The sequence below is a fragment of the Triturus cristatus genome, chromosome 10 (genome assembly GCF_964204655.1).
Source record: "Triturus cristatus chromosome 10, aTriCri1.1, whole genome shotgun sequence".
In the NCBI taxonomy this organism is placed as follows: domain Eukaryota; kingdom Metazoa; phylum Chordata; class Amphibia; order Caudata; family Salamandridae; genus Triturus; species Triturus cristatus.
Window position 1 is genome coordinate 388,999,897 of NC_140593.1, and position 288,358 is coordinate 389,288,254.

The window sequence follows — 288,358 nt, forward strand, 5'->3', positions numbered from 1 at the left end:
TTCCAAGCAGGCACAGCTCCCCACTGGTGGGCAGTCACTGGGGTTGGCTAGTGTAGTGCTTGGGGAGGAGATTGTCACAGATAATGGGGGGACAGAGTAGAGGTTACCCTAGTGTCCCCAGGTGACAGAGAGATGGTGTAGAGAACTCACATGCCTAGCAATACTAGGAAATACAGGCAGTGGGTCACCATAAATGTGCAGAGGTTGGAGACTCTGAGAGGCACTGGAATCATCATAGCAACCATCAGATGTCACCTGTGACCTCAGAGCAGGTAGTCCCAAATGTGTTCCACCAAGTTGGTGCAACTGACAAACGTGAGAGTCACTTCCCATTGTCTCTGGTTCCCTTTGAAAGATGGGGGATCTCAGGTTCCTCGAGGTTAGCTCTGAGTCTGTCCATGTCTGGAGATTGTCTGCTTGGCAATGACCTGGAGCATACTGCCTGGAACGAGGCAGACCTCAGATCCTACTTGGAGATGTTAGAGTTGCCTGAGTGCTTGTGCCTGACCACATGGTCCATGGCAGCCAGAGAGGGTAGTCAGAAGGACCTAGAGACTGAAAGAATGAGTCAGGTGCCTGTCAAGAAGAGGAAGGGCAAGGTGTGTGGGAAACCCACTCCTGAGACTCCCACTGTCTAGGAGGAGGCTGACTCTGAGGGCGAAATCCCCAGAGCCTACAGATGAGTATGTGGCAGAACCTGGGCCTGAGCTGGCCAACTGGCAACAGGAAGGTGCAGAGGAAATGCCCTACTCTTGTAGGTCTACGGCAGCAGGCCCGAGGCCCAGACAGCTGATAACACCTCTGGTAAACACCTGAAGTACTGGGAGAATGGTCTTCTGTATAGCGGATCCACAAAAGAGGGCTGCCCCTAAAGTGTGTTCCTACAGGTATCTACAGAGTTAGAGGGAGATACACTACCATTGGGGGCATCTCATAAAAAGTTACGGACTGGCCTCACACACCGCCCGGTGTCATGCTTCATCATCAGCTGTCCTCGCCCTCTAAAAACTTGGTTTGATAGAGGGCGGTCATACACCTGGAGACAGGGATGCACTTCAAAATCTAAGTGATGGCCATGGGGGAGTGAAAGGTGAATTAAAAACCATTACCCTTGTCCATATACTATGTTTATTCAGGGAACAAAAGTATGGTGATTAAAAAAAGTGATCGGTGGTATGGGACGTTATTCTCCCTTCACCGTATTATATAAGGTAAACATGTTTCTGCTTCTATGTCCCCGAAGGGTACGTAGCATTCTTCAGGACCAAAGGGGAGGTTAACATTCTGACACCTGGCGTCAGAATGTATGAACCTGCCTATAGTGTGCGAGGGGGCTGTGTTATACAATTATCCCTCTCGGTGTAGTACCCTAGTAAGTGAATCTGTAGAAAAGGAAACAAAAGAACAAAACAAACATACACACCAGCGTGTGAGTATATAGAGAACTAGTACATTATACCATCCATGCAGCGCCATACCTATTGCGCGCATGTTGTGGTCTTTATGAGACACGTGACATGTACATGTGTATCCTTGCAACCAAAAGAAAAACTGGTATGGTATCAATCCTCATCAGCACAGCCAGACAGCTAGAGGATGCTCTGCTAGTTGAAATACAACAAAGCGAGAGTAAACTCAAAACGTCAGGGCATGTGACCGTTTACAAGAAAAAACTTGAAGAGATACATAATGACCACTCGGCATACAGGGAATATCTCACACAATCAAAAATCACAAAACTACAAAAGGATGTGCAGAAATTCAAACGTGAGACAGTGTATCCCTACACAACTGATGAGTACTACGACAAACCTCAGCAACAACCTGCGCCTAGACGCCAACCACGCTTCAGACCCACTCCCCAGAATTGGACCTACAGCTCAGGGGAAGAAAGAAGTGATAGCAGCAGCGATGAGAGTGTGGGTGGACAACAAACAAGGCGATATCAAAATCCTAACCAACCGATGTTTGCACCACCAATGCATCCGTTTGGATTTTGGCCACAACAATTCTACCAACCAGCTTTTGGGCCCCAACAAGAACAGCAGCCTTTTTTATTCCGAGGCCAAGGCAGAGAAAGAGGTAGGCAGAAACCCAGAAGGACAACCAGGGTCAAATGGGACGACGAGCCAACAACCAGCGGGCGGTGACACGGAGCAGGGGCAGAGACACTTCACTACCAATGAACAAGGAGGGACAAATGTTGTGAACCTGAGTAATTACATACTCAGTTAAAAGGAGGGAGCAGTTCTAGCCAAAGGCCTGGGGTTTGTCCCCACCCCTAGCAACGACCCTTTCCTCCTTCACACAGAACTAGCCCAATTCTTCAGGAATATTAAGCTAAAGGATTTCTTTGGTGAGACTGATGATCCTGACCACAACCGGACAAACACTGGCCTACAGAAAAAATCCACATTCTCCCCGCCAACCCAGAACATCTCTTGCAACGTTCTGACCTTCGAACAGGCAGTCCTCACTGAAATGGAGAAAATTGACTTCAACAACACAAGGGGTTCCCAGAATATGACCAGAGAAGAGAGGACGGCCCTTGAATAACTGAAGGACAACCTTACGTTGGTCGTGAATCCGGCCGACAAGGGGGGTGCTATAGTCCTGATGGTCTACACCATGTACAAGGAGGAATGCCTACGCCTCTTGTCAGACGCCACTAGCTACAAGGTACACCAAGAAAACCCGACACCACGGATCATGAACAAGATTAAAGCTATGGCCACTGAAGCAGAGACCCATGACTGGATAACTAAACATGAGGCCGATATCCTGGTGAATACAGACCCGAGGACAACCAGATTCTACACACTTCCCAAAATTCATAAAAACAAAACACCACCACCAGGGAGACCGATAGTATCGGGAATAGGATCAGCACTGGAACCCCTCTCTCAGTTTTGCGACTGGTTCTTGAAACCGATTTGTTGGACCCGGCCTCGTAGAATGGCCCTCCGTGCCCCCGCACCACCGAAACCTGGTACCTGCAGCCCAAGCACACGGCCCAGCCGACCCTTCCCACCAGGACACCCGCACCAACCCCGGACATCCCCGTCCATGGCCTCTCTCCTTTCGGCCACCCCGGGCCCGCGTGCCCACTCCATGCAACAAGATGGCCTCCCGGCCCCAGCGCGACCCGGGCCTCGAGGCGCCACTCCGGCTGGAGGACATCACGCTTCCAGGGGATGAGAGAGGGAGGAGCAGTTTCTATCGCACCTCTGAACTCCCCTGGGACGATGGGTTTCGATCGGCCCTCCGGCCTCCCTGCGGGCTGGCTCCGTGCCTGCTGGGTGTCTGGGACTCCTCCCGACCCGGCCCTGAAAGGATCAAAAGACAATAGCAGGAAACCCCGACAAGCGGCCCCCAGGTGACAAGACCCCTGCCTGCACAGACTCCGGACATCAAAGAGGGGTCGACCTATAACAAGGGGTGCTCTGAGACTGTCCGGAAGATTCGACGCTGGAACAACGAGAGCCTGCCGACGCGGTCGCGGCTCCTGGAACTTGAACCCACCTGAGCCCTGCTGAGTGACTCGCGGCTCCCTGAAGATCGTAAGACCTCCGAACTTGTACCTGAGCCCTGCTGAGTGACTCGCGGCTCCCTGAAGATCGTAAGACCTCCGAACTTGTACCTGAGCCCTGCTGAGTGACTCGCGGCCCCCTGAAGATCGTAAGACCTCCGAACTTGTACCTGAGCCCTGCTGAGTGACTCGCGGCTCCTTGAAGATCGTAAGACCTCCGAACCTGCACCTGAGCCCGCTGAGTGACTCGCGGCTCCCCCAGACTCTCACGGTCCCGCCGGACCCCGACTCCGACCACGTATCCCCCAGCTCGAGGATTGTGAGCTGTGCGCCGGATACGTCCCTACTTTGAACCGTTACCAGAGACTGTCCCGCTACCCCCTACCTTTCCGAGACTCTTGAGCCCGTGCTCACCTTGTACATATTTGCAGTGATACCTATTTGATAAAGCTTGTTTTCTGAGAATACCCAGTGTGGTCACTCTGTGTCGTGTGGTGCCAGAAGTACGATCCTAGTTGCGAGATTCCCCCCCCTGGGGAATCTCCCGCCAGTGCCCGGCTACGATACTACACGGGTGGGACTCAGGGTAGTCAGGACCCCCTTCCGGGCTCCTCTGAGGTCACCGTCTAACATTGGTGGCAAGCGACGGGATTCGGGCCCATCACCTAGAGATCGTACAGTGAACAACGGACGCACGACCAACAAAGATGGCAGAAGGAAGCGCCATGAGCTCCGCAGAAACCAACGCCAACAGAGTGTTCCAGGTGGAGCATCTAGAAGAATACACACACAAAGAGCTAAAGCAATTTTGCAAAGAACTTAAAATCGCTACCACTGGCCTCAACACTAAGGAAGACTTGCAGAAAGCACTGAAAACTTGGGTGGAGACCGGGGCCTCCCGCCCGGAAGGCACGGGGGAGCGCCCCGACGAAGCCGAACCCCCTCCAAGTGAAAGCAGCGACAATCAGGTGCGAGGCATCGTACCAGACGGGGGCCTATCCCCGGAAGAACTCGCGGACAGAGAGAGAAGCCGCAGTCATGAACTCGAGTTAGCCAAACTCAAAATCGAGGGCGAATTGAAGTTAGCGGAGAAAAAGCTAGCGGTAGAGCAAATGCGCGTACAGGGCGAACTGGAAGAAAAGAAGCTCCAACGGGAGCACGAAGGAAGGAAGCTCCAACTGGAACACGAACGCAGCTTAAAGGAACTCGAGCTCAAGGCCCGAAATGAGGACGGGAGGCCCTCGGGAAACCGAGAGACGGCCCCCCCAGCGGAACAGAAGGTCCACATCCCCAAGGATGTGGTCAAGGAATATTATAAAAACGATGACATTCAGCAATGGTTTCGGGCCTACGAGGTCGCCATGACCTCCCATCGGATCCCACAGAAGGATTGGGGGGCGGGGTTGTGGGGGGGGTTTCTGAGCAAAGGAAGGGACACCCTGCTCGACCTACCCCTCTCCCTGCAGACCTCCTACAGCCACATGAAAGAGGCTCTCCTCACAAGATACGGCCTCACCCCAGAAATGTACCGCCAACGGTTCCGGGACTGCAGGAAGATCCCGGGCACCACCTGGGTGGAGTATGTAAACTTTTTTAGTAGGGCCTTCGATGGGTGGGTCAAGGGCAGCAAAGTCACCACCCTTGCCGAACTCACTGATCTCATGTTATGGGAACATCTGGCTGTGAACTGCTTCATAGAGCTACGTCAACATCTGCTGGATAGCAAGCTCACAGATCCCCGGAAGCTGGCTGTGGAGGCCGACCGCTGGACCAACACCCGGGTCTCCCGGGGCATGGTAGGAGAGTACCCCCGAACCAGTCAGGGACCACCCCGCCAGAGAGGGGGAGGGAACCAGGGAGGGCCGAGAGAGTCCCAGCCTAGCCCCTCGAAGACACCACCTCCACCTTTCCCGGCGCCCCCCCCACCAGTGACCGGGCCCCCGGGGAGACGGGGACACCGGGTGACCGTCACCTGCTTCCGTTGCCAGAAACCCGGGCACTACGCCAATGACCCAGAGTGTCCCATGGCCACCCAAGTCCCCCCTGCGAGACAGATAGCCAACGTAGCCCTGGGGGAGGAGGTTGAGGAAGCCGATGAGTGGGAACCCGCCGCGATGGCCCTAGTATCCCTGGGAGATAGGGAAATGATCCCTGGTAGCCTCCAACACACAGAAATATGGGCAGCTCGTCAAGATCAATGGCCACCAGGTAGAGGCCCTGCGGGACACCGGGGCCAGTATCACCGGTGTCCTCAGGCACCTAGTCCCCGAGGAGCAGATCCTTCCCAATGTCTTTTGCCCCGTAAAATCCGCAGACAATAGGGAAAGTATGTGTCAAGTAGCCCTGGTGCCATTTGAGTGGGGAGGGGTGATAGGTAAACTCAAGGTGGCCGTAAGAAGCTCCCAGCCGGTCGACTGCCTCCTAGGGAACGACCTGGAGAGTTCTCCCTGGAAGCACGTAGAGCGCAAGGCCCACCTAGGAATGATGGGACTCCCCGAGTGGGTGTGTGCCACCACCCGATCTATGACAGCCCGACTCACTCCCCGGAGAGAAGTCGAGAGCACCCCGGTCGAAGAAACCAGTACCGTCCCCGCCGAGGGTCCTCCCGTTCCCCCATCAGAAGGGTCCGTCGCCAGCGATGAACCCGCACCATCCGACCCCGCCCCGGTCCCCGAGTTGGGGGATCTACCCGAGTTGGCCCATTGGCGCCACGAGGGCGGGCCCACCCGGGAAGAATTTTGCCGGGAGCAAGCCACCTGTCCTTCCCTGGTCGGGCTGCGGCGCCAGGCCGAGGGCCAAGCCGCAGGTGACCAGACCGGGACGCACCGAATCTATTGGGAGAATAACATCCTGTATAGTGAGCAGAAGTCGGTGGAGCTGGGATCCGGACGGGTACTGGTGGTACCCCTCCGCTTCCGAGATTTCCTCCTGGGCTTAGCCCACGACGTCCCCCTCGCCGGCCACCTGGGTCAGGACAAGACCTACAGCCGTCTCGTGACCCATTTTTATTGGCCTAAGATGAAAGCAGCGGTAGAGGCACACTGCAAGTCCTGCCCCACGTGCCAGGCCAGTGGGAAGAGTGGGGGGAAGCACAAGGCTCCCCTCCAACCCTTCCCGGTCGTCAGTACCCCCTTCGAACGAGTCGGAATCGACATCGTGGGGCCACTGGACCCCCCCACCTCCCAAGGTCACCGTTTCATCTTGGTCCTAGTAGACCACGCCACCCGCTATCCAGAGGCTATTCCCCTACGCACCATTACGGCCCCCGTGGTGGGCCGGGCCCTGATGGGGATCTTTTCCAGGGTGGGTTTCCCCCGCGAGGTCGTGAGCGATCGCGGCACTAATTTTATATCAAGGTATATGACGTCCCTGTGGCAACAATGTGGGGTGTCCCATAAGTTCACCACCCCGTACCATCCCCAAGGGAACGGCCTAGTAGAGAGGTTTAATAGGACTTTGAAAGGGATGATCGCTGGCCTAGAAGAGCCCCTCCGGCGTAAGTGGGACGTCCTGCTCCCCTGCCTCTTGTTCGCTTACCGAGAGGTCCCCCAGAAGTCCTTAGGGTTCAGCCCGTTTGAATTACTCTATGGACACCCCGTCCGAGGTCCCCTCAGTTTGGTTAAGGAAGGGTGGGAGGCAGCACCCCAGACCACCCCCCGAGATGTGTTCCAATATGTCCTGGCCCTCCGGAACCAGACCAGGAGGTTCCGAGAACTGGCCGAGGCCAACCTGGAGGCGAGTCAAGAAGAAATGAAGCGCTGGTACGACCAGAATGCTACTCTGGTCGAGTTCCAGCCGGGCCAGCAGGTGTGGGTCATGGCCCCCGTGAAGCCTGGCGCCCTCCAGGACCGATGGACTGGGCCCTACAAAGTGGTTGAGAGGAAGAGTCAAGTCACCTACTTGGTGGACGTCCAGTCGCCTCGGGATCCCCTCCGGGTCCTGCACGTGAACCGCCTCAAGCCTCACTTCGTGCGGACAGAACTGAGCCTCCTGCTGGCCACCGATGACGGGGCCGAAGATGAGTCGGATCCCCTCCCGGACCTCCTGTGTGTCAAGGAGCAGGATGGCTCCGTGGAGGGAGTGAACCTCTCCCCAGCCCTCACTGCCCAGCAACAAGCGGACTGCCGCCAGCTCCTCAGACAATTTTCCGACCTCTTCTCCCTGACCCCCCGGGTCACCAACTGGTGTGTTCACGATGTGGACACCGGGGACAGCCCGCCGGTGAGACACCGAGCCTACCGGGTTCCTGACCGGGTCCGGTCCTGCATTCAAGCTGAAATCTCGAAGATGTTGACCCTGGGGGTGATCGAGCCCTCTGACAGTCCCTGGGCCAGCCCCGTGGTCCTGGTTCCGAAGGCAGCGGCCCCCGGTGTCGCCCCCGAGCTCCGGTTCTGCGTGGATTACCGGGGGCTCAATGACATTACCCGAGCCGATGCCCACCCCATTCCACGAGCCGACGAACTCATTGACCGACTAGGGGCCGCCCGGTTCCTCAGCACTTTCGACCTCACCTGCGGATACTGGCAGATTGCGCTCACCGAAGGGGCCAAGGAGCGGTCTGCTTTCTCCACCCCCGATGGGCACTACCGCTTCCACGTGATGCCCTTCGGGATGAAAAATGCCCCGGCCACTTTCCAGAGACTGGTGAATAGGGTCCTGGCCGGGCTAGAACAGTTCAGCGCGGCCTATCTGGACGACATCGCTGTCTTCAGTTCAGAGTGGAGTGAGCACCTCCAGCACCTCCGGAGAGTGCTAACCGCCCTGCGCCAGGCAGGCCTCACCGTAAAAGCCAGCAAGTGCCAGATCGGGCAAGGATCCGTAGTCTACCTGGGGCACCAAGTCGGGAGTGGCCAGGTCGCCCCTCTACAGCCAAAGATCAACGCCATCCTGGCATGGGAACCACCCATCACCCAAACGGAGGTCCGAGCCTTTCTGGGACTCACGGGCTACTACCGCCGATTCATTCGGGGGTATGGCAGCCTGGTCGGCCCTCTCACTGAACTCACGTCTAAAAAACAGCCAAAGAAGGTGCAGTGGACGGCTGCCTGCCAGGAAGCTTTCGATGCTCTAAAAAAGGCCATGTGCACTGCCCCCGTCCTCCAGGCTCCCGACTACACCAAGGAGTTCATAGTCCAGACCGATGCCTCCGAGCATGGCATTGGGGCCGTCCTGTCCCAAGTGAATGACCAAGGCCTAGACCAGCCCGTCGCCTTCCTCAGTCGGCGGCTGCTGCCCCGAGAACAGAGGTGGAGCACCATAGAGCGCGAAGCCTTTGCCGTGGTCTGGGCACTCAAAAAACTACAACCCTACCTGTTCGACACTCATTTCAGAGTCCAAACTGACCATCGGCCCTTGCGATGGCTCATGCAGATGCGAGGAGAAAACCCCAAGCTACTGCGGTGGTCAATCTCCCTCCAGGGAATGGACTTCACCGTAGAACACCGCCCTGGTACGGACCACGCCAACGCTGACGGCCTCTCCCGGTTCTTCCGCCTCAGCGAAGAGAAACTCCCAAGGTGATGGGCAGTTCTCTCCGGCTTTCAGCTGGGGGGGACGCGTGTTGGACCCGGCCTCGTAGAATGGCCCTCCGTGCCCCCGCACCACCGAAACCTGGTACCTGCAGCCCAAGCACACGGCCCAGCCGACCCTTCCCACCAGGACACCCGCACCAACCCCGGACATCCCCGTCCATGGCCTCTCTCCTTTCGGCCACCCCGGGCCCGCGTGCCCACTCCATGCAACAAGATGGCCGCCCGGCCCCAGCGCGACCCGGGCCTCGAGGCGCCACTCCGGCTGGAGGACATCACGCTTCCAGGGGATGAGAGAGGGAGGAGCAGTTTCTATCGCACCTCTGAACTCCCCTGGGACGATGGGTTTCGATCGGCCCTCCGGCCTCCCTGCGGGCTGGCTCCATGCCTGCTGGGTGTCTGGGACTCCTCCCGACCCGGCCCTGAAAGGATCAAAAGACAATAGCAGGAAACCCCGACAAGCGGCCCCCAGGTGACAAGACCCCTGCCTGCACAGACTCCGGACATCAAAGAGGGGTCGACCTATAACAAGGGGTGCTCTGAGACTGTCCGGAAGATTCGACGCTGGAACAACGAGAGCCTGCCGACGCGGTCGCGGCTCCTGGAACTTGAACCCACCTGAGCCCTGCTGAGTGACTCGCGGCTCCCTGAAGATCGTAAGACCTCCGAACTTGTACCTGAGCCCTGCTGAGTGACTCGCGGCCCCCTGAAGATCGTAAGACCTCCGAACTTGTACCTGAGCCCTGCTGAGTGACTCGCGGCTCCCTGAAGATCGTAAGACCTCCGAACTTGTACCTGAGCCCTGCTGAGTGACTCGCGGCTCCCTGAAGATCGTAAGACCTCCGAACTTGTACCTGAGCCCTGCTGAGTGACTCGCGGCTCCTTGAAGATCGTAAGACCTCCGAACCTGCACCTGAGCCCGCTGAGTGACTCGCGGCTCCCCCAGACTCTCACGGTCCCGCCGGACCCCGACTCCGACCACGTATCCCCCAGCTCGAGGATTGTGAGCTGTGCGCCGGATACGTCCCTACTTTGAACAGTTACCAGAGACTGTCCCGCTACCCCCTACCTTTCCGAGACTCTTGAGCCCGTGCTCACCTTGTACATATTTGCAGTGATACCTATTTGATAAAGCTTGTTTTCTGAGAATACCCAGTGTGGTCACTCTGTGTCGTGTGGTGCCAGAAGTACGATCCTAGTTGCGAGATTCCTCCCCCTGGGGAATCTCCCGCCAGTGCCCGGCTACGATACTACACGGGTGGGACTCAGGGTGGTCAGGACCCCCTTCCGGGCTCCTCTGAGGTCACCGTCTAACACGATTGTACAAAAATCACGGTCCTATCTGAGAGACACCAAGGACGTACTCTGTCACCTTAGAGACATGGAAACAAACACCGACACAGACATGTTCATAACCATGGACATCGAGGCGCTCTACACGAGCATCCCTTCAGAGACGCACTTTGGAGGTAGTTGAACGGATCCTACAAGAACAGGAATGGGTATATATGACACTCATACACTTCATTATGGAGTGCGCTGAACTAGCGCTCACTGAGAATTTTTTCGAGTTTGAGGACACCCTATACCACCAAGTAAAAGGCACGTCCATGGGCAGCACATTTGCGCCGAGCATGGCATGCCTGTATGTTCATCAATTTGAGGAGGATTACATCTTTAACCCCTGTAACCCTTTCATGCCTCAGATGAAGACCTGGAAACGGTACATAGACGACATTCTTGTGATCTGGGAGGGCACAACAGAGGAAGCAACACGATTTGTGGAGTGGGTCAACATTAAAGACCCCCACCCCAGGTTCACACACACCATTGACAGAAACCATGCAGTTTTTCTGGACCTGGATATTACTTTATCAGCAAAAGGGCTCTCCACCAAGGTCCATATAAAACACACAGACAGGAATAGTCTGCTCCTGTCTAAGGCTCTTCGGGAAAACCTACCTGTGGGACAATTCCTTAGAATCCGAAGGAATAGTTCTGAGCTCAATACTTTCCAAGTACAGGCAGAACAACTTGAGAGTAAACTCCTTGAAAAACACTATCCCAAGAAAATGGTCAGACGAGCGAAAAAGAAGGCAAGGAACAGTGACAGGGATGTGCTCCTGGAAACAACACCAAAGGAACCGGGTGACCGCTTAGTTTGTGTAACAACATACACGCCCGTGTCTAATAAAATTCAAAATATCATCCGAAAAAATAGTCAATCCTGAACAGCAGAGATGCCTAAAATCCTCGCCAAGGTGCTGGCCAACCGGCTGGTCGGCGTGGTGGGCGATCTGGTCCACCAAGACCAGTCCGGCTTCATTCCCCATCGCAACACGGCCCTTAACCTGCGGCGCTTGCACGGGGTGCTCGTGCGTGTTCCATTCGTGCGGGAGCCGGCCATCTTGGCGTCCTTGGACGCCACCATGGCGTTTGACACGCTCGAGTGGCCGTACATCTGGGCGATGTTGGCGAAATTTGGATTTGGCCCGGGATTCATCAGCTGGGTCAAATTGTTTTACTCTGACCCATTGGCGCAGGTGGTGGTGAATGGTCGAGTCTCGGCCCCATTCGGGCTGGGACGGGGCACGCGACAGGGTTGCCCCCTGTCGCCGCTCCTGTTTGCACTGGCCTTGGAACCCTTGGCGGAGTGGCTGCGGTGGCACCCTTCTATCCGTGGTCTCCGTTGGACCCCTGAGTATGAGGACCGCGTGTCCCTCTACGCCGACGACATCCTGTTGTATTTAGCCTCCCCGCGTAAATCACTGATTGTCCTGGTCGATGTTCTGCGCTCCTTCGGCCGTAACTCAGGTCTTGTCATCAACTGGGCTAAATCCTGTATCTATGTGCTTTCCGGGGAGGCTCCTGTTCTCCCGCGGGGCTGCTCGATCCAGATTGCCTCGCAGGGGTTCCGTTACCTGGGCGTCTATATTACGCTGGACCCGGTGGCCCGCTACGAGCGGAATTTGCTTCCCCCCCTCCAACACTTGAAGGAGGACGTCGCGCGCTGGCGGCGCTTGCCGCTTTCGCCGCTCGGCCGGGCGGCATTGTTCAAGATGATGTCATTGCCGCGCTTTTTGTACGCTCTCCAGAACTCGATGGACCTGGTCCCGGCGCGTTACTTCCGTGAGGTGGAGAGTTTGCAGCGCCGCCTGTTCTGGGACGGGAGGCCGCGTATAGCCCTGGCAAAGTTGACGCTCCCGTGGTATGACGGAGGGATTGCCCTCCCGGATATTAAGCGGTATTACTGGGCCTCCCAATTAGCTGCAATTAATCACGGCCTTTACGGGCCCGCCTTAAACCCGGCATTTGAAATGGACAAGATGCTCCTGCCCGGTGGCGATTATAATCGAGCGCTCTACACTAGCGTGCCCGATTCCCGCCTGACGGGACCCACGCGTGTCATGGTGCGAGTATGGCACGCGGCCAATGCAGCTATGGGATGGAAGGACCGTTTGACCCGGGCGTCACCGTTGTATGCATCTGAGAGGTTGGGCTCCCTATGGACCTCGAAGGGCTTCGATAGGTGGGATACGATAGGCATTAGTACAGTGGGGGACCTCTGGACGAGGGGAGGATTCAAAACATTTGAGACACTGCAGGCGGAGTTTCAGCTGCAGGGCAGTGAATACTTTCGATACCTGCAGGTCCGTCACGCTCTGGGTTCAGTCTTCCCAGACGTGGCCGCCATCCCGGAGTCCTCCCCATTGGAGGATAGAGTGCTAGATGGCCACGTTCCGGACAGCACGATCTCCCTCATCTACAAGAAGTTGATTAATGACCGCTCGGGCTTACTGACTGGGCTCCGCGAGGCTTGGGTTGCCGATGGGTTGGAGCTGGACGACGTGGACTGGATTTCCGCGGTGGCCTCCCCGAAGGAGGTGGCCATCCCGGCTCGCCTTCGCTTCGTCCAGCTTAAGATACTTCACCGGGTGTACATGACGGGGCCAGGGCTTCTGCGTATGGGCTATGCCGAGGATGGACTGTGTAAGCGTGGGTGCGGTGCATTGGCGACTTTTTTACATATTCTGTGGGAATGTCCGAGGGTGGAGCGATTCTGGCGTGGTGTGCATGAGGTCCTGCGAGCGGTTACGCATGTCGTGCTGGTGCCTGAAGCAAGGAGATGCCTGCTGAATGTGTGGGAACCAACCGACTACTCGGTTTCGCAGACGCGATGGGTGACGCTGGGTTATATGATCGCTAAACGTGACATCGCTCAACTGTGGGGGTCCCAGAGGCCCCCGGCAGTGTCGGCCTGGAAAGAACACATGGATTGGTGCATGTTCCGAGAGAAGGTGGTGTATGTGGCGCGGGGTAAGCCTGGGGCGTGGCTGAAGGTGTGGGGCCCCTGGAACGCCTACCGCGGGGGTATTTGCGAGCCGCCATTGTTGCCTCCCGCTTCACCAGCTCCGTCCCCCTAGATGACCCCCTCCCTCAATCTCGGGCACAGTGTTTTCCCAGTCCCGGACCTATTTCCCTTCCCCTCCTTCGATTTTAGTGTATGGTTGGGGTCCCCCCATTTGAGGAGCATATGTTGTCACTCTTGCTCTCGGGTTGCCTTGCGGGTGTGGTTTTATGTAGTTAGTGTTGTATAAAACGAAACCGTATTGTGGGCTCAGAGTCATGTGGCCCACGTTGTTGATACCTCCTGCTTTAGCGTCTCTGTAACGCCAAGTGCCTTATTGTATATATGTCACTTATTGCTGTCACTTTAGCGGCCGGCCGGAAGGTTGTAGGCCCATACCTGTATATATTTGAGATTGTAATAAACGGTTTCAAAAAAAAAAAAAAAAAAAAAAAAAAAAATCCTGAACAGCAGAAACCGAAAATGGGAGCCCCCCTCTTCGCATACAAATGCAGCAGAAACCTTAGGGATAACTTGGTTCACTCCAAAACAACTAAAGAAACTGTTGATACTCAAATGACCCTATGGAGCCAACCTAAACCAACGGGCCACTACCCATGTGGGAATTGTGTGTGCTGCCAACTTACTACCATCACGAAAGAAGTCGATATTGGCACAGAGAACCCATGGAAGCTTAAAAAATTCAGTAACTGTAACACGGAGTGCGTGGTCTATCTAATGTCCTGCCCATGCAACCTGAAATATGTCGGCATGACCACTAGGAAAGTGAAGGTGCGGGTCAGTGAACACCACAGTACAATCCGGTGTAGGAAGACAAACATGAGACTCACAAAACACTTCACTGACAAAGGTCACAGCGACTAGGACCTCAAGTGGGTTGTACTAGAGGTTATGAATAGACAGAGAGCCGACACCCCCAGACAGTTACATCTCCGGGAACAACGGTGGGTATACAGACTGCGAAGCTAGGAGAAAGGCCTCAATGAGGAAATTCCATGGCTGCAACTTGCAAAATTAACCGTTCAGCGTTATACCAAAGATAATTATAGAGTCCGCACGCCCCCCCTATCCTAACAGTCCTGGAGGGGATAAACATACCTTTAACTACTGACAGCAAATGTTGTCTCAGCTGATCGTTCCATGGGCGAAAACAGTATAGCCACGTAGGGTTAAAAAATTAGAAAATATGGCTCAAACGACAGGGTGTAATACACGTATACTTGAGATACTTTAGAGCTGTTTTATGCTTGCACTTGATCATGCCATCAAGCAGCACCACCTCTCTTATTGTGAATAGAGGTATGAGAGTGCCTTTTCTTTGGACATTGTTCCAATGTGACATTTAATTTATTTGCTCGGCAGCGTGCATCCCACTGTGCATGTGTAGCGGCATGATACGGGCACTAACTAGACCTTGACAGTAACCTCACCTTTGCTTTAACAAGTGCGCAGGCGCATCGTTGAGACACGACTGGCTCGCACACGGGCGGGCATCCCCACCTTCTTTCTGTAGCGGCGAGTGCGGTAGATTACAATGAACAGTGGTACTCGCACTAGCGAGTCATGGCCCCTTGAAATTCCGAATTTAATACTTTAAACAGGTTTTCGAGGGCACACCACCTCGCAAGCATTTCAACGCGCAGGCGCAGGATCGGGTCTCTTCCATTTTCTCTGCCTATAGGCCAATAAACGCAGACTCACTTTGACACGCCCACCCTCAGGCGGCCAGGCATATACGAGTGGGACACAGGAAACATACCTGATGCCTCCACTTAACACTCATTGCTGAACCAATTAACCACTTTACTAAGGTATTTATACCCCCGGGTTTCCCATCATTTGCCATCGACGGGGAGACCTCAGGCAAAGCGGCTGGAAGCACTGAAGCAAGACAGTAAGAGTGTGGATGGTGTTGAATGAGTGTGTGGGTGCTCCACTTTGCTGGGATCACCTAGTACTTGGATCTCTGCCTTTGTGGAAGTCCAAATCTTTTATTAACATTTTAAAGTTGGGATATAGAACCATTCACCACATGTGGTTTTTTGTTTTGTTTGTACCTCTCATCTCCAGAAAGTCTAAGTAGGTCGTTCTACCTCTGCCCTCCCATGGAGCAAGTAGGTTAGACTATAGGGTAAGGATTGATACCATACCAGTTTTTCTTTTGGGTGCAAGGATACACGTGTACATGTCACGTGTCTCATAAAGACCACACCACGCGCGCAATAGGTATGGCGCTGCATGGATGGTATCATGCGCTAGTTCTCTATATACTCACACGCTGGTGTGTATGTTTGTTTTATTCTTTTGTTTCCTTTTCTACAGTCACTTACTAGAGTACTACACCGAGAGGGATAATTGTATAACACAGCCCCCTCGCACACTATAGGCAGGTTCATACATTCAGACACCAGGTGTCAGAAGGTTAACCTCCCCTTTGGTCCTGAAGAATGCTACGTACCCTTCTGGGACATAGAAGCAGAAACATGTCGACCTTATATAATACTGTGAAGGGAGAATAACGTCCCATACCACCGATCACTTTTTTTAATCACCATACTTTTGTTCCCTGAATAAACATAGTATATGGACATGGGTAATGGTTTTTAATTCACCTTTCACTCCCCCACGGCCATCACTTAGATTTAGAAGTGCATCTCTGTCTCCAGGTGTATGCCTGCCCTCTATCAAACCAAGTTTTTAGAGGGCGAGGACAGCCGATGATGAAGCATGACACCGGGCGGTGTGTGAGGCCAGTCCGTAACTTTTTGTGAGATGCCCCCAATGGTAGTGCATCTCCCTCTAACTCTGTAGATACCTGTAGGAACACACTTTAGGGGCAGCCCTCTTTTGTGGATTCATAGTAGAGTGGAGGTTGGCTTGCCCCTAAGCCCTGTGTCTCTGGTTCCCACCCATGGCGAACGCTAAGGTTAGTGTGTGTGGACTTCTGTATAGCAAAACCTAAGGCTCCTGAGCCTGGTGTAACCAATGTGTTGGTGGTCCTCCAGAGTTGCAGGGCCTTTGTACTGGAGCTGGCTCGCAATGTACCCTTGGCAGGTCATTTGGGGCAGGACAAGACATTTGACAGGCTGTTACCTGCTTTTACTAGCCCCAGATAAATAATGCCTCAGATGCGTTCTGAAAGTCCTACCCAACCTGCCAGGCAGTTGGCAAATCAGGGTGTAAGTTCAAGGCCCCTCTGCAATCTTTTCCTGTCATTGGCACCCTCTTTGAAAGGGTGGGTTTAACGAGGAAGTAATCATGCTGACACTTGATTCAGGTAAGAAGTAGTGGAGTATTTATTTAGGGCACTTCACCCATCCGAAGCCAGGAGCAACTGTTCACCTGGCTCATGAACTGCATTCCCATTTCTACATTCTCTTTTCCACATTCTACATTCTACATTCTACATTCTACATTCTACATTCTACACTTTACACAACCGCAACAGAAGCTGCACAGGCATACCACACTTCTTCCTCCTTTGAACAAAAATATGAAGGGATATACTTCAAATTATAACAAGCACTTACCTAAAGAAACAATAGTGTGCATATGATACACAATGAATTTTGAAAGAAGAAAGAAACAATAGTTCACATATGATACACAATGTAACTTTGAAGGACATATCATGTCTGCAGATATACTCTTTATATACCACCAAAAAACATAAATTGTAATTTCATCAACACTTACTTTCATCAAACATACTCTCTGAGGTAAGTCGGATATTTACATTTGAAAGTACTTTTCCTCCTTGTTGTCACTTTCTCTTTTGACAGATTGTAACCACTCTAACTTAAACTCTCATCTTGTGTCTTTAGTGTGTCAGCCATCCCATTTTCTTCTTTAGCATACACTTTATTTTTTAACACCACCACACGACTTTTGTTCCATATCCTTCCTTCCTTTTGATAGCATTGTTGAAACACTTAAAATACCCTAGGTGGTCTAGTGAATTTTGACCAGAGCATGCAACCTACTGGAACCCTTATTCTTACCCAATTTCCTATTTTTACTGCAATATTTTTTACATATCTTCTTTTGTCAAAATATTCTTTTCTTCTGCAACCTCAATTTTTGATCCCTCCACTCACCCATTCGATCATATTTTACCCCTTTGTCCAAATCCATCTAACTTGGACACAAGATTTTGTTGAGAGCTCTACCTTTTAATAATTTGAAAGGGGACTTTTTTGTCGAAGTATATGGCGTCATGCGATGTGCCGTTATACACTTTGTAGCTCATCTTTCCAATTCCAAGTAGTGACCCTAGATAACTATAATTTTCTTTAATTACTTTATTGACTCTTTCCAGAGCTTCATTAGTTTATGGATGATAAGTGGAACATATTTTGTGCACAAGTCCACAGGAATTTAAAACTTCCTCTTTATTCTTTGACGAACATTGAGAACCATTGTCTGGGAGAAGCAACACAGGAAAACTTTCCCTCATTGAATATCTCTCTCAGAAATTTGATGACAGTATTTGACATTACCTCTTATATACGTGTTACCTCAATTCATCTGGAGTATAAATCCCTTAACACTACTAAATAAGACATGCTTTGTTCACCTCTCAAAGGACCTACAATGTCAACAGCATCTTCTTGCCACGGATGATCTGGTAGCTTACAACACACCCATTGGCATCTGGCGATGTCTCAAAACTTTATCACTACACTTACAATCTATACAATCCCTTACCTCATGTTCAATACTCAAATCTATTGCCATCCACCAAAAATGTGCCCTTAATCTTTCTTTGGTTTTTACAGTCCCCAAATGAACTTGATGTACCTCTGATATTAAATATTTACGTAAATTCAGGGGGAAAGTAATATTGTTCCTCTCAAAAGCAAAACATCTGTCAACTGTTAATTCATCTTTTATAGAAAACAAGGATCTTGTCAACCCCCTCAATTGAACTAACTAAACTGCTTGCATGATTTCAGTCAATTCATTATCTTTCCGCAAGTCCTCCTTCCAAACATCTTTCATCATAACCCCTAAGGTCATTTCACACACTTTAATATTCTCCTCCATATCGCCTTCTAGTTGTTCTTCATTCATTTCTTCAGACACCAACCTGTCTTGCAGTGCTACCACCCACATTTTGATTCTGGATAATATGAAGTTCAAACCTTAGTTCTGGAAATTTTCCTTCAATGTATTATGATCTGTGCATACCTTAAATCTCGTCCCCACATAAAATTTCGAAATTTGTTCAAAGACCAAAAAATAGTCAGGACATCCCTTTCCACTATGGAATAGTTTGTTTCTGCACCACATAAACACCTCGAGGCACACACAATCAAACATTCCTTTCCAAATCTTTTTTGTTTCAAAATCCCTTTGAACTCACATCAGTGACAATTCATGTTTCTTCCCTTGGATTAAATGCTTGCATTTGTGAGTCTCTCTTAACTCATTTTTTAAATTGACAAATTCATGTTGACACTCTGGACTCCGCATAAACTCTTTATTTCTTACCAAAAGATCCTTCAAATGTGTAGATTTATCAACTACATTTTCTGTGAATTTGCCATAGTACTGCACCATGCCACGAAAATAAATAACTTCTTCTTTTGAAGACAGATCTGCCAATCCTACAATAGTGTCCACCAACTCCTATTTAGGTGCCACACCCTCTCCAGAAATTAAGGGCCAGATGTATGACCCTAAATTGCATGAGCAAACGGGTTTGCGACCCGTTTGCGCATGCAAAATATTACAGGCCATGTACAATTCCTAATTAGCAAGTCGAAATTGATTTGCGACTCACTAATTAGGAATTGCGAGTCACTATTAGGAAGGGTCGTGCCAAGGGCATCCCTTCCTAATACTGAGTCTCTACCCTATGTAAGAATGTTTTGCAACCGCAATTGCGGTCGCAAAACACTTGCAAATTACCACCCTCTTCAAGAGGATGGTAATGGAGTTGTAAATGGGAAGGGGTCCCCAGGGGACCCCTTCCCCTTTGTGACTGACTCCAAAAATATTTTTAAGGGCAGGCAGTGGTCTCAGGGACCACTACCTGCCCTTAAAAAATTAAACAAAAATTTATCTTTTTTTTTTTTTTAAATGTATATCGTTTTCCTTTAAGGAAAACGGGCTGCATGTAAAAAAAAAGTGCTTTATTGAAAAGCAGTCTCAGACATGGAGGTCTGCTGAGCCCAGCAGGCCACCATCTCTGGGAGGGCCAGCAATTCCCAATGGGGTAGCAAATTGGGAGTGGCTCATTAATATTCATGAGCCTTGCATTTTGCGACCCCATTGGGAATAGCTAACAGTTTCTCTGACACTGTTGTACATGTGCTTTTGCGACACGCAATTTTTCACAATTTGTGAGTCGCAAAAGCAAATGGTCGTACATCTGGCCCTTAATTACTTAAATAATTTACTTCATTCACTGCAAACCTACATTTCTTTTGTTTTAAAGTTTGTTTGCCCCTTTTAGTACCAATGCCATTACTCTTTGAAAGACGGATGCTGCTTACACCATCCCAAATGGCAGCCGCCTAAATTTGAATGCACCCATGGGAATAAAGTAAGATGTGAGCTCTTGTAAAGCTTTAACCAGTTCCACTTGATGGTACGCCAAAGTGAAATCAAGCACTGTAAAGTACTTTGCAGCAGCCAATTTCGACACAATCTCATCAATATTTGGAAGAGGAAACTTATCAACAATGACCTCCTTATTTAATGCTCTTGAATCGACACAAATCCTGATATCTCCATTACTTTTTTAAATCAGAACTATGGGAGCTAAAAACACAGTTGCTTCTACCGGTGCTATTATTTCTTGGTCAATTAATCTTTTTAATTGTTGATCTACCTTATCTTGGACTACCACAGGAATATGTCTAACCTTGGCCACTACAAGCACAGCCCGTTTCTTCAATCTTATCTTAACCCTCATCAGCCAGGCTATCTTGAATCCAGTGGCAAAGTGAGCAAGGGACCCACGTCTGGGCATACCCTGCCAACTTAGGGCGAACAAAGCAAAACCAAAGGGGATGATGGACGGAGTGTTGAACATTGCAAGCACTCACCCCCAGTCAACTGATCTGAGTTTAATACATCATCATTCTTTAGCTCACTCCGCTACCCCAGTTCAGACATGGCCATATGCAAATCAGTCTGACCCTGTGCCTCATGGGAACAGCCCAGCCAGAACTGCCAAGCCATGTCTTCCCTGGACCGGAAATAAGCATCCTGGGACCGGTTTCGGGTTCATAACCCTCATCAGCCATGCTATCTTGAATCCAGTGGCAAAGTGAGCAAGGGACCCACGTCTGGGCATACCCTGCCAACTTAGGGCGAACAAAGCAAAACCAAAGGGGATGATGGACGGAGTGTTGAACATTGCAAGCACTCACCCCGGTCAACTGATCTGGGTTTAAACCATCATCATTCTTTAGCTCACTCCGCCACCCCAGTTCAGACATGGCCATATGCAAATCAGTCTCACCCTGTGCCTCATGGGAACAGTCCAGCCTGAACTGCCAACATGAGAACCAGCATTAAGGATGAGGTCTCCAAGATGCTGGTGTTAGGGGGTTATTGAGCCCTCAAACAGTCCTTGGTCCAGCCCAGTGCTGTTGGTTCCCAAAGCTGCCCCTCCAGGTGTCACACCTAAATGTAGGTGTTGTGTGGACTATTGTGGGCTCGCTATGGTCACCAAGACTGGCGCACACCCCATCCCCCAAGCTCATGAGCTCATAGATCGGTTAGTGGCTGGCAAGTTCCTCAGCATGTTTGACTTAACGTCTGGGTACTGGCAGATTGTCTTGACCAAGAGAGCCAAAGAGAGGTCTTTGTTCTGGTCACTAGAAGGGAACATCCAGTTGAAGTGGTACAGAGACCTGAGAAGACTTTGGGCAGCATTTCCAGCACCCCCAAAAAGAATGTGTTGCTCTCTACGCAGGAAGGAGGAAGGACAACTATCCTGAAACACGTGTCTAGAGATACACAGCACTGGCAGCACCAACAAGGGTGAAAAACTAAAGCCTGACATCAAATTAAGTGTTATCATGCACTGCATTTACTATGATGCATCAGGGCAAACTGAGTGCTGGGATGTGAGGCAGTCTGTGCCCACTCTCCTCATGTTTGATTTAACGTCTAGGTACTGGCAGATTGTCTTGACCAAGAGAGCCAAAGAGAGGTCAGTGTTCTGCACACTAGAAGGGAACATCCAGTTCCGGGTGATGCCCTTCAGGTTGAAGAACACCATTGCCACCTTCCAGAGGTTAGCCAACCAGGTCTTGGCTGAGTTGGAGAACTTTAGTGATTCCTACCTAGACAACATTGCGGTCTTCAGTTCAAGCTGGGAGGACTGCCTATGCCACATCAAGGAAGTGCTCCAGGCTCTGCAAAAGGCAGACCTGACTATGAAGGCCAGTTAGTGCCAGATAGGGCAGGGGTCAGAGGTCTACTTGGGTCACCAAGTGGGAGGTAGTAAACTGCATCCCTTCTAAGCCATAATTGAAACCATTCTGGCTTCGGAAACCCCCCAAAACCCAGACAGAGGTGAGACCTTTTTAGGCCATACTGGCAATAATAGGAGATTCGTCAAGGGATATGGCACCACTGTTGCCCACTTGACAGAGCGGACTTCCAAGAAGCAACCATGTCAGGTGATCTGGACAGAGGCATGCTAGAAAGCTTTCGACACCATAAAGGAGGCCATGTGCACAGCATCCATGCTCAAGGCCCCTGACTTCTCCCAAGAATTCATTGTGCAGACAGACGCCTCAGATCTTGTCATAGGGGCTGTACTCTCACAACTAATTGAAGAGGGCCTGCAGCAACCTCTGGCCTCAATAAGTAGGAGGCTACTTCCAAGAAAACAGAGGTGGAGTGCAATAGAGGGGAAAGCCTTTGCTGTGGTCTGGTCACTGAAGAAGTTGAGACCATACCTGTTTGGTGCTCACTTCCAGGTTCAGACAGAACACAGGTGCCTCAGATGGGTAATGCAGATGAGGGGTGAGAATCCCAAACTAATGAGGTGGTCAATCTCCCTACAGGTATTGGACTTTATGGTGGAATGCCATCCTGGAACAGAGCATGCCAATGCTGATGGTCTCTCCAGGTTCTTCCGCCTTAGTGAAGAGAACTCACAAGAGGTTGGGTAGCTCTCCCCACTTTCAGCTCGGGGGAAACATGTTACCCCTGGCATCCTTGGTGTGGTTTCCCCTAACGTTTGGTTTCAGACCTACTAGTATTGCTAACTTCGTTTTTGCTGGCCCCTTTAGAAATCTGTGCACTTTACCACTGCTAACCAGTGCTAAAGTGCTTGTGCTCTTTCCCTAAAACGTGGTAACATTGACGTATCCACAATTGGACTCTTTAATTTACTTATAGGCCCATAGTAATGTGTTATACCTGTGAAAAGGGTTGTAAATTAAATGCCACTAGTGGGCCTGCAGCACTGAATGTGCCACCCACTTAAGTAGCCCTTTGAATATGTCTCTCTTCAAAGACCCTGTGTGCGTAGTTTTCAACTGTGATGTTGACCAGGCAAGTTAAACCTCTTGCTAGGCCCAAATCTCATTTTACTACATACAGGTCAACCCGAGGGTAGTCCCTGAACAGCCCAGATGGCAGGGTGCATTGTATTTAAAAAGCAGGATATGTATTTTTAAGTTGTACATGTCTTGGTAGTGGAAAAATCTTAAATTCGTTTTTCACTACTGCAATGCCTGCCTCACAGCAAGGATAACATTGGTGTTACCATGTTCCATTTTAAAAGAGGAATTTGCAAATTGAAATAGAGGACCTCTTCAAGTTTGAGGTTTCTGTAATACGATTTGAAAATCCTATTTATGGTGAAGTCGGATTTTAAATTGGAATTCTGGAAATGCCACTTTTAGAAAGTGAGTATATTCTTGCCTTTGCTATTTGATACCCTCTGTCTGTCTCTGATCACATGTCTGGACTTTGAGTATTCCACCTAGATTGCCACACAAAATGGGAACTTAGGTGTGACCTGATGAGCCATCCCAACAGGATGAAAAGGATGTGTCCTGGCCACACACAAAGGGCAGAAAGAGAGGGCATCTGTACAATTCAAAATCATCTTCTTGAAGTCTCCCCACTTCAAAGGCACCACTCGGTATACGAACTGGACCTCAGACACCACCACTTCAATACACTTCCAGACCTGTGGATACTGTGCCCGGAAGGACTGCTGTGCTTCTGAAAGTACTGCCATTCTGCTGGACTGCTACTCTGCCAGACCCCTGCTTTGCTGTTCTGACTTGCTTACTGCTGTCCTCTTGCCTGGGTGAGAATGACTGGACCTGCATCCCTTGAACCCAGAACACCGAGTAATGCCAACGGCTAGTTGGCTAGCCTCCTGATCTGATGTCTTGGGGACATAAAAGACCTCCAACCACACTGCTTCTGCACCTTGACTCTCCCATCTGCGAGTCTTCCCTGCCAAGTGGTGCCACCCCAGTCCTTAACACTTGGAAGTGACCCTGAGATACTTGCTCCAGCAGAACTGACACATCCCCTGTCGAACCGATGCATCGCTGCTGCTGTGCTGACCAGAACCAGTACATTGCCTCTGCTGCATGGATCATCACCTACGCATCACCGCTGCTACTTGCATCAGACCCCACACATTGCCTTTGGAACCACAACTGCATGATGCTCTTACCGGCACAAGGCCTACCATCCCCATTGACTGCAGCCTTGACGATGACACTGGACCTCTACATCGCAGCTCCCCACTCACTGGAGCGATGCATCATCACTGCTGCACAGATCAGGACCAGTGCATTTCACTGTGTGGATAAGCATTGGTGTATCCCCTCGACTTATCCAGGATAATGGTACTTTTGTTCAGTGGGCCTCACTGAGAGCCAGTAGTGGCCTTTACTCCATCATGGTTGGCCTGAACATTTGACTTCGTCCTGCTCCGGCGTGACCAGAAATCTCAAACATGCTATTTTCACCTAAAACCTTGTAATTCAATATCTCAAGTTCTACTTATTGGATTTTTGTTGTTTTGGTCTTGTGTTATTTATTAAAATATAAATCCTAATTTTCTAAACTGGTGTGGGATCTTTTGTGTGGGGTTTTCAGTTTTTACTAGTTGAAGTGTTGCACATTGCCTTCAACAAGTTAAGCCTGACAGCTCTAAGCCAAGCTACCAGAGGGTGTTCACAGGTTAAATTGGGGATTTCTGATCGCTTACCCTGACTAGGATTGCTGTTAGTGCTTGACCAGGGCTCACAACCCAGTAAATCAGAAACCCAGTTTTGACCAGACCACATACATCACCTCCTGATTACTGAACTGAGCCTCCGGTATAGATGGTTCCCTGTCACTCCTGGTGGACTCCCTATACTGTGGTTCCCTGACACTCCTGGCGGGCTCCCTATACTTTTCAGGGATTTCTTAACAGTGCTTCCAGTGGGTTTGAATCCTGATGCAAGTGTCTGGACGCAATGTAATATTCCTTGGTTGCTTTACAGAGCTCTAGTGGGTTTGGTCCTCTGTGTGTACTACAAAAAATATTTCATTGTTGCATAACACTGCCTAAGTTTGGTTTGTTCTTTCTTGCTCGTGAGGGAACTACATATGATACATGGTTGCTCAACAGTACCTCGAGTGTAGTTGTTTCTTGTCACTACTGTTTGTACTCCATTTATAATGCCATTGGATGCTTATCAGTTCCTCTAGTGGGTTCAGCCTTTATTGCTCTTAGATGGAATCCATATAGTGTATTCCGTGGTGGACCTCACTATTGCATAACAATGAAACAATCCATGTCTAATAATATTAAGTACCTATATTCGTGACTGCATCTATTCTCACATTCTCTACAACACCCATGATTTATGTGTAGTTGTGTTTGCTGCACCACGCTTATACTACGTCCTCATACCTCAAACACGTTACCCAAGATGACCCTAATAAGTCAAAGTACAACCAACACTCTTTCAACTTACACACCAAAAGGCGTACAGGAACTCTATGCAACCTTCACTTCACAACCACATCAAAGGCCTGAAGCACTATATAAATTATGCAAGCAGAGTAGCCACTTACTCGTCCAACTAGAAATAACTTTTGCCTTTCCAAGAGGTTGGAATGTGCCAAATGCCACTACAATACAACATAAAGGACGAAGAGCGTAAAAGTAGATACTGGCATGATTACACATGATAAGATTCACCAAGGGTTTTACATCGGCAAGGGGCCACACCCTGGCATAAAAAACAAGACTTCTATATCTAAGCAGGTATTCCACGTTGTGGAATTTCTGATTCAGTAAATTAATTCAGAAATTCTAAGTGACATTTTATGCACTTTTGCAGATACGTGTGCTAGATAGTGCACCTTTTTACATTCATAAATGACACCCCTGCCACCTTTCAGAGGTTAGCCTACCAGGTCTTGGCTGAGTTGGAGAACTTTAGTGATTCCTACCTAGATGACATTACGGTCTTCAGTTCAAGCTGGGAGGACTGTCTATGCCACATCCGGGAAGTGCTTCAGGCTCTGCAAAAGGCAGGCCTGACTATGAAGGTCAGCAAGTGCCAGATAGGGCAGGGTGCAGTGGCCTACTTGGGTCACCAAGTGGGAGGTAGTAAGGTGCATCCCCTCCAAGCCATAATTGAAACCATTCTGGCTTAGGAACCCCCGAAGGCCCAGACAGAGGTGAGACCTTTTTAGGCATCACTGGCTATTACAGGAGATTCATCGAGGGATATGGCACCATTGTTGCCCACTTGACAGAGCGGACTTCCAAGAAGCAGCCATGTCAGGTGATCTGGACAGAGGCGTGCTAGAAAGCTTTCAACACCGTAAAGGAGGCCATGTGCACAGCATCCTTGCTCAAGGCCCCTGACTTCTCCCATGATTTCATTGTGCAGACAGACGCCTCAGAGCATGTCATTGGGGCTGTACTCTCACAGCTAAATGAAGAGGGCCTGCAACAACCTGTGGCCTCCACAAGTAGGAGGCTACTTCCAAGGAAACAGGTGGAGTGCAATAGAGAGGAAAGCCTTTGCTGTGGTCTGATCACTGAAGAAGATGAGACCATACCTGTTTTGTGCTCACTTCCAGGTTCAGACAGAACACAGATGCCTCAGATTGGTAATGCAGATGAAAGGGGAGAATCCCAAACTATTTAGGTGGTCCATCTCCCTACAGGTATTTGACTTTATGGTGGAACACCATCCTGGAACAGACCACGTCAATGCTGATAGTCTCTCCAGGTTCTTCCGCCTTAGTGAAGAGAACTTCCAAGAGGTTGGGTAGCTCTCTCCACTTTCAGCTTGGGGTAAACATGTTACCCCTGGCATCCTTGGCGTGGTTTACCCTAACTTTTGGTTTCAGACCAGATGGCAGGGTGCATTGTATTTAAAACGCAGAATGTGTACTTTTAAGTTTTACATTTCTTGGTAGTGGAAAACTCTTAAATTAGTTTTTCATGACAGCAAAGTCTGTCTCTCCGCTAGGATAACATTAGAGTTATCATGTTCCATTTTATAAGAGTCATTTGCAAATTGGAAGAGAGGACCCCTTCAAGTTTGAGGTTTCTGTAATCAGAATTTAAAATTCTAACTTATGGTAAAGTCGGATTTTAAATTGCAATTCTGGAAATGCCACTTTTAGAATGTGGGCATATTCTTGTCTTAGCTGTTTGATACCATTAGTCTGTCTCTGATCACATGTCTGGGGTGGGTAACAGCTCGACTTTGAGAATTCCACCTAGATTGCCACACACAATGAGAACTTAGGTGTGACTTGATGAGCCATCCCGACAGGATGAAAAGGATGTGCCCTGTCTACACACAAAGGGCAGAAAGGGAGGGCATCTGTACACTTCAAAGTCATCTCCTTGAAGTCTCCCCACTTCAAAGGCACCAATCGGTATAAGATCTGGACCTCAGACACCACCACTTCAATACATTTTCGGACCTGTGGATACTGTGCCAGGAAGCCATGGATGCTTAACAGTACCTCTTGTGGGTTCGGCCTCTATTGCTCCAAGATAGAATCCATATAGTGTATTTGTGATGGGCCTCACTGTTGCATATCAATGAAACAGTCCATGTCTAATAATGGTAAGTATCTAAATGTGTGAATGCATCTATTCTCACATTCTCTACATCACCCCTGATTTATGTGTAGTGGTGTTTGCTGCAGCACGCTTATACTATATCCTCAAACCTCAAACATGTTACCCAACATGACCCAAATAAGACAAAGTACAACCAACACTCTTTCAACTTACACACCAAAAGGCGTACAGGAACTCAATGCAACCCGGACCACTTCACAACCTCATCAAAGGCCTGAAGCACTAAATAAATTATGCAAGCAGAGTAGCCACTTATCATCCAACTAGAAATCACTTTTGCCTTTCCAAGAAGTTGCCAATACAAATAACACAAAGGATGAAGAGCGTAAAAGTAGACACTGGCATGATTACACAGGGTAAGATTCACAAAGGGTTTGACATCTGCAAGGGGCCACGCCCTGGTATAAAAAACAGGACTTCTATATCCAAGCAGGCATTCCACGTTGTGGAATTTCTGATTCAGGGAATTAATTCAGAAATTATAAGTGACATTCTAGGTACTTTTGCAGATAAGTCTGCCAGTTAGTGCACCTTTTCACATTCATAACTCAGAGCGAGGGTGGAAAAACTGGAGTATAGCAATGCTACGGGGGTTGTTGTAACAATGCTAAACCATGCAAACACCTATTAATTTAGGATTTTGTGGCTATTTACAATATCTTTGTAGTAACCACGCTGGTCAAGAGTAAGTTAAGTGGTTTATTAGGGCTACATGGTGAGAAGAGACGGACAGGACCGACTCTAACAACAGCTCCAACTCAACTGAATCATTCTAGCATTGTTGCTAGGAGCTACATAACATTCTAAGAACAGAGAGTAAAACATCATTCACAAAAGAGATATCACATAAGATATTACATATCTTCCTTTCCTCTAACAAAAAAAACAACAAAAACAAAACAAAAAAAACAACAAAAACAAAAAAAACAAATGCTAAAATAAGATCTAAAAAAAATGCTGAATGAAGATCTATACCTGGCAGGTTTAACAATTGACCTAAAACTCCGTCTAACATTGGTCTGGTCATGATGAGAACATTCAGAAAACTGACCAGAAGGGAAAGAGACTTTGGTACGAACCTTAACAACCCTTTTTGCCAACAATTTTAATCACTTTGATAGGCTCACTGAATTTACTGCCACCTTTCCTTGTATGAGATTTAATTTTGACCATGTCACCAACATCAAGAGAAGTAACCTTCACAGCCTTCTTTGTAGCATACCACATTTTTGTTTGGATTGAGATTCAAACATATTATCCACAACAGTAGACATTAATTGTGAAATATCAGAAACAGACTTCACCCATTTAGTCATCCAACCAGGCGTGAAACTGGTATTGGCCTTTCTCCCTCTTACCAATTGAAATAGACAAATCTTTGTGGAAGAGTGAGTCGTCATTCTATAGAACCATTTCATACACAAGAGCCTTTTGAACATCATAGTTTCCTGCCCTTACCCACCTGACGCACTCCCCAATCACCCGATTCATCCTTTCCACAAGACCATTTGACTGGGGATGATATAAAGAACTTTTCTTGTGCTTGACCCCAGATTCCAAAAGAAAATTTTGAAATTCATGACTGACAATTTTTTTTTTTTTATTTTTTTTTTTTAAACCTTTATTTACACAGCAAATATTCACAGTCATGGGCCTACAACCGCCCGGGCCGGCCGCTAACGTAGAAAAAGGGAGGACAACAATAATACAGCAATCATGAGAGCAGGAGCGAACCGCACGCGTAACGGCTGCAGCCGCCCACAACTGAACCCAGCACTACAGAAAGGTTTCTTATTAATTATTTTATAAAGAAAAACAACAAAAGGAAACTTAGACCAGGCAGAAGAACTCCATTAGTAAGGACTCGCTCTCTCATGAGCGGGGGACAACAGCGACAATGCAGCCCATTACACAGTAACTCGCGGTAAAAAGGGCAGGGGGGGGCAGGGAAAAGATCAGTAATCAATCCTGCAAAGCGAAAGAGAAAAAGACCAAGAACATCAAAGCCAAGGGGACATCGTTACGTCTGGTGTGACCACCAAGGGGGGGGGGGGTACATATAGCCCCATGGTAGGAATTCCAGGGACCCCACATCTTACTCCATTTCTTAGGTTTGCCTCTGGCCACGTAAACAGTCTTCTCTCGGAACATGCACCAATCCATATTCTCTTTCCACTTCGCAACTGTGGGAGGCCTACCGGAACCCCAGAGCTGTGCGATGTCTCTTTTAGCGATCATGTTGCCCAAAGTCACCCAGCGTTCTTGTGCCACATCGCAGTCAGTCGGTTCCCACACATTCAACACACATCGCCGAGCCTCAGGGAGCAGAGCCACACCCGTAACCTCCTCCATCACTGCATGCACACCCGTCCAGAAATGTAGCACCTTTGGACACTCCCACAGAATATGGAGAAAAGTACCAAGCAGGCCACAACCACGCCGACATAAACCATCACTTGTGTAACCCATGTGAAGCAAGCGGGGACCGGTGACATAGACCCTATGTAATATCTTTAACTGCACAAATCGAAGGCGAGCCGGTATGGCAACCTCCTTCGGTGAGGCTATGGCCGCGACCCAGTCCTCATCATCCAATTCTAGGCCATCGGCGACCCAGACCTCTCGCAAATGTGTGAGGAGGTCCGCTCGAGTATTGATCAGTTTTTTGTAGATCAGGGAAATAGTACTATCCGGCAGGTAACCATCAAGTAAACGATCTTCCAATGGGGAGGCTTCAGGGATAGCTGCAGGATTCGGGAAAGCGGAAAGTAGCGCATGGCGCATCTGCGCATAGCGAAAGAACTCCCTATCGCTCAGCTTATATTCCGTCTGAAGAGCTTCAAACGTTTTAAAAGCGCCCTTCGTCCAGAGATCCCCAACACGACTAATTCCAATCAAATCCCATTTCTCAAAGCCCTTAGTACGCCATAAACCACCCAACGCATCAGAAGCATACAGTGGAGTCGCACGAGACAGACGGCCCGTCCATCCCGTAGCAGCGGTGGCGCAGTGCCAGGCACGTACTGCATTTTTCGTAGGACCTGTCAATTTAGTGCCTCCCTTCGTAGAATAAAGCGCTCTATTGAAATCTCTGCCCGGCAACAGTAGCTTATCCATCTCGTACGCGGGGTTCACCGCCGGGCCATATGTCCCATGGTTCACCGCCACCAACTGGGACGCCCAATAATACCTTCTAATATCAGGAAGAGCTATGCCACCGTCATACCACGGAAGGGTCAATTTAGCGAGAGCAATTCGCGGTCTCCCATCCCAAACTAGTTGCCTCTGGAGGCTCTCTACCTCACTAAAATATCGGGCGGGCACCACGTCCAGCGTACTCTGCAATGCATACAAAAAGCGTGGAAGAGACATCATTTTGAATAAGGCTGCCCGGCCAAGCGGCGATAGCGGGAGCTTCCGCCAACGAGCAACGTCGGCCCGCAGCCGCTGGAGCGGGGGCAGCAGATTCAGAGCATAACGGACCGCCGGATCCAGGGACACGTGGATACCTAAGTATTTAAATCCAGAATGTGAAATCTGAATCGGACAGCCACGAGGGAGAAGAGGGGGGTCGCCAACCAGCACATAAACACAGGATTTCCCCCAATTAATGACAAGCCCTGAATTGCGACCAAAGGAGTTTAATACATCAAATAGCACTATCAACGATTTCCGCGGGGAGGTGAGATAGAGCAAAATATCATCTGCGTAGAGTGACACGCGATCCTCAAACGTCGGTGTCCACCGAATACCCGTCATGGAGGGTTCCCACCGGAGCCACGCCGCCAGGGGCTCCAACGCGAGAGCAAAAAGAAGCGGGGACAGGGGGCAACCCTGCCGCGTGCCCCTCCCAAGCACAAAGGGGGTTGAAACTCTACCATTCACTACCACCTGCGCCAGCGGTTCCACGTATAACAACTTCACCCATCCAATGAATCCAGGTCCAAAACCAAACTTAGCCAGCGCCGCCCAGAGATACGACCACTCCAACGTGTCGAACGCCATCGTGGCGTCTAAGAACGCCAAAATGGTGGGCTCCTGAATAGAATCAACTCTCGCGAGGACTCCGTGGAGGCGCCGTAAGTTCAGCGCGGTGTTGCGGTGCGGAATAAAACCAGACTGGTCCGGATGTACCAGGTCACCAATGACTTTAATCAGACGATTAGCGAGCACTTTAGCGAGAATCTTAGGTTCAGCATTTAGGAGTGAGATAGGCCTATAAGACGCACAGCAATCGCGCGGCTTGCCCTCTTTATGGATCACCACAATAGTCGCTAGACGTTGATCGCGCGGAAGGGAGCCGGCCTCTCGGGATGCAATAAACATCTCGCGGAGATAAGGTGCCAGCCTATCTGGACGAAGCTTGTAAAGCTCGATCGGAAGGCCGTTAGGGCCGAGAGCCTTTCCTGAACGGACCGAGCGGATCGCCGATGCTATCTCATCGTTCGTCAACGTCGCATCCAGCAATTCTTTATCATCGACAGAGAGGCACGGCAATGCAATATCTCGCAGCAGTTGACGAGAGTCGTCTTCTGGCCTCTCCGAGACCGGAGAGTAGACGTCACGCAAATGGTCCGCAAAACAGCTCACGATCTCCCCCGGATCCGTAACACTCACACCATCAGCACGCACAATCAACGGGACCACGCGACTCGCTCGCTCTCTCCTCTCCAGCCATGCAATCAACTTTCCAGCCTTGTCACCAACATCATACAAGCGCCCCTGTTGTTCCCGACTAGCGAGCTAGGCCACATCCGTAACCAACGCCCTATAATCCGACTGTTTAAGGCAAAGGGCATGTAGTTTATCCCGTGTGACCCCCCGCCCGAGATCCTCTTCCAAGTCAGTTATGTCAGACTCCAGGCGTACCACCTCCTCATTTTTACGTCTCTTAGCTAGGGAGATCAGGGATAGGGCCTGCCCACGGATGACCACCTTGAAAGCCTCCCACAATGTTACGGCCGATGAGACTGAACCCTGATTTTCTACAAAATAACGGTCCAGAGACTTAACCAAAAGGGCACGAGTTGTGGGTTCATGCAAATACCAGGGATTAATCGGTGCCACCCTGCCCCCAAGACCACCTCTAAGTGTAGCAGGACCGGGGAATGATCAGAGAAGCCACGAGCCAGATGTCTGACCTCCCCGATCATTTGAGCTTGGGCGGCCGGCATCAGCACGTAGTCCAACCTAGATAAGGAGCCGTGGGCGCCAAAGTGAAATGTAAATTGGGCGAGCCCCGGATGCATCGATCTCCAACAGTCCACAAGCCCCATAGTGTCGATAAAGCCACCCAGCCAAGAGTGCGCCCCGGGGAGGTCTCTGGGAGGGTGCCGATCCTCTCTACCCGATACCACAGAATTGAAGTCGCCACCTATCAGCAGGAGGCCCTCAGGGAGTCCAAGTAGCAACCCTCCCAACTCCGCAAAGGTGGTAGTTTGCAGCCCAGGGGGGACATAAACTGAAACCAAACACAAAGTCTGTCCTTCCCACCGGCCAACCAACACCACATAACGCCCCCGGTTGTCGTGCTTCACCTCATCAATTTCCAGCGGGAGAGAGGATCGAACCAAAATGCCCACCCCTCTGGAGCCGGTAGTAAAACCAGAGTGGGCCACCAAACGGTAGCCCCTTCTATTCATGGCATGGCATGAGTGTCCCACCAAATGCGTCTCCTGCAACAGAACTACATCAGGAGAGAGACGTTTCAGATATTGTAGCACCACCCCTCGCTTCAGTCGGTCCCCCAGTTTGGTTTTTTATTTATTTATTTATTTATTTATTTATTTTGTCCTCATTTGCCATTACCCTCTTAAAGGAAACACCATCCACCTTGTGTGTCAGGAACTGAGAAAACAGCACCAGATTTTATAGTTAACTCTCGTTCCAAGACACAATTTAGAGAATGGTGGAAGATAAGTCCACGAGGAGGGATGCTAGTTAGCAAGGTTACTCCATCAAGGTATTTTTCAGCCTGTTGGGCCGAATCGTTGAACAGGGAGACCGGTGTTCAAGGTCCATAGAGTAAAGTAGGCATAATCATAGGATCCGGGGAACCCCCCCCCCCAAAAAAAAAAACCCGGTATACCTATTTCCACTTTACCAATAAGTCCCAGAAAGCCAAACTTTTTTTGCTAGCAGATCTAGCCAGGTCCACCTTAGATGTATCATATAGGGATGTCAGCCAATCTTCGTGTGATGGAGCAGCGGCGTCAACCCAAAACCTGCATATTTGTCTTCTTGCCAGAAGAATAGCATAAAAAAGTAAGGATCTTGCCTGGCCATGAATGTTTTCATCTATACCAAAAATAACTAGTGACAGGGTGATGGACACGGAGGAGTTAAGTATGGAGTCCAACGTCACCTTTATTTTCTCCCAAAAAATACAGATAGAAGGGCAGTCCTTGAACATGTGTATATTTGATGCTTCAGGGAGATTGCATTTGTTACACTTCTTTACTGGCAGAAATTTTGATAGTCGTAGAGGAGAGATGTATGCACGGTGCACAGTAAACAGGTGGTTGCGCCTTAGCCATGCGGGTTTAACTATTTTATGTAGAAGAGTAAATGAAATTACCCATAATTGCTCACAGTGACGGCCCATCTCCCCCCCCCCATAATTGATCAGGGAGCTTAAAGTCTCCATCCTCCTCCTCCAAGATACTCCAATACCAAAAGGCCACCTCTTTCCCGCCCACCTGCCTTACCACAAGCTGATATTCCAGGTTGCTAAATTTTCCCAACGGGACACCTTTCCTAACAAGAGCCCGGGCCCAACTATCAAGCTGCATATATTTAAACCTCGATAGCCCGGGGCCTACCTTGTCCCGCAATTCGTCCCATGTCCCCATTGAGCCCTTTACCAACAGCTCTCCCCACCTTGCAATTCCAGCAGAGTTCAAGGGAATCGCCAACCCGTCCATCAAACACAATGGTAGGCCCAGGGAGTCCCACACAGGGGCATAGTTTGAAAAATAGGACAACCCTATTTTCTTTTTAATCTGTGCCCAGAGTCTGGCCATAGATTGGAGAGTGGTTAAGTTTATCCCTATAGCAGATAAGAAATTAAATTCGGAATTGATGAGGGAGAACATGGCGGCTGCAGGTTAGGCGGTGCGCGCGTCCTTGTTCTAGCCCTCGCCCTTACCACACACTTCTCTTACTCCTTCGTGTTAGAGGAATGAAGACTTCGGGTAACGGGATCATCTATCATACCGGCCCGTTTTGCCGCTGATGTGTCTTGGTACTGTGTTACAGTCCCTCCACCCCGCCTCTCTGCCGTGGTGGGAGCGTGCAGCCGTGGAGCTGAGGAGCGGCCGCAGGGCGGCGGCTTGTGGCCTCTTCCGGGGAATCACTGGCAGAGATAGAACAAGCTCTGCAGCCGGTCAGCGCCCGGCGGTTTCCACTTCCTTTTTTGGTATCACGAAGAGGTCCGAGATGCCGGAGGACGGGGTGCTGAGACGGAGACCTGCAATAATACCATCGTGGATGGCGTGAGTAGGGCTGGGGGTTCAGCTACAGAAACGGTGAGTCCCCCCTCGACTCTTTACAATTATCAAAATAGGAAACAGGCTGTAAGGAAGGCAGCAAGGGGTAAAACTCGGGGGAAGGGCATTAGAGGCTCTAATAACCAACAGGGATTGGGGGGGCCCACCGGCCTAGTAGCGTGCTCTAACTCAGCGGCAGACGAGGAGTTGGTGGACGAGGTGGACAGGCGGAGTGTTCACCGTTGGCAAGCACTCAGGAAGGAGGAAGCAGTTACAGGCTAAAATTTTTGTCGGGGATCCCAGAGAAAGGATGCCCAGAGAAGAGTGAAAAAAGACCACACTATAAGAAATGCAGTTCGCATCACCCCCTCACTGCGCTCCTTTTTCAATGTATTACCTCAGGTGTTAGACATACACCCTCAGTCCTCCACAGACCTAGTATGGCTGAACCCTCCCCGGTCTCTTCAGCCCCTCTGGCTCCATCGGTCCCACCTGTAGAGGTAATTGATACAGGGGGGGTGTCCACGCAGGGTGAAGGCCTCGCTTCTCCCCGGCCCAAAACAGGTGTCTCAGAAGGTCCTGAGGAGGATATATCGGGTGCTGGGAACCTTACGGTCCCTAGTTCTGCCTCCTCGGTTACTCAGGGGGTGTCCGCTGGGATTGAGGTGGTAGAGGTGGAGACAGAGAATGGGGGTGGAATTTCGCTTGAGGCTCTTCTTACTTCTATGAGGGAAGAGATAAGGAGCGTTTTTTTGGTTTCTAAGGGAAATCAGAATGAGATCAGGGCTGCATGCGAATTACTGGAGAGGAAAGTAGATGGTCTTTATGCAAGAACAGAATCTTTAGAGGGTTCGGTGGGCTCTCTCAAGACTAGTTTGGAGTCTGCTGAAGTAAAGATCCAAACTCTCCACAGGGAAGGGGATGCTCTGCGGGAAAGAGTCGAATCATTGGAAAACTACTCTCGACGTAATAATCTTCGTCTCTTGAAGGTCCCGGAGGGCAAAGAAGGGAGTGACTTGAAGTCTTTTGTGGTTTCGTTGTTAAAAGAATCTTTAAATCTAGATGAGACATCCGATGTCCTGTTGAAGGATATCCAGCGGATACACAGGGACCCTTTTCGACTAAATCCTGATAGAAGTAAACCTAGAAAAATTCTGGTTAACTTTCATACTTATACACTGAAAGAGATGATCCTAAATTTAGCATTGAAAGCTAAATCATTAAAGGGCCCAGATTTTTCTTTTGAAGTTCGGTCGGACCTTTCCAAATCCACTCTGGAGCGGCAATGGGAACTTGGCCAAAGGATGGACAAATTTAGATCATTGGGTGCAACGGTGCAAATGAGGCTCCCCGCATTTTTGCGGATTATGTTTAACAATAAAATGTATAATATTAGTTCCCCCTTGGAGGCAGATCAACTGTTGGAGTTTATCAAGGGCTCCTCGGGTGGAGCTAGTTAGTCTACAGTACAGGCTTGACATAAGAATGGTATAAGAACGGTATTATAGACGGGGAAATACTCAATAGCTTTTATCCCTTGTCCCGGTTTCCTCCTTGAAGGTGAAATAATGATAAAGATTCAAACCACCCCCCAAAAAAAAAAGAAAAGGAGAAAAGGGGAATTTAAAAAAAAAAAAAAAAGGTGAAATACAAGTGACAAACAAAAAAAAATAAAAGATAAAAAGAAATATTATACACTTTAAATGGGATTTTTAACACATAACATAGGTGTTACAATTAAACCGAAGTAGCTATGTTTTCTCTCTTACCACTCTTCCCAATACCTTACTCTTTTCTCTTCTCTTCTCTGACAAGCACTCTCAGTAGCGTTAGGTGTGTAAGGGGGGGGGGAGAACTGCTCGAGGGTGTCAAACTGGCCATACATCTAGCCAGTGTAATAGGGGAGGGGTTCTCTAGGGGAGAGGAGGGGTGGGGTAGAGGAATGGGGACACTGGGTGCACTGGGGAAAGGGGAAAAAACTAAAAATAATCCTCACATGCCAACCCCCTTTAGGTTTTTTTTAGGGTCGGGCAAGGGTGATTTTTCTCCCTTATACTTTCAGAACTTGTTACTTTTGGAAGCAGGGATGTGTGACTCTACAAATTGTGTGCCATTATCAGAAACCAGCATTTCTGGACAACATTCTCTCAACCACACTTCCCTCAAGAATTGGATAATGCACTTGGTGCTGGCTTCTCTGACTTCGGGCCATTTGGATGCATAGTCCATGAGGACTAAGATGAAGCGGAAACCACCTTGGAGACAATCATAGGGCCCCATGATATCTATCCCAAGTTTCAACCAGGGCCCCAGTGGGCACTCAATAGGTATCATTGGAGGGACAGACAGCTTATAAATAAATACATCTGTAGTAACCATGCTGGTCAAGAGTAAGTTAAGTGGTTTATTAAGGCTACATGGTGAGAAGAGTTGGACAGGATCGACTCCATACAACAGCTCCAACTCAACTGAATCATTCTAGCATAGTTGCTAGGAGCTACATAACATTCTAAGAACTAGAGAGTAAAACAAAATTCACATTCACAAAAGAAATATCACATAAGAATGACAGGGTGGAGTCTTAAGTGGCAACATCAGAAATCCCCAAATGACAAGAAAGTTATACCTTACATAAAAACATAAATAAAGACCTCATTCACAACAAACAGTGGCAAATCCAGTATATACAGGGGGTAGCGGTGGTAAATACAGTCGCACATCAATCCTTGGGAAACATAAATATGTATTAGACGTCATCAGTTGGAAACAAAAAACTTCTTGGTGCCTCTCAAGGTAACAACACCCCACTACCTTGGATGACACTGCACGTGAGTTTTGCCAGACCCCGTGCCAAACTTAGTACAAAAACTGTACCTCGGCACTCCCAATATTCAAATCTCTATTCATAAGCAGTATGCAAGACAAATATCCCATGTGTATTGAATATGACACCTCACAGGAAACACCAGTATAGAAAATTATTCTGAAATTTTCATTCTATTTATTGTTTTGTAACACTGATCCACTCTGAACATCGTAGTTCATTTGATTTACAGTACACATTTATCTATTGGTCACATTCAAACTGCATTTATACAATTAGTACATGACAATCCATTTCACAATACATCATGGTGGCAGAGGAGGATGGCAGCCGACAGGTGTTTCATTCCAACCGTAACTTCTTCAAGGCTTAACTCTGAAAGAGTGTAAACTCCCAAAAACGGTGTCGTCCACCCGAGACTCAAAGCTATTTAGGGTACTCAGAGACATTCAAAAATACCCTTGTAATCTGTCATATCGGCACCGAAAGACTATTCCAGAACTCCTCTCCAAACTGGCTATAATTAAAATGGAAGCCAGACCACAGGACTTTGCCAATACTTGTTCCAGTTATTTATTTACTTAGCGAGTTTATATCATGATATCATTTCCATGAATAGATCACATTGGAGAGCTGGTAGAAAAATAGTATAAGTCAGTACAGTAAGGGAAATTGTGCAGAGTTAGAAACTAACTGGATGCAAAAGGACCCTTTCCAGTATTCTTCAGTCGATACCTTTGAATGTCTTTAGATGAATGTGTGTGCCAGTAGCTCAGTTTTCAGAAGTTTTCTAAAGCGCAGATTTTATGGTTCAGCCACAAGGGTGATGTTTCTCTGGTTCAACTGTTTTGGTCCTTGTGCCCCCACACCCCAACATCTTACTCCAGTTTTATACATTTGAACCTTATTTGTAGATGATTAGAAGAGGATGAGCAAAGACTTTGAGTTGTTGTTTATTGAGGACTGGTTTCTGTACATCTCCTGGGCTGTTGCCCCAGCCGGTCATATGAGTTGTACATACAACTTTGAATTTTATGGTTTGTTCCACTGGGAGACAGTGGAGAGCTTTCCATTCTGGCTTCACATGGTCTTGGTTCTTGAGGTTCAAAAAGAATCAATGACTCTAATTCTGCACTCTTTGTAACATTGTGTTGGGACTGGATTTTAGTGTTAGAATCCATTACTGTTCTTGGAACGTTATGGTTGGAACTGACTGCAGTTGCAGCTGTTGCTCTGCCCGGCCGGTCGTGTGGCTTGTACTTGGTGGACCTGGAATAAAGGAGCGGAATTGTAGCTGGTGTTGTGTGGTATTTCACTTCCCTTTACCTGTCCATGAGTTTTTGGTCAGACTTTGTATCCCTCATTGCAGTAAAACTAAAGCTCCGGTTAGTTTCACTATGTGCTTAGTTTAAAGGAGTGGGAGGATCCTTCCTTAACATGGACAGATGGAAGTTGGCACCCTTAATTACTGCATTTATCTGCGACCCAAAGGAGAGGTCTTTGTCAAAGGTGACACCTACATTTTGTACTTCCCGAGAAGTGACTGATGTTGCTCCAGTGTTGATATAGCATTGAAAGAGACAGGAGCCACCTGACAAAAGGATTTCAAGTTTTGATATTTACACTGGTAGGAGGAGCACAAGGGTGGTCAGTGGTTTGGGAGGAAGCTGTATGCAGTGCTGACACATGCAGAGAGTGCACATGGGCACCTGGTGGTGTGGTGCTGTAGGTGGTAGTCACACACAAGCAAACAGTGGTGTGGGACATAGGAGCTGTATAATGGCAGTCAGCCCTGAAAAGGGGTGGAGCCACACACAGGCATCCAGCAGTGCCAGAGGATCATATAAAAGGGTGCAATGACAATAATGAGTGAAACAATGGGATGGAAGCAGGAGGGGAACAATGGCCACACTGTTGTAGGGTTGGGAGAGGTGCCCACTGGCCACTCTGATAGGGTGAGGATTGCCCATGCAGGACCAGAGAAGGACCACACAATATTAGCCTGAGGGGTCCTGGCAGGCACTGTGAATTGGTCAGTGGTTGCAGAAAGGGGCCACCTGCCAGTAAAGGTGTTGGTATCGAAGCCAGTACATGGCGAAATCCGATAGGCTGGAAACGTGAGAGATGCAATGGTAAACACTGCACAATGGTGAGGGGGAAAACGTGCAGCCTTTGATCCAGAGCAAGAGAGAAAATCACAAAGGGGGGAATGATATAAGACTGCTAAAATGGAAAAACAGTGACAATGAGAAAAAGCTACTGTGAAAAAGAACCTGCAAGAGAGAGATAAAAGGGCAAGGAGTGTCTGCTTTAAAGAGTCATGGGGTGGAATCAAGACAACGTAGTCTTGGTATTCAGCGCCCTGATCGCTGATTGCACTTACCGTCAGCTTATTCGCAAAAGTGTGGGCGCTGGCACTTATTGATTTACAAATTAAGCACTGGAAAAAAGGGCCCTGTGGGAGCAGAAGTGAGTATCAACACAGGAGCATGATGGAGCCACTTTGGTGTTGTGAATTGGTCACAAGTAGTTGATGGCATCTACAGAGGGGAAGCAGTCGATGAATTAGGGGGCTTGTTGGGTGTCATAAGTTTGTCAGATGCACAGAGAGCAGGAGCAGAAGAGGGCGACACAATGCCAGCATGAGGAGCTGTGCTTGCTGAGATCATTGTTGTGATTTCTGGAATGTTTAAGGTCAACAAAGAACTGCATAAAAACTCTTGTCTGACTGGTCCTCAGTTCCTCACTGGAAGCTGGAATGGCATGAGGTAAAAAGCTTTGAAATATTGAGGGCTGATCAAAGACTTGAGGCTCAGCTCATCCAACCAATGGCTAACATAGAAAAAAGTAGAGAAGCCAATGAATGGAGCTGGTTGATTCAAAGCACATTCTCTTTGTATTTCTTCTTGGTGTTCTTTTTCAGAGTATTCGTGATATAAGGTGGTCCGACACAAAAGCTCTCTAGAGCCAGACCTAGAAACTGAGTTACTTTACGAAACAGATGCTACTTCCTTCACACCTCGCACCGAGAGTTCTCTCGGTAGGGCTCCCAAATGGTCCCTTCTCCCTCCAATGCTCTCCCCTTCCTCACAGAGGGGCCCTAGTATTGGCAAGCAGACAGGCACTTGTGCTCCAGGCTCCAGGGCAGGTGGTCTTGGTTTCCCCATCACCAAGCAGGGAGATTGGCAGGCCTTGGCCCCCGTCCTGGTTTCAGGCAGAATTCACAGAAAACTTTTGGGGTCTCAACTCCTCTTCTTATAGTCCATTTCCAGACACAAAATGTGATTTAGGGCTGGGGTCTTTGAAGTTTTATGTTGGGATTCGGCTTCTTTTGAGGTGTACACTTTTCTTTTGAAAGGCTGTCTGTCACAGCGGGGAGACTCTCAAGCTGATAGTCCAATACACAGGCCATGGGAGTGACTAGAGTTCATATGTGGATGTCAGCCACAGTAATATGGGGGTCGAAAAGTTAATTCCAGGCTCCAGCCCTACTCTTTATGATTCCCTTATCAACCCCATCCCCTTCCAGAGATGTGTCTAGGCCCTTTCCTTTTGATCTATCACTGAATCAAAAACACCCTTTTGAAGTGCACAGGGGGATTCTCTCTCTCCCTTCCTCCAGTGTGTTCCATCCAGCTCACATGAATGCAGCAATCGACAAATCAGTCTGGGGGGATTTCTCGAGTCTTCATGTCTTCACCAGGCAGGTCTGGGCTTCCCAAAATGGAACCCAGGGCCCTTAATGTAATGCACCATGGCAGACACATTTGTACTCAGTGTATGTACACAACATGTATACTGCCCAGTACTGTCACCCCCATGTATTATGACACCCCTGGCGCACATACATCAAACACACACACTCGCTTTGTGTGCACTGCTCAGTACTGTATCCTTTCTGTGTTGTGCCATAGTGAGCTATTTGCAAACACATTCATTGCCAACACACACAATCACCATGAGTGCGCTTCACAACACTTCACCCTTCATGTATGGTATTTCTCGCAAACACACATGCATCCAGCAAAAGCTTTCATTGCACATGCACAGCACCACATCTCTCTGGTAATGTATTCCTCCTCTCTGACATACATACATACACTCAGCACATACACTAACCACTCTTGTACTGTATGGCACTGCTATATCCCTGTAATGTACCCTTCCCAGGCACACATATAGCCATGGCAGCATCACCACTCATGCGCTACACAGTACTCTATATCCAACTGATGTAGGTCAAGGATGAGTTACGCAAAATAGCAGAGGTATTTTTAAAAGGGTAGGGTGAGCGAGCCTGCAGGCCTCACTCCAGTGACACAGGATAAAAGGGACCTGCTCACTCCTACTCATCACTACACAGTGTGCTGCTAGTTGGGTCTGGTGGCTTAGTGGACGGATGCATCCACTGGAGGGGCCTGTGTTCCATCTCATGGTCACAGGTTCAAATCCCAGCAGGTTCAATCAGCCTTTCATCTTTCTGAGGTTGATGAAAAGAATATAATTGTGTTCGGTAACAATAAACATCTGTTATTCAGCGCCAAGATACCCTTGGTTGAACGTGCGATTTACAAATACACGTTATGTTATGCCACCACTTTGCTGCTTCACTCTTGGAGAAGGCGGTATCTTTCCACCACTATGAGGGTAGCGCTTAGTGCACCCCTCCCGGTCCAAAAAGATCGCAAACGATGAGAGAAGCCTTTGACATGGCACATACGCATGATCCATGTTTGCCTATGACAAAAATCAGCATTAGGGACCCACACACAGTACAGCTGGGCACTCAGGGCAGGGGTACATGCTTTTTACCATACAGAGGACTTTTCCGTCCCAACAGCGTGGGTCTACACCTCCATGCCAATAAGAAAACATCCCCATGGGATCCAGCCAGCACAACATGTGTGCTGGAGTAAAGCATGTTACAGCAGGGTCCAAGCAAGTTTCTGCATGCCCTTTTGTATATTAAAATCATCCTGAGGCGTAAAAAGTAGTATCAGAAAGGTATTGCACCCTCAGGGCACCTGCTGGACTATAATACCAGATGTTCAGCCCTTTTTGGGTGGAACATTTGGCTGTAGAGGCTCAAAAGCGCAGGGCAAATTTGGACACATTTAATATCTTCCACCACCAGCACTCTAAATGAGGTGATCATGTCTACAATGTAAGTGGCAAAGTCATGAAGTTCAGAATCCACTGGCCCTGTTTACAAACTTGGTGCTAATTCTGTTTCAGGTGCAAACTTCCAAGTTGGTCAATATTTGTTTAACTTCTGAGTGCACAGGTGCTACTTGGCCATCAACATATTGCCCACATGTTTTTAACAGGAAAAACCTTGACATGATCTAACTGTTCCAAAATACTGATAAGCACACACTGGAATACACATGGGCAATCTAAGGTGTGCAGATTGGAACACGTGTAGGGTGCACAAATTGGAATTTTGTGCTATTTTCCCAAAAGACTGATCCTCGACATCCCCTGCCGCAGCCACATCACCCAACACCTCCGCGATCTCCACTGGCTTCCAGTTGAAATAAGAATGCCCTTCAAACTCCTCACCCATGCATACAAGTCCCTGCACAACACCGGACCAAAACATACCTGAACAGCCGCCTCTCCTTCCACGCACCCAAAAGATACCTCCGATCAGCCGACCTCTCGCTGGCCACCGTTCCTCGCATTCACTGGACCAGAACAGGAGGAAAGTGGAACGACCTCCACCTCCGACAAGCACCCGCACTGTCGCAGTTCAGGAGGACCTCACGACCTGTCTCTTCGGATGACCCCTACACTCAACAGAGCCACCTCCCCCCCCCCCCCCCCAAATGCCTTGATACCCTCACGGGTGAGTAGCTGCGCTTCAACAACCCTGATTGATTGATTGATCTGTCGAAGTCCTGTGGGTTAAACGCACAGGTTAGAGAATTTGCACATGGGCAAAAAGGAGCATGTGCAATCAGACATGCGCAAATACTGCCGAATTGGACGTTTTCCCATGATGCTGATTTGGAACAAAAGGTGTAATCAGTACCACTGATTCGTGCTAAATGAACACAGCTTCATTTTTTTCTGTTTTTGCAGCATGGGCTCTACAGAGCTCCAGGTGCAAAGAAGAAATAAAGATGGCCAGAGGCATTCTCCAGAAGGGAGCGTCTTCAGATCCTAGTGCAAGGGCAAAACTCTAAAAAGGGACCGGGCATTGTCAGGTTAAAAATGAGTAAAGCAGATAAATACAGCAGCAGGCGAAATTATTTTGTTTTCTCCAACAAAAATGTATACTTTCCCATTGGTATGCGATAATATCCCTGCGTGTTTGTACAGCAGAGTGGATTAGAGCAAAATACCGGCCATTCGGTAAACTGAAACTGCGCCATCATGGCCAAGATGACTGGACGCCAGCTGCAAAAGCTTACTAGATGACATCATTTCCCTGCTTCGGTGATTGAAATTCACAAACCTCAGAATTGCTAAAACGTGTGGCTCTTTAGAATGTAATACACAAAGTTCATAAGGCGAGACCACCGCACGTCTTAATCGCAGAGTTTTATTCCGTATTCGAGAACCAGCCACGTTTTGCCCCCCCCCCCCCTGCAATCAAACCTCACCAGCAACCCCTGAACTCGCCTTCACCGAAGGAAATGCCAAGGGGAGAAAATAATCACTGAACCATTTAATTCCTTCAAAACACTTTTTTTTCAGGTGTAACTCAAAACGTGCAGCCTCGCATGCCAAGATTGTGTTCCCTGTCATGGGCTGATTTAAAACAATTTAGTCAGAAATCCATGTTTTGGAAAGAAGTATCAGATTTGTGATAAGATTACCCTAATTCAAAAGCTGTCAAGGAGTTGTTTGGAGCGCCGCCGGGCACGTCATATTAGATGTCCTCGGAGCAGAAAGCAGAACGCTTGTGTCAGTGGACAAAGGAGACTTTTCAGAAAGGTTACAGATAAAGGGTGCGATTCAGCAGCGCCGACACATTTCAGAGTCTGCCTTTCAAAGACGTCAGCAGTAAAGTATAAAAGATCAAGGCAGGCGGAAGGCGGGGCCAGGACCTCAGCATTTCAAACAAGAACGCCTGGTGGCATTGTTCTGCTTTTGGGTACCAAAAAAGAAACCCATAGACACGGTTATTGCTTTTAAAGTCGTTTTCTTTGTAATTGCATTTTCTACAGAACCTGAACAAAGAAATGTGACAGCTAACACAGTTATGTTTTTTCCTAGGTATATTTTACATTGATTTTAATGCAAGTGACTATTTACCAAGTATTAGTCTAAAGACAGGTGACTTAGGTGCTCATTTCATGAATGGAAGAAAAGGTCACAGACCATTGGCTGACGGATAATACATCTTTATATCGGTATCCAATAAAATCTTTTGCAGGCGGGCCTTGCTTTAGTTTACTGTCCTTAGGTGCTGTCAGTGAGAAAACTCAATTAGATGTAGCAAAATGGACACACGTGTTTACATTGACCTCCCTTCTTGGCGCTGGATACGTGGGGGCAGATTTACAATCCCCTTGCGCCACTCTTGCGTCGATTTTTCCCATGTTAAAAGTGACGCAAAAGTGTCACAAGGGGCTTGTAAATCTGCCCCGTAGATTTTAAATGGTAGCTAAAAATAAGTCTTACTGTTGCTCAAACACATTTCAAATTTGTCGGACTACCAATTTAACATTTTGAGGAAAAACACGTGCAACACCATTGCTAAGAATCTTTGGAATAGTTTTCCTAATAATAGCAAAACTATTAGTATTAATAGCATAGGCGGTGGAAGGAGGGCAGAAAGGACAATGCTGGAGTTTAAAAGGGAACAGCAATAAAGACACCTTTCATTTTGTGTTTATCTTGTCACATTTGCTGTCCGTTCAAAGATAAAGGTCGAATGTCAGGCCTGTCTTTTGACTCATTACTGCTTATTCGGTAACCGGAGAGTACTTTTATTTCTCTGACCGCAAAGTGTGAGGATTTTGTAAAAGTGATCCAGGTGACAGTCCTGCTGGGGTGCAGGAAACGGAAAAGGCTGTAGGATGTCAGTTTTTTTCTAACTCGCAATGGTTAAATATCAGTAAATAAACTATACACTTATTTAAAATTGTATCAGTTATTAGGAAGGGCAAATGATAAAATTCTCTGAAACCTGATTTCCGCACATTTCAGCCACATAGCTATATATATTTACCTATTCACATTTAGTGGCCATTTCAATGGAAAATGCACTGTCTGTAAATGACAGTGCGCTACCTCACCAGTGCTCCACAATGCAAACCAGCTATATACCGCGGTGCAGATTTACAAGCCCCTTGAGCCACCGGTACGTCACCTTTTGTGTCGTACCGGTTGCGCATTTTCCTGCTCCATATTTACAAGGACAGGAAAAGCCACCCTGCGTGACTTTTCCTGTCCTTGTAAATATGGCCCCTTTGCATGCAACACTTTGCGTGAAAGGGGTGTTCCATGGGTGTTGCTGTGGGTGTTCCCACGCAACACCCATGGAACCAGACACAGTCCCAGATTTACGAGGAATCGTAAATCTGGAAATGTGTGTGAATGCTACGCGTAGGGAGGCGCAACGAGGAGAAATGTATTCATTTCTCCTCGTTTTCTTTTCCTCTTTCTATGCGTGCTGCATACTGCAGCACGCATACAAAGAGTAAATCACCTCCAATTATTGTTTTTGTTCAGGAAGGGTTCTCTTCTTGCACATAAACAATCATTGAAACAATGACGTTTTTCAACCTCTATGTGTGCTAATGCAGCACACAAAGAAGTTGAAAAACGGCATTTCAGATTGTTTTTGTCCAGGAAGGAAACCATTCCTGAACAAAAACAATCTCCCCACGACGCAGGCATCCTTGCACCATGGTGCAAGGATGCCTGCGCCAGCGCATGGCAGCAGTTTGTGCGCCAGCACAAGGAGAAGCACAAAGGTGCGACATATTGTTGTAAATATGTCGCTTCCCTGTGCTTTGAAAGTGACTCAGTGGGGCGCAGTCAAATGGCTTGCGTTCGGCACTGAGTCACTTTCATTGTAAATCTGCCCCAATATCCTTAAAACTATCCTGCTGAATATGCCCGGCTCATTTGCTACACTTGTGCTTTTTCTATGAGACTTGGATTTTACGCAATCCTTATGACATCAGTGTAATAACATTAATGGCAGCAGCCCCACTCTGAAAATTGTTCCAGCTCCACTGATTATCAGTAACATTACTGCACATTAAAGAGATAACAACCATAACAACAACAATACTTATAATTATTCTAATTAATGATAAGATAACACTATCACTAACGACAATTGTAACAATATTAATATAATTAATGATAACATAACACTATCACTAACGACAATTGTAACAATATTAATATTAGTAATAACTAATAATATCAGTAAAATATCTATATTTGTACAATTTGTTCTACATTACAATTCGTATAAACACTATCTTTTATATATGATGATTATTGATATCCTCTACTCTATATAAGAGTAAGAAAATGACGTACAGACCTAACAATTACATATAGTCTTTTAATGGTAAATTGTTCAAGGGACATTGGTCTATCCAAATGCATCCTTAAAAATCACATGAGGTTAGCTGCTGTGCTAAGAGGAACCTCACACATATGATGACAGCACACAATCATACATGCTGAGAAGGAAAATAAACAAGAAAACAAGGCTACTGCAGTTTGTTTTGGTTTAAATTGAATAATTGTATTCAATCTAACAGCATCGCGAGCAATTGATTTTTATCAAGAAAATAATTTAAATTTGTACAAAGGAGAACAATTTGGTATGAAAATACCAGGGCGAGGAGAATTGAACCGAAAAGGAAAACGTCAAGGGGAACTGCTGGATGATAGAAAGAAAGCGATTGGAATGACAACAGCCTGTTGGTTTTCTTTTTCTGTATTATAAAGAATAAATGGCCTGAAGAATGCCCTCCCAGATTTCCATGACCTCGGCCACCCATCTTGGTGACTTGTGCCCCATGAGGTCATACATGCACTTTTGTCCTTAGTTATGAATTAGTGGAGCCATTATACTATCAACCTTATACTTATTTTACAAAAAAGTAATATAAAGATGCCAAACAAACATTTTCTCGTTTGACTCTATGCTATCTATGCATAAATATCTATTTCTCATTCTGCGACTCTCCTGCTCTCCCTGACAATCCTGACTGCGCTGCCTCTCCTCGGGCTTCTAGATCTCATGATACTTGGTGTTGATATCAGGTCCCCTCAGCCACCAGCGTTCCATCTGTTGCATCTCTTTTGACTGCCACTGCCACTCCATGCACCATAATCCTCAAGAAGGACTGGGAGGGGGTAATTCCTATCAATCTGATTCAAATATTGGCTCTCAAATGGTGGATGAGAGAAGACACATTTTTTGCCGTTTCTTAGGATCATATACAGAAAGTAATAAGAATATTTTTTAGAGTATAATGTCTTGATTACTCATTCAGTTTTTTGCATCAAAGCCTTGTAGCCTAATTCACAGTAGCGGCTGCAGGCAGGCAGGGGAAATCGGTGAGGCGTGGGAGGGGGGAATACAAAATAAAACTAACAAAACTTAACTTCATTCTGATGTCTGCCTCCTCGCTGCCTTTTTAGCTCCTATGCTTGCACAGGCTCCTAGAGTCCCCTGCTCCAATCCAGATGCTACTCTCATGCTGGTATTACCCAGCATAAGAGGAGCATCAGGATTGGGTGGAGCAGTCTGGTTCCACGCTCCACCAGGGACCGGGAGCCTGTGCTGCTGAGCCTGCTGATATCTCCATGCAATAGCCTGGAGATATCCAAATGCACATGCTGGTTTCAGTAGCGGCTGCTACCAGACTCAGATGGTGAGGCAGGGGCAGAGGCAGGGGGTGGGGGCAGAAAAAACATATTTAAAAAACACCTGTGACGGCCAGATGTCTGCCACCTTTCCTCCATCCTCTTCTTCCTTAGCCTTATTGCAGCAGGATACAGGAAGCAGCAGGAAGCACCTGGCTCCTGATAGCCAATCACAACGCTACAATGCAGCTTTGTGATTGGTCTGAGCTCTGTGGATCAACGCTCATCCAGGGAATGGGGGCCTGAGCATGTTTTTCATGTAGGATGTAATGCAGCCTACATGGAGAATATAGGAAGTAGGCATGACTCTTTTGGGCGGCCCAAGAGGGCCGACCAAACAGTCATTGTGCACATAGGAGTGGGCAAACCACTCCTCCCCTGCTCCTCTGTCCTCGAAGCAGCCCTGCCCCGCCCGCCCACAAAGCTGCAGCAGCAGAAAGAAACATAAAATGATGATAACATGAGTTATTATCATTTTATGTTTCCTGTTGCGGAGCAGTGGGGCGATGCTCCTTTGCCTTAGTGGAGAAGCTGCTACTGGTCGGTTTGTTTGGCCGTGAACGGCCAGCCAAACCAACATGCACACCGGCAATGTGCCCTGAGCCAACCACTCCTCCTGCTGACCCCACCCTCAAGACTCTGCTGCGGCTTGGCTATGGAGAAAAATAAAATGATAATAAAGCAGTTTTATTACTGCCGAATTATCATTTTATTTTACACACGTCTGCTTGTTCAAGCAGTGGGGCGAAGATCCTCCACCATAACGGAGGGGCCACCCCTACTAATTCACTGCTTAAGGTGGATCATCACTTCATTTTAGGAGCCAATGACAAGTTACTCACACAATAAGTGGCCCCCAGCTGGGATTCATGAACTAGGTAATTTGTATAATGAGGCAGATTTGCTTTTGTGAAAGCTGGCTTTTATTGTTCATTCTGACATCTCTCTGCTTGAATGAAATGATCTCCTGTGTCTTCCCGAATGCATGGTTCCAAGAGACCCTTGTGGTGTACCTCTGGTAGCAGTATTAAACTGAGACAAGTTCAGCCAATGAGAGAAGCCTTCAAGAACCACCAAGGCCTTTTTTCTGCCCCTTCTCTCCCCCCGATGTCATCACCATGGGCCGTAAGTGTTTCGTGAATGTTGCTTGCAAATGGATGGGTGTGACTGAGTGTGCATGTGGATGGGTGGGTGTGACTGGCCAGTGTGGACACGTGCAGCCCGACTTTGCCGATCTGGGCCAGGACATCACTGCTCCGATGCCAAGGTCCATACTGCCCGAGTGGGTAAGCTGAGAACTGGGCCTAGTAGGCCCTGGGGGGTATACAGCCTTTGATGTTTGCAACCCTACTTGACCTCTAATTGACTATACCTTATTGACTGAGTCCAAGAGGGGGAATCCCTGTGAACAGGGTCCAGTAGTCTGCACTCCCTGGATGTTGCCACATGTGAATGGGGAATAATAGCACACCGTTGCATTGGAATGGGGTAGCCCAAGGGGGTGCCATGGCAACTACTAGGGTGCCTACCTCTAGGGGGACTGTGTGATTGCCTAGAGAATCAAGGCAGCACACATGGAAAAGGCAGCACACATGGAAAAAGCAAAAACGAGGAGAAATAATGCATTTCTTCTTGTTTTGCCAACTTAAGACCAGGTTTTCCCTGGTCTTAATTTTGGCGCTGCCTCCTATTTATACTGCCCTTGTAAATAGGGGGCAGCATCAAAATCAATGGGTGTTGCGGTGGAACCCCCACCACAATACCCACTGCCCACCCCTTTCATGCTAAGCATAGTGTGAAAGGGAGCCTCATATACAAAGCAGCGTTAATCCACGTTAAGTGACTTAACACTGCCTTGTAAATAAGGCAATGGCCCTATCGCCCCCACAACGTCATAAAAAGTGACTTTGTGGTGGCGATAGGGGCTTGTACATGTGCGCCACAATGCTTCAATACATATTGAAATGCCTTGCTGAGTATTTCTTGTGAATCACTTTGGGAATGCATGAGAGTCCAAAGAAAATGGTTCTAGATCTGTTACCATGATTTCCTTGGGGATCAGGGTTGTCATGTTCTGAGATTGCACACACATTTGTTAGCCTGTCAGGTTAGGGATGCAGCTGGTGCACTGTGGGCTAGGAGGGATACAGGCCAACTTATTCTGAGGGTGTGCATGGAACCAGTCTGGCACAATCCTGACGTTTAGGTTGTAGACAAACTCACAATTTTAACGGTGAGGTACAAGCTGTACAACATGTCACCGCCAGCGTTATAGGTTGGGTTCTTATTTAATGGAACACCTGAGTAGTTTTCTTTTTATGTCCAAATACCCCTACTCACCTCGTCCTTGGTGTTAAGGAAAAAATCCTCCTCAGCTGAGTAGGTTAACCCTATGTATTGGCTGTAGGTTGTTGAAGCTTGAACCTTTCTTAGGATCTCCCCATTGGAGCACCCTCTCTGAATCTACAACACATTCTTATGGATGAACCAGCAGTAGTAAACATACCTGAGAGCTGCAGACATGTAGTTACTAAGTAGCTGCTACAACATGATCTCACACTTGTGGGTGGGGATGTGACCTTTGTGGTTGAGGCACATAAAACATTTAAGACAGAGGTATTCTTTTCATGGGTTACATTCACCGCAGCGAACAACTTCACAAGTTTGTTTCACACTTACAATGCAACTGATGTTCAACATAACTATACAGCTTACGAAGCTCTAGAAACTCCATTAACAGCACAATTGGTTTGAAGGCGCCCTACTACACTCTATTGAAGAGGTTAGACTAGGTCCTATTAGCAATGAGGGAGCAACATGGCCAGTCTTAGCCGATTACACATCACATCCTAACATAGCTAATATGTTAGCAACACAATTACGCAGGCAACAAATTAGTTTAAATAGAATATATAGGAGTTTAACGCAGTTTGTCATGCGAACAAGTACAGTAAAACCTGTGAGGACTGCTCAAGCAAGACAACCACAATTGGCTACACAGGCATTAGTCCACAGACTATCAATGCAGTTATGGGTAAAATTCCCACCAGATGGGAGAAGATTCCGTTCTGGATTGCACAAATAACACGTCAGCTCAAAGCAGTTTTCTCCCATACGAGACCCCAGGTAAAACAAAGAATCCTTACAATTTGCTTGCCGTTGGGGACGACTCCCCCTATGGAGGACTGCCCCACTTAGGGCACAGTCTTGGCTGTAGTATATACTAAGACTCATGGTACACCCTCATTAGCTGTTTTGCCAGAAGTGCTCAAACAGATTCAAAATGAGTACCTGGCAGTCCCTGCCCTGGATTTGGGCATGAAACTGATGGGCAATTTTCAGGGATGGTTTCTCCATTAGGGTTGTGGTGCTGCGCCCTTCTGAAAATTCCTACACATTTACAGTAAAAAATATAAAATAGATCTGTTTATTTAGAGATACGATCATATCTCTAAACAAATTAATGTATTTAAGTCTGGGTTGTCTGTTTCAGACTGCCTGCCCTACCTTGCTCTGAAGCAGGAGACGGAAGACAGGCAGTAAATCACTTTCTTATTGTGACGCACCACGCAGGGCTTTCTGTTTTAAAACCCTTCATTGCCATTGGGGTCTCTGGTTGCATGCGCACTGTAGGCCAGTGACGCAATAAGTGTCCCAGTTTCATCCATAGGAGATTTCATCCCTGCGTAATTTCAGACAGCAGTCATTCAAAGACGTAGATCCCACCCTTTCATCATACGTGAGAGTGGATGCAAGCACGTCTGATCCAGTGCCTTGTTCTCGGCAATGGTAAGTGTTTACAAGCTGATGCTGTGTTCTGTATATTGTGCTGAGACCCCTCATCATGCTCATCTTCCCCACTGTGACACCCCAGACCCTCGCTGCACATTGCTTGCTCCGTTAGAAGAGGAGCTGCGGCATTTGCTCCCTTGTGAAATGGATACAAATAAGGAGCAGGGTTCACTCTTGTTCCCTTGCGAAATGGATCCAAATATCTGAGTCAGGCCCAAAGTGAGAGATATGTGCTTACTGTGTAACATGTGCTTACAGTGGCCAGTTCACTGATGTATGACATTAAAACTGGCCCTGTGTACATGCCCCTAAGTTAACACTGATGCCAAAAACATGGATTGACTTGCAAACAATGAATGTTTAAAACGTCGAGGGAATGCACTTCAGCGATTTAGCTCCTCTCTTATTTTATATGCTTTACTTAATCTTGCATTCCTCACGAGTTAGCTATTTTATAGAATCACTGACAAAATATCGACTACCACAATATTGAGGTACAAAAATATTGTGGCAAAAATATCGAAGTCAAGAATATCGACATCCTATCTACATCATGGTAAGTACAAAAATATCTGAAAAAAAATATTGTTGTCAAAAATATCGTTGTTAAAAATATCGTTTTTTTAATGTTAAGAAAAATGTAAAATAAAGTAAATAATACATATAATTAAAAGAAACAGTTAAAAATATTTTAAAATGTTTTAAAATCATAACATACATATAATGTAAAAATAAATTAAACATATACATCTACAATATAATATATACTTACTTATTAATATTAATAAATAATTATTTTAATAACATACATTGTTAAAAAACATTTTATAAATACATATATACACATACAACAATAATATACATAAAATATATATAACAAATTAAAAACTTACAATATTTGTAATCTTTTTAAAATAAATTATACACTACATTAACTAAAACAGTAGAGAAAATATTGGATAGCGGAGGGAATAAAATTACTATTCCAACTCCAGAGAGTGCAACAGTAGGGAAAGTGTTGGATAGCATAGGGGTAAAAATTACTATTCCCACTCCAGAGAGTGCAACAGTAGGGAAAATGTTGGATAGCGTAGGGGTAAAAATTACTATTCCCACTCGAGAGTGTAGCAGTAGGGAAAGTGTAGGTTAGAGAGGGGGAAAAATTACTTTTCCCACTCCAGTAAGTGCAACAGTAGGAAAAGTGCTGGATAGCGTAAGGGTTAAAATTAATATTCCCACTCCAGTGAGTGCAACAGTAGGGAAAGTGTTGGATAGCGTAGGGGTAAAAATTACTATTCCCACTCCAGAGAGTGCAACAGTAGGGGAAAGTGTTGGATGCGAAAGGGTTAAATTACTATTCCCACTCCAGAGAGTGCAACAGTAGGGAACGTGTTGGATAGCGTAGGGGTTAAAATTACTATTCCAACTCCAGAGAGTGCAACAGTAGGGAAAGTGTTGGATACCATAGGGGTAAAAATTACTATTCCCACTCCAGAGAGTGCAATAGTAGGGAAAGTGTTGCATAGCGTAGGGGTAAAAATTACTATTCCAACTCCAGAGAGTGCAACAGTTGGGAAAGTGTTGGATACCATAGCGGTACAAATTACTATTCCCACTCCAGAGAGTATAACTGTAGAGAAAGTGTTGGATAGCAGAGGGTTAAAATTAACATGCTTATCAATTAAATAATGTTTTTAATTAAATGACAAATTAAAAAATAATTAACAATAAATTAATTATGAATACCAATAAATTAAAATTAATTACTTTAATAACATTAAGGTGCCGGTTCCGATCCGGTAAAACCCGGGTACGAATGGACGTACGGAGTGTTTTTTCCGTCCGACTCGTACCCGGGAAAAACACCTTACAAACACGCAAGTACGATTCGCACAGAAATACCATTTCCGTATGAGTCGTAAAAAACACCGACCGGCAAAAAAATGCATACAAATCTGAATCAGGACGGCGCATACGCGTCGTCCGGACGGAGTCAGGCAGCGTTCTACGGACCAGCAAGTACGATTTGTACCCACAGCACTTCGCACGGCAATATTTTTACGAGACCCAAAAATTGCCGGAAAAGCTAAGTACGCCACAATGCACGGCGAAAAGGGGGCCCGGTACGCACCGTACCCCCATCCCTACATGTCCGCACTGTACCCCAGCATCCCCCCATGTCCGCACCATACCCCCAGCCCCCCCATGTCCGCGCCATACCCCCAGCCCCCCCATGTCTGTGCCATACCACCCCCCGTATGTACGGTGCGTACCACTACCCCCGTATGTACGGTGCGTACCACCACCCCCGTATGTACGGTGCGTACCCCCCGTATGTACGGTGCGTACCACCACCCCCCCTATGTACGGTGCGAACCCCCCCGTATGTACGGTGCGTACCACCACCCCCCGTATGTACGGTGCGAACCCCCCGTATGTACGGTGCGTACCACCCCCCCTATGTACGGTGCGAACCCTCCGTATGTACGGTGCGTACCACCACCCCCGTATGTACGGTGCAAACCCCCCGTATGTACGGTGCGTACCACCACCCCCCTATGTACAGTGCGAACCCCCCTTATGTACGGTGCGTACCACCACCCCCCGTATGTACGGTGCGAAGCCTCCATATGTACGGTGTGTACCCCCAGTGCGTAGCGCTGGGGGTACGCACTGTACATACGGGGGTATGCACCGTACATATGGGGGGTATGCACCGTACATACGGGGGGGGTGGTGGTACGCACCGTACATAGGGGGGGTGGTGGTACGCACCGTACATACGGGGGGGGGTGGTGGTACGCACTGTACATACGGGGGTATGCACCATACATACGGGGGGTGGTGGTACGGCGCTGACATGGGGGGGTGCTGGCATACGGCGCGGACATGGGGGGGATGCTGGGGTACGGTGCGGATGTATGCAGGAGGGGTGGGAGGCTGGGGGGGCCGTACAACTCGTACACCTCGCCCAGGTGTGCCCGGGGTAGGGGTGGTACGCTGTTTGCTCCGAACGGGAAGTTTTACATGCGGTTGTATATTCGGACGGAGCGTATTACCTGCGTTTGTATATTCGGACGGAAGGTACGGATCGTACTTGTGCGCTCGGACTTCAGTTTTACGAATCGAACGTAAAACTGTCCGGGGACGTGTCGTGGACTTTTCCCGATGTCATTCGTGTGTATTTTCCACGTACGAATCGTACTTGCCTGTTTGTACGGAACTTGTACGATTCGTACGTAAAAAAATACAGATACGATTCGTACGGGAAATTTTTTTACCGGATCGGAATCGGCACCTAAATCACTTCCCACCCTATTCCCCTATAAATCCACAACCCAATCCTAAAATAAATTAACACAATTAATATAATAGCCAATTAATCAATTAATGAAAATTAATTACCAATTTTTAATGAATTAACAATAAATAATTATCAATACCAATAAATAAAAATTATTACTTTATTATAATTAATTTACTTCCCACCCTATTCCCCTATAAACCCACAACCCGCTCCACATAAAAATTAACACAATTAATATAATTATCAGCTAATCAATTAATACAAGTTAATAATTAATTAACAATACATTAATTATCAATACCAATTAATACAAATTAACAATGACTTAATTATAATAAATTACTTCACACCCTATTCCCCTATAAACCCACAACACGCTCCTAAACTAAATTAACACAATTAATAAACTTATCAATTAATACAAATTAATTACCAATTAACAATTAATTAACAATAAATTAATTATCAATACCAAAAAATAAAAATAAAAAATTAATTTCTTATAATTAAATTACTTCCCACCCCATTCCCCTACAAACCCACAATCTGCTACGGTACTAAAATGCAAAATTTACTTTTAACAAAAATGATATTTCTTACCTTCAGGTCGATATTCTGTTCACCGATATTCTTGATGTCGATATTCTGTCCCTCCGATATTTACAACTCAATATTTCTGTAGGTCAGAAAAAAAAACTTGATATTATGGGGCCGATTCTGATCCTGTATTTTTTTTTTCCGTACGACTCGTATCCGTATTTTTTTACGTACGAATCGTACAAGGCACGTCCGACCTGTGAAGTACGATTCGTACGGGAAAAAGTACATACGGATCGTCCCGATCCGTACGAATCGTATCGGGAAAAGTTGTACGAGACGGACCCGGACACTTTTCCGTACGAATCGTAAAAAATACAGTCCGAGCGTACAAGTACGATCCGGACCGGCTTTCCGATTTACGATTCGTACGGAAAACGTCCCGTACACGGGGAATGACTTTACCCGCTACGAAGCGAAGTTTGTACGACTCATTTCCCGGGAAAAGTTGTTCCCAGGGTGCGAGTCGTACAGGCCCCCCAGTGCGTATGTATGCACCGTACCCCCAGCGCGTATGTACGGTGCGTACCCCCAGCGCGTATGTACGGTGTGTACCCTTAGCGCGTATGTACGCACCGTACCCCCAGCGCGTACGCACTGGGGGTACGGTGCGTACATACGTGCTGGGGTACGCACCGTACATACGCGCTGGGGGTACGCACCGTACATACACAACGCACGGGAAGTGTATTCCTGTACGACTCGTACCCCTGGGGACTCAGCTTTTACAGCTGTTATTGGCTCCCGTAAAAAAAGAGCCGTACAGAGTGACGTAGGGACGAATCGTACTTGCTGGGCCGTAAAACGCTGCTTGCATACGTACGGACGTCGCGTACAGGCTGTTCCGGATCAGAATCGTAGTTTTTTTTTACCCGTACGGTCTTTTGTACGATTCGTACGGAAATAGGCTTTCTGTACGAATCGTACTTCCTAGGTTGTACGGACAGTTTACCGGGTACAAGTCGTACGGAGAAAACGCTCCGTATGACGATTCGTACGGCCTTTTTCCAGGATTGGAATCAGCCCCAATGTCTGTGCACCATTTTATAATGTTGTTGTTTATCTGTATTTTTTTCTGTGCATACTTTAAAGCTTGAGCCATGTCAGGTGTTTATGAGGGGCTTTGATTGAGCGCTCAGGCTACAGGCAAAGTGCCTGTCAGCGAGTTGACCTCTCTGCAGGGCACCCAGAACAATGTTTGTGTATTCCATTTGCAAGTGAAATTCTGTGGATATGTGTGTAAACGGGGTACACTGAGGTAAAAATATCTGCAAGGCAAAAGTATGATAAATTAAAGTGCTTAAATTTGAGGGAGTGCAGTGCATGTTGGGGGCGGTGAAGTGACAGAGATGCGAGGAAGGGTATTCGGGGAAGTGTGAAAAGAGGATGCTGAAATGGAAAGAGAGGGGTTTGAAGATGTGCAGATGGACAAGATATGCAAAGAAAAGGAGGATACATATCTAACAAAAAGCACACATAATTGAAGGCCAAAACTCCTTCTACAGGCCTCAATGCTATTTAATTCACAGACTCACTATTTCAAAATTTAAACATTTCCAATGTTAATTACTTATAACAAATCATAGTTGTTACTCATTTATCTTAAACAGCTAACACCCAGCGACAAAGCCAATCATACTGACAGACTTTAGGCGTATGTCAGTTCCTGTGCCATTTATCTGGATAAAATTACATCTCAGAGAGAAACCAAAATAGCGGTCTGATGGTACACTATGGGAATCACAGAAATGTATTTGGCATGTTCCTTTATAGAGAGCACCATCATTTAAATCTCACTTAAAGACTTGTCTGCACATATTTCTATATGATTGGTTACAGCTAGCATCTGTGGGTGCTTCTCAAAGTCTGGTTAGAGCATATTTTTCCAAAGTTGCTGCTCCATGCAGTGCTAGACACTGGGCAAGCATTCATTTTAAAGGGCTAAAGTTGTCATGCAGAACAATTTACACATTACAGTAACTGTTAAACAAATGAATGCAAGAAGATATGGGTCATTTTTTAATGTGTTTAATATTTCATGACTATATGTTCCCACTGCTTAATAAACCTTGCTTTATCACTGCATTCATTTGCTTTAAAATGACCCATTTGCCAATATTTTTTTCATTTCTTTCTCTGGAGAGGGACTCCCCCGCTTACTATATAAAACTCATGCCCAACGTTTACGCAAACCACTTTCAAATGCAATTTTGCTGTATGGTCCGCCATTATGTTGAGTGACATTGAAGGAGAAGCAGCGGTGTTGGTGGTACACCAACGACTCATTAACTCAACTCTGAGAGAACAAGAGAGAGAGTTGCCTAAAATAATCGAAGGAACCTATGCATCCATAGGCAGAGATAATTTGGGAGCCCGACCTTCAAAACTGCAAATTAAGAGTAATTCTGAAAAGGATAACTCAAAGCAAGCACCCGATTCTTTTAAGAAGTGGCATAATAAGACACATAAAGAAAAGGCTAAATTACGGGGTGGCTCTCCTCAACAAGAGTCCACATAAAAACAATATATTCTGCGTAAGTGTGATAATATTAAAATTCATGACAGGTATCAGGACACTGATACATGTTCATCTTGTTCCTTTCAGGATACATATGAAAAACGATCGGAGGAAGATGGATGGTCAGAGCGCAGATCAGACGAGTATGTGAAACTGAAGAAGGACTCACAACACTTGTTTGACTTGTTAGAAATCAGGTCTCTAGTTGGCAGAGGTATGCACTCTGTCCAAGTAGGGACCCACACTCTAGTCAGGGTAAGTGTAGTACACAATAAGGGGCCTATTAGGATGACGGGCAGACTTACGTCAGCCCGCCACCCTTGCGGTGCTGGGACCAGCTGCCAGTGGTGCGGCGGTCCTGCACCGGCAATTAGGATGCCACCGCCACGTTGGCGGTGACATCCCCCATCCACATCATTGTGGTGGGTGGTGCACACAGCACCGCCCGCCATAATGCTGTGGCTGCACACTGTGCATTTGGATGCACAACGTGGCAGGCACCGAGCGGTGCCTCCCATGTTGTGCATGCAAATGCAGGGGGGTACCATAGGTACCCCTCATGTGCCCCCCTACACCCCCAACATCCTGGGGGCCCGCAATAGGCCCCCACATGCGAAATCCGCACCGCCACGGAAAGGCTGATCCCGCATGCATAGTAATATGGATGGCTGTGTCAAACCTTTTCCGCCCAGTCGACTCATTGACCGGGCGGAAAAGTGGCGGACGGTCTTCCCGTCCGCCGCGGTACCCTGCCAACATAATCAGGTGGGGGTAAATTGCATGCAGGCGGTGGAAAATGGAGGGCGGATCGCCACCGCCATATGGGCGGTGGCGATCCGCCCGCCATTATATTAGACCCCTTAATGTTTACCTGTGATCACCCTCTGGTAGCATGGCACAGAGCAGTCAGGCTAAACTAAAGAGGCAATGTGTAAAGCATTTGTGCACACACACACACACACAGTGAAAACACAACAAAAGTGCTCCCAACCAGTTTAGAAAAATAGCCAATATTTATCTGAGTAGGAGAAGACAAAAGCAACAAAAATCCAATATACACAAGTCAAGAAATGAATTTCTAAAGATTAAATCAAAATGCAGTGCTTAGAAATCTATAGCTGCAACTGGGGCTATCTAGTCGCACATGCCCGGGACAAATCTAAAAGTTCAGTCTGACCATGATGGAGCTCAGGGCACATACAGGAATCATGCAGACCCTCTTACAGTACCTTGAATGCAATGGAAACCAAAGACGATCCGTTGCACAGAGGAGGTGAAGCGTCGCGGATGCAGGTGAGGCGTAGATTCCTTTAGGCAGTGCAAGGTCGTTGAACCTTTGCCGCGCCAGGATGATGAGTTCTGCAGAGGAGGTGACGTGTTGTTTGCGGGTGTGAGGCCCCGACTCCTGATGGCGATGCTGTGTCGAGGATGCGTCGATATCAAGAGCACAGAGCATCAATTCCTCATCATTATAGTCGAACCGGTAGGCTGGAGGTGATGCTTCGGGCGAAAACCACGCAGGGCTGAGAATGCGTTACAGTTGGGATGGTGCATCACGAGCATCGGTAGCGCAGCTGCAAAGACTCACTTAGCAGTGTATATTTGGAGGTGCGGCAACAAAGTTAGGGTTGCGTTGAAAGTTGAGGTTGTTGCGTTGTGCACACAGGGAGCTGTGTCCACAGCTTTGGTGCAGGCAGCGGCAATACGTCTATTTCACAAGGATGGCCGGTTCGGAACTGACACATTGGGTCGATGTTTCAATTTCTTGTTGGCAGCACCAAATCCACTTCCAAGTGCCCAGAACCTGATTAGCACTACTTGGCAGGTCACGACTCACAGCAGAGGAGCCCAGGTGCTGGATGCAAAATACAGTGAACTCTTTGATGTCCGTGAGACTTCAGCAACAGGAGGCAAGCTCAGTGAAGCCCTTGGAGAACCTTAGAAAGCAGGATGCAGAGAGTAAACTCCAGTCCTCTCACTTCCAGGCAAAAAGAAGCAGGCAGCAGGTTAGCACAGCAAAGCAAGCAACAAAGTGGTAGTCCCTCATGACAGCACAACAACTCTTCTTCCTGGCAGAATGTCCTCAGTCAAGAAGTGTTCTGATTATATGGTGTCAGAGGTACAGTACTTCTATCCATTTCATCCTTTGAAGTAGGGGGACATCAGAAAAGGTCTATCTAGTGACCATGACCCTACCCTTTTTGGCCCTGGCTCCAGACCCACACTTAGGGGAGTATGCAGCTCTTTGAGTGGGGACAGGCACAACCCTATTCAGGTGCAAGTTTTAACTCCTCCCACCAATCTAACTAAGGAAGACCTATCAGCCTGGTGATGGGCCATCAGGCTCTGCAGGGTACACCTCAGGTTTGAAGGGCTACTCTTGTGGGTGACACAATCAGTGCTGCTGGCTCACTAGTAGCATTTGATTTATTGGCAGTGGGCGCGTGTAGTTCACTGTACTAGGGACGTATTAGTAAATCAAATATGCCAATCATGGAAAACCAAATGCCATTACATTTTAGACATTGAGCACATGCACTTTAGCACTGGTCATACATGGTAAAGTGTCCAGAGACAGACCTAAAGCCAGCAAAAACAAAGTTCAACACATAGTAAAAAACAAGAGGTCAAAAGCAAAACGACAGGAGAAACCATGCCTGGTCTAACATGACTTCATAATAAGCAAGCATTTACATTTCAACAGGTCTCGCATTAGTTAGAGTTAGAGTTATTGGCATTGTTAATATAATACCGGTTTATTGTTTTGTTTTCAGTTTAGAGTATTTATGTAAAGATATATAGCTGCAGGTTTTGTAGTACACTAAGTATGTGTATTTTGAACTGTAAAGTAAATGGTAGTGGTGGTAGCAAGAGGAGTGGGTAGCAGTAGTGTGCAGTGTTTGCGTATTTGGGATGAATAGTTGTAATGATAAAAGCATTTGTAGCATTACTAAGATTGTAATAATGTGGATGATAGTTGTTGTAGAGAAGCAGCTGTAGTATTGTGTAGAGGTTTTAGAATTTGTAATTTGTTTGTAGTATAGTAGTGTAAAGACTATTCTATGCCTCTTGAGTGTGTTATAGTTATGTGTTGTGTGTATAGTAATGGACGCAGTACAAATGTTTTATTTTTAATGTTTATTTATCACACATGTGCAATATGCAGGTAACCAAAAATGTTTATTAAAAAGTTAGTGAATTATCTTTGGATATAGGTTTTATTGCATTTGTGACAGGTGTAATTATTGGCACTAATGTGCTTGGTATATACTGACTCTTCGCACTGATTCCCCCCCCTTACTTTATTTCCAGGCTGCACCCAAACGCCAAGTGTGAAGGAGTTGCCATGGCAACCCAAGGAATGGTTGTGCATGGGCATTGGCACATTAATAGGTATTGCTTCTTAATAAACGCCATTGCATTTTTGGAACATTACAACTGGTGGTATCTGTTTTGCAGTGAGCTGCCCCAAATTCCTGCCAGTAAATATTATATTTTAATGCATGCTTGTAATATGTTTCCACCATGCAATAGCGCATAGCCACAGGTGAGTAACTAATCAAGTCTCTTTCCAGTCTGCCGTTCCCTTGTTTGCAATTCTTAAAGTAAAGGTTTCACAGACATGAAAAAAATCGCAGCATGTGGTCTACAAACCAGACCACTTTGCTTTTAGCGGTTAATTTACGAGGAACAATAGATGGTGTTATAGATAAGATTCAGAGACTTGCTGGTCAGACAGTAAACAAAGTGCTGGAGGGCACGTGTCTGCTCCGTGGGAAGTATATAGTTAGGAAAACGTTTAACACATGGTGACTTTTATATTACAAACGCCCTAAGGATGCCTTAAAGGTGGATTACAACTTTTGTATACATTATAAATTGCGTACTAATTCGTAAACACACCCTATGTGACCGTAGCTGTGTTCTTTGTAAGTGCTACCGTGTTAGAATCCACCATGTATGCGCGCTGCTCCCCCACCCCCCCAAATGTATTTCCAGCATTTAGCAAAGTGCGACCGGCACTTTATTTAGCGGCTCTACCAGGATTGACACATACATGCAGTCTAGATATGAAACACCCAAAAAAACACACACTTCCCTATATTTCATCAATTAATGTATGCCGTACTTTATTGTAATTATGAACTATTCCCTACGTCCACAGGCTGATAAACAAACAAACCCCTGCTTGTAGGACATCGCAAGGTGTTTAAAAAATAACAGGCAGACCTGTAGCTAAAGTTGCATTGGTGCCATGCAAATGTAGCCAAGTATACATAGTTGTATATGTAAAACGGGTTTAAAATAGCTTGGTATGTGTTTAACCAGTTGGTGATTACGCATCGTGAGAGAGTAATTTTAAAATTGTATTTAATTAGAGAAGCTCATAAACAGAGCGGACGTGCACGTATTTTAGCTTGTCACTATTAGGTGTACCACATATCACTGCACGCGTTGTGCACTATCACAACCTTTGCATTAATTCCAATGTTTCCTTAAAACCCTTGTGGGGACCCTCGCTCTGTTCATAGTAGGCACTGCATGCTCAGTATTTCATGACTGTGCACGCTGTTCTTTGTCCCACTTGTACTTTACCTTGTACCAGGCTTTGGCAAGATGCCAAGTATGAGAATATTTCCCATAACGCCTCCTGGGTGACCCTCGCTGTGGTATTATTGGCATTGGTGTGCTTGGTATATACTGACTGTCCGTGCTGTTTTTCATCCCCCTCTTTACTCTATTTCCGGGCTGCACCTAGACACCAAGTGTGAAGAAATTGTCCTGGCAACCCAAGGAATAGGTGTGCATGGGCATTAGCACATTAATAGGTAGTGCTGTGGTAACATGGAAGCGCCATGAAAATAGATGAAGCCACACACAGGAGAACCCCAACCAGGACCATAACATGAGTCGACTTACTACAATGCCTGGTGTTGCTAAAACAAAAGCGCTTTAAAGATTTAAAACCTCAAAACCCAAACCGAAGCGCCAAGGCCAGGTAAGTGAAAGCGGGATAAGATATAAGAGCCACCTTCTAAAAAGCTATTGGGTGAGATGCGGTAAAAATGCAAATGCCCAAAAAAACGAAGAAGGCACACATCAAAGAATAACTTTCGAAGATTTGTGAAACTGAAAGCAACATGTGAATCCCAAAGCACATATCCAACAAGCGCTTTGTAAACAAGAAAGAACCGAGATGAGGCAGAGGTGCAGTTTTACTGTTGTACGGCGCGCTGAAAGTTAAAAAAACGAGTGGTGCGCGCGCCACAGCGAGACATGTGGTTTCAATTATCGTGCCTGCGTCTGGGCACGATAATTGAAACCACATGGCGGCGGTGCGGGTAACCGACACCAATAGGCCATGGGCGGAGCAATGCGCCCGCCTTTGGCCAATTGCGTGCTGTCTTTGTTAAAAAGACGCACACAAAGGCCAATAGCGTGGGCCAAAATTCCTAGGTCAGTTTTTAAACCCCCTACAAGAAGTATCTCGCTGCGCGAGCAGTGTTGCGTACTGCAACGCTAGGCGTGAGATCTAAAAAGGAAGACAAATCTAAACAGTCAAAGCCTCAATTCAAAAAGAAGGTTTCAGGACCGAAAGTCAAGCATGGTGCGGATATTGAAGACGCTGCTTCTGAGCAGGGAGTAGGCTCTGACCATGCTGGACAGTGCAGCAGAAGTCAATATGGTCCGCCAGAACCTAATGGGTTGTCTGACGGCAGTAACGTCGAGTGACTATATCCTGGTGGAAACACCCAAAACCAGAGTGAGTGCCCCGCATCGTTTATACAAGATGCAACTCCAGTTACAGGGGCACGGACTTAGATACATTAATGGTCTCTTTTGGGAGAACTGGCCATTTGGCTGCAATGTTCTCTTGGCCAAAAAGGATTGGCCTCCTGAATTCATGATGGAATGCCCTGATGGAGAAACTGTAATTTCACCTGCTTTTTCCAACCTCTCCCTAGAATCAGTTAAAAATTAATACGCTAAGGAGTGTGCGTCAGCGCTGGCTCCTAGTTTATACCGCAACCATATGGGGTGGGATGACGTTCCCCTTATCATATAATACCAGTAAGGTCGACCCCACAGCCTCAAAGACAATAACCCATTTAAGATTAGGCTAAAAAACAAGTTAGAGAGATTCTCACACAACTTGAATAACAAGGTGTAATAGAACGTTGCACCTCTCTTATGACCAATCCCTTGTTTTCAGCAATGAAACCAGATCATTCATATCATCTAGTATTAGATTACAGACATTTGAATACAGCTACATAAACATGCACAATACAAAATGCGCACAGTAAAGCACTAATGAACAAAAATGTGCATAAAAAATACTAAACAACATTAGATACCTTTAATGGACTTTTCTGCCAAAATATAGCACATCAAGGCTGATTTTTTAATCAGCACTCTGGGTTCCTAAAAAACAGTTCTGTAAAGCCCGGGTTACAGAAGTTCTACAGAAGTTCTACAACATTTTGACAATCAGACATTGTCCTACGTCAATGACATTTATTTGACATTTCTACACACATGACAAGAGAAGATCACATAGTTCTGGGATTTGCTCACAAGGGCTACAAATTCAACTTTAAAAAATCAAAAATTGCCCACCTCAATGCTGTGTTTCTATGATAAGAGCTGTCAAGTGAAGGCAAAAGACTTGTGACACACTTCTTAGAGAAGTGTATGCTTTCAAAACCACCAAACACATTGAAGAAACTTCAATCCATATTGGGATTCCTAAATGTTGACAGAACTTACATTCCATATTACACAGATTCGGTTAGGCCATTTTATGACTTAATTCATCCATACTTTTCAAGCACACACTGGACCACTAAACGCTCACAGATATTGCATTCAGCACAAGCTGACATGCTAGCTTCGAAACACTTACACACATGTGTCAACACCACACACCTGGTGATCTGTATCACTTTGTTCATCCATGGCAGTACCTGTGGGTTACAATTTAGTTAATTTTTCTTGTCCTTTGAATTGATTTTGTGACAGTCTTTTTCTTGCTTCTGAACTGCCACTAAATCCCAAAACGCTCTGCTGTGCAATTGGTGAACTTGGTTTTTAACATTGCATTCTTCATCACACATAGTGCGAAGAGGAGACCTTACCCTGATAAACATTTTTGCTGTTCCTGTTCCTGATGGAATTGTTTGGATAGGGCATCGTATGATATATTCGGTCCTACTGAACGTTTCCAAATACCCTATGTATTCTGCATCTCTTTAATGACTTTATCACCCCAGTACTGTCTCCGATGATTGGGACATTGAGATAGTGCATGAAATGCTAGAAGATGTAGAGTATTCCACGGTTTTATTCTTAGGAAATGTATGATGATATGACTAATTATGATGAAATGTTCTGTTTTCAACATTCTGGTGACCACTTCTTGCATAAAGCAAGTACTGCACGTTCAGCATTTAATGACATACAATGGGAACCATGCCCTACACCATGGGGTAGCTCATAAATGTATGCACAGAAGTTTGCTTATTTCTCTGGTTACAATACAACTGACCCAGTGTCCTATTATTACAGGCTCACATCACCACCAGCAAAGACAAATATACTCAGTAATACAAACCTAATATACTCTAAATCTTTTTTTGCCAGCTATTGACGCTTAACTTTTGGAGAGACACTGTTGATTTAAAATCAATGTGGAAAACTAAAGATTGGAAATTTCAGGGGAACAAGGCGTTATTTAGAGCATGACAGATACCACATCAAATGATTCTCCTGAACAATTTAAAAAAGATTTAAATACACCTAACACCCCTGCATTTCCATGTTTTGCAAATTGACAACGGTTCACAAACTGCACAGAGGAAACATTAGACACCATGCTGTGCAACGGGTCATACAATTCTTCAGTGACCAATCAGAGGAGAATAATTGGTGTGGCTGTTAAATACTACTAGATGTCATGCATGGTTCCTGTGTGACACCAGGCTTTAAGATCAGCAGGCCCAACCCACCTTAGCTCATACACAACACTTGGGGAGGTAACAACCTACAGTGTTGGGAAGTTGTGCCTTGATTGACTAAAAACCTCAACAATGTCCGAGGTGAAAAAACACTTGTCCCTTCTTTCTGATGACATGGAATTACAGAACTTTTTTTAGGTCCTCGAAAACCACATAAAAAGCGCTTCTTGTATACAATATACAATGACGTATAGAAGGTTCCCCAGCAGAAAGCTGCTGAGAGACTGAGCAAAATTGACAAGGCAAATTTAGAAAGGGCTCTATCTGTAGTTGATAATGTTTTGACTACATTGTCCTCTAGAACACACTCTCTGGGTAACATCGTGTCATCTGCGATATATATCAGGTAGAATGACATGCCCTCTCTACAACATGAGTGAAAGAAGGAGTGGAGAACCCAGTAGACCCTTGGAGGCTTGGGTAATTAGTGTATCAACAGTTAAAGGAAGGACAAAACAGACACTATTTTACACCTAGAGAAGTTAGAGACATTACTGTTCACTGTTGCAAAAATATCTTCAACGGATTGGATAATCCCCGGGTTTATCTCTCTGCCGATTTCAACATTCCACTTCCAATACTGCTTACAGTACCATCAAGTAGGCAGAAATGAAGCACTAGGAGAAGGATATGTGCATGAGTCATGGATATTACCTTTTAGATATTGCTGTAGAAATGGTGATACTGAAGTCTTTCTTAGTGGGATTGACTGCAAGAATACTTTAGTGCATTCACTGGGGATCAGGGAGGTTTCGCTTCATGGTGCGTGTAATGCATCCATGGCAAATTTGTCCTTCTATCTGAAGGGTTCCCCAACTGCTGTGAAATGTGCATCTTTCAGATTAGTCTCAAATGGGAGTTATTTGATGCTGAACAATCAGAGCTGCTGCTGCATGAAGCTGGGCATCTCCTTTCTGGTGACGGTTTCTGTATTTGTGACTTGTTGCACACAAGTACTGTTTCCCCCTATACAGTTAGGGAGGCAACGCTTTGGCCTTCGATAAAACTTTTGAGAGCACACGTTGATGCTTTGAGCAGACTACAAGGCAAAAGCCTTATTGTTCCAGAAGAATGTGGCCTTAACATCTGTAAAGGAGACATTTGATCTTCAAGTTTCAAGGTCCTCTTCTGAGATACAGTCGCTTATTCACGCTAATTTCCCACTACATTTTGGGGAACTTGTGCACCGCATTTTTACCATTGTCTAGTACCGCACGAGTGGCACACTTTTTAAAGAAAATAGGCTCTTGCTTGGTGAGTACCTTCCAGACAGTCATTGGAGTTATTCCATCATTCATACATTCCGTGCTGCATTTTTGAAGGTCTTCCGCTAGTCCTGTTCTAGATTGTAGGGACTTTGCTTTTACTTTTTCTGCTCTGCAATGGATGTCCCAGTAAGAAGCCAAATGGAACTAGCACTTCTACATGTGCTCCTGTGTTATGAACGCACGATACAGTGTATTGGCGCACCCTTTCTTCAGGAACTAAATGAACACTGGTTCTTGTCCTTTTGGCTCATGCGGCTATGCCTCATGCAGCCTGAATTCCACTGCCTTCTGTGCACTTTCGAGTGTGCCCTGAACATATGCCTGTGAACGCAACTAGTTCAGCCTTTGACATTAACCTACCGGTGAGCCCGTTGACAGCCCACTTGTACAGTTGTGCTCCTGAATGCATTTTACAAGCTGTCCTGGGGTGCCTCTGCTCCTAGTGATTTGAATCTTGTCTCAGCTTCTGCGGATCCTGGAACTGGCTGCTCCTTCTTCTGTGCTGCTCAAGTGGATGGATGGGAACATGTTTGCTCGATGGATCTGAGCTGATGTGTGCCTCTGGAAACATTGTCTGTGGTTGCTGTAAACAGCAATGTTTCGTCCACCTCTCGAAACACATAAACAAGTCGTGGGACATTTTTTAAATCAGATTTCTTTTAATGCTAAATTGCTTTTGAAGTTTGGTTTAAATACAGCTTTCAATATTTGTAATGATTTTAAAGAGGCTTTATCTATGCTATTAAAGAAACGTGTTAGCTGCTAGAGAGCCTACCTGAGAATTTTTCCACAAGGCACAAGAGAAGTGCTCTACGCTTGAGGGACTTCAGACGGAAGCCCAAGAGCAGGTCAGTTAAGGGGTGTTTGGGAAACACTATGTTGCCTGGGAGGATGGTCTACTTTAGAGTGAATCGATAAATCATGAGCCAGGTACTAGCAAGAGGCTAGTGGTTCCCTTAGTGTAGAGGAACTTCCTGTTGTCACTGGGACATGAAGTGACTTTGGCAGGATACTTAGGGATCAGAAAAACCCAGGATAGGTTAGACCCTCTATTCTACTGGCCAGGGACACACAGACACACAGAGCGGTTGTATAGAACCTGGCCAGCTTGCCAACTGAGTGGTAAGGCAGGAGGTAAGACAAAGGCATCGTTAGTACCTCTACCACGTGTAGGTGTTCCATTGAGAGTATGTGAGAATAGACATACTTGGTCCATCAGACCTCCCATCACAGTTGGGCAACAAGTATTTCTTGGTTGTGGTGGATCATGCCACCAGGTATCCTGAACCTGGATCTTTGAGGAGCATAACTTTAAAAGTGGTAGTGAGAGCTCTCCTAGGGACCTTTTTTTGCGACAGATTTATAAGGATGTTAATTTCCAACTGGGGAAACAACTTCATCTCTTCTTACATGAGAGAGATGAGGGAGCAAGCTGGTATGGCATACCACTTCTCCACACACAAACCAATGGTTTGGTGGGGCGGTTTAACAAAACACTGAAGAGCATAATGGGAACTCAACCAGAGAACCTCGGGATGAAGTTGGATCTTCTCCTGCCATGCCTCTTATTTGCCTACCAAGAGATTCCACAGAAGAGAGTAGAGTTCAGTCCCTTTTAACTTCTGTATGGACACCCAGTGTGGGGTCCACTTGCCTTAGTTAGAGAAGGATGGGAAGGAACCTCGGAAACCCCACAGAGGGATGTGGTAGACTATGTGAACGGCCTCAGGAAGTTGATGGCACAATAAGTGGGTAAGTGAAAAGGAAACCTTCAGGCTAGCCAAGCGCTGTTAAAGGAATTATATGCCCAGAAAGTTACGCTGGTTGGGTATTAAGAAGGACTGGAGGTGTTGGTGCTGAATCCTATTTGTCTTTGAAGGAACAAATGTTGTGGGCCATACAAGGTAGTTCAAAAAGTGTCTGAGGTAAACTACTTGGTGGTCACAGGTGCCACAAGGGAACCCAAGAGTGTATTCCTTGTAAACAGGCTGAAGCCTTAGGATGATATCTTAAATGTCATGGCTTTGGCAGAGGAAGTGGAGGAAAACAGTGAGCATCTTCCTGACTTGCTGCATAGTGGTATGAAAGATGGTACTGTGAAAGGGGTGCAGTTAGCCCCTGAGTTAACACCTGAGCAGGAGAGAGTGTAGCAAGGTGTTGGAAAGGTTTGCCAGCCTCTTCTCACTCACTTCAGAGTTGACATATGTCTGTATGCATGACACAGACACAGAGGACAGTCTACCCATGGAGGGCAAGAAGTACATAATGTCTGATCAGGTTCAGAGATGCACAAAGGTGGAAGTTGCCAAAATATTGGACCTGGGGTTCATCAAGATCTCTTGTATTCTTTGGTCTAGTCCTCTGGTTCTAGTGACAAAGCAAGGGTCAAATAGCTTTGCAGTTCTGTGTGGACTACTGAGCCCTCAATGAGGTAACAAAAACCGATGCCCATCCAATCCCCATAGTGGATGAGCTTTGCGGATCGGTTATGTGCTGTCAAATATTTGAGCACCTTTGATCTTACAAATGGTTATTGGCAGATTGCATTAGCTCTAAGTGTAAAGGAAAAAAGTGGACTTTCGCTGCCAGAGGGGCTGTATCAGTTCAAGGTGATGCCCTTTGGGTTGAAAAATGCTCCTTCCACTTTTCAGCGCCTGGTGAAGCATGTTTTTGCAGGGTTATAAAAGTTCTTTGTGGCCTATTTACATGACATTGAGGTGTTCAGCAATTCATAAGAAGACCACATGAGACACCTGGACCAGGTGTTGGCTAGGAGGCAAAACTGACCATCAAGGCGACTAAGTGTCAGGCCGGGCAATCCTCTGTAGTCTACCTTGGGCATGGGGTGGGGAACGTGGAGATTCACCCATTGGATGCCAAAATTCAGTTAGTAAGGAGTGGGAGGTGCCTTCTACCCAGACTGAAGTGAGGACCTTTTTAGGACTCACTGGGTGTTACAGGAACTTTGTGACAAACTATGGAAGTATAGTTGCCCCATTGACTATTTTGACCTCTAGGAAGTGGCCCAGGGAGGTAATATAGACGGCCAAATGTCAAAAGGCATTTGAGGAACTGAAGAAGGCACTATGCACTGGGCTGGTACTGAAAGCACCTGCCTACAGTCAGTCTATCATTGTACAGATGGATGCCTCTGATAAGGGAGTTGGAGCAGTGTTAGGCAAACTGAAATATAAGGGTAGAGAGCTTCTGCCAGCCTTTATTAGTAGGGGATTACTACGCAGAGAGGAGAACCAGGCGACTATTGAGAAGATGCGTTTTGCCATAATGTGGGACTTGCCTAAGTTTCTCCCTTATCTGTTTGGTACTAACTTTGTGGTGAAGACAGATCATAAGCCACTCAAATAGGAGCGAATCCCAAGTTGTTGAGATGGTCTATTTTATTCCAAGGGTTAGACTTTGGTATGGAGCATAAAGCAGGCTTGAGTCATGGGAATGCTGACGGACATCCCGCCAATTTTATCGATCTGACCACCCATTATCTCCAGGTTGGAAGTTGGTTCGGGGTGTTCTGATTGGAGAGGGGTGCCTGTTGGTATGGAAATGTCCTCTGCATGGTAAATACGTGCATCTCTGCCCTCAGTGGGTAACTGTATTGTTGTCTGGATGCCTAATGCAGATTTTTTGTCATAGGCTAACATGGATAATGCGTGTACTCCATGATATGGGCCTGTCTCCTGGATTGCAGTCTTGTTGGACCGGGAGGGGTGCCCAAAACGCTACTCTCATAGTGGTAGAAGGCTAATATCTTCAACAGGAGTTAAACAGCCCAAGCGTGGTGGTGGCAACATACTGTGTATTATGATCAGTAGTGGTGACCAGATCCTGTTTACCCTGTGTCATTGAAGTCAGGCTTACAGGCAGACTCATATTTTTTTAAAGTTCCACTGCTGTGTGTTTAACTCACCCTTGGCCCACATCAGGTTGATGTAGAAGTGCATACATTGTGAAAACATGTGCTAAGTGCATGTGAGAGTGCAAGACATACACTACACAGAGGGTGTAGTGTGTAGCAGGGTGCACATGGTAAATTTATGTGTGCTGGCAAGGGGTGTTTAAAGTGACACACTGGTGCAGTACAGAGAGACTGTAGCATTGAATGATGTGTGTGTGCTGCATGTGGAAATGCTGGTGGTAGCATGACACATAACAATACTAGACAGTGGAGTGCTCTGTGAATGTAGGCTGAGTGCACAAATACCTGCACGGGTACATTAAAATTGAGGACCTTAGGGTTCATTTTGGAAATCCCAGGGCTGCCTGCAGGAAACATGAGGAGTAGAGGATTCTCCCCTACACAGAAATGTATATTGCTGCATTCCTGTAGGCTGGGTGGGAGAAGCACTTGGTGAGGGGGAGCCAGGTTCTCCTTGTGCATTTCAAAGCCATCTTTGATTCATTGACAGCTCACAAGGAAAGGGCCTGGACACATCTAAGGAAGAGGGAGATGAGGCTGTTAAGGGAATCATAATGGGTAAGGCTGGTGGCCCTGGATAACGCTTTGCTGCACAGGTCACTGTGGCTGACATCCAGGTGTGAACTCTGGTTGGTCACTTTCTTGTCGTGGGTTAATCAGCTTCGGAGTCCTGCTTGCTGTGACAGACATCTTTCAGAAGGAAGTATGGATGGGAGGGATATCCATAACAAAGAAGCAAAACCTCAACATAAAACTTCAAAAGTCCAGACCCTAAATCACATTTTGTGTCCGGAAAAGAACTATAAGTAGGGGAGTATGAGATCCCAGACTTTGTCATCTGCCAACCAGCCAGCCAGACTGCATGAGGAGGGAAAGCTCTGCAAGACATCTGCATGTGGCAGGACTACAGACCAAGCCTGCTAGTCTCCCTGCTGAGTGAGAGGACACCACCTAGAGAAACCCAGATCATCTGCTCTGGAGTCTGGAGCACCAGTACGTGCTTGCTCTCCAAGACTAATGTGTCTGTGATGGAGAGGAGCATGTTGAAGGGAGCATGACCCAAAGAGGAGCCCAGACATGTGGGGCTCCTGAGCGAGGTGTGAGGGGCTGTGCCACATAGATCGGAGTGTTGCCCGTGTGTTGCATTGTGAAGTTTGGTGACCCTATATGCCAGGAGTGGCCACCGTGCACCAAGGCCTGTGCCGCATCTATCGGGCTGTTGTCATGTGCCACATTGTAAAGATTGGCAACCCCGTATACCAGGAGCGGCCACCGTGCAAAAAGGACAGTTCCTGATTGATTGAACCGTTGCCTGTTAGCAGCATTGTGGAAGTTGGTGACCCCGTAGGCCTGGAGGGGCCACCGCATGCCATGAAACTGTATTGCATTGATCAGACAGTGTGTGGCAAGTTCCCGCCACCATGTGTACCAGGTGCTGTAGAGGAGGCAACCTGAGGCCAACATGACAGGAGAGTGAGGCTCATTGGAGTGACGCCGTATGCCAGGAAGGGCCACTCGGGGCCACTCAGGGCGCTGAGGCCGGAGGTCCAGGTCATTGCCCGTGACCCAAAGGGTTGCTACTATGAAGCCTTTGTATCTGCGGAGGCCCGAGGATAGAGGAGATGCCGCCTGAGCCCCGTCAGAGCAATGAGACTGCCCCCAACCCCAAACGAGACAGAGACTTACTGCTTGGGCTGGAGCAGGAGCAACTCCAATTGTTAGGACGCTGGTAAACCTGGCTCAGGAGAAAGAGCTGTCATCTGCCAGGAGCTGCATGTGTGTATGTGTGCAGCCTGACTTTGCCGATCTGGGGCAGGACTGCACTGCACCGCTGCCAGGTTTTGAAACTCTGGATCAGGTAAGCTGAGAACTGGGTCTACCAGGCCTCGGAGGATATACCGCCTTTGGTTTTTACAACCTTGCTTGAAGTGTAAGAAGCTACACCTTACTAACTGAATGCAAGAGGTGGAAACTACATAAACAGGGCCCAGTAGTTTACACTCCCTGGAGTTTGGTGCATATGAATGGGGAATAACAGCACACCTGTCGTATGGGAACTAGGTAGCCCCGGGGAATGGCCTAACAACTGCTATGGTGCCTACCTTAAGGGGGACTGTGCAATTGCCTAGAGAATGTCAGTTATCTTTGCAAGTTTAGAATTAGAATTAAAATACTTCTTTTATACAAATTAAGGATTTGACTGAACATTGATTTAATGTGTGTGCTGTGTGTATGTTGAGTTATGAGCTGTGCTCACTGATCTATATCCACACTTTCGTCCGAGGGAACCTTGACTACTGGCCCTATGTTACCAAGTGAGAGTCAGGTGCAGAAGGAGGCGCTTCTATACTACGTTTCTGCAAGAAACCTGAAGTTCTTAAATTGGAAAGCACATCATTGTTAATCAAAAGTCTGTAAGAGAGAGACCTCCCTGCTCCAATTTCATCCTAAGCTTTTTCCAGGACCTCCTGGCACTAATAGCGGCCCCAATTAAGCTAGACATCTTTCCTTGTAACTTTTCTATCTTAGTCACTGGAAACATCAGTGGGATTATATGATAGAAAAAAAAGTGACCTTTGGAAGGATCGTCATCTTGATTACGTTCACCCTTGCGTAGATGGTTAGTGGGAGGGGTGCCCATCTCCTAAGTAGTCTAACATTCTCAGATATGCCTTATAGGTATCTCATACTATCTCCCCTCTACCACTACCATTACTGAAGTAAAAAAAAACTTGTATTTTATGTCAATTCATTCACAATAGCTTTATTTAAAAGGAGAGATCTATTTAAGGTCCATTTCTTTGGGGCCTTAGACACTGGCATCTCCAAAGTCAGACTGACTGGCACATGGTCCGAAATAGAACCCGCTTGATGCTCTAATACCTTGCAAATTTAAATAGTGCTCTGTCTAGAAGGAAGTAACCAATTCGAGAGTAGTATTAATACTTTTTGCTGTAAAAGGTGTACCCCCTCTGCTGCCTGGCCCTCTCTCTCTAATTATCAACTAGCCCTAAATCGGTCATCAGGCCCTGTAACATCCCCAGACTTTATTCATACTTATATAGGCACTCTTTGAAGATCTATCCAACTCTTTACTCACGACCACATTGAAGTCCCCCCCCCCCACTATACAGGGGAAAGAAGATTCCATCGGATGCCATTGTAGCTTATTAAATGTTGGGTGTCATCACAATTCGGCCAGTAGAACCCAGTGCAGATCTACTAAAACTCTCCTATATCCAAAACACTCAAAACCCACCTGCCTGATTCATCCATCCTGTATTTGTGTATTCTAACTCCACTGTTCTTCTTAATTAAGATTGCTACCCCCTCGTGTTGCCTCTTTGGTCTGTACATATAATGCCCTGGACCCATGGGCACTTTATTTAACACTGTTTGCACTCTCCTTTTTCTAAGTGGGTTTCCTGTAATATTATCACCTGCGCCTTCGTGTCTTTCTGAAACTCCTGTACAATTTGCTCCTTTTTCCTGGCCCTTACCCCATTTACATTCCATGTGTTCTCCTCTTTTAAGACACCCATTATCTATGTATTTGGTCTGATTTTAGGTGCAGTCCTTCTGTCACTTTGATGTTCTAGGGAGGTGCAGCTAATATTGAGGAAAACTGGGGTAGCAGTTAAAGATAAAGTGCTTATGGTAGCATTGAGACCTTGAGATCAACTACTACACAGATTTGGCCCCTAATTAGGGCCCTCTGGGAAACCCAAAGTGGTTGCTGGATAAATTTAGCCAACCACTTAGACAAGGAAATTTCAATACTTGGGGGACACACTGTGGTCAACTGGCAGGCAATGTCCTTCTTAAGGAGGTGACATTTTCAAGTTCAATTACTTGCAGTTATGCTTCTGGTGATCAGCCCAGGGCCTAGTAAACATTGGGCACTGGGAACATGAAGTTTTATTACAGGAGGATAAGCAGATCCTAAAGGAGGTATCACTCAGGTACTGGGACTTATTGGGAGCAGAGGATAAGGCAAGTGTTGCCCCACATCGGTTATGAGAGAAAAAAACTGTTGCAGATGGATGTAGCTGACCTCCGGCAAATATCTATGTCTCTTTTGTATAAAGTTGTCATGGCTGCACCACGGAAGCAACATCACCTGTTCACTCTCTAAAAGGTATACTGGACACCCCAGAGATTGGCCAAGTTATTACAGGAAAAGCCAAGCTGCAAGAGGTACGATCACTGGCATAACAAAATTTGAGGGGGCCCCCCTGCAAGGTACGTGGAGGGGCTCACTCTTGCCTCAATCTGGAGCTCCCCGGCCAGAGTACTGTGCTGAGGGGGCACCCTGGAGCCTGGGGGGCCCCCGCACTGCGGGGCTCTGGGGGCATGTGTTACGCCACTGAGTGCGATCTGGAGGGAGCAGACAACATATACATGTTTGTGGACTGTCCCAGGTTAGAACATTTCTGGTAAAATATCAGAGGCATCTGAAAGAGATCTTGGGGTGCGAGGTAAGGTAAGCTACACCTTGATATTTTTGGGGACAGACAGAGGGTAGAAGAGTCTGGTAACTCACCAACGATATTTGCTCTTCATTTTGATCCTAGTTGCTGGAAGGGAAATCCATAGAAAATGGAAATTGGCTGCTCCACCATCTGACCTGCACTGTAGAGAGTCAGCAAGGTGGATGAGCAAGCTTGAACTAGCCAGTGAAAACAAGGGAAGGAAAAAATGGGGGCTCCCCTATGTTGAGTGGCACTGTAAATTGACAAGTTCAATGATTACTCCACTTTAATGCTGAAGCGTGGCTGGTCCGTATCATATGCCACATCATTCAGCACAACTTGAGACTCGGCTCCCAGGAAGGATTGTCTTGCCCTTCAACTATGTTTCCAGGGTAGGGCATTGTCTGAGTGTGGAATGAGGACAAAATAAAAAGAAGGAGGCGCTTGACCCAATTGAGTGGAATCCATAGTAGGGTTGGCCCCGACATATCAGGAGTAAACGGTAAAGGGCCTCAACCACCTCAGTTGGGCCCAGTAACCCTTGCCTGCCCTGTGCCATCTGAACTGAGCACTGACCGATTAGAAAAGGATTTTCGTTAGCAAAAAAAAAGAAATACATACTACACATAAAATGAACATATAAACTGAAAACCGAAAGTGGCCAGCACAGGGCCAGAGATCTGACTAAAAATATTATTCTAGCTCTTAAGGGAGGAGTACTAGCAATCATGTTAACAGTATCTTTGTGCCAATGGTTTTCTGAGTTTGCTTTGCCTGAGGATCTTTTGATTTTACTCAAGAAAAAGCTAATGAAGTTACTCTTTTTAAAGCTGAAACGCTTCTCGGATTTCATTTGCAGTGGGTTCAATGAGGTCTGGCAACGTGCTCAATCATGCACCTGATATCAAGTCAAAGAACATGATGCAAAACCCTGAAGTTCAGCCCAAGAAACACTGCACCCTTTCGTTCACAAATAAAATGATGTCCTGTGGGTGACCACGATATTTCTGGAGAGGGGGTAAACTGATTTTCAGTCACTGCAGTATTTGGAACAATTGCCACTTGAAATTGTAGGTGAATAAGTTGTAAAACTCTTTGTGATTCTTTAGTACAGTAGGTTACCCTAGCATTCCCTTCCATGGGACCTTCACTTTTGTCAGGATAAGGTTAGCAGCATTTTAGTATTCCCATGACTATTTACAGTTTTCTCAAGCATTTTTGTTTTGCATGTCTCCACACCTTGATATACTATTTATGGAAAGGCAGGAGTAATGTAGGAGTTGGTGTCTTTAGAGATCCTTGTTCCAGACTAGTGCTGCACACCCTGCATTGGCTCACAGTGGCTAGCTGAAAAGGTTTACCTGTTATGAGAGGGACAATCAATACCCTCAACATTACAATACATGTTTTTTACCTCACTGTAAGATACTCCAAGAACATTCTTCAGTTTACTTATGGGTAATTTTAACAGTTCTGTAATTACAATCCCCCACAAAAAAAGAATCTTCAGAAAAGATCTCTAACAACAGCTCCAATGTTGGATACTCTTAGCCATAACAGGACACCTTAGCAGGGCTAGGTGCAGACCCTATAATGAAGCACCACCTAATTCGATGAGGGTCCTGTGCCCTAACAATAGGGATACAAACAAGCTATACTATTACTGGCTTGCACACACAAAATTGATAGAACACATTTATTTGTCATTCTCCTCAATCTGTGGTCTCATATCATAATATATTGGATACAGTGGACTCTACAAACTCCGCTGACTCACTCCAATATTGGTGCCCATTGGAACCTGGGTACTAAGCCCAGTCAAAAGCATTCTACATCCTAGTAGTCCCTGGGCTACGGTTAGGGCCAGGGTTTCATTAGAGTGCAAAGTCCACTATGTATTTTCCTAATGGTGATGGTTAAGATTGAAGGGCTGGTTTATCGGAACTCACTGGTTGCAGTCAAGATTTTCCACGAGTGTGGGCACCCACGGGCTGAGAGTCATAGCCCAAGGAACAATGGAAAATTTCTAAATAAATAATCAATACTACGAAGCAAGTTACAGCATGCTCGGTTAACTGATGGTCAACCGAGTTTCAGGTACCATATTACTTTGGCCGAAAATCATTAATCTGAAGAATGTTCACCAACTTCTCATATTTTCAGTAGCCAAGTAGGGTATGAGTGTAATAATAAAGACTTAACATTTTAAATGAACGCTCTGAAAGGAATTATAAAATATGCAATATATTTACTTGTAAGATCGTTGCAAGGATATCCCCTGAGAACTTATCGAGGACATGGATTGCAGTTAATATGATAGGCCAGAGGAAGTTCACAAAAATGAAATAATTCATTGCCACTGAATTGCAAATGGAAAACATAGGAAACATATGGATTTGTCCGTTAATATATAATGGAGCTAAAGACAGCGGGCAAGATGATATTGATAACAAAGCTAATAGTTTCCCCTTGATGTGAGTGAGGCCTGAGTGAGATGTGTTGTTAGATGTTAGTAATATTCAGCAGGTTAAGGGGACCTTCTTTTGTGGATTTGAGGGTGCAGTCTCTTGTAATGTTGAGATTTCCAAAGAAGATTATATTTGAATTGTGCTGATGAGATTAAGGATCTCAGTGGTGAAGGATGAGCTAGCTCCTGGTCTGTAGAAGAGATATAATGTGGTTGTAAGGGATGAAAACAGAGGCAAGAATTGTCAAAGACTTCTAGTGCCAGCATAGTGAACTGCTTCCAGAGAATAGAAGGCCTTGAAGATTTTTGGATAACTGCAAGGCCAAGTTCTATTCTGCACGCTTCATTGATGTGTTGGAGTTGGATTCTGAATCTTGAAGCATTAGGGTGTGAAGGACAGACTCGGACATAGTAGAGAGCCATGTCTCCATGAGTACATGTGCTCTTTGTTTCTTTACAATGTTTACAATGGCAGCTTCATCCAGTACTGTGAATTGGGTACTGATGAGTACAAGGGGTAATTTGTGTTCTGTATGTTTGTTGTGAGTGCCCTTGAGAAGCGGATAATTGTAGCTGTTGTGGTTGGCTGAGTGTGGGTGGTGCATGCAGGTGTTTTCTTTGGAATGGCTGCAACAGTGCTGAGTAAGACAAACAAGAGGCACTTAGTGAGTGTTCAGATGGAAAGCAAGGTAAGTGCAGTCTGCAGGATAGGTTATGGCCCTTGACTCTTTCAGTCGCTAACAGGACTTAGAAGGAGTTATCTTTGTCCACTTATTGCTTCGGACTTATGCGCAAAAGACACTATAGGGGTCATATAAAATTGGTTTGAGGATGGTAACCTAATGTGACCCCCATAAATAGGTTGGGGAGTGCAGCAGGACCTTGACACAGGCCCCCAATTGCTAGGGAGCTCTGGTGCTAGAGAGCGCGATTGCTGTGGTGTACTGGTACTGGCGCTTACAGACCTATCAACTCCTACTGTGCCCCTGTGTGCCACATGATATCATAACGTTTCTCATGGTCACCCTGTTGTATGTCACTTAGATACCCGTATATAGGTCTATTGAATCATGTCCTTATATAGGCACAATTCGACTTGTCCTTATTTAGGCATAATATTGCAGTCCTTATTTAGGCATTGGCCATGCAGATCCAAATACAGGCATGGTCACCTACATCCGTCCATCCCACGTCACAATGAGTTCTTAGAAACCAGACCCTTAAGCCGTTGGGATTTTCCCTGCTGGGATTATTGATTTCTCCAAGAACTCATCTATTATGCATGAACTACTATTCCTAAGGGGTTCATTCATGACGTCTTCCTCTGCCCGACTTTACGTCAATGCTAGCATTCCTAGACACCTTCCATGCATAAATATACCTTCTCTTGCCCTAGCAATTCACGGCACGGTACAGCTCGGCTATACGGCTCACCACGGCAAGTCCTGAAGAAGTTCGAGACACTGCCTGACGCACTGAACAGATGCTGTCTTCCCTGCACGCAGAGATTCCAGCTTCCAGTGTTCCAACTCCCCTTGTGGGGTGTTAGAATTTGCGATCTGAAAAAAAGATTTTCACCTCTCTCATTCTAAGGTATGGAGCTGACTAGAACCTAAGGAAATTCTTGGCATCTCATATAAAATACTAACTTAAGCTCAGACCAACTATAGCTTAAATCAGCACCTACTTCCTACCTCGCACTACATTCAAGTTAGGTACACTGGGGTAGAATTATTTAGAAGCACCAGATGAGTACCCAAATTTAGCCCGTGTATTTATGTGTATATATATAGATTTAGGTCATAGCTAAAAGACAATGATGTTGCAGTTTTACTTCTTCTTACTGCTGACGCTGTACATATTATATCTTGCTTACTGTCTAATGATTGTGACAGCTCATATCTCTTACACGAGAACTAAGACTGGTCAATAAATCCTTTTTTATTGAAAATGGCCATCTTCCTATTTTTCTGTGTATCTCTGAAGAAACTAAGCATGCACGAGTGAAACTGTTATCTATTGTTTCCACGATTCTGAGACACGTTCCGATTCTGAAAGGAAACAAAGTTGTCATGTTTATGCGGTTGTCAGAAACTAATCCCTTCTTGTTCATTTGAGAAGTTTCTAGTGACCTCTGAGTTAGCTGGCACACAAGTAATTAAGATTAATATACTCGATAGGAGCATACTGACCTCAGTCCTATGCACAGAACTATAGTGTATATTATTCCAATGCGCACAGCCTATAAGGGAAATAGAAAATACACTACATGGTGCCCAACGGTTTGGTAAGGCACTAATTTAACGCTAGATACTGAAGTAACTCAGTCGTGCTTTTCTCAGAGACCCCTACTCATAATAATCCATAAGCCGTCTGGAGTGGGTATGGATAATAGCCGCCATTGCTGAGTAGGACGAAAATCCTATGTATTAGCTGTTTGGTTTATTCAACGTTGAAGGATACAGTGTTCCAAAATATTGTGCACCTTATCTTTGTTCCCTTAAAACTTGTTCTGCATTTTTCAAAAAACAATGTCCCAGAACGAGGATAATAGAGAGGCTGCGGCTGACCATGCCGTAGCAACCTTTAATACTAGAGGTTTAAATGAAATGGATGAGGGTGTTATAAACATCCATCCAAATTTAAGGAGAGCCATCACTCTAAAACGTATAAAACATGGCCTAACACCAAGAGGTGGTAGAGCAGTTTTTGTAATAGAGGCACATGAATCTTTTCAGACAGAGGTATTCTATTCATGGATTCCAATCCCAGAATCAAATCCAGTAACACATGTGTTTCACTTCTTCAAAGAAGATGAACCACCTGAGGAATACATTCCCTTCGAGGATATTGAAATTCCACTCACATACCAGGAGCATCAGCTCTGGTTTAAAGGCGCCCTAAAACATTACAATCACATAACCAGGCTCGGTCCACTAGGTAGACCAGGAGCAACATGGTCGATTTTAGCCGGCTACACACCTCACCCTGACATCGAAGAGATGTCAGATGAGGATTTACTCATTCAACTCAAAGAGTTAATAAAAATTTACAGGCAATTAGTCCAATATGTTATGCGGACTTTCACAGTATTCGGGAGGCTCGAGCGGACGCGTAGGACACAGGCATATTCTGCTACGTGTTACAAAGTAACTTAACGGTGGATTTCCACAGTCCCTCTTCCCCTCTTGGGACAAGTTGTCCGACCGATTAGGGCTTCACCTTTGGAAGCACCATAGGAAGTGAAGTGTGGCCTATGCTACACTCACGCAGTGGTAGTATCTTACCGACACCTGGTAAGAACGGAGCCCTCACCTATACCTTGGTCCTGATGAATGCCGCGGACCCGATAGGGCCATTATGGCAGAAACATGTTGACCACACATAGGACGGTTAGGGGACATTAAAACCCTATACACCGTCACACATAATTTTTAATATCATATAGTTGTCAATCACATTAAAATCACTTTTGACCACTATAATGATTTTTAACCTCACTCACAATCTCACGGGCCCCCACTTAACCATTTAGAAAGTGCATCCTTGTCGTCAAGTGTATGCCCGCCCTCTATCAAACGAAGGTTTTAGAGGGCGAGGACTGGTCAATGATGAAGCATGACACCAGGTGGTGTGTGAGACCAGTCCGCAACTTTTTGTGAGATGCCCACACTTACGACGTTCCTGTAACTCGTTTTGGGTTATCACACTAGGAGCGGCTTCTTGTGGTAAACAGTTATAGTGGAGGCTGCCAGCTCCTAGAACCCCTGTGCCTCTAGTTCCCTCCTCCACAGATCCAGTGGAGACTTTTTGTGTGTTAATCAACCACCATTAACCATTCCAACTCAAACCCCCCACCGGGGGAATACACTAAAAATTACTCCACAGACTTTACACGCAGTCATGGGTAAAATGCCCACAAAACGTGAACAAAGTCCATTCTGGATAGCTACAAAAAATTACTCAAATCGAAGCAGTATTTTCTAATACTAGCCCTCATGAAAAACACGAAATTTTAACAATCTGTTTACCAATGGGGATCACACCACATCTGGAAGACTGCACCACTTGGGGCACAGTCTTTGCTGCCATCTATACTAAAACACATGGTGTTCCGTTGTGGTAATACCTGATGTCCTGAAACAAATTCAAAATGAATACGGGGCAGAGCCTGCTCTGAACGTAGGCATGAAATTACTGAAAAACTTCGACCAGGTCTCAACAATAATATTATCTAATATTAAAGGAGAGACAGCCTCAGTGGCAATCCGCCAGAAATTGAGAGAATTTGATGTAACAGAACAACAAAAAGAACTACCCAGAATAATAGAAAAATCCTATGAGGAACTGTTTAGGAGGCAAACCACTTAAACCACAACTGTCTGACAATCCTGAAAAAGACTCAATTAAACACAATCCTACATCTTCTAAAAAGAAGTGGGAAAACAAAAAACAATTGTCAAAGGAGAAACATTCTCAATCCCGAGGTAGGTCGCCTCAAAAGGAGCCCTCTGAAAGGAGGTATAACCTCAGGAATAGGGACAATTTGAGAAAAACTGACAGATATCAAGATACTGATACACGTTCCTCTCGTACCTTTCAGACATCTTCACAGACATCCGAAAGAAGAGGATGGTCAGAACAAAAAGAAGAACGGGTAAAGTCCAGAGACGATCAACATGTTCAGAAAAATAAACCAAAACCTCAGTTCTCCAAGAAAAAGGTAGGAGGTCTGAAGATCAGACATGCCGAAAATCCTGAGGACACAACTCAAGAATGGATAATGGGCTCAGACAATGCTGGACAGTGCAGCAGAAGTAACAATAGCTTGCCAGAACCTGAAGGAACTTCTGGAGATAGTGGACTTGAATGAATACATAACAGTAGAAACTGTAGACACCAGGGTTAGTTCTCCACAAAAGTTATACGAAATAACACTCCAGATGGAGGGAGACATACCAAGAAAAGTGAAAGCACTCTTTTGGGAGAAGCTTTCAAGGGGTTATGACATATTTCTAGCAGAAAAAGACTGGCCACCACAATTTGTAAGGGAGTGCCCACATGGCGAAGACATCATTATGCCAGCCTTCTCCAACCATGTTCCAGTACATCTAAAATATACTTATGCCAGGAAATGGGCAGTTGCCCAAGCACCTGAATTATATAAAAATCATGTTGGATGGGATGAGGACTCACCTCACCATAAAATCCAATTAAAAACTCAGCCAACTGCACAAAGGCAGTACCCTATTAAGCAAGAAGCTAAAAAACAGGTCAGGGAGATCTTAGATCAACTTGAATATCAAGGGGTGAGTGAAACATGCACCTCATCAATGAACAATCCTTTGTTTCCTGTTGCAAAACCAGAGAACACATATCGTCTAGTTTTAGATTACAGACACCTGAACACTTGTTCTAAAACATTTGCAGTGCAAATGCACAAAGTACAGCATTAATGAATAACATTGTGCGTAACAAATATAAAACCACATTGGATATTTCAAATGGTTTCTTTTGTCAAAACATAGCACATGAAAGTAGGTACTTGACAGCTTTCTCAATAACGGGGACCCAAAGTCACTTTTTTTGACTCCCACAAGGGTTCAAGAACAGCCCGGGGTAAGTCTCAGCAAGAGTAACAGAGTTACTACAAATTTATGATGATGATGCATTGTCATATGTCGATGACATATACTTAACAGACGATGACCTGGATAGGCACTTGAACTTTAAATACCATAATACTGGGATTTGCCTCTGGGGGCTATAAATTCAATAAAAAAAAATCAAGAATTGTCCATCTCAATGTCCTTTTTGTAGGATTTGAACTTTCAAGTGAAGGCAAAAGCCTGGCAGCAAACTTTTTAAGAAATGTGCGCTGCACCAACCTCCAAAAACGCTGAAAAACTTACAGTCGAATCTAGGTTTCCTGAATTTTGGAAGAACTTACATTCTAAATTACGCAGAAAGGGTTAAAACTCTCTACGAATTAATCAAACAAGATTTCAAACAAAAGGATTGGACACAGGAACACACAAATATCCTGCGTTCAATACAAACCACTTACAAACACGCGTACATACACGTAACATAGTGATCCGAATAATATCGGGTCAATGTGGATTCACCTACTTAACGTATAATGAAGGTGAAAAAGTACCAATTGCATGCAAATACCATGCGCTTCACTTCAACAGAAAAAATTCTGACAGCAGTTCAAACCGCTGTAGCAAAAGAAAGAGCTCTAGCTCAGGGGAAACACATTATTGTCGTAACTCCGGTACCAGCCTTAGAGGCGGTTACAAAAGTGATCTTTCCGAATGCAAAAGCTTTACATCCAAGATGGATACAATGGGTTAATTCTCATGCTGCAACAGATGTTGAATATATTTTTGATCCTTACTTGAAAACTCAAGCATTCTAGCAATATGAACATGAATGTCCTCTGCCCATTGAGATTCTCCCTCTTGACCAGTACGAATTTATCATTTATACTGACGGATCAGCACAACCCGCTACTGGGAGTAAGTAAGCTTACAGTTCAGCCTGCGTGATCGTTAAAGGTCGTATGGGCTATGGTAAATTCCGACCGATGGTTACTTACACACAATCTCTAGGAGATTGTACAGCTCAGCGAGCTGAACTACAAGAATTCAAATTGGCACTTGAAATTACGGATCGCAAATTCCCCACACTTATAGTGTGCGATTCCTTTTACTGTGTATAATCATATAATGAATATTTACAGAATTAGCTTCAAAATGGTTTCAAAGAAGCAAACGGTGGCACAATTAAGCAGTCGACGCTTTGTGAACAAGTAGTTCAGTTGAGAGACGGACTACAAAACACTCACGTGACACACACGCTGAGTCATCAACGTGATGGCGTTCATGTTGCAGGGAATTCATTGGCTGACGAAGCCGCGAAGGGGGCTGTGCAAACGGCTTCCGTAGCTGCGATCACTCGCTCACAAACGAAAATAGACAGTGAGATATTACTGGCTGTCAATGCTTCAAGCAAAGGCAGTGGCACAGCGTTACCTAAAACGTTTCCACTCAAATACTCATACATAATTGATGTTCCTTTTGCTCGAATCCCTGGAGTGGGGGATAGGGTAATTCCAAACATGGAACATAGGCTATGACTATTCCTAGCAGCACATAAAGGGATAGCCTCTGCCCATGCAGGTGTTTCCGCCACAGTATCATTATTAAAACAGAGATATTGGTGGCCCGGCATTAGGAAACATACCAAAAACTATGTTTTGGAATGTGAAATATGCCAGAAGATGAAAGTCTCTACCGTGAAACGTCCTGCGCAGACACCCCTGTTAATTTCAGATAAACCATTAGCTTGTGTTTACCTGGATCACTGCGGTCCCTTGCAAAGGGATGGCAACTATAAATATATCATGGTTGCAGTGGATTTGTGCTCGAGGTTCCTATGGATGTGGCCTCAGCGCTCGGCTGACGCTCGAAGTGTTATAAAAGATTTGCTTGTCTTTATCGGCACATACGCAATTGGCATGCTACACTCTGACCAGGGCCCTGCATTTAGCTCTCGAGCTTACAAAGAAGCCATGGCCAGTTTGGGCGCTGCATTGCGGTACTCTTCTCCATTCCATCCTGAGGGAAATTTGGTTGTGGAAAGAAAAAAACGGGACATAAAGCGGTCGATAACAGCTAGAGTATTAGGTACGGGTGACGGGTGAGTCAAACATCTTTATGGGGTCCAACGCCTTTTAAACATTTTGCCAAGAATTTCTCTAGGGGGAATCACTCCATATGAGGTCCTATTTGGGACAAGAATGTGGGTCCCAGATCTAGAATGTGCAGGCACAGTGGTGGAAAATAAACCTTTTGATATCAAAGATCATTTGGCTGTTTTACAGGACTTAAATGAATTAAGAACAAAACAAAGCAACGTCTTCCTGAAGCCAACCACCACTGGGGAAAAACCAGCCATCCCAGCAAGGCCTGTCTGGATCCCAAAGCTTGGGGATCTAGTCAGAGAAAAGATTGCGGATAAGATAGGAATTTGGGCCTTCTTACAGACAACCAGTACCTGTCCTAGCAATCCACAGATCAAGAACAGTACTTCTGCCGCCCCTTGCTGGTAAAAAGGAGAAAAGATTTGTGTCCATCGACCACATCAAACCACATCATGTGCCCAATACTGAATAGTAGGCCAAGTGGACTCCGACCAAGTAGCAGACACGCTCCTCTAGCTACTATCCAAGAGGTTCAAACTGAAAGACTCATCACATTTGAGACTCCAACAGTAAGAAATGAAGGACTAAGCAACAATGCTATGGAACTCGTTCCTCTTGAAAACTAAATAACAGTTCGTCCTGATACACCTGTCTACACCAACGTAACACGTGATCAGCTGGTGCCAGCGATTTCAACGAATCCTGAAGCAATTCCAACCATTGACAGAACTGCCTCTGGCTATTTCATTAACTTTGATATGTTTTCTGAGGATCCCAGCGAACCTGAAACAACGCCAGCAAAAAAGACTTTTAAAGAACAAGCATAAGACTCTTTTCATCACTTGAAAAATACTTATCTGGTTTCACCATGGATTGAACTATGGATTATTTCAGGAATTTTCTTCTTTCTACTTTGGCTTGCTTTGGTAATAACTTTGAGCATGTTGACAGAGGGAAGATATATTCACTTGGACACAGAAAGCAGAACTGTGAACTTACTTTTGAAACCACACAAATCATCCCATCGTGAAGCAAGAGACTTGTCAGCAGTGAACATCACAGCCGTTCCTATACAAGATGGCATAGTTTGGGACAAAACGGATTATGATATATTCGGTCCGTCTGAACTTGTGAAGTTTCCACACTTATTCAAAATATCATTAAGTGACTTTATTACCTCTAGTACCTATTCTGATGATTGGGACTTTGAGACTGTTAAAACATGATGTCTGATCTAGAAAGGTCTGCTGCATTTTCTAACCATAAATATTTAGAGGGTTCAACAGACTATGAACAGCTTTTTTGTTACAACCACTATGGTAATCATTTCTTGCATAAATCTACAACTACTAGAAATGTATTTTTGTATAGCCAATGGGAACATTGTCCTACACCACCGTGGGGTAGCTCAAAAACATTTGAAAAGAGGTTTCAATATTTTTCAGGGTACAATACATCCATCCCAGAAACGTTTTATTATAAAAATGTCAAACAAAACAGGAAAGAAAAATATGTTAACAACTACAAAACAAATGTATTCCTTTATCATCCTTTATTGACCAAATGTCTAGCCAGGGTTTCGATTTTTGGAAACAAACTATTGACACAAAATCTGTCTGGGGTACAAAAGATTGGCACGTGCAGGGGATAGAAGCTTTGTTTAGAGCCTGCATCATCCCACAGCAGATAATGTTTTGAATGACACTGGCCAACAAACGTCTTGTCTTGGATTAGCCAAGATCACAGACAGGAACACTCCGTCCATACCTAAACCTGCCAGTGGTAGCACTACACAGGGGAAGGTCGACGTACATAAAATTCTACATAACAACAGAACAGAGTCCGAATGGGGGAAATGTTTTCTCTGGCCCATAGACATAAACAACTGTCAAGAAAGATTCCTGAACAGAACACAGGGTTTCACAATCAATAGGCCAGACCCACACTATGTCCAAAGACAGCATCCAGGGGTAGTAACAACATACAGTGTAGGAAAATTATGCCTCGATTGGCTGCAGACATCTACACTAGAGGATGTGAAACAACACTTATCTTTACTTAAAGACGACGCAGACCTTAGGGATTTCTTGCTCTGACCAAGAAAACCGTGACAAAAACGTTTCGTATATACAGGTATCTATGATGCTTATAATGAAATATGGAAGCTTACCCAAGTGGACGCTGCAGAAAGAATACGAGAAATTGATCGTATTAATTTAGAGAAAAATCTCGCTGTAGTCGACAATGGGTTAACGACTCTGTCATCCAGGATATATTCATTGGGCAACATTGTATCCTCAGCAATAGACATTGTGGAACAAGATTTGGTCCAGTTACAACAAGGCCAGTCTCAATTGCGTTCTATTCTGTCATTAGGCTGCACACTACAAAACCTGCGTGCTGGCTATGTGCCTTGGCGTTTCATTAATACGTCTTCTCTGTTCTCAGAATACAATCTCACTGATAAACAGATCGAGCTGGCCCAAAGGGGAGCTAAGTATACAATGCTGAGCATTGAAAAACTAGAAAAAATGCCATTTACGGTAGCAGAAAAAACAGCTACTGAATGGATAATTCATGGCAAAATAACTCTGCCTGTTACAACTAGGCCTGGGCGAAGCACTACGCCACGCTCGCGTAGTTTGCGAAGTTCGCGCTACTTCGCGCTACGCGAACTGAACGTAGCACAGTGCGAACACGCGTAGCGTAGTGTTGCGTAGTGCTGCGGTCATTTTTTGCTTGCTCGCGGTCCTCAACGTCAAGTTGGCGACCGCGAGCAAGCAAAATGACATCCTGGCGAGACTTTTTCCTTGTTCGCGATCGCGAGCATGGAAAATAAACCTCCCGGCGAGATTCCCAACGCGAGAAGGTCAGGTTTCTCATTGCGAGGGGTCGCGTATGCTCGCGACCGCTCGCGATGAGAAACTACCAGTTCGCGTTGAGAAAGTTGCAGCTCGAGTAAAAATCTACTCGAGCAGCAGAAAACTACAGCTCGCACTGTGCAAGATGCCATTTTCAATGATTGCACAGTGCCGGTTGCTTGTCCGCACTGTGCAATCATTGAAAACAACATCTTGCACAGTGCGAACATGTTACTTCGCAGTTCGCGAAGTGCTACGCGTAGCTCGCGTAGTGCGAACTTCACTTTGCGTAGCTTCGCGAAGTGCTACTTCGCGAACTACGCCCACCCTTAGTTACAACCTTCCATTTTCAGTATTGCCTCAAATACATACCAGCGGGCAAATATGAAAGGTTGGGTAAGAATACATCAAGACATCCTGGGATTTACCTTACACACACAGATGTTGGAGTGGGGGGTGTGAAGTGTTTATTAGCGGTACACACTGTGAAAATGCACTGAGCGGTTCACTCATATGTTGGAATATTAGTTTACACGGGGCCTGTAGCGGTTCCATATCAAATGTATCCTGCCACCTGCAAGGTTCACCGGCCGCTGTGATTAATCCAACATTTGAACAACTTTCAAATGGGAGTTACCTCATGTTGAATGATCAGAGCTGTTGTGGCATGTTGCCAGGTATCAGATATCTAGTAACGGTTACTTCCAGGGTCACTTGCTGTATGCAAGTCTTGCTCCCCCAAATAGATACAGTCAGGGAGTCGCCTTTATGGCCTTCACTGAACATCTCTTCTATACGAATTGATACTCTAGGCAGAATGAAAGCCATTCTTTTACAGAAAACTGTGCTTTTGACCTCTGCCAAAGAAACCTATGATCTACAAATTGCAAGGACTTCGGCTGAGATACAGGCTCTTTTACGTACCAACCGCTCTACGCATTTCACGGAAATGTTGGGAGGTATCTTAAACATGTCTGATACAATCGGTATTTTTGCATGTATTTAAGACGATATGTTCAGGACTGTTAATACCTTTTCAAGCAGTCCTCGGAATCATTCCAAACTTTATGCACTCGCTGTTTGGTGGTCTGCCGCTTCTTTTAGCGCTCATTGCAGGAATCCTATTTGTATTACTCCTGCTACGTTATGGCAAGCCTATCCAACAGCGTCACTCCCAGCAAATTGGAAAAAGTGCTCCTAGAGAGGAGGTGCCGTGAGCGCATAGTACAACTACTAGGTTTACCTCGTCTACGAGAACTGAACGCCACATGGTTTCTGTCATTCAGACCAATCTGGCAGGATTGCTTCTTACCTGTTCTGCGCTGCCTGCTTTGTGGTGAAGAATGCGTGCTAGACATATGTCTGACACTTCCATCAGTCATGCCTATGGATATCGATACTCTGCTGGACCCGATAATGGCCCATTCTCTGTGTTGTCCCCAGCGGCTACCAATCCTGATGACGGCATTTATTGAGATCTCACAGATGCGAAAATGCTACTGCTGAGGTATGAGACGGATCAACAGGCGAACAGGTAACATTGAATACTGCTGCTGACGATGTTCCACATCTATGTGCAGTTAATCTTCTAAATGAGGTATTTGACCTGTCACCAATATCGGTGGACGACTTCTTGTCTACAGGATTGGAGGATTACATGTTCTCTCCGACACCTTCCACTAACTTTTTAACCCCTTCGATGCGCATGGCGGAGCGGTTCCGTCATGCGCGTCGGTTGCGCTGTGCGCATGACGGAACAGCTCCGTCATGGCCCCGCCCGCGCACAGAACTTTCAGCACAGCGCGGAAATCCGCGCCGCGCTGTAGGGGTTAATTGGCTCACATTGCACCAGACAGTCACTGAATTTGGCCTCCATTTTTCTAAAAACAAAAGACAAAGCTTGGAACTTTTCATTTTTTCGCTTTAGTATTTTTCTTTTTTGGCTCATGGACTCTGCAATAGTAGAACTATTCGTAGAGAATAGATTTCCTTGAACACTTCCAGGAACACGTTGACATTTTATTTTTTTACACCAATGTAATAATGACATGAAATGGTTTGTTTTTCCTTTCTGTACCATTGAACCATTTCATTGTATGTATATTTGTATATATTTGTGCTCATTCATTTAGCGATCGATGTAATATGTTTTGCTTAGAATGAGACCTGCTTTGATTATGTACAGCACTATTACGTTTTAATGCATAGCCACTGTTTTTAGAGACGGTTTTTATGCTTTTAGATATGTTTTTAGTGAATCATGTGATACTCTATTTTACATATTTTTCATATTTAGCATTTAGTAATATCGTTCTATCAAAAGTGGATTGGGTGTTGTGTGTCGCTTTAGATACCCGTATATAGGTCTATTGAATCATGTCCTTATATAGGCAAAATTTGACGTCAATCCCACGTCACAACGAGATCTTAGAAACCAAACCCTTAAGCCGTTGGGATTTTCCCTGCTGGGATTATTGATTTCTCCAAGAACTCATCTATTATGCATGAACTACTATTCCTTAGGGGTTCATTCATGACGTCTTCCTCTGTCCGACTTTACGTCAATGCTAGCATTCCTAGACACCTTCCAGGTATAAATATACCTTCACTTGCCCTAACAATTCACGGCACGGTACAGCTCGGCTATACGGCTCGCCACGGCAAGGGCTTAAGAAGTTCGAGTCCCCGCCTGACGCACAGAACAGACACTGTCTTCCCTGCACACAGAGATTCCAGCTTCCAGTGTTCCAACTCCCCTTGCGGGGTGTTAGATTTCGCGATCTGGAAAGAGATGCCCACCTCTCTCATTCTAAGGTATGGAGCTGACTAGAACCTAAGGAAATTCTTGGCATCTCATATAAAATACCAACTTAAGCTCAGACCAACTATAGCGTAAATCAGCACCTACCTCACACTACATTCAAGTTAGGTACACTGGGGTAGAATTATTTAGAAGCACCAGATGAGTATCCACTTTTAGCCTGTGCATTTATGTGTATGTATATAGATATAGGTCATAGCTAAATGAGAATGCTGTTGCAGTTTTACTTCTTCTTACTGCTGACGCTGTGCATATTATATCTTGCTTACTGTCTAATGATCGTGACAGCTCATATCTCTTAAACGAGAACTAAGACTGTTCAATAAATCCTTTTTTATTGAAAACGCCCGTCTTCCTATTTTTCTGTGTCACTCTGAAGAAACTAAGCATGCACGATTGACTGAGTGAAACTGTTATCTATTGTTTCCACGATTCTGAGACACGTTCCGATTCTGAAAGGAAACAAAGTTGTCATGTTTATGCGGTTGTCAGAAACTAATCCCTTCTTGTTCATTCGAGAAGTTTCTAGTGACCTCTGAGTTAGCTGGCACACAAGTAATTAAGTTGAATATACTCGATAGGAGCCTACTGACCTCAGTCCTATGCACAGAACTATAGTGTATATTATTCCAATGCGCAGAGCCTATAAGGGAAATAGGAACTACACTACAACCCAGTGAAGAGCCAATAATAAAACAGTGCACAGTCGATGAGCTTGAGGCCCATACCCTAAGTGGGTTTCCAGTGGTGTGTGGATGCTCTTCACAATTTGGCTCCATTGGAGCACTTCCAACCTTTGTTCTTGTGCCATGGAGGAGGGTGTGCCTGCTCAGAAAAGTGTAAGCATGAACACTGGATGCCGCTACTCAGGTAATGATATGCTGAGGGCTCTGTCCGCTCAAGAGCTGCCATGTCTCCTCTTGCACGATGACTTTTTAGGTCGAGCCTGGTCAGCGCATGCGCTGCTCTGCGAGGCATGCTGTATTGGAGTATGGACTTAAAGCCCCGCAAATGCTTGCTTCTGATTTTTTGATAGGCTTGTTACTCCCTCCTTAGTACCACCTTGCCTTCATTTGTAACCTCCCATGAAGACTGGCCCTTTTACTTCAGATGTTACACAGTACATCTTATTTAGTCTTTAAGCACTATTTTCTTTAATGAGTTTCTCCTACTGCAGGCACAATATGCTTTCCTGCAACGTTCAGTGCGTCTTCACTTTCAAAGCAGCCCGGGACAATGGCGACCACTTCTTTGAAGTGAAATAGGTGTGGCATTCACAAGTGTTTGAGCTATTGGCATTGTAAATGACAATGCCTTTTATTTATGTGTTAATTATCAAAACTGATAAATAAAAGGCATTGTCATTTACAATGCAAATAGCTTAAACTCTCACAAATGCGAGACCTATTGCATTGCAAATGCTTGTTTTTTTAAGTTGGCAGGTCTGCTCTTGTGATTGTTGGCCGATGCAGTAGGAGACAAGCAAACTGCTGCAATACCTCTATTGGGGCAAATTCAATAAGATAGTTGATGCCACATTGATTGCTTAAAGATTCAGAAAAGAATACATTCACATGATGTCATAGATCAGAGAATAACTCTTTTTTTCAAAGGAAACATTTCAGCATAAATAACAGTCTTTGTTTGCTAACCTTTACTCTTTATTCAGTGTCAACTTTTGAATTATATTTGAAATGTGCTACATCTCCATAAAACGCATTCACATTATTTTACAAATGGGTACATAATGTCATATATTTAAATCAGAACTACATTCAATTGCAAAGGAGAATTCCTCATTATAAACACAGTTTTTTTTATTTTGATATATGTAAGAAGCAATTTGTATTTTCTATTTAGGAAACAGTCAATAGCAAACTGTGACAGGTAAGCTAATTGCTTTGTTTTCCCATCATTGGAGCCTTATCAGTGTCCATTGGGATTAGAGTGTTCATGCCGCAGGAGAAATATATTTGTAAGAAGTGGGAATAAAGCGTCTTTAAATAGACATTTCATGAGTATGTGCTTAGGTTTCTATTTTTGGCGCAGAGCAAGAATATTTGAGAGCCTCTAAGGGGTTTCCACCCTGGGCGCCTTCCAGTACTGGCAGCATAAACTGACCTAATGTAATCTTCATGAATAACATGCAACTCAAAACACATATATTAGTGACCTATTTATTTTAATAGCAGTCAAACAATGTACTTCTTGTTGGAAAGAGGTATGCAAACGATCCTATCGTTGGTGGAATGGTTTTGTGATCATCACAGGGTTGATACTGCTGCTTCATAAAGTCTTGAAGAGAACATTTAAGATTTGCTTTGGTTGATATTTATTCATTTCTTTGGTAATAATGTTTTTGTTGCATGCTGATGTTTCTCATAACAATGTGCATTTCAATAGTCACTAATTTTCATAATTTGGAACATGTAGGGGCAGATTTATGACGACTGGCGCATCCCTGCATATCAGCTGGGATGCGCCAGTTATTATGGGCCACAGCTGCGCCACCATGGATGCGCCGCATTTATAATGCGGCGCACCATGGGGCAAAAACGGCACAGATGCGTGACGCATCTGTGCCGAAAAGTGGCGCATTGCTGGAGTTGCGTCGCAAGCGCGACGCAGCTCCAGCAATGATCTGGGGGGCCCTATCTGTACAATGCTGCGTCAATCCTTACGCCTGCTTCAAGCAGGCGCAGGGTTTTGACGCAGCATGGGCTCAAAGAATCTTGTAGATTTCACTCAGCCACTTTTAGGAGGCGTTCCTGCGCCGGAACGCCCCCACCTGAACTGGAACGCCTACATGTGGCGCAGGGTTTTACAACGTGACGCATCTGGGAGATGCGTCACGTTTGTAAATGCCCCGCACCATGGCGCAGGATTTGCGCCGCTGCTGCCTCAAAAAAGTGATGCAACGGCGGCGCAAAATTGCCGCAAGTGCAACATAAATCTGCCCCGTAGTATTTTTGCATTATATTATCTTTCTCTTTCACTTCTCTCACCTCTCTTCTAATATTTTTTGTATTGTTCTCTGTATTCCTATAATTTAATATGTATTTTGTATTTCTTCATTCTTTTGTTAATTCGTTGGAACTGTGTTTATTACATCCGTCTTAAATGCCAACATTTTTTGTATATTAAAAGAAATTGTAGAGCAGAATCCACCATCTACACCTTGGCAGTCTCAGAAAGTCTGTATGTAATTTCAAGTAGCTCTCAGAGCGTCTTCAACAGAGTACATTCTGTCCCTCTGGTGCATCTACTGTTTGACTTGATGGCATCCTTTAAATGGACCACTATGAAGGATGCTATGCGGACCGGCTTGTCAGTGCAGTTAATTGTTCCCCAATGTTCTTTTATTTGAGCCAATAGATGTATAAACACACAAGGCACTATTCGTCAGGTAAAGTCGTTCTAAAAATGTAATTTTGCATCCAACTTTACATTTTTTATGCCTGATAAGAACTCACATGGGGTCAGTTTCCTGGCAGGCGTCAGTGCACAGTCCTCCACCATGAATGTGGAGATTTCCGCACCTGTAATTATTACTAAAGTTGTGAGAAAATGGTTATTCCAAGGTGTGATTAGCCTTGGCAGTGTGGGAACATACACAAACATGGACTTTCAGAAACTCCTCTGCTTCCCTTTCCCCTGTACATCTTTGGAAAGGGTCGGATTTTTGCTCTGGACAAGTCCTCGTGTAAATCGCTTTCCTCAGATTTGCTGGGAATGTAAAGATGGAATTTCTCCACAGGGAAACATATTTTCTCCTTAGAGAAAACAAAGCAAAATATAAAAAGTGTGTTTGACAGGGGACGCCATTTCCCCTCTGTGAAGCCCTCCACGATGGAGAACTCCTCCTCCAGATGATCAACATTGCCCACCCTTATCAACCACACTATTACTCATACGGAAAACGTGGCTTGGTGCATCTTTCCCTGTGTATACCTGCAAATGTGGGTGAATTCCAGAAATAGTAAATCTACAATCATATGGTAGTAAATTTGAGAGTGCAGATTTTCTACTTTGCAAATCCGGCCCATAGGTCTATTAGTTTTACTCAACAAGCTGAGATCTAATAAATCAGCTATACCTTCAAAAAGACTTTACGAATTCCAACAGCATCTTCCTTCCAATCTGGAACTACTTTCTTTAGCATATATGTGGGCCATTTATTATGTACGAGAAGTAATATTATAGGATAACTGTTTTAAATACTCCTATATATCTTTTTGCATCACCCACAAAACACCTTTATCAGTATTAGAAGTAGTACTATAGGAGGACTGTTTTATATACTTCTATACGTCTTTGTGTATCAGCCACAAAACATCTATCTCCTTAATACTAACATTTGAAAGAAGACACAGTCCTTTCTATTTGTAGTAATTGTGTTAAAGTATTCACTGAATATTGCCATTTTATTCCCATGTCATGTGTTTTGGGGAAAATTGACAAAGGCATGCAAGATTACATAAAAGTATAATAAAGAAGTACTACTTCAAGTTCTCCAAATGCCTTTGTGAATAGGCCCCTTGATCAACAGGCCAGTATGCCTGTGAACAGGCCCCTTGATCAATAGGTGAAATGTAATGCCTAATGCACCAACACCCATTCACAAACTAGGATATGCGATTTGCAGTGGATTCCAAAATAACCTGCCTCAGATATATTAATTAGGCAGGTCCCAATTTGTGACCCCATGCTGGGATGGGGGCTTGCTAGAGGCAGCAGACCTATATCCATGCTATAGGTGCTTCTTTAAGAAAATATTTGCAGTTGAGGAAAACAACAGAGAGAATATCAAGTGGCTGCAGATGCGATTCGTAAAGGACAGCGTTCCCACCCCAACTCGGGGGTCTGTAACTGGTCAATAACTTTGTGACTCGTAAATAGAAGAAGTGTCTTTCACACCCCATCCTATTTGCAAACTGTACATAATTATAAAAGTTCTTTTATTAATCAAAAATACTTTTCTACCTCATAACAGGCTATGGTAGATTGTAAAAAGTTATTTTGAAGTCACAATTTCTATGATTTTATGAACTGGAGAGTTTGCAAAGCAAAAGTGCTTTTAAATCAGAACAGGCACAATTGAGCCACTAATGCTGAATTCTCTTATCCTGCAATATGGATTTTCCAAGTGAGGTTACTAGAAAGAAGAACACCAAAGTGCAACACAAATTACCTCACCTCTTTGAGCGAAGCTTCCTTGTAAATTAACTTCAATTTTACATCTGGAAGAACACTCTTAGAATTTACATAAGGATGAAAATGAAACCATTTTGGGTTGACTGTATAATGATTTTTACTGAATTAAGGTCTTAGACAACAGGCCCACAGCTAGTATCCTATTCAATGCAAATAAGCTTTTATCAGGCTGCCCATTACAGTACGCCAGGCCTGGTGATGTGCTTCATGCTCTAATCGCAAAGCGTACCAGAGAGCAATAGTGTGGTTGATAAGCGTGTGAAATGTTGATCATCTGCAGGAGGAGTTGTAGTGACAGTATTGGAGATACATACCACCCCTACACCGAACCACCTGAGTCATCCCCAGTCAGAACAAGTATCCTTGATACATATGCTCTCCTCAGAGGATTCTGCGAGCATTATAGGCAAACTAGCAGATCATATTGAACAATGGTAGGGATTTGTTCTAGACCATGCAATCTGTTCCCAGGGCATCAGACAGATAACTATTACAGAATCAGAGCTCAGGGATTCCACTGAGCCACCCCACCTGTGATGTAGTACAGTGCAGTCTAGACACTTTACGTAATCTAGAACCCCCTGAAGTGGAGTCTTTCGGTAGAAATGGATTAAGTAATGAAGCATATATCTCAAAACAGCCAGAACAGCAGCTTGAAGTGTCAATACCTAAGAATATAGGAAAATAGTCAGTAGAGTAGACTCCTCCTCGAGCCAGCATTCAGGCACCCTTATTGTGCAAGTTGATCCCATGGATATGAGTCAGCCTGCAGAATATGCTCAAATAAACAACGCTAAAACTGAATGTGAAGACTCAAATAAATCAATACAGTATGTATCCTTTGGTCTATAAAAGACTGTGCTGGAACAAAGAAACTCATGAGAGTCAGAGGATAAATAGATCTTGAGCATTGGAATCAACACCCACAGTTAACAATAACTTACACCCAAAGTGACACCTGATACATTTATACTTACTTCACATTTAAGAATATGAAGGGAGCCATTGCTGGTATTAAAAAGGGGGTAAATCTAAGTCAGAGTAATGCAAAGGCTAGACAAATGCAGATAAATTTGGAATTTGCATACATTAGAAATATTCTTAAATACCAAGATACCATTTTTACCTCAATCCAAAAAGCTAACAATAACTAACATCTCTGAGTTGAATAGCTGAGTACAAGTCCATAATACAAATATATACTTTCTCCACCAGAAAAAGGAGGTTCTTGATTACTTTTTGGATTAGTTAGAAAATGACGCTAGAAGAAATAATTTAGATTAACTCAAGGATTATTGACCTGACAGAGGAAAATACATTTGAAAAGAAAATTGCAATACAAGCTTTAATGGAAAGATTGCCAAGATTAAACTTTTTGGAACTGGAAGACGAAATACAGCACAGTTCATCATAAATCAACGTTAGGCAAAAAATCTGAAGCAATTATTCCTCATAAAGTTCTCAACATACACCCTGGGTGAAAATGTTTTAAAAGATAAGCATACAAAAAAAATATGACATGCTCATTAGTGCCCATTATCCCAAAAAACAGCCCAAAGTCATTGAAATATGCAGTAATCTATAGACCAATTTAATGGAAAAGAGATTGAGGCTTATGTTGAAGATTCTACTCCCTGATGATTTTGATTAAGGAAACCCCCAATTTTGCTTTTTCTTCAGCTGACACTGAAAAACAACTAGCTAGGTTATAATGGGGATTGCATGTAAGAGGGTCATAAAAGGAATGATCTGAGTAACAGTTTCAGATTTTAGGTACAAATCCTCAATTCAATCCCAGGGATAGACGATGTGGGAAGTTATTTAAGGAGGTATTCACTTCTGGGATTAGAAAGAGCTAGTTTAGGGGGGATCAAAAGGGCAGTGTCCCCATGCAAAATTATATATAAAGTCTTCACAAGCGGAAGTTCAATCTCATCTAAGTATGGCTCCAGATGATAATTAATCTTAAACTCCATAAAGGAGACTGGGAGAGATCCAGCCCTGGGAAAATAAAGACTAGAGGGGCATATTATCAAGACAGGCGATACAATTATCGCCGCTTTAGCGGCGGAAAACTGCAGCTAAAACGGCGATAATGGGCTTGATAATATGCTCTATGGAATTCCAATTGAAGCTCAGTTTAGATGTCCTTCACATCTAACATGGGCTTCAATTGGAATTCCATAGAGCATATTATCAAGCCCATTATCGCCGTTTTAGCGGCAGTTTTCTGCCGCTAAAGCGGCGATAATTTTATCGTGTGTCTTGATAATATGCCCCTAAGAGATTGTGCGGAGGTATGTTAGCAGCCCTATAATGAAGCATGACACAGTTTACTGTGTGTGAGGGCAGTGTTAAGACACACAGGTGTCTTCCCCCTTTCCCTGATCACAGCAATCGATATTATATGGTCCCTCTTCTCTATGTGTGTTAAACGTTTGAGTGGAGGTCGAAGTGAAACATTATCTCCTCCTACCCCTTATTCTTTGTGTGTGGATGATAACATAGACACAGACAGCCAACAAGTGTTTCGTCATGTAGATAACTTTTTGAAGGTTGTTGACAAAAGTAAATAAACTACTATAAACTACAGATGGAAATGACAAATAGTCTTGGTGTCAACCATTTCAAAGAGGTGTTGCTATTTACAACTCAAGGTGCATTAGTGCCACATGCAGAGTTCCCAAGGAAGAGTGCTCAATAGAGATATGGTCAAGCTTGGCTAAGTTGCAAGTTGATCCAAAGTACCAAAAATAGGAAAGGGAAATAAAAAGAAAAAATGTGTTGGGCAAAAATGCTTTGTGAAAACAAAGCTTATGTGCTCAGATTATTTAGTGCATGCATAATGAGGTTAACCATGTATGAAAACATGATAGAAGTGGACTACAAAAAGTGCCAGCACCAAACACAGGAAACTGTCATGATCCTGTTTGGCTCAAAGCCATCCCGAAGAGGACCAAAATGTGCAGTATGCCCTTCTTGTCAACCAACAGACACTTAAGTGTTCTGTACTGAGGGTGAATGGATTTAACCCGTGTTAATAAATCCTCACACACCTCCTCTTTCAATGTGCATGGTATTGCTGATCTTCGTCCAATTCCTCGTGTCTTTCATGTTTGAGAAATAGTGAGATTACTTCAGTCCATGGTGATGTATTTGTACATTATCATTGTTAGTTTTTGTACTGCTGGTAATTATGCTACCACCTACCTTTTGCTTGTAGTAAATATGAGTGGTAATTGCACTGAATGGTTCCCTGCTCGAAGGCGCCTATAATCTGTCATTGAGGAAAATTTTGTGTTAATTTATCTTCATAAAATACCATAAGGATGGATGAAATGTTACAATGAAGGCAAAATCTGCCACCACAGGCATTATTTCTGCTGCAATCTAAATATGTGTTAGTGGTAATTCTTGAAGGTAGATACTGTTCCACTATATCAGTTATGTACAACCAAGGTCCGAGTAAGGATGCAGGTTGGAAAAATACTGATCTTCACTTGATTCAAGTTGTAAGGTAGAGCAAGCTGTCATATGCAAATAGGTTAATTAGTTTAATGTAACATCTCATGCTTACTGTATTGCATTGTATAACATATTTAAAGAATGTGAAACATTCTGGGGTTTCTTAGAAGTGGCAGGTTAAAAATATTAATTCACTTCAATGAGCAATGACAAAGATTTTCAATTCCTTTCTGTGTATGAGGTAAAGAGAGGAGAGTAGTGCTGTTTATTGACAAAGGTGCAAGCACAGAAAATGCTCTTCATTCAAGACTCTGATGTCTTTCTCTTGGGAGTACTCAAGAGATGAATATTCAAAGACGGAAGACTTGAAACACATGTTTACATGCTTTTTTTCTTTTCATATAACTCTTATAGTGAGATTTTCCTTTCTATGTTGTCTTCCTGGAATTTACCATATTCTTTCTATGCAAGTGTGTGCCGCTGATGAGATCTGGATCACAACTTTCCACAAAAATATTTATGTTTCTGAAAGACTGACAGACAGCATTGTTTTCTTGGTATTACAGATAATATATCTGGATCCATTTATGGAATCAAATCGTGCATGGTCATAAAAGGTATGAATTGGCAAAAATAGCAGCTAGCAAATTTTTGAAAAGTTTAAATTAAATGATTCATCACTGTATATGTTTTGTCTATTAGGCAGTTTTTGAAGGACAGTTGAACTTAGTACATTGGTGAATGGTTAACTGGAACAGTTTGGCATATCACTTGTAGTTTCTTAGGCATGCTTCAAATATTTTCCCTGTAATAACAATTTGTTCCCATAGAAAGACCAAGCACTGCTAGAAAAGCATAAAACCCATATCAGAGCAGGGGAGGCTCCTCCGTAATGGCGGAGTAGCGCCGCCTCCCCTGCTAAAAGATAAAAAATAAAAAGATTAAAAAAGCATTTTATTTTTGCCTGTCTGACAGCCGACACGAGTCTTCAGTGGGGCAGGGCCAGGCAATCCTGTGTGACAGGCATGCCAGGGGGAGGAGTGGTGGGCACTCTTAAGTGCGCATGTCAGTTTGGCAGGCCAAACAGACATGCGCACTTAGGTTTCTCCAACCCAGCTGTGTTGCACAGCCGGGCTGGAGAAATGCCACAGGCTCCTAGGCACTATCTGAGGGGCAAACCAGGCTGCTCAGACCAATCATAGCACTTCTCTCATGTTGGGAATAATATTACCAGCATGAGAGATGCACCTGGATTGGCACCTGGGAGCTGGCGCAGTGTGCAGTGAAGTCGAGTATCAGAAGAGAGGAGCAAGTTGGCGGCCATCTTAGCAGGTAAAATCAATTTTAATAATTGTAATTGTTTTCCTCCCCCCACCCCTCCACTAAGCAATGCGAGGAGCTGCCACTGTATCAGAGAGTCTATTACATATGTTGGGATGGGGGCAACAAATGATCACAACAACGTCCATATACATCCAAAACTGAATTTATATGTTTTAATACTCATAACAATGGGAAGACCTAACATTCAAGTAGGCAACCACAGAGAAATATCTAGACTGCTTCCCAGATTTGCAGCCTTTTATAATAAATATGGTTAGCCGTTTTAAAATGATGTACTGAGTGCTAATAGGATTTTTGTGTCTTTCCTCTTTCTTCTGCTATTCCCATTTTTGTGAGGCCATACCAGTGGAATGCTGCGATGCTTTACCAAAAGCAGAAAGCCCACCATATAAATTAGTCTAAAATAACATTCAGAAATTACAGTGATGCTTGGTTACATGTTGTGTATGGTACTGCTTTTTTGCGTTTAATTCTGTGTTGTAGCCTGTGACAGGGGCAGGGCAAACCTGAACTCAAAAAGGCTCATGACAGACAAGCTATTCTACATTAAACACTTTGGGACTGCACCACAGCTGGTTCAGTGTTGATTAACTTCAAGTGTTCCTCCTTCTTAGAAATTCTATAGGTATACTTGCATTTCTTTTTTGTGTATGCAGGAAACCTTCAGTTCTGCAGGTTCACCGGCTATGTTGCAATGAAATGCTGGCCCCAAACATGCACCTCTTCACACCTCATGTACTAAGCCGAGGCCATTTCCATGATATTCAGCCACGGCTGTTCCATCTCACCTGGGTCACTCAATCGTTCTTAGTCTGCTTCTGACTTGTGGTTATTGCTTGATCTCTTTTTTTGCCCCATGTTATCTCCTCCCCAATCCCTGATCAGCCAGTGCCATCATTTTATGATTCAGTTGTTCATGGTTCTTTGTGCTGGGTCTGTGGAACACTATGCACCCCAGGGTATCCACCACCCTACCTTCAAAAAAGTATATTTTAAAGTGACTGTAACAGCCATTCTAGGTAATGTGCTGTTGAGGTATGTATTAAAGGAACAGTGGGGCAGTCACCCGTGGTATAAAGAGCACCACAAGCCCTCTTTATATAATTACTTGGAACACCTCTCGTTTTGCATCTGGGATTTACAACCCTCATCATAAGAGAACACCTCTTTAAAGGATGGTTTATTGATGGCTTCGAGAAAGCCCACTGAACTGTCCCAGTAGCAGGGAGAGCTATTGGGCTCTGGGTATTTAGACAGTATACATTTAAGATATGGGAAAGGAAGGTACTATGTAACCCGTTCATTTGATATTATCTTTTCCATGTTTTATAACTTGGTACTATGTGAAGCATTCCATCATTCATTGTGACTTATCACTGCGATAGAAAAAGCAAATACATCACAAAATACATCTTTCAGAACTGGAAGAAGAGAATTTGACCACAGATGCATTCTGCATCCAATGTACACACTTAAATTTAGTGTTAAGAAATGCTGTAGTAAGTTTCTAAATTGGGTGAGAAAATTCCCCCAAAAGCTCCAAGGAGGTGTGATTGATGGTGTTCCTTAATAATAATACTGCCATTTATAGAGCGCGAACAGCTACCTCAGAAGAGGTGTCCCGGCGCTATAGCAGCAAGTGGCGCGTAAGAAAGAAAGCAGTGAAACAGGAGTCTAGGGAGTTTAATCTTGATTAAAAAGCCATGTTTTAGCTGTTTTCCTAAATTGCGTTTCCGAGGTAATCTGGCGGAGGGCATTGGGCAAGGCATTCCAAAGGGTTAAACATTTTTATTACAGTCAAATGAGTATGTTGATCCTGACCTATTACAATTTTCAGGAAAAACGCATCTTTGTGACAGAAGGAGCTGTATTTTAACCACTGACAAAACATATCTCTAATAATAGGATTATATCAAGAAGTAATAATATGACATCCCTCTTCATTAAGACTATAATAATACATTTTACAAAGAACGTAAAAAAACATAGGTTTACGTAAAGTGGAATTTTGTAAATATATGTACAGAGGGGAGAAAAAGGGAAAGAGGGCAATATCTAAGCTACTTTATAAAGGAATACGTCATATATAAATATCATCATAAAAGTCCAAGCATATATCCCAGATTGTTTGAATTTTACCAAATTGTGCTTACACTTCAAATAAAGATTCTCCATGATGTCAGATTGGATGGCTCTTGCAACCACCAAAAGACTCCTAACTTTTTATTATTTTTCCAAAGAATAATGAGCATTTTTCCATTTCATTAAAGTTCTAATAGGTTGCCAGGCCTACTTAAAAACAGACTGTTTCAGGGAAGAAGTTCTCTTATCCACTAAGCTAATTGAGAGATGATACCCACGTAAAACAGTACGCCATGCATTGAATAAGGCATGGTACTACCCCAGAGTGACCTTACTCACCCCTTGAGATAGGTCCAACATAAACAATGAACTAATGATTATGATTACTACTTACAGTCCTGCAAGACATGCCATCAGTAAAATCATAGCCAGACACTGGCACATTATAAAGCATAAAATCAAACACAACCCTATGTTCTCATACAAAAGGAATAAGAGCATAAGGGATTATGTTGTCAGAGCATACAGGGAACCTGAACAACCAGATACTTTAAAAAAGGCTTGGGGAGTACCATCCGTCATAGATGTAAAGATGATTCCCCACCAAATTCAAATAAATTACGTCTTTATTCTTTTCCAACACAGTCAGTGAGGGGAGAAGCACTGCTGCATCCTCTCCAGTCAGTCATCAGCTGTCATCTGTCAACATTCCAGAACAGACAGATGATGACATGGCACAGATGACATGATGTACCGCGTCCCTAAGTGTACAACCCGAAATGCTAAACACAACACATCTTACCCCTTTTATACAAACTAAACAATACAAATTGAATTTATAAAAGCAAAAGTGAATATTAATAAACTCACTAAATTATGAACAAATTAAATGTTGAAGAACATAAAAAGGAATAAAATAAAAACCAAACTAGCAGAAGAATATACTAATGCTTGAAGTTACAGTGCTTGGGTCAATAATTGTCTTAGGGATCATCTCACATAAATTGCTTGTGGAAACGAAAAGATGACAGGAGAATTTAAGTATTGGATCAATCGGTACAGTAAAATTACAAAGCAGAAAACTACTCACGCACATATTCCTGTAATTTTCTTGGTCTTACAAAAGGGCATCCTGCCCTACTCATTTGGCAACTTAAAGAATTAATATCTGCTACAGGAGTAAAAGAATCTCTTTCCACCTGATCCTTCTGGTGGCTCTCACGATGCTGTTCAACACCCCAGTTCAGAATCTCCTTCCACCTGAGACTCCTAATGACTTCCACAAACCAGTTCAAGACTCAACTCAGAATCTCCTTCCACCTGTGATTCCTGGTGAATTTCACGATCCTGTCCACACCCCGCTCACCCTCATTCTCCAACAACTATCTACTGTTCCATTTGGTTACACCATCCTTGCTAGCTTCCAAAGGTGGGTTATGTCCCTTAACTTGTTTTCAAACTGCAATTGCAGAGAAAAGTCAAACGTCCCCATACTCAGTAATGCTGCATTACAAAAAACCTTTTGTACCGAAAGTGGTTGTAAAAATCTACTCTGCTCCTTGTCAGTGTGACCACTCTTCTTAACCCTCACTACATCACCTACTTTCAGCTGCACATCCTTACTGTTGTGTTTTTTGTCATAGCATTTGTTACATACTCTCTGTGCCTCCTCTAGGTTTCCCTTGACTGCCTCCAGTGACCAATTCACCCTTTTGGCTGCATCCATCCAACCCTCATTGTCCTTGGACATAGGAGACCTACTCCTCATAAGATCGAAAGGGCTGAGACCTGTGCTGCTACAAGGAGTAATTCTATATGCCCACACCGTCTTTTGTACTTCATTTCTACAAGCTAAGCTATTCTTGCTAGCTAATTGGACTATACCGTTGATGACACTGTTGAAACGTTCTACTGCGCCATTGCCTGCGGGTGAGAAACTGAAGTAGTTTGGTGTATGACCCCATTACTGTGCAAATATGCTTTATACATGTTCTGAAGTAAATTGAGGGCCATTATCACTCATCACACTCTTTGGCAAACTCTCTCTGATAAAGATCTTATCCAAAAACTGTAAGACATTCCCTCTGTCACTTTTTGCACCACTTTGACCTCTGGCCACTTGGAAAAGTGATCAATAAGAACCAGTACGTAGCCCTGCTCACTCTGCTCTTATATGGGTCCCATAATGTCCATACCAACCCTTGCCATGGCATGTTGGGACAGGGAATGGGATGAAGGGATGTAATATGAGTTTTCTCAGAACTCTCACATAGTATACAGTCCCTGGCCTTCCTCTCTATCTCCTTATCCATTCCAGGCCACCAGTACAAGCAATTTACTCTGTTGTTACTTTTTCCAATACCTAAGTGACCTTCATGGCAGATATCCATGATCCTTGTTCTCAATTTGAGGGTAGGACTAACTCTTCCACCCCTTAAAATTAACTCATTCTCTACAGACAGTTCATGTCTTTCTTCCTTAAAAAGGCAACGTCTCCTTAGGAACAGATTTCTTCTCTGGCCAAAACCCAGACATCGTGTTCCACACACCTACAAGTGTCACCTGCAATCCCTGTTCTAACTTCCTTTCTTCTAATGTGATGCCATGCAATTCTTCATGAATGTTAGCCACACAAATATCTTCAATCATGACTTCATTAGCATCATTCACAGGTACAGGCATGCAACTTAGGAAATTTGCCACAACGTTCTTGATGCTGGGTACATACTTAACTTCATAGTTGTAGTCAAATAGACAAACAGACATTCATGCCAATCTTACGGATGAAACATTAAACTGCCTTCATGGTTAACACCTTGGTTAAAGGCTTATGATCCCTGCGCAGAGTGACTTTGTTACTCCAGACATACTGTACGAAGTGCTCTAAACCTCAAATACATGTAAATGCCTCCTGCTCTATGACTGAGTATTTCTCCTCCATAGGTGTCAATGAGTGGGATGCAAAGGCTACGGTATCTTCTTGTCCTTGAGCATTCTTCTGTGTGAGCACAGCCCCAAGACCCTTTCCACTCGCGTCCGTGGTGATAATATTGAGTAGATTGGGTTCAAAACCCTGTAATGAGGGAGCTTTGCACAAATCCATTTTAAGTGCACAGAATACATCATGGCAAGTACCGGACTATTCAAATTAGATTTGTTTTGTTCAAGAAGCTGACTCATAAAATACGTTATGGTAGAAAGTTTTTGACAAACTTCGAAAACTATTCAACTAAACCAAGGAAGGAGCATTACTCTTTCCTATTCCTTATCTCAGGTGCATTACTAATGGCCTCCAGAAGTTCCTTTTTTGGTTTGATGCCATCACCAGTAACAAGGTGCCCCAAATACATAACCTCCTTGCAAGCGAATCAACATTTACTGTACTCAGCCGTTAAACCCTTGTCCTGTACAATATTAAGCACCTGGAACAACATTTTATCATGCTCTTCCCTGGTCTTACCCATTATCAGTATGTGGTCGGGGAACAAGAGTCAATACTTAACATCCTTAAAAATGAAATGCATCAGCTTCTGAAACATGACTGTAGCAAAAGCCAGACTGAAGGGTACACTCTTAAACCGAAAGCACCCAAATGGCCTAACAAATGTGGTGAGGCTTTTGCTGTCTGGATGTAACGATACCCGGTGATATGCGGCCTTAAGGTCTATGCTGGAAAACCACTTACGTGAGGTAGAGGAAATTGTTCAACAAGGATATTATTGTTGAGGTCACGTAGATCAATGCAAAGCCTCAACTTTCCATTAGCCCTTTTAGTGATGACCAAAGGAGCCACCCATGCAGAGGATTCAACCTGGTCACTGGTACCCTCCTCTTGCAATTTGTCTAGTTGTATATTAACCTAATCTCTGATTGTAAACGGAATGTGTCTCTCTTTATGTATTTGTGGTTTGGCATCCATTTTTTACACAGATTGTATGTCTAAAACCTCTAAGCCTCCCAATGTCACCTGAAAATACCCTGGGAAACTTCTTCAACAAAACACAACCACATTTTTCCTCAGGCTGCACCATGAGTACCTGTTCAGGTCCGTTGGGGTCCAACATGATGCCAAGTTTACCCTGATCCATCCACCCCAAAACCAAAGGGCATGTTTTAGAAACATACAGTTTCCGATAGTTTCTCTATTTTTAAAAATAACTTTCAGTCTTCTGAACCCCACCACGCCTATGGGTTCCCCGTGAAGGTTTTGATAGAAATGCCAGAATTTTCTAATTGCCCTCCTAACACGAAGTGGATCAGCACCTGCGCGGACGAACTCGCCCCACTGAGGACCCCGCCCAGCAGACCCAGCAGCAAGAAGGCCCCATGGTTCACCGACGAACTCAAGAGCTCCAAGAAGAACTGCCGAGCCCTCGAGAAAGCCTGGAGAAGGGAGCCAACACCGGACAACATGACCACCCTCAAGCTCGCCACCCGGAAGCACCATCAACTGATCCACGCCACCAAGAAAACAGCATTCAAGGACTGGCTGGACAACAACGCACACAACTGCAAGGAACTCTTCAACATCGTGAAAGAGCTCTCCAACCCCAACGCCGGAAACAACGACATCACCCCATCGCAAGACCTCTGCAACTCCCTCGCCTCCTACTTCCACAACAAGATCGCTGACATACACAACAGCTTCATCCCACAAACAACGCCCCCCACGACCGCACCAACGCCCCCCACCACCACCCTCAGCGCCTGGACCCCGATCAACACAGAAGACACCATCCGCACGATGAACTCTATCCACTCCGGATCTCCGACCGACCCCTGCCCTCACCACGTATTCAACAAGGCCGACGCTGTCATCGCACCCCACCTGCGGGACATCATCAACACCTCCTCCGACACCGCCACCTTCCCTGAGAGCTGGAAGCACGCCGAACTCAGCGCTCTACTAAAGAAACCAACAGCGGACCCCACCGAACTCAAGAATTACCGCCCCATCTCGCTCCTCCCGTTTCCAGCCAAAGTCATCGAGAAGACCGTCAACAAGCAGCTGGCCGCCTTCCTCGAGACGAATGGATCCCTCGACCCCTCACAGTCTGGCTTCCGAGCCAACCACAGCACCGAGACCGCCCTCATCGCTGCCACCGATGACATCCAAGCCCTGCTGGACAACGGAGAAACAGCGGCCCTCATCCTCCTAGACCTCTCCGCAGCATTCGACACTGTCTGCCACCGCACCCTAGTGCAGCGCCTCAGCAACGTCGGAATCCAGGAGAAGGCACTGGAATGGATCATCTCCTTCCTCGACGGAAGGACACAGAGAGTCCGCCTACCACCGTACAAGTCAGAGGCCACCGAAGTCATCTGCGGCGTCCCTCAAGGATCCTCGCTCAGCCCCACCCTCTTCAACGTCTACATGAGCCCCCTTGCGGCCATCGCACGCCAACACAACCTCAACATCATCTCCTACGCCGACGACACCCAGCTGATCCTCTCCCTGACCAACGACCCCGCCGCCGCCAGAGCCAACCTCCACGAAGGGATGAAAGACGTAGCCGAGTGGATGACGACCAGCCGCCTGAAACTGAACTCAGACAAGACGGAAGTCCTCATCCTGGGCTCCTCGCCCTCCACCTGGGACGACTCCTGGTGGCCCCCCACCCTGGGCACCGCACCCAAACCGACAGACCACGCACGCAACCTGGGCTTCATCCTGGACTCCTCCCTCTCCATGACCAGACAAGTCAACGCCGTCTCCTCGTCCTGTTTCAACATCCTGCGCATGCTACGGAAGATCTTCCGGTGGATCCCCACCGAGACCAGGAAGACGGTCACCCAGGCCCTCGTCACCAGCCGACTGGACTACGACAACGCCCTCTACGCCGGAACCACCGCCAAGCTCCAGAAGAGACTCCAGCGGATACAGAACGCCTCAGCCAGACTCATCCTCGACATCCCCCGAAGCAGCCACATCTCCGGACATCTGAGAGACCTGCACTGGCTCCCCGTCAACAAGAGAATCACCTTCCGTCTCCTCACCCACGCACACAAAGCCCTACACGACCAAGGCCCGAGCTACCTCAACAACCGCCTCAACTTCTACGCTCCCAAATGCCATTTCCGATCAACCAGCCACGCCCTCGCCGCCGTCCCCCGCATCCGAAGAGCGACAACAGGAGGAAGGTCCTTCTCCTACCTGGCCGCCAAGACCTGGAACTCCCTCCCGACCGACCTGCGCCTGACCCAAGACCACCTCTCCTTCAGGAAGAAGCTCAAGACCTGGCTGTTCGAGCAGTAGCGGCACCCCCCCCCCCCCCCCCAAGCGCCTTGAGACCCTCCGGGTGAGTAGTGCGCTTTATAAATGTCTTTTGATTGATTGATTGATTGAACTTCTGCACACATTTCTCCTCCCACACCTGTTCGTTGACCATGGTATAATGGGAGCCAGATTCAGCAACAATGGATATGTCAATACCACCTATAGCCATACTGCAAACAGCTTTTTCTTTTAAACTTCCTTCACTGTCAATTTGTAATACTTGATTGCCCTCCATATTAAGCACACACATGTTAAGATTTTCATCCTCTGACATTTTAGAGGAACCAACATTGTCGCAATAGACCAAGTTGATTGACCTGCTGGTTTTCCTCTGACACACCTTATGAAAATGTCCTATGATGCCACATTTGGAACATCTCTGCTTCCTTGCTGGACATTTTCTGTCATTGGCAAGGTGATCAGTACTTGGGCATCTATAACAAAGTTTGTTATCACCCTTGTAGTTTATACATTCTAAAGAACATTTGTCCTGACTTCTCTTTTTGTGCATTGCTGGTGTTTTAGCTCTGACAACTTTTGCTGCAATAGACTCTTCTTTCCTTTCTTTGTTCTCTGAAAGTACAGCATTTGTGAACCTCCCCATTAGTTCTGCTCTTTTAACAATGTCAATAACATCCTGGAGTGTACTCTCTCCCTTCGCTCACAGATTGACTTGGATGCTTGGATTTGAGGCTTGCATCACAATCTGATCCCCAATAAGGTCATCATGTAGCTCCCCAAAATAGCATGTGAGAGCCAGATTCTTTAACGCAGACATGCAATCATCAATGGGCTCCTCTTTACCTTGCTTTCTGTGGAAGAAATTGTAGCGATCCACAGCAACACAAACCGTGAGCTTATAATATGCGTTTAAATCCTCGAGAGCATCCTTGTCCACGTCCCTTTGGCCAGCAGCTCTTGCTTTTTTGTTAATGCGGTTACAAACCTTCAGACAACCTGAGCCGAAATAAGGTAAAAGTATCTTTAGTTTCTTTTCTGGAGCGAAGTCTTCTTCATCGTCAAAAGTTGAGATATAGTTGGTGAAATACTCTCTCCATTCTTCCCATTTAAGTACAGGTTCACCTGAGGCGTGAAGAAAAGCTGGTCATTGAGAGATTCCACGCATTTCTAGATGCCATGTATGTACCGACTTCTCACAGTACCCTGCCAAATAAATTGAATTTGCAGAAAAAAATACATTATACACACAGTAAATAACCTTGGAATAGTGGAATTATGACACAAAATAAGTAAAACGCTGTCAGTAGGAGTCCACATGGAATCGCTATTTGGTGTGTTACTTTGGAATTGAACTGCAGGCCTTATAAGGGTAGGATAACAGCCATTATAAAGCAACTATATCCTGCATAGGTCATATGGAAACAATAGTAGCATATGATTGTAATGGCTAACTTGATAACACAAATGCTATATAGATGTTTGGTTACACTAAGTGACACTATTGTGTAGTTATCTGACATATCCACGGAAACATGGATTGGGTTGTCTATTTTACTAATGACGTCATAAGCACATCACATGAGTAACTTTGGGAATTTGATGTATTGTTTTATATAAGTAATTCACTAAATCTACACATTTTGATACAGATGTGGTTATGTGTTACAGCAGAGTACAATGTTGAACCCGATTGAGACCAGGAATGTACTCTAAGAAGTAGGTGCATGCGTAAAACAAGTAAAAATACCTGTGAGGTTAACAGATGTTCCCTCAATTTATTCTCCCAGGTGCCATTGCCAGATGGAGTTCTGTCGTGAGAAAACCCATTGGCAGGGGCGATTTCTCCCTTATTGGCACCTCATAGTAAACATTTACAATCTGTCACCATGCAAAATAAACAGAATTGTTTTGAAATAATTATTGTCAATGCCTGGCCTTTTTCTCACTCTGAGGGTCAGTCAGCCAGGCACTGTGCGGCAGCACAGATAAAGGTTTGTACGTATGCCGCTCAATGAATGGTGCTATGATGCAGCCCTTTGGTACAATGTAAGTGGAGTTGAAATATCGTCAGCCCCTTTGTGCTGATATAATGCAGGCTTGGGGCATTTCAATGCAAAGCCCAGTCTACGGGTATGTATCACGTCAATCTTCTAGTTTCCACACGAATATGTTCCTATCTCACATGGTAGGCCCTGAACTCTTCCTGTTTCCGGCCTGCTGGAAGAAGAAGAAAAATACCAACCTGCTCACCGGTACCGGCGTCATCGGCACTGATTGTCAACCTGCACCAGCTGGACATGGACAAGCCTCGTGCCATGCTGATGCAGATGGATGTACGACAGGTGGGATACTTAGTAGGCTGTAAAAGGGATATTAAGGGCAGACGCTGCTTTGGAAAGGTCAGAGGGGCTGGGGACGAGTCAATGAAATATCACAGACATTGATGGGGTCCCTATCTGGCACTGTCTTTTAATTTTACTGGCAAACAACGGCAATTGTTTTCTAAACAAGCAATGTGGGAAACGCTAAGGTAAACCTGATCAGCGATTTAGTTACTTTATATATTTTGCATCTTTTATTTAATCCTGCATTCCCTCAGAGTGCTAACTGTTTCCCGGATGTTGTGTTTCCATATTTTTCCCTTGTGCGGTGATTTTGACCTCAGTGGCCTCCTGGCGTTTATAATGGGCCACTAATGGGAGCTCTAGAGTTGAGGCTAAAGGCCAGTGTGATTTTGTCACTGTGCCTGTCAGTGGGGTATAAATGTGTTCAGAATACTCTCACCTCCAATCATTGGCCTCTTTTCAGGGCGCACAGAACTATAGTCATGTTTTCCAGTTGAAACTGTGATTCTCTGCAAATGCATGTGAGGGAAGTAAACATTTGTCAACATATTGACAAGGCAAAAGTAAAAGAAAGTACAGTGCTTCCAGGTGAGTGGGTGGGTTGTGTGCTTAATGTTGGTGAAGTGAGGGAGATGTGAGGAAGTGCATTAGGAGAGAGTGAAAAAAGTTATGCATAGGAAAAAGTTGAGTTGTAAAATATGGAGATGGAGGAGCTGATTACATTTACTCTTGAGACCACTATTCCATGCATTGGACTCAATTTTGTTTAATTTTCAATTTCACAATTTCAGTATTAAGAAATGTTCAATATTATTGACAAGAAACTCATTGTTACTCATTTGTATTAAACAGCTCACAACCATTGACAAAGCCAATAATCCTGGTTCGTTTTGGGTGTATGTCAATTGTTATATAGATGCAAAAACAGAAAGTTCAGAGAGGAACCACAATACCAGTCAAGCGGCACACTATGGCAACCACAGAAATGTAGGGACAGATTTATCAAGGTATTATGTCACCCTTGATGCATGCAAACGGGTGCAAGAGCAATGCAAAACTTAAGTTAGATTTTTCAAGCCAAGCAAGGCCACCTTGTGTGACCCTGCATGGCTTGATACATCTAGAGTAATGCAAGGCAGCACAAAATGCTGCCTTGTGTTTCTCTGCAGCACAGATGCGTTGCATGGGTAAAGCCTGGGTGTTTCCACACATCCACCCATGGATTTTGGCGCATTCCCAGATTTACCATTATTGCCCTATACCTTTCATGCAGTGCAGTGCAGCAAGGTGACTTGCTGTGTTGTGCTGCGTGAAAGGATGATAAATCTGGACCCAGGTGTGTAAGGATAGATTGGGGCAAGACTGTGCAGACACTCCAGTTTACATCGGGCGTAAGGGTCCTTGCAGCTGCAGAGACATTACTGGAGGTGCTTGGGCTGGCCACTGGGGCACTTGCAATTTGAAGCATGGATTTGTGCCCACCACTTTTAGAGTTCACCACCACCACTGTCCATTAGAATTAGTTTTTTGGTCGAAATGTTGACACTGGAGTGGGAATTATACAAAAATCAAATCACTTTTTATTTCTGTATTAGCATTCATACTAGACTGAATAGTTGAAAACATGGACACCCATGTTTCATATATGTATCATATTTTAATTGTTTCACTATTGCCCATATGAGCTCTGCGCCATCCGCAATTCATTGATTTGTTGTCTGGCACCATCTTGGAAAAATAATACATTTGATTTATGATTAAGATTCACATGTACTTTAATCTCATGGGTCACTTTGATTGAGACCCACAGAACCACTTGTGCTATAATCTCATTAAAACAGTATCATAAAAGTCCCAACACATATTGCAGACAGTTTGAATTTTCCCAAATTGTGCGTACACTTCAAATAAAGATTTTCCATGATGCCAGTTTGGATGACCCTTGCAACCACCAAATGCTTCTAACTTTTTATTTTAAGACTTTGGGTATGTTTGCAAATATCCATAAAAGTATGGTTTTGATTTAGAGTTTGGTGGACGAAGTTTATTCTGTCGTAATGCGGAGTACAATGCCTTCACAATCCGAAGAAACATCCACTCTCCAAATTTAAAGTTGTCCTCCAGCCCCGAGGACAATTCTTTAAATTGACAGAAACTAGAATTGGAGGTTCCTGGCACAACAGGAAAAGTTTGAGGGGCAATACCATGAGCCATAATGGTCAGACATCAAATTTTTCATAGGTTTTTTTTTCACAAACCCCCAAAGCAGGAGTTTTTCTTTGTAAACAAAATCCTTAGGACCCCCACATCAGGGACTTTTTCCCCTGAGTAGTATATGTACTCAGAATTAATTTGTATTGCTTTAAACATAGAAATACATGCAAAGTTAGAATACATTTGATAGAACCAAATTTGCCTTTAGAGCCAAAGTGTGGAAACAAAAATGCAAATGACCATAGCATTGTGAAAAGCAAGTGAAAATGTGTGCTACTGTTACTGTGGGAAATCTGGACAAAGATGAGCATCGCTGGATGACTTCAAAGACTGTTTACAATTTGCAATGCTGTATTTTGAGGTAAGGTTGGAAGGCAAACAGAGGTAAGTGCCAATTCTTCTCTCATAAAAGATAATGGTTGAGACAAAATATACATCACCTAGAACATCTGAGACAGCCCTGAGTAAACACCATTCAATAACTCACTGTACCTGAAGCTTCATACTGTCAGCAAGGCTACTTTTAGCATTATCATTAGCATTAAATACATGTTGTCAAATAAATGCAGGTTATCATGATGGCATAGGGTTAATCACAATGGCTTAAGGATACAGTCTGCGAGGGCGTTACAAACCATGCCCTGTGCCCTGTTATGTCATCAGTGATGTAATTTGAGATGTCATCAGTTATGTCATCAATGATGCCATTAAAAATGTCATGAGTGATGTAATATGTGAGGTCTTAAGCAGTGCATGGTAGGATGGCAAGCTATTCTTTAACATTTTCACCTAACTTTAACATCACTTTAACCCTTGTGAGGTTTTTTAATGTTAAGTAAGAAATTAGTCCTAAACCTAACTGTAACGTCACTTTAACCTTAATTTTATTTCTAAACTTTTTTTACTGTAAAGTAAGATTCTATTAGAGATAATAAATCCACAATTCTCTCCTTGCCAGATTCAACATCACAGTAAAAGGGGATGTTATTTTAAATAAGGCAGGCCTACTGCTTTTGTATGGGGTCACCACATAAATATACAAGGCAAGCGTATTGGCTTTATCAAGGGGTCACCACATCTAAGGTTATTGGCTTTGACAAGGGGTCACCACCTTAATAAAACAGAAGTCACATGCAATGTCAGTCAATAAACGTTTAAATAAAGCATTTGCATACAAAACAACAAATGAGCGAAGTGGGGAAAAGGCCTTTTGCCCACTCTACTTTACCTCGTACAATCTTGTTAAATTTTTCAGACAGTTGGATAAAGGAAGCGGTTTTGTCTAAGGCTTATCAGTTAAGACAATTTGCTGTGAATGAGACAACTAAATGCCGGATTTTTTCTGATATGCCGGCAACTGCTGCACGTAGGAGGAAGGAGTTCGTGAAAATGCTTCACCTGTTTAAAGCTAATGGTGCCCAGGCCATGATTGCTCAACAATCCAAACTTAGAGTTCTGGCACAGGGCAAGCAGTAAATGCTGTCAGACCTGGATGAAGCACAAGATTTACTGAAGGAAATCACTCAGGGACTCAAGGGTGAAAAGTGATGGTTGTAAAGATAATAACTTTTTCTTTGTCTTGGAGAGTTTTTTCTTTTTTTTTTAGGGGGAGGAGAAGTCCAGGACCTAAGGGGTGTAATACCAGGACACCCAAGTTTAGGGGGTTAGATCTGTGGCCGGTGTGGGGGAGGGAAGCGTGCCGCAGATGAGGGGATGGGGTCACGTGGGTGGGGGGTGGGGAGGTGAGCTGATGTGGATGCACGGGTGGGGGAGTAGAGTGGGTAAAGAAAAAAAAATGAAGTCTTTAGTGCTATGTTTATTAAATATTTTGCGTCAGATAGGTGGTTCTTGGTTTATAAAAGATAAAAAGAGAGATACCTCCGGAAAATATGTAATCTACTTTAAACATTGAGTGATGAGTGTTTGAAAATTATTTCTTTCAATGTGAATGGCTAAAATAACAAAAAGAAATTACGGGCCATAGAATTGTGGATCAAGTCTGAAAATCCTTCTGTGATAATGTTGCAGGAGACTCATATCTCAAACGTAAAATTAGATCAATTTTTCATGTTTAAAACATGGGCCTCATATCGTGGTTTCTCCTCGTTTTCTGAAGCTAAGCGAGGGGTTGCGATATTTCTAAATAAGAATATTTATGCTGAGATTGTACACAGAGATGAGGATGGCTCAGGGCGTTGGTGCTGGGCCACTTGTAAAGTTAAAAACAGATTGAGACCTATCACGTTTGTTAGTTTATATGCCCCAGTAGACGATAGTTCCTCAGTTTATGAAGATTTGTTTCAATCTCTATTGATGGTGGCAGGAGATATTATAATTGGAGGAGATTTTAATCTACTCATGAACTTAAGACTGGACACAACTACGCAATCAAGGAAGCAATTTAAACCTAAATCATTGAAAGTTATTCTTAATTATAAAAAAACTTTAGATCTTTGCGACCCATGGCGCACTCGATACCCGCTAAGAAAACAATTCACATGCTGGTCAGGCAGGTTCAAGTCTTCATCTCGGATCGATTTCTTTCTTGCTTCCAGACAGCTTAATATGCTGCATCAGAGACCCATTTATAATGGGTTCTCAGACCACGCAATGTTAGTTATTAGTTTCGCTTTAGAACAAAACTTAAAGACTCCCAAGCGCTGGGTATTCAATAAAACATACTTGAATGATGAAATGTGGGTAACATCTTTGAAATTAGAGATTAGTGATTTTGTATCTCGTAATGTTAAATCGGCCCCGATCAATATCATCTGGGATGCCATGAAGGCCTTCGTTCGCGGAATAATTATAAGTAAAGATGCAGCAGTATTTAAAGCAGCCAAATGCAAAAAAGATGCTTTGGAACAAAGAATACAAGTTTTAAATGAATAAAGGCAGGCGAACCCCTCCAGTATGATTTCACATCAATTAGATGAAGCTAAAAGGGCATTAAGTGCATATTATTACGCTCAAAGTGAGGAGATTTTTTGTAGACATTCTCAAAAAATATACGAAGAAAGTAATTTTACTGGGAAGTTTTTAGCCTGGCAGGTGAGAGAACAAGCGGCGGCTAATTTGATTAGAGGATTAAGATGCCCAATGACCCAAATAGATACATCAGATTCGATTGGGATAGGAAAGATAATGCTCTCTCATTATAATAATATCTACAGTCAGCAACATAATATTGATAAGGCAAAGTTATCAGATTTCTTAGAAAATTGTGCATTGCCCTGTCTCTCTCAAACTGATCAATCAACATTGTTGTGCCCATTTTCGTTGGAAGAAATAGAATTGGTTGTTAAAAATCTCCCAAATGGTAAGGCTTGTGGCCCGGACGGATTCTCTGCTGAATTTTTCAAAATTTTCTTCTGTGCTTTCTCAAACATTTTTTTGCTGTTATTGAATTCGATGTTGGAAGGAGGCCCGATCCTGGATTCTTTTCGGGAAGGAACGGGGGTGAGCTTTTTGAAGAAGGGGAAAGAAGCCAAAGATCCGAATTCGTACCGACCTATTACCGTACTAAATATAGATTATAAAATCGTTACTAAATTAATATCAATGCGTATGAATCAAATATCAACCGAGTTGATCCATCCGGATCAGAATGGCTTTATTCCAGGAAGACAACTGCTCACGAACACGCACTATTTAGTTGAAGCCTTAGATTATTTTGAGACACGAGGGATCCCAGCACTGATTTTGTTATTAGATGCAGAAAAAGCTTTTGATTTGGTGGTATGGGAGACACTTTTTATTATTTTAACGCACTTTGGTATTCCCGATAAGATCGTAAACTTAATTCGAAATCTTTACACCTTGGCCAAAGCAAATATTATCATAAATACGGTAATAGTCGGTACAGTTTTAGTTAAGAGAGGCACGAGACAGGGATGTCCTTTATCCCCAGTTTTGTTTGCGTTTTTTATTGAGTCCCTGGCGGCCGCAATAAGGAACTGTGCTAATATTCTTTCCCCAATTCCTTCAATGGGAAAGATTAAACTCTACGCGGATGATATTATGTTATTAATTAAACCTAAGCTACAATCACAAGTTAGAATGCTTCAGATTTTCGAGGATTTTGAAGCCTTAGGGGGCTATCGTATTAATAAAAAGAAAACAGAGATTCTGATCTGTGGGAAGAGAGATCCAGAAATACATCCCGATTTAAGGTGTTGTATTAATACTAAACCAAAAAGATATCTTGGGGTCTTTTTCTCAGTCAGTCAAGGATCTATATATGCTCAACTTCGATCCCCTTCTTCTAAAGATTCGCTCAATGTTTACACGATGGAACTCCTTGCCATTATCAATCCTGGGTCGGGTCGCCCTGATAAAAATGTCCATTCTTCCGCTTTTTAATTTTCTGTTTTCTACTATTCCCTGCTTTCTGCCAGGAACTTATTTTCTTAAGGTTGAATCTATGTTCTCTGCATTCGTATGGGCAAAAAAGCCACCTCGTATAGCAATTAATACTCTTTATGCGGATTTAGATCAAGGAGGACTCTCCTTGCCAAATATTAGAGATTACTACAATGCTTATTTTATACAGTATTTGTCGAGGTTTAGGAATCAAACTAAAGGTCAAACCTTATTTATAAATTGTTTTTTTGATTTAATTTGCTTAGAAAATGAGCTACCATCCCCCCCGCAGATTTTTAAATCCCCCAAATTAGTCTGTTATAAGATTCTGCTATGGTTTCTCAAAAAACGTACTGCTATGTTTAATAGATATTCACTCCCACTATTTAATGCAACAACCCTGCTGTCCAGTATTTTTCCGCTGATGGGCATGAAAAGTGGATCCGATATAGTAGATAACTGGGCCAGAGCAGGATTTAGTAAAGTAATCGATTTTAAAAAAAATGGAGGATGGATAACCCCAAGAGAGATGGCATGTCTTATTCAGAGGAATTTTTTGTTGGTTTTGTCATACAATACTATCTTTAAATTTTTGGGACAACTTGATATTGAACAGCTTAATCAACCAACGCAATTGGTTAAAGACCTCCTCATAACTTAATGTGTAAGGAGACAAGGGGAGTTGAAACGTTGTTTAGCATATAGCCGGGAAACTGATCTATGTCAAAAAGCAATTAAAAAATGGCAGGAACAGGAAAATCACGTATTATCTATGACTACTTGGAAGACCATTAACCATTTTAATTTTAATATACTTCGAGGAGCCAATTGGCGTAGAATGTTATTCTTGGGAAAATGATTATTATATTGTACTCCTGCGGCTATTTCTAAAATGTACTCAAATTATCCATCGAACTGTTTTAGATGTATACAATACACTTCCGCCAACTGGTCCCATGTAATGGCCCATTGTACTAAAATTAGGGTATTTTGGGATGATATTTTGGGGTTTTTCCAGATTTATTACAAAATTATGCTCCCTTTTAATGAAAATGTGATTTTTTTATGGTTTTGATCCGGATCTCAAAATACCCGCCTAGTTTGTTAAATTACTGTATATAGCAATGGCAGTTGCAAGATCTTTGTTACTGCAAAACTGGCTGTCAAAACAGATCCCATCTAAAGTTGAGTGGATACAGAAGAGTTAGGAAAAGTGAACAAATCTACGCCATGCGGGTGGGAGGAGGAAGAAAAATCGATAAAATTTGGGGACCTTTTTTGATTCCGATTGATTGTTATTTAGTGGACGATGTTAAACTTTACTATTTGATCGTATTCCAGGCTGAACCTGTTTACGTCGAATTTGATCCTAAGTATGTTTGAACAGTAACTTTTTATTGTCACTAAAGTACTTCAATAAAAAAAAATAAAAAAAAAAATGAGCGAAGTTTCTTTTAGATTCCTCACATCACCTGATGCAGCCAAAAAACAATCACAAAGGGTCACTGAAATTTTCAGCTGAAGAGCAAAAGCTCCAGGTCTGGGACTGCTTTAAAACATCATACATGTTTCCAGGGATCATGTTCTATAGGCCACAGTAAATATAGGGTTACTTTTCATAAATCATTTCTGCGGGACTAATGCTCTTTCTGCATCCCCCCACAACTATGTTATGTTATGTTATGTTGAGGTAATTTATACCGCGCATGGCTGACCCAGTAACAGGGCATCCCAGCGCTAGCAGAACGGGTAGCCGGAAGAAATGATGCTAGAAGGATGTGAAAGGCCAGGTTTTAATCAGCTTCCTAAATGCCCAGTGGTCGTGAGTGCTGCGGGCAGCCCGTGGGGTAGAGTTCCATAGTGCGGGGTCAGAGCTTTGAAGGAACGACCCCCTGCTCTACATCGGCGGACTCATTGGATGCATAGCAGATGAAGATCAGCGGAGAGTAGTGCTCGCGTCGGAACATAGGCGGTGCAATGTTCCTGCATGTGTAAACATGTTGATGGTGAACCCTGCCCTTATTGGGGCACCACAAAGCAGTAAACAATTTGCAAATTAGCCCACAAAGTGCATTTTGGGGTACTCTTCAGCGGGAGCAGTGAATAATAAATGAGTGGCTCCTGCTTCTTTTATTACTTTATTTATTGCAGCTTCGTAACAGATTGTTTCATTTTACTTTTGGGTGCCCTGTCCCCCGTGTGACACTTACAACTTAGTGCATTGTTGGGGGCCCGTGTGGGTGCACCAAAGCCAATCAGAACACTTGAAAGTTTAAATTTATGCCCAGCTGTCAATATATCGATATTTTACTGAACCTTAATGTCTCAAAAACTACTGATAGGATTTACACCAAGTCACAAAAAGCACGCTTTCTGGGTAAAGATCTAGCTTTCTACCAAATTTGAAATTCCGTTCAGCCATTTTGCCTGCAGTGCTATCTAAAATTCCCTAGGGAAAGTGCATGGTGAAATACATTTTAACACCCCCTTTTTTCTAGGCCCCTATTGGACAGATCACCTTGAAGCTTTCCATGAAGGCACTGAAGTAGATGAACATTTTATTCAACAAATGGCGTTATCAAAACAAACAATGCTGTGCCTATGTCACTTGAGGTCATAAATTATGTCTTTTAACATGTCATGAGAGATGTAGAATTTGTGGTCATAACCAGTGCATGGCGGGGGTGCATGTTACCTCAGTAAACTGTAACTTGTGAATATCAGTGTAATTTTTTTTTTTTAAACCAAGTTCTTATTTTATCATAAGACATAACTACTATAATGTCACTTGGACCTTTGTTTTGTTCAGTCGATTTCCAGTTTTCTTTTACTGTAAGCTAAAATCTTAGTACCTTACCTAACTAAAATGTCATTCTACACTTTGTTTTATGATATTCACTCAACTCCTTCACTGATTGTAGCTTTTGACTGTGCGCAGTAGGAAATTTAATGCAGGACCTAGTGAGAGGCCAGGACCTACCACCAACCCCACAAGGGCTGCCAAAACACTCGGTGTGCTCAGCCTTTGCTGTGGGAGGCAGGGACGTTGACCACAGGCAAGGCCATGAGCCCAACAGCCCAATGCTGGCCAACCTCCCAGAGTTTTGCAACCATCCACAGACACCCATCCCACATTTCCAATGTTTTTTCATTTATGTCTTACCATGTTACTCCTGCAGTACTGCCACACAAGTGGTATTCACTGGTACCGTGGGACAGTGCAAGCTGCACTTTTTAATACTTACAGGGTTTCACAGTCCCTCCCTGTACTCTCATGGTACCACATGATACCGCACTGGGTTTTACTGGAGTCCAGCGGGAGATCTTAGGTGAACTTTCTTGGTCCCATGGAAGTACTGTGGGATCCACAGAGAGAATGTTTTATGTTTGACTGGGGATTGGCTGGCCACTGCATGAACAATCTGTTGTGGCAACTATTATAGGCCTGAAGACATGGACTCTGTGTTCTGAAAGTAAATTAAAAAAAAAATAAGGGGCAGGGTGAGCACAGCCTGACCACCTGGGGTATTTGGGAGGGTCCTAAATGGAATGGACCTCCCCTTCATTGCCTAGACACAACATGAACAACATGTTCTAACAGACATTACAGGACTCAGGAACATGGCTCCATTTGAAATGCATTGAAGTGAATGCTAGGTGTTGAGGGTCACGAAAAAGAGGGACACATACACAGTGATAATACATATTGGTCACAATATAAATCAATTGTTGGTGGTGTTATACTCATTTTAGGAATTCTTGTGAGTTCTCAGATGATTTTACCCTGTTAAAAATCCTGCTAGGATTTGATGGACTATGTTTGAAAGAAACAGTTTTCTTTCATGGTTCCCTCATAGAGGTTATAGAATGTGATCCAAAAGGTAAAATGTTAGCACATTTTCTATAGATTTACACCTTTCAGGCATGTGAGAATAAAGTCTGATATTCTGAGTAACACATGTACTTCCAACAACATCATCAGCCGGTGAGTTGAGTCCCCAGTGTTCTACTATAGCTTCATCCCAGTGTTCTACAGCTCTAACTTTCTGTATTTGTGGCAAAAGTGAGACACCATTTGGTTGGAATTAAAACTGTTAAACTTTAATTTGTATTCAAGACAAAAGTGAGGCACCTCAGAATCAATCAGCAATAAGGGACAGTGGGCTTTTGAAAAGATGCAACAAACGTGCCCTGATATACTACAAGAAGTGAGTACAAAGTTCCTCAGTGGGTCAAAGAACACAGTAAGAAAGTTTATGTGATGTCACGTGGATAGGTTGTCCTCCAAGGAGGAGGGGGAAATCCTCCTTTCGGAACTAGGGCCCTCACACACCCAGCAAGTTAGGTGTGTGTCATGCTTCATCATATGGGCCTGCTCCTCGTCGGGTCGGCACTGCAATACCCGACGGGCACCCATAAAGGGGCTCTTTACCGGAATTCTTTAGTTCCTTGCCGTTTAGGTGCCGTGGGTGTAAGGGGCCTAGTATGTGTAGATGTAATGGTGGATTCGCAAGATAAAACAGGGAAGGGAATTCTCTAAATAAGTTTTATTCTGTAAGGATCCCAGCCTGGTTAAAAGAATGATAAGGAGAGGTGATTATCTGGCTGTTATGTGTCAAAAAAGCGCTCTACTCCTAAATGGTCGACATGTTTCTCGCCTAGTAGTCAAGAATGATCTGTGGTGATTCCTCAGGACCAAATGAAAAGAAAAACTATCTACACCTAATAGTGAGGTGAAAAACTACCTACCACGTAGTGTACCTATGGGAACGGTACCCGCAGGTATAGAGACCAACCTGTGAAAGAAACAAATACATTTGAAAACATAATACATTAGTTATGCATTTGTGATCACACATAAATTCAATCCATAATTCTAGATCTATATGGTGATCAAAAGGTGACCCAATCAATACATGGTGATACCAGTAGTTATCACTCATGAAAATTATAGATATGTAGTGCTATAAATATGGTAATTATAGCACACCCGTGACTCTCAATTAAAAACAACAATTAAAAACAACATCACTGAAGAATAGGCTGTGACAACGGTGGTGATCAGAGTTATCTAAACCTCACCTAATGTTTGTAAGATCGTGCCTCATCAGTTACAGCCGGATACTAGACACATGTAGTGTTGTGTCTAAGAAATGAATAAGGATAAAATAAGGGCAGTGATTAGCTGGTATGTATGAAAACTGCTTGTCGAATAAGTTAGAAACCCAGTTAGTCAATGACAAGACAGTGGCGCTCGGTAGGTAAGTAAGATAGAACGCCCGTCATCCTCGTATTAGTAAAAGACCCCTGCTTCTCTTAGCCTGGAGTAATGGGAGGAAATCGCACAGTACTGCAGACTACCGGGGTGCCCAGCACGGTCAAGCCCTGGAGCTGCAGAACAGGCGAGAATCCCCCAGGACCCAGGGGAGTAAGCAAAGTGGTTAATCTCAATCGCGGTAGGGACTGAGTAGTTCTTAACTCAACCTGAACAGCACTTGATACCGCTTACCTCCACTGTTTGCTGAAGACTGGGGGAGATTGTCAAAGCATCTTCAATACTCACATGCTCCAATAAGAATCCCAGTGGTAGACCTACCCTGCACTGCTGAAACTGGGATGGTAATGTCCTTCGGTGTGGGCTTGCTCTTATACCAGCCACAGCTGCAGGCAGGGCCGGGCGGAAAGCCAAATGGTTTCAGCTGTGAAGAGTGTGTCATGTGACGTTTCTGTCAGGACAGCCGAAAAGCTAGTAAATGATGTCGGCCATCTTGGAGTGTCTGGAATGCTTATTAAAGATATGTTGGAGTGAAGAAACGATATGTGTGACATATGTCATGGTCAAGAATGGGGCAAAAATGTCCCGAATTTATGAATGCTATGATATATATAGTCATTCATCATAGAAGTCCGAGGTGTGTGACTGGGTTTGTAATGTTAGTCTGTTATATTAATCTTTCAATAATTAAATCTGGTAGCCTAGGGTGCGTGTATATATTTTGATTTAGGGCGACTCGATTTCTCTCAACCCATCGGTTTGAAAATAGCGTGTTGACGTGTGTGCATGGAGGATGCAGTCATTAGTTGGAATAGATGCTGCCTCATCAATGACAAGGTGGTCTGGCGGTAGTAGCATTATAGTTTTCAAATGCGGGAAAATCTCCCATTTCCTTGAGTATAAACATTTCTGTCTCCCCTGTTTTACCTTGCACATCCACCATTACATCTACACGTACTAGGCCCCTTACACCCATGGCACCTAAACGGCAAGGAACTAAAGATCTCCGGTAAAGAGCCCCTTTATGGGTGCCCCACGGGCTATTGCAGTGCCGACCCGACGAGGAGCAGGCCCATATGATGAAACATGACACCTAGCTTGCTGGGTGTGTGAGGGCCCTAGTTCCGAAAGGAAGATTTCCCCCTCCTCCTTGGAGGACAACCTATCCACGTGACATCACATAAACTTTCTTACTGTGTTCTTTGACCCACTGAGGAACTTCGTACTCACTTCTTGTAGGCACCTCAGAATGTCATTTTGTTGGTGTAAGAGCTGTTGAATATAAAGCCATTTGCTAAAGAGCTCTGTGCGGTAAATCAGCAATGAGAAGTTAATGCAGGAATGAAACCAGTGGGTTAAACAATGTGAGGGGATGAATGGTCTTTTGGTAATATGATGCATAATGTATTTTTAAGGGATCTAAAAATAGTCAAGAAAAGAGACAGCTGCAACATACGTTCAGCATCCCCTTTCCACTTCTGTTTGTGTGTATATCTATATATATAGTTATGTAATATGTATAAATATGAATATGCGTGTATATAATATGCATATATATGTTACAGTGACATTATAGTTAAGTTAGATGCTAAGACATAAACTTGTGTAAAAAGAGCTGAAATTCTCTAAATGAAACTAAACATTGGCGTAATGTATAGTTAGGCATTTGAATGAGACACTAGCTAATGTTAAAAATCTAAAAAACACTGAATTGTGCTAGTTATAGCTTAGTGAACGAACCATAAGTTGAGCATGCACCAACCACTGCTTATGACTTCTAATATGACATCACTCGTGACATAAACATTTTTTACTCTGCCCTTTACCTTACCACACGGAGATTTCCATACTGACTGTGGAGTCTCCCTGTTGTAAAGTATAGAGAAAAGTAAACAAGCAGAGACTTCTCTGTCAATAGCACACTTCTCTCAAGGGGGGCAATCCAAGCATTCTGTGAAAGCTGTTGTTTATGGAGACTTCTCAAATCATGGCAATACAATAATAAGGACATTAGATATGTTCATGAACATAGAATTCTTAAAAGTCAATATTGTAAACTTGATATTGGCCTAATACATTGTGTCATATCATCCACTCAACCACCACAGTGCTCAGGGTGGGCTTAACTGGTGCAATTAGTACAGATTAAAAATCCCAATACAGTATTTTGGGAAGGGGACCAGGAAGAAAAATAATTAAAGCTATTAAATATTCAATTTAATGGTGAAGACACATTTTAATAAAAAATAAAGAAAAATTACTTTTGGGCAGTTAACTTTTCCTTGTTTGAAATTCCTGGAGGCTAAATTTGCCTTTGATCTACCACATCTGCAAGCCACTAATTAGCATTTAAATAGGTGTGACAAAGGTGTAAAATGCTTCCCAGAAGCAAACAATAGGCTGACCTGAACGGCCAGAGATGACTCTTCTTAACCTGATAGAATAGGTGAGGCATGACTGACAGCATCCCTTTTCACATTACAGTGATAAATCCTGCTAGAATGTCAAATCACACTTGACAGGCCTGCTAGGCTTATAAATAATATTGGGGGCTCAGTTAAATAGAAAGGAAACAGGATGCAAAACAGTTTTTATATATCAATTGTCTGGTTGCTGAAAACACAACTTTTATTCCACCCAAGTTCTATCTCTGGGTTTTACATATATCACTGAGGGTATACTTGAAGGGAAGGGAAACAGAATGCCAAAACTATTTTTGTTTTAGCAGACTTCTGCCTCTGGGCTGCCAAGCATGATTTTTAGTGTTAGATGTGGGAAGACACTAAGATTAACAGAGTACACTCCTCACCCCCCCCCATTCAGGGCACATATTTAGTGTGGAGAAAGACTTTTGGATTCTTGAAAATGCCCAATGTGGGTAGAGTTGGCCGCTAGAACTTTAAACTCACTGATTAAGGCATATGCAGGAGTCATTCTCAACTACTAGACCATGTCAAACATACATTTGGCATCTCTAGGCACCCTCTTTAGAATACTCACAGACCTGAGGAAGATCAGGAGTTTACTGAATGTGCTGTCTGCGAACTGAGAATGTTCAGGCTTGCTCTCTTTTGTACTCAGAACAAAGAAGTTGATTTCAAGCGTTATGCGGCTGACCTTCTGTTAATGCTGGAGGGAACAACAAGCTGCAAGAGGCTTTTCTTGCAACTGCCCAGCTGATCAGTGGGAAGTGGACCTGGACTCACCCAGTGATTCTTTAAGTGCCTCCCCTGAGGGCCTGGCCTTTGATGGATTCAGGCTTAAAAGACTTAAGTAATATAGTAAAATATTTGATCTGGACAAATCTGGTTAGTGTATCTGACCAGCACCTAGGTCCTGGTCTACCGCAACCATAAAAAATCATTGGCACTTTATACTTCTCGGTGCTATTCCTAATGAAAAAAAATGTAATTCCATATCTCTGGTTCCCTTTATTTAAGTGTTGTTATGTTTGTGTCATTTTGTTTATTACATTTTACTCTATTTTTCTGATTCGGGTTGGGATTTTTATTGTTTTGCATTTCTACGTTATCACTGTTTTGGTACTGCATAAATACTTTACACATTGTCTCTCTGTTAAGCCTGTCTGCTCGGTGCAATAGCTACCAGGGGGCTGAGCTCAAGTTAATTTAGTGACTTAAAGGTTCACCTTCACAAGCTTTAGGATTATTCTTTACGATTGGAAGTCAGCCAGTCCAAATAATAATCCAATTGTATTTATATGAACATCTAGTGAAATAGACCTATTACTATGTCTTATTCTGAAGAAGTGCCTTTATTTTTTGTGTCTAAGAAGTATCCTGCAGAGTTTACAGAGATGTCAATAATGTAAACATTAAGAACCATTATCCCTGCTTTTAATCCAAGATATTCTTGAATCTGTTCAAGGCACAAAAATGTTAGCCAAACTAAATTTAAAGGGTGCTTATCATCGTCTAAGAATTAAAGAGGGTGATAAGTGCAAAACATTATTTTGTACTCCTTTTGGGCATTATGAATACCTGGTAATGCCATTCTGGCTAAGCAATGTCCCTCTTATCTTTCATTAATGTATGAATGCTGTCTTCTCTGACCTACTGAATAATTATGTATTTGCCTACCTAGATGATATTTCCGTATTTTCTTCTGCACCCAAACAAGATATTTTACATATTCGGGAGGTATTAAAACATTTACGATACCATCAGTTAGTACGTAGACCTAAGAAATGTATTTTTGAAGTTCTCAAAATGGAATACTTATGATACATCCTTTCAGTTGAAATCATTTCCATGGACCCAAAGAAAGTAGCAGCAGTCACAGATAGGCCAGCCTCTATTAATATCAGGGAGATTCAATATTTCCTTTGTTTTACACGTTTGTAGGCAGTTTATTATGATTTATTTTCACTCACTTTGAGGAAAGATTAAACATTTTTTGTGGTATGAAGCTGTGAATACTGTCTTTAAACATTTGAAAAACGTCTTTGTAGTAGCCCCAGTTTTACGACAAACTAATCCCCTTTTTCTGTTGATTCTTGAAACCGACGCTTCAGATATTGTGGTTGGTGCTGTGCTGCTACAAGGGCAGCAGCATGTGTTTTACAGAACATCCAGTCTTCTTTTTCTCTTGTTCCTTAAGTGCTTATGAAGCTATTATGTGTTAGAGAAGGAATTATCAACTATGAGGGAGGCTTGTAGAAAATGGTGTAAATTAATTTTATGAGCTAGATATCCTATGGAAATACATACTGATCACAGAAATGTACAGGTGCTTAACAATATGACTTGCTGTAATAGTGAACAGAGTCCTAGAAAGTATAGCTACAATCTACTGAATTACAAGTTCAGGTTATGAAGTTATATCATGATTTACCTATTACAAGTGCCTGCGGAGTGGAGACCACTATAGAGTTGGTTATGAGGCAGTTTGTTGGTTTTTACATTAAAAAGATGTGAAGCATTTTGTATCCTCTTGCACTGTATGTGCAGAAACCAAGAGCTCACATTAATTACCTGTCAAAGCAGCGATTCCACTTGAACAATTGTCTTGTATATCCAAATGTTTAATTGTGGTACTACCCCCATCTGATGAGTGCAAAAGATTGTGATGACAGTGGGTATGTACAGTAAGATGGTACATTTTATCCCATGACAGGATTAACTACTTCGCCAGAGATTGCACACGTCTTCTTTAGAAATATATTTTGTCTGCATGACTTACATCACAAAATTCTTTATGATATGGGTACTCAGTATATCTCACATTTTTGGAAAGTAGTGTATTTGGTATATAACAAGCATTTTTCTTCAGGTTTTCACCCTCAGTCCAATGGTCAGAGCGAGCGAGTGAACCACATACTAGAGCAATACTTTTGATATTTTGTTAAAGGCATAGAAGGTAAACTTGCCTTCAGCAGAATTTCCATATAACAATGCTGTTAATTTTGCCGCCAGGGTTCTCTCTTTTTCCGCTTTATATGCTATGTATTCCTGGGTGTTACCCTTGGATTTTGTTGATGATAAATTGTTACTATCAAAAACACAAAGGGGAGGGTAGAGGTAGGAAGTCTAGGGACCTGTCCTCCATGGTTCAATACAAATATTCAAAAGAGGTACTCTCTATGGGAAGGAGGAGGAAGGGATAGAGATTGTATTTCCTTGCAGAGAAACAACTGAAAAGAAAATCTTTTCTTTTTCATAAAACTCTCACCCACCCGGGGTTCCCCTTGGTGGCATTCTTCATCATAGGGTCCATCCCTGCCCTCTACGGACAGGGGTGTGCTACCACCTACGAATACGCGAAAGCACTAACTTGTCAAATACAGGGGGTGTCCTTATACACCTAACCGCTTATGGTGAATCAGAAGAGAGTGGGTTTTTTATGCAAAAGTAGAAAGTGAAGTTAAAAATACCAGTTTAGTGGGTCCAAAAAAACGACTTTGTTTCTTACCCCCAAAAAGGTATGCTAAAATCAGGGGATACGTGGAAAGACTCTAGGCATAATTATCTAATGTTTCTCTTAGTGGTCAACTAGTTTCATGCATATCCCCGAGGCATTTAATCAGGACCTAGAAAGGAGAAAATAATGTTCCTACTCCAAGTGTTATTTTAAACACAATATTAATAAAAATACAAAATAAACATACAGCACCTAATTGGTCTGTATTAAATCAAAAAGACTTAAAATGCGACCATCATTGGGCCTCATGAGTCAATCGAGGAGTTTAAAGGAGGGACGCCTGTAGTCAAACCACCATCAAGGCTACTTCCTCACAGTGGACCTGTCCACACATCCCAGAGGCTCCGATGTTGTTACTCTCACACACTGATCTTTTTTTTTAAATGGGCGTAACTCACATAATTTGTCTCAGCCTAATAATACAAAATTACAGCAAAATTATGCAATTTTAGGCAGAATTACATAAATAATGTAGCCCAGCATTTTGCTCTATTTCCTTAGTGCAAAATGCCCATTGCAGCCTAAAGAGACCCTGAGATGCATTTTTTGCTAAAACAATTGTGCTAAATGCAACAGAACATGCACAGTAGCAGATGCTCACACTCACTAAGGTCGTTGTTTCTGTGCTCCTGCAATTGGATTTTTGTGCCAAAATGCTCATAATTACGCCAATGGTCATAATCCATAATTTTCTGTAATTTTGCACCAAAAGTGTGATGCCAAATTGCCAAACTTACCTTGATTACCCCAGCGTAATTAATATTTCACCCAGCCCTACTTTTAACCACCTTAAGATAAGTTTTCCAGGATCTAACCACTGATCCTCAAAAGGCTCAAGAAGATTTGCAAAGATCAGCTAACAAGAAAAGAAGCATAGCTTTTGAATATCCTTAATATTCTGTGGTGATTAGATGTGATATTCTACCCAATTTCTACTTACTAGAGGAAAGCTTGACCCACATTTCCTGGTCTCTTTCACATTTCTAAGATCATTAATTCAAATTCAGTTAGGTTGCAACTTCCTTCTGGCTGGAAGATTCATCCAGTATTTAGCATTTCACAAACCGGATATAGACAGGTTTTTTTCACAAAAGGCCCCTAACTTTTTGGTTGATGGTCAAGAAGAGTTTGGAGGTATTTTTGAATCTTGATTGTCCGGAGGTCAGCTTAACTTTTTGGTTCACTGGAAGGGATATAATGGCTGTGATCGCACTTCGGAAGGGGCATATTGTATTCATGTTCCTTGTTTATTATGTCTTTTTTTTAGTCTTGTCTTGAAGCTTTGAATTATCAACTTGTCAGATCTTTCATACGGCACTTAGGAGTTTTAACAGACACTTTGCCAAAGGAATACTGTTATGACTCACTGAACAGGGAACTACAATTCTTTGCGGACTGGAACCATGAGTCTTTACAGACCCTACTAATTTGCCTTGAAAATTGGAATCTGTGCATCCCACGTGCATCATAGAAACACTAGTACCAAACACAAGATTTGGGGGAAAAGAGTTTTAATTGTAGGAGACACTCCTACTTCTTGAGGCCACACTTCTTTGAACAATGGTAGAAGGGAAAGAGGCTTGCATCTGATGTATTTATAAGGTTGGACACATCTTGTGTCCAGCGGGCACAACAACATGGTTCAAGTATAGTGTTATTTTATATGTTTTGCAAATACAAGATGAAGTTATTCTGTTTTCTGGGTCATTAGAAGGAGTATGCACATTTGTTTCCTATTTACAGGCTAAAAGTCTGATACTCCCTGCTCCTCAAAGTTTGAGTGTTTTTCTTCATCTTGTTCGTCCCGACTGCACCTCATTCCCTTGTTTCTGCTATCCAAGATCTAGTTATTATTCTTGAGATAGTATTTTTGCTAATCTTTTCGACTGAGTTCTAGTTAGATTTATTGTGTTAAAATTGCGAAATTGCGTTTGTTTATTTTAGTTCTATTTTTACGTGTGTATATTCTGAAAGATTTTTCTGCAACTTGTTTGCTTTTCCTCACTTTGGCACCTCTATGTCGACCCTACTATCTTGCACAACTTTGTTGGCATTTTGCTTAGTATCTCTTTAACTTCTTCTCAGTGAATCTGGAGGATAGTGGTAGGATTTCTCAGGGAGATGGCCTTCATCATACCTCGTAAAGGACGTGTGACCTGCCAATAACTATGCACTGACAACCAAACATTGGTTTCAAAGAAGTAGGAGAGTGCACTTTCAGAAATAAATGCTATTTCTAGACAAACTTTAAAACTTTTCCCACGTTGGATGTGTGCTCAACAATGCAGAACATATGCAAAGTGGGAAAAATAGGAGAAATAAAAGCTTTTCTCCTTTTAAATGCCTGCTTTCAAGTGGGGTAATTTTTTGGTGCAAACCTGTATTCTATTCTTAGTTGCTAGGGTTTTGCATCAAGAACCATGGGTGGTGCACAGGAACGGCCATGTACCACCCATTGAACACCGCCTTGCACTGTTTGCATGACTTTCACCGCAATACCATGGCTGGCTCTCCCACCTGGCTACACATTGAAATCTGTCAACAGAGAATTGGGAAGAGGTGGTAGGGTGGCAATGATAGTTAAAGAATCATATAAAACCAATTTAGTGAGTGAACCCATAGTAGGTTGCGAATGCGCATCATTCAAAATTGGGCTAACCCATCATACCTCTTTAGCCGGTCTTTTGATTTACAGGCCCCCTGGGTCAGCGACCAGTTTCAAAAAGGATCTTCTTGATAAAGTGGGGCATCTGGCTAGCAAGACTGCCAATTTCACCATTTTGGGTGATCTCAATCTCCACCTTGAAAGCACTGAACAGGTGGAGATTGGCAGTTTCCTGGCTGATCTGGAAGCCTTTCAATTAAAGCAGTGCGTGCTTGAAGTTACCCATGTAGCCGGCCATGTTTTGGACCCAGTCATTTCTAACCTCCCTCAAATCATTATGCGTTCCCCAGTCCCTCAGGTCTGGACAGACCATTTTTTGGTCACCTTCTCCCTACAATTTCCAATTAAAGTTGACTCTATTCGCCCCATGAAGATCCTAAAGCGTGCCTGGCATAAGCTCAATCCTGAGATTCTTTCTGCCTTGCTTTCTAGCCACCAACCGCAACTACCCGCATGCGTGGATGAAGCAAACCAGTGTTATCAGGACTGGCTGACGGCGGGCCTGGACACCCATATCCCTGCAAAATGGGGTAAGATCGGGCGTGGGCCATCTAACCCATGGTTCAACGAGGCCCTTTCTGTGACCAAAAAGGGCTGTAAAAAGTTGGAGCGCGCTTGGAGGCGCTCCTACGATATGACTGCTAAACTTGAATATCAAGCAGCCCTTAAGTCTTACCACAAAGAGATTCGCAGAGCGCGGGCCGACTTCGTGGCCAATAAAATTATGGTGAGCTCCAACCCTACGAAGACAATCTTTTCCTTATTGGGCAATATGAAGAAATCCGGTGGTAATGAGGGTTCTCCAATCACCTCTGATAACCAGTGTAGTGCGTTAGCTACATATTTTATTAATAAAGTGGAACTAATCTACCAGGGACTCCCACAAACTTTTTCCCTGTCTGAAGAGCTGGCCCCCTCTGGGGGTGAGATTTTGAATGATCATAGCTTGGGGGTATTTCCTCCTATCACGGCTCTGGAGTTTGCGTCTCTCAGCTCCAAAATCAAGTCAGGCTTCCCGGTGGACCCAGTGACTCCCACCTGTTTCCGTCATTTGTATCCCTCCATCTCCGAACTATGCCTTGAAGTGGTCAACCGGTCACTACTCACGGCATCAGTCCCTCGAGCTTGGAAGCATGCCAAAGTTATCCCCCTTTTGAAAAAACCCTCCTTAGCTGCATCCAACCCAAGTAATTGCCGTCCCATCTCGCAACTGCCTTTTTTGGCCAAAGTGACGGAGGCACACGTGAACTCTATCCTGGCAGGCTTTGTCGAGCAACATGCTTTATTTGACCCCACTCAACATGGCTTTCGCCCTCGACATAGCACTGAATCCGCGCTCCTGGTGGTATCTGAAACCATTAAAAGTCATCTAGATGCAGGTGACTCCGCGGCCTTGATCCTATTGGATTTGAGTGCCGCATTTGACACTGTATCGCACAAAATACTTCTGAGACGCCTGCAGGACATTAGGATTAGGGACTCGGCCTTGGCCTGGATTACATCCTTTCTGTCAAAGAGATCTTTTCAGGTCCTGGCTCCCCCCTTTTCCTCACAAAAGTGTGCATTGCACCAGGGAGTACCAGAGGGTTCTATACTAAGCCCACTTCTATTTAACATGTATGTCAGCCCGTTGGCGGCACTGGCCAAGAGAAGGGGGCTTTCACTGGTCTCATACGCCGACGATACCCAATTAATGATCAGCTTCTCTAAAAAATGTTCCGCCAATCTAAACAACTTCAGGGCTGATCTATTGGCTATTTCCGACTGGATGGCAGCAAACTGCCTTCAGCTGAACTCCGGGAAATCCAAAATTCTGCTTTTCGGTAAGGATAGGGAGTTATGGACAGGCCTTCTTTGGCCAGAACGTCTGAAGCCTGCCCCAGTCCCCAAGGACTCTGTAAAGAACCTTGGCTTTTGGTTTGACCGTGGTCTAACCTTCGAAAAACAAACTAAGTGTGTTGCGGGGGTCTGTTTCGGTCTCCTGTGGAGCCTCAGACCACTGCTTGGGTTCTTTCCCCCATCGGTGCGGCAGTCCATCATCCAATCATCTGTTCTTGCCAGATTGGATTATGGGAACTGCCTTTACTTGGGAGCAACAAGGGCTAGTATCAACCGCCTCCAGGGGATCCAGAATGCTGCAGCTAGGGTTCTGGTGTCTCTACCCAAGCATTGTTCGGTTGCCCAGGTGCTTCCGAAACTTCACTGGTTGCCAGTGTACAAACGCATTTAATTTAAAGCACTATGGGCCCGATTCACAGAACTAACTTAAGACAAAATCCTAAACTTACTACCATTTTGGTATTCACAGAAGGCACTTACTCATTTCGGTATTCACAGAAGTTAGGAGTCCTAACTTTAGGACTCCTAAATGCCTTCTGTGAATACCGAAAGTCTTAAAATTAGGATTTTTCGCAGTTTAGTAGTAGTATAGTTAGGACTCCTAACTTTAGGACTCCTAAATGCCTTCTGTGAATACCGAAATTCTTAAAATTAGGATTTTTCTCAATTTAGTAGTCCTAAGTTAGACTTAGGACTACTAAATTGAGAAAAATCCTAATTTTAAGAATTTCGGTATTCACAGAAGGCATTTAGGAGTCCTAAAGTTAGGAGTCCTAACTATACTACTACTAAACTGCGAAAAATCCTAATTTTAAGACTTTCGGTATTCACAGAAGGCATTTAGGAGTCCTAAAGTTAGGACTCCTAACTTCTGTGAATACCGAAATGAGTAAGTGCCTTCTGTGAATACCAAAATGAGTAAGTGCCTTCTGTGAATACCAAAATGGTAGTAAGTTTAGGATTTTGTCTTATATTAGTTCTGTGAATCGGGCCCATCGTATTTCACATAAAATTCTTGCAAAGCAGGCCCCGTCAGGCCTCCTGGATCTATTGGAGCCTTACGTTCCCACGCGCTCCTTGCGCTCCGCCGACCATGCTCTGGTCTGTGTCCCTCGGGTGCGGAGGGCCAGGGCAGGGGGGCGCTCTTTCCAACACCTAGCAGCAAAATTGTGGAATTCTCTCCCGACTTCAGTCAGAACTATTCCTAGCCATCTGACCTTTCGCAAGGCCCTGAAGACGTGGCTCTTCCCCCCTTCCATCCTCTAACCCTCTGTGATCTGCTCCGGTTCTCGCTCCCGGGTTCTCGCTGCTGCGCTGGGACGCCTCGTTGCTGGGGCAGCCATGCGCATTATAAAATTAATAATAATAATAATAATAATAACTTTCAGGCAATATTCCAGTGCAGAACAAGTTTTGGGCTGGAAAGTAAATACCAACATAACAGTTTGTGCAGGTTTGTGCCACTGGCTTACAAAACAGAGCCTGCAGTCTAGATGCATGTTTCATGGAAACATATTTGTAAAGTAGCAAGAGAATGTAAATGTTCCATTCACCTTCATTCACTCACAGTATTGTCTTCTAGTATATGACAGAACCATTCACTTTTATATGGTAATGACTACAAGGTTTGTGACACTCAAATGTCATTGCATTTCCAACCTCCTACTATAGGGCAATAAAATTGAAACTTTTAGATATTCTGCTACACAGTAAGCGGTGCCCCTTCCAAAGAATATAAATGTAGGATTAAAGTAGATTCAAACATTGGATTTTCAAATTCATTCCAAATTCGTGAGAATGTTCACTGGGCACTTTGAACATGAAACTAGATATTCTTTTGTGCCTTTTGAGGTCTCACTTCCCAGACAGTGCAAGCTGTCTGATTGCACAAGGTCCTTTTCTATGCTAGCCAAAACATTAACAGTGGACTTACATCCTGCCCATTGCTAACCATTGGTTGGCTTTATTTTCCCTCTCATTTGCTTGCGTCTTATTTGATGGTTTGTCTTCCACTTCTTATTTTTGTTCCTACCCTGGAGCACAGGCTCTTTAGCATCTTTTTGATTGGCTGCCTACTCATTTTTAGGGAAGTACTTTTTTCTTTTTAGTTAGGCACTCCATGATAGTGCATGAGTTATCCAGCTCTCTCCTGTAGGTACTTCTCCCCTGAAAAATAACCACCCTATGCTCTGTGTTACTCTCTCTCCTTTGTGTGCTATTAGTCTTAGTCTCAGGTGCTTCTCTCCCACCAAACTCTCCTGCCCCATGCTCCATGTTGCTCTCTCCATTATGCACTTCCTTCTGGCCCCCGTCTCTCCCTCATATGCTTGCTGCTTTTCCCCTTCACCTCCCACCAGGGTTTATTTTTGTTTACCTCCTGCTCACTCCCCATTGCTGCCCCCAAACTCGCTGCCCCACCTGGCTGTCCATTGCCCCCACCACCACGCCCGCGGTCCTTTTAAAAAAATATTTTCATTGTTGCTTGACCCTTAAAAAAAAAGCTTTTGTGCTAGTGGAATGCTTTTTTAAATTTAGCAATCCATCTTGGAGCATACATAAAACAGAAAGAGGGCCCACATCATTTCATAGGTGTGCAGTTGTGTGATGATGCATGCACTTGCATAAATCATAGCGCATGTGCCCGACTACTAAATGGCGCAACCACCAGCCACATCATCATACCTTTTTTTCCTTCTTTTACTTTTGCCTGATGCTGCACAGCAACAGCAAAACATGCTGAGACATATTAACTTTGCCAATGCATACTTTATTTAGTGGTCAATATCCAAGTCTGTATGTTTATCATCAAATGTATTTGCCTAATCCATGTCTATATCAATATAAATATTCATGATTACTGCACTTATGGTCTCAGTATAATAGAGTAGGAGGAACGCCTTAAGTCGGTAGTCCTTCTGTCAGACCAAATTTATGATGATCGTTGGTGGAGCCTCTGCCCACTCCATCAACGGTAACCCTGACCCAGAGGTCTATCTTACTGGGTCCTAGCAATCGACAGCCTACTCTAGTGAGGTTGGGATGCATGCATGGAGTGTAGGGCATGGAAAACGCATAATGCACCTGCATGTAAATTGAAACCACCCTTCATGATGGGCCATTTATATTTTATTTAGAGAAAACAATGTCCCTCTTTGAAGATTGCTTTCTCTGAACTACAAAAGTTTGAAGAAGTGGTGTTTTAAACAAACATTCAGCACATCTTTATTGCAGGGAAGGTAGCTACCACAGCTGTGGTTTCCTTCACAGAAACAACTTCGCCTCAAGGCAGGGATCTCTAAATAGGGCAGATGGTCCACCACCACGTTTGGCAGTGGCCATGGCCTCTGCTCCCTGGGGACCTATCGACTATTCATCAGGGACCCTGCTGGTCTATTTGCTACTGTATGATCTACCTCAAAATGTGAGGGTAGTAGTTGTTCCTGTAAGCTGACAGTATCAGAAATGTTTTATTTATTTCAGTATGTTTAGTTTAGGTGTATGCTTTACGTTAGAAAGAGAAACATCAAGCCATCTAGCAGAAAAAATATCTCCCATTGGGGAGAAACACTTTTACAACTGCATTTTGGGGTACAGATCAAGCTGGCATTGCTTTAGTTACAGATATGAGGAATGAAGTAGAGTCTGATAGTAACTGAAAAGTCTCCAGGTTTTGGAGGAAATGCTAATTTTGCAGGAGAATTCACTGACTGAATTTCCTTCATCATATGGAGAGCATGATGTGGGAAATTCAGCTGGTGGATTCTACGATGTGGGGGATCCCACTCGAAAAACAAACAGTTACTTGATCAAAATAAAATAAAAAGAGAATAGTTTAACTTAGATATGTTTACATTTTAAAGATATTGAGAATAGATTAAGACGCTAAAGATAAAATATTGCATGCAACTGTGACAAGCAGCAAGAAAGAGTGTCAGTGGTTTTTCTTAAGGATAGTTACAAGATGGCCAGAAATCTCTTTAGTTGTTGAAATGATTTCTACTGCTCGTTTATTACCAGGGCTGAAAGAAAATATAGTTTATGATGGAATGCAGTTCTATTTGAATAAAATTACAAGATGGATGCAGGATAGCAGTCTCTTGTTTGCCCTAAAAGCAGTAGGCAAACTTATTAAATGCCTATAAAAGAAGTATCCAACCAGGAAAGTCACAGCAGCAGATCAACCCATTGAATACCATTCCAACATGAGACCCCTTTACAGCAGCCATTACCATGTTTTGCGTCCCCTAAAAGCCAGACTGAAACCAAATTACTGCACAAAATGCTGTTAAAGGATATCCATGGTTAGTTTAATTTCCAACTGTGATGAAATAGCTTGTTGCACTGTGACCAAAGCATACATTGAAAACCAATAAAGACACTTAAGAGGAGATACAAAATATGAAACATTGAATGGTGAGGGATTGATCTGATACGTCGTGTTTATATAATTCTGAGTTTCATAACCTCCATGGAAACTTGAATAATGTGAACATTCAAAGCTATTTTTGTTTAGCAATAGAAGGGCAAAGGAAGCTAGCTCGATGTAGGAAATGGTACTAAAACCCATGAGCGAGAAGTGGTGGCATGGCATTGGTGGCTCTTTAATACCTCCTGCTCTGTCAGGTTGCCAGCAACTACCACCCTACCAGCAGTGGAATGAGTTCAACAACCCTTAACTTTTACTTGCAGATACCTCAAGATATTTTTTACCCACCTGGCCAATGATACCAGACTCACCAGATGATAATGGCTGGCAAAATTAATGTAAAGAGCCCAGTCATCTTTCAGTCTGAGATTCAAAGTTTTGACAGCACGTTGTACAATGTTCAAAGCACACAAAGGAAAGATTCATCTTTTTATGTGAACCACACCAGCACTGTCAATTTAAAGGACCTCCAAAGGGTTAATAGAAATGACTACTTCATCAATAAAAATTTTATTTTAATGGAAGAGTAATTCCATCAACATTTTAGATACTGAAGAATGGACAACAAATACGGCAGTAATTGGGAAATAGAAGGAGGTTGTCAGACATACTTAAGGGAAATAAAGAGGCAGGTCACCTTAACCCCTTGAGTGCCCATGACGAGATAGTCTCGTCATGGGCCGTGGTTGCGCTGTGCCCATGACGAGACTATCTCGCTAATTCAACGCCCGGCACAGGGCGGGGAAAGGGCGGGGCACACAAGGGGTTAATAGACAAACCATTAGGCTGTGACAGGCGAAGTTCACTGATTGAAAAGAACTGGTAATATTGCATGTAGTAAGGACTCCCTTAATACGTACATACATTGTTAAGTTAGCATAACCACGTTAGAAGTTAGAAAGCCATCTTGCTGCTTTTGCACACGACACTGCGTTCACATGTTATTGCTTAAACAAACTGCTGACTCGAGTTTTGCCTCACACGAGAGCAATCTGTTGTTACCATCCCGAGCTCTGCGCAGCGACCTTGGTCTGCACACGATGTGACAAACAGTCTGAGTTGTTAGACAATGCATGTTTTCCACTCTAGGTTGATCGACCCACTATTTAGTCATAACACACGAGCAGCTGCACATACCTGAAAGTTGGTGCTTTTAATATCACAGACATCATGTTTATTATTCAGAACGAAGACGAGCCTTCCTGCGAGAAGACTCCTGATGCTCCTGTGATGTGATTTCACTAAGCTGATCTTTGAGGTATGGGGTCCCCTATTCAAGCCTAAGAGACCTTCTGTTAGTCTAATAATAATATTAGCTTCTTAGTAAAGGGAAGGTGGTAGTATCCACTGTCATTATAACATGATCACCCCTTTTATATTCTATGGTATTGTAACGATGTTGATGGTTTTGATTTTAATCATTTGTCTGCTTGTATTAGCCAAAGTACTGCATCTTAGGACACGTGGTCTATAAAAATAAACTCTTCTTATTTACACCGTGTCTCCGTTGATTATTGTTGTGGACTGATGTGAGAATAATATACGAACAGGTATTTCCGATTCCCACCATTCCTGAGTATGTACTGAGTCGCTTGTTCTGGGTTGTCTTTTCATTGGGACCGCCGAGCTAAATCTCGGATAACGAATGGGACACTTATGCTAGCCGGATACTGGGTTCTGGGTTCTGAGGTGAGTTTCTGGTACACCACAATTCACTGAGGTCCTGGGGTTCTACGCATAGTTCTGTGTATAAGCAGAATCCCTGCAACATGGCGCACCTAACGTTTGGTCTATGAGTTGAAACGCCTTAGTAGTGCTCGCGTTTGTCCACAACACCCTCATTCTTGTTTCCGGATAACAAGTCTGACGGATTTAAACCTACCTAGGTCTATTGATATAGGTTCTTTCAAGCTTGATAATTAAAAAGGTTATTGAACCCTTGTGCTACTGATAGTTTCAAGTGTGTGTTGTCCTAATGTCGGTGGATATTGCGGCACATAGCCGTGCAGCTCTGAAATGTCATTTGACGCAGTATGGGGTGCCGGACACTGGTATGAACGTCATCTTTGTGGTGGGAGCCGATGCGGCTCATCCCTATGAGTTGTTCTACTCCTGGGTGACGATTCCGGCGGTGGGGGATGATGACACCTTTCATTCTTACACTGCCGCTGCCGTGCAGGCGAACTATACGCCGTATAGGACACAGGAAATACCAATATCTGCTTGGCAGCATCTTATTTGGTTTAATGGCGCCCTTCCCCATGTGGTTATACCGCCAAGAATGGGCCCTTTATCAATTGCAGGGGCCACTTGGCCTGTACTAGCCGGATTTACGCCTCATCCCCGTTACCTAACGGTGACGGTGGCTGAGTTGCGTGTACTACACACTGCCCTAATTACGGTATATAGGGCGTTGGTGCAGTACGTGTCGCGCAATGTGCAGGCGGGGGCACCTGCTGTTGCGGGGCAGCCTACTGATCATCACGCGGTGGTCATTAGTCCTGTTATGGTTAATTCTGTTATGGGCAAGCGCCCCCAAAATAGGGATGATTTCCCCTTTTGGCTTGCTGAAAAATTTGACCAGATAGAAGCGGTTTACCCGAATACTTCTCCTGTGGAGAAACCGAGGATCCTCACCATTAGTTTGCCTAAAGACCTGGTCCCCCACATAGATGATTGTGTAAATTGGGGCAAGGTCTTTGCTGCGACGTACGCGCAGTGCTTTGGCACTCCGTCTATGTTGCAGCTGCCCTCCGTTATCAAACGCGTTCAAGAGAACCATGGTGCGGAGTCTGCGATAGAGTTAGGGATGCGGCTCCTCGGTCAATTTGACCTGGTGGCTACCATGATAATTGGAAACCTTAAGGGTGATGCTTTGCATTTCCAGGTTCGTAATGAACTGAAGCGAGTTGCTGAGGAGGACAAACCGCAGGAATTTGCGAAAATAATCGCAGAGGCATATCGGGATTTGGGTCGTAGCTCTTTAGGATTTAAGCCTGTCATAAAGAATCCCGATCTAAAACAGCAGGGTAAGGCAGAAACGTCTGGTAAGGACGAACGACCAATTTTTCCAAAACAAAAATGGCAGTTTAAACAACAGGGAAAGCAGCAGCAACAGAAACAGGGCTCTCGGCCTGCCTCTCCCGTACAGTCAAGTAGTGAACGCACTTATGATCTGCGCGATCGTGCTGCTATAAAGTCTCCTGATAGATTTCAGGTTTCTGAACAGCGCTCTCCTCGTTCTTCACAGGAAACATCGGCTACACAGTCCGGTGGCGGAGGCGGTGGCAAAGGTCGGGGTGCTCCACAACAGCGTGACCAGCCCCGACAGACTGAGGGTAAAGGCAAGCAGGACGAATTTGCACGACAAAGACCCCCGTTTCAGAAGAAGAAAGTGGCGGCTCTGACGGCAAGGTATGCCTCAGATAGTGCGGACACAGCTTCGGAACCGGACATGGGCGCTGACGCTCCTGGACAGCGCAGCGGAAATTACCATAGTCCGTCAAGCTCTGCGTCCATTTCTGGCGGTGACAGCAACTGATATCTCGGTTACTGTTGAAACAGCTGACACCAGAGTGGCTCCCCCTGACAGACTTTATGAAATAGTCTTATTAATTGAGGGTGACATACAACGTACAATAAAAGGGATTTTTTGGGATAATCTGACCACCACCTATGATATCCTCCTAGCGGAGGCAGATTGGCCCCCAGCTTTCATTTTAGAGGCTCCTAGAGGGGAGGAAGTAATCCTCCCGTCCTTTGCGCACACAGTGCCTAAGGACCAAGCTGAAGTGTATGCTGGGGAGTGGGCGCTTGCGCTTGCGGCGGCGGTGTATCGTACTCAGGTGGGATGGGACAGATTATCCCCCTGCCATGAGATTCCATTGCGGTCTATGCCCCAGCCTCAACCTCAATATCCTGTGCGTCGTGAAGCGAGACCCCACGTCGCGGCAATCCTTGAACAATTGGAATATCAGGGTGTTATTGAAACATGTGTGTCCCCTATGAATAACCCTTTATTCACTGTAACGAAGCCTGACGGCTCGTACCGTTTAGTTTTGGATTACCGGCACCTAAACTCCCATTGCCGGACCTGCGCGGTACAAAATACACATAGCTCGGCTTTGGTCGACAGTCTCGTGCGTAAAAGGTTTAAAACGACACTTGACACTTCCAATGGCTTTTTTAGCCACAACCTGTCCACACTGAGTAGCCAGTGGACAGCGTTTACTTCGGGCGGCAAACAAAAACAGTTTACAAGATTAGCCATGGGTTACAAAAATAGCCCTGGCGTCTTTTCTGCTCGCGTGGTTTCTCTCTTAGAAAGAATAGACCCCGACGCATACTCCTATGTTGACGATATCTATCTTACGGATGATGAGCTGATGCCGCATCTGTCTCGAGTCGACAATATTATCGTGAGTTTTGCTGACTATGGCTACAAATTCAATTTTGCGAAGTCACACATCGCAGAATATACGGTGTTGTTTTTGGGCTACGAGCTCAACAATGAAGGTAAGGGGTTAGCCCCCCACTTTCTGGAGAAGTGTGCACGCTTAAGTGCTCCTACGACACTGAAGAAATTACAATCTCTGCTGGGTTTTCTGAATTTCGGCCGTACGTACATTCCTGATTATGCCCAGCGTATCAAGCCGCTTTACGCCTTGGTACAACCTTCGTTTTCGAAGTCTAGCTGGCAGCTAGAACACTCTGCAATTTTACAGTCTTTACAGGCTGACCTTCTTGCTTCACAATACTTACTGACACGTGACAACCGCACTAACCTGGTAATAAGAATAGTACCAGGCGCCGTGGGGTTCACGTATTTGACGTTTAATGAGGGCGACACAGTCCCCATTGCGTACAAATCCCACTTGTACACCTCTGCTGAATTACGTTTTTCCACGGTCGAGAAAGTTCTGACTGCTGTGCAGATGGCGATCCTCAAGGAACGCGCACTGTCGCATGGGAAACAGATTCTGGTTGTAACACCATATCCTGCTTTAGAGGCAGTGACTAAAGCAAGTGTACCAAATTCTAAAGCTTTGCATCCACGGTGGATACAATGGGCCACAACACTGACGTCGCCAGATGTCACTTACATCTTTGATGCCTCATTACAGACTCAAGAGTACTTGCAGTATGAATTCGTTCATCCGGCACCTCTGTCTTTGCGCCCGCTCGAAGAAGACCATTGTGTCATATACACTGACGGGTCTGCGCAACCCGCAATTGGATCGAAGCACGCTTATTCAGCGGCTTGCGCAATTGTCGTAGGTACATTCGTAAATGGTGAATTTCAATCTGATGCAGTGCATACGCAGTCATTGGGTGATTGTACCGCGCAATTGGCGGAGCTTCGGGCTCTGGTGCTTGCACTGGAGTTTGCTGATCCCCGAGTCACTACTCTTATAGTGAGTGACTCCTTCTACTGTGTCCAGTCCTATAATGACAATTTACACTTCTGGTCTCAGAATGATTATCGAGACACTAAAGGTAGCACAATTAAGCATAAAACGCTTTGGGTTCGAGTGGCAGACTTTAAAGAACGTCTCCCTCTCGTAAGTGTTATTCACACTCTTGGTCACCAGCGGCTTGGTGTCCATGCTGTCGGCAACAGCTTAGCTGACGAGGCAGCGAAAACAGCAGTGGCTACATACTTAGTGGCAGCAGTTACAAGATCCAAAAGTAAGATTGATGATGACATCTTGGCAGCTATTGCTGCTACAGAGAAGGGAGGTGATTACCCGAAGGGTTTTCCCTCTCGGTATATTTATCATTTAAGTCCTGATAACGTCCCATTAGTGAGGATTAACGACGTTGGTGACAGAATTATTCCCAACGCGGACTGCAGACCAGCACTGATCCTAGCTGCGCACGAGGGGTTGGCGTCAGCCCACGCCGGTGTGTCAGCTACAATATCTCTGCTACAACAACGTTACTGGTGGTTTGGTTTATATAAACAAGCGCGCGCATATGTTCTTGATTGTGACATTTGCCAACAGATTAAACCTTCTACTGTTGCGCGCCCACCACAGACACAGCTGTACATCTCTAATAAGCCATTTGGTTGTGTTTATTTAGATCACTGCGGTCCTTTTTCTTCTGATACTGCGTACAAGTACATCTTGGTTGCAGTGGATTCGTGCACACGTTTTCTATGGGTGTGGCCACAAAGGAGTGCTGACTCGCGGACTGTCATCAGGGATTTGCGTGTCTTTGTGGGAACTTTTGCGTGTGGTACCTTCCATTCGCCTCTAAGGCTTACAAGGAGGCTATGAAAAATTTGGGGGTCCTAGTCAAATTTTCGTCTCCCTACCGACCTGAGGGTAATAGTGTGGTGGAGCGAATGAACCGTGACTTAAAGCAATCATTGACAGCACGTGTTTTAGGCACAGGCCGGAACTGGCTAGCCCATTTGTATAACGTCCAACGTGCACTTAATAATCTCCCTAGAAGGTCTCTGGGTGGGCGGACCCCGTACATGATGCTCTTCGGAATCAGAATGTTTGTTCCAGACCTTGATGGTCTAGACATTGCGGCGTCGACCGCACCCTTTGACGTAGATGATCACTGTGCTGTTCTGCAGACTCTTCAAGAAGCCAGAGACTCTCTTTCGAAAGAACACTTGCCCTCCACATCTGAAGCTGAGGTTCAGATTCCGGTAGTCGGCTGGCTACCCCGAGTTGGAGATCTGGTCCGTGAGAAGGTGGAGAACAAGAAAGAGTTCGGCCCCTCTTATCGTGCACCAGTTCCAGTGCTTGGAGTGCAGGGTACAAGAACAGTCATTTTACCTCCACTTCCTGGTCGCAAAGAAAACAGGTACATCTCTATTGACAATGTCAAACTTCAGCGAGTGGCCGATACTTCTTAGTATGACTCCGGCAGTTTCATGCCAGACAATGCAAAGAAATTCAATGTTGGTTCCTGCTTCTACCACCTTGTCTGATGTTGCCATCGAGATGCATTCAGTTACTGATCCCTTGCTGATACCACCGGCTGGTGGTTTGCCCGAAGAGACTGAGTATGCTTATCCTACACGTGGACCCTCGCCTGTTTTACAATCTACAGCACTTGGCCAGTCCCGTTTTTCCTTTGACACTAACTCTTTGCCCTCAACTCCCCCATCGAACATTGCTGTTTTTGTAAGTTGGTTTAAGAGACATTTTTTGATAGCCCCTTGGACATACATCTGGTTGCTGCTTTTCAGTATTTTTTTGTTCATGTCCATTGGATTTGTTGTAGTTTTCTTCCGTTTGGTGGATGGCCATTATCTCAAAGAGAGATCGACAATTAGACTTATAAATGGAACTTTGGCCCCCCACTCCTCATCCCACATCATGAAACGGGACCAGACTTTAGTGAATATTACTGCCTGGCCCGTCATGGATGGAATCGCATGGGATGCAGTTAAATTTCAAATTCATGGGCCTACAGAGGTCATTAATGTGCCTAATGTATTTCGTGTTTCTATGGGTGATGTAGTTAAACAGAACATACGTTCTGATGATTGGGATGTACACGCCATTGAAGCATTGTTTTCAGATTTGAAATATTATGCCGCCTTTGATGCTGAGGATTTGTATGACAATGCGGCTAATTATGCAGAACAGTATTGTTTTCAACATTATGGCAATCACTTCCTGCATAAAGCGAATACGTTTAGAAATTTTGTGAATTTTACCCAGTGGGAACACTGTCCCACCCCCTCGTTTGGCAGTTCACATACATTAGTTGATAAGTTTACTTATTTTACTGATTTCAGTGTTTCGGCCCCGGCATCCTTTTATTTTAAGGTTAAGCCTGAGTCTGCCTCTAAGGTTAGACTGACACACACCAAATTGCTTTATTCTAAGTCCTTTATGGATGAGTTGTCAATCAAAGGTTATGATCTATGGAAGGCTACTATTGATCTTAAGTCGGTTTGGGGTTCCAAACCGTGGCAGGTTCAGGGAACTGAAGCTTTACACCGTGCCTGTCTAGTACCAAATCATATGTTGTTCTTAAATTCAACCATCTTCCAAACCACCTGTTTCGGATTGGCCACTTCTAAAAAACTAAATTCGCCTTCTGTGCCAGATCTGGGTGCTTACCCAAATTGGAATAATCACACAGATCTGTCCCTTCCTGCTTTGCAGTTATTAGTTTCTAATTCATCTTTCAATATTTCGAAATTTAATAGTGAGGGATGGTTAATTTGGCAAAGCAGTTCTGATACCTGTCAACGTCGTTTTCTAGGACTGAAACCGGGGTATACTCAAGATCGCGTGGACCCCCGGTTTGAGTCGTCACATACAGTAACTACATACTCTGTAGGGAACTTATGTCAGTCCTGGCTGCGACATTCCACCTTGGCATCTGTCAAAGTTCATTTATCAAAATTACATGACAAAATAGATTTGAATGATTTTGTTAAAGGTCCTGTGGGTGGCAGATCCAGGAGATGGGCGTATGCTATTTACAACGAAGTATAGAAACTGTCGCAAATTGAGGCAGCTTCAAGATTGAGAGCTATTGATCAGGCTAATATGGAAAAAGTATTAGCAGTTATTGATAACAGCATTAACACTCTTTCTTCTCGCATTTATACATTAGATAATATTGTTTCTTCAATTGTGGATATTGTGCAGGATGATATGTCTGTGTTGTATCATGGTCAAAACCAGTTGCGTTCTGTTATGCAGTTTGCATGGACATTACAAACATTGAAGGCAGGGAAGGTCCCTTGGGACTATCTGAATACAACATCATTATTTCTTCCCTTTAACCTTACTGACAAACAGCAGTTCATGTCCATGAAGGATGCTACATATTCCTTGCTACATATTGAAAAATTGGAGCCGTTACCTTTCTCTGTAGCGGAAGTCGATTCCGCAGTGTGGCTCTTACACGGATTGATAACTCTCCCGTTCGCACTTTTTAAGTTTACCTCTTGTATGAAACACTATGCTCTGGGTAGATATGAACAGCTGGGTACCGCTTTCATACATGAAGTCTGGTCCCTCCCCTTTACGTATAGATGTACAAGGGACGGTACTGAGGTTTATCTGAAGGGTGAAGAATGTACAACGTCACCTGATCATTCTGTTCTATGTAGGCACATTCAGTTGCACGGAGCTTGTAATGTACACGCTCCGAATTTGGCCTGCGTCCTCAAAGGTATCCCAGTACCAGTGATTACGCCTTCTTTCACGCTGCTTGCAAACGGAAGGTATTTAATTTTAAACAATGAAGCTTGCTGCGGGATGTTAGTAGGGATCCCGTATATAGTAACTGTATCACAGAGGGTTGTCTGCTGCAATAACGTTCTGTTTCCTCCCCCGCATGGGAGGCTAGATGCTTCCATCTGGCCTTCGATTCCAACCTTGAAAGCAGAGTTCAACAAGATGAGCAGAATAAGAGCGCTATTGTCCCAAAAGGAGGTGCCGTTGACTTCCTCCCGGGAAACATTTGTCCTTCACGTAGCAAATACGCGCACTGAGGTACAGGCGCTTTTGAATACTGACCTCCCCCTGCATTTTGGAGCTTTGATCCAAACAATTTTCAATGCCTCGTCCACGACTGGCCTGGCTAATTTTTTTTAACTTGTGGGCTCGGGCCTCGTGACCTCTTTCCAAACTATTTTTGGTGTGATTCCGGCATTTTTTCATTCTATTTTCTCGAGCGTCTTTGGAGGTGTTCCTTTAATTCTGGCGCTAGTGGCAGGTGGGCTACTTTTACTTTTCATCCTGCGGAATGGCTGCTCTTTCTGTGCCACACGACAGCCTGTCCCGTCTGCAGCTTCTTCGTGACAGGATGCTTGATTACTATGGTGTCCTGCCGTTGGCGACTTTGAGCCTGGCATATGGATTATCCTTCCGGTATTCCTACTTCACCTGCGTGCAACCTGTCTTCCACTGCCTAGATTGTCCCTTTGAATGGCCTATGGATTTGTGCTTAACCAACATGGTGTCTCCGGACCCGGATTATGATCGACTGATGAGGCCCTTAGTGTCTCACGAGTCTGCCTGTTCTGGTGTTCGGATTATGGCCTGCGGTGCGGCGCATGGTATCCTGGGTAATTGGGACATCGCGAGAGCGGCATATGACTTCTTGGATATGAGTTATTTGGAAGTACACGCTGGTTGCCCTCTGATGGTGCTAGAGGCTCCGCTAATAGAAGAACATGTATGTTCCTTTTCTTTGATTAACTGGATGGCTGAAACCTTCAGTGGCCGTGCCAATGATTTTCTGCTGGAAGCAGTGGCCACATATGCTGCATATACTTTCATGGATTGAGTGAACTATCGTCCACTGTGTTTTCCTCACGTGTCTTGAATTGTCACTGTACGACTGCATTTCTGCCCGGTGAGGCGTTTTTTCATTTTTTCACCCCCCACGGCACGTTTGAGGTTTTTTGTTTTTTCTTTCCACTTTTGGTTTTTTCCTATTCGAGCTTTGCCTGAACTGACCAGTGTTTTTTAAATTGGATACGCCTTGTTCTGCTCTGTCGCGCTTGAACTCTGCGTTCTCTCTTTTCTTGCATACTAAGTAGTGCTTCGATCATGGGGGCATGTAGTAAGGACTCCCTTAATACGTACATACATTGTTAAGTTAGCATAACCACGTTAGAAGTTAGAAAGCCATCTTGCTGCTTTTGTACACGACACTGCGTTCACATGTTATTGCTTAAACAAACTGCTGACTCGAGTTTTGCCTCAGACAAGAGCAATCTGTTGTTACCATCCCGAGCTCTGCGCAGCGACCTTGGTCTGCACACGATGTGACAAACAGTCTGAGTTGTTAGACAATGCATGTTTTCCACTCTAGTTTGATCGACCCACTATTTAGTCATAACACACGAGCAGCTGCACATACCTGAAAGTTGGTGCTTTTAATATCACAGACATCATGTTTATTATTCAGACCGAAGACGAGCTTTCCTGCGAGAAGACTCCTGATGCTCCTGTGATGTGATTTCACTAAGCTGATCTTTGAGGTATGGGGTCCCCTATTCAAGCCTAAGAGACCTTCTGTTAGTCTAATAATAATATTAGCTTCTTAGTAAAGGGAAGGTGGTAGTATCCACTGTCATTATAACATGATCACCCCTTTTATATTCTATGGTATTGTAACGATGTTGATGGTTTTGATTTTAATCATTTGTCTGCTTGTATTAGCCAAAGTACTGCATCTTAGGACCCGTGGTCTATAAAAATAAACTCTTTTTATTTACACCGTGTCTCCGTTGATTATTGTTGTGGACTGATGTGAGAATAATATACGAACAGGTATTTCCGATTCCCACCATTCCTGAGTATGTACTGAGTCGCTTGTTCTGGGTTGTCTTTTCATTGGGACCGCCGAGCTAAATCTCGGATAACGAATGGGACACTTATGCTAGCCGGATACTGGGTTCTGGGTTCTGAGGTGAGTTTCTGGTACACCACAATTCACTGAGGTCCTGGGGTTCTACGCATAGTTCTGTGTATAAGCAGAATCCCTGCAACAGCAAGATATAAGAAAAAATGGAACACTGTAATATCTTTCTTGGGACATTGAAATGAATGCATAGGCTGTCAACTGCACCAGTTGGCCACCTGCACAAAGCGATCTTGGAGACTTTCTTGGCTCCAAGAGCAGAAACTGGGAGTTGCAGATCCTCCATGACGCCTGCATTATCAACAAATATTTATACACTTTTGGCTAGTTTTACTCGCTATTATCTACATGTCGATTTGAGAAAAAGGGGGTGGTGATGGACAGAGTTTCTGAATGATGCAGAATACTCTTACCAAGTCAAGAGATCATGGTTTTAATCCATCACCGTTTTTTAGCTCACTGCACCATCCGAGCTCAGAACCTGGCTACATGCAAATTAGTCTGTGCCTGTCCCAGTGCATGATGGGAACAGAGCAAACCAAACTACCAAGCCAATTCTTATACTGGGAAGGAAACAAGCTTCCGGAGACCGGTTTCTGGCATCACAGCCTTCGTCAGCCCGGCTTGCCTGAATCCTGATGGTGCAATGAGCAAGGGACTCACGTCTGAGCATACCCTCCCACACTGAGTGTGGATAAAATCGATTTGAGAAAAAGGGGGTGGCGATGGACAGAGTTTCTGAATGATGCAGAATACTCTTACCAAGTCAAGAGATCTTGGTTTTAATCCATCACCATTTTTTAGCTCACTGCACCATCCCAGCTCAGAACCTGGCTACATGCAAATTAGTCTGTACCTGTCCCAGTGCATGATGGGAACAGGGCAAACCAAACTACCAAGCCAATTCTTATACTGGGAAGGAAACAAGCTTCCGGGGACTGGTTTCTGGCATCACAGCCTTCGTCGGCCAGGCTTGCCTGAATCCTGATGGTGCAATGAGCAAGGGCCTCACGTCTGAGCATACCCTCCCACACTGAGTGTGGATAAAATCGATTTGAGAAAAAGGGGGTGGTGATGGACAGAGTTTCTGAATGATGCAGAAAGTGTGGGAGAGTATGCTCAGACGTGAGTCCCTTGCTCATTGCACCATCAGGATTCAGGCAAGCCGGGCCGATGAAGGCTGTGATGCCAGAAACCGGTCCCCGGAAGCTTGTTTCCTTTCCAGTATAAGAATTGGCTTGGTAGTTTGGTTTGCCCTGTTCCCATCATGCACTGGGACAGGTACAGACTAATTTGCATGTAGCCAGGTTCTGAGCTGGGATGGTGCAGTGAGCTAAAAAACGGTGATGGATTAAAACCATGATCTCTTGACTTGGTAAGAGTATTCTGCATCATTCAGAAACTCTGTCTATCACCACCCCCCTTTTTTCCCAAATCGATTTTATCCACACTCAGTGTGGTAGGGTATGCTCAGACGTGAGTCCCTTGCTCATTGCACCATCAGGATTCAGGCAAGCCGGGCCGATGAAGGCTGTGATGCCAGAAACCGGTCCCCGGAAGCTTGTTTCCTTTCCAGTATAAGAATTGGCTTGGTAGTTTTATTTGCCCTGTTCCCATCATGCACTGGGACAGGTACAGACTAATTTGCATGTAGCCAGGTTCTGAGCTGGGATGGTGCAGTGAGCTAAAAAACGGTGAAGGATTAAAACCATGATCTCTTGACTTGGTAAGAGTATTCTGCATCATTCAGAAACTCTGTCCATCACCACCCCCCTTTTTTTCCCAAATCGATTTTATCCACACTCAGTGTGGGAGGGTATGCTCAGACGTGAGTCCCTTGCTCATTGCACCATCAGGATTCAGGCAAGCCGGGCCGATGAAGGCTGTGATGCCAGAAACCGGTCCCTGGAAGCTTGTTTCCTTTCCAGTATAAGAATTGGCTTGGTAGTTTGGTTTGCCCTGTTCCCATCATGCACTGGGACAGGTACAGACTAAGTTGCATGTAGCCAGGTTCTGAGCTGGGATGGTGCAGTGAGCTAAAAAACGGTGATGGATTAAAACCATGATCTCTTGACTTGGTAAGAGTATTCTGCATCATTCAGAAACTCTGTCCATCACCACCCCCCTTTTTTCCCAAATCGATTTTATCCACACTCACTGTGGGAGGGTATGCTCAGACGTGAGTCTCTTGCTCATTGCACCATCAGGATTCAGGCAAGCCGGGCAGATGAAGGCTGTGATGCCAGAAACCGGTCCCCGGAAGCTTGTTTCCTTTCTAGTATAAGAATTGGCTTGGTAGTTTGGTTTGCCCTGTTCCCATCATGCACTGGGACAGGTACAGACTAATTTGCATGTAGCCAGGTTCTGAGCTGGGATGGTGCAGTGAGCTAAAAAATGGTGATGGATTAAAACCATGATCTCTTGACTTGGTAAGAGTATTCTGCATCATTCTGAAACTCTGTCCATCACCACCCCCCTTTTTTCCCAAATCGATTTTATCCACACTCAGTGTGGGAGGGTATGCTCAGACATGAGTCCCTTGCTCATTGCACCATCAGGATTCAGGCAAGCCGGGCCGATGAAGGCTGTGATGCCAGAAACCGGTCCCCGGAAGCTTGTTTCCTTTCCAGTATAAGAATTGGCTTGGTAGTTTGGTTTGCCCTGTTCCCATCATGCACTGGGACAGGTACAGACTAAGTTGCATGTAGCCAGGTTCTGAGCTGGGATGGTGCAGTGAGCTAAAAAACGGTGATGGATTAAAACCATGATCTCTTGACTTGGTAAGAGTATTCTGCATCATTCAGAAACTCTGTCCATCACCACCCCCCTTTTTTCCCAAATCGATTTTATCCACACTCAGTGTGGGAGGGTATGCTCAGACGTGAGTCCCTTGCTCATTGCACCATTAGGATTCAGGCAAGCAGGGCCGATAAAGGCTGTGATGCCAGAAACCGGTCCCCGGAAGCTTGTTTCTTTTCCAGTATAAGAATTTGGTAGTTTGGTTTGCCCTGTTACCATCATGCACTGGGACAGGTACAGACTAATTTGCATGTAGCCAGGTTCTGAGCTGGGATGGTGGAGTGAGCTAAAAAACGGTGATGGATTAAAACCATGATCTCTAGACTTGGTAAGAGTATTCTGCATCATTCAGAAACTCTGTCCATCACCACCCCCCCTTTTTTCTCAAATCGATTTTATCCACACTCAGTGTGGGAGGGTATGCTCAGACGTGAGTCCCTTGCTCATTGCACCATCAGGATTCAGGCAAGCCGGGCCGATGAAGGTTGTGATGCCAGCAACCGGTCCCCGGAAGCTTGTTTCCTTTCAAGTATAAGAATTGGCTTGGTAGTTTGGTTTGCCCTGTTCCCATCATGCACTGGGACAAGTACAGACTAATTTGCATGTAGCCAGGTTCTGAGCTGGGATGGTGCAGTGAGCTAAAAAACGGTGATGAATTAAAACCATGATCTCTTGACTTGGTAAGAGTATTCTGCATCATTCAGAAACTCTGTCCATCACCACCCCCCTTTTTTCCCAAATCGATTTTATCCACACTCAGTGTGGGAGGGTATGCTCAGACGTGAGTCCCTTGCTCATTGCACCATCAGGATTCAGGCAAGCCGGGCCGATGAAGGCTGTGATGCAAGAAACCGGTCCCCGGAAGCTTGTTTCCTTTCCAGTATAAGAATTGGCTTGGTAGTTTGGTTTGCCCTGTTCCCATCATGCACTGGGACAGGTACAGACTAATTTGCATGTAGCCAGGTTCTGAGCTGGGATGGTGATGGATTAAAACCATGATCTCTTGACTTGGTAAGAGTATTCTGCATCATTCAGAAACTCTGTCCATCACCACCCCCCTTTTTTCCCAAATCGATTTTGTCCACACTCAGTGTGGGAGGGTATGCTCAGACGTGAGTCCCTTGCTCATTGCACCATCAGGATTCAGGCAAGCCGGGCCGATGAAGGCTGTGATGCCAGAAACCGGTCCCCGGAAGCTTGTTTCCTTTCCAGTATAAGAATTGGCTTGGTAGTTTGGTTTGCCCTGTTCCCATCATGCACTGGGACAGGTACAGACTAATTTGCATGTAGTCAGGTTCTGAGCTGGGAAGGTGCAGTGAGCTAAAAAACGGTGATGGATTAAAACCATGATCTCTTGACTTGGTAAGAGTATTCTGCATCATTCAGAAACTCTGTCCATCACCACCCCCCTTTTTTCCCAAATCAATTTTATCCACACTCAGTGTGGGAGGGTATGCTCAGACGTGAGTCCCTTGCTCATTGCACCATCAGGATTCAGGCAAGCCGGGCTGATGAAGGCTGTGATGCCAGAAACCGGTCCCCGGAAGCTTGTTTCCTTTCCAGTATAAGAATTGGCTTGGTAGTTTGGTTTGCCCTGTTCCCATCATGCACTGGGACAGGTACAGACTAATTTGCATGTAGCCAGGTTCTGAGCTGGGATGGTGCAGTGAGCTAAAAAACGGTGATGGATTAAAACCATGATCTCTTGACTTGGTAAGAGTATTCTGCATCATTCAGAAACTCTGTCCATCACCACCCCCCTTTTTTCTCAGATCGATTATCTACATGTGACAGCATTGTATGACCGGCGCTTCTTATAGATACCTTTGCTGGGACTCATTTTGCAGTTTTTGTGGAGGTTCTCTCCTCACACGTCTCACCAGTCTCTCAAACAAGGTACTGCTGAATTGCCTGTCAGGAGGGTTTACTTTAAGGAAAGGGCATGGCTGAGGCCTCAACCACTCCTACAGCTGGGTTTAGCTGCTGTACAGCTTACTATTGCAGTGACTTTCAATTATACTTGCCCATATTTTCAATTTGCACTGCGCTTGTCTTCAATACTATTAATTTATCGATGTGGAAGGGAAAAATATTCATGTTATGAATAACAAACGTGAACAAACATCTTCGGCTCCACCAGTCAAATCAAAAATTGTGGATTCCAATGAGCCTTCTTTATCCACATTACTGGAAGAATTATAAGCAGTATGTTCTAATACTGATAATATTGCCTAAGAAATTAAAAATAAATGCAAAGATGTGGCTAGTCTTTCTATGAAAGTATCTGACAATGCAATAAAAAAAGATCAAAAATTGACAGTCTGATGCCTATCACAGCATAAAGTCTGCCAACGAGTAACCTATTACTTGATTTAGAAAACCTTAAGCAACAGTACAATCAGGGTATCTTTAATTTTCCTGAAAATGTAAAAGGCAATGACTACAGGCAGTATTTGGAAAAATTGTTACCTGTTTTTTTACATTTAAAATTCCCAGAAAAATTCAAATTTGAAAAGGCACACCAAATTCCCTCACATCATGATCCAAGTCATAATAAACCTCTTCAAATGATCTTTAAACTTCTGCGTCATCATCATTTAGTGAGGATCTGAAAGGCGGCAAATGAGATCCCATTTTTAATGGTCAATGGTAATAACATTTTCATCCCTTAAGACTTCACCAAGGAAACTGTAAAATCCACAAAGAGTTCACTGATCTTAGGCCACGACTGAGAAGCTTTGGGTTTAAATATGGCCTTTTTGACCCCACTACTATGAGAATTTGGAAAGATGGTTTCTCCAAGTCCTTTCATCATCCTGATGATCATAGTGTCTTTTAGGATCAACATTCTCCACTCTGCATGGAAACCAATTAAACTGATAATGTATTCCTTTGCTATAATTATCTTTATAACTAGCCTGTTTAGCTGGGTTTCTCTATAAGGCATTTTCTTGTGTGTGTGTGTGTGTGTGTGTGTGCATTTCTGGAGTAATATTTATGTTTCTATGTTGTCTTTTTGATGTTTGTTTGTTTCTTTCCTTTTCCTCCTTTCATCTAGTTTTCGAGCTACTTTTTAATCATCTAGACTATTTTCTTCTTCTTGTTTACTGTCTTCTCTCTTTTATGAAAATGGATAACATTAATATTATTAAAATAGTTCCTTTTAATGTTGAAGGTTTATGACACCCTGATAAATATATTAAAGTTTTAGATTACTTAGCGAGACATAAAGCTGATATTTGCTTACTCCAAGAGACACGTAGAGATGATAAAGTTTTATTCTATATGAACAAAACATGCGTTGGTAATGTTATTTCTTCTCCTGGGATTAACAAAAAATTGAGTTGCTATACTTTTTTTAAAGATGATATCTTTAAATACTAAACAAATGGTATAATTACCTTATTGTTAAATTAAAATTACTATTTTACACCTGATTAATATATACGGTCCAACAAATGATGCCCCTAATTTTTGGTCTATTTTCACCTCTGAAATGCTCAAATTAGGTTATGTTCTGCTCAATAATGGAGGTGACTTTAGCCCAATATGTGACCCCTTATAGGATAGAACATCTCAACCCAAATATTGTCCTTTCAAGTCTTTCCTCACACTTTACTCGTTTTTTAGACCTACCAAATTGGTAGATATTTGGAGCGTGCACGACCCAACGTAGAAAATTTTTACATTGTTCTCTAATATAATCATTATTCATACTCTTGACTAGATTATTTATTAATATCCGATCAATTAATCCATTCAATTTCTGAATTTACGTTCCATAATATTGAAATTTCCTCTCATGCATTCTTTTCATGTGTTTTACAACTTAACTCCACTTAGCAATCTCAATGTCAATGGTGCATGAATATAAGTCCTTGATGATAAAAATAAACCAAAACTTTTGTCAGCACTACATGATTGTTTTTCTTTTAATCCAGAAGGTTCTACTTCAATTGTAAATCGTTGGGATGCATTTAAGGCATATATCAGAGGAATACCAATATCTATTATGGTATTATAACAAATCATTTAACTCTAAAACTAAAGATTTGGATAAGCAAAATGCCTGAATGCCTCTTTATCACATCTAATGATATCAAATATAAAATACAATTACAAAAACTTAATCATGAATTAAACTCCTTATTAAGCAAATGGGCCATCGTATACATTTCTAATAACAAAGCTAAATTTTGTTTCAGTGCTAACCGATCTGGAAGATTTTTGGCAAATTAGCTTCACATTAAATAAGATAAATTTAAAATTAATGCAATCCATGGTTCAAATAGTAAAATTGCTTTATCTCACAAAGAAATAGTCAATGAACTTCTCAATTATTACTCAACTTTATATAATAATCCTCCGTGTATTGATACTTCACATATTGATAATTTCTTAGAGATTTGTGGTTTTCCTAAAATTATCCAGTCAATTAGAAATAAATTGGATATACCGATCACGTTAGAAGATGTTCAATCAGCTATTAAATCCCTTAAATTGCTTAAATCTCCTGGTCCAGATGGTATCCCTGCTGAATTTTATAAATAATTTTCTCCTTATCTTCTATCTCATTTACTCAAGCTATATACACACATTAGTATTTCAGGATACATCTCTAGGGTCCATTACTGAAGCTTTGACTACAGTTCTCCCAAAACCTAACAAAGATCCCATCATTTTGTCAAATTAGCACCCTATATCTTTAATTAATCAAGACTGTAAACTTTATGCAAACATTCTTGCAACTAGGTTGGACTCTGTGCTTGATACTATCATTCATATTGATCAATCTGGTTTCATAAAACACAAACATTCTGTAAATAACATCAGATTACAATTTCATGCAACTGAAGCTAGACCATCCTTGCCTCTACCCTCAGGAGTTTTAGCATTAGATGCCAAAAAAGACTTTTTATTATTAATTGTCAAACTTCTAGAACTGTTTTCTTTTTTAGAGGCATCAGCAAGGTTGTTCCCTTATCACCTTTAAATGTTCTCCTTGTTATTGAACCTTTACTCATTGCCATTAGAAATTGTGGGGAAATTGAAGGCCTTATTTTTCTATTATGTTGATATAAAAACCTCTCCCTATGTTGATGATGTACTACTGTATGTAAGTAATCCGGAATTTTACATTACTCCTCTATTAAATCTCATTCAAACATGCTCTCAGGTATATACAGAATGTTTTCCTTTGAATGTTCATTGTACCCTTGTATTTATCCTGGTGGGGAAAAGTAGATCCTATAAAAATGGTTAGTGCTCCAAAAATTGTTTACCTCCTTTCTATTATAGCTATTTAACTTTTATAAACTTTTTCTACAAATTTATTTTCAATAACAAAACTCCTCGTATATTTTTTTAAAAATAGCAAAGTGTAATGGTGGTTTTGGTTTACCAGACTTTCTTAATTATCATAAAATGTTTATTTTAAATCACAGTTCCTTTTGGTTCAATCTTACAGAACTTAAGAATGCACCTTAATGGCTTTTTATTGAACAAAGTTTGATATCACCAATTCCTTTGCCTACATTACTCACTATGGGTCTCATTATGATGGCGGTTGGACAAATGTACGACCACCATCGCGGGATGGAGCCTGGCCGACAAGTAGTTGGTGGCTCCATCCACCATATTATGATGTGACTGCTGAGTAGGTTGTCGGGAACATGCCTTTTACTATTATGGCCTGTGCTGCAGCCTGAAAAAAGGCCGCAGCACAAGCTGCAGTAGTAAAAGGCATGTGCCTAAACATCCATGCACCACATGCCAGGCACCATGTGGTGCCTGACACACAATACATGGATGTTTGGGGGGTAGGACATGTGAACTCTGGTCATATAGCTGAGGCCCTCAGGGGACAGGGGCCCTGCTAGGGGTCCCCAAAGTCCTTTTCCGACTGCCTTTCCATGGCAGTGGGACTGTTATGAAAAGGCTGTGGGAAATGTGTATCGTAATCCCTATGGCGGTGTCTGCACAGGCACCGCCTTCATTGTGGGGATTACTGTCCTACTGCTGCCCCAACGGGATTCTGAGCCTGTCGGATGCGGCAGTCTTTCCCCCCGCCCACTGCACTCAAACAGCCGGTATCTTAATCCAGCTGTTGGACCATTTCTCTGGATGTAGGGCAGACCGCCACTGAGTGGAGGTCCACCCGACATCCTAATGAGGCCCTTAGTCTAATTCTACCACTTTAATACAAAGATCAATCATACTGAAGTCTACAAAATTATTATTACAAGATTCCGACTCTATTTTTCAATCTTTATTTCACATACCTTGAATATGTTGTGGTAATATCCAGTGTTAGAACGTGCTCAAATTACAAAATTTGGGAAATCTTATATTAAAGCTGGGTTTTTTTATTTTAAAGATATCTATCACAAAAATACTTTATAATCTTTTGATGAATTGCTACAAATATTTCTTTTGCTTCAATCAGATATTTCCAAATATGAACTTTTATGTATTTCCATCCTTCATTCATTTCCCAACAATTTTCCTCTAAATATCACCTCTGATTTATCAATTTACCTTCAAACAATAGCTACTTCATCACAAGCTGTATCAATGTTTTATTTTAAAAATTCAACAATTTTAAGGGGACATTATCAACGATCTCTCTTCTGTTTGGAATAAAGAGCTAGATATATTAGTTTCTTAAGACTTATGGAAGAAAATATGGATGAATAATATCTCTGGATGGCTGCCTCTATCTTTATTTCAAACCAATTCCCTCATACTATTTAATTGTCTATGGACTCCTTTAAATAATTTAATGCAAAACATTTAAATTCTCCTATTTATTGACATTGCAATCTGAACACAGGCTTGTTACGACATATTCTTTATTATTGTAATACAATTTCCGAGTTTTGGATGGAGGTTTGGGATGTTATTACACAAATATTTAATATCTCAGATAATCTTTCGTATTGAATGCTGATTTGTAAATCTATTTTATATTCCACAAAAATGTCTGATTTAAATAGCAAACTTTTAGATTTTCTAGTCTCTACAGCTTTAAAATCAATTACCACCAATTGGAAAAATGCTTCATTGTAATCAGTACATGCATGGATAATTGTTCACCAGAAGAGGAGTCAATCTAACTCTATCAGGGATAGTTCACAACACACCTACTTATCTCTTATTTGTAAACAGATTGATAATTGTATAGCATTAGATTTATAAAGAAGTGTTACTAATAAGTTATATAATTGTTTAATATGTAAAGACTTTAAGATTAGAATTAGTAGCTTAATTAAGATATATCCGTAAAGACGTCTTTATTTATTCAATTTTTATTTATTTTTACTTTTAATATTGTATTACAATTGTCATTGTATAGGTACATGTATTCTATTAATATAACCTCTTATGTACCTCTTCCAGTGCAATTTGTTGTATGGTCTATTGTCTTATCCTAAAATGTATTAAAATATTTTGAACACAAAAGAAGCACTGAAACTGGGAGAACAGCTTTGTACAATAAACCCTGAATGTGAAGTGGGCAATTCTTTCGATTTTGGAAATTTGTAATGAGATGCATTCACTATCACCAGCAGAAAGAGAGGAAGCTACAGGTGGTTTGGACATGTCATGGATGCCAGCATCAAGTGGGGCTGTTGATGAGCTTTCTGAGACAGAGCACGCATAATCATGATCCATGAAGCATGAGTGGATAAGGAACTTGACATAGTGTCCCTTTCTGGGTACAGTTTAACAATACTTACCCAAGACCTGTACTTTATGTAGGTCAAAACAGGTTTCTCTGGGAAGGGACAAGAAAACCTGCAGCCTTGGCTCCTAGTTAATGTTAATGTTAATGTTAACTGGGATTTCTAAAGCGCATAATCACCGACAGGTCTCTAAGCGCTATGAGAGAGAGCCCAACCTCGCCACGTCAGCAGGATTAAGCACCGAAACTTGGCCTAGGGTGTGCCCCAGGCTTCAATAAAAGTTATACACCTCTTATAAAGCCAAGTGTCTCCTCAAGACACGTACCCAATTTTTAACAGCAAACTTTGAGCCCAGCCCTGCCATGTTTTTTCTTTGAATTCTTGGACTTGTAGTCTTGTTTATTCTATTAGAAAATCCAAAGCAGCCTAATTGAGGACCTCTGAATGTAGCTATTGGAACTGCTTGTGAAAATAACTTAAGTCCTTAAACTGGACTCTCTGAAAAAAATACTATGTATTGGCTTGGCAGTGCATCGTCTACCAAAGGACTTATAAATTAACAACATGGCTGATGATCTGATGAAGATAAATATTTTTTGCAGTCTCATTAAACACCAGGCTGAGTTGCAAAACTCAGGCAGAAAGGAAAAGCATACAGGTTTGCCTTGTGCCTTATCTTCAGGTTATCTCATTGTCAGCATTGACACTTATGGATGTTTCCAAAGTGCAACCAATCCTTCTCTCTTTCATGACAAAGCATTATTGGTAATTCTTAAAGGAACAGCTTCTTCAGAACGATTTAACAACAAAAGGTGACCTTTTCTCCAACGCCGAGGCTTGAACAGCTTCACCATAGAAGGCACAATATCTAAATGTTTGCGCTAAACAGTTCAGAGAGATTTATCTTACCCTTTGTTGGGGTTCTTTTCTTGTTACCTGACTATTTTAATGATTTTGGCAGTAATTGATGACACTCCTTAGATGTATAGTGTTCAGATGCCTAAGAGCTTTGATGGAACGAATCACTGAACTGAAACTGACTGTTCCTATTACTGTGCAGAGATTTCACTCATGAATAGCAAGGAACCACAGATTCATGGAAGCGCTGTACCTCTGTTCTGCACCCTCATCTGTGGAATAGTTAAGTGAGGGAACAGACATCACAACCTCCTCGTAGCACTAGCAGGCAAAAGAAAAAAAACAACCTGATGTTGGGAATCTTTTTGATCATCATGCTTGAGCATGCCTTTGATCAACAGTCACTGTCAAAAGGGGAACTGACTTGATTTTGGAGAAAAAGAGAGTGGCTGTGAAAGCAATTCTCCATGGGCCGCTACTAGTGCCAAAGTAGACAAGAATCCATTCCACTGATAGATTGACATCACTGACAGGCCCATCTTCAGAGCTCTATAGCTACTGGAGAAGCGAGAGTGGCAGCAGCTCAATTCCATTGTGCCAGGGAACACAAACTCTATTTTTAATCATTCCACTAATTATCTTTCCTTGTTATCATCGCACTATGACTATAAAATGTAAATGTGTCCCAAAATGTCTCCAATAATTGAAGGGCAGCAGCAAAAATCGAAAGATTGTGTAACTTATAGGTGGTTATGTCTGAACGAGTCTTATAATTGGATGGCTCTCTCAGAATTTTCATGTTTACCTAATTTCATCTGCTGTTGTCTAGTCTTATTAAAGATCATTATTCGAGTCTTAGTGGAGTGCCTGAAAATAATTTTGTCCTGCTGCCACCATGGAAAGTAGCATTCTTCTTACCCAGTGAATGGCGAATCTGCTTATCCTGAACAGGTGTGCATTTCCATAATGACTAAGAGGGCCATAAGTGCATTGCACATCTACCGCTTTTCCATGTGAACAAAATTAAGAGTTTTCGAGTGCTTTCCCCTCTGATTGTAATAAATGGTGGTCTAAAATTGCTAAGCAAGTTGACCCATCTGTTGTCCTGCGAGTTTTGAGATTCTGAGAGGCTTCATTATTTCAAATAATTGTTGCCATGTGTAGGGGTGAGGAGTTCTTGAAAATTCCATGAAGACTTACACACTATTTATTACAATATTGTAGGAGAAATCAATGTTGCCTTTGAAGCTTTCATGTTTGGACAGTGATCCTTCTTATGCGGTAATAAGAGAGACTGCTTATAGTACATCACCAGCTCTAACATGGCTGCCTAATGCGCCGCTTATGGATAAGATACAATCAATGTCATGGTACAGGATGTTCATCACTCTTAACATATATTAATGCTGATTTAGTGTGTATGTTTGAAAAGTTATACAGACGGACAGATTGGCCTGGGACACTGAAAGTAATTTATCTACATGCTCAAAGTTTTTTAAAACTATTTAAGTCTGAAGCACTAGAACATTATTTTCTAGTTGATTTTGAAAAAGGAACACTGCCTCATGCAGCTTTCAAAAATAAAATAATGATAACATTGTGAGATGGGAAAGTCCCTGGCCTGATGTAATTTATTCAATAAATTAGCATAGATTTAAGACACTAAGGGTCAGATTTACTAACACTTTATAAAGGGTTTGCATCACAAACATGAGCAAAATGGTGCAGAGTGTTGTTTTAGCATTTACTTTCCAGAGGACATTTCGATTTGACTTGGAAAGCAGCCATCAAGTAAAGCAAAGTAGCACTTTACTTGAGGCACATGGGTGATTTTGAGGTAAAGCCCTATATATAAAAAAGATAGGCATTACTTTGCTCTGAAAATTAAAACCTCCTCGAGGCAGGCATAAAGGTTGAAAGGTTTCTTTTCACGAAATCTTTCCAACTTTGCAAGTATGTTGCACTGCTCAGCATACATACAAAATGAGAAAAGTGTTACATTTTGTCAAGCATAGTATTTTGCACTGGAAGGGTACCCTTAGAAGGGTACCCTTCCAGTACAAAACCTATGCTTGACATCACACATATACACACACCCTTGCAACGGTGTGTGCATTGATACCCCAGCACAGAAGGAGAGTGGGAGAGAGAAACAGTACAATTTCTTTGCTTTTCTACTATCCCTTTCACGCAAAAGGGCACAGCAACTTTGCTAAACTGTGTAAAAATGAGGAGCCAATTCACAAAAGGTCTCTTCACTCGTAGTGGAGGCCTCGAAAATCGTGCCAGGAGCCCACACTCGTGGCTAGACCTCCGCAAGGGGTAACTGAAGTGCTGAGGTCTCACCACGAGTGTGGCCCCCCCGCCACAACCGCAGGGCTTCCGTCATGAGTGGGGAGACGCAGCGCAGAATCACCAGGGGCCCAGCTGAACCGGCGATCCAGGACCACAAGCCCCAGGAGTCTGAGGGGCAGCGCCTGCAATGGTGGTCCCGCCCCCTTCTCACCGGGGACTTTAAATCGGACTTCGCGCCTCCCGCTCTGCGGGAGACGCAGCGCAGAATCACCAGGGGCCCAGCTGAACCGGCGATCCAGGACCACAAGCCCCAGGAGTCTGAGGGGCAGTGCCTGCAACGGTGGTCCCGCCCCCTTCTCACCGGGGACTTTAAATCAGACCTCGCGCCTCCCGCTCCGTGGGAGACGCAGCGCAGAATCACCAGGGGCCCAGCTGAACCGGCGATCCAGGACCACAAGCCCCTGGAGTCTGAGGGGCAGCGCCTGCAACGGTGGTCCCGCCCCCTTCTCACCAGGGACTTTAAATCGGACCTCGCGCCTCCCGCTCCGCGGGAGACGCAGCGCAGAATCACCAGGGGCCCAGCTGAACCGGCGATCCAGGACCACAAGCCCCAGGAGTCTGAGGGGCAGCGCCTGCAACGGTGGTCCCGCCCCCTTCTCACCGGGAACTTTAAATCGTACCTCGCGCCTCCCGCTCCACGGGAGACGCAGCGCTGAATCACCAGGGGCCCAGCTGAACCGGCGATCCAGGACCACAAGCCCCAGGAGTCTGAGGGGCAGCGCTTGCAACGGTGGTCCCGCCCCCTTCTCACCGGGGACTTTAAATCGGACCTCGCGCCTCCCGCTCTGCGGGAGACGCAGCGCAGAATCACCAGGGGCCCAGTTGAACCGGCGATCCAGGACCACAAGCCCCAGGAGTCTGAGGGGCAGCGCCTGCAACGGAGGTCCCGCCCCTTGAGGTGACGGGCAACATCTACAGGCCCCACATCCCGCCACGCGGGACGTGCACGGGCAGTGCTGGGCTAAGCCCAGGCAAAGGGCGGGCCGTCTGTGGCCATCCGGGGCAGGACGTGGCAAGGCAGGGCCACGGACTTTGGTGATTGCTGCTGAGACTTATCTCTTTCTATGTGAGATATTTTTAACGTATTTAGTTTTAAGTATTTTGGTTTGTTCATCACAATTGTTTTATTATTAATTTTTCTCTATTTTCATTTTTGTGTGATTCATGACAGCCTGGGCGTGTTTGTTTTAATATTTGTGTAGCATGTTGTGTTTGTAGTTGTAAGTATGTCCAAACTAAAAACCTCTAAATCCTCTGTAGCACCAGCAACGCTAGACAATTACTTAGTTAAAGTTGTTAACAAAATTAATAATGAACGTCGACTTTCCCTAAGTCGGGGTAGTCCCCCTGCTTCCCCGTCTATCCTGTCCACTTCTCTAGGTGTACCAGTGTTAGATGTTAGCTTTGACCATGGCTTACAGGTGGTGACAAATAGCGATGACTTAGTGTCACCGACCCTTAACCAGGCTGTGGTAAATGATCTCTATGATACCCCTGGAGAATTTTCCTCGGTGTGTAGAGTTGTCAGGGCTTGTCGGAAAATACCTATCAAGCGAGGGGGGAACAAAAAGGCCAAGAGAATTCAATCACCACCCAAAAGCATAGCTGGGGGGGAGGAGGCCCTAGAAACGGACGGTTCAGCCCAATTGAATTCCGAGCAATTCAATTTGCTGGTTAGCATCATTGACGCTAAATTTGATAAGATCATCCTACCGCTGGTGGCTTAACTAGATCAGATTTCCAAAGAAGTAACTAGATTGGGTGACCTTTTGGATACCCACATTACTCGGGCTGGCACCCCCATGGCCTCTGATGTAGGTAATAATGTAAGGAAAGATGTAGTAATTCTATCAGATGAGGGGATTAAGGCTAACCAAATAGTTATACCAGTTCAACTGCACACTGTGAGCCAAGAGAACCAGGCCACTACAGCAGCTGAAAGTAATGCGGGTTGGACTGAGGTGAGGAGAAAGGGTTTTATCAATCTTCCGCCAGATTGTGCCCCCTATGTGGTTGTTTTAACTAATGTACCACGGGTTGACTCACTCATGACCCAGTCTCAGTATGAATCTCATGATTCTCTGAAAAATAAAACTATTTCTTGGCTGCATAAGCAATGCGGGTTCCCAACGGCCTTTTCTAATGATATATTAACTACCAGAAGGGTCAACTGGGTTGGTAATTCTAGAAAGAATTGTAGGGGCGACTGTGTTATTATTAATTTTAAACATCCTCAACACGTCGCTACAGTCCTGCGCAGAGCAGCTTCCCTACCGTTCACTGACAATGGTGTCTGTGCACGCCTGCTTGGCTTCTTCTATAGCCACCTTATTAATATGCCTCCCAATGATAATAACCATCTATGGCTACCCCCGCCGATTCAGCGGCGGGGATTAGTCATCCCATTGCACAACCGTTTTCATGCCCTAAACAGCTTGGATTCTAATGACTGACTCAGCCCGGAGAGCCCGATACCCTCGGGTGAGGCTATCAACAAGCGTGTTATCGAAACTACTAATGATATCTTGGTTTCGGAGTCAACCAGGGTGGAGGATTCTCCTGATAATGATTGTAGGGGTCCATCTAGTGGAAATCAAAGGGAGGAAAATAATCCTAGTGTAATTATTACACCAGATAGGACCAACATAAGGGGTAAAGGAATAAGTTTAGCCAGCTGGAACGTCGCAGGATTGAAATCCAAGGGGAAGGTTCTGGGCTGGCAGAATTTTATCAACACCTATGATATTGTATGTTTCCAGGAGACATGGTGCAGGGAAGAAGTTAATTATGAGGGGTTTGTTTCATACAATTTGGTGGCGAAGGGCACTGGGTCGGGCAGAGCTAAAGGTGGTTTGCTGATATTAGTTTCAATCCACTGCCCAATTATAGTAAAAAGGTATATAACAGTGGGAGAACATGTTCAGATTCTTTGGTTGTTAGAGGAACAAGCCCATAACATCTGATTGTTAAATTATTATAATAATATTTTTGATAGTTCCAGGGATGTAGTCGTCCGTGACTTGGCTAGTGCCATTTAAAATTTAAACCTAGAAGTTAATGTCTTTTTTGATTGTGTCTGGGTTGGTGACTTTAATATCCCATTATGTGAACTGTCAACTGAAAAAGTTTGTGGATTTACCAATGATGCGGGAGTGGATGACCTACATTTTTGTCATAACAACTATGGAGATGTATTAAATTATTTTATGGGTTACTATGATTTAGAAATTCTAGGTCTCCCAAAAGAGGAATCTGGAAAAATTATCCCTACTTTTAAGGGCCATCATTCCTGCTCAGTTATTGATCATGTGATCGTTTCTTCTAATATTATTTCTTGCTGTGCTCCCCCCAGGATTGAAGTAACCACCATAAGCGACCACAATTGTATTATTTTGGAAACAACTTTGTGGGGTGATAGTTGTGTTAAAGCGGGCGCTTCGGTCTCTAATATAGAACCGCATAGACCAAATGGTGTTCGTCTGAGATGGTTAGGGGACAAAGCAAGTGATTTAATTGGTTCCATTGTGAGGGATTGCTTACCAAATATTAGCCTTATTTTTGATAATAGTACTGATGAAACACAGGTTTTAAATGCTTTTAAGGATATTAACAAAATTATCGAGGCTAGATTTACTAAACCTAAGGGTGGCCAGCGTAGTAATGTACCAAGATGGTTTGATCATATGTGTACCCGTTTATTAACTGAATTAAAACTTGCTCTTGCTAAAAAGCCTAGGGACACTGAATCTGTAACCAAATTAAGGCTAGAATATAAGCTTGCCCTAAAGCGGAGGAAGAGCGAGCTACAGCAGTCGGCATGGGACTCTTTTAATCAAGCAGCTGAATTATCTAACAGTATTTTGTTCTGGGCTACTGTTAACTCTCCTTTTCTTAAGGATGAGAATATTCCAATGTTAACCTCTAGCGTCCCAAGCGACGGCTGGGTTGCTCATTTCTCAAATATTTTTGATTCTAATAGCTGTATGGGCACTTGCCAGAATAGATGGCCTGTCTTACCCTTGAATATTAAAGTCAGTGAGGTAGAATCTGGCATTTGTGCCAGTAAGGGGGGGAAAGCTCAGGGCCCGGATGGGGTGCCCATTGACGTGTACAAAACAGCCCCCGAGATGTGGAGCCCTCTGCTAGCCACAGTTTTTAATGCTGCTATATGTACTGAGACCCCCGAAACATGGGGGGAATCTATTATTATACCAATACATAAAAAAGGCAGCAGGTCTGATGTAAAAAATTATCGACCCATCTCTCTTCTTGATTCATCTGTCAAAATTATGAGCAGAATCATGTTAGCGAGGTTAGAGGAATGGGCCGAGCAAGAGGGTATCCTAGCTGACAGCCAGTATGGATTTAGAAAGGGCAGGGGCACACTCGATCAGTGCTTAAACCTTGATTTATTGATCGGGAAATACACTGAAGCTAAGCCAGGCTCACTTTACCTCTGTTTTGCAGACCTTAGTAGTGCCTTTGACATGGTTGACCATTCGATTTTATGGTCAACCTTGTTACAGTTAGGTGCTCCAGAAGGTATAATTTATTTTCTCGCTAGACTGTATGGGAATTTAAAAACCCTGTGTGCGTTTTGGGACTAAAGGAGAATGCACCCCAAAATTTAGTGTAAAAAGAGGTATCAGACAGGGCTGCGTACTGGCCCCCCTCCTTTTTATCTTATTTATTAACGGAATCGACACAATTTTAAAAACAGTTAAAGCAGATGTCCCATAGATCAAAGGTTCCCCTGTGCCAGTGTTATTATATGCTGATGACGCTGTCTTGCTTTCCAGAACTCCATTAGGATTACAGCGCTTGATTGATAGATTTTCTACCTTTATTAAGGATAGGAAGTTGACTATCAATAAGAGGAAAATGTACATCATGACATGTGGGGCTAAAAGCAAAAAGAAAAGCAAAGTTTTAAATTCCTTTTTTATAGATAAAGACAAGGTGCATCAAGTGGATACTTTTTGCTATCTTGGTATAACCTTCTCTAATGATAGAAAGTGGCTCAATGAATTTAAAAATATTCGTATTAAAATGGCAAAAAATGCCCATGGTGTTTTCAGATTTGCTGTGAAGATTGGGGACCGACGTACCAGGGACATGCTTAAGATCTATCAAGCTAGGTGCGTTAGTATTGCTCTGTATGGGGCGGGTGTTTGGGGGCACTTTCATGCCCATACTTTGCAGTTGGAGGAAAATGCTTTTTAAAAAAAACTCCTGTCACTACCTTCTACTGCTTGTACTGAGCTTACCCATCGAGAGCTGGACATTAATTTTCTTACTGATCAACTATCTTTGAGGCCACTCATGATCTGGCGTTCTATCTGGCTCCAGGAAGAAAAATCTTTTAATAGATCGGTCATTGAGGATTGTCTCTCGTTGGATACATTTCTAAATATACCCTGGTTAAATTATGTTGTCAGATGTTTTTCAGAGATATTTAATTTAAACATCTTGGTGGACCCTAATGCAGCATCTTTAATACTGAAACAAGAGCTGAAAATAAATTTCTTGGCATTTGCTGCAAGGAAACGGGCTATTACTAATGGCTCTCTATCTACTGTTATATTTTATAATAATCACAACATTGTTGAAGGTTTACCCATTAATCTAGTATGGGTGACAAGGCCATCCCATAAGTTTGTGCAGACCAGACTGAGGTTTGGTATAGCTCATCACTTAGTGGCACTGCCAATACTTAAGAAACACCCGCAGGGGCCCTGCATGTGCGATGGCGTCTCCAAACAGAGCACTAAGCACGTTCTCTTAATTTGTAAACTGTATATGAATTTCCGTATTGCCTATTTAAAACCTATGTTTTTTAAATATGGTGTACGTACAGTTAATCAGGCTATGAGCTTAATTTTTAACTTACAACATGTCGATATCTGTTTTTCTACTGCTATGTTTTTAACCCAATCTATTAAGGCCAGGAAAAGTATGTGTTTTTAACCTATTATATTTGTAATATTTAGGTTTTGTCTGCAAACTTGTTGTACCTGATACCCATATGTATGTTTTATTCTTTTTTGCTGTGCTTTTATGGTCATTTTATATGTACCGAATAAAGCTTCATGAATTGAATTGAATTGAGAGTGGAGGCCCTTTGTGAATTGGGCCAATAGTAAGTCTGCCCCTGGTTGTGTCTTTTCTAAAAACTTGACTACCAATTACATATATTCTCACCTAGACCTCGGGTCACATTCAATGCCAACACCGCACACAACCTACAACCTCAGGATATCATGGATACCAATCTTTTAATGAGTGCTCAAAACGTCATACACAAAGGGCTATGTCTTAGCAAACCAATTTAAAGAAATACATTAGTAGTAAGGGTATGATATCTGCTTTCTCTTAATTCCGAAATTGTCACCTATTGTTCATGCTGGTAAATTAAGCTTTTCTTATCTACCTTCGGGTTTTTTTTCTTCCATCTCTCTCTTTCCTTCTTTCTTACTTCCCTTATCCCTTCGCTTCACTTTAACTTTTCCTTCTTTGATTCTTTCCCATTCTCTCGTTCTCATTTTACATTATTGTTTAGTAAAATGAAATAGTCCACCTTTTGATAATATTCTCTTTATTACTTATAACCACATTTTTACTTTTGTGAAGGTGACATTTAAAAAGTACCAAGAGGTTTATAATTTTCTTTTCCCAGTTACTGGAAATCTGTCAAACACTTTCTTAATCCTGACATTCAAACGTCCTTCATTAGGTTCAACGTGTAATGGCAAACATACTTTATTCTATAAATGCTTAAAAGGGCTTTGGTTCCGACTGCTTTTTTTTTTTTAATGGAGTTTTATATAGCGCAAACTTGACCCGAATCGGATTTCAGAGCGCTTTACATAGCACCAGTTGCTTATATTAGGACACATTCTTTTTTTTTTGTTAGGCACGGGGAGATTAAGGGGCATATCAGCAACACCAGGCGATAATTATCGCTCAGCGCTCTTAGCGCGAGGATAATTATCGCCGGGTAACGAAGATTTTTATCGCTGAGGTAGCGTGCTATTAGCAACGCTTATCTCCTCAGCGATAAAAATCCTCACGCCAACTGCCTAACGTGAGATTATCGCTGGAAACCCAGCAATAATCTCACGCAATGTGGCGTTAGCTTGCTGATAGGGACTCACAAACTTAGCCATAATATCCACCCTCCATAGGATATCATGGCTAAGTCAGTCCTGAAGCAGGCGTAAGGAAAGTAGCGATAACAGGGGTTATCGCTACTTTTCCTGATGCTAGGCTTCATAGCGTGGGGCTTGATGATAGGAGAAATGTCACTTAGCGACATTTCTCCTGTCATGTTAGGTCAGGAATGCCCACTTTGCATCTCATTAGAGATGTAAAGCTGGGCGTAAAGAATCCCCACGCTAAAGCAAGGTTTTACGCGTTAGTGTGGCCTTGCTAATTAGGCGATAAAATTATCGCCGCTTTTTGGCTGAAAAAGCGGCGATCATGTTTTATCGCCTGCTTGTAAATATGCCCCTAAGTGATTTGCCCAGAATCACAGGATGTTCAGCGTTACTGCTGAGACTCGAACCCAGTTCCCCAGATTCGAGGTCGACCGCCCTAGCCCTTAGGTCAACTCCTTTTCAACTGCTTAAGCCATTGACTTCTTTGACATCGAAACCTGCAGCCGTTGGCTTCAGACATTTTAAATTGTTTCTTTGTTCAGCACAGCTTAATAAGTTAACTTCGTGTTCTTTCTGTCGGCTGATTGGGTGCATCTTTCATTCCCTGTTAGACTGTATGATGGACAATTTTACATTTGAAAAGCCCACTTTGTAATCTAAAACATTTACCTTTAATTCTGTGTCTAATCTATCCATTGTATTCAGCAAGCAACCTTTTTTCATTGATTTGCAATGCAGCAGCCATCTTAAAATTTCCATTGTCATTGCTTGAGTGTGAGCGGCAAAACATTTTGTTTTGCAAATGCTTGTTTAGGAAATTTCTTTCATCTGTGTTATTTTATAGTGGATGTTGCCTTTCTTTCATGCAATATGCTAATGATACCCAACCAAGTCAATGATTTTTTTTTTTACAGTGGAAATTTTTTACCAAGCCTTGTTGACTCGGTATGGGTGGCAGCACTACACATTTTTCTAGAAAAAAGAAAATGTACACACACAATATGTTTTAGTAGTGTAAGCTTCCCTCATGTTTACAGAACAGTTATAGCTCAGGCAGCAGCAGTGAAAGAGTACTTACTCTTTAGCATACATTGAATAAGCAATATTAAAAAGGATCAGGGAGAACAAAGGGAATATTAGGGGGCAAAGGGATCAATAATAAACCCACAAAATGGCTCTTGATACACATCACTCTTGAGCACGTTGTTCAGATATGAACGCCCCTATTGAGTCACATTCTTCTTATCTCAACTGGAGTACTGCTATTGGTTTAAGAGTCTCTTGTGTTCTGTTCTGGGGAGCAAAACGAAAGTGATGGAGCCAGTTCTAATAGGGCTCAAATTGAATATTGGATCACATGCTTTAAGGCCTAATTCAAGCAGTGTTTGTGGTACTTTCTCCCTCACCTGAAGCACTGTTACCCCTTTTAGAGGCCCTCTGTAGCAGGCTGTGTCCCCATCTGGAGTCTACCTCTGGAATTATGTGTTTGTCACAGAAGGCCACGTGTGGCGTGATGTACTCAGTTCTAGGGAACCTCTCTTATTTTACTTGTTGATTTGCACTACCAGAATATCAGGGTCAGAATATTAACTGGCAAAAGCATTGTTTCCTAATTATCGTTCGCAAAAATATCATCCCATTGGAGTTAATAACAGATAGTCTATATCCATTGGGGTGATATTTATATAATCAATATTTAAGATGCAATGTTGCATCAGACAATATTCTCGACTATGATATACTGACATACAACCATTGTTGTTGTGTGAAATAATGATCTTATCTCAGTCTATGCTACTTGGCAAAGTTTGGAATAAGACTTAGGGGCCGATTCCGATGTCGCTCGGAATAGCTCTGAACGCGATCCGGCCGGAAAACGTACGAGCCGGACGCGTGCTTTCCGACCGACTCGTACAACTGTACGAGCGAGCAAGTACACTGCGGGAAACGTGAACTCGCCGACCGAGACGTTTTCCGGTCTGAATCACTCCGTACGTGTCAGCCGTAAGCGAACCGTGTCGTGCAATAGAGGCGATTTCCTACCGAGCCAGTACAATGCACGATTCGGACAGCCGGATCGAGATGGAGTTTCCGACTCGTAAAAGCTCCGGGAAGCGAACTTCGGGTGTCCGCGCCAGACCCCCCATCACCCGTAGCCTTATGAGTCGGTCACGGGGGGGGGACCCAAGGGTCCCCCCAACATGTGCATGCACGGTGCGGGTGACACAGACGCGTCCGCACTACAGGGGGCGCCCTTTTGCACAACGTACCTTTTTTGTCAATGGGAGCCTATGTATGCGTCGTACAACAGGCTCCCATTGACTTCAATGGGGCTCCGAGCGACCCGTGTCCGTAAGCGCGTGTTCGCATCGTACTCGGGCGTTCGGAGCCCCGGAGTGTGAGTAGGTCGGAAAGCACGCTGGATCCGACTCGGTTGGAGGACTTTCCCAACAAGATCGGAATCGGCCCCTTAGAGTGGTTGCTAAGGAGAACATTGTTTTGTAGACATTTATGATGCACATTGCTTGTGTGGACTGTCTGCATATTGAGTTCTGGCCTTTGTAGTTTATTGTAGTTATTTTTGACCTATAAATCGTTCTGTTTGAGTTGTAATACTCTTGTAAGGCACTGTGTGACCAGGCACACTGTTCAGTAATTTGTGCTCCAGTGTGAATTTTTTGGTGAGCTAGTTGGCCATGATCACTAGGATTGTTTCATTGTCTTTTGAATTTTCCATGGCACTTATGAAGGATTTTTTAAATCTGGCTCTTTGCTCATATGCGGCACATCAACTTTTGGACTGTGGGTTCTGTGCTACATTATTTATCTTCAGATTGATGAATAGTGTGAAACACATGTTTTTCACTTGCGCAGTCGTTATCCAAACTGAATGGCTGTCAATGTTTATTTCACAAAGATGAATCATTCATTTTGCAATTTTGTGGTTGACTCTATGGCCACAGGTGGCACCTGGGACACTGAAGTAAGTGTATTATCTCACAGATAGATACCAGTAGGTTTGCACATATCATGATAGAGAGTAAATAATATTTATAAATGTATTTGAATCAATAAGGTGAACAAGGACAACATTTGAAAAATGTGTTCCTGTGGGGTGGTACCAGAATATTATAATCAAAATATCATCTGACTGGAATTTTGTGTACTCAATATCATTTGCAAAAATATCCCTCTATTGGGGTTAGCAATAGAAAATCTACACCTAAGACAATATCATCACACCTGGAGTCATGTTACATAGAATTTGATAAATTACTTAAGTGAGATATTGACGGCCTGGCAAAGTGTTTCTGTAGCACAATGTGCTGTTGATACCACCAGCAATTCCCATCACTTTTTATGGGAGGGTAGGTTCCAAGGGGCTAGGCCAGGCCATGGGGATGACGGCCCCATACTCAAAAGCTGTGCATAGTTTCTGTGTAAGTAAGCCTTAAAATCACTCCTGTGTGTCCCCAAGGGCTATGTGTGGCCCTCTTTGCTTTTGCAAAACGATGTGACCCCTAATTGAGAGGTAAATACCTACAAGGCCAACACATTCTTATTTGCTTTTATCACATTCTCAAGTAGACAACTAAGCAGACGTGGTTACATATTGATACCATGAAGCTTCCAGAGAGGAGAGTATGCTTTACTTCATCATATTTCATCTTCCCCAATGGGTTATTAGGTGTTCCAGCCACTAGAGTGTCATTCGACCTAATGCACATTAACAATGCTGTATCGGTACACATCTACATCCTAGCCAGCCTATTCATATCATGACAAGCGTGTTCTGCCATGATATTGTATGCCACCTCACTGTCATGAATGAGCATCTGCATACATGGTCCAATAATCCTTCCACTACCACATCAGGAGAGAATGGAAGGGCACTGACTGACATGAATCCTGACAATGTGACATGTTGGTGCCTCGGAAGGGTATGAGATGTAGAAGTGCAGGATTTCACCACCTTATGAAACGGCATAGGCTGCATGAGCCACAACACCACACCCCATACACATCAGCCGCATTGTCCTGGTTGTTCTGAGCAGTGAAGTGTGCATTATGCTTATGATTGGTCCCTCTTGCTTTCCTATTTAGGCTACAGTAAGTGGGAGGTAGAGAAGTGAGCATGCTGTAAGCTGGGTGTCCATAGAAAGCTGCAAGATGTGGTTGTGCATTGGTGGCAGCAGCCTAGAATCTCCATAGCATTGACAGTGCTTATTGAGGTGCTGCGAGATATTTTTGGGCTTCATGTCATCTTTACCTGTTTATGGGCAAGGTAGAAATATATTCCTACTGGAATTTTGCCATTTAGCCTCAGCCATGCACTTCTTTGTGTTTACTAGAACAAGAGTGGTATTGCTGGCCCTGACCCATCATGAAATATTTCCCTCTGCTCTGTCTCGCCAAATAGGTTCCATTAAAAGTACACCTGGGTTGAGAATAAAGAAAAAATGTCCATAACCAAGAACCTTCTGTACTTTGAAATTAAGAGGAAGTCACACAACAGAGTTTAGCTACATGAAACCAACTATGGCAAAGATTTGTCAGCTCACTTTGTGGTAAGAATGGCATAGGTTAGAGATAACTTTAGAATGCTGCACCAGCAGAAACACTGATTCTGACTTAATAGCCTATCATTGGTCCATTGATTTTATAGCATGTGTAGAATTTCAAAATGTTCCTGACTTCTAACTTACCTTAGGACCAGCTATCAGCTTCGGATAACCCAATTGCCCAAATGTAAATGTGACTTGATAGCTTTGGGGAAGTATGAATAATCCTAAAGACAGATAGTAGGATAACCTGTCCATCAAGCTTGAGAGCCTGTCCTATCTATAGACTGCTGACTGTGGGAAAGGCAATAAATATCCCATATAATTCATGTTTATTTTGCAAGAATTAAAGTTTACCAAAAGCCAACTGTGCATTTCATTGAGTAGTGTCCCGTACTGCTGGGTCATAGAAATTGACCACTGAAAAACTATCCTCCATCAGATGACCAGGATGAAGTGCTTGAATCAATTCAATGATGACGCAACCTTGATAACCTTCTCAAGCTCAGCACCTTCTCCAGTCTGCACTATTTCAACTTTGGCAAAAGTCTTTATGGCCATCGGTATCTAAGCATATTTATCCCTGATCAGACAGGTCCTGTTGATCTACTTAGTGAGTCAACTGTAACAAAAAATAGAATAAGTCCTATGTATTGGACAATCATGCATCTCCCAGAGACATCTTCATCTGGAGCATTTGGAGCTTTGGCTTACATGTCCACAGCAATGATCCAACCACCCCATTTGCCCTCATGAACCCCTTGACCTCCATCCGACTGTTGGAAAATATGGAACATTTTATTCATCAAATTTTAAATTTCCCTCATTGCATTATTTATAGCTTGGAGTAAGAACAAATAGTGTGTGATTTGTGAAGTAAGGGAAGGATTCGTCATTCAGGGAGAATCCCTTAGATGAATTGTCACAGACCACTTTACCAGAGAATTCTTTGCTGGCAAAGAATCCTCCTGTGGAAGATTTACTACTTTCTCCACTGATTGGAGGAAAACATTCAGCTATGGTCATGTAAGGACCTTATATGTGACAGCTGAACAACTATATCAAAACGTCCTCTTAAGTTGTTACAATAATGTTTCTCAAAAGTCCAACCAGTTCACTGCTTTCATCAATTCCTATTACCCTTTATTGATAGCAATATTGGAAGTGGAAATGACAGTAAATTAAAGTTGCAACTGTTAACCTTCCTATGCCATCTTCTCTTAGTAGGACTTTGAGAAACAGAAACAGGACAACTGAGATATGTTTTTGGTAATGTTTTACAGTTGTCTGACAATAGGTCCTTGTAAGGAGATAGCAAGAGTTTGTGCCATGAAAATAAACGCGTGTTAATTGCACAGAGTTTCAGTCGGAAAAATCTGTGCCAATTATATAATTGGCATGGTTTGCACAAAAAATGCAATTTCAGTGTGATGTAAAGTGTTTTGTCATGGTGTAAATGCAAGCCTATTGGGGCTTGTATGAGATTTGTATACTTGAGCTTCACCCTTAAGTACAAATAGCAATGCGAGGGAAAGCGGCTAAGGGAAAGCCATGCATAATGTGTGATTTTGTGGCAGTTCTGCCTGGAAATGTCATGTGGTATTGTGCTTGTATATTGTTTGCACCTGGTTTCATTTGGTATGAGGATTTCACACAAAACCATGTATTGCTTGTTTAGAAGATCTGGGTTTGCTTTGGTTCACAAACGTATTTTCAGGGTTTGTTGCTCCAGGACACAAAGCATCAAATTTACTAAGACTCTATGCCAGAACGAAGTCACGTAAAGGGTTGCTACTTTTCGGCACAAGAATCCATAGATTTTGATAGAGAATTTGATCTAATAAGATCATCAGAATGGGCTCTGCATCAAAAAATAACAGCTCCTTGAAGCAGGTGCAAAGTTAGACAAATAATGTTACTTCCCAAAACATTCTGTACATTGCTTGTGTGCTGCAAGCTCGAGCAAACATCCAGTGTGTGGAATGGTAAAGAAATTGTCTAGGTGTACAAAGGATTTTGTACTGCGAGGGTATACATCCAGTGTAAAATCTATTCACCAGGGTGCCAATTTTTACATCAGTTCAGGGATAGAAGCAGCAGTAGGCCATTTTAAGTAGAAATGCCTCTATAGTGCTTTCTCCTTCTTGTGCAACACAGTGCTGCAACTTTGACTGCCGAGTTGCGCTAAAAGTTAGTAAATCTGCCCCCAAGTAATTTTTGTACTGGCCTTGCATCAACGTTTTGTGGTAACATCTTGAAGAGAAGAGAGCTTCAGGTATTTTTTGCCATTGTTTGTATATTGGTGAATTGCTACCACTGACTCCTTCCTTGGGACTCACAGCAGCTCCAAATACAGATTGAAGAGCACAGCTTTTATGATCAAGCCATGGGGAATGTCTTATCTCACAGAGGCTTTGATGTTGTTTTTGATTCATCAAAAAGAAGGCAAACCATCTCAAGACCACACCTCAATGCAGATAGGGTACTCCAAGATCCACCAAAGCCTGAGGGGCACATTATCTAGGAAGTAGCAGTGAGAGGCTTTATCCTCCATGGCTTAACGCCTCTTATCGTCACTTCGGAAACGTCAGGCTACAACATATTACCAAGGATATGGTGCAGCCTGGCGTTTACCCCTGCAATGGCGCTAAGTCTCATGACTTAACGCCAACGCAGGCACCCTTGCAGCAGGGTGCAAGGGTGTCTGCAAGCAGGGAAGTTTGTTTATATACAGGAAGGTGTCCCTTTCTGTACATAAACAAACCTAGAATGCGATTTTGTAACTTACGTGTGTGCTGTTTCATGCAGCACACATGTAAGTTACAAAATGGCATTTTGAAAAAAGGTTTGTTTATGTACAGGAAGAGACACCTTCCTGTACATAAACAAACCTTGGCATTTTCCTTTATCCATGTGTGCTGCACAAGGCAGCACACATGGAAAAAGCAAAAAAGAGGAGAAATGAAGCATTTCTCCTCGTTTCGCCACCATAAGATCAGGATTTTCCTGGTCTTAAGTTCGGCGCTGCCACCTCTTGATAATTGGTGGCAGCATCAAAGTGAATGGGTGCTGCAGTGGAATGCCCACCGTAACACCCACTGCATGCCCCTTTCACGCTAAGTTTAGCGTGAAAGAGGCCCTATTACCAAGGCAGCGTTAAGCCACTTAACATGGCTTTTAGCCACATTATGTGGTTTAATGCTGCCTTGGTAAAAGGGCGCTGACCCTATCGCCACCGCAATATCACAAATAGTGACGTTGTGGTGGCGATAGGGGCTTGGTAATATGCCCCTGAGTGTTTATGAAGGACTGCATCCATGTTGACTTTGCCAAAACTGTTGGCTGTTCCCTGGACTGTGTGGAGTTCCAGCCTGGGAGGGCAGTGGGCAGAGTGCAGGAGTGTGAAAAAGAGGATGAATGTCAAACAACTGCCTCTTCCTCATGTGCAGGAAAGGCAACATTCTCATGAAGAAGGTGCGGTTAACTTAAATCTATTCCAGTTCAAAAGGGTGCCTTTCCACAGTTTGTTGTCTGAACACCAGTTAAAAATTGTCATATACCTTTTCCATGGATTTTGTTTCCTTGTTTCCTGCCTCAAACACACATAAGGAGGTCTTGCCTTGAGATGAATGCTTCACACTGCATTCATTCCCTTTTATATATCACTTTAAAAAAAAATTGTCCTAGATTTTTGCTGTATTGTTTCTGCAATTGTATACCTTCATTGGATTTTCTAGTTATGAAGACCATATGCTGATGCTTTTCTACACCCTGTTTCAAGATAGCTGTGGTTTTGGTATCTTACCTCTCACCCATTAATCGTTCATCATCTACAAACTACAAGTATCACCAAGATTGCTAAGGAGGATTTTTGTCATTTGTGGTTTCTTCTTCCTAACTGGGACCCCCTTATGGAGACAACTAACAACTTTAATCTGAATACCAAGTGCAGGGTAGCACCATGGCTGCTGGAAGGAGTTATCCTTTCCTTTATCAGTTAAGAAGGAAACTTGAGAGATATTTGAAGCCTCCAGTCCTTGATGGAGATGGTCAATGGTGTTGAAATTCACCATTGCATTCAGAAGTATAAGCAGAAAGGCAACTATATCATTCAGCATAAACCATAACCAGTTTCCTTTTTTTCAGTCACCTTTGAAACACTTCGTACACTACTGTTAGGTTATGGTCACTTCACTGGGGTTCACCAAGCTCACCATATAGTGTACATAATATATATATATACTGTGAAAAATTGTCCTTTTCTTCATTTATTTTTGTGGTACTTGTTTTGCAATTTCTATTATGAAATAAATCACGCTCACTTCGGCTGAAGTGAGCCAGATTGGTATATTGTTGTGTGGGTTTCATAAAGAATCTGAATATTTATGAATTATTTGATAGACCATACCCTGCATTAATTGTTGTAGCTCCTTGATTAACTCAAGTAAGAAATAATTATCTTGCATAAACATATGATGAATTTCAAATGAGTTCCTTGTGAACATTTTCTTTGCATAGCATTAATACCCAGTTCACAAGGACATATGGGTCGCTCTTGTTGCTGTAAAAGAGCAATTACTTCTAAAGCCAAATTGATATGGAGCAAGAAATGATTGTCTTCAATGTGTTTGTTTAGCAGAATAGCCACAACATTTTCAAGAACCTTTTATAGCCATGGAAGGTTCATCACAGATCAAAATTAGGGCAGGTTATTTGGATCTGTTTGCTTTTTAAAAGTAGAATAATTTGACTAATTTTAGACCATTGAGAAATATCTTTAGCTAAACATTCTTTAATCTCCATCAGAGATTGGAGAACAAATTAAAGTTATCTTTGAGAATGCTCGAAGGTATTTCATCATCAGAGACACTGTCCCTTTCATTCTAGGCACTACTGACACTGTAGTTACATTGTCTTTTACTGTGTTATGTAGTACTTTAGATGTTTACAAATCTCTAGTGTCATAAACCTTAACAATTAGCATTTATTAAAAGTAACTGATTTTGGTGGTAAAAATGGCTATCTTCCATCTTAACTAGAGTATTCTTTTCTGGCTCTCTAAACAGTATCAGTTTGTGAACCTCGGGCCATACGCACAAACTTATAGAATTGCGATTTCGTAATTGCAATTCTTAATGAATCGCATTTAGGAAATAGCAATTCCTGAAAAAGTACATCTTTGAAATACTGATTCCTAGTGGGTTGCAAATAACCTGCCACATGAACATTAATGAGGTAGGTGGCAGTTTGCGACCCTTCAGGAATCGCAGCAATCACAGGGATGGTGACCTGCTGGGATCAGCAGACTATCATGTCTGCGACTGCTTGGTAATAAAGCCATTTTTTTAAAATGCAGCCCATTTTCTTGAAAGGAAAACGGGATGTGTTTAAAAAGAATAATTGCTGTTTCATTTTATATGCGTAGGCAGCGGTCTGTGGGAACAATTCTTGCTCTTAAGAAATATTTGATTTCCACTGTCAAACAGGAAGGGATGCCTTAGGGACTCCTTCCCAATTTCAAATGGGTTACCACCTCCTTCAAGGAGTTGATAAAATATGAATGTTTTGCGACTGTAATTTTTTCACAAAACATTCATACATCGCATTCAGATTCGATATTTGGAAGGGACGCCCTAAACACACCCCTACCAAATACCAAATCGCAAACACAAATTGCAATTCGGTAAGGTGTTACCGAATCTCAATTTGAATTTGTCTTTTGCACATATGTAAAAGCATTTTTGCTATCGGAAATGGCCCGATTGAGCCATTTCCGACAGCAAAAATGGTTTGGACATATGGCACCTTGTTGTTTCTGTATCTATAATCATTGTGGTGGTGCTTGTCTTGTCTACTATAGATGTGTTTCGAGTTTGACAGTCATTGAAACTTCATGAACATTAACAGATTACAAGTAATACCAATCTCATTGGTGAAATTACCAATTCATTGAGCCATCATTTGTGTAACATTGATGCATTGTGGTTAGCATTATGTTTCTTGTTTTGCATTTATACTTTACTGTGCTGTAAATATTTAAAAGAAACATTATTAAAACTGATGTACACACATAACCGTTAGCTGGACATGCTCTTGAATTAGGCCTTGGACTGATCTCCCACATCTAGACAGAATCAAGCACAGCTAAGTGACAACCACTTTCCATTTGGGAACTGAGGGGCAAATTTACAATAACTGGCGCATCCCTGCATATCAGCAGGGATGCGCCAGTTATTGTGCGCCACAGCGCCGCATTTACAATGCGGCGCACCATGGGGCAAAAACAGCACAGATGCGTGACGCATCTGTGCCGTAAAAGTGGCGCATTGCTGAAGTTGCGTCGCAAGCGCGACGCAGCTCCAGCAATGCTCTGGGGGCCCTATTTTGCTAATGCTGCGTCAATCCCTACGCCTGCTTCAGGCAGGCGCAGGGTTTTGACGCAGCATGGGTCTAAAAGTGACTGAGTGAAATCTTGTAGCTTTCACTCAGCCACTTTTAGGAGGCGTTCCTGCGCCGAAACACCCTCCCCTGCGCAGGAACGCCTACATGTGGGGCAGGGCTTTACAACGTGACGCATCTCCCAGATGCGTCATGTTGTAAGTACCCTGCACCATGGTGCAGGATTTGCGCCGCCGCTGCGTCACAAAAGTGACGCAACGGTGGCGTAAATGAGCCGCAACGGGCTTGTAAATCTGCCCCTGAGTACTTTGAGTGGAGAGTGATGTCATCCTGAGTTGTCTCTCATTTAGAGAACTCTGTTACCCTTGTAATGTTTCACTCTGGGCAACCATCCTGACAATCCAAATTTCTTATCCTTTTCAGTTGAATTACTTGTGCGTTATTTTAAATGCAAATAGCTGCTTGACCAAAATACTTCTATGACCTACTGATTGCCTTCAAGCCAGTTTGTTCAAGGCCTTTACACTTTCTCAGCCCTAATTGTGCTAGAGCAGAGTTTTCAGTTTGAAAATTAACTGGGTTTTGAAGCTCTGGCATGTCTATTTGTTATATTAATTTAATAATTATTAATTATTAATTATTTGTCTTGTGTAAGTGTTTATACTAATCAACTCGTTTGTTTTAACAAGAGAAAATTACACGTGGGAATGCATAAGTGTGCTGTTTAATAATAATGTGCGTGTTTACATGTTTAAAGATTGCTGTGTGTTGTTTTATTTTTAAGCACAAAACGCTTTTCGAATTAATGCTTTCCTATGTTGCAAGAGCTAGATAATTGCATACACATAAGGGTATTAGTGGGGTTAACACTGTTCAATCACTATGCTGTGGTAACGTTGTTTTTGTTTCTTTTAATTAAGATGGTCTATTGTGGCCTATTGTGGCCTAAACAAAGATGGCCGATATGTAAAACCTGGTCTCGAGTAGAAAACTGTGATGAGAGAGAGCCTTGCTGAATATGGTCCTGAAGTCAGCTGACCACAGTCCTTGCTTTGCCTAGTTAAAACTTTCCGTGAGGACAGCAGCAGTTTTGGGCGATCTCCAAATGAAATGAAGCGTCCTTGGCAGCTTTGAGAAACAAAGGAGCTTTAAAGAAAAACTCTGAACTATGATCTCATTGCCGAGGAGACGTGGAAACTACAAGATACAAATGTATTTTTTGGTTCCTGTTCCGTTATGTTTATTTTGTGATTTTTCCTGAGCGGAGATTTTCAAATGTAGCGATGCTATATCCTTTCCTTCTCGCTTTGCTCAGAGGTTTGACGGAAGAAGTCAATACAAATTATATTTTCCTTTGTTTGATTTACTATAAGAATTGTTAGCCTAGAGAGGGTTTTTGCCACTTGCTATTTGCCTTTGCCGCGTTCCGAATCTGCATTGGTGAAGATCGTTGCTGAGAGGACTTCGTCTTGAGAGACTTTACCGAGAGACTTGTCCTGACCCGTTCTGACATTTAGCTAGAATAGGTAACTATGAGAAAAATGATTTATTCTGATTGATTTCCTTTGACTAATTTTAGATAAAGCAATATAATTTTGAATATGGTGTTGGTTATTATTTCTTGTCAATTATTGAGTATCCTATTTTGATTATTATTGTATAGATTGTTTAGACTATATTTAAGGGCAGTCTCAATAACCAGATCTTATCGACCCCGATATAGATGCAGGGTGTTTAGGAGTTTTCCTTCCACAGGTTATTGCTGGTAGAGTATTTGAGCGTATGTTAGTGAAATGGGCCCTAGTGTATGAAGAATGTATGTGCGTGTAACTGTGAGATTACTCTATCCGTGGGAGTAGGGATATTATATACACCCTGATCTCTATCAATTGCACCCCTTCTTGCAGGGCCTAATTTGTAAAATAATAAGTGCCAGTGCTGCTGAATGCCAGGATTGCTCATTACCAAGGCTGTCTAGCCTTGATTCTACCTCATACCTTGTTATGGATCACCATGCATTCCCTCCCCCTTTTGGCACACTTTTATCATCCCTGCTTTCTTCCTTTGCCACTATTTTCCAGTCTTTCTCGTCCCGCTTTTTCTCCTTTTTCTGTGCTTCTTTCTATTGGTTCAAAGTCTGATGATGAAAAATAAGCACTGGTCCCCAAAAATGATGCCAATGGGCCCCGCCTGCATCCACTGACTCAAATTAAGCACTGCCCTGCCCTCTTAGTTAGATTTCTTGCTTTGCTGGACCGTACTTTCTGCACCGAGCAGCCTGATGATATTTGATTATTACGATTTTGGACACTTCTTAAAAAACGTCTTAAAATGTGACTTCTGGCGATGGTTTTCCAGCCTAAACTAAATTAAATGTTCGCCCTTTTATGTCTTTTCGACCCTGTTGTGAAACTACGTGTCATATGCATTTACTTTACTAATAAATATACAGTTCATTTTTTGTATTAGCACTTTTGTAAAAGTGCTCAGGAAATCAAATAAATAAAATGTGCAAAATTTCGACAGAGCATGATGAGTTCCCGAAGTAAAATGTAGAGATTACTTTAATTCTTGCAATGATTGTTGCAGGGATTCTGCTTATACACAGAACTATGCTTAGAACCCCAGGACCTCAGTGAATTGTGGTGTACCAGAAACTCACCTCAGAACCCAGAACCCAGTATCCGGCTAGCATAAGTGTCCCATTCGTTATCCAAGATTTAGCTCAGAGATCCCAATGAATAGACAACCCAGAACAAGCGACTCAGGGTACTCTCAGGAATGGTGGGAATCGGAAATACCTGTTCGTATATTATTCTCACATCAGTCCACAACAATAATCAACAGAGACACGGTGTAAATAAAAAGAGTTTATTTTTATAGACCACGTGTCCTAAGATGCAGTACTTTGGCTAATACAAGCAGACAAATGATTAATATCAAAACCAGCAACATAGTTACAATACCATAGAATATAAAAGGGGTGATCATATTATAATGACAGTGGATACTACCACCTTCCCTTTACTAAGAAGCTAATATTATTATTATGCTAATAGAAGGTCTCTTAGGCTTGAATAGGGGACCCCATACCTCAAAGATCAGCTTAGTGAAATCACATCACAGGAGCATCAGGAGACTTCTCGCAGGAAGGCTCGTCTTCGGTCTGAATAATAAACATGATGTCTGTGATATAAAAAGCACCAACTTTCAGGTATGTGCAGCTGCGCGTGTGTTATGGCTAAATAGTGGGTCGATCAACCTAGAGTAGAAAACATGCATTGTGTAATATTCCAGACTGTTTGTCACACCATGTACAGACCAAGGTCGCTGCGCAGAGCTTGGGATGGTAACAACAGAGTGCTCTCGTGTGAAGCAAGTCTCGAGTCAGCAGTTTTATTTATGAAATAACATGTAAACGCAGTGTCGTGTGCAAAAGCAGAAAGATGGCATTCTAACATCTAACGTGGTTATGCTAACTTAACAATGTATGTACATATTCAGGGAGAACTCACTACACGCCCCCTTGATCGAAGCACTATTTAATAGGCAAGAAAAGAGAGAACGCAGAGTTCAGTGTCGTCAGAGCAGAACAAGGCGTAACCAATGCAGAGTTTCAGAATGCGCCAAAGTCCGAAACTACAAAAAATATAAACCAGGGTTTTTTTGAAAGAAAAAAATATGGAAGTTAAAAAAAAACTCAAAACGACCATCGGGGAAAAAAAAGAGAAAGAAAAGAAGAAATGTTGCGCTAAAGTGCTGTCCAGTAGCACAGGCGCAAAGGACAACCGTCCAGTTAATCCATGAATGTATAGGCAGCATATGTGGCCACTGCTTCCAACAAAAAATCGTTTGCAGGTCCACTGAAAGTCTCAGCCATCCAATCCATCAACGAAAAGGAACATACGTGTTCTTCAACCATCGGAGCCTCTAGCACGATCAGAGGGCACCCGGAATGTTCCTCCAAATAGCTCATAGCCAAGAAGTTGTAGGCAGCTGTTGAGATGTCCCAATTACCCAGGATACCATGCGCCGCACCACAGGCCATAATCCGGACACCAGAACAGGCCAACTCGTGAGACACTAAGGGCCTCATCAGTCGATCGAAATCCGGCACCGGAGACACCAGGTTGGTCAAGCACAAATCCAAAGGCCATTCAAAGGGACAATCCAGGCAGTGAAATACAGGCTGCACGCAGGTGAAGTAGGAATACCTGAAGGATAATCCATATGCCAGGCTTAAGGTCGCCAACGGCAGAGTTCCATAAAAGTCAAGCATCCTATCACGAAGAAGATGCAGGCGGGACAGGCGCTCGTGTGGCACAGAAGGAGCAGCCATTCCGTAGTATGAAAAGTAAAAGCAGCACACCTGCCACCAGCGCCAGAAGCAGCGGAACACCTCCAAAGATGCTCGAGAAAAGTGAATGAAAAAATGCCGGAATCACACCAAAAATAGTTTTGAAAGAGGTCACGAGACCCGAGCCCACAAGTTTAAAAAAATGAGCCAGGCCGGTCGTGGACGAGGCATTAAAAATAGTTTGGATCAAAGTGCCGAAATGTAGGGGGAGGTCAGTATTCAGAAGCGCCTGTACCTCAGTGCGCGTATTAGCAACGTGAAGGACAAATGTTTCACGAGAGGAAGTCAATGGCACCTCTTTTTGGGACAATAAAGCTCTTATTCTGCTCAACTTGTTGAACTCTGCTTTCAAGGTTGGAATCGAAGGCCAGATTGAAACATCCAGCTGCCCACGCGGGGGTGGAAAGAGAACATTATTGCAGCAGACAACTTTCTGCGAGACAGTTACTATGTACGGGATTCCCACTAACATCCCGCAGCAAGCTTCATTATTCAAAATTAAATAACTACCATTTGCAAGCAGCGTGAAAGAAGGCGTAATCACAGGCACCGGGATACCTCGTAGGACGCAGGCTAAGTTCGGGGCTTGTACATTGCATGCACCGTGTAATTGAATGTGCCTACATACCAAGGAATGGTCTGGTGTCGTGGTACATTCCTCGCCTTTCAAATAAACCTCAGTGCCTTCCCTAGTACATCTATACGTAAAGGGGAGGGACCAAACCTCATGTATGAAAGCGGTGCCCAGCGGTTCATATCTACCCAAAGCATAATGTTTCATACAAGAAGTGAACTTAAAAAGCGCGAAAGGGAGAGTTATCAATCCGTGGACTAACCACGTAGCTGAATTGATCTCCGCTACAGAAAAAGGCAATGGTTCTAATTTTTCAATATGTAACAATGAATATGTAGCATCCTTCATGGACATAAATCGCTGCTTGTCAGTAAGGTTAAAGGGAAGAAATAACGATGTAGTGTTAAGATAGTCCCAAGGGACTCTCCCCGCCTTTAACGTCTGCAATGTCCATGCAAACTGCATAACAGAACGCAACTGGTTTTGACCATGATATAACACAGACATATCATCATGCACAATATCAACAACAGAAGAAACAATATTATCTAATGTATAAATCCTAGAAGAGAGAGTGCTAATGCTATTATCTATAACAGCTAAAACCTTCTCCATATTTGCTTGGTCAATAGCTCTCAACCTGGAAGCTGCCTCAATCTGCGACAACTTCCAGACTTCGTTGTAAATAGCATACGCCCACCTTTTTGTTCTGCCACCCACAGGACCCTTAACAAAATCATTCAAATCTATTTTGTCATGTAATTGTGATAAATGAACTTTGACAGACGCCAAGGTGGAATGTCGCAGCCAAGATTGGCATAACTTGCCCACAGAGTATGTAGTTACAGTATGTGACGACTCAAACCGAGGATCTACGCGTTCCTGAGTATACCCCGGTTTCAGTCCCAAAAAGCGACGTTGACAGGCGTCTGAACTGCTTTGCCAAACTAACCAACCCTCACTATGAAATTTCGAAATGTTGAAAGATGTATTTGAAACTAAGGATTGCAAAGCAGTAAGGGATAGATCTGTGTGGTTATCCCAATTGGGATAAGCGCCCAGATCCGGCACAGAAGGTGACTTTAATTGTTTAGAAGTAGCCAATCCAAAACAGGTGGTTTGGAAGATGGATGAATTTAAAAATAAAATATGATTTGGTATAAGACAAGCACGATGCAAAGCTTCTGTACCCTGTACCTGCCACGGCTTGGAACCCCAAACCGACTTTAGATCAATAGTAGCCTTCCATACATCATAACCTTTGATTGACAACTCGTCCATAAAGGACTTAGAATAAAGTAGCTTTGTGTGTGTCAGTCTAACTTTTGCGGCAGACTCAGGCAGCACCTTAAAATAAAACGCTGCCGGGTCGGAACCACTGAAATCAGTAAAATAAGAATACTTGTTAACTAGTGTTTGTGAACTTCCGAACTCGGGAGTAGGACAGTGTTCCCATTGGGTAAAATTTACAAAATTTCTAAATGTATTTGCTTTATGCAGGAAATGATTGCCATAATGTTGAAAACAATACTGTTCCGCATAATTAGCCGCATTTTCATATAAATCTTCAGCATCAAAAGCGGCATAATATTTCAAATCAGAAAACAGTGATTCAATGGCGTGTACATCCCAATCATCAGAACGTATGTTCTGCCTAACCACATCACCCATAGAAACTCGAAATACATTAGGTACATTAATGACCTCTGTAGGCCCATGAATTTGGAATTTAACAGCATCCCATGCGATTCCATCCAAGACGGGCCAGGCAGTAATATTCACAGAAGTCTGGTCCCTCTTCATGATGTGGGACGAGGAGTGGGGGGCCAAAGTTCCATTGATAAGTCTAATTGTCGATCTCTCACTCAAATAGTGGCCATCCACAAGACGGAAAAAAACTATTATAAATCCAATTGACATAAACAAAAAAATAGTGAAAAGTATCAACCAGATGTATGTCCAAGGGGCAATCAAAAAATGTCTCTTAAACCAGCTGAAAAAAACAGCAATGTTTGATGGGGGGCTTGAGGGTAATGAGTTAGTGTCAAAGGAGAAACGGGACTGGCCAAGTGCTGTAGATTGTAAAACAGGTGAGGGACCACGTGTAGGATAAGCGTACTCAGTCTCTTCGGGCAAACCACCAGCCGATGGTATTAACAAGGGATCAGTAACAGATTGCATCTCGATGGCAACCTCAGGCAAGGTGTTAGAAGCAAGAGTTAACATTGAATTTCTTTGCATCGTCTGGCATGAACCTGCTGGAGTCATACTAAGAAGTATCGGCCACTCGCTGAAGTTTGACATTGTCAATAGAGATGTACCTGTTTTCTTTGCGACCAGGAAGTGGAGGTAAAATGACTGTTCTTGTACCCTGCACTCCAAGCACTGGAACTGGTGCACGGTAAGAGGGGCCAAACTCCTTCTTGTTCTCCACCTTCTCACGGACCAGGTCTCCAACTCGGGGTAGCCAGCCGACTACCGGAATCTGAACCTCAGCTTCAGACGTGGAGGGCAAATGTTCCTTCGAAAGAGTGTCTCTGGCTTCTTGTAGAGTCTGTAAAACAGCACAGTGATCATCTACGTCAAAGGGTGCGGTCGACGCCGCCATGTCTAGACCATCAAGGTCCGGGACAAACATTCTGATTCCGAAGAGCATCATGTACGGGGTCCGCCCACCCAGAGACCTTCTAGGGAGATTATTAAGTGCACGTTGGACGTGATACAAATGGGCTAGCCAGTTCCGGCCTGTGCCTAAAACACGTGCTGTCAATGATTGCTTTAAGTCACGGTTCATTCGCTCCACCACACTATTACCCTCAGGTCGGTAGGGGGACGAAAATTTGACTAGGACCCCCAAATTTCTCATAGCCTCCTTGTAAGCCTTAGAGGCGAACGCAGGGCCCTGATCAGAATGGAAGGTACCACACGCAAAAGTTCCCACAAAGACACGCAAATCCCTGATGACAGTCCGCGAGTCAGCACTCCTTTGTGGCCATACCCATAGAAAACGTGTGCACGAATCCACTGCAACCAAGATGTACTTGTACGCAGTATCAGAAGAAAAAGGACCGCAGTGATCCAAATAAACACAACCAAATGGTTTATTAGATATGTACAACTGTGTTTGTGGTGGGCGCGCAACAGTAGACGGTTTAATCTGTTGGCAAATGTCACAATCAAGAACATAAGCGCGCGCTTGTTTATATAAACCAAACCACCAGTAACGTTGTTGTAGCAGAGATATTGTAGCTGATACACCGGCGTGGGCTGACGCCAACCCCTCGTGCGCAGCCAAGATCAGTGCTGGTCTGCAGTCCGCGTTGGGAATAATTCTGTCACCAACGTCGTTAATCCTCACTAATGGGACGTTATCAGGACTTAAATGATACACGTAACGAGAAGGAAAACCCTTCGGGTAATCACTTCCCTTCTCTGTAGCAGCAATAGCTGCCAAGATGTCATCATCAATCTTACTTTTGGATCTGGTAACTGCTGCCACTAAGTATGTAGCCACTGCTGTTTTTGCTGCCTCGTCAGCCAAGCTGTTGCCGACAGCATGGACACCAAGTCGCTGGTGACCAAGAGTGTGAATGACATTCACAAGAGGGAGACGTTCTTTAAAGTCTGCCACTCGAACCCAAAGCGTTTTATGCTTAATTGTGCTACCTTTTGTGTCTCGATAATCATTTTGAGACCAGAAATGTAAGTTGTCATTGTAGGACTGGACACAGTAGAAGGAGTCACTCACTATAAGAGTAGTGACTCGGGGATCAGCAAACTCTAGCGCAAGCACTAGAGCCCGAAGCTCCGCCAATTGCGCGGTACAATCACCCAATGACTGCGTATGCACTGCATCAGATTGGAATTCACCATTTACGAATGTACCTACGACAATTGCGCAAGCCGCTGAATAAGCGTGCTTCGATCCAATCGCGGGCTGCGCAGACCCGTCAGTGTATATGACACAATGGTATTCTTCGAGCGGGCGCAAAGACAGAGGTGCCGGATGAACGAATTCATACTGCAAGAACTCTTGAGTCTGTAATGAGGCATCAAAGATGTAGGTGACGTCTGGCGACGTCAGTGTTGTGGCCCATTGTATCCACCGAGGATGCAAAGCTTTAGAATTTGGTACACTTGCCTTTGTCACTGCTTCTAAGGCAGGATAGGGTGTTACAACCAGAATCTGTTTCCCATGTGACAGTGCGCGTTCTTTAAGGATCGCCATCTGTACAGCAGTCAGAACTTTTTCGACCGCGGAGAAACGTAATTCAGCAGAGGTGTACAAGTGGGATTTGTACGCAATGGGGACTGTATCGCCCTCATTAAACGTCAAATACGTGAAACCCACGGCGCCTGGCACAATTCTTATTACCAGGTTAGTGCGGTTATCACGCGTCAGCAAATATTGAGAAGCAAGAAGGTCAGCCTGTAAAGACTGTAAAATTTTAGAATGTTCCAGCTGCCAGCTAGACTTCGAAAATGTGGGTTGTACCAAGGCGTAAAGCGGCTTGATACGCTGGGCATAATCAGGAATGTACGTACGGCCGAAATTCAGAAAGCCCAGCAGAGATTGTATTTTCTTTAGCGTCGTTGGCGCACTCAAGCATGCGCACTTTTCCAGAAAGTGGGGAGCTAACCCCTTTCCTTCATTATTGAGCTCGTAGCCCAAAAACAACACTGTATATTCCGCGATGTGTGACTTCGCAAAATTGAATTTGTAGCCATAGTCAGCAAAACTCACTACAATATTGTCGACTCGAGACAGATGCGGCAACAGCTCATCATCCGTGAGGTAGATATCGTCAACATAGGAGTATGCTTCAGGGTCTATTCTTTCTAAGAGAGAAACCACGCGAGCGGAAAAGACGCCAGGGCTATTTTTGTAGCCCATGGCTAATCTCGTAAACTGTTTTTGTTTTCCGCCCGAAGTAAACGCTGTCCACTGGCTACTCAGTGTGGACAGGTTATGGCTAAAGAAGCCATTGGAAATGTCAAGTGTCGTTTTAAACCTTTTACGCACGAGACTGTCGACAAGAGCCGAGCTATGTGTATTTTGTACCGCGCAGGTCCGGCAATGGGAGTTTAGGTGCCGGTAATCCAAAACTAAACGGTACGAGCCGTCAGGCTTCGTTACAGTGAATAAAGGGTTATTCATAGGGGACACACAAGTTTCAATAACACCCTGATATTCCAATTGTTCAAGGATCGCCGCGACGTGGGGTCTAGCTTCACGACGCATGGGATATTGGGGCTGAGGCTGGGGCATAGACCGTAATGGAATCTCATGGCAGGGGGACAACCGGTCCCAACCCACTTGAGTACGATATACCGCTGGCGCAAGCGCCAGCGCCCACTCACCAGCGTACATTTCAGCTTGTTCCTTAGGCACCGTGTGCGCAAAGGACGGGAGGATTTTCTCCTCTCCTCTAGGAGCTTCCAAAATGAAGGCTGGGGGCCAATCTGCCTCCGCTAGGAGGATATCATAGGTGGTGGTCAGATTATCCCAAAAAATCCCTTTTATGGTACGTTGTATGTCACCCTCAATTAATAAGACTATTTCATAAAGTCTATCAGGGGGAGCCACTCTGGTGTCAGCTGTTTCAACAGTAACCAAAACATCAGTTGCTGTCGCCGCCAGAAATGGACGCAGAGCTTGACGGACTATGGTAATTTCCGCCGCGCTGTCTAGTAGCGTCAGCGCCCATGTCCGGTTCTGAAGCTGTGTCCGCACTATCTGAGGCATATTTTGCCGTCAGAGCCGCCACTTTCTTCTTCTGAAACGGGGGTCTTTGTCGAGCAAACTCGTCCTGCTTGCCTTTACCCTCAGTCTGTCGGGGTTGGTCACGCTGTTGTGGAGCACCCCGACCTTTTCCACCGCCTCCGCCACCAGACTGTGTAGCCGATGTTTCCTGTAAAGAACGAGGAGAACGCGGTTCAGAAACCTGAAATCTATCAGGAGACTTAATAGTAGCACGATCTCGCAGATCATAAGTGCGTTCACTACTTGACTGTACGGGAGAGGCAGGCCGAGAGCCCTGTTTCTGCTGCTGCTTGCCCTGTTGTTTAAACGGCCACTTTTGTTTTGGAAAAATGGGTCGTTCATCCTTACCAGAAGTTCCTGCCTTACCCTGCTGCTTAGAATCGGGATTCTTGATCACAGGCTTAACTCCTAAAGAGCTACGACCCAAATCACGATATGCTTCTGAAATTATTTTTGCAAATTCCTGCGGTTTGTCCTCTTCAGCAACTTTCTTCAGTTCATTACGAACCTGAAAGTGCAACGCATCACCCTTAAGGTTTCCCATTATCATGGTAGCCACCAGGCCAAAATCTCCGAGGAGCCGCATCCCTAATTCTATCGCAGACTCCGCTCCATGGTCCTCTTGAACACGTTTGATAACGGAGGGCAGCTGCAACATAGACGGAGTGCCAAAGCACTGCGCGTACGTTGCAGCAAAAACCTTACCCCAAGAAACCCAATCATCCATGTGGGGAACTAAGTCTTTAGGCAAACTAATGGTGAGGATCCTGTGTTTCTCCACAGGAGTTGTATGCGGATAAACCGCTTCTATTTGGTCAAATTTTTCAGCAAGCCAAAAGGGATAATCATCCCTCGTGAGGGGGCGCTTGCCTACAACAGAATTAACCATAACAGGACTAATGACCACCGCGTGACGATCACCAGGTTGTCCCGCACCAACAGGCGCCCCCGCCTGTACAGTGCGCGACACATACTGCACTAACGCCCTATATACTGTTATAAGGGCAGTGTGTAGTACACGCAGTTCATCCACCGTCACCGTGAGGTAACGGGGATGAGGCGTAAATCCGGCTAGTACCGGCCAAGTGGCCCCCGCAATTGATAAAGGGCCCATTCTCGGCGGTATAACCACATGGGGGAGGGCGCCATTAAACCAAATCTGATGTTGCCAAGCAGATATTGGTATCTCCTGTGTCCTATACGGCGCATAGGCAGCAGGCACTGCAGAGGCAGTGTAAGAATGAAATGTATTATCATTTCCACTGACTGCCGGAATCGTCACCCAAGAGTAGAATAACTCAAAGGGATGAGCCGCATCGGCTCCCACCACAAAGATGACGTCCATGCCCGCGTCCGGCACTCCATATTGCGTCAAGTGACGTTTCAGTGCCGCACGGCTATGCGCCGCAATATTTATTGCCATAAGGACACGCTACACTTCAAGTATTCAGTAGCACAAGGGTTCAATAACCTTTTTAATAATCAAGCTTGAAAGAACCTATATCAATAGAACTAGGTAGGTTTAAAATCCGTCAGACTTGTTATCCGGAAACAAGAATGAGGGTGCTGTGGACTAAATGTAAGCACTACTAAGGCGTTTCAACTCATAGACCAAACGTTAGGTGCGCCATGTTGCAGGGATTCTGCTTATACACAGAACTATGCTTAGAACCCCAGGACCTCAGTGAATTGTGGTGTACCAGAAACTCACCTCAGAACCCAGAACCCAGTATCCGGCTAGCATAAGTGTCCCATTCGTTATCCAAGATTTAGCTCAGAGATCCCAATGAATAGACAACCCAGAACAAGCGACTCAGGGTACTCTCAGGAATGGTGGGAATCGGAAATACCTGTTCGTATATTATTCTCACATCAGTCCACAACAATAATCAACAGAGACACGGTGTAAATAAAAAGAGTTTATTTTTATAGACCACGTGTCCTAAGATGCAGTACTTTGGCTAATACAAGCAGACAAATGATTAATATCAAAACCAGCAACATAGTTACAATACCATAGAATATAAAAGGGGTGATCATATTATAATGACAGTGGATACTACCACCTTCCCTTTACTAAGAAGCTAATATTATTATTATGCTAATAGAAGGTCTCTTAGGCTTGAATAGGGGACCCCATACCTCAAAGATCAGCTTAGTGAAATCACATCACAGGAGCATCAGGAGACTTCTCGCAGGAAGGCTCGTCTTCGGTCTGAATAATAAACATGATGTCTGTGATATAAAAAGCACCAACTTTCAGGTATGTGCAGCTGCGCGTGTGTTATGGCTAAATAGTGGGTCGATCAACCTAGAGTAGAAAACATGCATTGTGTAATATTCCAGACTGTTTGTCACACCATGTACAGACCAAGGTCGCTGCGCAGAGCTTGGGATGGTAACAACAGAGTGCTCTCGTGTGAAGCAAGTCTCGAGTCAGCAGTTTTATTTATGAAATAACATGTAAACGCAGTGTCGTGTGCAAAAGCAGAAAGATGGCATTCTAACATCTAACGTGGTTATGCTAACTTAACAATGTATGTACATATTCAGGGAGAACTCACTACATGATCAATTACAGTAACTTCTCCTCCTGGTCCTGATCTGGATAAAACAAAGTTTTATTGAATCTCCCTCCAGATAAATCAGTGCTCGATGCAATTCATAAATCCTTTGATTACATTTCAAACACCTCAATCGCACTCTGGGAGCGCCACCTTAAATACTGAGGGGCAGATTTACAAGCCCCTTGCGCCACTTTTGCATCACTTTTCCCATGTCAAAAGTGCCGCAACAGTGGCGCAAGGGGCTTGTAAATCTGCCCCTGAGTACATGAAACAAAAATTATTTTGTCGCCTAAAAATTAATTTGAGAAAACGTTAAGAAAATAAACTAAAAGCTAAATCAGCTGAACCAAGGAGAGAACAGAGAGGCATATCAACAACAACTGGCGATAATTATCACTGAGCGCACTTAGCGCTTGGATAATTATCGCCGGCTAGCGCCAATTTTTATCGCTGAGATAGCGTGCTATTAGCAACGCTTATCTCATCAGCGATAAAAATCCTAGCGCTAACTGGCTAACGTGAGATTATCGCTGGAAACCCAGCGATAATCTCACGTTAGCTAGTTGATAGGGACTCAGAAACTTAGCCATGATATCCACCTTCCATAGGATATCATGGCTAAGTCAGTCCTGAAGCAGGCGTAAGGAAAGTAGCGATAACAGGGGTTATCGCTACTTTTCCTGACGCTATGCTTCATAGCGTGGGGCTTGATGATAGGAGAAATGTCGCTTAGCGACATTTCTCCTATCATGTCAGGTCAGGAACGCCCACTTTGCATCTCATTAGAGATGCAAAGCTGGGCATTAGGAATCCTGACGCTAAAGCAAGATTTCACGCGTTAGAGTGACCTTGCTGAATAGGCAATAAAATTATCGCCGCTTTTCTGCCGAAAACGGCCGCAAAAGCGGCGATAATTTTTTATCGCCTTCTTGTTGATATGCCCCTCTGTATCTTGGATGGCTTAGTTGGCACTGCAGCTATAATGCAGCTGTCTGATGAAAAGATGTGTGTGCAATGGTCATTTAAGAGAGTGCGCATGTAGTATGCTGTCAGATGTTTTCTATCAACGTTATGCAAAGCATACCTTGCGTGAGGAATTCTGTATTTCAAGCGAGATTTGCAATGCCTGTACAGTACCAGGTTCACGTTATAGAGCACAACTTTTCTCAGGGTGATTTTGGTATCCACATCAATTTTGTAAAGAATGATTCACAATGCCAAGGAACAACTTCTTGCTCGCGGATAAGGCCAATGTTTATTACTTTTTATGGTGCAGTTCCAGACATGCCTCCAACCTTTTAATTATCTTAAAGGTTCTCCAATGATTTCTTAACTGTTGTCACACCCGGTCTGCATGGCCCAGCTGCTGCCTTTGCTTTCCAATGAGCTCTTGGCAGCTCTGCACAGGCTGTTTGCCACCTGGACCTTTTTTCTGAAATATCTCATCTTGGAATCAACATGATTGCATGTAGTAGATAGATTATATTCTAACTTGGTTTATAGAAGACACACATTATTAGTATTCCCCTCAGTCAGAGGACACCAACTGGTCTCTAATTTTTAATCTTGAATGTTTACATTACAATTGAGATAAACTAAATTATTATATTTTCAGTGAAAGTGTTTCTGTTCCAGCCCTAGGATTCGTTATATCTATAGCATTTGCAATGCGTCTTTGTATTTAAGTCTGATCACTCAAATAACCCAGCAGCTATATAAACAGGTGGTTGGTATTTTCAGGCAGAAAGGGGAACACTCGACCCCCCAACTACAATGGAATTGCTGGTAAAATTAGTCTTTAGACACTGATTGTTAAATTATAAGCTATATTCAGTCGGTCTGAAGATAGAGGGGCCCATTTCATACAGATGCATGGGGTGCCCAAGCTACATGGAGACTGCAGCCCATTTGGAAACTATCAGCGACGCTAACATAACATGACCGCAAATAAAAACAACAAAATAAGGGGCATATTATCAAGAAACGGCGTAAAGCGGCAGAAAACTGCCGCTAAAGCGGCGATAATGGGCTTGATAATATGCCGCAGAGAATTCCAATAGAAGCCCATGTTGACACCAGAACATGGGCTTCTATTGGAATTTTCCAGGGCATATTATCAAGCCCATTATCGCCACTTTAGTGGCAGTTTAATGCCGCTACAGCAGCGATAATTTTAACGCCGTGCTTGATAATATGCTCCTTTGGTATTAAAAAAGTCTTAATTACAAGCTCTGGGTGGGCACCTGGGGTGGGGAATAAATACAACCTGAATGCTACCCATCTATCTATACCTGTAGCTACAGGCTTTTAGCTCTCCATCAGGGAGTGAAGGTCTTCAGGGAGCTGGGGCCCCTTTCAGTTGAAATGGATGAGATGCCCCGGTGTTCGCCCTGCTCAATGGGTAAATCAATGCAGTCACTTAAATGACTCTCAAGAGGAAAGCAGGGATTGGCTGCCTAGGATGAAGCCCAGCGAACCTACTTTCATTGTGATTTGGATACTGTTGACATTCGCTCTCTGACAGTTATTGTTGGGTGCGTTGCTTTGTGTGGGTGGATTTCTTATGGCATGCCGTGTTGTCTCTGGATTAAAAAAAAACATTCAGGAACGCTGAAGTTGGCAGCACAGTTCTTGTCCTCACTGCAAACCTACAGAAAACACCAAGGGCCACATGCACAAAGGTAATAGTTTGCGATTAGCAAATAGTACATTTTAGCGATTCGCTATTTGGTAATCAAAAACACCAATGTACAAATGCTTTTTGACACATTTTGCGATTCCCAGTGGCCGCAAATAGACCTACCTTATGAATATTAATGAGATAGGTCTCGGTTTGCGACCCATTGGGAATCTCTAAAATTACAGGGATGGTGGCCTGCTGGAGTCAGCAGCCCACCATGTCTGTGGTTGCTATTAAATAAAGCAATTTTTTTTAATGCAGTACATTTGGGATGCGTTTAAAAAAAAAGTTTTCTTTTCCTTTTTTAAGAGTAGGCAGTGGTTCCTGGGACCACTGCCTGCTCTAAAAAATGTTTTTACAAACATTCTCAAAGGGGAAGGGGTTCCATTTTCGAATGGGTTACCACCTACTCAAAGGAGGCAGTAAAATGCTAATGTTTTGCGACCACATTTCAGTCGCAAAACATTCACACATACCATTGCTATTCGGTAATAGGAAGGGATGCTCTAAACACGCCCCTTACTAATGCCAAATTGCAAACCCTATTTGCGATTCAGTAATAGGTTATCGAATGGCAAATAGGACTTTTGCATGTGCTAAAAAGCCTTTTTGTGTTTGCAAACTGGCCAATTCTGTGTATCAGCCTGTTTGCGACCACAGAAAGCCTTTGTTCATGTGGCCCCAAGTCATTTGTGAAAAATATGCCAGACTTAAGGGATACCTAATCAGGTAAGATCTAGACTGAAAGTGTGTCCACAGTGGCTCCAGAGGGAGTGAATTGGAAAATCTGTTGGTATAAAGATAATAAATCTTCCTTCATAAAATACATGAGGCGAAAAAGAGAGGTTATGTGAAAGATGGGTTTCAATGAAAGATGTTAGAATGTATAGAAAGAGTTGGAACAAAAGGAGGAGGTGACAAGAGAAAGAAATGAATAAGTGTACATCTCTATATATCATACGTCAGTGTCACAAGAGGATACTAACGTGTTTAGTCTCTTAAAACCACACATTATTATAATTACTGTCACTATCAGTGGAAATAGGCGAGTAAGGTGGCATCACTGAGTGCCCTCAAATAAAATCAAGTATAACTCAAATATGCCTTAATATTAGACTGTGAATATCACTAAAGTCATCAGTTGCAAATGTCCAAATTAGCGTGCTTTTCTCCTAAAAACCAGCAATGGAAGTAAGCCTGCAGCTGTAAGGAGGCTCGGACCTTCGCAAATATGATGATTAAATAAGTACTATTGAAATATATTTTGAGACATACAACTTTTCTGGCAGAAATATAATCAACAATACAATATTTTAAGGTTGATTAAGAAAACAGAAAGTTGGCGTGAGCTTTATTTAACATATGTGTTGGAGAGCAAGAGTAGACCTGATCATGTTTTGAGCCTGAGCCTCAAGACACATATAACATAAAGGAAGATGCATGGGATAGACCTTTGCAGCCAATGATAGCTTCTAGATCTTTTAGACTGTGCACTTTTTTGGAATGCTTTGTTCAGTTTTGTCATATTAACTGGGCTTGCGTGTCAATGTGGTTTGTTATGGATGGTGTTGAGCTTGATTCCAATGGCCGATATTTAATGATGTGATTGTTCTGCTGCATTTGGTAATCGTTTTACCGTGAGTTTGCAGAGCAATGAGCAGTCTGCTAGATATTTTGGGAGGCAGATGGAGAAGTTTCATAATTGCACAAATCTCATTCCTAATCTTTTAGATCTTGTCAAAACAGAAAGTAATTTGGGTTTTGATAGTATTCAGGGTTGACCTTAGAGGAATTGGTGATCTCTTCCATTTCGGTCACCTTACAAAAGATCTTGAACAATGCACTGGATAGTTCCATTGCTGACAAACCTGAGCTGCATAGCAGGTCTTCTTAATCTTGTGAGCCTGCTTGTGGTAATCTCTCTTGTGGATCTAATAGCAGGTTTTATCAAAATCTGCCATGGTCTTTTTTTCTAGCACAGCTCTGAGTTTTGTCCTTCTTTTAATACAAGTTATGATCTTGAAAGACCATTTATTTTCAGGTTTCATGACCTCCAACACACTAGTGGATGACCACACACCAGATTTAGAGATCTCCCTCCTGCCTTGTGGAAATCTGTGCATTCAGAAAAGGTTTTTGTTTTTCAAAAACAAACTTTCCGATGCAGGAGTTTGCTTTTGAAAATCAAAATAATAATATCACTACAATGCTGTGAAGTTTCTCCCTCTCTTTAGGGGTCATTCTTCATTTTTTCATAAACATGAAATTGGAATATCTGCTCTCAATAGAGCAAATGGATTTATGTCCGTTGACCCAATATGAGATATTTTGTCTGTCAATTGTATCATCTGATGTAGCCATTGAAGGCTTCACGAGAGGAGGCATTAAAGTTCATCCGATTCAGAATACACCAGGCTTACCAAGAGTTTTGCGGACAGGGTGCTTCATCACATTCGTGGCAGAGTACCCTATCTGTCAAACTATAAACTAGACCCTTAGTTTCCACTGGTTGAGCCACCTCTTTTTCAGCAAAGGCTCCAGAAAAATTCATGTGCATGGACTCCTGTATTGGCCTGGATCTGATTGCAATGGGGTGATGAGGAAAAGAAACCTAGTTTAACTTCAGAGAACCTAGTTGGTAAAACTTTGAAACTATGACTCTTTTACTGAACCTACTCAGGGTCACTATGTCTGATTTAATCTTGCATAATGCGGTTGTTACAATTTGTAGGACTGTGGTGATTAGCAAGTGGTCCACAATGTTTTGCTTTGTACCTTACCTGTTTCCAGGCTGAAAACCTATATGAGGTCCAGGAGAAGACCTGTTCGTTGGGTTGGATCGGAATTATTTCAGTGCATCATAAAGGTTCCATACTATTCAGAATCTCTGAAGTCTACTTACATGGTAGAATAACCACTCCATCATTAAAGCCTTCCATGAGATGGCTTAGGTAATAATCAAAATGTCAGTGATTTCATCATAGAAGGCGACACTATATCTTGGTTTTCAAAATGCCATGATATAGGAAGACATGTAGAGGACCATGCCTCAATATGCTTGATGGAAAAGTAGCTTGCTGACTACATTCCTATGCAGGGTCTGACTTCCAGATGGATCAATGCTGCTAATTTCAGAATAACAGTTTTTCTGATGCTGTAGTGTAGTGGTTTGAGAAACATGCCTTGAATTTAGCATCTCTCATACCCAAGCATGCCCTGGATTTGAAGATTCTCTATGAATGATTAGGGTACATTGATAAAGAAGATTTTAAAGAATCTACTTCCAATTTGGTCAGGTGAGGACATGGTTGAGGAGGGATTTTAGTGGTATAGTGGCTAGTTTTCTTCTGTGCTCATTTTAATGTGGCAAAGCTGATTGTTAAGCTCTGGGTCTAATGCTCTTTTTCTTCAACCTTTATATATTTTCATAAACCTTTCAATTTTCTTTTACCATAGAAAGACAGGAGGGATGACAGTCACAGGCATCATCATCTGGTAGAGATGTGGCTAACCAGCCACAGGTGTTAGAAAACACGTTGATGTGCAGTTCAGTTCCTGTTAGCTTAGCCACTCACCTGAAAACCAGTTCTTTTGCAGGAGTGACAACAGTCCATCCAACACCCCGAGACACCTCTCAAAGCGTGCTGAGTTCAGGAGCAATGCAGGTGGCTCAAAGGGGAAGGGAGTATGAGGGAGATGGAGAGAGAAAAGGCTGGTGGTGTGCATCCTTTGCCCTTTTGGGTTGTCTGCAGAGTCAGGGTAGAGGTTTTGGTCAGGATTGCAAGGATATGGCATTGATTCCTGAATGTACTCGCTGTCAAAAACATGAAACAGATCAAAATCCCAAAGGCCAGATGTACGACCCGCCAATTAGCGAGTCGCAAATTGTATCGCATTTGCGACTCGCAATTTGCAACTTTCAATTTGAGACTCGCTAATTGGGATGCAAAACAGTGTCTGATTCCCAATGGGGTCGCAAATTGTATGCCTCATCCATAATAATGAGGCTGTCGCAATTTCTGACCCCATTGGAAATGGCTGGCACTCCCAGGGATGGTGACCTGCTGGGGACCTCCATGTCTGAGACTGCTTTTAAATAAAGCATTTTTTTTTTACATATGAACCCCGTTTTCCTAAAAGGAAAACGGGATGCATTTTTTTTTATTTTTTAAATGAAACTTTTCAGTTTTATTTTTTAAGGGAAGGCAGTGGTCCTTGGGACCACTGCCTGCCCTCAAAACAAATTTGCGCATGCATTCACAAAGGCTTCCCGTTTGCGAGTGCTTTACCACCCTTCTGAGTAGGGTAGTAAACTGCGAGCAATTGCGGTCGTAAAACATTCTTATATGGCTTAAGGAGTCGCTATTAGGAAGGGATGCCCTTGGAACAACCCTTCCCAATAGCGAGTCGATAATCCTATTTTGCGAGTCGCAACTTATTTGCGACTTGCAAAATAGGATTAGTACATGGGCCACAGGTTTTTTGCAGGCGCAAACAGGTCTTAAACCCATTTGCTCCAGCAAAAAACCTTTGTACATCTACATTTAGCTATTCAATATTCATATACATGGTTTCATGCGACCCACTTTGCAACTAGCATCAGAGAATGTGTGCGCTCCTTATTTTTCTACTTTTAACATAATAATCTTCAACAATTAACTGCACAGTCTTTTATTAACATCAAGTTTGTTTTGAGTAGCTTGCAAACCAACTAGGTTACTTGGACAGACATAGTCACTCAACCAATGTCTCTGAAGCTTTTATCAAAAGGCTTTAAAGACACTCACTTTGTAGATAGTAACACGTTTCCAAATGTGCTCACTTATTTTCCTTTCTCATCTTAGTTTCTCGCAAATTGCAAGGGCCCAGCAAGTCCAAGGATGTTTCTCACCTTGTTGTCGTTTTTTTGTTGTTTTCTAGAAGTCTCTGGAAATTTATTATATTGATTTCCGTCTAAAGATTCATTTAAGGCCAATATTAGTGATTGGTATCTTTTATACACGGAACGCTTTGCTTGAGTATTTTTTCCATTTCTATGCGTATCAGCACTGCTTAAATGCTGTCATGAGTGAGGACTCGGCTGGCGCACTAGTTATGCGTTTGGAGTGATTACGTCTTTTGGAATGATAGGAGGGCATACCGCTGCAAGGACTTTTTAACACATCCGTAGAAGTGCGTCTGTGCCCTCTCGTAAAGGCCGTTACGTGGTCTGGTTGCTAATACGACCACACTGGGACTATATTGTATCCATTCTCGCCTCAAGGTCGGGCTATACCAACCCTTGACGTGACGTTGTGGCCGGGTGGCTCACAAGCCAAGATGGCCGCCGGGTAGGAGCTCCGTCCGGGAGCTCCCCGGATGGGGAATTCCTTTGGACCTAATTCCCGGGAGTTTGCCCATCTTTTGCGATTGCGAGGGCGAGAGAACGACCGGACCCTGCTGAGAGGGATCGGCAGGAGAGACGGACCCGGGGGCCGACCAACCCCCGCAATAAGACCGGCGGTGCTGAGGAGGTCCGTGACTGCAGGTGGAGAGAAGCAGAGCGGGCGGACACGCCATCGAGAACTCCTGGAGCTGTGGTGGACTCCTCTGCCTCGAGTGGTGAGCCTGTATTGTGAGGGCACAGACGAGTTGAGCGGTGCTGGAGGGGAGTGAGTGGATCGCCGCTCCCGTATGTGCCCGAGTTTATGCATGCAGGCGCCGTGGACTGGTGAGCGGTGCCGGCGGTGAAGGCGACCTGCGATACCGAGGCGCGAAATGGGTGAAGACGCGGCCGCCATTTCCCCTCGATGCCGCACAGTGTGGTGAGAAGTGCAGACCACCCTGGAAGACATTGAAACGGCTATCTGGGGGCGGCGGGAGGCACAAAAACGGGCGAGACATGCAGGGCAATGTTTATATACCAACTCCCCCAAACTCTGAGTCAAACTGGAATCGGCGCTACCTGACTTCAAAATGGTGCCTGCGGAGGACATAATGCCTCGTGATAACTCCATGCCATCTCAACAGTCAGTCCCTCTACATTAGCGGCGGGAGGCGTCCCCTATTCCACGGTGGGCGTTCCATCCAAGCTTTCGGCAGTCCAAAAGCCCTGTCGCACTACGGATAAACCGGGGCATAAAGCCTCACAGTTTCACACATCAGCAACTACTCATCCTTTGTGAGCAATGCTGAAGCCCCTAATCCGATCACTCATAACTCCATCCCCTACCTCTTCCCTCCCTCACTCTCTTTCTATCTCCCCTAGTCCTTTCCTCTCTCCCCTGAATTTCTCTCCCCTTGCATGCTTTTTTCCCTATGCCTGAGCTATGCTTCTGTAACTCATAAATATATATATATATATGTAAATATGCAATAAATAATTGTCCAACCGTAATCGCTGTTAAAATGTAATCCTGAGTGATTTTACTATTTGTATATTTAGAACTCTAATCGCTAGTATATGTAGTAGACCTTTGTACTTACTACCATTCCTATGTGATTTTAGAGTTTATCCGTTTGTATCTCTTCCTTGTGTTACTTTGCAACTTGTACATTTGCAATTTTTTTTCTTTTCTCTTCTGTTTGTATCTCTTCCTTGAGTGACTTTACAACTTGTACATTTGCAATTTTTTCTGTTTGTATATCCTATGTAACTCATGTAATCCAAAGTCCTTATGTAACGCAACTGGTTCTTTTGTAAAGCGCTCCGACACCTTTGGGTAATGTTCGCGCTATATAAAATCGCATTAAATAAATAATAAATAAATAAATAAATTTTAATTATTTTAAAATGTAAGTATCTATAATGAATGGATCGACTGGTCTGCCGTTCTTTTGTTTCAAGAAACAGAATGTTTTGCATTGGATATAACTTCTATCACTGAGTATCAGATGGCTGATGGGTTATTTGGAACCAAATGGTCTTCCCTTGGAGATGCTTTCTATTTGATTTGAGTATAACAAATCGGTGATTCTTCTGGGCAAGGATTCCCACAATTGATGCTATTTTTGCACATATAAGGATTGGAGCGAATGGTACTTCATTTCTCTCATTTCAGGAAACACGATAATTAGGATTAAGTTGTAATTCCCCTCTGAGTATCGTGAGATGTAAAGGTCATCGAACTGAACGGTCTCCTTTAGGTTTCCTTAGGAGATGCATACGATTATAATATTTTTTCCGTAGCAGCATGAATGCCGATTGTTATGTTTTTAAGATGTATCACTGCATGGGGATATTTTTAGTAGTGGGGCCCATAGCCAATCGTTCATAGGCACAATTAAATGGTCATTGCAGTTTGGTGGTGGTACCATTTTCTTTCAACCCAATGATGGTCTGATTTAGCATGGATTTTCGTGGGTGTACTTTCTAGGTCAATTGGTGTATGGGCTTAATCAAGTCCTGTATATATAATAGTTGCCATTATTTACTTCATATAGGTGGTTTGATTTTTTCTGGAAGAACTCCGTTGGGACATATCCATCTAGTCTCTTGTTTTGATTGATAGTCTAGATGTAAGCAACATGGCCATGGCTGCAGACTTTAATTGTTTAAAGTGCACTTTATGTTTTTTGCAGATTCGTTTGGCCTTTCTGCTCAAAACTATCTTTATGCTGATGATTACCCTTTGATTCCTAGGGTCAAAACGCCGTCAACGCTCTACTGACAAATTTGGAATGTATTGTTGCCCATAATGTTTCCAACTTTTGTGGACCATCTTATTGAATTGTCGACCGTTTACCATTCCTTTTCTTTTGTTAATACTGTGTAATATCTAAATGCATCTGTCTGTGTAATATATTGAGCACACATTTTTGAGTATTGTATGATTTTTGTTGTGCTTTTCTGAAAAACCCCAATTTATAATAATAATTAACAAAATTGAATTTTTGCTCGGGCCCCTCGGGCAGGCACATTGTCGCTGGATCGCTAATGAAATAGACAGGGAATCTCAGGTTGTTCACTTGGTTTCGGGCAGAAGCAGGAAAAAAACAGGAACTGTGTACTGAAGGGGAAAACCAAAGCCAAAGCTAGGCTCTGCCGACTGGGATGTGGTATTTACAGCGACCCCAGGCAAAATGGCTACCAGGGCACGTGTCAAGCAGAATTTAGATATTGTGGCCCCAGAGATGACTCAGGAGAGGCCATGGAAATGCTAAAGTATATAGGGCTTTAAAGAGGCATGGGACCAACATAGTTGAAGAGGGGCCCACAGGGAGTAAGACAAATAACACAGGCGATAGTGCGTGCCCTAACAGTTTCCAGTGCCTGGAGCAAGGTAGGCAGAGCTGTACTCTTTTTCAAACCTTATTGAAATTTGCTCACAACTATATGAAATATATATATTTGATGAAGAAAAGGAAAGGTATTGGACTGAGAGGACTTCAAGATGTTTTTTTAAAAAACATAAAGTGATGTAATAGCACCTGCTTTGCACTCATCTAATGTAAAGTGAAAAAAAAATCAACTGCTGGTGTCAATGCGAAATATTTTGTTGCAATATTGTCACATGTACAGAAGCGAGGAATGGTCAACAGCGTAAGCCTTACATGCATTGTGGAACTAAGAACTAGGGGCCTGATTATGAGTTTGGTGGTGTGGGAGCGGGACAGCACACCACTACCCTGCTCCCACACCGACAAACTCCACAGTCGCCTGCCCACAAGATTACAAGTTTTGATCTGGGCGCGTGGTCCTGCGGTGGCTGGCCCACGGCGCTGCCTTTCAAAGACTCATTTGAGAGGCATATAAAGACAGCACCATGGAACAGCCACAGCACGGTATGGACTCTGCCGTGAAGGAATTTGGGGTGCAGAAAGACGTGAGAACACACCATGTGCCACCCTGCATGCACCCCCATGCACCAAGACACCAGGGGGCCTTGTAGGGACCTCTAAGTTTCCTCATCGCCACCCTTTTCATGGTCTTACTACCATGAAAAGGAGGGCAGTGAGGAAACTGCGGCAGCCGCACCACCAAACATATTATGGTCTCAGATGGTCGGACCACTGTTAGGTATCACAGATCTTGGGCGGTTGCGGTGGTTCTCTGGAGGTCCGACCACCACCACACCTCTATCCTGAGTTTGGCAGTCCCATGGCCTGCCAAACTCATAGAGGAAGAAACAAAACTGTCTTTCTTATGTAAGGCAAATCATTTGAGGCATATTTATGGACAATTTTGTAAATCATCTGTATAGACTATTGTCCCATCTGTTAATTAGAGTGTGACCTATTGTTGCTACATCACAAACTGTAAAATGTATAATACCAATACAGGAGTAATTTGTTTAAATCACATACATACAGACTTCCATTTTTAGAAGGCCTTTATTGCCACATCAGCATTTAATTTAACTGTAGTTCCTTATTTATTAATATTTGGAATTGACTGCATGTCATGGCTGGGATGAGCAAGCTTATGCTATGTCCTATTACTGATGATAAGCATTTGAGATCATGAAAAAGGTAAGGGACATCTACACTAGGGTCCAATCACTTTTGGAATGAACTAATCAAAATCCATGCACTGCAGAAAAACATACAATTAAACTTGCTCTGTATAGGAAGGTATCTGGATGCTTCTATGACATGTCAACATAAATAAATTCACTATACAAAAGCATCATCAACAAATATGGAGAACACAAATACTGACATCCTACACATAAACCACACAAACACAAATATAGACTACAAAAATATCACTGCAAAAATATCTAAAATACCTGAACTTTGAATACAAAGATTATAGAACTGCAAAATAGTGAAATATTGAAAATGTAATAAAACATAAGAAACATGACCAAAACCTAAAAACAAAATACATACACATACGCTCACACACACATATATATGTATATATACACATAAATACATTTAACATACAAATATTATAGAAAAAATACAAAGTGAGCATTTATCATACAAGGTAAAAAACATATTTTAATGTACTTAAGCCACAACCAATTAAATTAAACTACAAAACATTTAAGAAATAGTACAAAACTCAAACTAAAAACTCAAACTAACTGAGACGATGTTACCACTGCTGGAAAGCATCACGCTACGTGACTGAAGCTGCAAACTGAAAGGGTGCAACACTCTCCAGAAATAAAGCCCTAAATTTACCAAGTAAATATAGAAGTAGAACAGAACTTAAACTTAAATATAACAATAATATAATGTTTTAATACACAAACATGCAACAATTATTTGCAACCTATTTCTCCAAAACACTGGTAAATAAACAATCATAAAACACCACCAAGCAAAGCAAAAAGAATTCCAAACACAAAACTATTGCAAAATTAAAATGCATGAAAGATAAATAAAAGTATAGCAAAACAATAAAACATAACCACTCAGAGTAATGTATAACAAATTTTTTCCTTTAGTAATAGGTATAAAAAGGAACAAACAACAAAATTAATATGCCAATCAAGACTAAAGCATGTCCCTTTCTCAACAGAACATTTAAAAAAGACGAGAAGACAAAGAATATTCCTCTAAATAACACAGAACTAACCTATCCAAAAAAAGAAGAAAGGGATAAAATGAAATGACATAATGGAACAAATGTTCTAAAAATCTAACAATGATTTATATTAATGTATATTATACGGACCATACCCGTATCATATATTTTAATAATTGTCTAACCCAGATATAGAATATCAGAAACAAAAATCAAATCACACAAAGGAATTACTATTAAGTTATAGAGGATATACCTAAGGCAAAGGAAAGCACTTCTAGCCCAAGGACACATTGGACATGTCCTAACTATGAATCCAGTGCTTGTTGTGGCAAAGGCACTACCAAAAAAGATATTGTTGAAAGAGTTACATAACAAAATGACCCTCCAAAGGTTACTGAAATTAAAATAGGAATGATCTATGGGACTTAAAAGAAGCAAGAAGACGCTCACAAGAGCCCAGAGGACCTATACTATAAATATAATTCGCAAGCTACTGAAGAAGCAAGTGGACAACTCCCTGAGATCAAATCCTAAAACAACTTATAACTATAACAAGGAGAATCACTAGAGAAACACCAAAGGTACACAGAACATATGACAAAATACAAATCATTAAAATGTTGAGGATAAAATATACTAACCAATATTTATTACTGCATGACAATGAAAATAATAACAAAAGAATCATTGTCTATGCAGCTAACAATGATTTACTAATAATAAAACAGTCCAACACATGGATAATGAATAGCACATTTAAATTGTGCACACCACCATTTTTACAAACATACACTATAAGGGCAATACCATAACACAAATGTCCCTCATATGTGCACTGCTGACAAAGTGCAGACTTTAACAACCTCTTAACACTAAGCAAACAAAAAACAAATAATTATAAGCCCCAAAAATTATTTTTGATTTTGAACATGCTATGATTTTTACAATCCAGAAAGTTTACCCACATACATTAATACAAGGCTGAAACTACCAATCCAAACAAAAAATATGGAGGCACCTAATAAAATCTACACTTACAATTGAATATGCCACAAATTCAGAACAGACTACAAAGTTTGTACACAGTACAAAAACCAAATAGCATTAGCTTTCGTCCCTGTCACAGAAGTAACCATGCTAATAAAATCCCCATACTACAAAAGATGAAAGCAAACTCGCACCACTAATGAACTATTTTGAAGACACTTGAGTTGGTCGCTTGCACCCATCAGGACACAGGTGCAAACTCAAATTTCACAACCCTTGGTGGAATGTTGACAACTGTACTCAAGAAGCAAAATCTAACTACAGTGGAAGGGTGGCACAATTCCTTACAAGGAAGACTCGGAAGAAGCCACCCACCCAACATAATCTAGACTTCTAATACAAACCCAGGAAAATGGAAAAACAGAAACCTAGATCCTTAAAACACTCATCACCCATGCAAACACTTAAAATAGTTAAGATATATCATTCTAGTAAAATTAAAAACACATATATAGTAAATCAAATTGAGGCCTAGTGCACACACATCAAACAACTACAAGAGAACCCCAATCTAACAATAACTTAAAAAACAAATAAACACACAAATGTTAGACTAACAAATGATATACCACCTCCCCCAAAAGTGAGTACAGAAAATGAATTAGTATGAGGCATAAAAAATAGATCTGTATTAAATGTACTTTTATTGGAGAACAGCAACAAGAAACGGTAAAAATGTATTGCCACCTGCACCCAAAAATGATGAAAATTATTAAAAAATAAAGCAGGTGGTAAAATATAATGGTGGAATAAACATTATGGATATAAATATCTATAAATTAAACCTTACAGAAATGTTCATGATAATTTATATATATTGTTTTTACTATACATTTCAATTGTTTTACTGAAATCTAAAACATATATAAACTCCAATAATAAATGCTACAATAAATTGTTTTTATGTAAAAAGGTCTTCAAATAATAAACATGAAAACATTTTTTAAAAAGTTTATATCATGATAAAATTAATTTAAACAGCATTAGCTCAAACTAACCAACATAAACAAACTAATCACTATTTACACTGAAGCGCCCACCTTTTGTTTCAGGTCTAAGAATCCCTTGCCTCATTACAGGTAGGCTGGTGCATAATTTTCACAGGACGTTTGTGATAGAAAACGGATTTCACTGCACTCTCACATGTGTATATGTTATATTTAGACTTGAAAAAACATGTCACAACCCTTAGTTTACTTTTGTTCTTGCACTCACAACATAGATTTGTATCTTCCCTGGAATAGGCTTTTCTTTTGGTGTGGACTCACCTCCATTTATGTTCCAACACAGCGCTGCATTTCATCAGGCTTTGCCTGAAGTCCACATGCACTAATAGGATTGTTTAAGTTGTCACCACAAGGGTTCTTTAGGCTCACGTTTGCTGTTGAATTATTTGATAAGCTTCTCTGTAAACTTTGGTGCTTCTCCCCACAGTCAGGAGCATTCCTGGTAAACATTTGAATGTAACTATCTCTGAAGGTGTTTGTTATACTGCTTTCATTTATTAGTAAACACATTTTGTGATACCCGCTGTTTTCTATGTTGTGTCCAGTCCTGAAGAAGTCAAGGGTTAACACCCTAGTGACGAAACACGTGTTGGCTGAATTGTTAAGCAACACACCATTAAAAGTGAACATCCCAAAAGGACACCATTGTCTTCATCCTTGACCAACAGAAATTGTGTTGTACTGTTTTTTACTCATATGCGTGTGCATAGAACCTGTTGATGTACATAGCCGGAACTTAAGGTCCCAAACTAAGAGTTTAGAGGTTTTCCCTCATCTGTGGCACTGCATTTAACTGGCTTCTTGTGTGTAACTTCACGTGATTTGGTAAGCGCCATTCAGATATCCTGTGAGAATTAACACCCTCCCCTTCGTTTGTAACCACTATTTATGTAATTTACATTTAGGCCCTCATTACGATATTGGTCGGAGTTGCCTCCAACTAACACTATTTCGGTGAGGGAACCGCCCTACCATAGGTCGACGGTTCCAAACACCTAATTACAATGAAACCGCACATAGTGCAGTCGGAAACTTCCATTTCTCTATGGAAGCTTGAGCGGTGGGCAGACACCGCCTGCAGCAAAAGCTCCAATTGAGAAAGTAATGTTTGTGAACATCACTGTATGGTTAGGGATGCTCAGGGGGGGGAAATGCAGAGGCAGCGGAGGGAAGGGGACCCTGTTAGGGGCTCCCAATGCCGCTTTACAACAGCCTTTACTTTTCTGAAAGGCCGCCATGGCATGGCTGTCAGAAACCAATATCATAATCCCAATGGCGGAAACGCCATCCTTAAGGTATTATGGTGAGTCTGCGACAAAACGAAGGGCTCCATGAGCCCTTCCGAAAGCGTTGGGAGGCCTCCTCCTACTGCTGCCTCCAATTCCATGCACCGCAATGCGTTGGTCGGACCTTCATCCTAATTAGGCCCTAAGTATTTTAACTCCAAACTTAACCACAGTGAAAATGGGCAGGACTTTGGGTGCAGTCAGATTTACTATTCCTACTCTAACCTTAACCACATTGAAGAAAATGTTGGATTTTAAAGGATGGGGCAGATTTACTATTCTTACTCGAAACTTAACAACATTGTGGTAAATGTTTTACATTGGGGAGAAGGATCAGATTTGCTATCCCTACTCTAAACTAAAACAAAGTAGAACATTGATTATTCTCATTCCAAACTTAACCACATTGGAGGTGTGGTGGCTGACAATATGTCCCACAATCTCACCAATTCATCTTTGAAAACATCATTCATAACCCAGAATATTCTGGATCCTGATTTTCAAACTGTCCTGCTTTTTTACAAAATATTTATTGTATGACAAATATAGGTCCAAACTCCAGAAAAAAGGCTATAATCTTTTAGCAGAACCAGGATATCTGCAAATAAATCAGAAGTTTTATGTGGATGACGTTATATTCAAAATATGCATATCGCCAAAGAGAACAAATACATTTCAGAAAGTGCTACTTAAATGCAGAAGAGGTCTAACACATAACTGGAAGATAATGTAATAGCATCATAAATGCAAAAATGGGAGACATAAGGGGGTATTTCTAAATAACAACAAGATGTACATTAAGAGCACCACAAAAGGATAGGGTTATTACACTAATACATTCTCAGACAGTGCTTTCTTGGAGTGGTCCCAAGTATAAACATCAACAAGTAGTGCTTGTAAATGGAAAACCTAATGGAATTCAAGCATTCAGATCTCACCAGATCTGATATGCCCACTTGAAATCCGTACTTGCAGCAAACTCTATGGAGGAAATCCGCAGCCCTTAAATGCATGCTCAGTGTCTCAAAAAATATGATCACAACTTAATGGACAAGATAAATGCTGTCATCAGTTCTGAAGCTGACCAAACCATCTTTTACAAAGCCCTGGTAAGGGCTTCAGACCCAGACTTAACTCTTATAGTAATCCCAAAAGTGTACATTCTTTGCTAACACCCATGTACTACAACACCTTGCATGATTTCATGGTCAACTGCATAGACTAAAGATCGCTGTGGTCCCGCCGTTACCACCAGAAAATCTGGAACGCATATATGTGAGGGGGCATTACATCTTCCAAAATACCTTCAATGTTCACATGTTACTCCATTATTGATTGTTCATCTAGACATGACAAGGGACATTGAGGAATGGTTTGGGATATTTGGCACTCTGTCACATTTGTGCACACTTTCCTGTCTGTGTTTCATCAAAAATGTTATGCCTTCCTCAATTATTTCTCCAAAAGCAGACTGCCTTAAACACATATCTGTGAAGCAGTAAAATATCATGCAAATCTGTCACTGTTTAACATGTATGAAACAGTGTTTCGGATGCTAAACACATTTTGGATATGTCTTGATGCCACTATATTGCCATCAATTTTGCAGTCATTAGTCATGTTGGATATCCTGCACACTCTGGTTTGTGTAGAATCCCAACTAACCGATATGACTGTTGGTATATCGATTGTATCGTCATTGCCTGATATGCTATGTCACCTGTAATAGGGCTAACATGACATCATCTACATCAGTGAAGAAGCATCACGCCTGACACAATATAGACCAGTTGCCTGTTTGTTACAACTGTCCCTCATTACATCAAACAACATGATATATATGTGGAGTTTAGGTAGCCATGTGTCTGCTCAGAATAGGCCATTGGTTGTGGACATGAACCAGTTGGGATCATTATCCAAAAACAATAGACAAAGCATATCATCATATACCTTGTACAAAACGCATACCTTCAAGAACTCTTCCTGAGCGTTGGACATTGGCCATCCTGAATATTGATAGCAAAAATCCTGGCTGTAACAAAAAATGGGTCATGTAACATGTGTAACTCTGATAAGAACTTACCACATTGTTGCTGCTGTTGGGCTCTCAAACCCATCAAACTCCGGATAGGCCACCACAAGAATTCAGCCCATTAGGGCATTAAGGGCGCAACGTGGGCCCCTCAAACATTTGGAGGACTTTACGAGCTGGACTTCTGTGATCTTACGGATCTTGAATCTTAAGTCCTCCCACCTCTAGCGACAATAGACGCTGCGCCGCCTGTAGACCCCCAAGGTCCGCACCTTCCTGGCGATTGCCTACCATGTGTCAGACTTCTAATAGGCGTTGACCTGTATGGATACATGAAAGGAAAGAGCAAACAATGGAATTGTAATGTTTTGTTTGTCTGTATTGCTGTCATAGAAATGTTTTACGTCTATCAGCAACATACCTCATAAGTTACCATACAACATGTATAATGTCACTGCCGACCTAAACCAATATCCTCATACACACTTCTTTAATAGTGACTTTTTGCCAATTCTCCTCCCATGTCATGTGTTAAACACACAAATCTAGTCCTGTGACATCATCTAGCCCAGGGGGCTCTTCATAATCTGTAATGTGACCTACTTCTGATCAGTGCTAAAGATTGTGAACTACTGAAGGCTAAACATTAATGGTTATGGCGCAGTGGTTAGTGGCTACTGTGAATGAGGGGCCTGAAGTTGGGACATGACCTTCTTTGAAATGTGAGTCAAATGAAAAGAAGTGCTAGCTCAAGAAGTCAGGGAACTCTCACTTTCAACTGCTGTCCATTTTAAAGCATTCAGAGGCATGTTTTAAGCACACCTGCAAAGGATATATGTTCTTGACAGCTGTATCTCAGTGCATCAGTTGCATTACTCTGTGATTCAGGCCCAGCCTGGCCCATGATACTGAATGAGCACTGCCCATTGACAGGCCTTGCTGTCACATGCACACCGCCTTTCCTCAACTTTTACATTAAATGGGTCACCTTGTGTTCATTCAATAAGTGACCACAAGGCTGTATGCTACTCTGAAGGGGTCTAGGAGCTAATGGTAGCTTTCTAAGCTACATTTTGGAGAGACCTGATCTAGGCTGAGTGATTTGTGGGAGTTTATACATAGCTAATATAATTTTTGATATGTTTTGTACACCGTGCATTCATATCTCCAGGTTTAAAGAGTATATGATGTATTTAGCATTTACCATGATGTTATTTGGCAACTTATCACAAGTGCATCAAACATATACATGCATAGATCTCTACATACACACCAATTTGAATCTAGGGCTTTAAGCACACAACACAAATTGATGGTGTTGTATATTTGACACTGGAGTGTATACAACTCCCTAGCATCATGGTCCTATGTGAGGACCACATTCTGAGACACTTAACATCAATCACTACACTTCACTCTGGAACTCAAAGAGACATTGTAGCCTGTGTAAACAAAAAAGAGCCAGTTAGACAGATTCAAATATGTATGCCAGACATGTAACTGTTCCTCTGGTGAGCCATAGAGCTGGTCATACAAGAAAAGAACATCCTTTCGTAGCAACACCAGCTCCTCTGGCATGAAGGCAGGGGCCCTCTCACCGGTTGGACCTTGCGTGGTTTCTCCCAGAGGTGAGAAACAGCAGCAAAAGTGGACGAGGTCTTGTTTGCAGCAGTGTTAGGATGCAAGTGTGCTTTTTTTCTAACTGCTGCGTACATATACGCGATTGTCAGCATAGAAGAACACAGCCATTTACCTTCTACCATTATTTTCACTAACGTTAGCCTATGGCTGTGTCTGTACGGTTAGCTTCCACTGCCGTTGTCTAATTCAAAATGTCCTATGGGCGAGGACATGCACCTGCCTTTTTAGGACTTCTAACTAGTGTTTGTGATTGTTAAGTGTGTACACCCCCACTCCAAATGGGGGTTGCATTGTTCAAATAATCACACTTTGATGAACACTTATTCTTTAAAAATTTATGTGTAGTGCGTTTCTCTGCTGAAACATGATATTAGCACGTTGTTGTGTCCACCTCCGTTGACGGTATTTTTTGAGGAAAAAAGTGAAAAACAAATTTAAATAATACATTTAAAATGCATTGTTTACAAATCTATTTTATATATCAAGGCCTTAAATGTAATTTGCGATGGTTAAAGGACCAGAGGCAAATGTTGCTTCAAAACGTGTATTAACCCATATACATTGTGTCAAAATATATGATATTTGTGTTACTCGTCAAATATGTTGCTGTGGATAATGTAAAATATTTTCACATATTTCTCCAGTGAACCCTCGGAGAGTGAGGAGACAATAGCCTCAGGTGTACCGCCAATTTCCAGAACTTACCAATATGGAAACAAGCATTTGCAATGCAATAGGTCTCGCATTTGCGAGATTTTTATCTATTGGCATTGTAAATGACAATGCCTTTTATTTATGTTTAAAAACCTGCAATAATAAAAGGCATTGTCATTTACAATACCAATCGGTCAAAGTTTCGAAAATGAGAGACCTATTGCATTACAAATGCTTGTTCTTTTTCCATCCTCCTAATAATTCCAACCGGACACTTTCACTTTCATATTTAGTATGAAACGTCTTATCTGGGAAAATGACTGGGGAGATAGTACAACTAAAAATAAATTCTAAAATTAACGAGTATGGTGTTTCCACCCACAGACACAAATAAACAAGATCATCGGACTTTTAACAGTTGCGACGAATACCCGACAGGGACTGCAACACCTTCCTCCCAAATCCAGAAATGTCTAAAACGAGCCCAAGGAGCCCACGTAAAAAAAAAAAAAAAAATCTATTTCTAGTTAAGGTTTCTCGCCCGGAATTGGCAGAGAATGTGACACTGCACCTCTGATCAATTTCACAATGCCCGGAGCTACCATAAATGTACTCCCTCATTAGGACAGACATGCACCGCAATTACACAAGAGACGTACTCCCCAAACTGGAGCACCGGACAGAAGAAAAGTATCACCACGGGTTCTAGTTCTGCTTGCTGTTGCGTGTTTAGTCTGTGATGATTTTCTGGAGCCAAAAACTCTAGCTGGGCACGCGCCTTTCCAATCAAGAGAAAATGAAGAACTCCTTTCAGGCGATTATTCCGACTCTAACATTCAGTGTGGCACTAACTATCATGAATGCACAGATACACATGCATTTGCAATGCAATAGGTCACCTTGTGCAAACAGGGTCAGTGATGGGCGGCTGCTGCGGCACACCTGCATCGTCTCTCCCCCCCCAAGCAGGCGAGCATGAATCATTTGTAAAAGAGGCGCTTTCTACACCCGAGCCCGGCCGTCACCGCCGTCTAAACACACAACAATAGTGCACAGGGGTCCTTTGTGTTCCCATTAAACTCCCACCAGGAGCTAAAATTGCCTCAGCCATTACGTCATCCCAGTCCTGGGCTACGGTCTCTCCACAGCAGAGTCCCCCGGAACAAACCAATGGGATTATGTCAAGGTGCGTGAACGCCAAACACCCTTTCTTTCTCTAGATAAAGGGTCTCGTTCATGTGATGTCTCCCGCCTGCTCATCTGCACTTCGCCATACGGAGAGGGGACTTGCAGGAGAGCAGCTTGTGTCATATGTTTTCCGGGGAGAGTTTTACGTTAGGGAAACATGAAAAAAAAAACGGGCGCCGTGCTAGCGCTGCGCCCAAGCACATTAATTTAACAAGAAATGGCGCAGGCGTGTGTCATGTGGTTTCCGAGGATATCTAAGGGTGCAGGAGAGTCCAAGGTTAGGGAAACATTAAAACCAAGCTGTCGCCATTATGTGAACAGCCACTTGTTTATATTTGCATTGCAATTTCACTTTAAGTGAAAGCTCGATGAAAATATAAACAAGCGTCCGCCCTTGACAAAGGCGACTGAAACAAGCTTTCACTGTTACACAGATGAAAAAAATAGTGCTTACCCATTAGTTAAAGGAGAATGTATAACGACGCAAGGAAAACATTCAGTCTGAATGGGCCGTCCGAGAAGGAGACAGGGCGGTAACAAAAAATCCTCATTCTGAATCATGAGCCAGCATTTAGCATAAACGGACACACCAGCCAATCAAAATGATGGGCATGGCTCCTTTTCTGAAAAATCCCGATTACAAGAAGCCTCGCAGAGCGAGCTGCGCATGCACGCTGCTACGCAGGTCTGCGAGACCTAAAAAGGGATATAATCAAGAAGTTCAGGATGAATAGGCAAACTATGCTGGATTTATGTCATCAGCTGGAGCCAGATCCACAGACTCACAACAGAAATCCCACATCTATTGCACCAATTTTCAAAATCATGTCTGTACTTTATTTTGTGGCCACAGGATCCTTCCAATGAACTGTGGTGATATCTGGTGGTATGTCACAACCAGCTTTCAGTAGTGTGTTACAAGAAGTTCTGTGTTCAATGATGGAACACATTAACAGCTTCATCCACTTTCCACAGCAGCAGGATTTAGCCAGTGTGAAGGGTGACTTCTACGGTTTGGGTCGCCTACCACATGTGGTTGGAGTAATTGATGGTACACATATTGTCTTAGTGCCACCACACACCAGAGAACAGGTCTACAGAATTTGCACATCATAAGTGTCTGTGCTGGTTCCCCGGCTATACCCATGATTCCTTTATTCTACAGAACAACCCCATACCCCTGCAAATGTCCCAACTTGGACCTGAGAGGGCCTGGCTTGTTGGTCAGCACAATCTTTCATAATATTGTTTGGGGTATTGCTGGTTGCATATTCTGGAATTGTGTAACAATATTTTGGGTCTTTTTTGCCTTCCAACTAGGAGACTCAGCTTATCCTAACCGACCATAGTTGGTGGCACCGCTGATGAATCCAATAACGCCAGGGGAAATCCGCTTCAATAAGGCTCATGGGCTAACACAGCAGCCAGTGGAGCATGCTTTTGGGCTCCTAAAGGCCAGGTTTTATTGTCTGGACAAAACTTGTGGAGCCCTCATCTACTTACCTGCTAAGGTGTGCCAAATCACTGTGGCCTGCTGCATGCTTGACATCGCCCTGGGACAGAACATCCCTTACATCGCAGAGGATGGAGAACATGAAGAAGCTCTGTGTAAGGATGCTCTTATGCCAATTGAAGATGATAGTGGTGAGGAGGAAGGACTTAACTTACGTCTAGATGTCTTTGACAACTTCTTCTCATGAGTGTAAGCATATCTTTACATGTCATGTCTTTCACCATTAAACCAACTATTGATGTGGTGATGATAGAACTATGTGGGGGTACTTTGTTGGGAAGGACAAGTTCAGGGAAAATCCGGCCAAAGGTGTTTGTAGAACAAAGTGTTGACTTATTGACTACTTTGTTCAGTTACACTGGTTATTCCTGACTGTTTTGTAAAACTGTGTCCTCCAAAAGTTATAATGTGGCCACCATGTTCAGTGTGTAATTCTTTTTTTTTACCTGCTTTAGGTTCCTTCGCCATGTCATCTTCATTTGGACATTCCAGAGTAGTGACATTTGCAGGTATATGGGGCTGTTTCCAAGTACAAAAGGAACCTGGGTTGATCCTGTGAAAGACAGCCAGACTTTGGATGTACAAATCTTGTACCATGGCAACTTGAGCTGTGATTGAATGAGAGATTTGAAATTTACATTGGAGTTGTTCTCTGTTGTGTATTGACACTAAACCAATATGCGTGCCATCATTTGCTCAGAACACACATAGTAGTGGAGCCAAATCATGATACTTTCCCTTCACAATAGTAAAATCCTCATTGTGTGTAAAGTATATGTGGGTGACATCATTGTGGGACATACTTCTTGTGGCACACCACTGAAACGTGCTTGTGATATTCCACCAGGTACTGGAACAGTTGTTTGTAATGATCATGTGTCTACAAAATGTACTGCTGCCATGGTTTTGTCTCTTGGTGTTATTGATGTGGGAATCCTTATGTGAAACAGAAGATCTGGTTAAAGCTGATGACATGAATCAAAGATAATTTGCTTATGCTATCTTATTGTTTTGGACATGTCCCCTTTTTTCATGTTGACAAGGTCTTAAACTGGAAATGTGCTATCTGGCACTGAGTATTATTGTAATGTATGGATTGTTATGTTAGTGCATGTGTTGACAGACAAGTATTGGTCAAATGGGATGAACATAGTAGTTATGTTTGGGAACTTGAAATAAACCATACCTACTTCCAAATCATCTATGTTGACACACTCTTTTGATGTTTTGTCATTATCCATTTATGATGGAATTAAACAAATGCACTGATAGAGTTGAGATACAACACTAGCCTATGAATTTTTGAATTGTAAATTTATTGTACTAAACATGATGAAATTAAAGAGGGTAAGCATAACAAAAGCTAAGCAAAAAGTGAAGAAGTCAGTCATGGTGAATGAAACCATAGTTGGTGCACCAAAACTGTTTGAAGTCCAATGTCCAAAATACTACTGGCATCAGAAAGCCAAATGTGTCCAGAAATAGTTTGCATAGTGAATGGTAGGCACACACTGGAGGAAATTAACATAGATGTTTCTCGCTGGCAGTGGCAGACGTGCTGTCATCCTCACTTCCTGATGATCTGTGTGGAGGTCCACTGCTGTGGGGGGGGGGGGGGCGGGAGCCACAGCTGCAGGGGCTAGGGGGCTGTAGGTAGCTTTTCCGGTGGCAGGGCCTCCCTTCCTATGACTGATGTAGATGGCTCAGATGTTGTAGGACCATAAGAAGGGTTAGATGGTGCTGGGAAAGCCCTGCACATGTGGGTGTAGATGTCCTGCAGCACCACAGTCAGGGAGCCCATATTTGAGTTATAGGCCTCCATCTGGTGGTTGTGCTCCCTCTGCAGCTGCTTCATCTTTCGGGGTTTAATGAGTACCTGGCCCATCATATCTTGGGACTGATGGTAGACTCCCAAGACTTTGGTCGATGGGGGTCTGGGTTCCAGTGACCCCAGTGGACTCAGGATGCTGGCAGTGTACTTTGTTCGACTGGATCCTGGGTAAGCTATGGTGTTGTCTTCTCAACATCACCCGGGATGGAGGGCACATGATCACTGTCACAGTGGGAAGAACACAGGAAGTGGAGACTTCGGTTTGCTGAGGTGTCACGGAGGGTGGGAGGTGTCTGTGTGGGCACAGGGAGTGTCACTAGAACCATCTGCCCAGACTGACCAGATGTACCAGGCTCTTCAAGCTCCTCCATATCACAAGGAGTGCTGTCCTCACTGAAGGCTTGATTCTGGGCTGGAGTGAAGGTTCCTTCAGTGACTGGAACCTGCCCAAATGCTTGGTCAGTTGGACCTATTGAAAAATGGAGAATATTCTTATTAGTAAAAGTGGGTATTTGGCGTTAAAATCTTTAGAGACAAACAATGTAGATACCTAGAAGACAAAATAGGTAGATATTATTGTGATGATAGCTTCCAGTGGTATTGCACATATTACCCTAACCTTTCTCAATTTCAAACAGTATAACTTCAAATCAGAGGGTAGTAAGATATCCTGAAAAGTTAATGAAGTAATGAGGGAGCATACCTGATATCTCCCAACCATTTAGCCCTACATAGTGGAGAGGTGAAATGTGTAATTGACAATTCCAAGGCCTAGCTGACTACAAAACAGACGTTTCCACTACTTGTTGGGTGGATGTTTGGATTTAGTCATCATGTGAATAGTGCAGTGTAAATTTTTGCAAGTACCACTTATATTCAGAATAGCAATTTGCATTCCTGGCAAACTCTGTGTAAACCCAGTTTGATTAGTGAAACTCATGACATCAATACAATTGGTTGAGAGGAACAGGAGAACATTCAGAAAGCCACACAAACCATTTTCAGAAGAGATCATTGAATACAGATTTATCACTACATGACTTAACCATGTGTTGAAATCTGTTAGGAAAGAGAGAATGAGCAAAATGGCATAGCAATATTCTTTAGAAAAACAGAATCAGGGCATCATGGTAGTTGTAATTATCTCAAAGACCACTTCCCAACAGTTGCAAAATGGTTATTGGAACATACCTGTAGAAAACTTGCAGTGGAAATGGGCCATACACGTATATTATGACACACATATGGGGAATGGGTTATTTGGTGTTGTAACCCTTACAGGCACCATACCATCATGTGAAATGTAATGGAGATTTAGACCTGTAATCTTAGATACAACACAATGCATTCACACAATCAATAATAATTATCTGATACTGATACTTTGAGGTTTGTATCTTAGGAGAAAAAATGTGCAGGACACATTGGCAACAGCTGAGTTGGGAACAAACAGGACATTGAGGTTTATTGTGACTTTGCAAAGTGAAACTTACCAGACTCCATTCCACCAGGTATTCCTGTCAAGCCTTCAGTATGTAGGATCTGCAAGACCTTCTCCTTTCAGCCCGTGAATGGTATTGGAGGCCTGGGAGACCCACCACCAGTACTGTTGGCCTCCATGTGATGCTAGGAGGCCAGGGAATGCACTCTATCACAGAGGTCATTACACCTCTTCCTAATTTCCCCCTGTGTGCGCAGGTTGTTTGCTACAGCATTCACTCTGTCGACTATTCTGGACCACAATTGCCTTTTCTGGGATAGGGTGTATTTTGTACTTAGGCTCCAAACAATTGAGTCTCTACTCTTAGGATTTCATCCACCATGGCTGACAATTCTCCCTCAGTAATGTGTGGATGTTTGGGGCCTGGCATTGTGCAAAGAATAGAAATAAATTAAATAATTGACCACAAGGTACTAACTGAAAGGGGATAAAGGGACAGGAGACAGGGAGAATGAAAAACAAAAAACCTCACTTGACTGGCAAAGTGGTGATGGAGCTGGATTTGCAAAGGATCATATTCTGAAATGGGGAGTGTTTTATAGTGTGTAGGTGTTTCCATTTGGCCAATGGGCATCAGGTGTGTTCTTCAAGCATCCATCCAATGGCCACAATGATCGTCCATTGTTGAGCGCATACCACGATGGACTCACTCGGTCTGGGAACCACTGCTAGTAGACTGCCACCACAACTGTGAAATCTAAATCGCTCAGCAGGAACCCGCCGTCCTGACATCAATGGAGTAGTATTCGCCAGCATTGGAGTCCACCACATCGGCAGTGGTGTGCCGCGACTGTGGCAGGAAACACTCTGTTAAAGCGGATGGCGAGGCAGCCTGCATGCATCTAAATATGGTGGGTGAAAGACCATCGACTCTGTGGAGTGCTAGGGACCGCCATCGCGAAGGGACAGCAGTAAGACACCAAAGATCTAAACAGGCCCTAAGGGCCAGATGTACCACACTTGCATTTTGCAACTCATAAATTTGCGAGTCACAAAATGCAATGTACAACAGTGTCACAGACACTGTTAGCGATTCCCAATGGGGATGCAAATTGCATGCCTCATCAATATTCATGAGGCCAGCGCAATTTGCGACCCCATTGGGAATGGCTAGCACTCCCAGGGATGGTGGCCTGCTGGGGTTAGCAAAGCACCATGTCTGGGACTGCTTTTTACATGAAGCAGATTTTTTTTTTAAATGCAGCCAGTTTTCATTAACCCCTTGTGTGCCACGCCCTTTCCCCGCCCTGTGCCGGCCGTTACATTAGCGGGCGGGGTTTATGACGAGCTGGACTCGTCATGGGCACAGCGCAACCGCGGCCCATGACGAGTCCAGCTCGTCATGGGCACACAAGGGGTTAAAGGAAAACGGGATGCATCTAAAAAAGAAAAATGAAACTTTTCAGTTTCATTTTTTAAGGGCAGACAGTGGTCCCTGGGACCACTGCCTGCTCTTAAAAATATTTTCGCACCCATTCACAAAGGGGAAGGGGTCCCCTGGGTTCCCCTTCTTGTTTGCGAATGGTTTACCACCTACTTGAAGTAGGAGGTAAACTGTAAGTGTTTTGCAACCGCAAATACGGTCGCAAAACAATGGTACATACCATTTGGACTCACAATTCGGATGGGACGCCCTTGGCACACCCCTTCCTAATGGGGAGTCGCAAACGCTATTTTGCGAGTCTGTGACTCGCAAAATTGTGTTGGTAGATACCACCACTGTTTTTTGCTGTAGCAAAAGGGTTGAATACCCTTTTGCAATCTTAAAAAATGGTCGTACATTTGGTCCTAAGTCTCTTGCTGGAATGGGCCTCTTCTTCGTAGCTTACACACCACATTTTTCATGCATTCGTTTGTGGAGTAACATCTCTAAGAAAAGTCATAGGATGTGTCAAAGGGTCTCTAAACAAATAGAAAACGTCCTTTTTTCCCTGAATTTTAGTGCCATGAGAGAAAGAAAGGAGGTTGAGTGGGACAATAAGAAGCAGCAAGCCAGAAACTACAAATACCACAGTATTATGCCTACTGATGGACCTATGAGAATAAAAAATGTGTGTAGCTCAAATAATCGCATCTCATTTGTATTTTACTGAAATGCCTGTGGTCTGCACCAATGTGCTGAGAAAAACACAGCAAAATGTGAATGACATTTTACTCAATCATTGAAAAGCAGCGAAATAGCAACTTTTCACATGTTAACACTGGTACAAACTAGAGAAACCCCTTATTTGTACTCCAAATTGGTCAACAACTTATTTCGAGTTATTCATGAAGATTGTTATCTCTGTACCAACATTAAATGTAAAAATAACCACAGATATAAAGGATTATGGGGCATATTAACAAGGGCCGGCGATAAATATCGCAAAGCGCGCTCAGCGCTTGCATATTTCTCGCCGGCTATCTCTGGAATTTATCGCCCGGTTTACACGTTATTAACAACGCGAATCGCCGAGGCGATAAAACTTCCAGAGATAGTTGGGATATCGCCGTTTTCCATGGTGGAAAACGGCGATATCCTAGATGATAGGGCCTGTGGTCTTAGCCACAAAATCCACTCCCCATGTTAAGTATGCCTTAGTCAGGAATTTAACAGACGTTAAATTCCTGCGTTAAGGCATACTTAACGCGATTTTAAAAATCGCTACCCTCCCTTGTTAATATCGCGAAGCTGCCTTCACGATATTTTCCCAAGGGAGTCTTGTCAGGCACGCCTCCTTTGCATCTCATTAGCGATGCGATCGGAGGTGTGCTGCAAACGGACGCTAAGTTAGCAAGACACGCGATAGCGTGTCTTTGCTGATAAGGCGATGAAATTATCGCCGCTTTTCGCCCGAAAACGGACGCAAAAGCGATAATTTCATATCGCCGCCTTGTTAATATGCCCCTATGTCACCAAGTACATGCACAAAATATATTAACTGGGCATCCAGTATTCGTCCATTTACCAGTTTGGACAGTAAATCGATTAACTATTCTGAAAGTATTTTTTGGTTGGTTAATTAACTCCATTATAAAGTTCCATAGAACATTATAAATAAAAATGAAACAATATTGAACAAAGCAATTAAATAAACGAAAACCATATTTCTATACAGCACCTTTAAAAGTATCCTTTTGGGCTAAGATAGGTATCACAATTAAAATTAATGATATGTTATTGGTTATCAAGAGAGGACTGTAGAGTTAAAATGTAGGCCTGATGGATACGCAAAAATTATCTTCGTCACAGAAGCTGTAGATATATTTATGAAGATTTGTGAATCACTTGTGCACATATTTTTAAATCACTGTCATGTGTCTAATGAAACCACAAAGCAAAAACCAAAGGAAATGATGGACGGAGTGTTGAACATTGCAAGCACTCACCCCCAGTCAACTGATCTGGGTTTAATCCATCACCGTTCTTTAGCCCACTCTGCCACCCCAGTTCAGACATGGCCATATGCAAATCAGTCTGACCCTGTGCCTCATGGGAACAGTCCAGCCCGAACTGCCAAGCCATGTCTTCCCTGGACCGGAAACAAGCTTCCTAGGACCGGTTTCTGGCATTTCAGCCGTCTTCAGCCAGGCTTGCTTAAATCCAGTGGCAAAGTGAGCAAGGGACTCACGTCTGAGCATACCCTGCCAACTTATGGCGAACAAAGCAAAAACCAAAGGAAGTGATGGACGGAGTGTTGAACATTGCAAGCACTCACCCCCAGTCAACAGATCTGGGTTTAATCCATCACCGTTCTTTAGCCCACTCTGCCACCCCAGTTCAGACATGGCCATATGCAAATCAGTCTGACCCTGTGCCTCATGGGAACAGTCCAGCCCGAACTGCCAAGCCATGTCTTCCCTGGACTGGAAACAAGCTTCCTAGGACTGGTTTCTGGCATTTCAGCCGTCTTCAGCCAGGCTTGCTTGAATCCAGTGGCAAAGTGAGCAAGGGACTCACGTCTGAGCACCCAGATCAGTTGACTGGGGGTGAGTGCTTGCAATGTTCTCAACCAAGAGGAGGAAGTAAAAACGGGTGGGCTATGTTTAATGAGGTCCAGCATACAAGCCCTGAAGTAATTAAGAAAGAAAGGGTATGCCGTTCCTCCTGGTCAGGGGAGTTTGTGTGAAATGTACACTCTACCCCAAAGTGGAGACAAAGTGAAAGATAATGTCTAGACAGCCTGAGGACTTAAAGCACGTGGTGGGTGGGGGAACCCACACTGGTGGAACTAAAACCCTCACACACCCAGCAAGCCAGGTGTCATGCTTCATCATCTGGGTTTTGCTCCTCGTCGGGTCGGCGCTGCAATTCCCAACGGGCACCCAAAGATGGGGCTCTTTAACGGAGATCTTTTGTTCCTCGCCGAAAGTTGAGTGCAAGTGAGGGCCAGGTAAGTGTAGACGTTGGTGAGTGTATTTTAAAACAGGGTTGGTTAGTCTGAATAACGAGTTTATTGGGTCAGTAAACCACCCTATTAAAAACGATATGAGTGGCGGTAGTCTGGACACAGTGAGTCAAGGACTTGCTCCGCTCAACTCAGATGGTCAACATGTTTCTCGCCTAATGGTCAGGAGGATCCAACGGCAATTCATCAGGACCAATGTGGTGTGAACTATCTACAAAACGTGAGGGTGTATAACAGGATATTAAATTATTGTGTTTGTGCCTGGACAAATCTACCCTATGAAAGTGTGGAGAAATCTAACACTTCCGCATAGGAGTGGCCTAAGGATTAAACTAGTGCCGCTCCAGTCGGTGCGTGGCGAGCCTCTTGGGATGGCGTAGTAGCGGTTCTGTTGCCCAAGGGTGGTTTGTAAACCTACCCCGCTCCGCCGAAACCGGGAAGGCACAAACACAATAATTTAATATCCTGTTATACACCCTCACATTTTGTAGATAGTTCACACCACATTGGTCCTGATGAATTGCCGTTGGATCCTCCTGACGATTAGGCGAGAAACATGTTGACCATCTGAGTTGAGCGGAGCAAGTCTTTGACTCACTGTGTCCAGACTACCGCCACTCATATCGTTTTTAATAGGGTGGTTTACTGACCCAATAAACTTGTTATTCAGACTAACCAACCCTGTTTTAAAATACACTCACCAACGTCTACACTTACCTGGCCCTCACTTGCACTCAACTTTCGGCGAGGAACAAAAGATCTCCGTTAAAGAGCCCCATCTTTGGGTGCCCGTTGGGAATTGCAGCGCCGACCCGACGAGGAGCAAAACCCAGATGATGAAGCATGACACCTGGCTTGCTGGGTGTGTGAGGGTTTTAGTTCCACCAGTGTGTGTTCCCCCACCCAGCACGTGCTTTAAGTCCTCAGGCTGTCTAGACATTATCTTTCACTTTGTCTCCACTTTGGGGTAGAGTGTACATTTCACACAAACTCCCCTGACCAGGAGGAACGGCATACCCTTTCTTTCTTAATTGCTTGCAATGTTCAACACTCCGTCCATCACTTCCTTTGGTTTTTGCTTTGTTCGCCATAAGTTGGCAGGGTATGGTCAGACGTGAGTCCCTTGCTCACTTTGCCACTGGATTCAAGCAAGCCTGGCTGAAGACGGCTGAAATGCCAGAAACCAGTCCTAGGAAGCTTGTTTCCGGTCCAGGGAAGACATGGCTTGGCAGTTCGGGCTGGACTGTTCCCATGAGGCACAGGGTCAGACTGATTTGCATATGGCCATGTCTGAACTGGGGTGGCAGAGTGGGCTAAAGAACGGTGATGGATTAAACCTAGGCCTGGGCAAAAATTTTGTTCCGTTCGCGGAAATTGCGATAATTTGACATTTTTGCGTTCCGCGGAGAGCGCGAAAATGTCAAAAATTCCGGTTTCCGCAGCTTGGCGATAATTTGTTTCTTGCTCGCGCTGTAAAATAATACATTCTCGCGCGCGCGCGATCGCCTTACCTGAATCCCTGCGTTCGCCGACAAGTTTTCTTGATCCGGTCGCGTTCTCCATGAGATGTTGTATTGTTTTTAGCCATTTGCGCTGTCTCGCGACAGTTCGAGCCCGCAGTGACGTCATGCGTCGCGCGATCACGTCTTTCTTCTCGCGATCATGCACCGCGAGAACAACTCAAAACAAGATGGCCGCGCCCGCAAGCAACCACATGGGTAAGTTGGCGACCCGCAACCATGCAGAAAATCTCGCGAACATGCCGGAAAAAAACTTCCGCATCTTCGCGATATTTCTGCTTGTTTGCGATAATTTTAAACATTCTCGCGATAATTTGCGAAGGTTAATTCCGCAAATTCCGCCCACCCCTAATTAAACCCAGATCAGTTGACTGGGGGTGAGTGCCTGCAATAAAAAATACATGGTGAGCTAGCTAAAGAAAGCAAAATGTCATGAATCCAAATATTCTAAATGCCATTCTCAGTTTTTATGAAAGACATGATCCTGTCTTGGTAAAACCACTTACCTTGCGCTTGCCGCATTGCTGAGTCAGCGATGTGGCAAGCGCAAGATAAGTGGTTTATTTATTTTTTATTTAATTTTATCTATCCCATCGTCAATTGACTTACCCCTCCACCCCACCCTGCCCCACCACTCTTACCTATGCTGACCACACCTGATCTCCTCCCTGACAGATCCTCCTTCCAAACCTTGGATGAACATTCCCTCACTTCCTCCTCAAGTCAACCAAATAATCATACTTAATAGATGAGTAAATCCTTTCTAGGGTCCTGAAATAAAAACGTAATTATGAAGCACTTGCCTGTTTTACACCAAACTGATTCCTCACTTCAACTTGGCATCTTCTGCTTCACTCTGAAAAAAAAAAATGAAAAATCCCCACAGTACTCTGGAAGTCCCATCAGACCCCTGCAAACCACACCGGCTCACTGAGGAGAGATACAGGGCTGGAATCAATTATTCCAGCTGGTATGCCTCTGTGATGTAATGTGTATTATGAGTTATTCGACTAGAATGGGGAATGACACTCACACCCTAGAATGCTGATTTAGATTGTGCATCCTGCATGGGAAATAGTGGGCCCAAAGCATTTTCTGCTCCCCATGACAAAGTGCAAGGGCAGGTAAGGGCTGGGCGAAGCAGCTGCCTGGAGCTCAAGTGGCTACACACAAGTCTCCTGTGTCTTGGCCTGGAATTATCAGGTCCAGAGTTTAAGGATCTTTTAATTCCAGGCCTGGAGACACTGGGAAACCTGTAGTTGTCTGGAGTGGTATCCCCCCGCAACTCTTAATAAAGGGCTTTAATGCCCTTCCTATGTAAACTAATTGGTAAAGCAGTAGCTACTCTAATACAGAAGCAAATGTTGAAAAAATCCTTCACCACCCCGACCAATAATAGGTTCTCTTTAGTTCCTCTTTCTACTCCTCACCATTTGCTTGTGTCTGTGTTCATCCACTAATTTATTCTATTTGTTTTCTGATGCTCAGTCTCGTGTAAAATGCTCCAATAACTTGAAGAAAGTGCGTATTTATAGACGCTAAATAAATGAAAAAAATCTAAAGCAGCCATCCTATAAGATTAGTCATTTTTTTAACAAGTCTGAGATATCTCAAAGGAGCTGTGATGCCTAATTAAAGCTCAGCATCATCAGCTGCTGGTTCATCAGCAGCAGGAAGAAAAGGTCAACTTGTTCCTTTTCAGTACAGATCTCTCGAGAAATCTTCCTCTCCCTCAGGGTCCATGTATTATCAGTGTCCTCTAATGATGCATTACCACCCTGCATCTGCAGAAAATGGCAGCTGATCAGGGTCAAGTAGGCACAAGCCTTTTCTTCATCTAAAGCACATCCCCTACAGAGAGGAAGAAATGGAATAGCCTCCCACATATGTGAATTTAATTAAAATCTGACTCTCGTGTTGGAGCATGTATTGCCTTGGGGTTTCTTTTCACTTTAACTATAGGGTTATTTTTAAGTGAAAGCGTTTTTACAATTGATCTTAATGTAAAGTTTTACAGTAATTTAGAAAGAGTTTTGCTAGAAAAATCCACTATCCGAATTTATAATAAGGTGCTCTGAAAGAAAAGATTTTTGATTAATTATTTCTCCATTCCAAAATGCTAATAGATTCATTGTTCATAATGGGGGTCACAAATTAGCTTCACGTTGCTAGACTGCCCTAGGGCATTTTTCCGTGTTGGCGTTGGTTCTCTGTGGCCTCTATTGAAGACTGTGAAATGTAATATATCAATGTAACTCTCCGCTGGCTGGGACGCGGCCAGGCCCTGTGCTTCCATCCTCCTTTGGGTGAGCCCCCGGTGCGCACAGGGGAAGCTGTGTCTCGTGGTGCCTGCTGCGTCTTCCCGCTTGACATGTCCCATATGCATTTGAATGGACCACATCAGGAGAGGGGGCGTTCCTCTTTTTGCCCGTCCTTTACTTATGAGGTGTTAGTTATTCTTTTGAGCTGCTACGAGGCCAGCCTGATGTTAAAACTACCTGGATGTGAATAGGCAAACAGGTTAAAGCTCTCCCACACAGGAAGTAATTTCTGCCACCAGCACTTGAAAGTCAATTATAGCTAACAGGGCGTTGCTCTTTGGCGCCCTGGCTCTGCCATTTGTGCTCTTAGTGGCGGAAGCTAAAACTAAACAGGGCTCCTGGAGCCATTTTACTGTCAGTAAATTCCACTTCCGATTCTTTAAACCACAAGAAGGAAATACGATGCAGATGAGAGTTCAATGCAGGTTCAAGTGGTCCACCCTGTAATGTCGGTAAGGGTCAAAGGTTGTGTGATGTCAATAACTCTACCCCAAATAGTTTGTACATTGACGTTCGTTTACAAGCATCTCATCTAAAGGGGACACATATATTCATGCACACAGGCGCCATGCACAAACACGCACTCACAAACAAAAATCGGTTCCTTGTCCTTTCAAAATATTATGAAAACCAACCAGATGTTTTTCAGGTACTAAATAATTTGGGGGCATATTATCAAGCACGGCGTTACAATTATCACCGCTTTAGCGGCAGAAAACTGCCACTAAAGCGGCGATAATGGGCTAGATAATATGCCGCAGAGAATTCCAATAGAAGGCCATGTTGACACCAGAACATGGGCTTCTATGGGAATTCTCAAGGGCTAAAGCGGCGATAATTTTAATCCCGTTTCTTGATAATATGCCCCTTGATCTCTGATGTTGTGGAAATCACATTTATTTGCAAGGGTGCATTATAATCACACATGGAGAGTGCACCCACATATGATCCTTTGTTGTAATAACATAAAGTATTAGAATTTTGAAATGTATTGACCTGAATGTTGATGTGCTGAGGCCATTGGAAGCAACATGGAGAATTAACGTGGAAAGTAAATGTAACTAACAGAAAACACTAACGTGAAGAACTCGTGTTGTGGAACTGACAATTATTCATACTAAATGTGTTTATAATTGTGTCATTTTATATGTAGGTAAATGCACTAACTGAAAGGGGTATATTTACAAGAATTGCCGCTAAGCAGTTATGACGTTGCTTATCAGCAATTCTTTTACCGCTGCCGATCGCCAAAGCCTAACTCTATGTTTGTGAAGTATTTACAAGACAATGCTACATGGTGTTAGGATCAGCTAGCAGCCAGGAAAATTGTTGCTAACACTAGCATCAAATGCAAAAACAACAGTTGATGGACATAATGCAGAACAATGTCATACATTCACCCCAATACAGAGATCTGGGCCTAAATCCATAGTTTTTTTGCTCACCATGCCATTCCAGTTTGGACCCAGCCATATGCAAATCAGTCTTGACCATGCACCCAATGGGAACAGTACAGCCCGAACTGCCAGGCCAGGTCCTCCCTGGACGGGAAACAAGCATCCGAGGACCGGTTTCGGGCTTTCAGCCCTCATCAGCCAGGATAGCTTGACTCCAGTGGCATGGAGAGCACGGGACTCACGACTGAGCATAACCATCCCACTCGGGGTGACAAATGCAAAAAGAACACTTGATGGACAGAATGCATCAGGATATGCCCAGACGTGGGTCCCTTGCCCACTTTGCCACTGGATTCAAGCTAGCCTGCCTGATGAAGGGTATTACCCAGAAACCGGTATCAGGATGCTTGTTTCCGGTTTAGGGAAGACCTGACTTGGCAGTTCAGGCTGGACTGTTCCCATGAGGCACAGGGTCAATACTGATTTGCATTTAGCCTGGTATAAATTCAGTTAGCAAAGTGAGCTAAAGAATGATGATGGATTCAACCCAGATCTGTGACTGGGGGTGAGTGTCTGATAAGTTTCAGCGCTCCATCCATCATCTCTTTGTGTTTGATTTGTTCGCCCTAAGTTGGCAGGATATGCCCAGACATGTGTCCCTTGCTCACTTTGCCACTGGATTCAAGCTAGCATGGCTGATGAAGGGTGTCACCCAGAAACCGGTCCCAGGATGCTTGTTTCCGGTTCAGAAAAGACCTGGCTTGGCAGTTCAGGCACGACTGTTCCCATGAGGCACAGGGTCAAGACTGATTTGCATATAGCTGCGTCTGAAATGAGGTGGCGAAGTGAGCTAAAGAATGATGATGGATTCAACCCAGAGTTGTGTCTGAGGGTGAGTGCCTGATAAGTTTCAGCACTCCGTCCATCATCTCTTTGTGTTTGATTAGAATTATTTTTGTCATCTTAACAAATGGCCTTATTATGATGCCGGTCGGACAAGAGTCTGACCAACATGATTTTGCATTTGGGACCGCCCGACAAGTAGGCAGCATCCTGACATCTAAATTACGATCGACTCACTGTGTAGGCGGTTCGAAACTTGCCTTTTGCATTGGGGCTTGTGCTTCGGAAACATGCCTTTTTGAATTGAGGCTTGTGTTGCGGCATAGAAAAAGGCGGTAGCACAAGCCTCAATTCAAAAAGCCATGTTTGGAAACATCCCTGCACTGTGTGCCAGGCACCATGTGGTGCCTGGCACACGGTGCATGGATGTTTCAGGGGGCACCACGGGTGCTTCTTGACCCCATCAGAAGCTTCGGTCAGTCCCTTCACCCACTGGCTCCACCTGCCAAAAATCATAATGAGGCGGTCGAACCATGGCACCAGATGTCGGACGGACCACCATGGACAGGCCATCGCTGGCGGTCTGTCCAACATCGTAATCGGGCCCATCATGTTTTTTTCACATTCCATTTACCAGTTACCATTTTATGTAGTGTAAATGCCCTAAATATTCTAACAAACACAACTGCCATAAAAATGCTGAGGGAAAAGTAAAAATGTGAAAGAAACACTAGCGGGGTTCTGTACACCATGTATTTCATTTAGTAAATTAATAACAAATCCTGTAGCTGCATTTGGAGAAAACCACAGCAAAAATTCCTTATACCCTGTGAAGACCTTTATCCCTGTAATGCCTGAAGCAATTAATACATCATGATGCATCTCCCACCCCTCTTTCATTTATTGACCCAGTGTCCAGCCAAACGTTAAAAAAAAAGTAATGCATAATTAACTTATGTTGAGAGAATAAGGAACCAACAGTTAAGAGAGACAGCACATAAGCTGTTCTTAAGATTTTCTCAAAACAGGGTAGGCACAAAGAAGACTTGCCCTTGAGTGACATTTGTTTAATCTATTACTGGTTGGCCCAAGATCACTCTCTTCCAGACTGCCTTAATGGAACCCATCTCAAAACCTCTCAAGGGGGAATGATGGGCACACAATCGTCAAACAAAGTGACAGACTTTGACTAGTCATGCATTATACAGATGACATAAGCTTCTTCATCATTCTTATATCACACGACTTGAAAATCTGTCCAGGCACACGTGTGATACTCAAGTGTCTTGAACAGAACCCTTTGGTTTTACAGTGTCACCCCCTTTGGAAGTCTGACCAAATCTTTACCTGCAGGGCAAATATTTACAAATCATCCCCAGAATACCAGAACTTTCGCAAGTACTAATCATTTCGGCCACTATACACCACAGATGGCACTGCTTACAAAACCCAAATAACCAAATCAACCCTTTAGCTTTATTAACATAATACAAGACAAAACCGAATGTGATTCTTTGCACTTCTGTAGCCTAACACAATTTTAAGATTGCAGTGCTTACACAGTAGAGTGTCATTCTACCCCTGAGGCATTGTGTATTATGTTCTGTGCCTGATCACAAATAACAGCACGTCATGAATCTTGATTAACCTATGCCCAGCCAATTCAAAATGTAATAAATCAATTATTTCAATTTGATGAACTAAAAATCCTTCAGCAAAAACAATAACTCACACAATCAACACATTTCACTGCAGTAAAGCATGTTGTGTATTAGTTTATAATTTAGTTAGAAAGCAATATCTACAATCTAAAACAGTTTGTGTGTGTGTATGACATGAACTGGAATTACGCCAAAAATATACTGCATGACTCCTGATATGTTGATATTAAATAATTAATTAAAGAGCAATCAGGCGAGTGCAAAACGCAATATTGTCTAGGTCCAAATTAATATTTTAACGAAACTTCTCATTTTTTCTTTGCAGTGTATTTAGCAATATTACACCGGCTATCCGGTGTATTCTTTTCCTGTAACAGTTTGTGCTTCTCAGAGGTCATGTACATGTAGCTCATTACAGTATCTTCCATGATATGCAGTCTACGAATGTTTTCCAGGAATTATTGTGACTGCTGGGTTTGTAGCTATTTTACAGTAAATTTATTAATATAGTCACTAGGCTGATCTTGAGGCTCTAATTAGGAGTGTTAAAGTTAGTTTTGATGAGTGCGTTAAATCATTTTACCAAACATATCTAATTTATGAGTTTCATGGCAAACATTACACCCTCGCAATTTTGCCACAGCTAAATTTCGGCAGATCAGACCTGCAAACATCTAGGGGCATATCAGCAACGAGGCGATATAAAATTATCGCCGCTTTTGTGTCCGTTTTCGGGCGAAAAGCGGCGATAATTTTATTGCCTAATTAGAAAGGTCACGCTATTGCGTGAAACCTTGCATTAGCGCCCAGATTCCTAACGCCCACTTTGCATCTCTAATGAGATGCAAAGTGGGCGTTCCTGACCTGACATGACTGGAGAAATGTCACTAAGTGACATTACTCCTATCATCAAGCCCCATGCTAAGAAGCATAGCGGCAAGAAAAGTAGCGATAACCCCTGTTATCGCTACTTTCCTTACGCCTGCTTCAGGACTGACTTAGCCACGATATCCTATGGAAGGTGGATATCATGGCTAAGTATGTGAGGCCCTATCATCAAGCTAACGCCAAACTTCGTGAGATTATCGCTGGGTTTCCTGCGATAATCTCACGTTTGGCAGTTAGCGCTAGGATTTTTATCGCTTTTGAGATAAGCGTTGCTAATAGCACGCTATCTCAGCAATAAAAATCCACGTTAGCCGGCGATAATTATCCTAGCGCTAAGTGCGCTTAGCGATAATTATCGCCGGTTGTTGCTGATATGCCCCCTACTAAGGGAAACTTTCTCAGTAAATACTGGGTTATGCAGATTTTTGTGAGGAAATCACGAACAAATTACACCATATTTTTAGAGCAAAACTCATAAAGGGTGTTATTTATCCACACCTGATGAATTCTGCTCCCTGTGGTGGGGCATTTATCGGGTTTGATAAATATCGCACCCTCCTCCGGTGCACTCTTAATCAGGGCTATGGTGTTTTGAGGTTGTGATATATAGATGAGGTTGACAGTTACAATTGTGAAGACCAAATCAGGAGTAAATGTCTCTTCTCAATTATCATCATTGCTAAAACATTTTTTTAAAGCAAAACATATACTTACCTGGAAATATAACAGCATACTTGAAAATGAAGAAAAAAATGCTAAATGCGGTATCAGTCATTTGGGAAGATAAGTCTAAACTGTGAAAATGTATCTTATAGTGTGAAAAGATAATGGAGAGATTCAACCACCACAGGTTGCATGCAAAGCTTCAGTGAATTTGTGTTTTTTAAGTTAAATTGAGCCCATTCAATTAAAAAAGTGCTCGACTCCTCTCTGAGTTTTCCCCGACTGCCCACTCAACTACCCCGACAGACTACCAAGTATACCATGAGATACCCGAGGGGGATGCTTCCAGGGCAGGACTGGCACAGCCCTCCCCACTCTGAAGGATTGGCACTCCATGGAATGAATGAGGGACTGGTGTATTAGTCTTGTCAAGCAATCCACAGTAAACATGCAGCCATCTGCCCTAATCAAGTGGCGTGGTTGACCACACACATTGGGACCTCAGTATGAGTTGAAGTCATGGAAGAGGGAGGAGTAGCACAGAGAAATTGAAGATTTCAAAGGGATCCTAAAAATGACACTGATCTGACACTCTACACGTCAATACCACTGTTCTCACAATAACATGCATGGAATATCTCATTGTGCACCCAAACGTCATAACCGTTTCCAGCTCCATTCACTGTTCTTTCCTTTGCCTTCCATAAAAAAAAGAGCTGAAACACAGCTCATCACCCTACACTTTTTTCCCAATTCTCTCTAGCCCCATTCTTCAACTTCCTGAGTTCCAAGAATGATTTCTCATGCACCTGGATAAATCAGCTCTTAGTTTGGAGGACTGTTTCATTATACTCTGCAGTCTGGATGTCAGGGATCATTACTTCGACTGATTACACCTAATCATGGTTTGACCATGTATCAATTATTTTGAAAATATGAGAGGCCCCTCTATTGTTATTGATATGCTTAAGCGTTATTTTTTTGTTTGTAATCCAATTAATATCCAGCGAGCTCTATTACGGTATTAAATGTCCTTACAGGGTTTTATGTGCTTATTCTGTCAACACTTTAAAGACCTAAATAGTGCATCCACTTATGCTTTGTGTATATCAGTGCATACCATATCCAATAATTACACTAGCTAACTTGTGAAGTGCTGCTGCTGTATGTATAGCAGTCTGATACTTTAGTTTGGGTGTGTGCCCTATAACATTTCTAAATACTCTAAATGAACATAGTCTCATGGACGTATTGAAATAGCTGAGAAACTGTGATGTTAGTAAAAATATTGAATCTGCAGACATGAATATGTTTCGTAGAAAGCAGCTTCAAATATGCATACATTAAGTCTGGATTCTACTGTAACTTTTCAGCCTGAGGAAGGCCGGTGTATCGTATTTGTCCATGCAAAATGGGACAAAGCAATGCGGCTAGGCATGGTCTGTAAATAAAAACTGAAAACAACGATTGAAAAAAAGCCCAATGGAACACTACCTTAAAAAGAAATGTTCTTCGAGTGAGAAGAATGGTGCATAGCCATCTCAGGTCAGTAGGACATGAAGGACCGATTCAAGGCCAGTGTAAGGTCTCAGAATCATATCTACTACATATGACTATCAACTTGACATTTTCTAGCATCAGAAGGGAGACTGTGGCTCAACCTGGATGGTAACAGATCTAGAAACGAATAGGAGGTTTTTGTGAATCTGCAACATGCCACAGTTTACATGCTTGCTCTGCATGTTTAGCTGGAAAGAAAAGAAACAACATTACTGGGGTGGGAAGGAACACTAGAATTGCATTGATGCTTTATGTGCTGTGTGGTACTGTGCATTAATGGCAGGGCAATTGTGCTTTGAATGCTGGAGAGAATGATGAGAATTGCTAGTACTGCACTGATGGTTTATGCAATGAGGACATAAGGATTAATAGCTTACAATGATGATCTACATATTGAGGATTGTGTGGTTGACTGCCATGACAATGGTCCTTAACATGTCATGGGCAATTCTGAATAGGGGAATGGAAACAGTGCATTATGGAACAGGGGCATTTGGTAAGTACCATGGCAGTTTGTTTAAAACATACTGAGTCAATGTGGAAACTGGTGCCATGGAAAAACCTCATCTTTTGGATACATCTCCTTTCTGAGACTTAAAACACTTTATGGTCAGTCATCAAACAGTAATAAGTAATGGGAACCAATAAATCATCCTGTGAAACAGACCTGAAACACAAGTTCCAGCTTTGAGAAAACACTTTTTCATTAACTGAGTCTCTGGCTCAGCTCTACAAGGTTTGCTTTCCAACCCACGGGTAACACAAGAGAACTTAGTTCAATGCACCAACGGTTGAATGTGAAAGACATGTTTTTGTATCCCCGCAGAACTCCACCTAATACAGAGGTGAAGTGTTACCACTGTTTTTGGGCAACCAACAGTCCCTAAACAGGGATCCGGGGACTCTGTGGTGATAAGAAACAAATCTTTTTTCATTCCCTTCAATCATGAACACATGAGATGCGCCAAGAAACAGACACTTTAACTAAGATGCGCATTTATTTCAAAAGGTGCACAATGTTGCTCAACACATCAAAAATAACAACACAGAATATGATTAAAATAGCACAAATGCATGTTGCGAACAATCAATCAATCAATCAATCAATCATGGAATTTATATCGCGCACTACTCACCCGGAAGGGTCTCAAGGCGCTTGGGGGAGGGGGTCTGCTACTGCTCGAACAGCCAGGTCTTGAGCTGTTTCCTGAAGGCGAAGTGGTCCTGGGTCAGCCGCAGGTGGCCGGGCAGGGAGTTCCATGTCTTGGCCGCTAGGTAGGAGAAGGATCTTCCTCCGGCGGTGGCTCTCTGGATGCGAGGGACGACGGCGAGGGCGAGGTTTGCGGATCGTAGCTGTCGGGTGGGCGTGTAGAACAATGAGAACAAAATGAAAATTTCTAACATACTTAAAATGTCATCTAAAATCCTAACACCTTATAACTTAACTCTATGAACTACTCTAGAAGAGCATGGAAAGTAGAATAACTTGCATCTAGATTTTCTTTTGGAGGATTACCGTACTGCATACCATTTTTAAAGAAAAATGCAGTAATTATAAGGAATCACAGAGGCCGTGTTCCCTGTGAAAGGCAAATACACATTAAGCATCAACATCAACTCCATCCGGGCTCAGGCTCAATATCAGTTTTCAGTTGAAAGTGTGATACGGCGGTAGTATCTCTTCCAGGCAGGATCGTCTTCTGGTCTGGCAGTATCTTGCTTGCGATAATCTGGAGAGAAGGACCTCTGCTGACCGGCAGTTAATTGGCAGTCCTTTAATACTGTATCTTATGTGAGATGGAATTTGCAATATCACCTTTAGAATGTTTGATTTAACCAATAACCATCAAAATGCTAATCTAAGGTGCATTACTTTAAACATGTAAGGCAAGAATATGACAATTCAGACTACACTGTTTTGGCTATTGCTCTTTGCTTGACCTTGAAATTGAGATAATAAAGCACTTGTTTCAGACTGATGTCGCCTCATGTTTCTTGTTTAAGTTTATATCTAAATAACTTTAAACGTTCACAGTCTTGGAAAGATAAGGACAGGCAACATCTGCGTTAAAGGCAGACATGTTAAATATGATGCCAAAATAAAAAAAAGTGGTGTCTCCGCCTACTTAAAACAGAGTCGAGCCTTCTATCTTTACGTCACCTCTGGCACAATGACGTGATCTTGCCTACATGATCAATCCCCTATGGTACTTGTCAAGTGTTGGATAAAGATGTATATCTGCTGAGAGCGCTGATCCACGGGACTGAATCCAACTAATAACAGTAGATTGAATTGCACCACGACAAACAACAGAGAGAAACAGTGACAAGCCAAAAGGGCTTCTAGGGAAGAACTAACCAAAGGAAAATGAGAACATAAAACATAACAAAAGTGCAAGATGTAGGGTCAGGTAGACAAGTTATGGAAAAGCGAAAGGCCAACACAACTGCTATCATTGCCAAGCAAAGAGACTTTTTGTCATTTGGTCAAATATTCTCTATCACCAATAACCCACAACTGAATTTGATGATCTGGAAGTTCCCAACCCATGCCCCGTTTTCCAGAGCTTCCAATCTGTTTCCTGTCTGAATCTGGTGCTTTGGAGATTAGTGAGAGGGGCAACAGATAAAATGATCCTTTCCTGCTGCGCTCTAGGACAAAAATCTTGAGAGGCATGTATATAGAGAGGAAAATTTGTATATTAGAGTCAGGTCCATGTGGGCTGTAGATTGAGCACTATATTGTAACAACATTATGAACTATTTAGCAAAACGTTAACTTCAAGTGTTGCACCACATGCTTTACCATCACATTGGAAAGTTCCCATGCAAATGGTACACACTCTTGCATGTAACTGCACCAACAATTATGTTATTTTATTTTCCTGCTCAGAAAGGTTGATGGGTGTCAGAATCTGTCCGGGGTTATGGGCAAGCAGGGGTTACTAGGACCCATTCGTGGTGGTTTAAGGCCTTTTACCTCTATTGTCCCGGGTCCTCACCTAGTGTGATCCTTCAAACAGAACACCATAGACACCCCTCCAGCATTTGACCCTTAGTGGTAGTGAATCAAACACTCCAAGGCTTCTTAGGCAGGTAGTGTGGAGACAATGAACTCATCAGTTAAACACAGACACAATTACTGTTTTTTTTGGTGAAAAACAAAAGAACTTTTATACACTCCAAAACACAATATCACACACAGAAACAGACACAACAAAGGCTCAAAGTTCTACATGTGTACTAAGGGGATTTTTACACAGAAACTAATTAGGTTTAAATTAAGTGCAGCCATGGGCTCTCAACAGAATGTGTGTGCAATCTAAATATCGAAGTCAGAAAATGAAGGGTAATAAATACATTTTGAAGACAAAATATTAAAAAAGATATAGACAGGAAAGTAATTCTAGATTTTCTAAACATAGCTCCACAAATATGTACCTACACAGTACATATATCTTCAAGGATGTTGAGTTAGGAATTGTAAATCTATACTTCCCTATAGGCACTTTCCTTTCGATATTTTGTCTCTTAATATTCTGTCCTCAATATTCTTGCATGTCGATACTTCACGTCGATATTCTGTAGTATAATCTTCGAATGTATAAGCAGCTTCCTGGTTCTATGACCCATATGTTAGTCCTTACAAATATCCCAGCACTGAGTCTTCAATGTTATGGCATTGTCACAATCCACTTAAGTTCAATATGTGATGCACTCATGGGAGTTCAACAGATCCCAGTTTTACCTGTGTATTCATGATGATAGGTGATTATAGTATGTCTGGGGTTTTTATGTTAGACATGAAAGAAGGCCCGTAATTTTGTATTCTCTTAGTGCATCAGTGTGTTAGGTTCCTCAAATGATTAGCTTCTACCTGCAGACTTGGAGTGATAGGAGGATCTGTGTGCCCAGGTCTTTACTGTCTTTGTCTGCCAGAGATAAGGGCAACCCCTTCTGGGAGTCACAATGGCGCCAACACAGGTCTCTTCTTTGTCCTGTGTTGCAATTCGAGTCATAACTGGGGTTCTGGTGGCAGTGGCTAAACCAGCACAGAGGAGACCACATTCGGGATGTGTGTCGCCTTTTCTACCCAGAACCTTCTATTCTGCCACCTTTAAAAATGGCAGAAACGTTTCTTGACTGTACAGACCAGGTAGCCCACCCTCGGGGTGTGGCTAGCTTTCTGGTGGTGTACACCTCCTGACTACCTACTTTTTCAGCCTGCCTGGGAGCAAATATGCCTGGGGGCAGGGGGATGACAGGGTTTTATTCTGGGAGCCAGCCTACATGCAAGTCAGAGGCGCTGAAAGCTTTAAAGCTCACCACTGTGATGTACCACTTCACTAGCCATTCTGTCAGGCTACTCATCCTTCCCATCTAGGCCTTTGTTTCTGACTCCTGGGAGTGTTCACACCTCCTGGCAAGGGGTAAGATTCCTGTCTTGGCAGCAGCAGCTGCAGGCTGTCAGCCAGGGCACATGAAAGGCTGTGGCAGCCAGGTGGGCAACCTCTAAGGTAACCTGGGGGCATGCCGCATAAAATCTGGCATGGGAATCATGTCAGATTTCAGGAGACAAGTTGTTTGATACCAAAAATGTCATTTTTCAGTGGGATCATAATGGGGCTGGCAACCTCGGGTGTGCCTGGATGCCAGCCATGTTATCCTATGGCCCCCTGATCACTTGTAGTAGCCCTTAATGAAAAGAGGCTACTATAGGGACATATACGCTTGCACTTATATGTCCACACATTTAATATAATGCATCCTGCCTCTTGGGCTCAGGAGGCCTAACTTACGGATGATTGGCATATATTAAAAATAGTGCTTTGACCTTGCCACACATGGCGAGGGCAAAGTCGAGTTTGAGAAGTTTGTACTGCTCATAGAGTCTGCAATGGCAGGACTGCTGTCATCTGTTTACTTGGGTCACTCAGGGTGGCACAATCAGTGCTTCGGGCCCTAGTGACCCCTTTAAATCCCATGCCCTAGGTACCACTTACCAGGGACTTATAAGGGGGTTACAGTCCCTACCAATTTGGGTTGCCAATTCACATACATCATATTTAGTGAGAGAGCACTGGCACTGGGGTCTGGTTAGCAAGCTCCAGTGCACGTTCAGAAACAAAAACCAGCATCTTGTAGTCCAAAATGGGGGCATAACGTGGGGGGAACACATACAAAAAGCCTGTTTTCCTACAGAAAGGATCTACAAGAGCTATGAAAACACCAAGAGGGTAGAAGAGTGTTGCAACGCAAGGAAGAAGGCACTTATACTCCTTTTATATTCTAAAATAGGAAGTGACATCAAGGAAGAAGCAAGACTGCATGATGGATTGGGAAATAATAGCCACATAGCATAGAACAGCTGCCTTGATGGATGGGGCAAGTGAAAACTCCTTCCTAGGAATTCTGGGAAGGAGGACTACTGTGAACTCCAGTATGGCCCCCAGGGAGAAGAACGCCGCAGACCAGCCGGGCAAGCCAGGAGAGAAATTGCCCCCAGCGGCCCACCAGTAACTCCCCAGGCTGAAGGCAAGTAATTAAAGTGTCCTGTTGTATGAAGCGGGACACAAGGGAAGCGGTCGAGCAAGCCGCGGGCGGTGCTGTGACCCACGGCATAACACAGGAAACCGCCAGAAAACCCCCCAGGCTGCAGGCAAGTAATTACAGTGTCCTGCTGAATCAATCGGGACACGAGGGAACCGGTCGAGCGAGCATCGGGCGTGCTGCGACCCGCAGCATGACACAGTGTGCTTTCCAGCAGCTTTTAGGGCCACCTGATATTTGCTGACATGTGAGGAAGTGAAGATCATTTTGGTTCTTGTTGGTGACTGTCTCTGGGATGATCTGAACGGTCATGCATACCTGTTGGTGTTTCACATTGTGGGTGCTCATAACTTTAGGAATCTCAGGTCATGGTCATTTGTAGCTTCAGGTAGCATTTGCCTGTAGCTTCAGAACACTCTGGCAGATCATCACAGCAGTAGTTGAACCTCCTGCAGAATAAATGGATGACTTGAGATTAGGTCGAGGAAACCAGAAGTCGTACTCCAAACTCAAGTCGGTGCAGTTACACTCCTCATGGCACTCTGAGGTTTATGAGGCTCTCGCAACAGTCCTGGGTGCAGCGACTAAGGTTCCATTTTCTGGTAGTTGTTTCACCACAAAGACAGGGAGATCTTTCTTCTCTTGCAGCAACCAGCAACTCCAAAGTCACAGGCAGAGCCACAGCTCCTCTCAGCCATCTTGCAGGCTTCATGTAATAACCCCTCATCTCGGGGAGACTGGCCCAACAAAATACCAGCCCTGGATCTCAGGATTTCTTGGGGATGTCTGCGCAGAACCTAGTCCGTAGGCCAATGAAGAATTTGGAACCAAGTGGGAAAGTTTGGACCCCACTTTTATGATAATGTTCCAAAAAGGATAATTGGATCCCACTTTGGTTGGGACAGCTCCTGTACATGGTGTATTTCAACACTGTGGAGCAAGAATTTATTGACAAGGTGTGCCTCCAACTGAAGCACCAACAACAGCAGCACAATCAAGTGAGATGTTCTGCACTTGGCTGTCAAAAACTGTGTTGGGAGTAGCATTTGATGAATACAAAAGGGCAGGCTCTGCCTAAAAGATTCCCTCTGCACCAGAAAATAATCTTCTGACTTGTCACCTGCAGCCCACCATCTGCCCTGGTGGCAGTGCTCTGAGAGAAATAATCCGCAGACCCTCCACCAATTGGTCACTTCCTCATGTCTAACACAGCCTTGTCTTTATTCTTCCACACTTCAGTGTCTGGGGCTGTTTCTGCAAACCAGAAATACCAACAAAACCTTCCTTCTCTGTGGTGGGGTGGGGTCTGAACCACAACCTCCATCTTGTGCTATGTTGCCTGTTGTACCAGGGGTCTATCCGAAATGTAATCCACTGGTCTGGTCAATCATACACTCACATTTAACATGAATGCCTGCTAACAACATCACATAAATACACTATACATGCACATTCTCTCTGAATATCAGCACAGGGCCTGGGCACTATGTTCAAGTGGAACTTTACACAAATGGGGCTAGTCGGAAGTACAATCTCCCTAAATATGAAAAAAGGTCTGTTTATGACTATGAATTCGAAAACATATGGTACACTGACACCACCACTTAATGTACATGTCCTAGGACACAAAAAGTAGTCATGGGTCATCTTGTGGGTACACTTCGTGTGCCCCTCCAGACCCCAGAGCCAGGCTCTGGGTCTCACAACTTACAGGAATACCTAGGCCAAAGCATGCGTGTACGGCCATTGTGCATGCTAGGTCAAAAAAAAAATGTCAGGATGCCAGATATCAGACAGCTGGGTTACTCTGGGCAGGGGCTGCACAACTTTGTTACCATGTAGGGAAAATACTCGTCCTAACATTGGGTTATTGGCAGGCCAGTAATAAATGTCATGCCCTGACACAACATTTAAAAACTAGTGTCATTGCATCATTGCAACATTTTCAATGAACATTCTTTATTTGCACACACTGCACCTCATAGGAATGGCTCATCCTGTATTTTGTTTTATTTTTTTACAGTTTTTAGATAGCATTGTCAAAACACTCTTCTAGAATGTCGGTGCACATTACATGAAAAAAGACATTGAGAGAAAACTAAAGCATGACGTGGAAAGTCTTTAAAAATGAGATTACATAGAGCGTTGAGACGTCTTGTTTTCAAGGAAGTTACCTGAAGACAAAAAAAGCCATTTAACAGCAAGCAAGCAAATATTACCTTAGGCTGATTTTGAATACTATAGGGGGGAGGGGTGTTCTATAGATTGGGCAGTTGGTAGAGGTTACAATGGAACTTGTATTCTACTTGGAAATTTGAAGACATTGGGAGGCCCTCTGCTTGTGTCTTTGCGTCCTCCAACAATGTTCAATGTATTTGTCAAATATTTTGTGTTACCCATATGTAGTGACTTATACGTGAAGCGTGCAGTTTAATATGATCTTTGTGCTTCTAATTGAAGCTATTTTAGTGATGTAATGACAGGGGAAATGAGAACAAATTCACTTTTGCCACGAATGAAGTAAGCTCCAGGGAACAGTACTGATTTTAGAAGACCCTGCCATGTTTTGAGTAAATCTGTGCATACCACGTAGCTGTATTTGATTCTGGATAAGACGGGCTGGAACTAGCATCTCCTCGCCTTTTTTTGCGAGGAAATGTCTGAATGACTGTATAGTTCTGAGCTGATGACTTTCACTTCTGCTTACTGACTTTATGTGTGCAAAGAGGTTCAGATGACCTCTAGGTGCCTAGCATAACATCCAGGATTCTTGCCAAAGAGATGGTTTGGGGTACAATTCCCCTATTCATATTTTGTTATAGTGCTCTAGCAGTATGGAGGCAACTTGCTGTTGTGTTTTGAAGTTAGAACAAGGAATTTCGATTTTTGGGATGACATTTATTCTCCTGTTTCTCACCCACTTTTGTATTTTTGATATGAAGTAGGTTAAGATCAAGAGAGTATTTATGAAGTGCCTTTTATGTATAGCTGGGTTGTATCCTTGTATTGGTGAAAGGAGGCACCATGTTTCAAAAGGAAATTGCCTATTGGTTCAACGTAAATATGAAAAAGAATTGCTGCCAATAGGGAATCCTGCAGGACGCTGAGTGAGCTTAGAGGGTTACAGAGCTCATGTTTCCCTTTATTGAGAGGTTGAAGGAGGGAGCTGTCAAAGAGCTGGATGAGGCTAGTTCCAGTGTTTTGTCCAGCTCTTAAGCCAGGTTGAAAAGATGAAGAGTTCGTTGTTGTTATGTGTTTATAGAGTTGCTTTTTACTAGTTTCACAGGTATGGAAAGGTCAGTGGTAAGTCTGTAAGTCTGTAATTTGCAGTTGGCATTGAGTTACCATTTGTTTTATTTAATAGAGGCAGCCAATGGCCTATTTTTAAAGTGTGAGAAACAATTCGGCACTGAAGAGACAAAGAGGTTTAAGCAAATGCCAGTATTCCTCTGCAATGGATGGAGGAATAAAGAGATCAGAAAACAGAGAAGACCTTATCTCTGTAAATGCTTTCTCAATACTTTGTTGAATGATTTGATCACAAGAGGTCTAAGATGCCAAGCTGCTTCTACGAGTGAAAGTTGGCTGACCTTCCTCGGTGTTGGGGAGGGAGGGAGGTAATTTTATTTTAAACACAGCTGGCAAATTATTTGAACCTGAATACATCAAGTTGGTATAGGGAGGGAAGGATTGCCATTTGTTGATATTGAAAAACTCTTTTGGATGAGTTTTCCCTGAGTTAAGTTTTGTTTGAGTAACATTTGCTTATCTGAACATGGTATATGATTGTATGTCTTTCTGGTGTTCTTGAGTTGTATAATGGTGGTAGCAAATGGACACTTTTTCCAGGTAGGGTCAACTTTTTCTTGGTTTGCCTTCATGCATTTACTTGTCCTGTGTGCCAGTGTGAGGGGTTTACTTACTTTTCAAAGTATTGGTTGGAGGGTCAATGGACTCGAATATGAATTAGATTCTGGATTTATTCTGAGAAGGGTAATACAGGATCTCTGTAAGGAGATGTAATACTGTATTCCAAAGTGGCTGGTTACTGAACAAAGAAATACCATAGACAGAGATAATGAATCCATTGTTATCTCGACTCCGATTACCGGTCATTCCGATTTACAGACACAGAATAAAGAATAGCATATAACATGTTGGACCTAAAATTATTGGGTACAAACAAATCAGTGCTTTTCCCACTTGCTAGCCAGTTTCTACCTATATTTTTCTTCTGTTTCAAGAAGAGAGAATCTGCTTAGAAAATATTTCGTTTTACAAATGCATCCTTTCCCATAATAAACCTGAAATCAGGCAGAACAGTATGCTCTGAGGGGACACCCCTCCCTGACTCAGAATGGTCCCTTAGTGAAATGTATGCAAGGAATGAGGTCTTTGAAGGTTCAAGTGTCTATATTTGTAAGGTCTCTATTGGTTTGTCTTGGCAGGGAGCTGGGCGCACAAGAAGTACAATTCATTAAAAATGGTAGAAGCAGGTCATATGACCAATCCACAGGTGCCAGGTCTATTGTTTGTAGATTCCCTTGTACATTCCCTTGACTAGGAATGAGGAAGTGTACGATGAAGACTTTGATGTGCATATTAGATTTTTAGTCCTGGGCTGGATTATTGTTCTTTTAACAGACGATCAGTTTAGTATGGCTACAGTTCTTTTTTATTCCGTTTTGTACTTATATCCCTAATGAAAAGGCTGAAATGGGGAGAAGGATTTTGCCAGGGACAAACACAATAAAATATTCTACATAAATGTTTTTTTCCTGAAAGGTGACAGATGATGCTCATTCCGACGTGTATGGCATTCCTTGTAGTAATGATGAGGGTAAGGCACACGAAAGAGGGGAAGGATAGAGTTTGGAAAATGTAGCTTTGTAGATTTTCTTTATACCTGAGCACAATTTTCCTCCTGCCTTTCTAGGTCTACATGATGCACTATTCAGTAGATGGTCAATTATGGGCTGATATGCTGCGTTGAGCCAGATCTCTGAATGCTGGCTTGTCACGGTCTCAGTTGTGAAGTAAGGCTGAGAGTGTAGAAATACTAGTAGATGCTGATCTACAATTTATAAGACAGAATTTAAGTTTATTAGGGACTGGTGATGTGGATGTTTTAGTGATGTTTTTGTAACTGCAAGATTATTATTGAAGCTATTTCTCCTGTTGACTTTGGGTTGTACGATGAAATACCGATACCAACAATATTGCAGCATAAAAATACTGCATTAAACAATCACAAAAAAACGGACTTTTCATACTGCTCTTCTAAAGTACAAGAATATAGTGGTAAAAAAATGTAGTGGTGCAAAATATCAACAATATAGTTATAACCATATATATTTAATTGCAATTCACATCATCATAAAAATTTAAATCTACATTATTTTTCAAAAAATGAATGAATTTAAAACTGTATATATTTACATACACATAACATATAAACATTAACTCATTACATTTAAGAACATTTGAAAATACAGATACCTTTATAAAAGTGCTTGGCTCAGTGAATAAACATGGGGGCTTATTGCAATGTCAGGCGGGCTTGTGTCCGCCCGACACCGTCGCGGATATAGGACCGACTGACCTCCATTCAGCGGTCCCGACCACCAAATCTCGATGTGACCGCACATGGTGCGGTCGCATACTCACATTTCCCTATGTAAGCATGTGCTACGGCTGTAAACCGGTCGCAGCATAAGCTCCCATAGCAAAATGGGAAGTTTTGTTCATCCCTGAACCATGTGGCTGGCACCTCAAGGTGCCTGCCACATGGTGCAGAGCTGAACAGGGGAACACTAAAGGTGCCCCCTCGGCCACCAACCGTAGGATGCTGGTTTAAGGGGGCCCTGCTAGGGGTCCCCAAACTCACTTTCCGACAGACTTTCCATGTCGGAAAGCCCGGCACGTAAAGCCTGCCAGAAACCGAGCATTGTAATCCGGACGCCATAAAACACCATCCATATGGATTATGGGCCAGTTCCGACTTGAGCCCGTCAGAAGCCAGCTGGTATGACCACTTGGTTTCACTTCTGACGGCCTAAAGTATAATTAGGCGGTCGGAAATTAAACCGACGATCTCGGTCAGAAAGCCTCTGACCTAAGGTCGTAGGTGTGACAAAGTAAAACAGACACGTACGAGTGAAGTTAAGTGAGGCTTTAATATATAACCCCCTCCATCAGCTCACTCACACCAACTGCCTAACTCCAGAACCCTCAGTAGACCTGGTTCCAAGCTAGAACATAGAACGTGGAGCCAGGCTATATCACACATCTTCCCTCTCACATTTGAAATACAATTTTGCAATGAAAAATTAACAGCAAATAACAATAAGAAGAACACAAGAAAGTAAACCCCATCCTTCATCCCCCTAAAATACATAAAAGAGGGAAACACTAAAATACATCAGAGAGGAAAACACTATGTAAACTGAAAAAAACCGAATTAAAATCTCACAAAATCATGCAGATAATTTGGGCTTTTGAAGACTCTATTACTCTTGCGAGTAGGCTCAGATTTTGAAGAAGCATAAGACGAACCCCCAATAATAAATTCAGGCTCAGGGATAAACTCTTTATCAAATCCAACATGAACAACATGACTATGGTTCCAAATGCGACCATCATCGGATTTTACAGCATTTTTGAAATGTTTAATCACACTTTTTACATTGGTGAACTTGGACCAGTTCTGACACCCCACAGGAGCTTTAACTTTGACTTTGTCACCAACTTTGAATTCAATACCCTTACTGGACCTGCGGGCATCAACATAGACCTTCCTTTTTTCTCCTTATCTCTCCATTTACCAATGTCATTGTTCTTGAGACCTTTATCCAGAATCATCCACCCTGGACATAAAAAAGTATTTGAAGATCTTCCTCTGAATAACTCAAATGGTGTCTTTCCAGTTGAAGAATGTGGTGTAAATCTATAAGCAGAAATGCAATTTTGTAACTCATTCCTCCAGTTTAAGCAGTTTACTCTTGCCAGTTGAATGCTTTCCTTCAATGTTTTATTCAGCCTCTCCAGAGCACCATTAGACTCTGGATGATATAGCGAAATTCTTTTGTGTTCAATACCACACTTAAGCAAATAATCCTCCCTTTCACCAGAACAGAATTGTGGTCTATTGTCCGAAAGTAATGAATTAGGAAAACTCTCTCATTTAAAAATAGAATCTAAAAACGTAATTATACATTGAGTTGTTATGTCCCTCACTGAACTAACTTCAATCCACCGAGAGTATAAATCCATCAAAACAATTAAATAAGGAGTTTGTTGTTCATCATGAAGAGGACCCACAATGTCAATGGCTACTTTGTCCCATGGACACATGGGTAATTTCCTACAAACCATAGAAGGTTGCCTTGGTTTGAGAACTTTATCACTTAAAGAACAAGGGACACAATCACGAACAGCACGTTCCACCATAAGATCCAAACCAGGCCACCAAAAATCTTGTCTGATGCGTTCTTTTGTTTATGAAATACCCATATGACCTTAGTGTGCCATTTTTACAATGTTACTTCTTAAACTCACAGGTGGAACTAATCTCGTCCCTCTAGTTAGGATGCCGTCAACAATGGCCAATTCATTAGACACTAACGACCATGGCTTAACAAGGCTGTTACTCTTGTCTTGTGACAACAAATTCATCACACCCAACAATTCAGAATCTTTATTTAATTCATCCTTCCACTCATCTTCTTTTATCGCACTTAAAGTTATGTCGCACACATTTACATCAAACTCTTCATTCTGTTCTTCCTCACACAACATGTCCATTGAGTTCACAGTGTCCACTAAATGCGAGAGGCAGTCAGCAGAGACATTTGTACTTCCAGGAATATATTCAAAAATAAAATTATACTCCTGCAGGGAAATGACCCACCTTCTGATCCTAGATGAGATAGAATCAAGGCCCTTTTTTTAAAAAACTTTCTTTAAGGGGCTTGTGATCTGACCTGACTACAAATGAAGTACCCCACACAAATTTCTTAAATTTGTTGAGTGCCCAAAAGATGGCAAGAGCCTCCTTTTCAATAACGGAGTAGTTTAGCTCAGCACCTTTTAGACACCTGGAAGCACAGGTAATTAAATCTTCATGACCATTATGCACCTGGAAAAGTAATGCACCTAGGCCTTTTTTACTGGCATCAGTTACAACATATGTTACATCCCCTGGTTTAAAGGCCTGTAAATTTGGCGCATTTTTAAGATCTTTCTTAACGCGTATAAACTCTTCTTCACAGATTTCATCCCACACAAACTCAGCATTCTTGCGCATTAAACTTCTGAGATGAGCAGTTTTATCAGCTAAATTCCTAATGAATTTACTGTAAAACTCAGCCATGCCCAAGAAGGAAGATAGCTCTTCCTTTGAACATGGTTCCTTCAACTTCTCTATTGTCTCTACCAACTCTTTTGTGGGTCTTACGCCACTGCTGGAAATATGATGCCCAGATAATCAAGCTCAGTAACACCAAACTTGCATTTTTCACGTCGTAAAGACAAACCAGCCTTAAGCAATTTTCCCAGTACCATAGCTACTCTGCCATCATGTTCCTCAATGGTTTTGCCACAGATCAAAACATCATCTCGGTAGCATCTGACACCGGGTAGGCCCTTAATAAGATCATTCATAATTCTCTGGAAAATAGAGGCGGCGGACACTAACCCGAAAGGCATCCTTAAGAACTTAAACGCTCCCATGGGGGTTATAAATGCAGTAAGCTCTTGTGAATCTTTACTCAGGGGTACCTGGTGGTAAGCCGATGCAAGATCTAAGGTACTAAAATAACACGCACCATCTAAAGTGGAAACCATCTCTTCAATATTAGGGAGTGGGAATTTGTCCACCACCACCTCTTTGTTAAGAGCACGAAGATCCACACATAAATAAATGTCATTGTTGGCCTTACGCGCTATGACAATGGGAGTCAACCACTCAGTTGCTTCTACAGGTTCTATCACCCCAGTGACTAGTGTCAATTTCTTTTTGTACCGCCTCCTGCACACTGATGGGAATGTGCCTCACCTTTGCAGCAATAGGCTTGGCACCAAGCTTGAGTTTAATTTGGTGACTATAACCTTTTAGGCAACCTAATGTGTCACTGAACAAACCTTCAAACCCCTTTACAAATTTGTTATCAACATTTTCTATGGACTGTACTTGCACAGATGGTTTAGCATTGGGGTTGAGAATGATTCCAAACGTGCTTGATGAGTCCAGCTCAACAAATTGTCTCCTTTCTCAGCCACATATATTTTCGCATCTGTAAATCTCCCATTGCATTCTATACAACCCATAAAATATCCCATCATTTTTATTGGGGTTCCACCATATCCTGTGGGTTTAACATATGATTTCAATAAATTGATCTTACTTGAGAAATTCTTCTGAAACTCATGCTTAGATGTAAAGGCGAGGTGTGAGCATGAGTAAAATTTCATTTTAATCTTTACATCGTCCACCATGACCCACTCTGAAGGATGTTCCACACCACACTCATTCACTTGAAATCTAACTTCTCTTATTTCATTCTCTTTTGTTACGGAAACAACACTTTTTCCCGAAATGCCCTCTTTTCCCACATACACTGCAGTTCACCTTGAGGGCAGGGCAATCTCTTGCATTAGCCATGTGACCAAATTTACCACAACGATAGCAGGTACCCTGAAACTTATTCGCCTTATTTTCATCCTCTTTACCCTTGCACTTAACGTTGTCAGCAATTTTTACAGAATCAACTTTCTGTACTACCTGACATTCCACTTCTTCTACTTTTTCTGAAATACCTGTTTGTTTACTAACTTTACTCAATTCTCCTACACATTTGAGCATATGTTCTACATGCTTTGCAATAATCATGACTTTGTCTAAGGGTGACTCATCCTTTAGCCAAAGTTCTTCCCTTATTTTGTCACTGCAACACCTTAAAACAAATTGGTCTCTTATTCTTTCTCCACCAACTCCCCAAATTTACAACTCGATGCCAATTTGCGTGATGAGCTAACAAATTCCTCCACAGTTTCATCCTTTCCTTGTTCTCTTAATCCAAAGTAATACCTCTCCATGATGGTACTCACCTTTGGCAGGTAATGTAAATCTAATTGTTTTATGCAAACTTCATATTCATTCAAACCCCTTTGGACTGCAGGACTCATTTGTGGCAAGTTCTCTAACACTTCTTGTCCCTCACCTCCTAAACAGTGAAGTAATAGTGCTTGTTTCCTCTCTGCACTCAAATTTGTGCCACACACTCTTGCATAGTTTTCAAATATTTTTTTCCATTTTTTCTATTTAACTGGAGGCTCCCCTGGATCAGACAGAAAAAACAGAGGTGCTGTTATTACATTGTGCATCTCTCAAACTACATCTAAAAACAAAGATGTGAAAATAAAACACGCAAGTTGCGTTCCTAAACCTTATCAATTTTCTACTACATATACCAACCTTAAACAAATTGTCCACTTAAACGATAAAAAAACGAAATGAATAATAATATATATATTTTTTATAATACTCTAGAAGTCTTGTATACAAAAGTTGTTATAGATTCAAATATGTTGTTATGCAGATAGTCTCAAACAAATAACATTAAAATAGTTCTAAGGTTCACAGTGTACAAGATGTGACTTATACTGTGTCAACAAAACCACTTAATACAGATCTTTAAATTAAATGATACTAGGTGTGCTTGTCACCGCAAAGACAAGCTGTTGTTTTCAATTTCAAAAATGTCCAAAAGAAACCTTCTTTCCTGATTTCCTCATCAGGAAACTTGCAGGCCTTCAATGTTCCGAATATCTTCCCGCTTCAAAACGTTACATAAACCTTTGGCTCTCTTTCTATAGCTGTTTGGCTTGCTTTCTCCCAGGAGACTGAAGCAGCTTTAAAATGGTCGCCGTCACAAAAACCTTTGGCTTTCTTTCCAAAGTTGGTTGGATTGTTTTCTCCCAGAAGACCAACTCCGCTTTTCTTCTTTTCACGGGTAGTTGTGCACATCAAAATGACGCTCACGAAGCGTGACACGCAGATAGGCCCATGCGTGTCACGAACAACACCAAACCTCCGCTGGTACCCGGAATTGTGCAATCGCATTAAAGCGCTCCACGCTCTTCCTTTCTGACCTAGATCGTAATTGGGCCCATGGTGTGGAACTGCAGTGAGTGAAATGCTGTCTTCACTGGATTACTGCAAGTTTGTGACAGAACACACAACCTGCCTTGATTACTAGCATTGGCAGAGTGAATGAAGTCGCTTTCTGTGATACCTTGTTCTTACCTTTATAAAAGTATGTATAATTAATTTAACAATAAACATCATTTGTAAGTGAAAAATGACAACAAAGTAATTACCCACAAAATAAAACTCTAATTAAAACTCTAAAAAGATATAGAATAATGTTTTATAAAGACTTATATGAAGAATCAAACATCTATTATTCTGTTAAAAAATATATTATATTAAAACCTTCTTGACATTTATTCAATAATTATAAATAATGTTTAAAAACAAATAACAAAATGATCACATTTAAGATACTGAAACAAAAAAATGGTAAAATATAATAACTCCGTCCAAAATTAATATACAATAAACAAATTAAAAACATTCAAATAAACTATTGTAACCAAAATCCTACATAAATAGATAAAAATGCACACATTGGGAAGGGGTTTAAAATGTACTGTTCTTACTCCTATCTAAAAAACATTAAGGACACTGTTTGCATTAGAGGAAAGAGATTCACTATTTTAATTCCGATCTAAATAACATTGGGAAAAGTACATACTTGGTGGTATCGGGGGTAGGATTCAATTTAATATTCTAACTTCATTGCAACAAACAGTGGGGGAAGTGCATAGATTGGGTGAGGTGTCAGATTTATTATTCTAACTTCTGTCTAACAAACATTAAAACAAATGCATGCTTTGAGGCAGTGCGATGTACTATTCTAACTCCAGGCTAAAAAACATTGGTTAAAGTGCATACGTTGGGGGTTCAAATACAACACGCAGAAATAAAAAGAAATTTGCGCAAATGTTGATAGTTAACATTAAAATATATTAAAAAATAAAATGCATTCTACAAAATAATAAATACTTTAGCATTGCACACAAATATTTTATTTTAATAAATAAATAATAATTAAAATCAGCGTTATCCATAAACTATCCCTCAAACATAGCCAGAAAAATAATTACATATATTATGAAAATATTTTACCTTTTAAAATTACAATTGAACAATTTTTCAAATAAAACACTGCACACTCAAGTCAAGTCAAGTCAAATCAACTTTATTCAGCTGAGTAAAGCCATAAAAGTGCAACATAAAACATCTATAAGCATAAAACATCATATATGCATCATATAAATCCATTAGTAATTCATATCTTTGTGTATTTAAAATCCATTAAAAACATCATAAAAAAGGTAATAAAAACCACAATTATGACTATTAGGCAGCATTAAATGATGGCCCGCATAGACATACTATCAACTTGTTCAGAAGGGTTAACTCTACGACATCCTGTTCCTTCATCTAATTGCACCAATTAAGAAACTGGCTACCCCCAAGCAGATTATAGGAGAACTTAGCATTTGCAAGTAAACCAAAGCTGGCCTTACTTGCACAAAGTTTTGATCCCTTAGCAGCGGGAGGATGTACTTTCTGCGTAGGTGGTCATAGTGGAAGCAAAAGAACATAATGTGTAGAGTGTCTTGCTCTGAGAAGTTGTCACTTGTGCACCTATTTGATGAATTTGATTTAAAATAACCTTTCGGAAAGGCCAGTAGCCAGGGTACCATATTTGAGTGAAATTTTGTTAGAACAAAGAGATGGTGAGCTTTATTTATATATGTCAAATATGGTTGCATCTACTGTCCCAGGCTCAGGGTGACATACTTTCTCACCAAGGGCTTAATTGGTTCCTTTTCCTCCCTTAGACATTGACATCTGTCTAAAAACTTCAGTCTAATAGCTCTGACAGCAGACTTAGTCAAAGGAATAGGAGACATGAACAATTCAGGGCAGCCTAGCTTCTCCGTCTGATCTTTAATGTATTTAAGCCATGGGATTGTTAGTGCCTTCTCCAAGGCTAAACAATCCTGGATTATTAATTGACTTAAGTTTGGGGTTGATTGAGCGCAAATTCTCATCCAGCGGAGAAGTGGGGCAACCGCAATCAGGTCTGAGATGTAACCCACTCCCATCTCCTCATGTACGTTAAAAATTGGGGTGGATCCTGGGACTGAAAGTAGGTTACGCATAAAGTTATTTTCTGCCCCTTGTATTTCTTTCACGTCCTTGTAGCCCCACTCATTCCCTCAATAAACACCACATACCAAAAAAGTAATCTATAAAGTAACAAAAATATATTTAAAAAATCAAACACTAAACTTTGAACTTTGAAAATATTAAAAATGCAACAATAATGAAGATCTACTTTAAAAATAGCAAAACCAACCCAGACTACATCCATAAACACCACCACAAAACATTTTTAGAATATTAAAAGTATTTAGGCATATAGACAAAAATAAACCTATTTCCACTCCAAATTTGAAAAAGTCAGGGAACGTGCTGGACACTAAACATATATAATTTACTATTCCCACTCCAAACTACATTAACACAGGAAAGGTGCTGGACACTAAACATATAGGGGCATATTATGAAGACAGACGATAAAATGCTCTATGGAATTCCAATTGAAGCCCATGTTAGATGTGAAGGACATCTAACATGGGCTTCAATTGGAATTCCATAGAGCATATTATCAAGCCCATTATCGCCGTTTTAGCGGCAGTTTTCTGCCGATAAAGCGGCGATAATTTTATCGCCTGTCTTGATAATATGCCCCATATAATTTACTTTTCCCACTCCAAACTGTATTAACTCAGGGAAGGTGCTGGACACTAAACATTTATAATGTACTGTCCACACTCCAAAAATGTATTAACTCAGGGAAGGCACTGGACACTAAACATATATAATTTATTATTCCCACTCTAAACTTAAAAAGCCAGGTAAGGTGTTGGATAGAAAACATATATAATTTACTATTCCCACTCCAAACTAGAAAAAGTCAAGAAAGGTGCTGGACACTAAACATATATAATTATGAACTATTCCTACCCCAAACTGTATCAACTCACGGTGGGTGTTGGACACAAAACATCTATAATTTACTATTCACACTCCAAACTACATCAAGGGGCCCATTACGATGATGGACGGAAGGCCATCCGTGCTGGTGGCGCAAAACCGTCATGTTTTCTGCCCCAGGTGCGGTCATTGCGATCTACAAATCACAATGGACCCACAGAGGCCATTTCCGTCCACCGCCGTCTGTCAGGCTCCGCATGTTTTTTGCGTACGCAAGGGTGGCGGACGGAGCCAACAGGGCAGGACCGGCATGCAGAAACATGTTCCATCCGCCAAGCAAATCATGGTGTTGCAGACAGCCCTTCCCACCGCCGCATAAAAACCACCACATTGCGAATGGCAGAAATACAACATCAAACCCATACGGCTTCATCATAAGATCTCCGAAAAAGAGACCCTTCAGGGGACCTGTGGGGCATTGCAGCACCGGCCCGAAGAGGAGCAAAAGCCCAATGATGAAGCATGACATCCTTTGGGGTGTGTGAGGGCATCAAGATGAGGACATACTGCCCTCCACAATTAGAGTAGCACACTACGAAAGTACCTCCTCCTTCCCTTCTTTCTCTCCCTACTTAGGAACGGTGACTCCCTTTTGGTATAAGTTTAACTTCGGGAGCACGGGTCACCGGACCTTTTGAATAGCTCCTAGAGTCCCCTTCTTTTGATAAATAGTCTCACAGACTCAGACAAATTTCCTTGAGATTTCGTACACATACCGGACTATGAGCCAGATTTGAAAACACATGCATGTAGGGACTGAGCACCCCGAACCACCCCTACACACAGGACACCATTGCCATACTCCCTCACTTGCTCCCCTACTCACTCTGAGGCATCCAAGCGCATGTACACAAGCAGACAATTTGAAGACAAAAAACGTTTCCAAATGTGAAGTTTTTACTACAGTGTCAAAGCATGCTAAATAGTGCCACAACAGGTTGTAAATGAATGAGTACTTAACCAGCAACCACAGTGACATATCCATCTAACATGAAGCAAGATGTGGCATCAATAACCCCTCTGGACGTCGAACCATGAGCATATCCCCCCGCCCCTTGCAGGAAAGAGCCGTATGGGATGTCCCTGGTCTATAGCCTTTGTCAGCAGAACCCATTACCCAGACTATACATGGTGAGATTACACCACAATGGCTGTGTCGCACTCATCACTGGATGGATGACCCTCCAAGTATGGGGCATCTGGCCCGCATTCCCATGTCAATCAAAGGGGATCCGTGTCCTCTAGCAGCTGTAAGACCTTGTTGATTTGGGGTGCTATGGCCTGAACAGACCAGAATGACAAGGGACAGGCTTCCCCGACCACGGACAGAATGGTCAGACAGTACTCCTGGACCGAGCTGTGAACAAGCTCTGCGGACACCTCTCATGTGACAGGCATGTACTAAGGTACTTGCAGGGCACAAGTCCTAAACAATGAAGTGGGGGGACTGACCAAATAAGACAAAATGCAATTGACCTCACAACGCCATGACGTAGCGCTATGAAAGAAGGAAAATAGTGCGACTAACATGATTTGTGCAAATACTGGGACCGACTAACCCATCTGACAGTCTTACAGTGTCTGCATTGATATACAGGGACAGAATAAAGGTAAAAGTATGCCTCTCTTAAGTACCTGTGTAGAGATGGCAAGCTGTGTGCACATGTTCCCCTCTGTGGCATCTACATTCAAATGTAAGGTTCAAGGTGGACTCCAGTCAGCATGTACAAACAAAAGGAGGCCGGGTGGCCCCTTTACTTAGGACCGGCTGGAGGTGAAAAAAGGCACACTTGCTGCATGCACGTTGCTGCTGGGAATGGACAGCAGACAACGTGCAGGTGCTGCAGAACATTTGCCGGTATCTGGACGGTACACTGGGACAAGTTAAGCATATCCCTGTGGGAACCAACGTTCAGGCAGGTGGGACGGTGTTAAACCACTGCAAAGAGGGGGGGCACCATGTACCTGCGTGTACCCCCGACTCGAACCCTGGGTACTTGCAAAACAACAGCCCCATATCTTCTTAGTGCGCTACAGTTGCATAATGGAAGCCGGGCTCATGCCAGACGGCAAAGTCCACGACAGTCAGATGACAGCCTCCACTTGCCCTGGTCTGTGGTACCAAGCGCAATAGACCGCAGAGCACAGCACAGTCCAAGCCAATGCAGACAGGGCCATAGTCAGAGAGCTGGATGCCAAATCTTGTCAGGTGACGTGCAGAGAGGGAGACGATGATTGAATAAGTCACCAACAGTTCCTGTTGCTGTAAAGTCGTTACGAATCCAAGAAGGTACAGGGAGGTTTGAAGGTAATCAGTTCCAAGAGACGATCCATTTAATCTTCAGTGAAGAGGACCTCCATCCATTCCACCAGTATGAAGGAACTGATGTGCTCCTCGCACCACAAGGTTGCAAGGAGCATCCCATCGCAACCTGGGAGAAGTTCGATGTAGGCATAGCACAGGAGCCGTTGTGCAAACGCACAGGCGCAGCTGTCAGCATGCCTGACACATCGAGAGGCATCCCATAAACGTGTCTCACCAAAGCAGTCTTGCACGTGGACCAACAAAGGAGTCACCCACAGCTCATGATCCAGGTCAGCAAGGTATGTGTTTGAAAGGCAGACATCCATGGCCCACCTAAACAGACATCTCCTGCAGAAAAAGACGGGTTGCACACAGGTGAAGTAGGCATAGCGGAACGTTAGCCTATAACTGATGCCCAGCACAGCCAGTGGGACACATCCAAAGAGAAGCTGCATGCACACATGGTACAGTTGCAACTGACCGGGCTCGGCCTGACCCACTGGATGGTCAGACATAGCATGAGAGCAATCTCAGAACCAGCGCTCAGCTGTACAGTCAAAGTAATGGTCAGTAAGCGCGAAATGCAGTGTGCAAATTGGAGGACTCACACCCGGTGGTACTTATGGAAAAGCATGGAAGGAAGAGACAAGGCCAGAGCCCACAAGTCTGATAAAAAGTGTGCACCGGCCTTCAGTATCAGATGCTATTAATACTCTGTGTGTCAGTTCACCATAAAAATAGTGGGCGAGCCATGTTCAGCACTGAGTGAATCGCACAGGATGGCCAAGACAGCCGGTATCCGAAGGTCATTGGGCTGGTGTGGGAGCGACTACTTGTCTACACAGAGGCTCATAGTGCATGCACATTCATTGAAGTATGCTTTCGCTGTGGGAATGTGAGGCCACAAATGACTATCCACAATCACTTATGGGGGAGTCAGCAGTACATTGGCACAAACATTACACGTTGTGCAACTGTTCCAATGTACGTAATGCCTGGCCTGTGCACGCAGGAGGGGCCATGTCGGTCCTCCTCACCTGAACGGACCAGGGAATATGCATCCAAGGCTTTTGCTTCCGTGGGGGGCTGGCTGGGCTCGTCCATGGCACGGTCCCCTGCTGTTGCTACTGAGTCACCTTTGGAGTTAGGTCATTTTTGTCAGCATGTTCTGCACACAGCACAACTTAGATGTTCATGTTAGCCACATTTAAATTGAGGTGACATGGCTTTTGCCTTTGCTTTACTGGGGATTCCTGTCAGTATATAGTCAGTCGCACATGGTGTTAATGTGCTTACAGGTCTTTCAGTGGGCCGGTTCTAACCGGTGCTGTGCACCATACCTTTTTCTGAGTGTGCATCGGTACGGGTCTCTTTTGTGCTCTGTTTTGAGCCCTGCCACAGGCGGTCTGTTCTTCCTGCTGGGATGCATAGCCAGCAGGCACATCGATGTGCGCATGGTCACACTCCTCACTTCTCACTGGTGGAGTAGTTACAGCATGACGTCATGCCAGGTGAGCGTTATGGGGAGATGAAATCCTTTGTGGATTCATTTTGTCCCTGGGAATCACTCCTTTGGAGATTTATGCACAGCAACATCCTTGTGGGAGTCTTATGGCTCCATGCTGTTTGCGAGGGGAGACAGAGGGCCATGTGGGAGTTGTGGTGTTGTGGTCAGGGCTTAACATCCCCTTCCCCAATGAGATGGCTAGCTACCTGATGGAAGGCACAATCAACGGAGTTAGCTGCTACATGGCTGTGGGTTGGGGAGGGTGAGCCATGCTGTTTGGCAGGGAGGTCAGGGTGCATGAGCTGACCACCTATCTGTGAGGTTGCACTGATTAAGGAAATGCTGTCCTTGTTTCACATTCATATTGTAAGCGTGCATTCCTCAGGAATTTGATGTGGGCAGGCGACTGGGGCTCACTTGTTGTACACAATGGTGCATTGTAGTGTGATGTGATCATTTTGTTGGCAATTACCAGCCTCCAGTACCCCTCGATTCCTGTGGGACTCTCTCGATGCATTATGGCAGGCACCTTCTCCTTCCATTCAGTGAAGGTTAGTGGTTGAATGGGAGGGGTGCCACCAGTTCTCTGGGCTGCCACGTGGTTCCTCAGGGCCCAATGCTTGTCCCGGCCCTTGAGGTCGCCACACCGCTTCCGAAAGTCAAGCACAGTGCGTAGGGCGGTCCCTACAGCGTTGACTTTGCTGTGGATCCTTGCTCACGTCTGATTTTTGCACGCAAGTGGGGTGTGTTGGACCAGGTCCCCGAACAAATGTGGTTCTGCCCTGATTGTCTCGTCTGGCATCACTTTCAACTCTGAGTCGGTGATGTTGGGTATTTTCTTGGGGGGCATGGTACAAATGAATGAGGGGTGCAGGGTGCAAGGTAATGGTGGAGAGATGTGATGTGTGTGCGGTGTGTGGGTGTAAGTGGTGTTGTGTGGAGATAGGTGGGAGTGATGTTGTGCAGTGTGAGTCACTGGCGTCCTGTCTCTCTGTCTCGGCTTGTGGTGTGCAAAGGCTGCTGGTCCAGGTAGGGGTTGGTTTTGTACTGTGGTATGTGGGTGTGTCCACATGGGTGTTGACCTCCAGATGTCTCTTCCATGCTGCGCATGGTTTTCCCTACCAGGAGGAAGTTGGGGTGTGTCATTGTGGCATGTGTGATGTGATTGAGGGTGGCAGGGAGTACAGGCACACTTCGGCGTTATTGTGGGGTTGGTTTTGCACGCCATTCATTTGGCCTATGTGCATGCGAGGTGATCGGATGGCAGTGCTGGGTCCACCAGCTCCGCATTCTCATCCTAATTGGCCGTGCGGTCATGCAGTGCCAGGAGAGGGCTTTTCAAACCATTGTACAGCTTTCCCCTCAGCAGCGGTTGGATTTGCAGCTTTTTCGACCGTGGTGGACAGTGTTTTGTGACATCCATCCGCCGCGGTCTGATTTCGCGCACATTGCTTCGTGATTTGACCGACAGAAATGCTGTGGGTCATGCGGGGGGATTTTGCCCTCTTTCATGGAGGTCGGAGGGCTTTTCCGTCCGTCATCGTAATGGGCCCCTAAGTCAGGGAAGGTGCTGGACACTTAGCACACATAAAATACTATTCCCACTCCAAACTGTATAGTCTTAGGGAAGGTGCTGGACACTAAACATATATAATGTACAGTTCACACTCCAAAACTGTATTAAGTCAGGGAAGGCGCTAAACACTAAACATATATAATTTATTATTCCCACTCCAAACTTAAAAAGCCAGGTAAGGCGTTGGATAGTAAACATATATAATTTACTATTCCCTCTCCAAACTAGAAAGAATCAAGGAAGGTGATGGACACTAAACATATATAATTATGAACTATTCCTACTCCAAACTGTATCAACTCAGGGTGGGTGCTGTACACTAAACATATATCATTTAATATTCCCACTCCAAACTACATTAAGTCAGGGAAGGTGCTGGACACTAAACACACATAATATACTATTCCCCCTCCAAACTGTATTGACTCAGGGAAGGTGCTGGACACTAATCATATATAATTTACTATTCCCACTCCAAACTACATTAAGTCAGGAAAGGTGTTGGACACTGCACATATGATGTACTATTCCCACTCTAAACTATATTAACTCAGGGAAGGTGCTGGACACTAAACATATATAATGTACTATTCCCACTCCAAACTACATTAAGGTACTGGACACTGAACATACATAATGTACTATTCCCACTCCAAACTGTATTGACTCAGGGAAGGTGCTGGACACTAAACATATATAATGTACTATTCCCACTCCAAACTACATTAAGTCAGGAAAGGTGTTGGACACTAAACATATATAATTTACTATTCCCACTCCAAACTACATTAACTCAGGGAAGGTGCTGGACACTAAGGGGTCGATTCCGATCCGGGTCGGACAGCTCTCCGAGATATGATATTGCGAACAAACAAGTGCTTTGGGTAACCCTGACTGTGTCCCATCTGCGTCTGACCACATCATCACCACTCAACAGACAAATCCCAATGATGAACCACCAATTAACAGTAGTGTGTCATGCACCCACACATCTGGTAGCCCATGGCAAAGTTGTGGGATGAACACAGTACCACTCAGCAAGCATCGACAACAGGAACATATCAAGGGAACACTGCCTGTGTATGAAAAGGGATGTGGACACACACACACATGCTCATACAACACACACCATGGGCCAGGCTATGTAACGGGACAACACATCCGTGACATAGTCTGAGGGGACCCAACTCCTGTGTAAGTCCAGCTGTGCCAAACATAGTCACAGCACGTCCCACTCATGTCAAGCAGAACACTTGGTCAGTCAGCCATCAGTTACCACACAATGAAGGCTCTGGTCACAACAGCCTGGGTACGTGAGTCTCCTCTAAATCATCTGCACATACTCAACACATATGTACAGCAAGTTGCACAGAGGACCCAGTTGCTCCTATACCAATGATGCCCACACCTGTAGGTCCAGTGGAGATGCGCCCAAAGTCAGGGAAATAGACAAATTGGACAATGGGAAGCACATAATTTGTGCATGGGTGCAAGACACAGATGTGACCATGCAAATGAAATGTTCACAGAGATGTCCACAAATTGTTGATCATGACACACACAGTTAGCTGCAGAGGATGACATGGATACCGACCAGAATAGGATACATATCTCATGGACCACATGGAGTACCTCACATCAACACCTCAGTATTTAACATTGAAAACCAAGCATTACAGGTGCAAGGGAATGCTAAACATCATCGACCTAATGTGCAGCTAAATCAAGTCCACAAGGATCAAGAAAAAAAGCTTTATTCAGCATATGAAAATTGAAACGTCCGTTCAAACAAAAGGCCAATGGCCAGTCCATCATCAAATTACAAGGAGTGAACTTGAGTGACAACTGTCACACGTTGCTTGTCTGCACTGGAAGGACAGGGGACATCACCTCGGAGGGGCATACATGGGGGCAGGCCAGGCACTGCAGGGACAGGATCAGGGTGCAGCAGAAGGAGGCAGTGAAGGGGTGGTAGATGCAGGAGAGTCACTTGCAACTGCAGTGGAGCTGACTGAAGTGGTGGGTGCAGTCCCAACTGTGGGGCACAAGTCAGATGGGGTGGGTGCCGGCACAACTTCAGTGGGCAGGTCAGATGGAGTGGATTGGGTCCCCACTGCAGTGCCCAAGTCAGAGGGGGTGGTCGTGGACTCCACTGCAGTGCCTAAATCCATGTGAGCGGAATGGGGTGCAGGTGAGGCCGGCAGGACAGAGGGGGGGACAAGGTCCCCACATCAGTGGCACTAACTGTCTGACCGGGTGTGGAGGAGCAAGTGGTAGGGGGGAGGGCCTCAGCATTTTAGGGATGGTGTATCTGTGGGTGGGGGAACCCGGGGCAGGGTGTGGCGGGGGAACCTCTGGAGTGGTGGCCTGGGGGATGGAGGACAGAGACTTTGCCTTGGAGCTGCGTGGCGGCGGTTGGGTCTTGCTCTTCCGGCTCCGGGGGGACTTGCGGGTGGGGGCCTCAGTCTGACTGCGCCTAGGGGAGGGTGTCCGGGTGTGAGGGGCACTCCCCTCTGTGTGTGGGGACTTCCTCTTCCCCTTGTAATCTAGATCTGCTGGGTTGGTGGGGAAGAGGCATGCACACAATAAGGAGCTACAGAGGGAAATAGACCCAGGTCGCCCTCCTCTCAATCGATAATCATCTACACAGGTCTGGGTCTCTGAAGGTATAATCACCATGGACTGTGGTTTAAACCCTATCACTTTAGGTGTTTTGTACTCCCCACTTTTCTAAATTTGAGGTAGTCACCAAAAGCCATCCACCTTCAATTTATAATTTATAAAAACTAAATCAAGAATTTTACTTCCGGCAATCCCCCTAATGGACCTCTCAGTGTAAGAACTCACACGTCAAATACACCGGGTGTTTTTACAATCCTATGAAAAAATGTGTAGGAAGCAAGATGACACCTCACGTGCGCAACACCAATTGAGCTTGCTGATTGGTACTCACCAGCTCTGCCCACTTTTATCATCATCGGTTGTCATCTTGCCCCAAAAATAAATAAATAAAGTGTCCACAAAGATAAACTCAAAATGTGAAGGTAAGTGGTGAGAAAATCACATATCAAGATGCGACTGAATAGTGAAAGTAAAAAATGAAGAAGATGCACCTTCTATAGGTCAAACTTTATTCCTCCTTAGATGTGCACCCAATTAAAAGTTTAAAAAGGTTGCTTAATATGCATACCATTGTGCTGTGCCAACATGTTTCATCGCCAGAGGTATTTGTAGCGATTTCGTCTGGGCAACTACAGTCGCTTTGCACTAGTCGGGGACACTTCTTAAAATTTCATTCGGGGACCTTCTTGAGCCATGGCCTCGTGTACCAGCTCGTTTTTACAGGTCACAACACAGGCTCCATATATGAGTCCTCGTAGTGGTTCCACATTCAGCTGTAATGCGAATCACCCAAAGCCTCACGGAGCTCCTTATCTCCAGGAGCTCCGTGAGGCTTTGGGTGATTCGCATTACAGCTGAATGCGGAACCACTACGAGGACTCATATATGGAGCCTGTGTTGTGACCTGTAAAAACGAGCTGGCACACGAGGCCATGGCTCAAGAAGGTCCCCGAATGAAATTTTAAGAAGTGTCCCCGACTAGTGCAAAGCGACTGTAGTTGCCCTGACGAAATCGCTACAAATACCTCTGGCGATGAAACATGTTGGCACAGCACAATGGTATGCATATTAAGCAACCTTTTTAAACTTTGAATTGGGTGCACATCTAAGGAGGAATAAAGTTTGACCTATAGAAGGTGCATCTTCTTCATTTTTTACTTTCACTATTCAGTCGCATCTTGATATGTGATTTTTTCACCACTTACCTTCACATTTTGGGGTTTATCTTTGTGGACACTTTATTTATTTATTTTTGGGGCAAGATGACAACTGATGATGATAAAAGTGGGCAGAGCTGGTGAGTACCAATCAGCAAGCTCAATTGGTGTTGCGCACGTGAGGTGTCATCTTGCTTCCTACACATTTTTTCATAGGATTGTAAAAACACCCGGTGTATTTGACGTGTGAGTTCTTACACTGGGAGGTCCATTAGGGGGATTGCCTGAAGTAAAATTCTTGATTTAGTTTTTATAAATTATAAATTGAAGGTGGATGGCTTTTGGTGACTTACCTCAAATTTAGAAAAGTGGGGAGTACAAAACACCTAAAGTGATAGGGTTTAAACCACAGTCCATGGTGATTATACCTTCAGAGACCCAGGCCTGTGTAGATGATTATCGGTGGGGAAGAGGCCAAGGTCACAGAGGAAGAGCTTCTGTGGAGATGGGGTTGCAGGTGAGGCAAGGGAAGGGGGCTGGGAGGGAGAGGTTTCGGAGGACTGCAGAGTGGTTGTGGATGACTGTGTGTGTGTCTGCAAACCATCCACTGTGAGTGTGGTATCAGTCCCCTGCTCTTGCTTGTGTGCACGTCTAGCCCTTGGTTTGGGTGTTTGTGTGCTGCCCGTGTCTGTGGCTTTGTGAGAATATGCAGGTGTGTGTGTGCTTGGGATAGGTAGGCTGCTACGAATCGTGGGTGGTGCAGGGGTAGGAGGGGTGCGGGACTGTTGGAGGAGGGACACTACTGCCGTCAGGGAGGAGGCCACGGACTGATTGGTCCTCTTTAGGGCAGACATGCCCGATGAAATGCCCTCCATGAATGACACCAGTTGCGTCAACAGAGTGGTGTGTTCATGGAGGACACTCAGCATCGATGTCTGCCCTACATGGATCTATCTAAGTAAGTCCACAGACTCCTCACTCAGGACAGCAGGGGACACAGGGGCAGGGGGTGCGGTGCCTGGCACAAAGGAGACATGCTCCAGAACACGGGAGCCTCCACAGACCTCTGGGATGGGAGCCGATGGGAGTGTGGTGGTGGGGGCAGTGGCAGGGACAGCCTCACTAGCTGGGGTTTGGTGGCAGCTGACACCCGCCTCCACAAGGGAGTCATACTCAGAGCTGCTGTGGCCCTTAGCTGGGGTGGATGGTGCTGACGACTCCTCGGTGTGGCTCCACTCGCCCTCCGTGCCACTGGGTCCCCCCGACTCCTCTCCTTCTGTCCCTGTCAGGCTCTGTGGCTCCTTCTGGTCCGTCGAGCTGTCCCCTCCTGAGGCCGTGGATGTATCTGGATAGGAATAGGAAGAAAGAGAACAACATCAGTCACCTGCACTGACTGCACACACCACAGTGAGTTCATCACATCACAGGGCAAGCCCTGGCATCATCAGCTGAACACTGCTCAAAGTGCCAACACTGTTTAGAATAAGCAAATTGTCATTCTCAACATCAACCATGGCACACATATCCCTCCTTGACTTGCACCCATATGTCTGTTGCATGTTGGATGCTAATACCCCAATGTCCCGACATGCACCACCCACACATCAGTTGGACATGCAAGTGAACATGTAGGAGTATGTCACTATACACACCGCACATCTCTTGCTACTGACTCAGTACAGGTGTCCGGATGAAGGGATGGGCAGAGACTCATTTCACATGCTTGTGATGCATGCCAGCAACACACACTATGATGTTCTCATGTCCTTATAGTCAATGCCACAATGGGGTGCATGGGGCACACTTGAACACAATGCAGGATCACTCATAGCAAATTAAATGCCATGGCACTGGCATGCCTGGAAAGTCAGTCAACCCTGTCTCCTGTCACAGGGGCAGGGCATCCAGACAACAACAGTATGCACTGTGTCACAATCATAGCTCAGGGGTAAAGCAAACTCTGCAGCTGACAAGTGCACTTGCCTATCCCCTGCAAACAACATATCCAGGACCCAGAAGACCCCACATCATGCAAATCAGACATATGAGTCTCCGCAAACACAATTCCATGTACATTAGCACATCACAGTCTGCCGTGCATGTAACCCAGCTGCCTAAAGTACACAGTTGCATACACCATTGTGCGCTGTCAGATGATCACACACCTATATGTCACACAGGTCTTGTCTCTCACAGTTACATCTCAGATGTCCTGCTGACCCTCAAAATCATGGACACCCAGTTGTATGTAACAGGAAGCCACACCATAATGACACAGAGGCAAACACCTGAAGGCACATGTCACGAAGCACAACCTGTAAATTGATACACAGGAGTGGGATTACAGAGTGTTTCTAAATGCCCTTGAGGAGGCATGACTGCCCAGGTCTACGTGAAACAGTGTTTGGCCCTGGACAGTAGTCAGGTGGCTAAGCAAGTGTGACATACTTGATATACATACTCCTGAGGCCCCCAAATTGGAGTCCCCTGCTGCATGGGTTTGTTTGAAATAACCCAGCCACATGTGGCGAGTCAGACCAGCAATTGGAACACATATCAAGGGCACACACAGATCACATGTCAGATAACAGGCATTGGGCAAACAATTGAACCACCCATGAAACACACAACAGAGTCACGGGAACAGATGCTGTCCGGTAGCTGAAGCATAGCTGACTGCAGGGACACAGTGCCCTAGTGAGACAAGCAACAGACTGTAGGGGCCACACCTGTAGAACAGATGTGTAGGGTGCATCACACAATTGAGAGACCTGAGTATTGGACTACACGACCCACATAATGTGGAAGTGTGACCAGGCCAAAAGACTGCAATTAGCATGTCAGACATAGTACACAGATTAGGCATGGATTTACCCCCTTCTTGCTGCTGTCTGGCCTTCAGCTTCCTATCCAGGTCCGGGAAGACCACTGCCAGGATCCGGAGCATGCCGGGAGTTAGGGTCCGGTGTCCACCTCTCCTGCGTGGAGGTGACAGCTTCAGCTGGACTCTAGCTATCCTCCAGATCCAGCCCCAAAGGTCCTGCCACCTCTTCTGGCAGTTGCGGATCCGGCGCTTGTGGACCCCCACCGAACCAACTGCCCGGGTGATGGTCAGCCATATCTCCTGCTTCTGGTGGGCATCAACCTATGAGGATGACAAAGTTAAAAGTACATTAACACACATGCCCCATATTTGTGCGGCACACATTTGGATATACATGTCATCATCACAAAGGGAAATGAGTTACACAGGTAGCGCAACCATGGGGAAGGACAAATCACCAGCATGTCTGACATGTTAACAATGCCTGGGAAGGTTAAGCTTGTACTAATGCACTTTAGCAGCAGAACACCTGTTCTTTACATGTACCTACACACTTTGGGTGATGAAAGTAGTCAGTGATAATGCTTGCCACTGCTGTACACACTGCTAGTACTGCTAGTCAGACAACATGCACAATTAGGAAGGCAGTGGACTGCACACTCACCTGCTCCCCTGGTTTCCCATACAGCTTGCTGCACTGTGGAAGGAGCCCATCCAGCATGGCCTAGTTCTCCTCCTCAGTGAAGACTGGGGCCCTCTCCAGAGTACGTGCCATAGCAGGAGCCAGAGGATGCAGAGACAGCAGCAGTGGTAGCAGGGATGTGGTCCAGGAGCATGTAGTGCAGGCAAGTGAGCTCCCTGGGGGCCAGCCAGCCTTATAGCAGAATCTGTGCCATGTGTCCCAAGTGATAGGTCCAACACGGTTGCATTGTATGAATCTGGCCAATCCATGGAAATGTACGACTCGTACACGCCTTCCGCATCGTTCAAATCTTCACCTTCACGAAACACTAGTAATTGCAACATTGTTGTAGGCATCCAACTGAACTTCCAGCGCACAACTCGTACAAGTTTTGAATCCGCATCCATCTCCATGACAGTCCAGAGCCAATGGGTGCGTCCGGCTCGGTCAACTGACTGTACAACACGTATTTTGAAAATACACATGCACCCGTCTCCATAGGATTCAATGGCCAAGGCGTACGCCTGTCTCGGACTATGCCTGCCCGATGCGTATGCATGATAGTCACCCGCGTCGGACCTCATTGCAGTCAATGGCAAAGCGTACGCACGGCTCGGTCATGAACCGGGCAATGCGTTCGCATTGTCACCTGCGTCGGACCTCATTGCAGTCAATGGCAAAGGGTACGCACGGCTCGGTCAAGAACCGTGCAATGCGTACGCATTGTCACCCGCGTCGGACCTCATTGCAGTCAATGGCAAAGCGTACGCACGGCTCGGTCATGAACCGTGCAATGCGTACGCATTGTCACCCGCGTCGGACCTCATTGGGGTGACTATTCGACGGATTCAACACACAACACTTGCCAGGGACACCTGTGCACACCTACCGCACTGCAGCATTGGCCACACAGTGTCCCATGGCATGTAAGGCTGCATTCCCTGTGTGTTGGAGGGGGCACATTTGGTTTGTTGGGTGGCATTTTTGTTCAGCCACTCCCAGGCTGTGCACGTGTACATGGGGGCAGAATCCTTTGTGTGTTGTGCACATTACCACTGTGATGTGCAAATGTACAGTAATGGGCATGAGCCACGGACACAGTTTCATGTTGGATCTGTTTAGGACATGTCACATACACCCTGAGTCCTGGGGGTGATGGCATGTACGTCACAGTGAGACCTGTAGCCACAATTCTGATGTGCACCCACAGTCTGTGTGCATGTTGTGTCTCAGATGTGTCTGATCAAATGTGCCCAATGGGAGACAGTCTCCACATCCATGCGGTATATGCATCTACCTTGATGGTGTGTGTGTGTGTCTAAGAGACATACATGTAGGGCCTGCAGGGACAACAGTGGCCACTACCTGTGGGACTCACGCTTACCTTGTGGTGTGTATGTGATACAACATGTCCATGGCAGTGTCGATGTAGCAATACAGGGACCCTGGGTATCTGCATGGCAAAGATATGTGATGCCTGGGAGACATCAGGCCTCACTTGTCACTGTGGTGTGTATTTGTAATGTCACAGCAGTACATAGGTCGGGTGACACAGCCAGATGATTGGCCATTGCACTACATGGGACTCATGTGGATATGTGGAATTGAGATGTGAGGTGATTGTCGGTGACATATGTGTCCATGCCCAACAGCACACACCTCAGTACATTATGTAATGTCATGATCTATCATGTGATATTGAGCCTGGTCATGGCCACATGGGTGGATGAACCGACAATCTTCCTTTGTTCATCTCTGTTCTGCAGGGCACCAGCTGTCCATCGACCGTTCCCAGACCATGCAACCATGCAGGAACGCGACTGCATCCGTCGGTACCGCTTCACCAGGCCACTGATTGAGGAGTTGGTGGAGCAGTTGGCACCACATCTGCTACCTGGCCGGACATACCCTACAGCACTGACCCCACAGGTGAAGGTGATGGCAGCCCTGCACTTCTTTGCTACTGGTACCTTCCAGTACACTGTGGCTACAGCAGGTGGTATGTCGCAAACTATGTTTAGTCGTGTGCTACGTGATGTCTTGCAGGGGATGTTGCATTTCCTTGACCTGTACATCAAGTTCCCTAGCCCAGCTGAACTCCCTGAAATAAAGGATGCTTTTTATACAATGGGGAGGATGCCGAACGTTATCGGATCTATTGATGGGACACATGTGGCCCTGATACCACCACAGACACATGAGCAGGCATACCGTAACAGGAAACATTTCCACTTGATCAATGCTCTGGTGGTATGTCTTGCAGACATGTGTATCATACATGTGTGTGTACGGTTCCCTGGTTCTGCGCACAATGCCTACAAAATGAGGAGTAGTCGCATTGCAACGCTGATGTCACAGATGCCAGCTCAGCATGCCTGGCTTGTCGGTGTGTACTGACTGTTTATCATTGTGTGTGTTTGTCAATGTTGTATTCCGCACTCCTACAAAACTCAGCTACTTGTTCATTTTTGTGTGTGTAGGTGACTCCGGATACCCCAACATTCCGTGGTTGTTGACACCCTTCAGGAACCCTTTGACACCAGCCGAGATGCATTACAATGAGGCACATGGTCGGCGCAGGAGGGTGATTGACCGGACATTTGGCCTCCTGAAAAGCCGCTTTCGCTGCCTGGACAAGACTGGAGGGGCCCTCCCATATAAACCTGCAAAGGTGTGCAAAATAATCCTTGTATGCTGCATGCTATACAACACGGCAGTGCGGAAGAAGGTGCCTCTCATCCAGAATGATGATGACCAACCTCTGGCATCTGTGGAGGATCCCTGCCTGGGCCAAGATGCCAGTGATGATGAGGATGAGGGTGACGTCCGCTCACAGCTCATCAACAACTTCTTCACCTGAATGTGAGTTTCCAGGGTTGTTATGTCAATGTATGGAGTTAGCCTGGAATGTGCTGTGGCTGCTCTGTTGCTGTCTGAGTGTGCCTGTGTGCCACTTGACTAGATGCGTGCAGTGATGTGTCCATTCAGATGGTGTGTACTCCACAATAGGGTAGTACTGCTAACTTGTTTTTGTGTAGGTTTATTGTGACATGTTTTGTGCATGTGTATTGCATTTCTCTCCTATTCTGCTGTGCTTTTGACTGTGTCTTGTGTCTGTCCTTCACAGGGTAATTTGTCTGTTGTTTGTTCAACACTGTCCCCCAACACCCAGAATCCGACACCAGTGTGGGAGTAGTCAATCGACATCAAGTGATGTGCCACACACCCCTGGACTACAATTCTCAGTCACTCTGTGACCGTGTGTCCACCGTAACATACAATTGCCTTGCAACTATTTTTGAATAAACATGTTGCTGATGTGTAATGAACCTGTGCTATGCTTTGTTAGGTGCGTTGTCTGTCTTCCCACAGCTGACTGACATGTGCTTACCTCACCTGTGGACTTGTTATCACTGACTGTGGATAGGTGTTGTGGTTGTGCATACCTATGTGTTTCAGGTCAACATCATTGTGTGTGATGAGTAACATGGCCATGGTGAGTATGTGTTGTGTTGCCATAGTGGTGTACCTCCCTCACATGTGTCACATCGCCATGACTCACCTAACATTGGTCACATTGTTGCAGTATTTGGCATGCACTGTGTTGTGTAGCAGATCGACATCTCCATGACACATGACAATTTGGAATCACAACAGAGGCAAGTATGGTGTACTGGTGATTTTATTTTCAAACATGTGTGAGGAAAGTGCACAGGATGGTGAATGCTGTACATTGGTTTTGGAATCCAAAGTTCACATTAGAGTTGGAAGTGCTGGTAGATGAAATGTCCAGAGTAAAGTCCACAGTCATCTGCTACATTGGCCCAACATGAACCCTCCATGTCATGTGGGCGAGTTGTGTGCGATTGAACAAGGTGAACAGGTTGCGCACAAAGAACATTGTCCAGAACAGGTTTAGAGGCCCTGGGGGATGTGCTGGGACATGTGTCCTTCACATGTCCTTCTTCTGACGACCCCTCTTCTCCCTGGGGGGGGATTCTCAGGTGCAGGCCTCTGCAGTGCAGGGGACTCCTGCCAGAGTCCTCCTCCCTCCCTGTGGCGCTGGCAGATGGTTTTGCAAGAGATGTTGTGGCCACACAGGGAGGTGTGGACAGGTTTGTGTTGATCTGGCGGAGGCATTGGAGTATGTCCCAATGCACTGCAGTAAGGGCATCCCACTTGGCCTCCATGCCGGCATGGTGGGCAGCCTGCTCCTGTTGCATATCCTTGAAGATCCCCACTACCTGGTCAAATCCTCCGGTGCTATCCTGGTACGCATCTATGATGTGTGCCAGTTGGGGGTCATCATGCAGTCCAGACCCCTCTGCAAGGCGCGCCCTCTGCCTCCCACCCCTCCCAGCACCCCTATCCACACAGGCAGGACCAGCGGCGGAACGCACAGGTGACTCTGGGACCCCTTGGGTGGTGTTGCTGGTGGTGTTTGCTGTAGCTTCTGGGGGGTCCTGTGTCCCTGTGCTATGGGTGTTCAGTGGCCTTGGTCTGTCCGTGTTGGCGGGGGTGCCCTGTCGGTTTCCAGATGCTGGTACAGGGGGTGCAGATGTTGATGCTGCTGGTGCTGCATGTTAACTCACACCGGAGGGGCCAGGTTGGTAGTCGTCATCCGAAGAGGACAGAGACAGAGTCAAACCAGAGAGCTCAGTGTCCACCAGAGTCTGGGCCTGGCAATCCTCTTCATTTGATGCTGGGTCCCCAGCACCACCTGTGTTTGGAAGAGACACACAATGTGAGTTATGTTTCTACTGGCATCAATGGTTCACAAACATGACATTTTCTACTGTACGAACAGATGCCTGCCTGTACACTGCTTTTTTCCAGCTTGTCACGGACAGAGTTTGATAGTGTTGTTGCCCATTTCCCAGCAGGGCCTTGTGCTCCCCACAACAGAGCCCAGTGTCAGACATCTTGTCAGTCCCTTCCCACTCCCTGTGAGGCGAGCATGGTTCAGTGTATGCTTGCTGGGCCATGTGGGTGGGTGTAGATTGTCTGTGACTGTGACTCCCATCAAACTCTTGGCTACACCCCCCTTCCCAGCATGCCCATACTTCCTCCCTCTTGACTCTGCTTCCCTGTGAGGGGGTGTGACAGCAATGGCAAGATGGCTGACTGTGAAGTACTGGTGTTTGTTGTTGCCCATTTCCCAGCAGGGCCTTGTGCTCCCCACAACAGAGCCCAGTGTCAGACATCTTGTCAGTCCTTTCCCACTCCCTGTGAGGCGAGCATGGTTCAGTGTATGCTTGCTGGGCCATGTGAGTGGGTGTAGATTGTCTGTGACTGTGACTCCCATCATATTCTTGGCTACACCCGCCTTCCCAGCATGCCCATACTTCCTCCCTCTTGACTCTGCTTCCCTGTGAGGGGGTGTGAAGGCAATGGCAAGATGGCTGACTGTGAAATCCTGGTGTTTGTTTGGCTACAAGTCCAAAGAGAACCCCTGTGCTTCACACAGCAGCATCCAGCACAGGGTATCTTTTGATGATATTTCACAGAGGTGTGGGTCAATGCATTCTACCGGGTGAGTTGTGTGGAGTTTGTGTTGAGGGGGGGGTGTCTCCACATGCTGGTAAGTATGGTCAGAGCTGTCAGTCCTCCTTCCCACCCGGCCAGACATCCCACCATGAAACGTGCTTCCATTGGAGGGCATGCAAGTTGTCTTTCAGGATGTCAGTCAGTGGTGTCCTGCTTCTGATTTGCGCACATGCCCTACAAGGGCCTTGTACTCCCCACAGCAGGACCCAGTGTCAGCCATCTTGTCAGTCATTTTCCACTCCCTGTGATGTGGGCATGTTTCAGAGAGGTCTTGATGGGCCAATCAGGAGGGGGAGCATTATCTGTCACTACAAACTCCATCATGCTTTTGGATACACTCACTTCACCTGCGTCCCCACTATTCCTTCCTGTCAGTCAGCTGCACTGTGAGGTAGTGTGTTTGTGGTGGCAAACTGTCTGGCAGTGTCAATTTAGCTTTGTGCCACTGGGTTGCTCTATTTGTTGGTAGGTTGGTGCATGTCATGACACAGTTCCAAGTCACTATGAGATGGCAGGCATTGTGTTTGTCTGACTGGCATACACATCTTGAGATGATTATCAATTGGTTACTGTAGCTTTGCTTGCGGTGCATGGTTTCACTCTCTCCTTGCCACACAATCTTGGGTATGTTGTTAATGTACTCACCAGGCTCTGGTATGTCTGTTAGCCCATGGACGCTCTCTGGTGGTAGGATGTCCCGCACCTTCTCCTCCCAGGTCCTGAAGTAGACTGGTTTGTCAGGATGGCCACCGCCGGTGCACTGACTCAGGGCGTGATCTTTTTCAATGAGTTTCTTGACCCTCCTGCGCACGTCATACCACCTGTTCTGGTTATCATCCTTTGTGCGCCTTGCTGGTGCTTGAGCGTTCACCTTGTCCACAATCCTCGCCCACATCTTGGTTTTCTGTGACATGGGGGTTCTTTGGACCAATGTACCAAACAAATGTGGCTCTACTGTGATGATCTTGTCTACCAGCACTTCTAACTCACTATCTGTGAACTTTGGATTCTTCTTTGGGGGCATGGTGATGGGTGGTGGTGGTGAGGGATGAGTGTGTGAGGGTGCAAGTGAGGGTGGGTTGGTGTTTGTTTTGCTGGCTGTATGTGTGTGTGCTTTTGGATGAGGTGCTGGTGGTGTGTGAATTGTGTGACGGGTGAGTTGTGAGTGTGTCTGTGGTTGCTGTGTAATGGTGTTTGCTGCTGGCTGTGTCTCCTGTTTGCAAGGGATCATGGTAGTGATTCTAGTCCTTTATATATTTGGAGTTGTGGGTGTGTCTTGGTCCCAGGTTTTTTTTATTTGATATTTATTGGCTTTGTCGTTGCTTGTTTGGTCCTTTTTTTGTCTTTTTTCCTTTGGGTTTTGTAGGCATGAAGGAGACGTTCATCTGACGGACACGGACGCTGCTGTTGTCTCGTGCAGGCTTCTCCGCCTCGTTCACGCTGCCTATCTTCTGTGTTTCATACACGTCGGTCGCGGAGATCTCTATTACTTGTGGGCCCGGTTTTCTGTGCCTGTCGGTCGTGCGGCTTGGTCTCCGTGCGAGTCGGTCTGGGTTTACATGCATTGCATCGTACTGCGCGGATCGGACATCGCGGGTACGGGTCGGTCGGGTTCATTCCGGGTTTGTGTCGGTCAGTGAAAATCACGTCGGTTTTCTGGCCGGTTCACTATTTTCCCTACGGCTCGGTCGTACGGCTTGTATTCCGTACGTGTCGGTTGTAATTCACACCGCGTTGCATTGTACTGCACGAGTCGTACGGCACTGGTCCGTGTCGGTCGGTATCCGGTCCGGGTCCGTGTCGGTCGGTACTATTTACGACCGGAATCGGAATCGGCCCCTAAACATTAATAATTTACTATTCCCACTCCAAACTACATTAACTCAGGGAAGGTGCTGGACACTAAACATATATAATTTACTATTCCCACCCCAAACTATATTAACTCAGGGAAGGTGCTGGATAGTAAACTTATTTAATTTACTACTCCCACTCCAAACTAGAAAAAGTCGGGGAAGGTGCTGGACAATAAACGTATATAATTTACTATTCCCACTCCAAACTGGATTAACTCGTGGAAGGTGCTGGACACTAAACATATATAATTTACTATTCCCACTCCAAAGTACATTAGCTCAGGGAAGGTGCTGGACAATAAACATATATAATTTACTATTCCCACTCCACACTACATTAAGTCAGGGAAGATGCTGGACACTAAACATACGATTTTCTATTCCCACCCCAAACTATATTAACTCAAAAAAGTATACAAAAATATAATTAATAAATGTAATATTGTCAAATAAATTACATAAAAACATATAAAATAATACACATTATAAATATATTTATATATTCCCATTTTTAAACACGTATCCAAAAATATGTAATTTTTCAAATTAAATGTATATCATACTGAAAAATATTATTCAATTTAAAAAAAATATATTTACATTTTTTTATTTGTTTTTATTTAAACATAACTCAAAATTATTTACAAATTTCACAAAATATCACAACAATTTTGTATTTTTTCAAAATGTAATTTAAAAAAAATATATTAAACTTTAATTTTAAAACTTGAAAATGATTTTAAAAATACCCTCTTCATCACCTATAACCCCAACATCAGACTCCTAAAATACAACATTTATATGTTATATTCAAAAATATATTTTTTTAAATTTCAAATTGTTTTGTATTATCACACTTCTCGTCCTTATCTCCTATAACCAGAACATCCTACTCCTTAAAAAAAAAGTATTTTAAAATAAATTTTTAAGAAATGTTTTAAAAAATGTAAGTCTAATTTTTAAAACACTTCCCACCCTTATCTACTATAACCTCAACATCCCACTCCAAAAACACCATTTTAAATTTCATTAACATTAATAAACATTTTTTTTTTAAATGTTAAACACTTCCCACCCTTATCCCCTATAAACCAAACATCTTGCTTCTAAAACACAATTTTAAAATAAATTAATATTTTTTTTTAAAATATCATTTTTTTAAAAAAACTCTCCCCACCCTTATCTCCTATAAACCCAACATCCCGCTCCTAAAACACAATTTTAAATTTCATTTATATTAATTAAAAAAATTACAAATTAAAAAAGATATTGTTTAAAACACTCCTCACCCTTATCCCATATAAACCCAACATCCCGCTCCTAAAACATTTTGCATAAAACATATACAATTAAGTTAAAATTATGAATACATTTAAAATGATATACTATATTAAAAAATTCACATTTACCAAATCATTATTTTTTACTAACGATATTTTTAAAATTGATATTTTTAACAATATTTTATACAACACAACAAATCGATATTCTTGACATTAATATTATATACGACGTTTTTTTTTACTTTCGACATTTTAAACTCAATATTATTGCACAACAATATTTAAAACTCGATATTATGTCCACTTACCGAGAATCACAGATGGTGGCTTCTGTAGCGGAAAGATCTGGTCGCTGCTGGAGCTTTGCATTGGTGGTCATCGCTGGCTGCCATTGATGTAGCGCAAAGTGCAGGTCCCATGTTGCCGGTCGTCGCACATGGTTGTTTTCGGAGCAAAGAGCGGGTTTCATCTTAACTTTTCGTTGGCAGTAGTCATGGGCAGCAGAGCTTTTGCTCGTACTGGCCCATTCGCTGTCATGAGGATCCCCAAACCTTGGGATTTTTACCTTTTCTTCTTGGAGGAGCTTCCAATGAGGCCAGCAAAGGGTCCAGGATCAGAGGGGCACCTCTTAGGGATCAGGACTCACTCCAACAGAGGCCTGCAGCTGCAGGGCTCAGGCAGGTCCAGGCAGGTCCAACTGCGGGGAGGCCTCTGAAGATTGTTGAGTTCCTGAAGCTCAAGCAGAAGGTAAGTCTTCTGGCAGCAGGGCAGTCCCTCTTCTGAATCTTTCGCAGGTCCAGGAGTTTTCTGATGAGTGGCTCTGGAAGTCCAATATTTATATGTCATGCCAGCCTTTGGAGGTTAATTCCCTGACTTACCCACAACACTGTTTTTGGTAAGTACTCCCCCTTTCCCTGGTTAAGGCTCCAAACTGGCTGGGATGACAAAAGGCAGGGCAGGTGTCAGGTTCATTTGTGTGTGCTTGTGTGCTGAAGGCAAAGACTTTCGAAGTGTAAGTGGGGCTGGGCACAGCCTTTCCCCTGTCATTCTCCCAGGACGGCCCATCCTGTCCACCCCTAAGCCCCATTTATCTCACTGTCTGAAAGCAATACACAAACCCTAAAAGCAGAGCCACACAGTCATGTGACCCACGACACTGGCAGAAGGCACAGTTTGTTGAGACAAGAAAATACAAACTTTCTCAAAGTGGCATTTTCAGAATTGTAACCTAAAATCCAACTTCATCACTAAAGAGGATTTTAAAATGCAATTCATCTGACTGTAAACAACATATCTCTGTCTGCTCCCAATCTAAAGGTAGCCCTTGTTAAATGTAATAAGGTAACCCTGTGTTAGTCAATGGGACAAATAGGCATTGCAAAAGTGAAAAACAACTTTAGGAGTTTTTCACTGCCAATAAAATAAAAACTTAAGTACACATGTGCTACTTTTTAAATACAATGCACCCTCTATATGAACCCTTAGGGTTTACCTTAGGGATGGCTATTAACTGTTATAAAGGCAGATTAGCCTTGGCAACTGGCTTATTTTGCCAGGTTGAAGTGGCAGTTTAATACTACAGTGCAGGTTCCAGTGGCAGGCCTGTAGGCCTGAGCCATGGCTTGAAGGGCTACTTAAGTGGGTGGTACAATGAGAGCATTTAATTTACAGGCCCCAGGTACATGAAGTAGGTATTACATACTCTGGACTTACATGTTAATTAAATTTACCAATCAGGTAGTTGACAAATGTACCATCTTTTAGGGAGAAAGCACAAGCATGTTACCACTGATTAGCAGGGAAAAAGTGCACAGAGTGCTAATGCCAACGAAGGGGAAAATTACGATGTTGTCCAGAAAGCAGTCCGACCGAATTGGTTTCGGAATGCTTTCCGAACGACTGGGGATCGGGGAGTCCGACCGACCGATTACGGTGTGTCCAAACACCATTCTGTCGGAATTCTATTGACTTCAATGGGAGCCTATGTTCTGAACGAGAACACAGGCTCCCATTGAAAAAAGGGGTCTTTGGGGAAAGCTTTGCACCCTGTGGTGGGCACCCCATGGTGCCTGCCAGACTGTGCATGCATGGAAAGGGGGGACACATGGGTACCTCCACGGCCATATTTTCGGAGGGCCCAGGGTGAAGGGGAGCCTGCTATGGGCCCCCAAAGTCAGATTCCGACAGCTGATTTGTGTCGTAACAACCAATCCGGAAAGGCTGTTCGAATCCGACATCCTAATCTCTCGTTCGGAAACGTGGCCTGTAGACCTGTATGAGTCAGCTCCGAGCAACTCGGTTACTCCGAATGTTGTTTGGAACCGAGTCAGAGAGTTTGAACGGTTTCCGGTCGAATGGTCGTTCGGAAAACGAGTCGGTCGGAAACAAGGCTTCTGAATCAGATTTGAATAAATCGAATGCTGTTCGGAGCCTTTCTGAACGACATCGTAACCGGCCCCTAAGAAGGGTATGGTAACAGAAGGCAAACATCTGGAGATGACCCTGAGAAAAGCAGCAGGTCCAACAGATTTAATGAAGTTAGTGTGCAGGTACAGTAGGAATTTGTGTGTGGTATGCTATGTGTGTGTGCTTTGATGAGAAGTTGTTTGAATCATTTAATTGTGCTGTTATATATTAGATATGGAGAGTGTGGCATTTGTGAATAGTCGGTGTTTGGTTGTGGCATGTAAAATGGTATAGTGAGTGAGTTTGTGATAAGATTAGAGGACTTTGCTAGAGGACTTGTTAGGTGACCATGTTAAAGTGTACCTAAGGGCAGGATGAATTTTGGAATGGTAGCAATGTGGTGATTTCATATGTAAATTAGAATGTTGTGTGAATGTGTCAAGATGTGGGTTCTGGAATTGGATATTAGGCTGTTTGGGCATGATAGTTGCTTAATGTGGTTGTTGACTTCTGATCTATCTTACAGCTTTGGTGTTCTATCAGGTTAAGAGTTCAGTTTTTTTGGGAATTTGAATGGTGCAATGTTATTGTGTTTGTGTATGTGTGTGAGGTGCAAAATGTGTGGGTATGTATAAGTTTGAGGTAGTTGATTTTCTAAGTAGTCACATGAGGTTTCATTGTTTGGGTCTATTTTCTGAGGTGGGGATTCTAGTGTACTAAAGTACGTGCACAAGAGTGAGGTTGGATTGAAATGCTATGGGTAGGCTATTTGGTGTTTTGCTGATAGGCTGTTAGGGATGGTGTTACAGTTTGTGTAGTGTGCATTGGTGAGAGTTATGCCATTGGCAGTGTGATGTTGTATAGTGAGAAGCAGTTTTGATTGAAGTGTTGAAGTCTGGAAGTGTAGCGGATAGTGGTCATGGTGGAAGTAAGAGGTCTGATATGGATAAATTGACAGAATGTATGAGGTATAACTTCTGAGTTTCATAAATGGGAAATAGTGTGGTGTTGCGTTCTGATGAGGTGCAGCAGTCCGTAGTATTCAATTTGGAAGTGGGAGTTATTACATTGAGAAAATGATGTAAATGTATTTAGTTTTTAATCTTGTAGCTTGTAGAGTTGGGCTGTATTATGTAGTGAGGTAGTCTAATGAGGATTGGTGATGAAGGACCTGTTTTAGGAGGAAGGGTTGCATTGTGCAAAAGAGAGATGGAGTCGAAAGGAGAGTGCAGGAAAAGATAATGGGATGGAGCGAGGGTTGCAAGAAAGAGAGAGCAAGGAGAGAAGAGTGCTAGAAAATGAGGGTTAGGAGATAAGCCATTACAAAGTGGAGAATAAAGGTTGCAAGAAAGATAGCAAGGAGAGCAAACTAGTGTTAGACTGAGAGATTACTGCAGGAAGGAAGGATTGGTGAGCAGAGAAGGAGGTGAGAGAAAAATATTGGAGAGATGAAAGAAGAGTGCAAGATAGAGCACGAGAAAGAGAGGAAGGCTGGCAAGAGAAGTGAAGAATGTATAGATGAGAGGACAGTAAGAGGGGAGTGAAGAATGTAGGAATAGAAACAGGAGACGATGAAATTATAGAAAGGTAGGAGAAGCATGGAGAGAGCTTGGAAAGAGAAAGGGATGGGGTGTTTACAATGCAAAAAACAGCACCAAAAATAATGATTTCGAGAACACTTTTGCACAATCAATGTGCACACACCCATTCCAAATGGGGAGTGATCTGATTGACAATCCCAGGTGCAACATAGTTATTTCCCTTTCAGACACCCGCATGTTGCTATTAACACTGGCAGAAGTGGAGTCACCACCCGAGAGAGTAGACAAATATAAACTACCCAGCATTTTGTCTACTTTTAAAGCCAACGCAAAACATGCTTGATGCAGTTTAAACGGTTTAAAATATCTTTCTAAAATGTACCACGGCGGATGGGAAGACCGTCCGCCTCTTTTCCGTCCGGTCAACGAGTCGACCGGGCGGGAAAGGGTTGAATATGGTGGCGGTGTCTGCTAGACACTGCCATCCATATTACAATGTGAGCGGGAAACAGCCTTTCAGTGGCGGCATGCGGATTCCTCAGTTGGGGGCCTGTTGCGGGACCCCAGGATGTTGGGGGGTGGGGAGGGCACATGGGGAGTACCTATGGTACCCCCGCTGCATTTGCATGGACGACGTGGCAGGCACCGCGCAGTGCCTGCCACGTTGTGCATGCAAATGCACAAATGCCTTTTTTGTATTGCGGTGGGTGCTGTGACAGCACCACCCGCCGCAATGCACAAAATGCAGAATGCGCCCGCTACTGTGGCGGTCGCATCCTAATGGCACCTGCGGGACCGCCGCACACATAGCGGGCGGTCCCATTTCCCGGGGCGATGTCATCATAATAGACCCCCAAGTTTGGAGGTGGTCTGCTTCTCTTCCTACACGTGATGGGGAATTATTACAGCCTTAGTTGAAGTAAATCTACGGCACTTTCCAGACAGGAAAGAGTCACAGACGAGTTTGTGAAAGCTAAAAAACTTGTCAGTTTGTGTGCATTAAAAACTCTCAAGGGAACCCACACCTTGATCTATCCACTGTCCACCCTTTGTTTGGGCTTAATTTTGTGCAATTATGCATTACAATTACAAAATAGCAAAACCATATATGATTGCCAGTTATCCTTGTGTGGATACCCGAAGGGAGTAAATGGAGCCATTCTGGGCACTAAATGTAGGTTTACCACCATAACTGACTTTGTGAATCTGCATAATATGGATAAGTCAAAGAAATGCAGTTGCATGATGGCAAATGGAGGTGCCAACATAGGTGCAATCCAGTTTTTGCACAGGCAATCATTCTTCATAACCCACACCAAAGTTTCTTGAGCAAGAGCGCAGTCAGTATCAGTACAGAGCAGAATAAAATGCTTCAGATATAAGACAAGACCACCCTCCACCGGCCGGCAACATTCTCTGCTCCATGGTGATTTGCAAGAACAAAAAAGAGGACAGCTATAACTGAGCATTAAAGAATTCACCAAGAACCCAACACAGAGACAAACTGCTCCAGTGGGAAAAAGCAGCCTAATTCTCTCTAGTTTGCATTGATAGATGGATGCAGCGGTTTGTAAGCACTAGATTTTGATGTACTACCCCTTTCACATTTATTGATCTACTGCTTCTCCAGGCTCATTCCTTGCTGTCGCCATTTGTAATAACACAAACCTCTCACCTCCGCGGAGGCCAAGCTCAGGTATTTCTCAGTTGCATTTAGTTAGGCGTAGGAGGAGATTGCTTTGAAGGGACTCGAATAGCTGTGAGAAGATTTATTACTGCAACATTTTTTTATAGGTTGAGCTTGACAGAGCCAATAGCAAGGGCAGGGGAGAGAAGTAAACCAGTTTTCACTTCCCGCTAATAACGCAGTGGAAACGTTAACTCCCCAAGGCCCAGCCAGCCCTAACTCACGTCTGCGCGCGCATTAGCTCTGACAGCTCACGTATTTACTAGGTGGTCTGGGCAATGCAACAGTTCCTTCAGCCGCAGGTACTAATGAAAGCACTACTTAGCTCATTAGAGTCTCCAATTATTTCAACTTCAGCTCGCAAAGGCAGGATGTTGCCGGGGCAACGGGAGCACGCATCCAGTTGGTTGTTGCTGATTCAGCATTCGTGAGAGCTGGCAGGGTATTCCTATGAGTAGTTCTCATTAAAGGTTGGTTCATGCAACTTGTCCTCTGAAAGGGCACGTGGAGTAATTTAGTCCTAAACAGCAGTTGGGGGAAGTTGAAAAATGTCTTCTTTTGCAAACTTTCCGGTGATTTGCTGTACACCATTAGAGCTAGTTCTCAAAGTTTTCACTTAAAAATTGGGACTTTCACTTTCGTGCCTTTTTTTTTTTTTTTTTTTACCAACGTGCATCCATAGGGTTTTAAACTTAATTGTCGAGAAAACGACACATGAATTGTCAAAACAATTTGCACTAACTAAATAACATTGCCAGTTTGCATAGGACAACTATGACAGGGCTCAGACGTACAATAAGCAGGAACCTCAAAGAATTAGCGTAGCACAATAATTGGGATATACACAACACTTTGCAGTGTTGTAAGAACCTCAGTGGTGCCCATAGTTCACAGCAATTGATTACGTTTCATTCAAGCTTTTTACTTACCGGGTTATGTAAAGTGTGGCAGAGACAGGATATGCACCAAAAATGGTCATCGGTAGCCCTATACGGAGTGCATACTCCTCTATAGTCTTCAAAAATGGAGGACAAGACATCCACCAATTTTTGCTGATGTCCTGCATCCACCAAACTCTAACTAACCTGCAAATCCTTTTGAGGTATTGCGTGCCTTGCTGATTTGTGTCTTTCCTTTTTGGTATCAAATAATCAATAAAGGTTATGCTTTAGAGTGAACAGTACCAAAGCTGAGTGGATGGGTTTGTTCCCATTGTGTGCAAAGGCATAATGAATATTAGGGAGGGGCAACATTTACTGTCCTAGGTAGAAATGGAGGATTTCACCATTTGCTGACGTCAGTTGGGGGTTGTACTTTCTGGTATAAGATTAGCTTTGAAATCACATTGTTGGAATGTAAGAGGGGCTAAGTGTGTGCGATTATCCCACTATCATATTGTGCTTGGTAGAAAATCACTGGAACAATGTTTGCTACTGAAATATATTCTGACAAAAATCTTGTGTCCTAAATATTGTTTAAAAAATATTGTCTTATTGGGAATAGAGTTTCTATTATTATCTCTAATGGGGTTATTTCAGTAAATGATTTTTAGGACAAAGTATTTATGGCAGATGATATTCAGCCAATGATAGTCTGGTACACAGTACTACTTCGACCAAGCAGTAGTAAACCCTAAGAAGTCACCAGCATTTTTTCAATTTTGTAATTTTTCCTGTGATTACATTTATTTCTGGAGAGTTCGTAGTTTGCAGAAGGCTTGGGTTTAACCTTCTTGACGGTGATTGAGCAGGGTCTGCGCATGCATAGGGCATTTATTTGACGATATCTAATTGTGTCTCTACATAGTAACAACATTACTGCATATTTCAGAGAATCAAACAGGAAGGTTGTGAGGGGAGTTGTTTTGATATTTATGAGATATTTTTTGTCTCTTCTGGATTTACTTTGTGAGGGTGATGCAGAAGAGGACTGCAAATCAACCAGTTCATTTTAATGATAGGGGCCCATTTGAGGAACACAGAGAAATACTGGAGATGTAAATAATAAGATATTGTCTTGAATGAGAGTGAGTTTTGGTGGTAAGGTTAAGTGAAATTAATATTTTAAATAATGTTTGCCAGTTTCTTGTGATTTAAGTGTCATGGGAGTGTGTTTGAAGGTTGCAATAAAGTCCTTACTGACTGTGGGTGGGATGTCTGCAGAAGAGGTTAAAGATGGTTCTGTGGAGGATAGTAGGACTACGGGGTTCTTAGGATTTGCCAAGTAATAGTTAACAGGTTGAATACGTAAGAGTTGCTGTGGATGACTTTGATGCCATTGCCTAATTTTATGTGTGCATCTGCTGTATAAGGGTTTAACTGCTTGACAAGCAGGTGAGTGCAGAAGTGGAACTAATTATGTTGTGACAAAAAAAGCATGATTTATACTTTGGCTTGTCCTGCTTGGAAGACTTCATAAAGCTAAAACATCTACTTTACTTCCAGAATTAAGCATCATTACTCAGAGTGCAAACATGCCTTCTCATATTTAAATCGTCCTTGCAGAATTTAACTCAATGCTTTTTTGAATGCATCCTTTCCAATCTGATCTCTGATTACATCTATTAACATGAATAATATACTAGGTCTAGTGGATTGCCTAAAAATATAGAATTACAAATTGTAACCAATTTATATCACAGTAAACGTCACCATCTCCTGCAACATTTGCGAGATCAGAAACCAAACCCTCTTTAAAAGAAGGACACTAGCCAAAGAGAAAAGACCAATAGGTTAGAATTCTCAGCTTAGTCCCCAAACCCGTAGACCAACATCCCTAATGAAACCAGATTTGCATCCTTCAATTTAGGTAATTTTATTTTTATTTTAGGAGTTTTATATAGCGCTGACCTGGGTATCGGAGAGCTTTACAACAGTGTTTCATAAGAGTTACATAGTAGAGCAGTCTTAAACATAAGGTTTGGAGGTCCAAGAGTGCTGAGGATTCTTGAGATAGTGGTTGAGTCTTGAGCTAGCCTAGATGAATGCCTTATTGAGGTAGTACGAGAGTCCTGAGGCAACCTCATTTTAGGCACACTTGTCTAGAAGCGGGCTGAGGTGGATCTGTGTGATGCAAAGTCAAACAGCAACAGAGTCAGGGTTAGCGTGAAGGCGGCGGATTTCCATTCGGGAAGGAGCAGTTGAGGAGGAGGGCTTTTAGGTGTTTTTTTAATTTTGTGAAGGACGGGATAGTTCTGATATCTGCTGGGATGGAGTTCCAGATTTTGGGCG